The 288,358-nt window shown below is 37.7% G+C and overlaps 1 protein-coding gene across 1 annotated transcript; it reads right to left on the bottom strand.

The window, feature by feature from the left end:
* Positions 1-51,718: 51,718 nt before the first annotated feature.
* THSD4 (thrombospondin type 1 domain containing 4) lies at positions 51,719-278,527 on the bottom strand. Its single transcript, XM_054388088.1, has 17 exons — positions 278,499-278,527; positions 274,516-274,585; positions 260,820-261,262; positions 247,467-247,896; positions 231,987-232,089; positions 190,926-191,062; positions 100,736-100,940; positions 75,236-75,411; positions 71,594-71,690; positions 70,410-70,652; positions 69,646-69,775; positions 67,951-68,155; positions 65,531-65,704; positions 57,890-58,063; positions 55,058-55,237; positions 52,719-52,863; positions 51,719-51,861 (listed from the first exon to the last, which is right to left on the bottom strand). Exons 1-17 carry the CDS (start codon positions 278,525-278,527, stop codon positions 51,719-51,721), a joined length of 3,084 nt encoding a protein of 1,027 aa, XP_054244063.1.
* Between the last annotated feature and the right edge of the window lie 9,831 nt (positions 278,528-288,358).

Raw genomic sequence — 288,358 nt, 5'->3', positions numbered from 1 at the left:
ATCTAGCCTACCATTAGTAGAATAGATTAAAAAAAAAAAAAAAGTGATTTTGTTGTATAAATATAGCTTTGTAGGCAATGCATCCTACTGTTTGGTTTGGGAGGGATAAAGGAAAATTCCAGAAATTGGTGGATGGAATATTTTAAAGTTCCTGCACTTTTGACACTAAAGGGATTTATAATATTGACCAACTACAACATAATAGTAAACATTTTATAGTTTAACTCAATAGTTAATTTTTATATATATATATATGTGTGTGTATACATACACACACATATATATTAAATATATAAGCTTGAACCAAATTCCTTAAACATTCTTGCTGGTTTTGACAAGACTGATCCATGAAATGTCCACATTTATGCTTCAAAGCCTTCATTTTCATGTAAAGACCGAATAAACAAGAACTCCATGAATCAGAAATATTTTAAAATCTGTGAGATCTGTATATTCAGAATTTTTCTCATCTCCATTGTTTTAATGCTTTCTTCACTTCTGAAAATCACAAATATTTCTAAAACAAAAAGCTTTCAATCACCTGAAAATGGGCCTAAGTATTAATCCTTTCAAGCTGTGAACAAAAACTTTGGAGCGTTTTTTCCCCCATATACGCTGTCTGACATAATTCATAAACACTCAAAAATCTTTTTGGTTAAATTTTAAACTGTTCTTGTTTTTAAATCCTAAGTGGAAACAACAGTGCAACATGACCCATGCTGGCTGCTCTAAGCTGATACCCCACAGTTATTTTTAAATTTGAGAGAATAAACAAAGGCATCAATGTACTACAGGTAAGTTGTGGGGTTTGGATTTTTTTGTTTTGTTGTTACTGTTGGTTTGTTTTCAGCTGCCACGTAATCACTAAAAATACTACATTTTTAAATTAACTTATAACTCCCATTAAATGCGTTTGCAAATCTGACAGCTTTTCCAAAGCACACATTTTCACATGACACAGTGACACAAGTACCATTTTAATTCACTCTAAATATTTCTCATTGCTGAGTAACCTTGAATGGTGCACATTCATTACATTCATTGTTACTGCAGTGACCTAAAACATAAGCTCTTCGGCTTACTTCTTGTTCTTTGCTCCCATTACGAGTGGAGTTATGCTCTGTGTTTGGACACCTAGGCCAGTCAGGCTACTCAACTGCTTAAATATGAGCATGTCAAAACCTGTTTGTTTCCTAAGGTCATGCACATTGCTCTCCCAGTCCGTGACAGATAAGCATCACTAAAATTGTCCTAGTAAACCTTTACCACAGGAAACACTTGTGGTAGGTAGACAATGACACACAGCTACCTACCACAGCTTCATTTGTAAACAGTACTGACACCTACTGAGAGATTGCTGCTGTGGCCTGTAAATCACCAACACAGTGACACAAAATACACTATTGTAAGACCTAGCTGTATAATTGCCCTTAGAACAAGTAAGTACATTAAAAACACACTGAGTTATTTGGAACACTGGAGGATAATTATTCTCCTTTCTTATCTGGTATTCAGAAATGCCTGTGCATTGCATGCCAATGGGGCACTCAAAGCATTTTGCTTATAAAATTTGCAGCAGCTTGTGTTGACACTGTGATGTATCATGACATGATGCTTGCAGGATACTTAATAGAAGAAACTGGGATGACAAGACATAGTATTTTATGCTATCTCACAATCAGAAACATTAAATCAGTGGAAAAAAAATAAAGCACAATTCACTTCAGATATATACTGAAAGGGCTATGTCTTGGAAAAAAAAAGAAAACAGAAAATGACTCTTTGTAAGTGCAAGAAAGAAACACATAGTCTGTCGTTACTCTATAGATACTTTTCTCGGTGAGAAACTATGTGATGTTCATATCTGAGTATTTTCAAGATGATGTGGCACACTAAGTTAAATAGGAATATTTCTGTCAACAAACAAGTAAGAGTAGTTATTACAAAGGGTATACCTGAAAGGGATAAATTATCACAATGTCAGTGACTTCCAGCACAGCTCAATAATTTATTTATTCAGATATTTTTAAATTGTATACTTAGTTCTGGGTAATTTTTATGAAACTACTGACTTGTCACATATATATTGTCCCTTGATTCCAGCGAGGAGACATCATGCATGAAGACAAAATACAGCCTTTAACTGACAGTAGTCAAATCCCCTAATGATGAAATAGATCTCTTGTCTTGCACCTCTGGACTTTCTCAATATATTGTAGCGAATGGTTAACTGATTTTTTGCATACTTCAGTTTAAAATATGCAGTTTTGAGCTTTCTAACCTTTCCTAAATTCAATCCACTTCAAAGACAGACGTACGCCTTTGGCACACATTATAGTCCAAACAGCAGTGAAGCAGACATATTTGGACATAATTGACACAATAGTGGTTCAGTTGTGCTAATTACAGCAACAGATTTGTGATTAAGAAGCTCTCTTCTCTTTCTTATTCACATTAATCCTCTTCTATGTTTGATTTAGTGCTTCAGAGGTAATTGTAATGTGTCAGTACCTTTGCCTATCTGCTGCTGTAGTTGGATCTCCAGTCCATTCTCAGCAATACACACTTCAGTAGGGCATGAAGCTGGTCTTTCCTCTGTGCTGCTTCTGGCCCTGCTCCCAATCACATGAGGGAAGCTACTTGTACCAGGCTGTTCTGCTTTCTGCTGTTTAAAGCAGCCCACACCTACTTTCTACAGAAAACTGCTTACAGGCTTTTCCAGAATGATCTTACTGAATATATTCTTGTAAGATTAATTTACAAATATTTTGTACTGCACTGAATTCGTCTCCAATTCTTACCTTCCATTACCACTGATAATTGAGAGATAACTGAGTATTTCTATGACTTGGCAACTCTATTAAAAATGTTTTGAACTATTGCTATAAATATGTCTCTTTTCCATTGTGAAACTGAAAAGGCTGAGAAGCCTAAGGGCTTTTGGTCTCAGGGGTGCTTCTTTTTTTTCTTGGGTTGTTGGTTTTTTTTTTTCCTTCACACTCTCACACTCTGAAACAAAGCCTGGACAAGCAAATTTAGCACGGAACTATCCAAATCTGTCTTTCTTCCCAGACACAGTGCCAGGAAGATTAGGGCTGTCTGGTTGTGTAGTAGCAGATGAAACGGGCTGACAGATCCGCATACCATGATTTCCCTGATTCTTCATCATCAGTCAATATGAATTAAAGTATCTGAAATGTTATCAGAGTGGCATCTATTACAAAACCTGTTCTTCTTCTGCCTGCTTCCACGTCTCTTGTAAATACTAGGAGACTGGAATTCTAAGGCAGGGGTGGCTAGAAGGTGCTTTAATGCTAAAATCAAAATTCAAAAATTCCTGTGCAAATGCTTTTTTGTTGTAATTAATTCAGTCGGTTCATAGATGTAGAGATATTAGTATGATCTACCAGGAATAGGTCACTGCATTCAACATTATCTCAGATACGTTATTTGTATCTTAACCAAAAGTCTGAAGAATTATGTCTGCTAAGTCTATGGTTGATTGAGCATGAAATCTTTCTACAATCAGAAAGATCACCCTGAATCAAATCCACTTTCCAAAATTCCTTTTGAAATAAAATATGCACAGATGTCTTCCAATGTATAGGACACAGAAAACCTTGAGTGGTATAATGGCAATTGAATTGGCTAGAGAGAACTTGTCCAACGACAACAGGTCATCTGACAACTCTTTGAAATGCTACATATTAATATATTACTTGTTAACTACATATTCAACACACTACTTTCAGGTATAATCTGAACATAAATCTTCTTGTGAACTGTGTAGAAGATTAAACAGTATTGTAAGAAGCATTTGCCACATTACTTCTACAGACAATGATCCATAAGTAGGAGTTTTATCACAAGAAAAAAAAAAAGAATGGACTCTAATATATGGAACACAATTAATCATCACCCTGCAAATCAGTACATACTAGTCCTCCAGCTCCTTATTTAGTCCTCCATCTTCCCTTTTTAACTGATTTTCTGCTACACTTAGAAGCACAGAAAAAGATCTTACCATTTAATTTAGACTTTTGCACAGGCTTTGTACAGCACATACAGTTGGGTAGGATTCCAAAGCTACTGATACTCAGTACACACATGGTTAGAACTAGCAGCATTACATTAGGCAGTTCCCAAGACAGGAAATGCTACAATGAGAAAAATACAGAACTGGAAGGGGCATATAGTATGTGCCATGTTGCTTTGATCTCCTGAAGGTCACAGCAAGAGAGCACAGTTCTACTGATGTGTATGGGATAGATAGTTGCTGCCAAATTAAATTAATCAGAAAGTCTTTGGGTTACTTCTGGTCTCCAGAACATTTTGTAGTTAACTATATGTTAACTACAGTTATTTGACTTTGGAGCAAATCAGATGTCTTGCTATAGTCTAATCAGGTCATCCAGAAAATAACCAAAAGCAAGACTTGGCTAAAACCCAGATGCATCTGAAAGAAGAACTTTCTGGCTACACAAATAAATTTAAAACATCTTATCTAGAGCAGAATATTACATTAGCATTTTATTTTGAAAATGGGTACTGCAACACACATACAAAAAAAGACTTTTTATTTTCTACTTGTCATTTTTAATTGCATCAAATTGTAATAATTTCATTGCATTATGAGACATTAAACTACATTAACCATACGGTGCTAGCTTGAATCACACAATATAACCCCTATGTTCACTACCTGTCGTTTTAAGACACCAGCATAAAAGCAAGCATGAAACATGCTTGATTGGTTTGTTACTGTTTTAAATCCACATTCCATGCACCTGACACCTTCTGTGAATTAACAGTCAGGAGACAGCAGAATCTAACATCCATTATGATCTGAAACTATATATGAATAAATCACATACCACTTCTTTGATTAGCCATTTTAAACAACAAATTTAAAGAACACCCCAGTGATCAAACATTTCAAATCTGTTTAAGTGCTTTGGATTTCATTAAGAATTAAGGGATTGTATTTTGACTGAAAAATTAAAGTCACACTGTGGCTGAATCTTACTTATCTGGGGAAGACTGCATGAGAAGAAAAGTAAGCTAGAATGGAGATAATTTAAATATATTTAACTATCCTTTGGGAAAATATATCAAGAAAAATTGTGCTGTTTTTTTTTTTTTCTTGTCACTAGAGGCCTTCGTTTCAGAACTGCAGTATCTCCAAAACATCTGTTGAACTAGATCATACTAGTATATCCACAGGTGATGAAATAATCAGAAAATCCTCAAACTTTCTCTATGCATATTAAATCTATGAGAAAATTGAACCAGGGATTTATGCAGAACATGTGCATTATGTTCACAATTTCCACATTATCTGTATGCTTTCAATATCACCAAAAGTGGTAGATTTAAGATTTGCAGTAGTATATTCAAGGCAGAGTGTATTAGCTTTGAGTCTACAGAAGACAACTGAGATGTAGCTACCACCTTGCACACTGAAGTTTTCGCCCTGGCTGAAATAAAAGCAGCATTAATCTCTTTGTTAGACTGTGCTGGGACCTGATGAAGTGCCTTCTTCACCATTCATGTTTGGAGCTGATTTTTGCATCTTTTTCTGGCGTGTGGTGACAGGTGCTAGAGAAACTGTGTGGGTAGGAGCATCGGGGGTTAAGTGGGAAGCAGTGGGGGGGCAAACCCTCAGGGCTGGGGCTAAAGCTGGGTCACGGCCTGTGGGGCTGGGCAGCAGTCACTGCAGCCAGACCCCTTCCCCTCTGGGTCCCTGTTTTCATAAACATTATCACAGCGTCTGCAGTGTTTACAGCTCTCCACCCCCTGGCCACCAAAGCTTACAAAAGACTGCCTTGCGCCCATTGTCCCTCTGCAGAGAGTTCTTAATGGGTTAACACCTCACCCTCCACATGCGGCTAGGGCTGATCTAATTATAAGGATTACATTTAAGCATATAGAACATATTGCTATACCATACCATTTTCCTTCAAAAATATTTTTATCTACGTGGTTAGTTTCATAGCCTGCTTCATAAAAAATTCTTTATGTCAGAGAAGTTCCCAATGCCAATAAAGTTGATAGAATTCAAAAGATACGTGCAAAACTGCATCGGTAAAGTTTTTACCCAGTAAAGCACCATCTCTATCATTAACCAAATCACAGGGTAAGTTATCAGTTCATAAATATGGGTCCAAAAGATCCAGCCAACAGCCCATCCAAAAACTTGAACTATTAGAGTCCGTAAAATTAACATCTCTACTTCCAATCTTTTCTTTCCAAACAAAGTATTACTTTTCAAACAAAGTATTATTTTCCAAGCTCCACGTTGGGCGCCAAAAATATTGTGCTGGTTTGAGCCTTAACTGGACTTCAAAAGTTCAAATGATAACAGATTGAGATTCCTCCCCCCTCCCTGTCCCTAGTAAGGAAAGAAAAAATGGAAAAGAAAAGGGGTAGGGGAAAGGGGAGGAGGTAAGTTTATGAAAGAAATAGCCTGGAATCAGTTTGGAAGTAGGAGAGGTAAATTTTTTTAAATATGTATAGATAGATATAGATTTATATATATATATATCAATAAGAGGAAGGGTTTCACAAAGGTAAGGAATAAGGGTAAACAGGAAAATATACAAAACCAAGCCTGGATGGCCTTATATTTCCCTGGATGGGAGTGGATTCAGTTCTTTAGAGAAGCATGGATGCAGCTTGGAAGAAATAGGCCCTGACCACGTGGTCAGTGCAGGAGGCAGCAGCAGCAGCCAATCTTCTTTCAAGCCACTGAGGCACGAAAGAGAGGAAGCAGTAAAAGATGTCCACCCTTTTATATGCCTGCTGGACAGGAAAGGGGAAGTGGAATAGACCACCTTTGACCCAGGTGACCCCTCCTCCTGGGAGGGAGAAAACCAAGTCTTTCTCTGCCCACCTGGATCAAGTTTCTTTTGTCCACCTGGAGGGCTGGGGTCCTTCAGCCCCCATCCAGGATGGGTGTAACCCAGCACATAGACAAACTGGCATTTGCCCATTTTAAAAATGGTCTGTGTTTCAGTTGCACAGGAAAAATGCCTGATTCCCAAAAAGCCTCCTCAGATTAGTGGGAACCTGTATGCTTCATTGAAGAAAAATGACATGTCACTCAAACTCTGGACGAATACTCTCAACCCAAGATGGCATTCATTATTAGGAGGTCTTTCTAAGTCTTCATAACACATATTCTGTGTTGCTATTCTAATGCTATTGGTTTCAAACCCATATAATGTTAGAATAGCTATATTCTTCTCAAACAACTGTTGGCTTCTATAGTATTCGAACAACTTTTTCCGCAGTTTAGCTAAATTCATATTTTCAAAGAAAGCCTTAACAATACGGGCTGGATGTTTCTCAGTGTTAACAGTAATCAATCCTCTATTTGAATTGAAATGACTAGTATATTTGTATATCATTTATACAGCTCTAGGCTAACAAATACCATACTTACAGTGTGACTTTGGTTATTTATGGACAGTAAGTGTTCCCTGCAAAGATATTTCAAGACTGGGGATCTACTTAAACACCACCAGAATGAATAATGCATTTCAAATAGATGCATTTGACACAATGGAATGAGCTGGTTCTTGACTGTCACAGCTAAGAGGAATATGGACTTTTTATTGTATCTGACTTTTTTTATATTTTATGTTATTGAAACAGCTATGAAATATAGTTTAAGCACTGATGTTACAGACTTTAAAACAAACTAGTAATAACAGACTATTAAAATTGTTGTATGTATAATAAATATATGCTCTGAAAGACCTTAATATTGAGAAGATACACAGTATAAATATCATGGGGTTTGTAGAGATTATTCTAAGTCAAAAAAATGACAACAGATGATCTAGGAAGGCATTTCAAGGTTTCTCTCTGTGAGCTTGACTTAATGAAATAATCCCTAACAGCACTTTATACTAGGAGCTCAAGTGTATTTGCACTGCATGCTCAAGGCTGATGACTAACTTTAAATGTTGAATTTTATAGCCCCTTACAGTGTTCAGTTGGGCAACAGTACACAAGACAGTGGATGGATTTTTAATCACACAACTGAAATCAGAAAGGAGGCATTCATGTTCAAGCAGTATTACATCAATATTGAAATTTATGGCAGTGGAGATACAATGGGTTTTCTCTACAAATTACACAACAGCCACTGTGCAAACTGTAGTTTTAAAGATATTTAATAACTTACTCTTTTTTGTATCCAGTAATAATTCAGAAATTTTCCTTCTTCATTTTCTCTGTTTCATTTTATTAAGTGTTGAAGTGATTTTTTTAAATGTAAAACCAGTTACAATTAAATTGGGCTGACATGTGCTGAGGCCATAACCATGGGCTGTGTAGTGCAAACTACTGAACATTCATAGCACACCAGACAATCTGTAAACAAGCAAGCAGATGCTCTTCCCATAGCTTGGCAAAACTGTCCGACTTGCATGAACTCGAAAGTCACTGTTGTTGAAACCCGATACATTTTTTCCCCCTACAACTAAAATACATAGAAGCTGCTTCATACTGAAAAATTAATGAAAACATCAGCATAATTGACATAATTCCAGCTGAAGGCAGCTCTTCAATTGATTTCAACAACAGATAGAACATGTATTTTGAGAGTAAGGCTACATACAGACATGTACAAGATTCCAAATCTGTTTTACAAAACCTGTTAACATTAATGTGTTATACTTTGCCCTCTCAGCATTAACAGTATCACCAGATGAAAAAGTCACTTTAAGCTTTTATCTGTATTTCAAGGTGAATGGCACTTAAACGGAATTTGTGCAAACATTAGGTAGTTTTAAGTAAGCCCCGTATCTATGTTAGTGAGACTACAAAGGACACTGCACAGTTAAACACTGTACCTGCATAGTCTGTTAGGAAGCTAACAGTGTGAGTGACCCTGAAGAACATCACACTCACAAGAACAGCACTGAGCCAGCTCCTGCTGCAAAACTATATTCTAAGTATAAACAAATTGACTTAAAAGATGTGTCTATATGTAAGGAAAGGAATCTGGGGGTTGAAACTCAGGATCACCTCTGCAGTGAAACAATTCTGCACATTAGCAGAGATAAGGCTGCATAGAGACAAGCAGTTTACTCATGTTTAGACTTGGCTGTTTCATCCTGCAAAGTAGTAGTTCTAATTTGCATCTGTTCGTAAGCCAGGGGGAAGATGGGTGAACTGTTATCAGAATTTGATTCTGATCATATAAACAGCTTACATAACACTGCAGCAAGTGCTTGGAAAGCCCTGCAGAAAAACTGATAAACGGTATCATGAATTCTACAGGAACAGATAACTGAAATGTTTCATACTGAAAGACAGATTGATTGCACAGAACAGAATTCAATAAACATGAGAAAGAATTGAGGGTAAAAAAAATATTAGAAACGAACAATACATGAAACAACACATGAAAGCAGGAATAGATGAAGCTTGTTATGAGGCTTGTTTTTCTTAAGCAGCTTATAATTGACTCTGAAGCTGAGACATAGAGTCAATTGCCATTGAGGTGTCTTTTCCTTTTCAAAGAGTGACTTGAAAATTATGTCAGTGCTCTTCCAGTAGCATCACAGTTTTTGTGCTGTACTCTTATTGTTAGAAACTCTATGAACAGTAGTAAAGATTTTTCTACAGGAAAGACAACATGGACTTAAATGAGAGACTTTACCACACCAAAAAGGCTCAGTTTAAACTGAGTAGTACCCTATCATGAATCATGGAGCTGAACTAAAAATTCTCCTGGTATGTCAAATTAATCTGATTTCAATTTTAGAAACTATATCAGAAGCTAATACCCAACAGGAATTTTGCTAGAATAAGGCGTATTTAGAAAATACTGTAACAGTGTGTAAATAAATATCATTTACTTAAAAAAAAAAATCTTTAAAGGAATGTATTACTCACACAGCTTGCTGAAGGACAGGGGAAGGCAGAAAACATGAAAAGCTCCGAATAGCAAAGCCAACATAAATCTGTACCAATAAAATAATATTGGCAAAACAGTGACTTAATGTGACACAGAGATGAAAAAATATCTTGTTATCTCAAACGTTTCTCTGAAAAATACAAAACATTCTGCATTCCAGTGCAGGCAAGTTTGTCTCATTTTCCAGAGCAATCTGTGAGTTGCAACACAAAATGTATGTCAAGTGTTAGCTAGTTAAGAGACTTGGAAGAGTAAAATGCTAATAGAAAATATAATTCATTTTTCACACTAGCCATGCAAGTAGATGGTGAATTACTTTATTTATTAGTGTGGTGGTTTTAAGGCTGTGCCTTTATTTTTTTTCTCACAGAGTTTGAGCAGAAAAGTGAAAGAATGTAAATAAATCACAATTGGGTGTATGAAAGCAAAATAATGATTATTCTAAACACTTCCATTGAAGAGATAGAAATGTTTAAGAGTCAGTACTCAAAACAAGGTACAGGCAGTCTCTCTGTCTGTCTCTCTTGTGCTTCTCTGCTGGGCAGTTCTGCGTTTTTCTTCTGGCTTTGGGAGATAACACACACACCCGCATGCTGACGTTGAAAGCTAAGTTTCTAACAATCTCTCTGCTTCTTGGCTTTTCTCCCTTCTGTCCGGGGGGTCTGGAGAAAGAAGCAGGGCCCCTCTAAGGCCAGAGGACTTTGTTGTGTTTTTCTGTTGATTGTACATGTTTGTGAATATTGTGAATACTGTATATTTGTACATATTCATTGCATTTCATTACAGATTGTAGTTTTGCTTGTAAAATACAGCCTCATTTGTTTCTGAACTGAGCTAGTCTGTAGTTGTTAATGTGGGAGAGGAATTTCAACCCACCACAGTACTGCAATTAGGTCTCCTTGTATAAGCTCATAGCACACTGACTGATGTGGATGAAGCTTGTTGAGATTTAGTACGAGAGTTCTGAGCATTTTGAAAGAATATATGAACCTGACAACACACCCAACGATTCTAACAAAAGCACACTTCAATGACACTGAACTGAGTTTTTACACTTCAGTTCTGAGGGTCTATTCCTCTGAAAGGACTACTTGTATACAAAACTAACAAAGCAGTTTAGACAATATAATCTGAAACATTCAGAGCTTTTCAGTGTCCCCAAACCATCATGCGTATCTGGAAATATATCTTTTTGCCTTAGAGCTGTCTATGTTCAGATATTCAACAGAGCAACTTCTGTTGAGTGCAGTGGTAGCAATATTTATCCCTTTGCTTTCTGAATCCAAACTACAATAGATAGAATAATCTTACATTGAATACTAAAATCTTCTTATTATCAAGTACAATAAATGCCTGGAAAATTATAATTTAAAGCCCCAGTAATATATGCAAGGGAAAACGTGTTTTTTAAAATTAAAGGAGTAGTTCTGTATTTTAATAGACAGACAAGGAGCTATGCCCACAAGACAGTTTGCAATCCTTCAGCGCAGTGTGCTTATGTTTGCACCACTAAGTAGATCTGGGGCTAGCAGATCCAGTGCAGCCTAGAGTGCTCAGAGCCTTAAGGATAATGTGGTAAAATTTACTGCATGATAAAAGGACAAGACTGCCTCTGGGTGATGAACTGGAAAGAACAGGAGAAGATAATGAGCAGGGTTTGCTTGTTTCAGCAAAGCCATATTGATGTGTGCAAGCAAAATCAATGGAAGTGATTGTACAGGCTAGCTGTTCTTGTCAGAAAAGGACAACTACCTACCCGTTGGGATAAAATTATTTAAATTAAATACTACATAAAACCCCCCCAACTCTTAATTTGACATACTTTCTCTTACTGCTCATCAGTCTTAGTCGACAGTGATTTTCAGAAAAATTACAGCTGACGCTCCACTGCAGCCATATTACAATATAATAACCCACATTTTACTTATTAACATATTTTATTATGTTGAGTAAATGCAACAGCTTACATATTACAGTGTGCATATCAAAAAGAAAGATTATAGTATTTTTAATTGATCTGCCTACAGCACAAGGACAGTTAATAATGATGAGATCTGATACTACTGAGACAGAAGAATAGCGAAGAGGTGATTTGGTACAGTCAGCATGTCTTCACTAAGGGATAATCCCGCCTGACAAACCTGGGGGCCTTCTATGACAAGGTCACAACATTAATAGATGAGGGGCGAGCAACTGACTGACATCATTTACCTGGACCTGAGCAAAGCCTTCAACACTGTCCCGCACCATATCCTGGTCTCCAAACTGGTGACACATGGGTTTGATGAGTGGACCACAAGATGGATAAGGAACTGGCTTGATGGCCGCACCCAAAGAGTGGCTGTCAATGGGAGGCCAGTGACAAGCGGAGTCCCTCAAGAATCAGTCCTAGGGCCAGTCTTGTTCAACATCTTTGTCACTGACATGGACAGTGGCATTGAGTGCACCCTCAGCAAGTTTGCTGATGACACCAAGCTGTGTGGTGCAGCAGACAGGCTGGAGGGAAGGTAGACCTTAATAGGCTGGAGAGGTGGGCACAAGCCAACCTCATGAGGTTCAACAAGACCAAGTGCAAGGTCCTGCATCTGGGTCAAGGCAATCCCAAGCACAAATACAGGCTGGGCAGTGACTGGCTGGAGAGCAGCCCTGAAGAAAGGCACTTCGGGGTGCTGGTGGACAAGAAGCTCAACAGAAGCTCAACATGAGCCACCAGTGTGCACTTGCAGCCTAGAAAGCCAACCAGATTCTGGGTTGTACCAGGAGAAGTGTGGCCAGCAGGTCAAGGGAGGTGATTCTCCCCCTCTACTCAGCTCTGGTGAGATCCCACCTGGAGTACTGCGTCAAGTTCTGGAGCCACTATTACAAGAGGGATATGGACATGCTGGAACATGTCCAGAGAAGGGCCACAAGGATGATCAGAGGGCTGGAGCACCTCTCTTATGATAAGACACTCAGAGAGTTGGGGCTGTTCAGTCTGGTGAAGAGAAGGCTTTGAGGAGATGTTATTGTGGTCTTCCAGTATCTGAAGGGGGTCTACAAGAAAGCTGGGGAGGGACTTTTTAGGATATCAGGACTAGGGGGAATGGAACAAAGCTGGAAGTGGGTAGATTCAGGTTGGACGTAAGGAAGAAGTTCTTGACCATGAGAGTGGTGAGACACTGGAACAGGTTGCCCAGGGAGGTGGTTGAGGCCCCATCCCTGGAGGTGTTTAAGGCCAGGCTGGATGAGGCTCTAGCCAGCCTGATCTAGTGTGAGGTGTCCCTGTCCATGGCAGCAGGGTTGGAACTAGATGATCCTTGTGGACCCTTCCAACACTGACTGATTCTATGATACCACATTTGTAGCACATAGTCATGACAGAGACTACTGTTCATTCACAAAGGTTCTGAAACTCAAGGGAAATAGGATTGATAATTGTAGAAATATTGATCATATGTAAGAATCTAGCTAAAACTTACAGGTGACTGTTTGGATTCTAATAATCAACATGACCCCTGCCAAGAAAACAATTCATATTGGACTGGTAAGAGAGCGCCAGAAATAATGACTACACTCACTCATTGATGCTGTGTTTCTTTATCACTGTAACACCTAAGTATTTCCTACACCCCTTGTTGCAGAGACTATTTAAACATTTGCAGATTTATATTTTCATGACCATGAAGATACATGAGTGGGTATTTTTATTTACACCTCTAACTTCCGTCCAATTTTTTAAATCTGACAGTTTTAGTCCCTAACATGAAACAGCTACTCAGCACAGCCATGGCACTGTCATTCTCTTAAGAAAAGAGTGTGTTCTTGATGCATAATGCCCTATGCTCCAGAGATAAGAGGGATAGGGACCAAAGTTGGACATGAAGAGTTCAGCATTTGATAGGATAAAGTCCAGTTGCAAACCCAATAATCCACATAAAGGCTCAAGATACCTGAACAAATGTCCTATTGTCTTTTTTTGGATCCAGAAGAAAGATGCATTTGGGGTCAAGACTACCACTCCTTCCACCTCAGGGAACACATGCCCAGCAATGAAAGATTGCTTTAGAAGAGACTAGTGGATTAAATCAGGTAAATCTGAGGTAACTCACTTGCACTAATATTGTACTGTCAATCAATAAGTACTCACAGCTGTGGCAGATTGGTTGTTTCTTTTTAAAACCAAAATCCTGGGGCTTGTACTATAGTTAAGCAGGTGTATTACTCAAAAAAAAAACCCAGTCTGAAAAACACAGTTGTATCGATTCATTGTTAGCATATGTCTCAAGAGGCAGCAAAATCAAAAAGGAAAAAAAAAAAATCAAACCTCTGGAAAAGGTGAAGTCACTCTACTCATTAAGTAAACAACTTCCCTTTATTAAGGCTGCCTCCTGCATTTCTTAAGGCACAGCACACACTTTGTGCCTGCAGTTCTACCTTCTCGAAAACCTTCACCTCTACCTCTGAGTTGTCAGTACTGGCTCCTCTGCACAACTCTGCAACCCAGTATAGTATAAACTTTACTAGCCCTGTATTTCTTTATTACCAGTGGCAAGGCTGAAGATGAGGACAAAGTGCAGGGATCTCATTCATTCCTCACTTACACATGACTGTTAACGAACACTGGCATAAACACAACTGGTAATGATGAAGGAAGACAGGCAACATTGAATCCACCGTTTATATCCTTTCTTCAATGATGTGACACAAAAAATTAATTAATTAGCCATAAACATTCCTAATCATTGAGCCAAATTTTTGCTTTATGGGGTGAAAGTGAACAACTGCATTTTGAATGATGAAAGCTAGTTAATGTTTCAGCATTGCATGGAGTTTGTATACATATGAAAAATAAAACTAAGCACTGGTAGATGATACTGTGATGAAGCCCTTGTGAGACCTTTCCTGGAACACAAGTCTCAACACTACAGTAATTGTGCCATTTTTACCACAGCAGATGTACAGTATCATGCAACTTTACAGACCACGCTGGTAAAGTTCATTTACTCAAAGGAGTGCACATAGCAGCTGGAAAACATCAGGGCATATCAGCACAGAATACACTAAGTTTTTCTATGTCTGTTTTACTGGACAATGGTTATATTATATAATAAGGAGATTAAATATGTCAACAAAAGATTTGATAAATGTAAAATGCTATGACAATTGCTGATGCTGTAAAGCATTTCAGATGATTGTTTCACACTTACATTTCAAAGCACTGACTGTAGATAAAAGGAAAGACTTTTTTCTTTCCATCAGCTTTTAATATACACAAGAGCCAAGTCTTAGATTAAATCTGGAGGCTCCTGTATTTTCACAGCAGAAGAATCCTATTAAATTTTGATACTGTAATTTTGATGGACATAAAAACTGTAAGACAGTATTTATAGCTAGACATTATTAGAAATCTATGCTTGACTACAAAAGTGTATTTTGCTAGAAACTGCAAAGTAATGTACTGAAATTAGACACTTGAATTAACAAACCTGTAGTACTCAATACTTTAGAAATGGCAGTTGTGGCGTTGTGGTGCACTTGCTTTAGGGATGATAGTTTATTTATTCTGTGAATATTTAGTCTGAAAACAACTGCACATCAGAAAAGAAAGTAACAACAAACATAACAGGTATCACTATGTAAGAGACTTGCTGTCCATAAATTTCTTCTTCTTCCTCCTCCTCTCCCTGACATAGTATGATTCTTTACACAGGAAATTTTTATCTAGTGATGGGAACACAGCTAAACTAATTTTCCAAGGAGATGTGCACTAATTTTTACCTAAAACATTGTATAAGGGAAGCTTCTTTCCTTTGCTTACTTGAAGATGAAGTAAATACTTTTGTAGTTGAGTGATAATATGCTTCGGATGGTCTGCTGAATACTATGGAACAATGTACTGATGCATTTCTGGCTTGTGAATATTTTTTTCTGTTCATTTAGCAAGAGGTGAAGATTCCCATTCCAGCAGGATGGGAGCACATACTGGGAAAGAACATATCAAAGAAGCAGCCTTTGACAAGTAAATTGAAGGTTAATGATTTAGCTCTATGTAGAGCCAAGTTTATTTTAATTTAGGAATAAAATGAGTAATGCACATTGGAAAAACAAGTATGTCAGACCACACTTCTCTATGACATGAATTTCTTCCAAATAACAAAAACTGATATGTCTTAGTGCTGGGTTAAGTCCAGCCTAGGAGGGGTGGGCTGGAGAAATCTAGCCTCAGGTGGGCAAAGAAACCTAACCCAGGTGGGCAGAGAGATCTGGCCCCCTTCTAGGGAGAGGGGTCCCCAGGTCAAAGGCTATTCCACTCCCACTTCCTGTCCACAATCCGATTTAAGGGGGGGAAATTTCCTGTCTCACTCATTCTCTCCTGCCCTCAGCTCTCTGACACCCTGCTGCTACTGTTAGCTGTAAACCACGTGGTCGGGCCCGTTCCACACTGTCCCAGACATCTAAGCAACTGTAGCCAAAGAGAATCCATCTTCCACCCAGAGAATCCGGTTTTGTACGTGTTTTTATTTATCCCTTTTCCTTATATCCTCGTAACCTTCCTTTTACTTAAATACCTATTATTTTTTGTTAAACTTACCTTTTTACTTCCAAATCAATGTAAGACTGTTCTTTTATAGTTTTACCTCTCTCTTCCTGCCTAAGTTTGCTTTCCCTACCAGGAAAAAGGGAAAGGGGAGTCAACCTAAATCTGTTCCATTGGGCTTTGGGGCTCTGGGGAAAGCTTAAAGTATCACAGTCTTGAATCCTCGAGAATGTCTGTTTAAGGGCTTCACTATTAGGATTTTATTTTTACTATTCAGGCTACAAACCAGATAAATCCAAACAGCAGAAATTCTGTTCAGTAAGATTATTTGCAAACTAAACAGAACCAAATGACTAACTCTAAATACTTCAGCTATCATTAGAGGTTCCTCTAGCTGACAGATACGATTTTACATATTCCTGTTACTAAAAGCAAGTTGGCATCTTGAGATTAACAGCAGAAGATACAACTTTACCAAGAGATAACATATCAAGTAGCATCAGGATCAAATAATGAAAAGGACATGGAAATAAGATGTCCCAAATAACAAGATGAGTTGATGCTGCTCAGTAGCCCCTGAATTATCTTGTCTAAAGTACAGTGGGATTTTTTCTCTGTCAGTTCCTGACAGCATGGATATGCAATTTCATGTCAGAAGTACGCAAATGTGTCTTTGGTCAGTAGAGTTCTCTGCTTTAAATGGTGACAAAGGCAGTAATTATGTGTTCTTCAAGTTAGCCTTCTTAGGGCAAATGACACAAAAATGAGAACATTAAGCTTATTAGGTGCACAGATTACCTGCGTTTCTGATGAACATACACATATTGGTAAATTGGTATACATATGCACACAGACATGCTCTGAATTCAGGCTATTCTTTCAAAGCTTTGCCAAGGATATAACAGACTATGGAGTTTCTGGTGATGCAAAAATTCATGCACTATTAAAAAGTCACTGACTACAGCATATCATTGAATATATTTACTTTCACACTACATTCTATTTCTCCCCTTGTACAAATGAAAAGCTGCAGTACACAAGAAACCTGCAGTGGAGATTTGCTTGTTGGTCTAAAATACTTAATGCAAATGTTGCTATGTACTTTTTCTCTATTAAGGTATTGTAGAGGCCTAGGATATACAGAAAACTTCAATCAGTTTTAACGCAGCCAACCAAAATACCCATTTTTGAAGTCTGAATGCCAGATGTGTTCACACATTTTTGCTGCACTTGAGTATTTTATATTAACAGTGATGAAGCACTGAATATAAAAGTAGGCTTTAACTACTGCACTAGGATTTTATTTAGTTTTAACAAAAATTGTTTAAATTCTTTCTCTTTATTTATCTTCATATACATGTACTCTTCAAAGAAGCACATGTGAATACACAAATTGTGGAAAGCCTCAAAGGAGTTTTTGTCCTTCCCTCTGTCATTTCTCAACCCCTGAGTCAAGTGAGCATCACGTCAGACATTTCAGATTTCAATTGATAAAGTTAAGCCCTGAGGATAACCCATACGAATTTCTCTCTGGTAGGCTTTCTGCCGGAGACACCTCCAATAAGGGCAAATAGTTTCCTAGAGTGCATCAGTGCTACAAGATCAGAGGAGCATGAGTCAGGCAGAAATATGTCTGCCCTAGACTATGATCCTAGAATCATAGAATGGTCCAGGTTGGAAGGGACCTCCGAAGGTCATCTAGTCTAACCCCCTCTGCAGTAAGCAAGGGGCATCCTCAACTAGATCAGGCTGCCCAGAGCCCTGTCAAGCCTCACTTTGAATACTTCCAGGGATGGGACCCCAACCACCTCCCTGGGGAACCTCTTCCGGTGTTCCATCACCCTCATAGTAAGGAACCTGTTCCTAACATCCCATCTAAATCTGCTCTTTTCTAGTTTGAAGCCATTGCCCCTCATCCTGTCACTACAGGCCTTTGTAAACAGTCTCTCAAGAAATTATAGAAGGACATAACATGAGTCAAATGTACAAACAGCACACGCAGAAGGTCAAACTCAAACACAAACACACACACAAAGAGATCAAATGTTAATTGTGAGTCTTGCTGTAAAGACAAGAGTGATAAGCAAGGATGGAAGGCAGAAGAAAATTAATGTGGGTAGTGCTCAATTGCTGAGTGAACCATAATAATGGTCATATGTGATGAAATAAGAAGAGACTGGTTAAGGGAGATAGATGTACAACTTAAGAAACCTGATTCAGCCTCCAAAAAGATTAGCAAGGTATTGAACAGAAGGATCATAACCCCCTTCCCAAGGCAAATTAGTATCACTTGAAAATGAAAGTAAGATCTCCAGCAAATTTACTCCCTTGAATATCTGCATAGAATATGCAGAGAGTGAGAGAAAGGGTGAAAAGAAAAAAACGTCTAAGTGACAAAGAGAGGAAAGCATCTGAGTCAAGAAACACCTTATCAGAGGGGAATGAAGACTTGTTGACCAGGATCAGGGCAGAGTTTAGCGAAGACCAGGTATGCTCCATGGACAGAGCACCATGCAGGAGATAAGTATTAGGACATAATCACAGACAATGTTTTGGTCAGAAACAGCATGAAGCAAAGTATTCAAGTGTTAAGACACAGGTATGGGAAACATTTGATGCAACAGCACAAGAATGATAGTTTCCAAGTTTTCTTCTTGTTAAGCATTTAAAAACAGAAAAGCTTTTATGCTTTATTGTTGAAGCTTTCTCAACATCAAAGAACTGTTTCTGCATGTTAAAGTTGAAAGCAATGCTGACTGTAGATGCTACAAATGGGCTACCATTTTGATCTGCTACCAGAGATACATGCCGTCAATTCTGCCAAGTTTAGCTGGAATGTCACTACTACCTTTACTGTGCTGCAATATTTGTTTCCATTTGCATTGCTGAAAATCTACATAAAGGAGAGCAAAACTCATAGTGGTAAGCTCTGCATAGACAGCTATGATAGGCAGCCAATTCCCTAAGATTTAAATTAAAATGACAGAGTTTTTGAAGTTATATAAAGAGTTAAAAAGGCAAAGAAAGCAAAATAAAATCTTAGTTTTGTTTCTGCAAATACATGTTTTCACCTGCTTCAGTGCAACATCTCATAAAAATAAAAATTACCTGAAAACAGTCTCTTATCTATAATGATGAGCAAAAGAAAATGTTTTCAAAACTACTTTACTTACAAACTCAGACACAGGAAGGAAGGAAGGGAGAAAACCAACCAACCAACCAAAAACAAAGACAGCTGGAGTAATGCTTTTCTAGCCAGCTTCACATCCAGTACTGTCTTTACTCCTCTGCTATGTTACACAAAAAGTAGCACAATAAACTTGTTTTCAATAATTTTATCTAACCATTCCTTTGCTTTCCTGTGTTTATGAGAGGAAATGCCTGTTTTCTGTATTTAGTGGCTACTGGATATACTTAGGAAATAAAATTGTTCAGGATACAGGACTGAGATTTTGAGGTCTGTATCCAGATGAGTCATCATATAACCTATCATGGTACATTTATAATTTGAATTGGGCTCATCGGTTTTCTGAGTATTCATGAGAAGACATACTACACTTTCCAGAATATTAACATATACAGCATTAGGATGGATTGCCTATACTAGTGTGTTTCCTGTCTAACGATTTTGTTCTCCTAATATAATCTAATCTAGTACTACATTTAGAAACACAAACAATACCCTGATCTCTGCTCATGTGCACAGACCTCCAAATTTTCTTGTTCTGAACTCTCCAAGATTTGCAGCTGTGCTTATGCTAAACAGCAGCAACCTGTATTTTTCTCTGCATGTAACACTAGTAGAAAATAGAGGATAACCTCATGCTTCCTTACATTTTACATAAGACTTATATTAATCTTGGCATCATTATGATGCTTCTGTAGTAGATTTTATAACCAGCTTTTATCAACTACTCTAACTGCAGATACCTCCGTGGGTCATGTAGCTGGCTATAGATGTTGTCAGTGAATCGCACTCTGTGCCAAGTCACTTAGTGCAGGGACTGGCCAGAGCACATTTACCACACCAACCCACAACCATGCAATGACACACCATACAACTTGTACAGCTGTAGCTACAGCTTCTCTGTTTCCTGGTTGTTTCATATGCTATACTGGGTGTTCCTTAACACTGAGTTATTTTTTGAGGCTACACCTATATTGTTTAATGTTGTGGACAGCACTGCACCATGCTATTTGTTGTGTATACTCAGCAAAATAGGTTTGAATAATAAACACATTTTAGGAAATTGTTACTGGCATACAAGATGCTGAGTGACAGAAGTTTGGTGTGTCAGGTTGGAGTACTACCCCTAATCAAGTTCTGAAAAAACACATACTCAAATCCTTTTCTTTTCTCCATCCTTTTTAAAACTGTTCTCCCAAGTCACAGATTGTAACTCATTTTGAAATTGGTACCAAGAGTCACTGAATTTCTACAGAAACAAAACTAGGAAAGTTGCTTCAAAAATCTACATAACTGTGCAGCTTCTAATCTTGAAATGACTCCTTCAAGGCAAAACAAACTTTCTTAGCAGTTAGTGCCACAAACAAGTGTTTTTTTAACCCCCTTCAAATATATAACATAGAGAGAGCATTAATCTCTTTGATAACCTAAATTCATCTGCTATATCTCAGGGACCCACCTGCAAAAATAATTTTTGTGCAACTCTTTAACCCAGACTGATTATGTTGTCAAGTAATATATCAGCTATTTGAGACATCTAATTTACAGTCTTACAATAGATACTTTACTAAATTCTGAATTCATCTCTCACAGCTGTGTTCAGTGCTTTGACCCTGATTAAAATTTAGGCAGTTCCTTTCTGTGGCAATTCTTTTCGCTCTCTCATCCATCTTTACAATTTCAATAAAACTGGGAATAAAGGAGGAACATTCTAGCATCTCTTTACTGTATTTGCTACCAGTTGCCTACTGATCATTGTTATAACAGTACAGCACAAGAAGTTTATGGTGTTAGATCCTCCCCTCTCTCACAGTTTTTCAGGAATGAGACAAAGAACACAGTAATATCCCTCTCTTCCACTTGCAAGACTACATGCAGTGTTACAGACAAAAGAAATCAAAAGCTTTCAAACCTCATCACATGGAAAGGAATCTTCTAACCATACTGTGAGCAAAGACTGCGGAATTATGACTGATAAAGTAGTCTAGAACAACTAGAAAGGTGTTTCCAGAACCTGTGAAAGCTGTGACATTCTTACTGAATTGTGGGTCTTATCATAGCACCAGCAGGGAAGAAAAAGGGAATGTAAGAATGTCCAGTGTTACCACTTAAATAGACATGCTGTGGTCGCCCAGCTGTCATCTGCACAAGTTTGTTTTCTCAGAAACAAATGACCTGTTCAATTGCAACTGCATAAGACACTGAAGTAGGCAGAAGACTGAACCAATCTTTCCTCTCACATGAGAGCTCATAGCATGGATTAAATCACTAAACCATCTTATTTCAACAACCCAAGTGTATCTGGGAGAATTGAAGAGAAATAGGAGAAAAGGTTTTGGCAATTGTCTGCATAGAAATGTACTGACTAAAGCTGGCTAAAACTGAAAGATATAAATTGATTTGGTAAATCAACAGCTGAGTTTTGGAAAATAAAGAAATAATAAACATCTCTGAAAAAGAAACTGGGAGCAACTGGAAATTGGCTTTGAGAGATGGTAGTAGATTGATTCCTATTGCCAAAGCTCAAAATCTTTAGGCACAGCTGCTTGCTAATATAAGAAACAAATGAAACATGGGTTCTTCGATAAAGAGACATGACAGCAGACACGTCTTTTCTTGATAATGAGATAAATTTTGAAAAAGAGAACTAGATACAAAAATGTGTATTTGACTAAGATTCCTCCATGTCAAGCTATCAATATACCTCTATCAGTAAAGCAAACAGAAAGCAGGAAAAAACAATTAAGTACAAACTACAAGGTCACAAGCTATTAAACCTCAGATATTTTTCAAGTGCAATGGAGTAAATTAATACTAGTTTCAAAATGTCCATGTTAGTAAGTGCCTTTCCATACTTTAAGTAAAGAATATAACAGACATTCTCACACAGAACAATTTAATTATAACTTAGTAAGATTCTTGGTTGCTGCATTTTTCCATTCCATAGCAGAAACATTAGTGCGGCCTAAAAGAGCTACAAGGAACAGTGGTACCAAGAACACATGTAACATACACTGATATTCAGATGACAAATACAACTACTCTGAGACACATTGTTTGCCACATCACTAGCAGCTGTCACAATGGCCAAGCAAGAAAATGAGCATTGGTTGATCTTATGATCTATGTACTGTGCCACCTCTAAGTAGTCTGACAAAGATAAACAGAGATGTAAGAGACAACAGGCATGCCTGGCAGGAAGCTGGGCTCTAGTACAAAGCCCACTTTGTTATCGGTAATAACTGCCCTTAACCATCAGGCCCAGGTTTACCTGTTACGCAAAAGTAGGTCGGATCTTACCATAAAAACAGTACTAATATGTATGTGTTTGTATACACACACACACGCATATACATATATATACACACACATGGCTGATTCTATTCAAATGACCTGCTGCCAGCTTTTAGCCTATGTTCTCAACACAAGCAACGGGTGTCTGCAGACGAACTCCTTGTTTCCTGAGCTTCTACTTCCAAGTTCAGTCATTCTATCACAATGAATACATGACATGGAAGCAGAGGATAGAGGACCAGAGCTTGCCTCACCTTGAGAAAAGAAGGCTGGGCTGGATGGCAGTGGCAGGGAATTCCAGGTAACCTGCTTGCCATATTCAGCCACTCAGTAGAGGTTACAGAAAGAATCTTTTTGTACATGCACCATAAAATGTTTAAAGATAATAGTCACAAGATGCAGCTTTTTTTTTTTTTTTTAATTGTATCAAAAAAAAAAAAGGGAAGGAAGACAGATGGGACAAGCTAATACATTTTCCCCCCCTATAATTCATCTATAAAAGAAGCAGTAACCACAGGAAGTATGAAAGAGGAAAAGGGAACATCACCATGACTGCAATGTTAATAAAATTAAAAATTCATAGAGTAAGTGTAACTATTTGTTGTACAATGGGGCTTTGTTTGATAATTGGATTCTTTTTTATTTTAGCATAGCATCAGTAACAGAAACATGATCAGCAAAGCCTTTGATGAACAGATCTGGTTTGTGTCCTTAGAACAAAAGCAAAATAACAGTATTTCAAAAGACAAGAGAGAGTTCTTCTTCCAGCCAATATCTCAGCTTGTTTTCTTTGACTGCACTCTGAGGAAAATCAGTTCTTTAACTGACTAAAGATGTGTTTTTATCCTTTAAACTTCTTTTATGGGATACCCTTCGTCAGCCTTGTGTTTGCAACATTCTGTAGGAGGCTAGAAATTTCACTTATCGTTATTTATTTATCCATGCATTTACTAAGCCTTTTCTCTGCTAGGCCTTTCCACAAAATGCAGAAGAAAAATGACAAAATGAAGTTTGATAGTCCCCATCCAACTGTTAGTTGACATTTCCATCAATACCCACCATCAAGACAGAGGAAAAAAACTAATTCTTAGTAATTACTTCCACCAAAAATGCCAGTTTCAGCAGGTGCTAAGATTAATTATAGACCTTTGCCTTTATCTACAGAGACCTCAAAAGCGAAAAAAACACAACAAATCCAACAGAAAATAAAAATCAAGACTTTTAAATGCCTCTGTTGACAAGAGAAGCTAGATACTAATTTGGGACTCCCAATTTATGTTAAATCAACGCAAAAATCAGTTACTAAACTTAAATGCAGATCATATCCTCCCATGATGTTGAGAGAAGCACAGACTAACCACAATTGCCTCCCCAAATTCACAAGCAGGAAATACATTCTGAGGAACTAGCGTATAATCATAGAATCAACCAGGTTGGAAGAGACCTCCAAGAACATCCAGTCCAACCAATCACCGAGCCCTATCCAATCAACTAGACCATGGCACTAAGTGCCTCATCCAGTCTTCTCTTAAGCATCTCCAGGGACGGTGACTCTACCACCTCCCTGGGCAGCCCATTCCAATGGGCAATCACTCTCTCTGTGAAAAACTTCCTCCTCATATCCAGCCTGTAACTCCTCTGGCACAACTTGAGACTGTGTCCCCCTCTTCTGGTGCTGGTTGCCTGGGAGAAGAGACTGACCCCCACCTGGCTACAACCTCCTTTCAGGTAGTTGTAGATAGCAATGCGGTCTCCTCTGAGCCTCTCCTTCTCCAGGACAAACAACCTCAGCTCCCCCACCCTCCCCTCATAGGGCTTGTGCTCCAGGCCCCTAATCAGCTTTGTCACCCTTCTCTGGACACGTTCCAGTACCTCAACATCTCTCTTGAACTGAGGGGCCCAGAACTGGACACAGTACTCAAGGTATGGCCTGACCAGTGCCTTGTCCTGCTGGCTACACTATTCCTGATACAGGCCAGGATGCCATTGGCTCTCTTGGCCACCTGGGCACAATGCTGGCTCATGTTCAGACTACTATCAATCAGCACCCCCAGGTCCCTTTCTGTCTGGCTGCTCTCCAGCCACTCTGTCCCCAGCCTGTAGCACTGCTTGGGGTTGTTGTGGCCAAAATGTAGAACCCTGCACTTAGCCTTGTTAAATCTCATCCCATTGGCCTCTGCCCACCCATCCAGCCTGTCCAGGTCCCTCTGCAGGGCCTTCCTACCCTCCAACAGATCAACACCTGCTCCTAACTTGGTGTCATCTGCAAACTTACTGATGATACACTCAATTCCCTTGTCCAGATCATCAATAAAGATATTGAACAGAATCAGGCCCAGCACTGATCCCTGGGGGACACCACTAGTGACTGGCCACCAACTGGATGTGGTGCCATTCACCACCACTCTTTGGGCACAGCCCTCCAGCCAGTTCTTGACCCATTTCAGAGTAAATCTGTCCAAGCCATAAGCTGCCAGCTTTGCCAGGAGAATGTTGTGGCAGACGGTGTCAAAGGCTTTGCTGAAGCCCAGGTATAGGGGATATTCTTCTATATCTTTGAAACCTGTGCAATCTGCAACAATTATTCCTAAATCCATGGCTAGTAAGATGGGATTTGGATGGCTGATACTACTTCTAAAAATAAGGCGAGAACATTAAAAATGACTACATTGATTTTTACTACCTTTTGTAATTGTTGCAGAGTATTATTTATTTGGAGTCTCTCAGGGATCAGTACTAGGACCAGTCTTGTTCAACATCTTTGTTGGTGACATAGATAGTGGCATTGAGTGCACCCTTCCAGTATCTTAAGGGGGCCTACAAGAAAGCTGGTGAGGGACTTTTTAGGGTGTCAGGTAGTGATAGGACTAGAGGGAATGGAGCAAAAATAGAAATGGGTAGATTCAGATTGGATGTTAGGAAGAAGTTTCTCATGATGAGGGTGGTGAGACACTGGAATAGGTTGCTCAGGGAGGTGGTAGAAGCCCCATCCCTGGAGGTTTTTAAGGCCAGGCTGGACGTGGCTCTGGGCAATCTGATCTAGTGGGAGGTGTCCCTGCCCATGGCAGGGGGGTTGGAACTAGATTATTCTTGAGGCCCCTTCCAATCCTAACAATTCTATGATTCTATAAATTACTAACAGAAAACATAATTTAACAGACAAAACTATGGATTTTCAATCTATTCTGTACTGATGCCACAGATGTTAGTGTATTTCATTTACTGACATGGGAAGCAGAGATGTACACATTCTCCATTTGCCATCATTCCTGGTTCTTGACATCAGTTGACTAACTATTGTTTAAAATATGCTAGATCGGTGTGCATTATTATAAGCCGTTTAGTGGATTTCCATTAATAATATGGTTGGCTGCTAATAAGCTCTGGAATTGCAGTTGACAAAAACTAAGTATGTGAAACCTGTGAAAGATATTTTGCTCTCAGCATTTGTGTTTCATTCAAACTTCTCTGAATACAAGTAAGCAAAAGCAACACAATGGTCCAGACCTTCTCTGAGCAGTAAGCTCCTCAAACAAGACCAAAAGTCAGATTTTGTTTCACCTGGATTGAAACTCTTAACCTTCTAGATAAAAAACAAAAGCAAAAACAAAAAAAAAAAAATGCAAAGCAAGTAGACAGGCAGAAGAGAAATTGTTTTCTTCCAATTTATTACTCTGCATAACAAGCTTTTCCTCCATTATTTCACAACTTATTTTCAAGAACTAAACAAAATCTATTGCCTGTAACAGGCAACTAATTCAAAGTCAAAGAAGTGAAAGGACATTTTGAGTATTTTTTCCCTTTTACTTTCATATAATTGCTTAGGGTAGGGTATCACCTACTTCATAATGGATCGAATTTCCTAGCATAGATGCAACTGTACTATAAACAGCAAATTCATACATTTTTAAAGCTCTCTTAAAAACAGATACCAGTGGCCAACAAGCCAATTGTAAGACTGCACTGACAGAATAACAATCAAAAGAAAATATAATTATTGTAAAGACCATAAGATTATTATTGTCTTTTGACTTTGTTTTAAGACTTGAATTCAGATCAATTAACTTTAATTGATTACAGAAGAACAGAACAAGTTACAGCAGGCAACTAAAATAATAAAAGGGTAAACTAAATGAAATTCGCCACCAGAAATCATGTTAAAAAAAAAGGAAATAATGGAAAGAGCTGGGTTGCTTTAGTCCAACAGATAAATACACCAAAACAATAACCTATCCCAACACTTCCCAACAAGATTCCACCAAGGACACAGAGCAGTGAGACGCCAGGCTGAGCAAAACAACTGAAGCACTGCCCTGTAGGCCTTTGTAGTCAGAGGAGAGCTACTATGTCAGAAACTTACTATGCCAAAGAAAGGTTCTTCGTGCAATACATCCACAGTTTCCCCAGTTTCTATTAGCCTTTAAAGCTATTTAAATTGTACAGCCTTCCTATTCTACAGTGTTCCTAGTGATTTTATCCAGAGACAATGAAATCAATGCAAACAGGTTCAAAAGAGGCTGCTTAGGAAAGATCTACAACACAGATATCCTTTGTCTGATGTGGGTTAGTTTATGCTTCGCAGCTCCCTTTATTTGCTTTCTAGCTCTCCCTCCTTTAGAAATATTGAAACCACTACTGCAATCTATTAAGTCAGCTGATATTCAGGCATTAAACTGTTACGTGGAAAAACCTTTTTCATTTTCTGTAATGACATAGTTCGGACATCCCTCTTGTACTCTACAATAAGTACAGTACTTTCAATAGACTTCAAAGTTATTTCATGTTTGCACAAGGCTATAGCGTAAGAAATTAATCTGTAGCTACTTTATTTATAATTATATACTCCAGCAACTCTTCTGTGGAAAGGCCAAAATTAAACATGCCTTCCTAATGTAGGGAGGAGCAAAACACTAAGTTCCTGTTGTTTTTCCTTTACTAAGCTAGTGCTCCAAATAACTGAAACTGCTGATCTTTGTAGCAATTCCCGAACAAAGACATTTGCAATGCCATCTACCATCTGTAGACCTGTTATAGCACTGTAGGCAGGATTTTATCATTTAGCAATTTCTATTGAAGCTTACATCATTTTCACTCTGAGCCACATCCTTTCTTACTGCAGATAAAGCAAACAATCTCAAGGGCAAGTGTCAGGATGACAGAGCCAGGCTCTTCTCAGTGATGTCCAGTGACAGGACAAGGGGCAATGGGTGCAAGTTGAAGCACAGGAGGTTCCACCTAAACATGAGGAAAAACTTTTTGACAAAGCACTGGAACAGCCTGCCCAGAGAGGTTGTGGAGTCTCCTTCTCAAAACCCACCTGGACATGTTCCTGTGTGACCGACTCTAGGTGACCCTGCTCTGGCAGGGGTTGTGGACTAAGAAAGAAAAAAAAAAAAAAAAGGCATTTTTTGCTTCATACCGTAGTTCCTCATAATTCTTGCCTGACGTTTCCCAAATTAATTCAGCAGGGAACTCATGGAGTCATTAGTAGAGAAGGATTATCTCTGGTACTTGCCACTTTTTTTGTGCCACTTCCTCTAAACAGGTATAAGACTGTGCAGCAAAGCTCTCCATCACACCAGGAAGCTCTGCAGTGTAATCTAGTTTCCACCATAATTTCAGGCAGGAAAATACATTTCTCCTTCACATTGTGATTACAGCATTTCCCTGAAACAGCTGAGCAGGATTGCTGCTTAAAACAGTTGATATCCTTTTCCACTGGATTGTGACAGAGTCTCCCTCATATTACCTTGGCCCAAAACCAAGGCACTATGGAATGTGATTTCTAGACAGCACAGAAACCTGAGCAAAGTATGCAAGTCACAGCAAATAAAACAAGGATGTGGTTCCCTAGCAAAGACACTAAGAAATAACTAGTTTCTTGTGCTGATACTTGCAAATATCTTTTGGGAAGCAAAATTTAAAAGAAATGTAACCTTGACATGTAATTCACATGGATAATGCCCAGATCTTAAAGCAAACACAAAGTCATTGAGGTCAGTGGCTAAATTTTGTAGCTATGTAAACAGGTCTCTTCATGGAGCTGGTTCCAGCTTCTCATTTACTCCTAATGGAGACTCCTTGGCTTTCAATTGTATCTCCCTTGTATTTATTCTGCTATTTATGGGCTAAAGCAAGATAAGTACCTTCTTAAATACTTCTCTTCAAAGGCTACATAATCTGTAACAGAATCTCTAATAGCCTCATAGGACTATAAGGTCTTCTCTCAAATTATGAGACACTTGAATATTTGTAGCTGAGAGCAAAGCATGCTTGCCCCTTCCTTCCAGTATCAGAGACAGTCCTAATATACCAATTTGCTTTTGCTATTTATGAACTACTTGTACGGGCCATGGAGGAATAAATGAGATTACACCATTTGTTAATTCTGTTGACTCATCCAGAATGGGAAGGTTATTACATTAATTTGGATTTGCATCAACTAATACCAGTTTACTCCAGCCCACTTGCATCAGTATACCAAATTTCAATGACTGGTTTTAAGCAATCAGGCACACAAATATTTTCAGTTTAATTCTATTATATTGCTATTAACAGCCGTAATAGGTCTAAACTCACTCTTGTTGCATGTTTTCTATACTTTGTCAAACTTCAATTATTTTTTGTTGAAAGACCTGGCATTCTTCCTCTGCACAACATATTTGCCCTTATTTGCCTCCCTACTCCCACTATCATCATAAACACTAAACCACAATTGCCCTCAGAATTTCATTCACAAAGAGAAAAAAAAAATCACTTTCTCAGCAACAGTCCTATTAGCTGTATGTGGACAAACAGGACTAAGCAACAGTAAAGTCATAGGGTTTCATTATTAAAGGTAGACAACATTCACAGGAGGTATTCTGTATGGGCACAGCATTGCGCTACAGAAACTTGCATATGGGTCAGTGCTTGTGCCTGGCGTGCTTAGCTTGCAAAGCTTATGCAGCAGTACTTTAAAAAGGCAAGCAGGTAAATGCCAGTTTTAAATTGCTCAAGCAAACATCCCTGAAAGCATATTTTGCTTAATTGCTTTAGAACGCTAAGCCTTTATACTTAAGGAATCAGTACAAGTCTTAGAAAGAGTTTATGTGAATGTAGGCACACATGTACACAAAACCCCCCACAAACATCAATTAATATATATTCCTGGATAGACAACCTGCTGGAAGCAGCTTTGAGACTAACAGCTTCATTTTTGATCAGAGTCTCTGACATAATTTGACATATAGATACTTAATATGCATATGATGGGTTTGGTCTGGTCAATTTTTAAATTACTTTTTCCACTTTTTACATATTAGCCTTCATTTCTAGAAAGGTAGGAATTAATAATCCCTTTAAAATAAGAAAATAGTTTAAAGAATTCTGTTTATCAATCAAATAAGTTTTTGAACATACAGTCGTGAGGTTTCATAATAACCACTTCTCAATACTCGTGACTCTGCCTGTTCAGTCTACAGACCTTTCTTCCTCTTCAGCGGACCTGAAAACTCCTGAAGCCAAGCCACATTGCTCCATTCTCACGCACTATAAAAGTGATAAAGATTTACAGGTCAAGTTATGACTTCAGTAATATCTCAGCAGCCCATTACTGATGACAAATTTGCAGCAGTGTAATGGAGCAGGAGTATAAAAACTACCTCACTGATAGAACACAGGAAAAAAAATCTGTATTTCACTCCCACACAGTAGTACTGGTTCTCCAGTATTTGACCAAACACAGGATGTAAATATATCTGTGGGGAAAAAAAAAAAAAATCTTTGAAGTGCCCAAGGAATAGTTCTTGTACTCTCAAAATGACAAAAAAAAAAAAAAAGTCATGGAGAAATGACAAAGAACTGGCCACAGAGGTAAGAACTAAACATCAAGGGGTTGGTGGAGAGACAGTTCAGGCTAAGTGCAGCAGGGCAAACTCAGAACAGGAACAAAGAAGAATTTACTACTGCTATTTTCTGTGAGGTGCTGCCCCACCCCCTCTTGTTCCAATCAGCCATAGCTGCCACCACAAGTTCAGTTAGGACGCAGATTTTACGATCGCTCCTTTCATGGTGTTCATTCACACCTTCTGGTGCACTAGAGAGGAGATATGAATAGTTGTCTTTGGACTTTTAAAGACAGGCCTATCAAATGCAAATATTCCCCCCCTACCACCACCCCCCCCAGTGATGAGGAAGTATACTTTAATATAACTGTAAGCAAACTTTATGAAGATGATGATGTTCAACCTAGTCAAAATAGTCTGAGGCACTTTGCTGGCTTTCTCAAAGCTTTTCCTGCTATTGTGTTCAGAGTGTTGAAGGACTGGGGGACTTGTTTAAGTCGTCTTTTCTCTGTTGTAACAAACCCCACAAGATAATCAACAAACCAAATTGGCAGAAAGAATTTAGAACCACAACTGAACAACTGTAATTATACTTGACACTTGTTATTGCAGCATCACATACTACTGTAAAGTGAGTTATTTCTGAAATTTAAATAGTGCAATAAAAAGAACCAGACTGTGCATTTTAGCGGTTTCTAGTGAAACTACTGCACTTCTTCCTTTTGCTTACAGCAGCAAAGGCACTGTTTCAATGAAGAGAACTAACAATCTGCTGCTTAAAATTTCCAAGTTCAGAAACTGCAATAAGAAATAAAAAGAAGGTGCAAAGCAAGCCAAATAAAGCCCATCTCTTCCCATGAAACAACAAAGCATTTAGAAATAGAACTTTGGGAAATAAATCCTTGGCAGTTCAGAAGCACATAACTTGTAGGGAATTTTCCCACAGGTCTCTTAAAATTTGAGCACTGCTGTACACTAAATCCAAGTGAGGGTTATCACTGGAAAAGGTAATTCTGTTTACATTTCAGCTAATCATCTCCTGTTCACCATGCAGCTATGGAAGTCCTGACTTGGAGAAAGGAATCTGCAGATACTGCTGACAACCCCCATTGGCCACAGCTCAGGCTAACCAGCAAACTGTACCTAACATTTCTGTAAGATTTCAAAACCTGTCTGATAATCAGCAGGGTGAGGAAAAAAAAGAAGCATGAGAGAGAAGAGTTTTGTTAGTTGATCCCTTATGTTGGACATTTAAAAGTCCTATTGGTTTCAGGTTAATAGGGAAGAAGGGCATAGTCCATCTCAATGTTCCTGCAATGAAAACAGTAACGAAAAGCAAAGGGGGAAGAAAAGGGCACAATGGCATTTGCTTTCTCAGTCTGCAAATTTGTAATTCAAACAGAACCAAAAAACACACAGCCTTACACCCCAATGAATATTCTTACCACTAGAGGTAGCAATTTGGTAATTACTGAATTCATCCCAGACTTGGCAGACCATAGGTCAAACTTAAAACGTACCACATTAAAGCTTGGTTCTACTATTTTGAACGACTCCCAGGCTGTGTATATCAAATTGTTGTCTGTACTGTGAATATTATTTTCCATAAATTTCAGTAGGTGAGCCAAGCAATATGGAGAGCATATTAGCCTTTAGAAATATTCTCAACTCATTCTGAATCCTACAATTAAATAGATGGATACTGTAAATAATTTTCCTGAAAGTAGCTCATCTTGCAGATTTCCAGCACAAACTCAGTTTTAAGAATGGCAGTTGCTAGGCAGCAGGACACTGAACTGGAGGAGCAGGACCAGAGGAGGGCCATGAAGATGATTTGAGGGCTGGAGCACCTCCCCTATGGGGATAGGCTGAGAGAGTTGGGCTGTTCAGCCTGGAGGAAGAAGTCTGTGGAGAGACCTGATAGTGGCCTTCAAGTACCTGAAGGGGACCTACAAGAAAGCCAGGGAGGGACTTTTTACAAGGGCTTGCAGTGATAGGATAAGAGGAATGGCTTTAAGCTTGAGGAGGGGAGATTTAGGCTGGAGATTAGAAAGAAATTCTTTGCAGTAAGGGTGGTGAGACACTGGAGCAGGTTGCCCAGGGAAGTAATGGATGCCTGTTCCCTTGAGGTGTTCCAGGCCAGGTTAGATGAGGCCTTGAGCAACCTAGTCTAGTGATAGGTGTCCATGCCCATGGCAGGAAGGTGGAAACTAGATGTTCTTTAAGGGCCTTCCCAACAGAAAACAATTCTATGAATCTACAAACCTATGAACTATTTAGCAATCCTGTCATGTTTGGAGAGCTCCTTCTCACACTGTATGCTCCTGTAACTAGAGGAAGACATTCACTTGACTCATAGAAAGCCCATACTATTGGAATATAGACAGACAAATTGGAAAGGCATTATAAGAATGTAAAGCCATTCATGTAATTGAAAAGAGCAAGGAAAATGAATACTTCCACACTGTGACAAAGACTCCTGATGTCCAAAACAGAACAGATGGCACTTAACTTTGCAAGGTCTCAGCCAACACATCTGTCACAATAAACTGAAAAATCCCCTTAATTTAGCAGCCAAGAGATAAGAGATTTGAATCATCCCTCCTGGGAGTTCAGTCTGAAGCTCTGGAAAGACTTTGAACTTCAAAGTTGATGTTCATACCTTAAAGGCATCAGTTCTTACTATGTCTGTCATTGAAATAAATAATTTTGCAAGTGTCACAACATTTTTATGGTAGCAAAATAATTCTATCTGTAGTAATGAAAGCAATTCTATAATAGCAAACTTACATAGCATTTATAATCTTTTCTAATACTTGAAAAATCCCTAAAATGAGCTTTTCTTCTAAAAAAATAAATGAGATATTAACTCCCACATAATAATGTGTATATTTATATGAGGAAGGGACTTCCTTCTCCAGTGTTACTGTATAATAAATGTCAATCAGCTCTTGTCCTGAAATGTTTTAAAATCTACTGTTGGTGACTATTAACACAAATGAAAGCCAGCACATGATGAAGACATATAATCACACTCAAATTATTGTACCTTCTCAAAATGGTAAAAGCATTATAAATTCTAGACCAGTCACTTACTGAAGTGCTATACTCTTTTGATAAGCCTGATAAATACTGCTAAAGCACCATGTTTCTCCTAAATTAACAGGAGTTTATTGATTGGAGCGTATGACTGTGAGCTCTTTTTCTCCCAGAAGGGAGTAGACATTGAAACAGAACACTAGATAGGTAAACAAAATAATGCCCTTTTCTCTTCTGATGTAACTTCATCTCATTTTGCTAGAGGAAAAAACTGATATCTTTTATTGAAGAAAAACAAACCAAAGGAGTTACATGACATAATCAGAGTTAACTGTAATAGAGGCTAATGCAGGAAAATTAATAAAAAAATCTACAGGATTACAAGATCAGTTAAGGAACTCAGTAAATAAATGGTAAGAATTCCGAATTATGTAGCACAAATCTTGATTCATCAGTGCTTACAAGATAAGTATGCAGCTTCATTAATAGTTTTAAACCTGGAAGACTGCACAAAGGAAGTTCTCTGAAAATAGAAAGAGTACCTGCAAGTTATGACCAGAGGTCCAACGCATCATTACTTACTCAGACCAAACTACCCGTGCACGCTTCCTCTCAGTATTTTTGATAAGTACATCTTAATAATATGTCTGGGTTTCTGTATATACATATACACATGTATTTAAATATTTGAAGCAGCTCTGACTGGCTCCTGAGCTCCTTCTAGTAACTTCTGATTTTCTGACATTCTGTAATCTCTAAGCAGTCTGCAGCTTGAGATACAATTACTCATTTCTCTCCTTTGAAGGACACTTTTTCTGAAGTCCGTTAAGGTGACCACCATAAAGGCATAGTTCTGCAGCAAGTCTTGGCATGACTTTATATAAGGCTTTCGTCAATGTGAGAACCAAGACAATTAACAATGGAACACTAAAGGCTAATTTGTATGCAATTTCTTTTCTTCAGCAGTGGTCTACTACAAATGCCCCTTGTTCTCTTCCACAGCTTGTATAATGGGAAACTGCCTGGCAGAAAAAGACCCAAGGGCATTGGTGAACAGTTGGCAGAGGGAGGCAGCAGTGTGCCCATGTGACCAAGAAGACCAATAGCATCCTGTCTTGTATCAGAAATAGTATGGCAGCAGGACTAGGGCAATGATCATTCCATTGTACTTGACACACGGGAGGCCCCGCCTTGAATACTGGGTTCAGTTTTGGGCCCCTCACTACAAGAAGGACATTTGAGGTTCTGTAATGTGTCCACAGAAAGGCAATGAAGCTGGTGAAGGGCCCACAGAACAAGTCTCATGAGGACTGGGGTTGTTAAGCATGGAGAAAGCTCAGGGAAGACCTTCTGGCTCTCTACAGCTCCCTGAAATGAGGCTGTAGCAAGGTGGAGGTCAGTTTCTTCTCCCAAGTAACAACAAAAGGACAAGAGAAAATGGCCTCACATTGCACCAGCTGAGGTTTTGGTTGGACATTAGGTAAAATTTCTTCACTGAAAAGGTTGTCAAGCCCTGGAAAAGGCTGCTCAAGAATGTGGTTGAATCACCATCCCTGGAGGTATTTAGAAGACCTGTAGTTGCGGCACTGGGACATGGTTTAGTGGTGGACTTAGCAGTGCTGGGTTAATGATTCAACTCAATCTTAAAGGCCTTTTCCAACATAAAACAATCCTATTGTTACCTGTGAGAATATCTTTTACTGTAGTCACCATGAGTTTTGTTCAGAACACACAGTAGTCATTGTGCTCTTCTCCTGTTTCAGGAATGATTGCCACAAGGCCTCAGTAGTCATGTGTTGCATGAAATCCTGTTCATGTTAATATCAAACATAATTGTCACATATGTTTGTAAATGTTTTCCTATACTGTAAGGAACAGAAAATCTGTTAGAAAAAGCAAGCAAGCCCTGCAGCTAGAATCCTTTTTCCACTCCATGATAAAACAGATTTTTTACACTGATTGTATTTTTGGCCAACAATCGGCGATAACAAAAATCTTCTCCAACAGAGTCAGTTATCTGCCAGGCTTTTCAGCCTTGTTTTGGGAAACTTGTGGTCATCACTGCCACAGCAATTGACTGCTGCCATCTAGTGCAGCTGCTACTTCTAATGCAGAACTCTTTCCCAAGACCAGTAGTTTTAGTTACTGTCTTCAACATATTAGAGCTACATAAAAGTCTCATATAAAATTGCCAATAGTTCTCTGTTCCTCGGGTTGTTATTTTTCTATTTTCTTTTTACAAAAGTATCTTCAAATGAATTCATGGACATAAGGAATAGTTATTAGTACCCTGAGTTATTAACAGGCCTTAACAGTCATGACCAGCCTCCCCTGGGACCTCTCTCCACACCCATTGCAGATGGGCATGGGGGCTCCATTTCAGCTTGGGCCATTTAGATCCTTCCTAAGCTCTCACATTTATACCTTCCTCCAACTCTGCCACTGCCTTGATTACACCTGCCCACGAAGCTCACTGAGCTGAATCCAGACCTGTGGGGCAATTAGCCAGCTGGACCTTGACTCAGCTTCATCACTGTGGAACTGTCCAGTAATGACTGGGCTGTGTCTGACACTGGTGACGATCACTGGGCCTAAACCTGACATGTCAATCAACTTTCTAGCTTGACCTTGGACCTGCCTCATCACCTCAAACTTCCCTGGGGATATGGACTTCTGGCTGAACACGGCCACTACTTCCAGTCCTGTCCCACCTGCTTTGGCTGGCAAAATCCCCATGCCTCCCAGCCCCTAGGGAGCAGCTTGACAATCCCTGGATGCAACCTGATCATGACAAGTTTTTTAAAAATAAAAAATACAAAAAGAATAACGAAGACAGAAAATGCTACTGAAATCTTTCACAGCCTTGTGAGAAAAAAATAAATCTGGTTTACATTATAAAGGAAATAAAATGGAGCTAGGTTAAGACATTTCTCCAAGGCAGTATATCTGCCACCACTGAAGCTGTCTTGCAGCACTGCATTCATAACATTGCTATCATAACAGTGTGAGAAGCAACTTAGCAAAGACACAGCAGCATCAAAAAAATCCCAAACCCTCTAGCACTCTATAAAATTATGAAATTCATAGATAATATATTTCTGAAGTCTAGATATGAGGAATGAGAAGCACACACTTGCTAATACTTGTAAATGCTTTGATAGAAGTAAAAATTATCTAATCACTGTTCTAAAGAAGTGTAAAGTGCACAATTTGACTTCACAATAATAACATGAAGTCATTATTGTATAATTTCATTGGTCATCTGATTTTCTGTTTCATTGCATCATGTTCCCCAAGTATTTACAGTAATGGTAAGAATTAGTAAATGCCTTCAACAGAAACCAATTAATTGCAATTTCATATCACTGCCACTCAATGATAATGAGAAAATAATTCTACATTGCAGCCAATATGAAATATTTTCTTTTTATGTTTTGGCAGATTCAATATGGGCAAAAGATATTTATGCTGCAGTTCACTCTTTTTGAAGTTTCCAGTATATCTACATAAATACTCAAATAGAAAAGAGACTGCCAAAGGAGGCACATGATTCACCCTGACACTGAGTCAATATACTCTGACACTGAGTATCCACCTTCAGAACAATAAAGGACTTTTTCTCCTACACAACACTGAAGATGCTGAATAAGATACTAACCAGTTTGGAAAGATGCATTGCAGATAGAAAAATAATCTTCACCAAAGAAAGCTCACATTGAAAACAAGAGATACATATTTTTCCATTCCAGTTTATACTTGCTGGCAAGAAGGGCATACATTATTTCTGAAACACATGCAATATCTGTCTTGTATAATTTCTCCTTTCTCAATGTGAAAGATCTTTCTATTTTAGTCACCTTCTGCAGAGTCATTAAGTGGCATCCATCATTACTTGCTCACTGAGGCATTATACACAAGAGAGAATCATTTAAAATGATTTAAACCAAACACAGAAAGACCCTTGACGGCTCTTGAGTCTTTTAACTTCCAATAGACATTCTGCATGTAAAAAAAAAAAAAAAAAAAAAAGTCATACTATCTAAAACAATCTTTATTGATTTAGGTAGCTGGCTTCAAGACAGCAATTCTAAAGTCATACTGGAAAGCTGAAATAAGGGGAAAAGTCTCCCCTTAACTACTGCTCATATTTTTGATATAATTGTAACATACATCCTGCTGTTTGAGAACAAACTGCAAATTCCAGATTATGTCAAAACTATAAAACTACTTTCACCTCCTGTTAACCTACTTTTACACTACCAGTTGCTCACCTTTAGAATATTCACTAAACTAAAAAAAAAAAAAAAATTCACCTGAGTAAAAGAGCTTTTCAAAATTCAAGTACTTTTTTTGTCCTGAGACAGGAATATGTGCTGTGCATCACCTTACACACAGTTTTTATGTCAATATACATCTATGAATAATCATTAGAATGACAATACAAATGTATAAGAAATCTGGGAAGCGATTTAAAAATATTTATTGCTTTATAAATTATTTGGATTGGCATTTACTATTAGCATAACATGTACCTTGCAAGGAACTTCAGCCATAAATCAGAATCCTGATGTGCAAGGAATCAGGAAAAACATGAAGGAGGGAACATCTCTGCACAATTAATTCTATGAACTACAAGGAAAAACAAGTAGCAAAAGAGACTGAAGGCAAATCAGAAAATACAGGGACATTTCACTAATTTTTCATAAAGCAAAGCAACATGGTCTGTTGATGACAGTAAAAACTCAGAATTCAAAGGAACTAATTAAGCCTTATCTAATAAAGCAAAAAGATGGCTTTACACATTCAGTGTGGTGCAGTAGAGTAACTTTAATCAAATTTTTACACTTACTCTTAAGAAAGGCACTCTGTAAGTAGGAAGCTATGGCTATTCAACAGTTAAAGACTAGAGAAAAGGAAAGAACAGATGTGGTATTTCCCTGCCACACCATCTCCACTGCTGCAATTTTTAGAGTAAGAGTAGAAATAGTACAAAGAAATGAAGTAATGAGTGAACAGATCTACTTAGTTTCACTGTAACATTTCATTTAGAAATAATTACTTTGTTATCTTGTAGTCCACATAGAAATACAGTCCCCACAAGCCCTAAATTACTGCCTTCTTGGAGCGTGAAGGCTATTAAGTACCGTGATGCAGAGATGGGACAAAGCTTGATGCAAGCAAGGTGTCAATTTATTGTATACAGCTTTTCCTTTATATAGGTTAACATAATATCAGAAGGCAGCTTGTAATTGGTCATTAATATGTCCAAGCGACAGTTGTAAACTCATGATTGGCTACAGAGAAAAAGTATCACGCAAACGTATATATTTTACCAAGGCTTAAACAAAGGTCAGGCAAGAAAGAAAGGATTCTATAACTCTGCATTCCACTGTCCTAACTTTTGCCAAGTTCCTGGTAACTGTGTAACCCCCTTAGGTCACAGTGACCATTAGAAGCCAGCTATCTGTGTTTTTCTTTCTACACAGCTGCATTCTGTTCCCAGGGTTTACGACCCACCAGGATTAAAGCATCTCCTTCTATCAGTAAAGCAGTGTCTGGGGTCCTGGTCCCAGTGACAACTCCATCAATTAGGCTATACCAGTAAAAGGCCTGTTTGGCCATTTGCTTGTTCTAAGAACTCATTACTCGAGACAGGTGCATTTGACGCTTTACACAGCATGATTCCTAAATAGCACAAATCCATTTAAATCAGCTGCTTTCATTATAACTGGGATGATTTATACTAGTTAAAAACTCTAGGCTACTGCTCTTGTTGACAAAATTCTGATGTTGTTTTCTGTGCAAAGGTTAGTCTTTGAAGTCAATTATTGGTATAGGCCTGCTTGCAAGTCTGGACAGAATTTTAATAAAAGTGTATTTTTCTTTTGGACTAATATAAAGGACTGAATTAAATCTGCACTATTAATCTCTAAAAATGAAAGAGCTGGGAGTTTTTAGCTAGATTTTATACACAGCACTTTCAGAAATACTCTCCTACGGAGCTTTGAAAAGCTTTGTGCTCTATCTGGACAAACACGGCTTAAAGGCAATGTATGATCCAAGATTTATGTAAATGTTCACTTAATTTAGGATAGATTATTCAACGTAACGTTTTCCAATCACCACCTACTTCATAAGATGCTGCTCTTCAATCTCTGGAGACTCAATGGTTATTCTAGTCCTATACTTCCCAAATGCAAGACTGCCACTCATTTTGGTATGTAAATCTTGGGAGTCAGGAGACAAAAATATCCAAATTAACCAAAGTGAGGTGGCTTATTATGTTTCCTATTTGCACACATCAGACAAAAAACCTACATGTATTTTTCAAGAGTTTTTGCACTTGCTAAAGTAAGAAAGTTTTTCACAGGCAAAAAGCTGTTCATACCAACTTCAGTTTGCTTGCAAAGCTGACCACTTTATATATACCTCTAGAAGTGCCATTACAAATTTTAAGCCCTACTTACAATTTATCATTTAAAAGGAAAACATGTACTGTTAAACACTTCTCTGACCAATTCCTTTCAGGTAGATTATGCCCCTGTAGTACACATGTATTACTGTTCTTTGTCATCCTTTCCACTCAAGCTTTTCAGTCTTAGGATTCAATTTTAATTGTTTATTCATCTATGTCAATAGGCTTGAATTGATAGGATTTCTGCAACACACTTCTAGGCAATAAGAACAGAAAAGAAAATCCACTAAATTTGCTGAAACAGATTAATTTATAATACAAATGAAACAACAGGCTCAGATTCAGCCAAACTATGTGTCACACAGACTACAGCTAGAGATGTGTAAGTAATACCGGCATAAAGGATATGCTGTAACAGTCACCGGGAATAAGGTAAAGAACCCTTTTAAACACATTAAAAAAACAACCCACCTTCAAAGCATTGCTGTGGCCTGCAGAGAATACCCACTCAAACTCTGTTACACAGACTATGAAAGTTTCAGTCAGGATTCTTTTTTTTTTACATTAGGAATTTTAAGCTCTATAGAAGTATATAGACTTAAATGACTAATTCAATATGCAATTAAAAGCTTATACTGTTTTTACCATTTAGATTACTTTTGTTTTCCTTTCAGGATAGCTATTCTTGTACATTTTACTTTCACATAGGACATCTGCTCGTTTGCTGTCATTCTGATGAAGAAACTATAAGAACATTTATTTTGACACCATTTCTTTTGCATGTCACAAGGACTTTTAGATAAATTAGTTTGTCACTATAAATGTATTTCTCAGCCTCTCAAGTTTTTTTTGTTTTCTTACATCACAACAGATTTTCTTCAAACAGAATTTGATGGCAAAATATGAGGGAATTAAGCATAGAAAATAAGCCAGAACTATACAAACACAATTTGTCATTTATCATGCATTAAAAAATACAGCTACAAATCACTAAAAGTATATTTAATCTTGGCACATTGCAGACAAACTGACTGAACAGAAAACAGGGAAAATTATCCACAGGAACATACAGAATACCATCTTTTTTACATCCCACCACTATGGCCTAGCACCTTTCTTGAGAGCTGTATGGGGCCTAACATATTATTTTCCTCATAGAAGCTCAGATTATTCTATGATCACATCATTCTCCAGGTAAATGAAACCCAGATGAAATGTATGGTAAGATTAGGTGGGATGTGGTACCATTAACAATCTATACCCTTCTTCACATACTAAAAAAGACGTTTAAAATTATCACTGGCACATCATGTGCATTTCTGCCCCTGCTTCACCCCTGCACACACAGAGCTTACAGCTGTGAAGGTAGTTTCAAAAACAACCTGTGTTCAATAGATTTAAACACAGAAAGGTGCTCTACATCTCAGATTACATTCTAGTATGCCTGATTATGAGTACAGAAGCTTTCATAAACTGTTGATAGCCTCCCCAGACATTTAAGTCTAAGTGTTTTGAAATTGTGAAATTTCCCTAGTAATGTTTGCAGTTTACAAATCTGATGTAAAATTCCTTGGGTTGGGGCAGACAGTGCGCAGAGGATCTTGGAGAATAATTACTTCTTTGAAAAACCTTTGTCTGCTTCATGTTAACCCTGAATAAGAGTTTTGCAGTGGAGCCAATGGTGATGTTAATCAAATTTATACTCACTCAAAACAGAGTCCATCTGTTGAAGTGAAATTGGCCTGTCGTTGACAGAATGTCTATTTTATTATCATCTCCATGAAGGACCAAGTAATAAAGGTCACATTCTTACCTACATTCCTGAGTACGATAGATCTAATGGTGTCGGAAGTAGGATAAAATTTGCTAAAATGTGACCAAAATTCAATTAAGTTCAACTATTTCTAGAGAGAAATCAATGGTGTCAGAAATGAACTATATTTTTGCTAAAAGGTGAAAAAAAATCAATTAATTTCAACTATTTCTAGAGAAAAGTACTCAATTCAGAGCTCATTAAAATCAAAAGAAATTGGATGTTCTCAGCAAGAGGGAGGTTGTATATAAATTTAATCCACTTACCCACTCCTGCCAGATCTCCTATCAAGAAAAGTCTCTGTCAACATGCCCCCTACTCCAAATATGCCTATTTCACAAAAATAAGCACAGCTTTCGTAAGACACAGAACACCCAATATAAACAGAATAATTTTATTATTCTGATCATTTTTGCTGTACAGTCAAGAACAGAAGAAGTTTCAAAAGACTCCACCTTCCTGTCCTGCGGCAATATTCAAAACCAGACACCTGTTTAAACTATACTTTATCCTACAATTTAACCGTATTTCCCCCCACAGCCAGAAAATAACTCTGTTATTCATGCAAGGTAAAAGCAATCTTCTTTCTTGAAAATTAAATTGGGTTTCTCCCTCCTGTCCTTGCAAGACTCTCTTGCTTTTCACTAGCCTCCTAATGATCAAACTAATTACATCAAAACCCCTAAAATACATTCACACCATGGACTCCATACTTCACATCCAGATTTCCTCCTCTAGAATAAGCAAACCTAATTCAGTTCAAAATTGCTCATAGTTGATAGAAGCAGCCTGGAGAAAAGAAAGCTCCAGGGAGACCTTATAGCAGCTGAGGGGTGCCTGCAAGAAAGCCAGGAAGGGACCTTTTACAAGGGCATGTAGTGATAGGACAAGAGGCATGAGGAGGGCAGATTTAGACTGGATACTAGGAAGAAGTGCTTTACAATGAGGGTGGTGAAACACTGGAACGGGATGCCCAGGAAGGTTGTGAATGCCCCCTTCCTGGAGATGTTCAAGGCCAAGCTGGATGACACCTTGAGTAACCTGGTCTAGAGGACAACGTCCCTGCCCACAGCAAGGGGGCTGGAACTAGATAATTTTTAAGGTCCCTTCCAATCTAGACCATCCTATCAATCTATGAATCTATGAATTTCTGCTGTAGAAGTCACCTGGCTGAAGACAGACACAACTGCCATGCCAATCTTAATGTTCTTCACAGTTCAGAGAAAGAAACTATGGAGCACTTCCCTTCAACTTTCTGAAGACCATCGACAGTGACTTACACTACAGACTCTCACCTGTTATGCTTTGAATCCAAGCTACTTCAGTAAGGACCAAACAGCTGTCCCTAACCAGTCCTGCTCTACAGAACAAAAAGCAGCTTTTGGCAGTGGAAGCTGCTGACTGGAAGCACTGATGACAGTTCCGAGTTCATCTTTACTTACTGCATATCTGTTTTTACTTCTAGTTATTCTATGTAATTCATTAACCTTTTAGAAATCCATACATTTCTAAAATATCCATAGATTTATACTGAAAAAGGAGAGCAGTAATAAGAGGTTTTAATATTTTTCTCCCTTCTCTCATAAAATACACATAGAAAAAACATTGAGAGAAAAAACAGTACTGAAGAGTAATTTGTTCTAGGTGAAGAATATTAACACAATCCAGACTTAATTTAGCTATGCCTCAACACCACTGCTAAGTATAAAATAATTGCTTTTTTGGAGCCACTGGAATCAATGGGTTTGTTTTTCTTCTGGCAGTTGAAAAAGAATTAAAGGTTTAATGCAATTTTATTCAGGTCTTATTTTCCCTAGCAATCTAGCATATAAATGACCTAAGTTAGCTAAACATTGAAGTAGTCTCAATGTTATTTAAGAAGAAGTGTGGGCAAAAGGTGCCATTAGAGCCAAGTATTAGGTTTGGAAGCACTGACTTCCACAGAAGTCAGTAGCATCGATCCCCTGGATAAAAGCCTCTCACAGTGTTTCACACAAATTCAAGTTAGCAAGCGCAGAAGAATGTTCAAAACCAACAGACCAAGAAGGACACAATTTCCCTTATCTTCTACCAGCAGCAAATCTACTGGCAGGATTCAAAAGGAGACATCTTGGAACACATTAACATTATTAAATTCAATATAACCTACTGCTCAGGAAAAGACTGATACAGTGAAGGAGACCGCATTTTGGAAACCAGAAAACAAAAGCTCTGAACAAAGAGAAGTGGCATTTCAGTATGGGTACAACTGAAAAAGGTCCAATTTGAAGCCTCGGCATAGAAATCATTATTTTGCATCTTGACACAGAAAATCTGCGCTCCAATTCCATCTTCTAAGCTGTAAAGCACACAATTGCAACAACCTGTAGTTTTATAATACGGTAATAAGTAACAGGTAGTAGGCGTTGAACAGTAATTCAGTTAAAACGAAATTTAAACATCATAAACAAGGTATCAATGTGTTTTTAACTTGGCCCCTGGGAAGTTTTAAGTCGCTATTACGTGTATCTCTTTATCTGTAACCAAAGCCATGACTACTAGAACATGGTCAGTTATACTAAGAAATTGTCATGGGTTGAATTGAATCTGCTCCTGCTATTCGATACCATGCTGCTGTCAGGCCAGCCTCAAAATTTAAGCGAATGGCTGGAGCAAAGCATTACTGGGCTTGAAGTTCACATTGTAATAGTAGAGGCTTCCTGTTCCAGTTGCTGTTTCTGGGTTCCACGTTTTTGGGTGCTGGTCTTTTCCCACAGCATTCTCCTTCAGAAACTCATGGCACTACCTTCATTTGTGGTATTTTTTCAGCAGTTCCTCTTGTAGTAGGTACACCACAAAAGATAAAGGCAAAGGACCACGTGTAGCATGACCACCGCACTTTTGAGCAAAGATGGGGGGGGGGGGAAAGAAAAAGTCCTATGTCTGCTACAAGACTCCTAATTTTACATTTTTTTTTTTTAAACATAAAGAGCACATGGTGAAAGAACAATTAATTTACTATCGTATAATCTGATGACTTAATAATTCAAGTTCTCTACTTTCAAAAGCCCGAATTGCCAGTTATACGCTCACGGACACGAGTGCGAGCACCTGCACTAGAGAGAGCCCCTCAGCCGCTCGGAAAAAAGCCCAGGATGGACTCGTACTCACCCTGTCATTGCGCGCCTCCAACTCTGCTCCAGCCCGCGGGGAAGAATCATGTTCTGCCTCACCGGGACCAGCACTCTCCGCGTAACCCCGCGCACAATGCGCGGTGCAGGAAGCCTCGCCTGGCTTCACCTCCTCTCCCTTGGCCTCAGGGCGCCCGGGACCGCCCGGGAGCCGCTGCACGGCACCACCTGAGGCAGCAGGCTCGAGCCACAGACCTGCGGTTTGGGCGGGAACGGCGCGAGGCACCCTAGAGACCCTGGCCAGGCCTTCTAGACGCTGCTCCGGCCAGCTGCATCCAAACCACCCGCAACTTCCACTGCGCCTGAACTGTGCTGAATCTCTCGTAACAGCAAAGCCAAAAGGCCACGTAACATTAAATAACACCCCCCTGACAGACCACCGGGAAACACCTGCCTTTCCCCTGTGTAACATGCACGACTGTCTTAGGGGCAGGCTGTCGGGATGCTGCTGTCACTTCTGTAAGGCTGGAACAGGCTGTAAGCAGCCTTTTGCAACACGATTATATTCTGCCGACTCCTAAATATGAGCAAGAATTCCCTTTGCATGTTACACCTTTGTTGATATTTGTACTTAATTCTCAAGAAATTCTGAAAGAACAAATCAACCACATCAGAAATATCAATGTCACATAAATTCATCTTGAATTACTTTATTTTTCACAATAATAAAAAATAAATTAGTCATAAACAAAAATAGTTAACATTTTTTTCATCAAAGAGAAAATGTATACAATATGAAAAGGATGCTGTACAGTTCTGGTTCAGGTGCATTGCTGTGGATACATACTCCTGAACGAGTCAGAAAGCAATTTGCCTGTGCTCCTCCCCTTTAATGCATTTAAGGAACTGGCTAATCAGAAAGTTTAGACAATTGTATTAGACAAAAGTATGACATATATACAAAAAAAATATATGTAATACCTGTGCTATAAAATTCCCTAAAAAGCTGAGTTAGTATAATGAAAGAGCTGGACAAAATTTGATGGGTATATGTAAATAAATACATATTAGGTCCCTTTTAATGAAAAGATCTGCCTATTCTAAATGTTTGAAATATTTTGGTGTAGTGGCTTGTTCCATAGGCACAGCTCAGAATTACATATTTCCCATAGACATCTTGTATTTATAAATAACAACAAAATAAGTTATAATAAAGTATATCCTTCTGCCAAAATCAATTAAGAGGGTCAAGTAGACTATTTTATACATATTTAAAAAGTTACATTTGGTTTGGTTTGGTTTGGTGGGGTTTTTTTTGTCTCCAGTCCTTCCTGATTCTCCTATGCAGATCCTGAGTGACTAGGATGGGACTTCACAAGCTGATCTGCTAAGGCCACTGGTCGGTCTTAAGAGACCCAAACCAGCATAGACAAAACTGGAATGTCTCTGGACATGCCAATGATTTATCAAAACTAAGCTCCCCTTCTCTCCAGCTACAGTGGTAGTTATCTATCATACATTATTGAAAATGGGGATATATAAGATTGGGAACTCTCAACTTCTGGTTGCTAAAGGCTGAGAAGCAAAGAGCTGAGTTCAGGTCTAGGTGTCAGTTCTCTTAAATGGAATTTTCTCCCTTTCACCAGGTCTGAATCTTGCACACACTACTGAGATATTATAATGATGATGAGTTTGCTTTAAAATATATTGGAAATGCTTAGGAGATGATTTTTCTTTTCTAAGAATAATTATTTTGCTCCCTTTTCTAAGCTGCAGCTTAGATGTCTATCTCCCACAAACATATTCTGTAAGCTTAGGAAGAAAGGAAGTTTACTTTCAGTGTTCAAAATGTCATGTTTTGTGTTCCATTTACAGACATAAATTATCTGCCCAATACACAGAATAGCTGTTAGGAACTTAGAAACACTAAGTTTGTCTCAAAAAAAAACAGGGAGACACATGACCTTTCCTTTTTTGAGTGTGAAGAGGATAATTCTCTCTTTTTTTATACAATAGATGTTAGATGTGTAAATGAAGGGCCACAGCATACTTCAATAGCTGTGCATTTTGAATTAGCCAGCCTGGTCACACAACAGAAAATCACTGGACGGGCAGGAATACAGCTTTGTTAATAGCTGGCCTTATTTCTAACACAGAATCTTATAAACCAAATGGACAGTTTAGGATTTTCAGTAATTCTGGCAACATTGAATGTTATCACCCAAATGACAAAGGGATGGAGGTGAGATAAGAGAAAGAGCAGAACACATGTGGATGTAAAAGGGAAACAGATCAGGATGGGGATGAAGAAAAGCACAGCTCTGGAAAGCATATTTTACTACATATAGTGGTATAGATTATGAAGTGGAAGCAAAGTATTTTTTTTCATTAAGGCACAAACTCCCCTTCACTAGCCATAAGCAATTTCCAGCACATACCTCCTTTCTTAGAGGTGAAAACTGGATGTAAGGAAAAAAAAAGGCCTTTTCCAAGGAAAATGATTCCCTGATTCTATGAAAGTAAGTAGCGAGGTCCTGGCGATACTGCTGGCCCATGTGGACTTGTGTCGTAAAAGTTTCATGTACTCATTTGAGTCAGGGATATACTGACCACTTTTATCAAGTCTGTGAACAAGCAACCTAAACCGCATCTTAGCATTAACCTGTCACTAACTGAACATGCTCTGCAACACACAGGATTTTTTCTGTATAAAAGGACCAAGCTCTGAACCGCAGTGTATTGTCATAAAAGTGGGATCTAATCAACAACATTAATGTAAATATTGCTTTATTCATACAGAAAGTTCTCCATTTGATAAACTATTAGGGGAAAAGGAGAAAAGAGCTTACATGTGTAGAGGAAGACACTAGGTCCCTGTGCAGGGATAGAGGTAGTCCTGCATCAAGTCAGTCCTGCATATGCTGAAGCTGGACTTCAAGGCTAGCAGACTTGTAAGAACACCCATGTCTCCTGCACTGCACTCCCCAGCACTTGACTGCCTGGTAACAAGCCCCATCCTAATTCAGAGCCCTGGAGACTGAAGGTCAGAGACACTAAAGCAAATATTAACTCTGTCTCCTGTCATTGCTGGCCAAGTCAGACACAGGTTGATACCCAAAGGAGCAACACTCATGATTCCACACCACCTCCTTCAGTTTTCTCAGCTAGAGAGGGGAATTCCGTGCTGCTAGTAAGTGCTCTCAAACTTGGCATGCAGTTGCTATACGTAAGCAATTCTACCTACATATATTTGGGTCTGACACTATGCAGGAGCTAGCAAACCCTGATGGATCCTTGATAAACAACTGCAGCATCAATTCTCAACTCCAAAAGGAAGGTGTTTTGAGGCAGAGAGCCTGATCTTGATAGAGCTGATTTTGGCCAGCTGGCAAGAGATGAAACCTGTATGCAGATCTTATCCTGATAAGCAGTCAGACTGCTTAGACTCTTTAAATCAACAATCTCCAGCAGTCTTCTTACACATACATTGGTCTTACTGGATTGTGTAATGTGCAAATCCTTAAGGAAAGGAAGCATTTTTTCTCACCATTCTGCAGGATTTTGACAAACATTAAAATATTGGAAAAATAAATGAAGGCATTCAACTGACGAAGTCTGCAAAATGTCTTACTTACATTGGTTTTACACCTGCTCTAAGTCTACTACATTGATTAAGGCCACCTCTGATTTACAGTGAAACTAAAGTCAGGTCCTCTGCAAGGCATTGTCCTAAGTTGGTGCACCACTCTTTTAAAACAAATGCTGTAGGCACAATTTCAGAAGTGTACCTTGTGTGAAGATGAAATCTTAGCATAGCACTTACTTTGTATACATAATATGAGTACATCAAAGTCCTGAAGAGTTCATTAGTTCATTTTGTAGGATCAACTATTTTGATTATGCTGATACAAGAGAAGAGACGATAAAGGATGAAGTTCAGCAACATTCTGGCAGTTTCCTTATCAGCAGATTTTTAATTAGTTGAAACAGTCTTTTTTGTTTTACTTGATACATCTGAAAACTGTCCCTTTACTTGAAAAAAAAAAAGGAAATAAGTATATAACCATAAGTCCCTGGGTTCAATTCACAAGGCTGTATACCTTAGATATAATACAGGTTTATATTGCAATGTATACAAATATATTCTTTCATATTGAGCTTCCATGAAGTCTGTTTCCTTTAGTGACATCTTAATGAAGCCTACAAGATTATCATCTTTATAAAATAACCCAATGGCCAAATATTCAAGAGCAAAATAACGTATTTTGAAAAAAGAGCAGGATGGCCACAGGGGCTATATGCTGAATCACTGACTGTCACAGCCAAAGTATTTCCAGGCAGATTATTTATATGAACTGATTGTAAACCTCTCTGTGTTGCACTCAAGCTGTGGTTTTCAGAAAGCCTTTTTATAGAACAGGTATTTCTTTCAAGCTGACATGATACACCTTCTTCGACCAAAAGAGACAACAGCAAAACTTACACACTGTATGTCTGCAAGTTTTGCTGCAATAAGATATCCAGCTTAAAACATGTATTTGCCGATACAGGATTCTGGAGCTGTTTATGCTGCACTTTCTCCAAATCATTCTTTGGATAATATGATGGATAAATCTTCAAAATGCAAGGGAATAGTACTGTGAATAGTTTTCTAATTAGCATTTCTAACAGCTTTGTATCAATAAATTATGATGAAAAAGCCTAAATCAAGGTGTACAGAAACAGCCAATGACATTATTTGTTTACAGTCACTTGGAATTTTAGGGGAAACTTTTCATTTCACTTATCCAAACAGTAGTAGCTCATCATGTTGAAAATGTATTTTTCATGAGTGATCAAATTAAAAAATGTAACATTTGTCTCAATTCAAGGCAGATTTTAGATTAAACGGCGTCCAAATTCCCATAACTTCCATCACACAAACTGATGCAACCAGTATGACATGCAGCAGCTTCTGCCTCCTAGTGTCCTACTCTCTCTTCCTCTCCACCAAAGCAGTAAGAAGAAAACAATACATAATGAGGCTCAAGCATGGCTCTTCATTTGTAGCAGGACGCCTTAACCACTGTTATATCACATCTCTGGGACTGATTTAATATGGATTATTAACTGATTTTAAACTCATACAACAAGCACCTTAGAAATAGATGCATACTGGGGGATCACTAATTTACAAGCAATATGATGTAATAAACAGCTGAACAAGCATTTCCCCCCTCAGCTTTATTTACACATTTGCAAGACCTCCCAGGTAAAGGCTAGAGAATATGCAGATAATGAAAAAAACTTTCATCTGCACTACACAGCACATTCTATTTGCTTTTAGCAAGCCCTGAAGCTGAGTACAGTAATAGCAGAAATGAAAAATTACCATCTAAATTCAGCTCTAAGTCTGGAGCCATTCTTGAGTAGTAAAAAGGAAGTGATATGAATAGAACTGTGGGATGAAACACTGCCTAAAAAAAGACAAGGCTGTTGTAATAACTGATCAAACCCTGAAGGATGTAGACTGCTAAGATCTCATTTTTACAGATAATCAGGTACTATACTCATACTGCTGCCTAATATCAAGAATACCAGATGACTATAAAGCACAGAGTCATGCACGCTTTGGTGGTTTTCAGAAACTGGTGACATATCCAGACTAGGTCTGGACAAAGTACTTTGGTATGGCAGTTGTTAGGCAACAGCACAGAGACATTAGGCAAGATACCAGATCACTGAAATAACTGCCCTGCAGGAAAGAGACCTTGCCAATGGAAAAAAAACACATTTTCTTTATACCAGCAAAATCTCTTCACCTTTTTGTTAAATCAGTCTCACTGACAGCTGCAGTTGTTAAAGACTTGAAGGGCTAGACACTAGTGGTACTCTGGTAAGTAATGTATGCTAAAATCCACACAAAATTAGAAAAAATGTAACTTCAAGAGTTTATGAATTAAATATAAAGGCACTTTTGGCAGTCAAGTGTATATATATTTGCTGCCCGAGGACAGGAAGTTAGTTAAAAATACAACTGAGTGAACTTAATGCTGACTCTAATTTATTAAAAATGGACTGAAGCAATTAAAAATATATGTTAGAGTGCTAAGAAACTGATGATAAATGGGTATTCGAGGGTCTGATTCTTTGTCAAGTAATTTTTCTCATGTGCATGTTTCATTGATTTAGGTGTTTTAATTTCCAAAATACTAAGTAAGATTAAGTACTCAGAAAATAATGCAGCAGCTGTATCCCTACTGAACAAATATCTCCAGCAACTGCCTGTGACTGCTTTAATTTTCATTAATATCCCAATACTAAGGGTCATATGTTCTTTAAATAATTATCTGATGAGCAAGTGCAAGGAATAGTATCATTAAAAATTAATGCTTTAAAAGATCATGGGTTTACAACAAACATTTTAAAAAAGATAACTGCACAATAATTGAAACTGAAAGGGTGTGAGATTTAATCACAGTCTTGATGTACTCAGAAATATATAGAACCACCTTTGAGAAACCAAAATCTGTTGTAGTCAAAACAGTAACACTGTTGAAGCTCCATCCAAAGACCAACATTGCTGATTTGAGTAGAAGAGTATTTGTTATCTACGTCCTAGAAACCCTGATTGCCGGTTTGCCACACGTGTACAGGATGCACAGCAGGCTGTTTTGTAATAGGTGTAGACACAGAGCCGGGCCTGAACCACCACATTGCAATTGTAGTATTTATCTTTGCAGTTCTCATCTGTGGAGAAAATGGAAGAGAAAAAAAAATGAAGAAGGTAGTATCAGAGCAACAAATAACCAACCTCCTTTCTTTTACCACACTCAGACCTGCATTTGAATGTTCATTGTCAGGTTAAAATAGGCTATCTATGCAAATAAATTAGATTATTCAAGATTTTCTACATTTAAAGATACATAAAACTGTGGAAGAAATGCACCTGTGCCCATTTATAATGTTGTGGGCGTTTGGGGGGGCCTTGGTTGCTGTATTTTGTAAACACAAAATTTGTACTGAATGAAGATGACAGAAAAGTCTCTAGTAGTCTTCACTTAGGTACCTGTCCATTTTCAGATTCACAAATAGTAATCCCTTCTGGCAGTGTGCAGGGAACACCACAACCTGCAAATGTCATTTTTCAAATACTGATGAATCTAAATATTGGAAAACACTAAACCATCTCTCTCCTTATGAATATTACAAGTTCTTTAAAATAACTGGATTAAAAAAATAAATACAAAAGCTGGTGTTGGTATAGAACCTGTTACCAAATACAGTATATCATGCCTTTGGGTTTTTTTGAAAGGTTTTAATGAATGTGAACGCAAGGAGGCTGTAGAGAAGCACCCTGTATGTACTATTTTCACAGAAGCAGATTTCTCACACTCGGCATTTTAAAAGTAAGCCAGATTCTTACATGTTACAAGGAAAATGTTTTTATTCATGAATGAAAACGTATTTTTACACTATAGAAGAGCTGTATTTTGTGAAGTAGTAAGATCCTGAACTTGATAAATACACTCTAAGACTTCTTAAAATTATTATTTTCTCCACTAGATGGCCTTCCATAGCTAAAACAGAGGCTTCCCCTTCCTTACCTATTTCAGGGATACAATCTTGTGTGTTACATGGTTCTTTTTCTTCAGGTTTAAGATGTGGATCACACTGAGTACTGGCTATCATGTCATCTGATAGACATCGTACCTCTCGAACCCGAAATCCTCCTTCACAGGATTTGGAACACTGAAACAAAAAAACTGAAGGTCACAAAGACCATATGAGAAGCACACACAGAGAAAGAAAAAAACAGAAACCTTGAAGCCAAACCCAGGTATTGCCCTATCCTTTTATCAACTTCACCACTTCTGCTGGTTTTTGTTCTCTAACTAGAAAGTCATTAATATACTGGTGCACTTTTGTTAAATGTTCAAAAACATTTTTGACCACAGAGGCAGCAACTAGACAAGTAAACACAGTAGACACGCAGCTCAAAGCACACTACAGTAACTTCCTTTCTGAATTTGTTAGTTAGCTTCTTGCTTATCTAATTAGCCTCGTTCATTTCTGCTAATTCATACAGATCTCCCAAACAGGTTCTTTCCACAGTGTTCACACTTCTTACTTTCAGAACTTCCTGCACTGAACTTTACAACTCCACTGCCCTTCTGCCTCTATTTACACACAATCAGGAGTAATTTTAATTGACTTTTTTGTAGTGCTCAATTAATTTTCATTTCTTGCAGCACAACAATTTTACTAAGCATCTCTGAATTTCTAAAGAAAATATTTCTGTGTTCCTTCAAAATCTGTCATGAAGCCAGGGAATTTTGTACTTACTTGTAGTGGTATTTTTAAAGCCAATTATTACACATTTCTTCCCATACTGAGGCAAATCCCCTGGTGACTTCAAGAATTTCGCCTGAGTGAGGTCTTTGAGATTTGGCTCACTGTCCAGTCTGACCTAAATCTTCACAAACTTAATTAAAGCTGAGTGATTCATAACAATTAAAACCTTAACAGCCCAAAACTAGTTCTGACTTTTGGGGCATAATTATTTCCTTTCCTAACACTGCAAAATAATTTACCACTAAAATAACATCAGATATTGTGGAAAAACACTTTGAATATGATCTTGTAAAACCTCAGCTAGCATATGTATTTGTTTCTTCAGTGAAGATGGTCACAAAGGCTTAGACAGTTAAGGAGTTTTAGACACGCCTTCTTAGGAAGCAGGCACTTAAACAGTAACTAAGGATCTCTAAATTAATCTGTCAGATTCTTAGTGCCGTAGTTGTTCTGTGCCTGCCAAAGAGAGCATATCCTTTCACTTTTAGAAGGAATCTATCTGCTGCATGCCATGGATGCAGACAGCTGCATCTTTTGTGGCTACACACATGCAGGTTCACTTTTGAAAATGGGTTTGCTAAGGAGAAGTTATTTGATTTAAAGTAACAGCTCAGTAAAGAATCCAAAGAATTTCCAGCAACATCACAAAAAGTACTTCTATCTACATAACTTTATTGTGAGCCTAACCTAGATGTTGTTTTCAAATAAAAACCCATACTTGCAATTATGGAAGGCAAGTTAGGACTCCTTTCAGCGGGTTTATTTTCTAAAAATCATTCTGCCTTCTTTTCTGCCTTCTAGTGCTGCCAGTAAGCTAGCCAAATCAGGGAGCATTTAGTAAAGGGGAAAACCAAAATAATTTCTTTTTCTCATCTAATCTGGATGAGGTATTTCCAAAGGTTTCTAACTGAGGGAATCCAAACTGAAGGCATCTGATGTTCTTCTGTACTTCAGAGTTGTCATTCTTAATTTGATTTAAGGCTCAAGGAAGGGTGTAAATTACTACATTAGATATGATCTCATCTAAATAGGTTTGACACTGTTTTTCATTCTAAGACAACAATGGACATGATGGAAGGATAGATGAAACCAAAGAATTTCAGTTAATGTAGCTGGTCCACTTCCAAGGGAAACTGAAGATACATGATGCTCTACACTAAGTTTTATCTCAGTAAAATTCTAAGTATTACAGTAAAGAGTTTACAGTAGAATACTTTAAAAATTGAATACAACCCTCACTCTTTATTAAATGCCCCTTAATTTTAATGAAACTAGAGGTCTGGGAAGAATTTCTTAGTGCACTGCGTAGTCTCATTAAGGGGCAAACTAACTATAAAACAGGAAGATTCTTGAAAGAAGAGATCAATGATGAAAAGTCAACTATGCAATGTCTCCTTTTGGTCAGGGTACTTCCTAACTTTCCTAAGCTCCACTGGGTACTGAAGGATATGCTTTCTTTTTGTTACCACTCCGGTGCAAGATTAAGTCCTCTTTGTGATCAATGGTTTTATCCAAATGGTGTTTCTTTCCAATACACATGGAAAAAAATGCATCAAAGAAAACTAAATAGAGAAAAGCATCAGAGACTTACTGTGCTCCATTCTGTATGAAACCACTTAGATCCACAGGGTTTGAGGTAGCAGGATTGTTGGCCAGGAGGTTTTTCCAAATATAAACATTCGTAAGGATTCAAAACTTCAAAATTACCTTCAGTTTTCCTAACACAAATGACTTCTCTCTGTTGAGTTCCACTACCACATTCAGCAGAGCACTGTATCAGAGAAAAAAATTTAAAAAGGTGCAATCTGTTATTCTACTTACACCTTTCAACTTTTTTTCCAAAATAACACGTTTCTCCATGTTGTTTCTGAAATAAAGCAACACACACACACACACACATATATACCAGCATTTTACATTAATATTCAAACAGAAAAATTTGTAAAGTTTTGCTTCCTCCCTATTTTTGGACACATCTCTAGACATTAACATCCAATATCTATTTCCTAAATTTTTGTGTTCTTTCCTCAGCAAAATGAACTGAAAATGAACTCCATCTTTCCTTCCATTACTGGCATATGTATTACTTGAAGAGATAGGAAAAGGGAAAAGTATTCCTTAAGTAAGGTTTTTGCATCTCAGAACTAGAATAGCAGACTATTATTATTACTGTTTGTACACAGTGCAAACATAGTAGCCAGCAGTCTCAGTTAGGAACTGGGACAAGAAAACGCTGAAGGCAATAACTTAATTCATCAAGTGACTACTGACTTGAAGTGCCAGGTATTACATATTGAGCTTTTAGTCTCAAAAATGTTATGGCAGTTAAAACTGTAATTTGTGAATTTTTATTCCACAGGGTACTACAGACTCAAAACATAGTTCTAATTATTTTTGTGAAGATATATGACTGTAAGTGTGCTTTTGAAGAATTCTAAAAGTGTAGTTTTACCTGTAGCTACACAAAGAAACTGGTATTTTTTTCCTAATAAAAAGAGAAGCATAACTTGCTTTCTCCATAAACAGTGTTACTGAGTCTTGCTGAAGCAAAACTATATGCACTGCACTCAAACTCAGCCTTTGAGGGTTATAAGGTTAGAGCACAGTTTTGCAGCTTTACAAATCCTCACATTCTCTGTGGTTTTTACAAAATGCCTTGATCTGCCAGGGTGTTCTTTTCATGTTTGCAAGTATCTAAGTGATGCAGTATTGGTTCCAGTTCTGAAAGGCAGATTTGACTCCTGTGGACTCCTAGTACCCATTGAAAGGTTAAATACACACACAATACTGTTCCTGGCACTTGTAAAAAAGAGTTGTAGAAGATTTTAGCAATATATTGGTTTCTACCTTGTGTAAAGGCCTATGTTTTTCAAAGGCTTTTTCTAGTCTAAACAAATAAAATGTTATTAAAACAGGGTGTGAGGTATTGTGTGTGTGTTTATATTTTGGGTGGAATTTATAATTTCTTTACCAGATACCCACAGAAACCTTAAGCTGGATGAAGAAACATGAGATGAATGCATCCAAATAAATTCACAGGAAATCACAAAACTTTCTTTAACACTGAACTCCTCTGTCACTGCTCTTTTTTAAGGGTTCCTCCAAAAGACAACATCTTAGTATTTATCCCTAGATCCCTAAGCTCTAGTAGAGCACAATATGGAAGGTCATCCACCAGTGCTCCCTCCTACTCTGCTCTACTCAGTGTCTGCTTTCATTTTGGTGTGCAGAAGTCAAGATTTGGCAGATAGAATAGATGTTGTCAGACACATCTTTCAGATAACATACAGCAAAGACTTTGTACCTTTGGTATGCATCAAACAATTCAATTCATGCAAAGAAGGAACGTTAATTAGCTTAAAAGAACCTGAAATTGTGAAGGATGGAAACTTCCTTATTCAGAAAATAATGAGGAGAATTAGGATGATTTCACTGAACACTAGTCCTTGTGGTAGCAAGAATGGATACAAAGCTCCTATTCACCTGCATGGAGTGGTGAAGTAACAAGGCCCAGATTTTAATCTGTTATTAGAACTGCAGCTAAATATGTTTTAAATCTGAATTTGTTATTTTTCTTATACAATACAAATAATTATCACTTACACTTGAATGCATTAGCATAGTAGTAGCCCTGTAATCTCCATCTCAGCTGTATCAGTTTAATTTCCAACTCCTTATCACCTGGAAGGATCTTGGAATCTGAAATGCAGTGAGTTAACAGCGCAGCCAAGAGACTTTTCCCTAACAACTCGATGAAGTGTTGGTTCCAGCAGTGCAAATGCTTCTCTAGGCTATAAGAGAGCCTACACAAATGGACATAAATGTCTAGGCACAAGCTGACAGATTCTGAAATGTTTTTTTTTCCTCACAGCAGAAAGATTTGTTTAGAATGATAAGGACTATTGAAATGTGGATCGAGGGAAGAATTTACTTTGAGGAAAGAGCATCAGGATACAGGCCATTATCCTTTCCCTCCCCCCACCTCCCCCTATTATGAAGCTAACTTTTGGGTTTAGCCATTGGTTTTTTGTCTTATTTCTCTTTTGGAAATTCCCTATAAACATATATATTCCTGCAGATATGAATGATCACAAAGGCTCTACTTTAAGAGGTGCAAACCTATTGCTTTAGGATTCATCTGAATATGCTAAGCAGCTTTCTATTATCTTTCATTTTATAAATACACTGACCCAGTAGATGAGAAAAAAATGAAGGTACAAAGGAAGAGAAGAACAAAAGCTTATTTTCATCACAATAAAAGAACACAGAATGACAACACAGCAAAATATAGAGAAAGAAATATCCAAATATTCCACTAAGATGTAGAATTACCTTATGGCACACATCTTAATTGCACAAAAATACATTTTAAAAATTAAACTACTAACAGAAACCAAATACATATGTTAGATATAGGGTTTACCTGTGTCCAGCCCCCAGCAAACCACTCCACTTTACCAGCACAGGGTCCATTATTACAGGTAGTTGTTTCAGAAGGCCTGTTATTGCCACAGCCTTCTAGAGGCAAACTGCTGACGTGGTTTGTCATACAAACCACCGAACGCGTACGGATTCCGTCACCACATTCTGCAGAACACTGGGGAGCAAAAGACAGAAAACATTCAGAACAGTTCCTCCTCTAGACTGCACATGAAATGAGGAAAACCAACAATTATGAAAAGTAAACAGTTTACTTGATGTAAAGTTGATTATTGTGACTTGTAATTCAGCTGTAGCGGATTATCTTACAGTTTCATAATTTTGAATACTCTGCAAGTAGTACCTTTCCTTTACAGATTAAATGAAGTGAAGGATCAGGGAAGAAAGAAATATAATTTTTTATAGGTTTTAATTAGGTTTCTTACTTTTCCTTCCTTCTTCCTGTCTGTAATTTTGGATCTTTTTATGGGTTTCTCCTCCAAGCATTCAAGCTGTCAGACAGGTAAACTGTTACACTGGTTAAAAGGATGAGGCTGGGAAGATTGAGCATTGTGACACTGGTAATAAAATGACTGCACAGCTTTTCCATATAATCAGTATGAGAGCACAATAAATTAGAAGAATTTAAAATATTTTGACAGGTGGTTTCAAAGTATTCAGGTAAATCCTCAGCAAATGACCTGTAACAATTGTCAGTTGTTAATTTGGTTTAACAGAGGCAGTGGCCATAGAAGTTTATGTAAATTCTACATTGCTCTCTAGTGGCATGAACTCCCAGCAATGAACACCATTCTCAACTTGACACTGGTAAATTCTGAACGCTCGTAATAAATAGTGATATGCAGGTTCTTATGCCCCATAAGAATGGATCCACAGATGGATGTGATTGACATTTCAGATTTTATTCTTAAACAATGTAATTAGGAGAAACTTTGTATTGCTTCCACAACAAACAGTACATTCTGGCAAATCCGTGTAACTCTATATTGGAACTCTTTTTAACGTTTTGCTGAATAAATGTAAGAATGCTTCAAAGAACTGGTAATGAGACACAGAGTTGACCACTAGCTTGATTTGGCTCCCACTGGTAATAATGTAAGGGTTGATGTCCAATAGTTCAGCTACAGAACAGCAGATGCCATGATAATACCACTATTAATAAAAGGATTAACTATTACAGTTAGTCTTCTTAAGAGAGAGACCAGTGACTGTTCGATTGGTTGCAAAATACCATTCACTGGCTTATGCACTCCACAAGAATAGGAAGAAACTGCTCATAGTTTTGAATGGTTTCTTTCTTCACTTGCAAGACTGAATAATTAAGCTTGCCTAAATGATGCCTCTAAGTATCATAACCTTTTTTCTTGGTGGTGCACAACAGTATTTCCCCCTTTCACACAGATATGTAAAATTTCAATTGCATTGTGCACAGAGAACTATGCAGATACTCTGTGAACACTTATTTCTAAGTGACTATCACTGGACAATTTAATTTGCTTTTTGCTTTGCAAACTAGAGCTGGGAACAAGATTAGCCTACAAAGTAGTCCAGAAAATCTCCACAGTTTTATGTTTTTAAATGATTATGCATGAACTAGGCTTACATATCAAATAACAAAGGAAATACCAAATAAGAAGGTATAGGGTTGTCCCACCCTCTGCTGCAAGATTTTACTACAGATTAACTACCCTCAAAGGATTTACAAGGCAAACTTAAACATGAATGTTTCTGTATTTTTCATTTTCTCCCCTTCCTTTCAGTAAAAATCTTCCATGTGAAAGCCACAATGATTTCCAAAGCCCAAGGCAGGCAGTAGGGAGTGTTTCAATAATGAATCTTCTCCCTTAGGTTTTCACAACTGACACTCCCACTACTTTCAATTTTGTGTCATTGATTTGTTGCATTAATACATAGTAGCTACCATAACTAACATTGTATGACACTAACTTCACGAGCTGAAACTGCTCTGTTCTGGTCCTATTATTAAAGATATTTTGTTTCACTGTCTTGTTTTAATTGGCAGAAATTCCTCAGAAACCTTAGTCTGTGGAACACTCTCCCTAGTTTTAAGGAGTCTGCCATTTCTCCTTTTCCTGAGGTCCTTCCCACATGTGTTCAGTTTCAGCTTTCCATTCCCATTAAAAACTAAAAATAAAAACTATTCCTAATCCAGTGTTCTGATAGTTGTCAGAAAACAAGTGTAACAGCAGTACAGGAAAATAAGGCTAGTTCCTGCAAACTTGGAAAACTTCAAGTGGAAGCCTGAATTTGTGTTACAGCTAAAGGGCATGGCAGAGCAGAGAAATTCCTTAAAGAGTGCCAGCTCCCTTTCACTAATGTGCCAGCTGTACTCATTATCCTCAACAGAAGAAAGTGGCAGTAGGAAATCTACCAGAACCCAGGTCTCAGCATCATTGCTGGCATTAATTAAATTTTAAAATAACAACCAATTGAGTTCCAGTTAAACCTCCCATTTGTGTAGCATTTCTATGTACCACACTTTAATCTTCATCATCTTAATTATTGTCTGCAATAAAGTTTTTTATGAATCATCTTCCTGCTGTTATAGTACTGCAAAACAAAGAAAAACAAAGATCTGTGTTTGAAATACATTTATGAAACTCCTTAGCTTTATTTGACCTGAGAAAATTTCTTTCAGAAGGGATTTTAGAAGGATTCTGTAACCTTTGTTTTCCCAATAGTAAACTAAGACTTGTATTTCCGTATCTCTCTTCTGCTGCAGTTCCAACAGTGCAAGGAGATTTTTAAACGACATAAAGTCATTGAGAGCAGACTTGATTTCTTAAAAGAAAAGGAGGGAAGACTGTCAGAAATACCCTTATGCATTGTTAAAACACTTTCTGATACCTGGATTTAAATTATTTCCCTTTAGCGTGCAGTTACTGTCACTGGACCTGAGGTGTGGATTGATTTCCAAGTTCAGCCTTGGACCTGCCTCATTACCATTATCTTACCTGATAATCTGGACTGGTTTGTCCCTGCCTGCCACCTCTGAGTCTGTCCTGTTGACCTAACTGGGATACCATAGCTGGAAAGGCTCCTTCCTGCCATGCACATATACTAGTTTTCATCGAAAGCAGCTGCATTGTGGCACAGGCCCACGTTAGAGAAGAAAACAAATCTCTGCAAGTCTATCAATGTTTCCTTCCAAACTCCCCATGCTCTATGTTTCACTGCAAATCCTGAACAATGCAAAACTTCTGTTTCCATATGATTGTCACATGAAATCAATGGAAAGGTGTATTTTATCTTGTTTTCAATATGTACTAAAAACAAATGAACAGTGATAATAAAAAATAATCAAATGCCTGCAAGAGCCCCTTTTTTTTTTTTTTTTTTTAGTTTACTTTTCCCCAGGATCCAGGACATTTTAGTTGAACTATCCATATTTAAATAAAAAACTGGAAGAAGGGCAAGCTGCAACATGCATTGGTGGTTCCACATTTGACTGGTCAACAAACCCACTTTTACCTGTTGTGAGGAACAAAGTGTGATTTTTACAAAACATACTACAGTTCTCTAATGCAAGATACTACAGAAGCATCACTGTTAGTCCTTTTAATGAAGAGTGAAATCCAGAGCATGTGTTTGACCTGTTTTGATTTTGTTCCCTCATGTTCAGCATTTTTTCTTTCTTCCCAAGATTTTATTTTGGCCTCAAAATTTCATTAACATCTAAGAATTGATTGAATTTTGGCTTCTTTTCTAAGTATGCTCTAAACATAAAAAGAGAAACAAATGAACAAAGAAGATGTCAATCAGGAATAAACAGAAATGCAAGAGGGGAATGCTCCAGTTAGCAAGAAGGAAACACTGGTGAGTCTCCCATTGCTGTAAATCAGAACGCAGTTTCCTACTTCTGACCCATAGGAGAAGTAAACTTTCCAGCAATTAGAGCTGTCAAATAACCAGTCATGTGAAATGTTTGCAAGAATCTCATCTGTTCTCATCAATCCAGTTTTGTTGCTAAGTTCAGTAAGGTTCACCAGCTTTACTCTACTGATTAATGGATGCAATTTGCTGGAACTCTGCTGTTTTAATGAACTAGGACATCTTAAGAGAATTATGAGACAGGAAGCCATCTTTCTACAAACATACATAAAAATACCATAAAAATTTGTCCAGACTCTCTATAATCAAAAAATATTACAGGTTACATAAAAGACAAAGTCATGAAACTTACGATAATTCTCTTTTTTATACTCAAGATAGAACAAATAAGGACAGGCACATACAAAGTAAGATGAGCCTTACTTTGCTGCTACAGACTTTTAACTTGTAGTCTTTCCCACTGAAATTAACAAAAATTTCTGTTTCTCTCAATGGAGAGAACATCAGAATGTGGTGTTTACATCTGCTTCAAAGAAAAATAGCAGAGAATATATTTTTCAGAAAATAAGGGTTTGTTTCTTAAGGATGAATTGCTTTCATTCCTTCCTACACATGTTCCACCAGTGCGCACATGGTAGCCATACAACTCACAATCTTCACAGGTAAAAGTGTGCATGTGACATACATACAATGGATTCATAACACTTTCTCAAAATAACTCACATTGAGAACTGCATTGTTTTAAGAACATGGAGGGTTTTTTTCATTACTGAGGATTAAGAATATGCATAAAGAATTGGTCTGTGCAGAAACTGAATCCAAGAAGAATGATGCCATGCAGGCAAACAGGTGTGCCATAAAACACATACATGTATGTGGTGAGAAAACAAGATAGGAGAACATGGTGAGAAGGTAGCCAAGTGTTTATGGACTAAAGTTATATACAGCCCATCCGGGGAAGGAGACAATTCCTACACACAACTCTGCACATGCTCTGCAGGTGCACATATGTTGTATTGCAGAAGTCATATTTAGGGAAATCTAATGATGTGATCTGCCAATTCAGAACCACAGAAACTCTTCATGAAAATGATAGCAAATAGCATGATTTTGCATCAATTTAAACTTCGTAAGATTTCAGAATGTAAGAAACCACAAAACTCTTTCCACCAATCCTAAGTCAGATCCTATCCCTTTCTTGAAACTATTCATCTCTTTCTCTCCTTCTGTTAAAGAATACCCTCATCAAATTCTGCACAGATCCATGCCACAGCTATAAAATCCTCAAATTTAACATCTGTTGGCAGCAAAGGCAATTGAAATTTTAATGTTACTATGCTTTTTCTTGATATTTCACTCATTAACCAAGGCTATATTGTAATGCTCCATGCATCACATAAATCTGGACATGGAGTTAGTTTGATATATCCCTTGCTGAAAGTGAAAGTGCATGCTTAAATGATCTCTGACAGGCCTCTGGAAATCTCTATTTGCTGCACATGCAACAACACTCATGAAGTGTTTGCAAAATGGGTTCAGGAAAGTATAGGCCAAGCCTTCTCTTATGGCTGTAACCAAGATTGAACTCAGCCATTTCGAAGTTCCAGTAATCTCAAAAGTTTTGGTAAGTTCTTTTACCTCTTATTTCTAACCACAGCTGAAATGTCAAAATACAATGGGAAAGATTGTTCTATGGTATTTACAGCTGGGACTTGAAGTAGGCATGTAATAAATCTCACAAAGAAGGTCTGTTCTTGTGAGATTTCTACCACAGTTTTGTGGACTCAAGAAGTTTGAACAAGCTTTCTTTAAGCATTTGAACTTTTGGCTGCCAGCTGCCTATGTGAACCATTTGTGGCTGCCCATCGCTGATATATGCTTATTGCTGAAGTGTGGCTTGGCTGAAAGTACTTCTTATAGAATTGTTAGGGGAAATTACACACGCAAAGTCCATACACCTGGGAATATCCATTTCCATTCCATGACAGAATTCTCCTCTTGTCTTTCAATAGAAACACACTCCTCTACAACTAGAGACTTCTGATCCTCAGAAACATCCCTTGAAAGGCACAATACAAAGGCCAATTGCCAAAGGCTTGATTTGTAAAGCAACTAACAACTCCTATATTTGACTGACAACCACTCGAATCACTGCCGCTACATGTCTCTGAACATCCAAATTATAAGGTATGTATGAACCTTAGAAGATTCTGCACATTCTAGCCCTAATCTACCTTCCCCCATCGCCCCCCTAAAATAAGCTGCTCCTTCTATTCTCTTTGTGAATCAAACTCCAAATCTAACTCCTGGCAGAAGTGATGGTGAGTAATGCCAACCACGTTAGCAAGCATTTGGAAGAAAATTATTTGTACACTTATATAAACTGAGATGGTAACAAAATCCATTCTTTATTCTAAAATATTTGTGGCAAGAAAAAACTCCAATATTTTCCACATTACCTGCTTCACTTGTATGTCTCATTTAATACATATAAATAGGAATAATAATATTCTACAGTCCTAACCCTCAGCTACAAAACCCAACTTTAATTCTGCAGGACAAAATATCCATATAGAATAACGAAGAAAACATTGATGCTTGACCATACCCTGGAACATACATGCTTTATGTGGTGGAACTGCACTAGCTGGTAGTAGATGGGCCAGCATTTTCAAGGAAGATGTCTTTGAAGGTAGGATGCATTTTTCTCTTTCATGGCACTCTATAAAGAACAGCTCTACAAGCTAAAAGTAAAGTCACTGTCATTTCCCCTACAGCAAAAACTTTGACATTTGCACTAATGCCTAGACTTTACATGGTAACTTTCTGTCCACAGTATGCAAGAGCAGCCACTGGGTGCATAACAACTGGAAAAAAGTTCAGATAATGACAAAGATTTATTAGTGTATATTTTTTTTCTTTTTGAACTCTGAGTCTGGAGGATGAAAATTTTGCAGGCAAATCTGATCAGCCCTTTAAAAATTATGTGGTACAGGAGGTACTTATGACACTCTTCCTCCTTCTCTAAACATGGAAAATCTTGAGAGTGTTCAAATTAATGCATAACCTATGAGCCAGACATTCCTGGTTTTCAGAGACAGTAACACAAAATGATCAAAATAATGAATGTATGAAGTTATTAATGTAATCTTACAGCTTCAATGGAGATGCAATCAGGATTTTACAGACTGAAGGCTAAATTTGTGTACAAATTAAATCGATGTGCAAATATCCACAAGAGGGACCAAAATACCAGGCTTTTCTTAGCCCACGTTTGTAAGCTTTTAAATGAAAGCATATAAATATTGCTACTGAACAACTCTAAGCTCAGTCATGACACAAGGTAAATCACCTTTTATTGCTTTCATGTGGAGAATCTGACTCAGTGGAATAAAAAAATACATTCATGTTCACAAAGTACAAAAGCCTGAATCAACCTTGCTTGAGTTTATGAAGCATTTCCCTTCTTTTCACAGCCACAGGATAATTGTTTTATGGCTTGAACTTGAACTCAGAAATCAGGCCTCAAACTCCATCCCTTAAAAAAACAGTAGGGAAACTGAATATTGAGACTCAGAGCTAAGCAACGCAGAATAATAAATCCCAGTACACTCAATATTTTGGGAAGTTGAGACACAGAGCCAATTCTAAATCCAGATGTTTGGCCATGTACCCACATATTTGCCCTTTATATGAATTCTTTTATTTAACACAAACTCAAGATGCCCTTGTTTTAGAAGATTTGGCAGTACAGAGGTATGAGAAGCCTTACCCTGTCGCTCCACTCTGTAAGGAACCAGCTCTTAGCACAGGGACCCATGTCACAGTTCTCAATATCATTTGGCCGTAGCTTCATATTACACTCCTCATCATCAACAATGTCTCCAAGGTTGCTAACGCACTTCACATCTCGGGTCCTCTGCCCCACTCCACAGGGCACTGAACACTGTGAAAAAAAGGAGAGGTTGCAACAGAACTGCATGCAAGAACTGCAGTGGTTTGTCAGGTTATGCTACGAGAAAATGCAATAAATTTGCCCTCACAGGCAAATGTATTGAGACTCACAGAATCAGTCAGGGTTGGAAGGGACCACAAGGATCATCCAGTTCCAACCCCCCTGCCATGGGCAGGGACACCTCACACTAGATCAGGCTGGCCAGAGCCTCATCCAGCCTGGCCTTAAACACCTCCAGGGATGGGGCCTCAATCACCTCCCTGGACAACCCATTCCAGGCTCTCACCACTCTCATGGTGAAGAACTTCCTCCTTATGTCCAGCCTGAATCTCCCCACTTCCAGCTTTATTCCATTCCCCCTAGTCCTATCACTACCTGATAGCCTAAAAAGTCCCTCCCCAGCTTTCTTGTAGGCCCCCTTCAGATACTGGAAAGCCACAATAAGGTCACCTCGAAGCCTTCTCTTCTCCAGACTGAACATCCCCAACTCTTTCAGTCTGTCCTCATAGGAGAGGTGCTCCAGCCCTCTGATCATCCTGGTGGCCCTTCTCTGGACATGTTCCAGCATGTCCATATTCCTCTTGTAATAGGGGCTCCAGAACTGGACACAGTACTCCAGGTGGGGTCTCAGCAGAGCTGAGTAGAGGGCGAGAATCACCTCCTTTGACCTGCTGGCCACGCTTCTCTTGATGCAGCCCAGGATCTGGTTGGCTTTCTGGGCTGCAAGTGCACATTGACAGCTCAATGTTGAGCTTCTCGTCCACCAGCACCCCCAAGTCCCTCTCCTCAGGGCTGCTTTCTAGCCAGTCACTGCCCAGCCTGTATTTGTGCTTGGGATTGCCTCGACCCAGATGCAGGACCCTGCACTTTGTCTTGTGGAACCTCATGAGGTTGGCTTGTGCCCACTTCTCCAGCCTGTCAAGGTCCCTCTGGATGGCATCCCTTCCCTCCAGCATGTCTGCTGCACCACACAGCTTGGTGTCATCAGCAAACTTGCTGAGGGTGCACTCAATGCCACTGTCCATGTCACCGACAACGATGTTGAACAAGACTGGTCCCAGGACTGAGCCCTGAGGGACTCCGCTTGTCACTGGCCTCCACTGGGACATGGAGCCATTGACAGCCACTCTTTGGGTGTGGCCATCAAGCCAGTTCCTTATCCATCTCGTGGTCCACCCATCAAACCCATGTGTCACCGGTTTGGAGACCAGGATGTGGTGTGGGACAGTGTCGAAGGCTTTGCTCAGGTGCAGGTCAATGACATCAGTTGCTCGCCCCTCATCTATTAATGTTGTGACCTTGTCATAGAAGGCCCCCAGGTTTGTCAGGCAGGATTTGCCCTTGGTAAACCCATGCTGGCTGTACCCAGTCACCTCTTCACTATTCTTCTGTCTCAGTAGTGCCTCCAGGAGAATCTGCTCCATGATCTTACCAGGCACAGAGGTGAGACTGACTGGCCTGTAGTTCCCTGGTTCCTTCTTCTTACCCTTTTTGAAAATGGGAGTAATGTTTCCCCTTTTCCAGTCAGTGGGGACTTCCCCAGACTGCCAGGACTTTTGGAATATAATAGAGAATGGTTTAGCAACCTCATCTGCCAGTTCTCTCAGTACCCGTGGGTGTATCCCGTCGGGTCCCATGGACTTGAACACTTTCAGGTTCTTCAGGTGATCACGAACCTGATCTTCACTTATGATGGGCAGTTCTTCCTTCTGGTTCTTGCCATTAGCTTCCATGACTATTCCAGGAGTGTGGCTGGAGGCCCTTGCAGTGAAGACTGAGGTAAAGAAGTCATTGAGAACCTCAGCCTTTTCCAGGTCACTTGTGACCCTTTCACCTGTTTCCTTTCTGAGGGGGCCCACACCTTCCCTAGTCTTCTTTTTGCCATTAATATACCTGTAGAAATTCTTAGTGTTCCCTTTAACCTCCCTGGCTAGATACAATTCAAACTATGCTTTGGCCTTCCTAACCAGGTCTCTTGCTTCTCCCCACTCTACTCCATATAGTATTTTAAAAAAAGCATCACTCAGAAAGCTTGTCCACATCTGTAGGTTTTGTATTATTCAATCACTGTTTTTCAGCTTTCTGGTTTTCTTGAACTAAGATTCATATTTTCAAGACTTTTCACATTCTACCTCCCTGTTTTAAAGAAAAACAAATTTCATGTTTGGTTAGTGACACTGGAATAAAATTCTTATTCTTTTGTGAGTTTATGCCCCACATTAATCAAACATACTTACTGAAGTCCACTCTGTCCTAATCTGCCATTCACTACAGATCTTCAGCTGGCAAGTGCTGGTTGTCTCTGGTTTCTCCAGGTGCTGACAGCGGTACTGCTGAACTGTCAAGGTACGATTGGCGTACATTTGCCGGCATAAGATCTGTCGATGCTGCATACCAAGCCCACATGTTTTACTGCACTCAGACCACTCCCCTATATCCCAGCTAAAGGGAAAAAAAAGTAATCTTAACAGAACTCAAATGACATGACTCTGATGCTGGTACAGACTTTTATGCAGTAACACTTACGTCTCTCCATTAATAACTTCTACCTTTTATGAAGACAATGCTATGTACTTGTAAGCAATATACCTGTACGGGCTGATAATAATAAGCAAGCATACAGATTGCACAATTTATTGCTTCAAAACATATGACAAACATTAATTAACCTACTACTAGCCTTTTTTTTATTATTATTACTCTAATGGAAATTCCCAAAAATTTTATGATATCTTGCATATTATTTTACTGCAGCAAAGGCTCTAAAAAAGGACAATATCACAAAAATCACAAGTCCTGGCATTAATTCATCAGTAAAACTAAAACAACAAATAATAAGCAATGGAAAAATGGATTTAATTTTAGAGATGAAAAAAAAACCTGTATCTTCTCATTCAAAGATTCCACTGTATTTAATCACTTCTGTATAAACAAGTCATTTCCCCTTTTGTTTTTCATTTCAAGCACAAAGGCCTACACAAATAAGGGAAGTATCTGAACTGTTCACACATTTTATTTCAGAACTCTTGTGGAGACCATGTGAAATATCTGTATTCTTTTAAACACATTATTTACACGTCTTTGTTTAAATTCTTGATTTTAACCTGTGTAAACAAATGAAGCTGAATTAATATGAGTTGTTAGAAAGAAAAAAAGAAGACATCTCCAAGCAAACAGCTTCAGAAGTTTCTGAATGTCTTACATGCAGTAGGAAATTGCCTGTCAGGCACCTCTAATGCTGTAACAGCACTTACATCATTAGAAACTTTGTGGGATAGCATGGTCACTTGCTGCTCAGAAGAGAACTGATGAACGTAACCACAAGAAACATGGAAAATAAAGCTGCTGACCCAAAATAAATGGACTTTGTTTGTTTGTTTTCCATTTTAAAAAGTTGGAAAACACAGCTAAGCTGTTTTTGTTAGTGTGCTGAAAACAAGGACAATCACTTCAGAACCCAATCTTCCATTTGAAGAACTACTGGATTCCAGGAAAGAGAAGTGATGTTTATGTGGGGGCTGTTAGTGAGCACTATCAGCCTCATCTTTAAATATGACAGCATGGAATGAACAGGTGAGTACTCCAGCACACTGATTGAATGTGAAGCGATATAACCTATGAGGCTCTTCTTTAGAAAGGTACATGGAGAAGCCTGTCCCTTGAAAGAAATATACCTATAGAGAAACCATGTATAGTGTGCATGCCTGAAAACACATTTCGAGAAACTGCTGCACTCATTTGTTCCCAACTTCTATTTTGTCTTCTCTAAATACTATTACCACTCCCTGTGAAGGGGAAGAAAGCCACCAACTAAAGATAAAAAATAAGTGCATAGCACTTAGAAGTTCATAGTAGTTTTCTCCTTAGAAGAGTCTCTTTCCCATGAAAAACCCTAGTGACAATGGCTTTATTTCACGTAAATAATATCTTACAAAGCTGGACATGGGAAGAGGTTGCATGCCTCCTCTTCTGGGATGGGTTTGGTGTTGCTGTCACAATAATTCTCAGGTACCTCCTCGTGTGTGATTCTGTTGACGCAGCGGAAAACTGGGTATTGAGATCCTGAAATAAAGAAGAAAATTAGGTAATGCATTGCAAAAGACTCTGCAGCGGCAGAGGACACCTCCATGGTAATAGGAGGCACTTCATTACAAGAGAAGCAGAGTTCAGTCACAGAGAAGTGGTCAAGATAGAACCCATAACTGCCAGTTGGAGCCAGACATGCTGACTTAAAAACAGTGTGTGTGATTTTACTTGTTTTAGGCTATTCTAAAAGTAACTCCAAATGCCTAATTATTTATTTGTATTGAGGCCTTATTAGTGCAGATACTCAGAATTATGCAGAGATAGAAACCATGAACAGAAAAATTAACTCTGAACTGAAAGAGAAACATTTTTCTTAGCTTAGAGTGTGAGAGAGAGCAGCTTGCCATAACATCTTGAAGTATTTCCTTGCAGAGGCAAATACCATATATTCCCTTTTAATTTACATGTTTATAATGTTGTTATTTCTATTAACTTAATACTGACATGTCTTGTTTGTAAGGTAACAGGAAACACCAGGTCCAGCAATACTTTGTGCATACAACAGCTGATGAATAGTCACACTGCTTCTTCCCACCAGGCTGATTCTCTCCCATGTTGGAACCCTACTGTGTGACACCTATTTGCTGTGCATGGTGTATGAAGCAGTTACCTTTCCCACATGTAGTAGTGCACTCAGTTTTTCCAATCTGTTTCCAGTTGTGTTCTCGGTTTTGCCTTGGTGGTTGTACAGCAGGCACCTGGTTTTCTGGTAGATGAGAAGGAAATCTTCCTGGCTGAATAACTGGAAAAGTTCCAGCTAACTGTCCAGTGAGAGCATCTGTCTCCCTGTGCAAATCCTCATCCTCTTCATTTGTACTTTCTGGCACTCCTAACTGGCCATTCAATGGCTCCCCTGATGATGGACAGTAACAATAAAAGTTATGAAAATGAGTCTCACTTGCAAATACCAGTCTGTGTTTTATCCACCAATAATCACAACCGGAGCATCATTAAACTAGAAAGCAGCTTTCATCTGCTATGTAGAGACCTCCTAATAATTTCCTGTGAAGATTGTGTTGTTTTAAACTAAGATTACCAAGTCTCAGCCAGCAAATACATTAAAATGTAAAGAGTCTCCAAACACACTGTAGAGTTAAAGTATCTAGCATCAAAATTTCCAAAGGCTTTTTATTCTGTACCATGCTCTGTATTCTGTGCCTCCCTGTGTCACAGTACAGCTGCTCCTCATAACAAACAGGCTGCAAACACACTTGGAAATTTATCAAGGCAAGTCACAAACATTAAAAGGAGGACCAAACTCACTTGCAAATTTTCTACTGTCCTTGAGAACTTCATACCAGCACATATCTAACACATATTGCTAACAGCACATATCCACAATTCAGTCAGAAGAATAAGCTGTCTGGATTCCAACTTACAAAGGAAACAGTTTTCTGTTTGATCCTCTCCAGTCAGGAGAGAAAACAAACTGCAAAGGACTTTCTTTAAGCTATATCAAACTCTGAAGGGAAAAATTGTGTTCTATTTAATTTATGAGACATGGTTACAACAGTCCAACTCATGCAAAGTCATAGTTAATATTTTAACAACAAAACTGTAACCAAAAGTAGAAATCTGTGACCAGATTCCCTGCTACAGTATATATAATTCCTCCCACAACAAATTCTCTGAAGTTATCAAATCTATGCAGACTTCTATCTCAACACATCTGGTCAAACTCTGGGCCTCTCACATCAATGGCAGCATTTACACTTGAATTTAATGGTATGAATTTCTCCATTAGCTTATTGGGTAAAAAAATGTGTTTAATAACAGGAAATAGTGGTATTTTACCTGGCCTCCTATGAGCAAGCAACTGAGGACTGATGACATTGTCTCCTGGAATGATATATTCATAATGTATACCTGGGTTAGGCTGCTGATGTATCATCTAAAAAGAAAAACAGCCATATATTAATTTCGTCAACTATTAGATTACTAAAGCTTGAATATGTACTTCAATTCATCAGCTACATAACAGCTGGCCTCCACAGCAAAAGAGACAGTCCTAAGGTCACTGAAACATTCTCAGACAGAAGGAGCTTGACAGATGCCTGAGAAAACATAAGCATGGAAAAACCAATGCAAAGAAAAATAAACACCACAGACCCTAATCTAAAAATCTAACCAACTACCTCTTTGAAGGTTCCCCATAGAATGATTTAGGTTGGGAAAGGCCTTCAAGAACATCAAGTCTAACCATTAGAACACAGCACATGCAGACAGAACATACATGCTATTCTGTGTGTACCACCTCACAATTAAAATTGTTCCCTTCACCACTATGTAGCCATCTCTGCACCACTCAATGGAGACTCCCTGAATCCTTCCACACCAATTTTCAACTGAATGAAGATGTTGACAAGCTCCCACTGGTTTACAGCTAGCCACAACTCCATGAAAATGTTCGTTATGAAACACAGGCAGGTAACAAAAGCTTTTCTTCTTTAAATGTAAAAAATTAAACCAAGTTGCTTCAGAATACTGCAGCACAAGCCCATGTTAGCTGATGTAAGCACACCTCTGAAAGTCAGTGTCACCTCTTGTGTGCTTGCTTAAGTGGTTATCCATAGTAAGATCTAAGAAAGATGTGACTTTCTGAAGGCTGTTTACAACTGTTATCAGCACACTCCATATCCAGCTGGCTTGTATTACATTGCTGCTGCTGAGAGCCTGATCATACTCACACCAGAAATGCAGGGATGCCATTAGCCATTTCACTAGTTTAGCTTTGATTACTTCTGTACAGCCTCTACTGACACTGCTGTTTAGAAGTCCTGAGCTCTATGTGGGGATAGGTCTGGTACAAGCCTCAAATTACATTTTAACTTAAAGTATGCCTTTTTTAAAAAATGACTACCACAAAACCAAACCAAATGCCACTCTGTTTCTGACAGACCATGGACTGAAAAGAACAAAGTTGTACTATGCCAACGGCTTTAGGACCCAGCAGAGCACACTTAACACTTCAAGGTTTCACTAAATTGATCACAAAAATTAACACCAACTAGCAATTCAGACCTTTGTTTTCCCTTGTGTCAGTCACTTTTTCATTGCCAAGTATAATACCTTGTTCCTCTAAACTCTGCCCCTTAGAGATCCCTCACTTTTCTGAAATGTCCAATAATGGTAACATTTTTTGTAATGGTTGGTCCTTCCCACGTCACTGTGTTATCCAAAAAAAATACACCCTGTTTGTATTTGGTCCTGAGAGAACTGTGAAGCTGACTTCAGAGGAAGAGTATGTGTCACCTTCCAGAACCAGGATTCTGTTCTTAAGATGTTCCAGGAATAGCTTTCCAATGGTTCCCAAGGTTTTTCAGTAACATTTCTCAAAACTGACAGGCACTTGTTATAAAGAACTTAACTGACAAAATCACTATGAGCATATTGTCACAGCTTTCCTGCAGGAAATTATGCAGTAGTTACGCTTTGAGTTAGTGGATCTAAGTCTTTGTAGCAACGTATACTTCATACTTGGACAAAACTGGCATCTCTTTTTGTCTTGCTAATTATAACCTGCTTTACGTTTCCTCTACATATTTAGAGTGGAACAAAGACGGAAAAATGACCAGAAAGCCATTTGGAGTTTCCATCTGCAAATGTCTTCAGTTTTCTACATAGAGCATAAAGTTTGTGAGTATGGATAAAAAGAGAATTACAGTATTGTGGAAGTTCAAGACAAAGTCTGAAAACAGATAGCTGTATCTGCATAGCTACAAATTTCAAACCCATAAGAGAGGCTGTGTCATAGTGATGATAACTGATTTTCTGTAATCTAGCACTATCCACTTCTATCACCTCATATTATATTAAAAAAGACACTGAACTATCACTTTAAAATGAATTATATTATGACTCACATCTACAAGAAACATCTCAGGTAAGAGTCCAGACAAATTAATCTGGCAATCCATAGCAGCAAACACGGAGCAAAACTGATAAAGCCATGGCTGTCATGCCAGCTTTCTCATACTCATTGCAAACGCTGAAAAAGACAAGACTACGCCTAAAGTAAAACATATGATAAATTTAAGATAAGAGGTTTTTTACAGTATTTCTTCTGTTTAATCCATTTTCTGGATCCTTTTCTCTCTGGGTCATTATATATTAGGCATCAGTAAAACAACCAAATCAATAAAACAATCAAATCTCAGCTAAGAGCACCCTGTATCTACACAATGACATAGATACTTAAGAAATATTAAGCACCAATATAAGCTGGGTAGTGACTGGTTAGAAAGCAGCCCTGAAGAAAAGGACTTGGGGGTGCTGGTGGATGAGAAGCTCAACATTAGCCCCCAGTGTGCACTTGCAGCCCAGAAAGCCAATCACATCCTGGGCTGCATCAAGAAAACCACAGCTAGCAGGTCAAGGGAGGTGATTCTCCCTCTCTACTCCACCCTGGTGAGACCACACCTGGAGTACTACATCCAGTTCTGGAGTCCCTATTACCAGAAAGGTCTGGATGTGCTAGAATGTGTCCAGAGCAGGGCCATGAGGATGATCAGAGGGCTGGAGCACCTCTCCTATGAGGACAGACTGAAAGAGTTGGGGCTATTCAGTCTGGAGAAGAGAAGGCTCTGAGGAGCCCTACTGTGGCCTTCCAGTATCTTAAGGGAGCCTACAGGAAAGCTTTTAGGGTATCAGGTAATGACAGGACTAGGGGGAATGGAAAAAAATTAGAAACGGATAGATTCAAATTGGATGTTAAGAAGAAGTTTTTCACCATGAGGGTGGTGAGACACTAGAACAGGTTGCCCAGGGAGGTGGTAGAAGCCCCATCCCTATAGGTGTTATATTTCTTATTTCAATATGATGCTGTAAAAATATGTCCCATCTGAGGTAAAGAGCTTTTTCAGTATGATTCCCCCTTCTTAGCCACAAGTTTTTCTTCTCTCTTCCTTTCCCAAATGGCTGTTACTATCTAGGGTCTACTAGCACAGCGTTCTAATAAAACTGCCCTACTTCAAATCCTGCATTCTGTTTTTTTATTTTATTTATGTTTCTTTTGAAGAAAACTGAGATGATTTCACTCTGTGAGAAGTTATGTCTGATTTAGGGATTTGCTTCATTTCACTGTAAAATTAAACTACACCAATTTGCTTGAGTAGGAAAGTATCCAGAGAAAATCCAGTTAGCAAATACCCCCAGATATTTGTATGCTTTATCTCTATTTTACTGAACAAGTAAAATTTGCCTTACTGGATCAATAAATTCTGACAGAAAAAGGCTTAAGAGTTATTTAGGTTTCATGTGGTCTAGAGCAAGATGGGAGTAGCAGCAAGCAATAGTAAAGCACCAAAAATACTGTTTCAAAACTAAAGGAACAAAAGAGTAACACGGTATTGAATGCAATGTTATTGTTGTATATTAACAATGAACTAAACACTTTTTTTTTCATCAGGAAGATTAATATATACCCAAGAAACTTACATAGACATCAAGGACTTCGTTTGTAGGACCATCAGCTAAAAATGACTCTCCTGCAGTGCTGGAGATTTCATTGGGGCGTTTGTAAGTGAACATTGTCCCACCACCTTCGTATCTCCCAGGTCGATCAATTGCCCAGTTTCCATTGATGATGGACCGTCCTGATCGACTCCGCAATGCTGTGGAGGACAGGGACAGAAACACAGACTTAGATCAGACCTCTGCATACTGCTGTCCTATAAACCCCCAAAGGTACTTTACAGTGAGGCGTTCTCTGATGCCAGGGGACAAAGCTGTGTGACTGCTGAAAAGAATACAGTTACATTAGCAGTTATGCAAAAAAACCCCAAGCTTAGTAAACTTTGTGCAAACACCTGGCATATTTACGCTGCAAGAAAAATCTGATAACCTGGAAACCATTTTCAAGTTTCTCATGTGCCTCTCAGCCAGCCAGCAACATAGACTGAACACAAATGGATGCCAAGGAAGAACAGCAGTTTTCCTCCACTTCCCGTTGAATTGCTTCTTTTGTAATTTAGACAGAACAAAACACAGAGGCAGATACGGAAAGTCAGTACATTATACAATGCCAGTGGAGAAGCAGCTAACAGTGTAGGGACAGATTTATAGGGTTGCATTTGGCTACTCCTCCTAGTTCCTCTTTGGAATGCCATTTTTTTTGGCAAGAACATCTGCAAGATCCCTCATCTACAGCACTGTCTGGAACGACAAGCTCTCTGAAAATGCCAGTGGGATGTCTTGCATAAAGAAAAGTGACTTTACATACCAAATACTAACCAGGGAAGGATAAAATATGGATTCAATATCCAGCTGTATAGTGCATTCCCTCTGTCACTGTGAGCAAGTCACTGATTTCTAGGTATCTCTATACCTTCTTGTTCCTACTTCCTTTATCTATGTAATTATAATTTTAAGCCCTTAAGGTGAGAAACACCTTGACACACACATAATTTCATGCATTATTACAGTTATATATTTTAAAATATAGTATTATCTTAAGGCTGAAAGCACATCAGAAATTGATTACATACAGAGGAAAGATATAACCCCTAAAGACTCTACACAAAGATTTTAAAATTACAACAAAAGAATTTGCTTTTAAACACAGACTTGAAAACGGGAAGGGGGGGAAGTTACTAATATTTTTGGCTATATATTAGTTGGCAATTTACTTTTTAATGCAAATTGAACATAGGAGCTTTGAACTTTTAAAACCTATGGTTGGGGACTCAGTTATTCCAGAGACTGATTCTTCTTTGCCTTGCCACAACTGTGATACTCAGCTACAACGCTCGCAGTGTTACTGACAACTCTTTGTGCTGCTGGGAAAAACTTTGTAAGCTTACAGGCATGGCCTAAATGATGGGAAATTAAATTTATGGCCTTAATTCCACAGTAATACACATTAGAGAAGAAACTTAAACTGTTTCTTACACATTCCAGACCTCTGAATTAACTGAATTAATCAATGGAAGGAGACTTCATGCTTTTGCTGCAGGCCTCTCACTGAAGAACATCAATGTGAACATGTGGTGAGATAGTCACAAAATGTCAATTTAAAGGCACATTACGTTAATTGTTCGATGGACTTCACCAATCTTCAAGCATCAACCAACTAAAATTTTCAGTTATGTTTGTGATTTCAGGTCAGCTAGCATTAGCTTGCTTTATCATATATGCACAAAGAGAGGTATGCAATACTAGTATATTATCTAACTACTAACACTAGATGTGAATTCAGTTTTATGGGCTTTGTTGATCATCCCAGCACTAAACCAACACAGTCACATTTCCAGAAAGGATAAGGACTCAGCAACCCACTCTGTCAAAGTGATGTAAAAAATTATATGAGAACATGTGTGCAATCTTCAAGGTTAAAATATAAATCACTTTAGTCTTAGAAGTATCCCAATTTGTGCAAGAAAAATATTTAATAGGATTGAGTCTGGTTCTCGTTGAAATGACAATAAGGCAGTAATTGAACAGAAGTACAGAAATTAATATTAAAAATTATTATTGCATTCCTTTCTTTCTATGATGTAAATAAATGTAGTTTTTAAAATCATTCTGGACAATATCTAAGATGGAGGAAGATTAAAGATTAAAGCAGGTGGCTACTGCCAGTTCTGAACCTATGTTCAAGAAGCCCATATTGTTGATGGTCTTCACTTTCCATGAAATACACGGGACTGCCCCTGGACCATTTGTTACTGTAAAGAGCCTCAGTGGGTGAAGTTTCAGATTTCTACTTCTTCCTCTGCAAAACACTCAATGTATTTGAGTGGCTAGACAGAGCTGAATCTCATAAGGAATGAATCACAGTGCAGAACTTCCCACCTTTCTGAACTTCTGAAGGAAAGCAGTTAGTATGCACCATTCCCAACAGAGTACTAAAATACCTGGCATAATCAAGAACCTGGTACATTGGTTATTTGCATTTGTAAATAACATTAATGGCTCTAGATCAAACCCTGTAAAAATGTATTCACACATTTTGAAATTTGTTTTTACATAATGCTACATGTTTATTTTCACAAGAGCTATCATACAGCTACTGGTTTCTCAGTTTTCATTTCTGACACATTTACTAAACAGTCTCTCTACTGTGAACATTAGTTGAAAAATATTTTACCAGCATTAGCTATGAAAATGGCCTCATCATTACTCATACAGTGCTGGAAGGAAAAGTCACAGCTCACATGCTATTACATAGAGGTTAAACACGAAATCCATTCACACTACTAGTGTTCTAGTATAGAACACTTCCTTAACTTTACAATCTGAAGTTTTTTTCCTATATTGCTGCTAAATGAATAAATGAACTATCAAGAGCTTGGGGGTGAGGGGGGAAAGGAAAGCTGGTTTAGATTAAATTGTTGTTAATGATGAAGCCGTAGAATGATGACTGAGAAACTGAAAGTCCATTAAACTTTCATTTCAAATCCATCATATGACAGGTTTGATTTCCATACAGGGGAAAATGGGCCTCCACAGCTACCACCTCAACTCTGCCCCCTGAAGAATTTTTATGGTGCTAATACTTTTAGCCAAAGCATGAAAGATTATGAAAACTTTCGTCATTAATTCCTCCTGAGGAACTGCTCATGCAGTCTGTATCTGATTTTATCATTCATCCTGGGATCAGCTTCTTAACTAAACTCATATCATTTACAGTGGCCTTCAGTAATGTTTTGCACTAGAGATCCAGAATATTTCAGATATTCTGTATTCTGATATGACCTCTGATCAACACTTCTCCTTGGCCTACAAGTCTATGACAAAATCTCAACAGGCCATATGTTAAGACTTGTGTTTCAAGTATCTGGAGTATTAATTAATTTTCTGCATTTCATCTTACAGCTCTCCTTTTAAAGATGTATTACAGCTCCTGTCTTCCTGTATATCAATTCTTTATTTTTCATTTCATAATAAGTTCACATTATGCAAGAAAAGGCTCTTCTTGTGGCATTTCCCCAAGTCTAAGTTCTGGGTAAAGCCCCAAACATTTGCTTGTGAAAATTAAACTTCACATAAACTCAGTCTAAAAAGTACATTCAGCTTGAATTACATGCCAAAATCTGTATCACAGCTTCATTTGTCTGATCATTTTGATTATTGTCGTAACTTAACACAACAAAGAGAAAGTGATGAATTAAATAAGAAGAAATGGCAACTGCCTCTATGAGACCTGTAATTTACAATGTAGTCACATTAATGTGTCAGGTATTGATAACATCACACATGGGGGATTGTTACATACCATCAGACAACATCATTAATAGATACTATAAAATAAAGAAGAGAAAATCAGAATACCTGTTGTATCCATCTTACCTAAATACTTCTGAATATTGACAGAAAAAAGCCAGAAAAAGATTGAAGCACTTGCAATAATTATTCACTGAGAGCCAAATCAAAAGCTTGGCATTAATCACTTAATACAAACATTAGAGACATGCAAAGAAAAAAATCTGATGAGTGTTGAGCATGAATGACTTTAAATCTAACAAATTGGTTTGAACATCTACTGTGAAGGTGCTACAGTTTTTAAGGGAGACTATTCTAGGCAGCAGAGCATTTACAGGCAAAGCTAAAAGCTTTGTATGCTTCAGAATCACACACACGAACAACTTCCAGCACCAGGCCCCACCTGTACTTCAGAAAACTGGAAACATCCCAATTCCCAATTTTGTAGACTTACTGCTCAATGACACCTATTTTTCTAACCACTTCACATCTGAAGAGAAGCACTTTACATGTGGGCCTAGTACCTCACTATCCACACTACATTTTCAACCCAAATCACATAACAGTATCCCAAGTCCTACTCAAATGCTTTACAAAATACATGAAGTCTCCAGACAGACAGAATCAAAGTTACTTCTCATATATTAAAATTAGTATGTCTCTCTCATTTGGTTCTGACCCAAATAGAGAATAGTTCCTCTCTTCTGGGAGGGGGACTGTGTGATTAGTGGGAAACAAAAGGAAGGCTTGTGCTGTTAACAGCAAATGCCTTGTTGGCAATTTAATCCAGGGTACCTTGACAAGCTGTAGATTCACTCAAGATGCAAGACGAAGATTGATAAAATGTAGTAAAAAATTATTCCATGATTTTCCTCAGCAGAGGCAGCTACAAAATGAGAGTGAGTGAGACAGATGCAGCTGCCAATTAAAGCAAAGCATCTTACAGTCTTTACACCTCAGCACAATTTTTACTTGACATATCTCACTTGAAACATATTTTTAGTATTTTACTTTGATAAGTAAAAGTATTTCTAAAAAATAAAATTCTGTTGCTGTTTAAGTTACATTTAAATTTAAGAATGCTTTCACTCAACTAATTTTCTTAGAAACAACACCACTTTCCCAGCATCTTTAAAGAGAGTGCCCAGAAACAGTTGGTGGTAAATACTATGACTTTAAAGAAGGACTGAACAAGCACATGATGAAAGAAGTTAAAGAAACACACAAGTTCTCCTATGCTTTGGTGTCAGAACCTTAGTGTCTTTGGTCTGACTGTGAAAAATATACATTAAATTTACAATTTAATTGTGTAAAAATAAAAATTCTTCAAATATTGCTTCATGAACATCTGTTGCATTCCTGAAAGAGCTGAAGCCACAAGTACCAGACAAATTTTTCACAGACACAATACATAATTTTCATCCAGTCTCAGCCTTTTTGTTGAACTCACTCCTTTTTGACAGGTATTTCCCAGCTTTTACTTACAATGGCAATACAATTTATCAGTTTATCAAATCTCTAAAGCAGCACCATGGGTGAATGAAGCTTTGCAGTAAAGTACTGTTGTCAATGTAATTTATTTTTTAACAGTTCTAAGACTGTCCTCACAGAAAGAAGCTTAATCTTGCTCAGAGCAACTTGTGTGTCTGTTCTTGCAGATCATCCAAATAACAAATTCAGGACTAGCAGTGTCTTGGAGGGACACCTTTCCAACATAGCAGGTGACATTTTAGCTATGAAACTCCCACTGGATCTGCAGATTACAGTATTTAGCTTAGTTCCATAATTTCAGTTAGAATCTGGTTCTTGTATTTCAGGAGTTGATTGGACTGGCTGCTAATGGCTCTGAATGTGATAGCTGAGCCTTCTGGCCACAGCTCAGTTGCACATTATTTAGTCCAGCATAGAAACGCAGCACGCATTTGGCCTAAATCCTATGGGTGGATAAATGCAATTGAATTATCCTCTAATCTAGACACTACTTCAGTCAGAAGGGCCAGAGTAGTGAAATGAACATGTTCAAATACCCCAATCTCTTCTCCAGCTGGTATAACAAAAAGTGTATTGTACCTCCTTGCGCTCCTGACAATTGCCAAGAACAGGAGTAGCTGGAAGACAGCTAAACCAGCTAATTGTGATATCTCTGCAGCACTGTTATTTGTAAGAATCAAAAGCTGAAGCAGAAAGAATTATAAATGCTTCTTTTGTTTGGTAAATACCTTTACCTCCTCTCAATGAAAAACTGGAGTTAATGAATGTTCCTAAGCTGTTTCAAATTTCAAGTGGAATTTCTCAAGAATTTTGGATGCTCTGTGTATTTGTTGAATACTGTAAGCTGAATAAGTTGAAAACTGTAACTCAAAAGACACAGACCTGTGGAGCTGCAAAGCACTGTTGGGTCCTTTAGCTTAGTACATGAATTCCTCTGGCTCAATGTCTGTCACCCTCACTCTCTGAAGGGCCTTACAAACATAGGGTCTTATTTCAAGCAAGTTTCACAAAGGTGTTGAAGTCTCAAATCCAGTAACACTTGACCAAATGCTGACAACAGGGTACAGAAGAGATCTAAAATAATTTTCTTCTATTGAAAAGCTGCTTACAGCAAGGGCACACAGCATTATATGCCAAGCTTGGAACCAGATAGCAACAAGGTAGATGTGAACAGGGCACTGGCATGGAGACTGAAGTTACAAGACCAAATAGAGATCAGAGGTTATAATGAGTAGGAGAAGATGGGCTTTGATCCATTTAGTGGTCATTTTGGTAAGGATAGAGGAAGCTTTGATTAATTCAGGGGCCACTACAGGCCACAAACTAAACCATAGTTCCACTGTCCACATCCATTCAGCCCTGAAAAAAAAAGTTCAATACTTGACTTATTCTGTCTTCTAACAAAAGCTGACAATGGCATGGTAATCCTTCGTCTTCAGCTTAAAACAATATTAATTTATTACAGATCTTCAAAGCATTTGGCTCTTCGCAAAGAAAAATAAAATATACACTAGTTAAAGGCCATCTCTATTTACCTGAGAATACTTTTCCAGAAGATGAATTTCTGGCACAATAAACTGGGTGGTCAGAGGAAAGCTGGAAATACAGCAAGTCAGTTGAGCACTGGTATCCACTTTCTCCTACATTTCATGGCTGCAAGGGCTCAGGGCAGTCTTACATATGTTATTGTTTATGTCACTCTGCACATTTCAACATAAAAAAGATGCTCTGGGACTGAGCTGATTTGATATTTATTTGACAAAGCTATCAAACACACAAGTGATACCTGGAGGTAAGCCATAGACATGACAAAAATGGAAATAAATCTAATTTAATTGATGATTTTTATGGTTTCAAGAACAACAAAAAACATGACTGAATTATTTCCTTAAAAGAACCACAGGATTATCCCAAATACAGATCATTTCAGTGTATCCCTTATCATTCTGTCATTGTTTTTTATACAAGCTACCTATTAAGCTAATGAAACAAAAATGTTCTATGATCAAATTTTTTTATGGAAGCATGGAATAAAAATGGACTTTCAAGTTGTGAGGCTATCCTCAGAAAATTAAATAAATCTGGTTAATTAATGGCAGGATTTTAGTCTGCAGCACAGTGGAGTCTGGATTATGAATAGATAATAGAAGAAAATGAGTTAAGCATCACTAGTACATACTATACAATTATTCTGCCATTAGGAATTAAAGTTTTCCCAAGGATGTGTGGGAAATAGTATGTAAGTAACAAGAAAGCTGCTTTTCCATTGTTCTACTACGAAGTTATGTATTTTCTTTAACCTGCACTGTGCAAGCAGACCTCCTGCAAACTGCTCTGCAGATAGTATTTCTCCAGTTTGATTTTCTAGACCTTCTGCCTCCACTCCCACAGGTCCCCTGATCAATATACTGAGCAAAGATTATTATATACATAGATTAATGTAAGACCAGATCTTCCAGAGGAGCTAAGGGAATCTCAGTAGCAAAAACGGCCAAGTTTATGCTCCTAAACCATGAAATATGACCACAATGGATTTGTCATACTGAACATTAAATATTCAACATTTCAAAAACACATTTCTTATTTCTCATTTACAATTCCACCTTAGAAAAGAAAAACCCATGTCTTCATGTCTTTGATTAATTCACATTAAAGTTTGATAAGCTCTATCTTCTTCCTTTAGTGGAATTTCTCCAGTATGACAGATTCAGAACGACAGCAAATAATTAGCTATAGCCTTAATTTTATTTTAAACCAAAAATTATCTCATATACGATCTACTCTTCCTGCACTTCAGACAGCATTTTTAACACTGTTAGATTAACAGAAATTAGTTTTCTGTAAAAGTACATCTAGGACACTTAGCTTCATATTCAGCTGTGAACATTTTTTACATATTGGAGATAAATAAGAGTTTCTTTTTATGAATGCTGCAAGTAAAAAGCTTGTTAAATATCTACCCTCCCAAAAGTAAAATTTCAACAGGCTTTGTGTTATAAACACAAATAAAATAATTGGTACAATGGCAACAGTCTAGAAAAAAGTCTAGAAAAAAAATTCATGTTACTGAATAGATAGCATAGATTCTTACCTGAGTAGCAAGCCTTTAACTTTGTATAACTTATGTTGATCCAATTAAAGTAAAAAATAGAAATTTTATCAGGGACAGAGTAAATATAAGAGAAATCAGTCCTCTTAATCACTCTTCTTTTTTGGGGGGGTGGGAGGGTGTGCAGCTAGACCACAATGATTGCCAGAATTTAAAGTGGTTACATTCACAGGCCTCTGTCAAATCATAAATCAAAGCACTATGGACATTGTATTCCACTGAGTGAGCACCTTGGAGATCCCTTCCCAAGCCCTAATACATTAACAAGGCAAGCTGTCACTTTTGTGTCCAGTAAGTTGTTTATCTGCATAAAACTGTGATCCAAAACCTCCTTGTACTATAATTCTGCAAACAAATTTGACTTCAAGTGCCACCTTGGGATCTAGTGCTGTGCTAACACGTTGGCTCAGATTCTAGGATCCTGCTGAGAACCAAACAATATCAAAGTGGCTGAAACTGTCCTGGAGAATGTTGATGCTGTATCAGGGAGGCACAGATGGTGGAAAGCCTGACTCCACCCTCTTCTGCAATGTAAGAAAATGTTGCTTACTTTCAAGTGGAAAAGGACATTGCTTGGGAGAAACTCTACTTACTGCACTGCAATTTCTGCTGAATAACCCCTTTTCCATCTCCCCACCTCCAGTATAACTTACAGCCAGAGTGATTCAGAAACAAGGATCCAAGATCTCATTCTGCTCAGTCCCATTCTTCATTCCAGGCTGACCTCTGCCTAAACAGCACTAAAAATTAAGTTTATCAGGTGACCTCCATGTTACTGGCAAAGAATTCTCCATCTTCAAGCAGGAAAAGATTTCACTCAACACATCTACTCCATCTGCAGCTTTTTAGGCTTCATACCATTGATTCCAACAGTTAACATGTAAGCATTACTTCACTAGTTACCCTTCTATTAAACTATTAATATTAATGATAAAACATCACCGAAAACATGTTGACAAGCAGGAACTAAAAGCTCAAGTGAACTAAAACAACCTTTTAAAAACTTTACTTTTCTTTGTGGCTTTTACTTCACCAATCAAGCTCTTTATGTGACCTTTATTTAATTTCAACTGTTAAACTGGAACCATATGATGCAACTTAAAATTTACCCTTTTATTGATGACTAATGGAATACAGAAATGGTCTAAGTACTACTGAAAAATGAAGAACTTTTTGTTTTTGAGAGAAGAAAGCCAAAGAAGGTCAATTACATAGATTTAGGAGAGGCTTTAGGATCTTTTAGATGCTAGGCATGTGGTATGCAACTGCTTTATATAGCATGCAACAGGACTAGCAGTAACTGCCAAAGTTTGCAGAGCTTATTATGTAACATAAAGCAGTTGAATTTGAGAAACAGGCATTCGGTAAAGCTATTGAGCAACCTACATTAAAAAAAAGGCACAAAGTAAGTTTAAACAAATTAATGGAGCCAAAAAATCCTTATTGGAGGTGATTATTATCAATCCAAGTAAACAGCAATTCACAGGTACTTTCATTGCTTTTGACAGATATATAAATCCAGGTTCAAATTTTTCCATACACTTCAAAGAGCTCATTGGTAGAGTGAGTTTTCGTTAGAATGAGCTTTGATATTTCCCATCATGTTACCTTTCAATTAGCATCTTCTTACCCTTACTTTCTCCACCCCTTCTATTTCTTTTGTATTTATTAATTTTTGTTTCTATACTAGTCGATAAGAACTTCGTAAACTGAAACACAAACCTTGCCCATCCAAAGAAACCATAAACACCTGATCCAAGAATATCTTCACACAAGCGAAAAAAATCACTACGTGAATCTGCATTGACAGTCTCTTCTGGTCTAAATAACCCCAAACCACCATTTGGAACCAAACCAACCAAACAAAAACCCATCAACCAACAGAAAACAGGAACAACAAAACCCACAACAAAAACAAAACTACAAAAAAGCCAACATAAAAAAGACATGGAATAATACTGCTAACTAATGTAATGAGTTATGTACTGGCTGAGCAACATATATAAAAGCTTTCACTGGTCTAACACAGACAGCCAAAAAGCAGCAAATATTGTTCTCTGGACAGTGATATTCCCTGAAGCTCACTATCGCTGCCCTGCTGTCAAGTTTGTCAAGTCTTTCAAGACTTTTTGCAAATAAGTGATACAGTTTCTGTTGCCCCAAAACTGTAGTCTTATTGTGTTTGTGTGTACATACACACAGGCCAAGGAGCCACCAGCATATCCATGTTTAAGATGCTCAAAGACAAGGAATATTGCAGCACTCTGAGTTGTCTACAAAAATCCCCACTCGTGCTGGTCATCAATGACCAAAGAAGACAACATGTTACTGCAATCTCAACCTTATGAAACATACCAAACGTAACAGAAGAATAATCTATTCAAGAGCTCTTCTCCTGTCTCTTAGGTTCAATTCTGCCTACACTAAATAGGAAGATACCATAAATCAGACACAGTGAAGGAGACATTTCTCATTTAAATTGGCAAACTGAGACACTGTTCATAGTTTTCAGTATGACATATGAAAAGTTCACAGCCTACTTAGTTAACAATTATTATACTTCCAAACTAAATATCATGCTTATATTATTTAAAGACCATAACTCCTAAAGAAAGTATCTGAACAGGAGTTGATGTATTAAAGATCTTTCTGGATGATATTGATACGCATATATTCCAAGTCCGGGAGTTTCAACATTGTTTATTTATATTCCTATCCAAAATCCACACACTAACTTAAGTGGTTAATAGCATTTCCTGATTAGCTTCAGAAACAAACCCCACCTAAATACCAAATACCACTGATTCATTTTACAATTACTGTCAGATGCAGTTTAGGATAATGGTCACTTGAGACAGAAAAGAATTTTTGGTAATTTAGTGGAGAGATCAAGTATTTTCCATTTTCATACCAGGATATATCCACAAATACCAATGACTTTATTTTGTTTTGTCTTTCTTTTCCATTCATTTAACGGCTTTTTCTCTTGACCCTGTCTCACACAAAATCCATTCCATGTGTTTGCAAGCATATCTTTATTATTGTTATTATTAGTGCTATTATTATTAGGTTTTAAAACTTTTTATTTAAATCAGGTGTTAGTACCTATTGCTTTACTTCCCCTCCAAAGAGACAGGCCCTTTCAGCTTAGCTAAGGCAGCACAATTCCAGGGAAATCAATAGCACCATTGTAATTTACAAGCCACCAAAGATCTGCCCCTGCTTGTTTGAACAGCAGGTTTTTTACATCCACAAGCACATAGGCATAAAAGTCTGCTGAATGTTCAAAAGCATTTTTAATTTTTGTGCACTTCTTTTCAAACACTCATAAAGTTATTTGGGCAGTAGGAAAAAAACCACTTGATCCAGCTAGGCTCCAGAAGCATCTAACACAGTTCATTGCAGTAGGAGTACTTAATGGGCATTTTCAGGCTGCTCCTTATCCTGCTCACAGGATCATGAAGATCCAATTAATTAATGTCAGAAACACACTTTGAAGATAAGAAGTACTTTCTGCGACAATCTTCTCAAAGAATCAAAGAGCTTTTGTTTCAACAGCCAAACTCTGGATGGAGCCATGAAATACAAACCCATAGACCTGTGGAGTTCAGAAGAAAATACCACTGAAAGTGAAGGAGGGCAGTCTTCCACAGCAAAAAGTTTTAGTCACACTCCCACCCTCCCTAAGAAATTGTTTACCATGCTGAATGGATTTTACATGCTAAACAGCTACACTATTTATTATTAGTTTTAAAAACAGTGTCTTTAAATATTTCTGGAATACCCTAATGGTTTGTTAAAGTCTTGGAGCCTTTCAAAGAAAGAGAAACATAAGCAGCTCTGCTTTCACTCATAGGCACTATGCAAGCTAAATTACACATAAGATGAAAAGCCGGACCTGTTACTGAATCCGCACATAAGATCAGTTCTAGGATTCTTCTTACATTGCTTTGGACTCTGAGAAAGCTGGGTCATCATGATAGTTAGGAAGTTGAAAATAAGCATTTAACTTTGTCCACCATCATTTCTGCTGAGGATTCAAATATGCACCACTTTTGGTGGCACCTTTCCTTTTACCTCTGATGTCAAGCCCAATACTTTGCAAAATATGAATATAATTTATCTGACACACGACTTGTCAAAACAGAATTTGCACTTCAGACTCTTAAGTACCTTAGACTAATAAAACACATTACCATTAATACTAACTGTTTGCTTGAAAACCTCATCTACACAGTGTATTTTTTAAGGTTTTAAGTTGCCAGAGTCTTGCCTATGCAGGCCTAAAGAATTTTACAATTCCATTTTTGTGCCCCACTAGAAAAAGCAGAATTTTAATCCTTGCATGTGGTGGCATTGAATTGCCTTAGAACAAGAGAACAAGAGGTGAGAACTGCAACCTGAACATCATGGGTTTTTTTTTCAGTTTTCAAGGGAAGAAAGTCATAGGATGGCTGCTTTATACTGGAGGAGAGAAGAAAAGGTATGAGCAGGTGGCAATGCATTACAGTTATCAGTTCTTGTTAAAATCTAAATCCAACAAGAATTTGACTCCATATGTAGAACATTGTACCAATTTCAAGATGTAGCTGTACTAGAATGAAGGAGCAACAGATGGCTCACATATGAGCAGATGTTGTGGTCAGTGTTTACTGTTCAATTTTGTTAATTCATTCTAAGACATGATGAAAACTCAAAGATAGTAAGAGAAAATGGCACGATTCAGCCAAGTGTTAAGTTCATGCTAATTCCACTCCATTCACTGCATTCACCAGGAAGATCTGCATTCTCAGATGTATACACGAAGTATAATAAGGAAATAAAAAGGAAAATTTTAGACTTCACTACATAGTAACTTTATAGCTGCTGTGTCACTGTGTTCTTTGTTCTAACATGTAGGTTTAGATTTTTACCTTACAATCTAACAAATTAACTCTTTTATAGTAAGGAGAGTTGAGAGCCTCTAACTTTCTTTAGAGAGTACTTATCAGCACCTGCAGAATAAGGTCAACAGAGATGCATTTAATTCTGAAGCCTATCTGGGTTCCAACATGCCCCATTTTGGTTGGATTTCACAGGAATCCTGACCATATTACCATTGTTTTCTACTTTGAAAAAGCAAGGTAGCTAACAGATTGAAAAAATCCTTTACCAATTAACCTCAGAAAGAGCTTTGAATTGGTATTGCTTCATCTTACATCCCTTTGCACACTCTCTGTTTGTTTCTCTTGAATCTTTAGAGACATTCCAAGGTGGGAACAAAAATACTCCATTTGATTTCAGCTTTGCTTCAAAAACGTATGCTGTGGAGACAGAGAAGCTGATGTCAAAGCACACATTCTAAACTGAAAAGCAATAACAAACAGTGAATTTAAGATCCCTTTAATTTTTTCTCAGTGTAACTTTCAACTTTAGCCAATAAAATCTAACTCAGGAACATACAGGACAGAGTATCAAACATCATCCTAAGGTGTCACACTCTCCTGATGCTCAATAAGTACACAATAACATTCATCTCCAAGGTGCATACTGGAAGTCACATTGCTGTTTTCCTAAGTGTTTGAATCTCCAAAATAATTACTTTCACAATAACATTATGTACTACATGTTAGTATGCTCATATCCTAGTCTGTTAACTGAAAGAAAAAAGATGAAAGCTGCATTGTCCTAAATAGCTTGTAAAAACACAGCTTCTGTTTGTTGTACGGTCATTGGACATCCTTCTCCCTGGATTTTGCCTACACACCCCTCCTGGCACATGAATTACCACATGCAGTTTGTTATAAAGAAGCACCACCATCAATATAAGGTAATTACATGTTAATTCAAACACATTAATCGAATTTCTTATGTTTATCTTTTTAAATTAAACCATCTACAAGGATAATGACAATGTACTAAATTACAAATATGTGACACTTCTTAACCAACTAACAGAACGGAATAAAATCATATGTTTTACTTTGCAGTTCTCTAAAATCTATCTTCTGCACAACTGCTCAGAATTGAGCCCACACCAAGAGGCACAGGGAAGGAACATTCTGTTTCATTCATAAACCAGTTAACTTTTACTTATAAATAACTGACAGACGTTGACATTTCAGTGCACAATACCTCCCCCTCTATTAGAGCTAACCACTCGCAGCCAACAATAAACTAGGTCTGTTGCTCATTAGGACTATAAGAACATGTGAACAACTATTTTGAACTAGAGACTGAATATTCAGGAATGAACTCTGATGTGCCATGAAAAGAGACAAGGGTTATAAGAAAAAATAATTTCTCACTGTATGATTTTAAGATTTTTTTTCAGCTGATACACTGGAGACATTTTTTCTAAATTCCACTTTGTTAAAAATGTAACAGAAAATGATGATGATGTGAAGTTATAATCTCTTAACACAAATTTAAGACTACACCATGCATGTCGGTCATCATCGTCTTCTTGTTGTTATTATTATTATTATTAATTATTATTATCAGAAGACAACTGAAGAAAGCCATTGTCGATTTATAATGTAAATTTCAGTTAAACCCAATTCCCATGGCTTGAAGAAGTAAACAAAAAGTATTTGGTAAGGAAAAAAAAATATCAGAGTGAACTATCATTATGGCTAGGTAACAGCCTCTTCTAACTCTTCCACATACTTGAAGAAAAAAATCAATCCCCCCATACCTCTGGGATACCAACCTAAAAGGGAATGGTGGAGTGTTACGACAGAAATTCAACAGTGAACTTGTAATTCCACTTATTGAAGGAATCTACACTGTCCTCTGACTAAACATCTGCAGATCTATTATACACTAAGACGTTGTTGCCCTAGGTCATTACAAGCAATTTACAAAACAAATGATGAGGCCTCTTTTTGCCAATAAAAATGTATCTTTTGTCTAAAGTTTTGGTACTGCTTATCATTTAAAAGTTCTCACGCTTTGCTTAGAATTCTGTTGCTCAACAGAACAGAGGACTTGCTCATCCCTGAGGTTTACCTCCCATAATTTCAGTGAAATTTCCACACAGAAACCTTATTTTAAGTCACATTGAGATGTTCCATGTTCTGTACCAGCTACAAACAAAGAATTCTATAGTTGTGAACAGCTGTAGCCTTGTGCCACGAGAGTCACTGACTCAAAGCTGGGCATTATTTTATTTGGTAGAAATGCTGGTGTAGGTGGCTGTAAGTGAATGAGATGGATTGAGTTACTAACCTCAGATTAGCAGATGATCTGCATCTGGAATATTATGTCCTTATTAAACCCCTTTATTAGCATTTTGTGGTTACTAGGGATATTGTTTTCCTTTCTCAGGATGCCTAAAACATGTCTAGATTAGCAGTGCAAACTGGTAACCTTTGCTAAGTAGCTTACTAAAAACAAGTTCAGAATCTCACACAGAAATTCTTCTGACTTGAATCTCTCAGCCACGCTACCCAAATGTTCAGAATTACAGCAGTTTGACTGTAAGATAATATATAAAATAAATTGAGCCATGACCATGGGGTAACTCCTGCTGACAGTGGGGTAACTACTGCTGCCATGGGTAAAAATACGAAAGGAAGATTGGGTCTGTACAGTTCCTAGGCACCCATATCTTTCTGACACAAAGTGTTTGAAGTAATATTCAACAGAAAACAAAGACACTGGGAAAGTTAAGAAATAAAGGATAAAGTTTAATCCCCTTGTCTAACTTAATCACAGGGTCTATAAGCCAAGTTTTAAATCCCCATATATATTGTGTATTAGAAAAGACATGGATTTCTTCTGGAATTTAATGCTGCAGTATAAAAATATTCTCACAGATGAAATCTCTTTATTGGATCCAACCACAAAGCCACTAATCATGTAGAATTTCTACTGGATGATTATATTTTACTAAAAGATTTTCAAAAGGGTAAGAAACAAAAATGGTAAAAATGAGAAGTTTGAAATGAAATAAGAGAACCAACAGAAAAAAGGGAAAAAAATGTTTCTTTTACAGAATTAGACAAAGATGTAAGAACACATTCTCTCTGGCTAGATCAAGGGATACTTAAGGAACAAAGAAAGATTTTTTTGCTATCCAAAAAAGGAATTTTGCTCAGAATAAAATAAGATTACGGAATCAAAGAATGTTATACAGAAATATCTGCAACAATTGAAACCAGGTTCCCAATAATTTTTTCTTAAGAGTTAAGTTGTGCAGCATTTGAACAGCCATTTAAATTAGTAACAACCTCTCCTCTTGGCAAGAAAAGGAAGAAATGCGTCTTCATGTGATTTGGGAATTCGTCTATGGATAGTTTACGAATTTGGACTGACACTGGTCATTCTTTATGTATAGCTAAGCCAGAGTATAAGATTAATTTTGGATTAAAGTTTGTAGGAAGTATGAGGAGAAAAGTATTGTATCAGACCAATGACGAGCAAGGTGAGATCACTACACGTTAATCACAACTTTAAAAGAATATCCTTAGACAAAGCAGCATTTACACTAGGTAAAAAGCCAACTGAGCAAGATTACATATGAGGGACTTTAATCAGCCCAGAGTTAATAACTTCCACAGAGTACATGCCATTTCTGAAATGGTCCCTTGTTGGCCATCTTAGACACAAAAAACAGAGTGAAGGCAGATAGTCAGCTGCATCAATGAGAGGAGAATCCCTATTAGTGAATATCAGTCAGTGCCATGGAATGTATGCATTACACATGATCAATCAACATACACCGTTCAGAAGAGATTACATGTTTAAAGAAGCCTTGAACAAACCATGAATTGTTATTTCAAGCACTGTGAGCTAAAGCCAATGTTCAAACAAGTATTCTCATGCAAACTACTTGGTGACAATTAGTGTATCAACTAGATCATCAACCAGAAGACAGAAATAATCTAAAGCTTTGATACCCAAGAAGTTCATATTAGTTTTAGATTAATGAAAGCTGGTCAAATAGCCCATCTCTTTCATTTATTAATGCACTTTCTTTGAAATTTTGCGTTTAAGTTTCTTTGTTCTGACCATAAAGGAAAAGAGAAGTATAGTTAAAACACTGTGAGAAACATTTTGGTGTCTGACAAGAAGCAGGAAATACGTGTAGTTCTCCTGAGGCTTCCAGAACAAGGGGTCTTGCAGAGTTATATAGATAACCAGATTGCAGGGTGCTTTACAAGTCAAACTGAACAACCAGCCTGTCTGAGTCTCTACTCACTATTTTGCAAACTTCTTTTTATCTCTTTCCCTTCCTTCAAAACAACCTTTCCACATTTCAAGAGAAGGAAAAAACTACTCCTTTAATACAGAACTCATGAAACCAACACCTCAGTGGGATTTGTTGCTGTTGGCTGCTGTTCAGATGATGTATTTGCAGGATAGATCATCAAAGCAACAGAAGGCTTCAGCTGGTGCACTGCTGTAGCGACAGCTGTTTTCATAAGAACATAGCTTACAAACAAATGGTAAAAAAAAAATAACATCACCTCTGTCAAATGATGACAGAACTAGGAAAACACAGGATATGAAAACATGCTTTCTCTGAGTTTCAAAACTGGTCATAACTGTCATCAGTGAGCAGATACGGGCCAAAAAGCCTAGCCAGTGGGTGCTGTAAAGAAATATTCGCATTTTTGTTCAAGATGGAGAGGCAAAAGAGGAAAATGGCCAGGGAGACATTTACCTGGAAAAGCAGCAGCATGGAGAATTCTCCTTGAGATTCAGGGCAGATGAATAGCTATTACTCTCCCAGGCTGGACATCCAGACTTCTTGCTCAGCACCCCAACTTAAGACTATCTCTCAGCAGATCTCCCGCAATCAGCAAGAAAGGGGAATCTAATTTACAAGCTTGCAAGCAAAACCACCAATGGCAAGTGACATGTAGAAGACTGTTTTATAAGACAGTGGGGGAAATCTGTGATACAGATATTAACCCAGCCATTGAGGGTTAAGCATTTTCTTTCCTGAGGCCAGGAGAAAACGTACCTCCCATCACCCAGATGAGTAGCGTGGTGTGCTTTTTTTAAAATCCACCGCGTAATATATAAAATGGAATAAACCAGCTTTTGAAAAAAGCATTTCTTTCGTATGTTTTAAAAATGTGCCTGGAACCCTATAGACCACTATACAGAGTTTTAGATATTATCTGGCTCTTTAATGAAGCCAGAAGGGAAAAGGTCACCTTGGAATTTAATATAGTAAGATAACCTTGCCAGAAACTCTAAAATGTAATTATTTAAGCAACAGCAGTATTGAAAAAAAAAACATGGTCAGCAAAGAATAATGTCCTAGATATATTTGGTTCAACTACAGGTCATTAGACTAGGTAATACTCTTGTGCAACTTGAATTCAGTGGAGCTGAATTCATTAACACCAGGGTTGAATTTCATCCAAAATCTTAACAACTTTAAGGATTTTAGTAAGCAACCACTCTAGCCAAGTAATACATGTTGGATATAGTAAGATGAATATTTGCTTAAGTGAAACAAACTCTTCCTACAGAACAGTAATGTGAAATTCTTTTAAGAACAATAATTCAAAGGTTATATAAATGTAAGTGTGTGTCCATGAAGAACCAGGCATCTTAGTAACAAACTTCAGGTAAGAATCACAGAATCATAGCATGGTCTGGGTTGGAAGGTCCCAGTCCAAAGGTCATCTAGTCCAACCCCCAACTAGTGGGGGTTAGAAGTGTTAGAAAGATACTGATTGCACAATGCTATCTGTCTTAACATGCTGTCTCTTGTTTGGTTTTAATCCTTTTGAATTAGAAGCAAACCTGTGACAGTCTTTATTCTCCCTGGTAACATTTCTATACATTGCCTACACAAAGAAATGTCTTTGTGGTTTAACTCCAGCAGAGAGCAGGCAAGAGGACCAAGAGCAGAAGATAAAGCTCCCAGTTACTCTAGTCCAGATATTGTAATTATGTACTTGTTAACCAATGTATTCAGTACGGTGTAGATGTGAGAGAAACTCCAATTGAGTGTACAGATTGATGCAGGGATGCATTCAATGAGTAACACATACCATAAATCCTTGTGGGGGTTCCTTAAGCGCGATGCAATAAACATACACAATAGCATAGTTTTGGGTTTCAATACTTTGTAAACTCAAATGAAAAGATTGCAGGTTTTGTTTCTGAATAGAAAAGTAAGACTTACCAATGATGCACTGATAACTCCACTACTTATTTGGGACAGCCACTGAACACAACACACACCTAAGCACTGTAACAGAGGTTTACTATAAGCAGATTCCTTGTATACAAAGTAACTGAGAAAACAGAAAAACTTCTCCTCTGGCATACTCTTGCGTATTCTTTCTAAGCTCTGAAACTCAAACAACATATTCTCTCTCCTGTATTACTATAAAGTACCTGTTCCAACTTCTTTGCATAGCCATATTTAATCTTGTATAAAACTAAAACACCAAATTATTAAGAACAACTTAAAAAATTATATTTTAAAGTGTATTAATTGATCTAATTAGCACCACATAAAGGAAATCAAAGAGACAATTGCTACCATGTAGATTACAAAACTTTCATATTATCACACATGATACAGCAGTGCCTCTAACAATATCTTCTAAGTTCTCTGCCAGTGTTCTAATCCAACTCCTCTATTTGATGTAAATTTGAATCTCTAATCTGATTTCAAAATGTTATTTTGAACTCAAGAGCTGCTAACAATATTTCATAATGAGACACACTGTTCGAATTCTGCAGGGAATAATCAATCAAAATATTTTTTAGAGAATCTTTACACAGCCCTTTTAATATCAGCCACTGTGGTTTTCCTATGACAAATTCCTTAAATCCAGATTCATGTTCAGGCACACCAATATTCAAAAGAATGTTATTAACATCTTTGGCCTTTTGTCTAAAAAATACTAATGTGTAACTTGTTTTAATGACAAATACTGTATGCTGGCATGTGCTAACAGAAGCTGCCAGAAAAGTATCATTTTACAGAAAGCAGGAAAAATGGATTAGATCCAAAGATCTCCCTGTCTCATTTAGTGGTTGAAATTACCTAATTCCATGAAAAATGAAATTGAAATATGTAACTATTCCCTGAAGGAACTGCGAAAAGCTTTACAATTAGCAATGAAATAAATTTCACTATGAAGTATCTTTGCAGTAAATAGGTACAGCACAAAATAGTGAAAGAGTTGCCAAAACTCTAATGCATATAATTTCCCTTTCATATAAGATCTCTGGTAACATCTGCTGCAAACAATGGCAGGCAGTATGTCTCGTACCATTTGTAGAACTGAATCTCAGAGGCTCAGGTAACTGTTCTAGAAACAAACTGCTGCTTGAGTTATGGGACATTACCAGATTCTTCACAATTAGAGTAAGCTTATTACACATGGAAAGTGTATTTCAGAACTGATGCCACTTGAACCACTGTGTCTTTCACTTCTGTATTAAACAAAATTTCAGTTTTTACTATTGATTCCTCCTTCCTATCAGATTCTCTTGCTGTTGAGGCTATGGGTATGGACAACAACCAGCTTCTTTGAATTAGGTTTTCTGGGCCCAACACACAAAACACCACCTTTGGATTCATGTCATTTGGCTTTAAAATTTGCCGTTATCCCAAATCCCAATCCCAAAGATACTACACAAACCCATATGTTTTGCAGCATAAGTGCTGTAACATAGTGGTCCCACCTAAGGTATTATGGTCCTATTTAATTCAGTGGCAAGCTTCCCATTTCAGTGTATGAGAACTCGCCAGCTGATGATTAGCAGTGGGATAAAAAAATATGTCTTTGTCCCTTTTCTGTACAAGACCAGCATGTGACAGAAGTGCTTTGCCAATGGAAAGTCTGTCCACGGTCAGTAACTCTGTTGCTGAAAGGTCTAGCCCATCAGCCAGTCAGAAAATATTGCTGAAATCAACTTTGAGAAGGAAATTGTTCTTTACATAGCTCAGGACTGTACAGCCTATAGACTTGTTTACTGTAGAGTCTAAACCTAAATGGTAATGTGTAGCTTTTGATTCTAACATAAAAAAAAAACAAAACACCTAAATATACATATTAATTAAGACGTTAATAATAGTAACCAATAGCTTTTATTTAGCAGTTCCAAACTGGACTGCTTTTTTTTCCAAACACACACATAAACACACACGAGAAATACAAGATGTTTCCTCAGGAATTTCTGATCTGCCTTGTGGCTCTATTAGAGGTAGTTCATTCTGGCTCAGGAAGAAACATCTTGACTGTTAAAATATTTTCCTTTGTCAGATCAACACTTTTCCTAGATTAAAGATCTTCAAGAAGTGGAAAACCTAAAAGGATTTTTAGCATGAGAGGTAGGGGGAAGCAGGCAATGTTTGGAAGAAAAGAGGACAGGGAGAAGAACAGTTTTGCTGTATGAAATTAATTCATTCAAAAACAGGAGGATACATAAAAAAAGAAAACGTAAGCAGAAAATAGAAACAATGTTGTTGAAGGTTTTTCAGGTATGTGTCAGTGTGAGCTGAAATTCCGCCCCCCCTCCCCACCCCCCGACAATAACCAGGCTAGCTCAGTCTGGAGGCGAATGAAAGCTGTATTTACAAGCAGATCTACAATCTATGATGAAATGCAATGAATATGTACAAATATACAAAATTCACAACATTTAAAAATATATACAATCAACAGAAAAGCACAACCAAGCTCCCTTTGCTTCTCCCCAAAGGGAATCTTTCCCAAGGGGCCTCTCTCCCAGGGGCCTCCACCCCAGATCCCCCTGGCAGAAAGCAGAATTAGCTAAAAGCAGAAAGGTTGTTAACTTAGCTCACCAGGGTCAGTGTGTTATCTTCAGCCAGAAGAGAAGAAGCAACAGCAGCCAGACAGCCCAGCAAGTTGCCCTGACTGTGTCTACTTTGTTTTGAGTAGTAGTAGTTCTTAAACATTTCTATCTATCCAATGGAAGTGTTTAGAACAATTGTTATTTTGCTTTCTTACACCCAATAGTGACTTATTTACACTCTTTCGCTTTCTCTGCTTGAACTTTGAGAAGAAAAATTAAAATGACAGTTTCAAACCATCACAAGGTATACAGAAATAAAATAGTATAGATCACTAGACGCACAAGAAATTTATAATTTTATAGTTTTTGTGGTTAACTAAAAAGTTACATTGTCAGTTGAACAACTACTGAGAAACAGCTTGTCTGAATATTCTGACTTCCCAGATAATGACATGTTCCAGAAAGACTAAAAGTTTCATATACCACTGTCATGTTTTTTCTTTTAACAAAATTTCATTGTTTTCAAGAAGAACCTATACATTTTATTCTGCAATCAGTCAAATTTGTGTGCCAAAAAAAAGAAAATGCAATATTTAAAATTAGTAAGCCATAATAAGCTACCATCATATTCAGCATCATCATGCTTTTTATGAAGGTCACAGGTATTGCAACAACGAGCAATAGTTGACTACAGAAAAAAATTCACAAAAGCAGTATGGAGAACCTTTCAAATGTTTAGATGACTTTTAGCTGTTTGAAACTCAATGGGTAGGAAATCTCACATTGTTGCCTGATTTTTCCAGCACCTCCTGATTTTACAGAACTGCCTCCTGAAAACACACCTTCCCGGTTGCTTATTTGCTTAGTATTTTTGCCAAAGGAGTGAAAAGGTACAGAGCTTTGTAAAATTTGCTTGATAAAACCACAGGAAACTCAAGACAGTCTCCTGAACCTCCTGCAAGCAGGATAACTGCCATTCCCAGAAACATCTTCTGTCATTTTCTAAAAAAAAAAAAAAAAATTGCATCTTTGAGTTATGACTTTGCATTGAAGAAATCACAAAATGTGTAAAGTGAAAAAGGAAAATCAAAAGCAACTAACTTACACTCCTTGCAACAAGAACGTTGCTTACAAGAATCTCTGATATCTACAACTGGACTAAGACAGAACAGGCACCTCACACTTCAGTTTTGCAAATGAGTGAACTATGTGCTGCTGGGTTGTTTTTCTTGTTGTTGATGCAGCATAAGGATGAGTTTAGGATTTTTAATTTCAATGGTCAAGACTTCAGTTTATTACCATAAATATAGATCTGATGTTTACTAGTTTCTCTGAGCTCTCAAGCCTTCCCAGTTCTACTAGTGTGATGTGCTCTGTAAAAATGTGCATGTCTAAATTTTGCATGCTGCTTTATCAGTAAGAAATTTGTGACTACTGATATGCCAAAACCCATCCCCTCAATTACCATTTCACTTGTCCAACAAATTGCTTGACTAATCTTTCTCTAGTTTCAGTTTCCTGATCTGTTAGAACACGTGTATTCCTGTCCTGGTGCAACTCACCTGCCTCAATAAACCAAGTTATCATGTAATCATGTAACAGTGTAAGCTGAGAGGCAAGAGTCTTTCTAACTGGAACTAGAGTCTCAAGAATTCCTAACAAGGGAGGGAGCTGGCAAATTTAGCAGACTAAATCCATACCAGCAGCTTTAAAATTAAACATATGAAATGGCTTAAAAAAAAAAAAAAAGATAGCATAAACCAAGAGCTCACGGGATAAGGAGTAGCATGGGAAATAAAACCTTTGCCACTTTCCCATACATGCCAACATCCTTTTTAAGCAAAAAAAAAATTATTTTAAAGCAAAAAAAATGTTACTCTCTTTCTGTCCTGCCCATTCCAAAAATGTTTAAGTGGCTCAGGATACTTAACATAGTTAAGGGAATTTTTCTGCTAGCTGTTTTCAGATGCTGGCATCTGACAGAAACATTACATTTAACTCATGATACAGTGTTGTGGCTTCTTCCACTGTCTTGCCAAATAAGCTGCATTCTCACCCATTTTCCCTGGATGTACAAGTATCTATGGAAGCTCTTTAGACAGAGTTGTGGGTTTATTTCATCAAACAAGTTAGTGTTGATGGATGCTATACAAACTCTTCACATGAAAAAATGAATGCTAGTACATGGAATGTATAAAAAATACATCTAGATGAAAACAGGACAAAAGAGAACTAGTAAGATCACCCAAGAGGTCCAGAACAGATTGTCTTCCAGAACTTTGGGTAGCTTGTATTATTTCTTCACTTTTGAAGAGTCACCTTTTTGGTAAAATCCTGGAGTTCACATCATTCAGACTGTCCCCCCATAATAAACTCCCCATCTGCAGGCAAATGTTTCTGCAGAACTAGTTATAGCTCCAGCAGGAATTAACAAAAAGAAAGCAGAAAAGAGAAAGGCAATTCAATAACAAGCACTTTCCTTTCTTACACCTGAGCAGAAGCTGAGATCCTTATCAGCCAGAAGTGAGACAGAGCAGCTGTCAAACAGGAGTACTGGGATTTGAAACTTCCAGTACAGCTAGATAGTTCTGGTAATACTTACACCAAGCTAGCAAGAAAGACCTTGTGTAGACGCATTTTATTACTTGCTATGGTACTTTTAAAGACAGATCTAAGTATGGACTCACAAGTGAAGAGAATTAAAGGGTAAGGGTCAAGTTTTACAAATCTTAACTTCACTCCCCTGTTGACTCAGAATTGGCTCCAAAATAGAAGCTCCAGCATAGGCAAACTAAACAGCTTTGTAACCTGGGAACGTGGAAGGTCACAACAGGGAATGGCACAGTTCAGAAATGTACGTAAGACAGACGTAGATCTGCAGAAATTCCACATAATCTCTAGTTTGCAGCACACTAGACAGATGCTATGGTGTTAATATAAATATTCCAGGACTTTGTACAGTTTTGAATTAAGAACCTGCTTCAGAATAAACAATTGTACAAATGACCATGCATTCTGTGGATACCATCTCAGTATCATATTATCTCAAATCAATTTTGATGTACTTTCACTGGAAGAAAACTGAAATTTTTAGGCAATCAGAAGATGCTCTTTTTTCCTCAGTTAGCCTGGATACGTTTTACTTAACTGCTCGGAGAAGGTTAGTGATGCAGGAAGCATAATCAGCAGAGAGGAACCGGTAACAGGTCTGCGGTGTTTGTCATGAGAGATCAAGCCAGAACTATAAACTGCCAGTTATGATCAAAACACCTGTTGAATGATTTTTATCTTTTTTCACCTTTCTCTTCTGCTTGACATGTATATAGTGCTGCTTAGAAGGTCTTTCCTGGAATAACCTCCACCTACTTGTATTAGCGCACAAAGAATGCTTCATTCATTGAGATGCAACTTACCCAGATAGTTGTTGCTCTTTGACATCTCAGTAATGTTGATTTTAGTAGCTCCTTCAGGAATTTCCACTATCTTGTGGTAGCCAAGATTTGTTAGTGTGTGTTTGAAAACTCCAGACACAACCTTGCAAGCAGTATTGTCCCCTCCACATATTCCACACTTGTCAATCACTTTGTCTGAACCCAGATAGTCGTCGCAGCCAATGCTCTGCAAAATAAAGTAAGATTTCTTGGCTAAGATCTTACAACTGCAGACTTTGAACATTAACAACAAAGGACAGTATGACTTTTAGATAACAGTCTAAGATTCTAAGAATGATCATTTGAGCAATTTCTTCCCTTGTTCTTCTGTATGCAAAAAGTCAATAAACCCAAGACGGTTCACAGACGTGGGGATTTCAAGTTAGCTGACAGGTTTTTACACCCTGTTACCAACACCAGAACATGCTAAAGAACACTAATGCATCGATCATCACTAATTACACTCACCTAAGCTGAAAAAAAAACAATCTCTTAACACAGTTACTGTAGCTGCACCTCAGAATAGAGCTGAAGAGATATGATTTTTGTCATGATCCAAAATGGGCTTTTTACAAAAACAGCCATACTTTATATATGTGTATAAAGCATGTACTTAATCTCTAAAATTGAGCACTGTGCTCATTCTCACCAAAGGAGGTTTCCAAGAAGTATTTATAGTGCATCTAGACAGCTACAGAAGCAATATTCCTGTTCACAGAGCAGAAAACCTTCAACCCACTCAGTAACACCGACCCAGACAGGACAGTTTAAAAAACAACAACTACAACAAATAACTGAAAATAGTGTAAATTAAAGGGCAGAAAAGTACTGATTTGACACAATCCATGAAAAAGAAAAAAAATCTTTCCAACTTGCTGCACTTCAAAAAAGCACCCATACTGTAAAGACTATCTGCTCTTTTACAGAAACGTTTCTGTCCATTGATCTGGTTTGTATTTACAGACTTCAAATAATGTTTATGATGAACACTTCTCATTTATATGATAAGTAGTACATGCTAAAAAGAACTTCTCATTCACATAAGAATGACATATTACATGAGCCAGTAGAACAGAAGCCTATCTCGTATTTTATGAAGTGTGGTCATTTGATGGGAAGCATTCCAAGAAATGATAGAATATTGTTCTATTACTTCAAATTCTTGCAAATTCTTGTGAAATCTTGAAAATGGTTAATTCCTGTTTTATCCTGGAAGGAAACATCCAAGTAAGAGGGGAAAGAAAAAAAGAATTTGTTGATACCACTGATTTTCAACACAGGGAGTATCCTGAGCTTTGGCATCACTGTATTTCTTTCCTATTCCAAATATTAATACTTGGCCCTTCCTGCAAAAAATGTTCTAAACTGCAAGCCAGAGTCTGCTTAGTTCCAATATAAATATTTCGCACCCAACATCTTTTATATGACTATCCAAGAAACACAGATAAAGCCATCTAACCCATCATTGCCAGGATCATACGGAGCTTGACAACAGTACCTGTTTGTAGTCATGAAGCAAGAGAAGGCAAATTCCTGAGCACTTTGTGTTTTGCAGTGGGACAACCTGGTAACTAAAAATCTGCTCCATCCTATGAACTCTAGTGTGAGCAGACTGTGAGATTTTGGATTCAAAGAGAAACACTTGGCTTCCCACCTTGTATTTGCATTGCTTGATCTTAAAATCAGGTACAATTTCAGTTTTTATGTTTTACCTCAAAACACATTTTATTACTAACAACGTAAGGCATTTGCTTAAACACAGGAGTTACAAGTGTCACTATAACAAATTGTAAAATATGATCTTAGACCTGCTAAAAAGAAATCTGAAAAACCTGAGTGATGTAAATTTAAGACAGCTGTGCCCAATGACTGCTGCTAAACTCTGTGGTAGTCCTCCTTCTAGGATATTTTGCTGAGACTATTCACACTTTCTCTACCATATATTTTTTGGATGAAAATGTAGTGGTACTTAGCACCAGCCTATGTTATACAGTGACCTTCAGGAAATTTCCACTGCCAGCAAGTTCTTTTATGGAGAGAATCCTTTCAAGCTTGTGGTGTTATATGGTATGAATTGCTAGCATAAATGTTTAATGGTGTTCTCCATCACTACTGAGTCGCACACAAGTTAATATAATTTTCTTTCTCTTAGCAAATAAAAGAGAGGAGAGAAAAGTGTGTTGTATTAATTGAGACCATAAGGCAAAACTACCATGGGTCGGTCTGAACAGAACTACTCTTCACAGAAGAAACACAACCAATGAGTACAAATGTGATCCATTTGTAGAGAACAAATACCAAATGTATTTAAGCTCACATGTCATTCTTAGTTAAATGTTGACTGACATACAAAACTGCTGTCAATCTTTCCTGCACTATTTGGAATTCTTCCTACAGAGAGTAAAATGAGACTCTGTCACGACGAGTGCCTCTGATATTTAAATGGTTTTTCAGGAATGACTGAGAAAGATAAAGTGAATTACTGGAGGCAAGGATCTAGTAATCTGAAACCAGCAACTGACAGTGAGGAAAACACCAAGGAACCACAAATATTTAAGATAAACAATAAGATAGTAAACAAATAACACAAGATAATACTACAATAAATAAGAAGATATAAATCAATTACAGACACTATGCAAAGTGCCTCATCTATGCATTTCACATACCAACAGAACAGGTATTGAGCAATAAATAAGAAAAATTAAAAATCTTTACTAGGGTGTCTACTGAGGCTTCCATGGAAATAATGTACTTTAAAAATGAATGTTGCCTAAGTTTCAGAAGAAGAGTCCAGTTATAACTAATGCATTCTAGAAAATCTTGACATTTGCTTAACACAATTTAGGCAGGCATATAAAAATGACTGTGTACTCTCCAATATTTCCAGATTCAGCACAGATAACATTCAGCAAAGCCTGTGTCCCACATGTTCTATGGGAATCTCCTTTTTTAACTGTATACAATGTAGTTTTCTAGCATTAACTGCTCATGACATATTGGATCAGACACCTATTACTGGTCCAGGACTCAATACCCAGGATGTCCTGTGCCTTGGTCCAGAGTATTTTTGGGAAGATGAAAGAAATCCCTTCCTAACAAGCCAGTTATGGTTTTATTTCCTTCTTTCAAAACAGCTGCTTGAAGCTGTGTAGAGATCTGGAACGATAGTCATCCTCATAGAACTAGGCTGGTACACAGAATTCACCCAAATTAAACGACAATCTAGAATCCATGCAACTGTACTGAACAGATAATTCAGTATTTTATTTTATAGCTATAAATTTAAGAAGTACCACCTTGCTGTTTGGCTAATGTACATCCATATAAAAGTATGAACTCATAACTTCTCTCAGGATGTGGTGTTCACTACATTTAAGCACATGTACACACAGCAAACAAATCCCCTCATCGCATTTGCTTATACATTGTGATACACCAGCGAGAAAAAATGATGTTAAGGAAAGATGTGATACAAACTGGAATCCACTGAAGGTGTTCCAGTGTCTGCTGAGGGAATATGAATAAGTCTTAACTATGTCAATATATATAAAGATCAGAAGTTCTGCTGTATAAGCAGATAGGCCTGAAGTCTCATTCTTGTTCAGCTCTGCAAGGCTGGGATGTAAAGTGAGTGCCAAATACATGAACGCACAACTTAAGACCCCATACACTCTCACAATGGTGAGAGAAGGCCAGTGAAGAATTTATGGTAGTTTTTCAGCTTTTCATCACACATTTAAGGAATCCAAAAGCTAATTTCACTTGTTAAGCTTCATCACACACAATATTCCTACTATGAATGCAGAAATATTAGGATTGTGAATATGAGATGAATGAGAATACAAAGGCAAATCTGTTCTGCTCACCAAAAGAATTTTGGGCAAGAACACTGCAGACCATTTCTTGGCTACCAATACAAGAAGATATAGAATACATCTGTCCTTTAAAACATTTTCTTGAAAAGTGTTTCTTAGAAGAGGTACTTTTGGACCTGCACTTTCTATACATTTTCTGTATTGTTCAACTATTTTGCAAAGAGGTTCAAGAAAGCCTTTTAAGCTACAAGTTAGCATGAGAGACACTGTTCAAGAATTACAGCCAACTGTATGCCAAAATTAATTTAAATAAAAAACCTTGAGAGAAACAAGGGACAATCTGGATGAAATACTCAGGGGTGGACTTAATAGATTGCGGACTATGTATACAACAGAATGGGGTTGGTGCCAGGCATTTGAAAACATGAAATGCCTATCCCTGAAATGGAAACCAGATGTTATAATTCCAGTACTAAATGATTCTATTAAAAATTGCAATCTGTGTGGTAGAGTGGCATAAATAACACAACATGACAACAAGTTGCTTCAGCTGCTTTAGCCGCATTGTATTATCAGATTATAACTATTATCATAGTTATAAGATGGAGCATATTACCACCATTAACTTCAAAAACTAGTTATATTGATAGGCAGTTAGTTAAAAGTTGTAATACATCCATAATTTGGAGCCTGGGCATCCATGGTTCTAGATGGCAGAACAATAAAAGGTTTACTAGGTATCATACTTCAGAATAAGTAGAAAATTCTAAGAAAAAGGTCATGGACAATTATGGGTGTACCACAGCTACACAGCTGCTACAGAAATGTTAGGTAGAGTATTATGACAAAAGTAATCCAGCAAGCTGTATGGCCAAAATCAATGGTCAAGGGAGTAGCAGTACCTGGCTACTGGTAAGAGACCTGCCTTAACACTATATATTATCAGTAAGTCCTACAAACTGCTTAGGCCACTACTATTTAAGTTCTATATGATACCGTCCTACAAAACAGAGCTTTAAGGAGCCATCATATTTGCTTTCCTGCTTGAGCAATAGTATATCTCCCCAAACTTGGTATAGCTGATTTAGCCACCAAGAAGCATGTACTCTTATCATTTGCTCTGTGAAATATACAAAAGGATTTAGATTAGTTATTAGCATTGTGGTTGATTTCTGGGGTTAACCACAGGAGATGACACATTTAGGTTCTCATTTCTCCTCTCCATGTTCTGAAAAGCTTGGTACACTACTCTTACAGGGTAGAATACAGTACGTGCATTTATATTTAGCTTCTCATTGCCATTCAGGTAAGGATGATGGCTTGAATGGATACTAACTATGCATATTTTTTCTAATAAGTACCACAGACTGATCTACATGTCAGCCGTCTGGCATTTCCAGCATTCATACTGTAAATCTGCATATAAGGAACTACAAAGGAATGTCACTTAAAAAAAATCACAATAAATCAGAAGATAAAGTGATACTGAAATCATTACTTTGAACTTCTGCCGTTACATGATGCAGATAAAACACGCAAGAGGAGGAAAATTCTTTAAAGGTGACCTATAAATAGGTAATAACATCAAGGTTATATGGTACACAACTTGAACATAGTCTTCTTAGCACATAGCTATTATCTTGCTTTCTGCACTTCTCAAGTCCATGACAAGAGTTGTATTTACTTTTTTTTTTTTTTTAAAGAAATTCTGTGGAATTTTTTTCAAGTATCTTGTTATTTCTTACTGTGTTATCTTATAATTGCACCTGAATAATCCATTCCAAGGATGCATGGTAACAACTTGGAACAAAACATCAGCAAAAGAGAAGAAAGCAAACTGTGCTCTTCATCCATATAAGCAACAAATATAAATACATAAAACATGTGTGGATCTACACAGCTATAAATCTGCCCCCAAATGACCCTCACACTCTGTCACATCTGCACTAAAAAGCTATGTTGTCTGATCTCTTTCATTCCTAAAATGAGGAAATGACCCATAAAAGATCAGCAATGATATATATGATGAATTCTGCAGTTGCAGCTTATTGAGCTATCATTTTTGCTTGTTATTGTTGAGAAAATTCTGCCCTACAAACAGCATGGGAAGAGTAAATCCAACAAGAGTTACATGCCTGAGGTAAGATTCTAAGGTCTCCTACTTCCCCTCCCTTCTAGAAAGTACTGTTTTCCTTTCATTCTCCTACAGGATTATTTTCACTAGTATAGAACAAGAAACATGGGAGTATTTACTAGTCCTTGGTCTACTGATATTATATTCTATCAAATGAAGCTTGTAGAGAGTAGTTTATACTATAATACAACAAGTCTTCTACAGAATCATGCTACTAATTAGAAACACACTGTCTTCTCAGATTCTATGGCACTACACAACAATTTAGTGCTTCACCTGCCACTGCCTTAATCTAGAATTTCTCAGAGAAATGATGTTTCTGTGATCCATAGCAATGCCAGTGGAAACTGCTCTTTTTGAGTTTTCCTCTCTTGGTTTTCCTCTTGAGCAAGACCTCCAAGGTTCCCAGACACATGCTAAACTGAAGTCACAGTAGAAAATGTTTCTCACTTACCTAATATCCCTTTCAAAATAAATCAGGAAACGAACTATGGCATCTCTGAGAAAAATGAAGGAGAAAAACAGTTGTAAAAAAAGGGGGGAACATTACAAATGTGTTTGAAGTTAGCTGTATTCAGCTTTTCCCTAAAATCCAAATATTTTTCTGAACATGTTTAATCAGGTCCACCAAAAAATGCTTGTTCAAGCACAAAGAAATCATTCCCAAACATCTATGACCACACTAAATCTGAAAGTCCAAAAATATGTTCTCAAAAGATAGAAATACAGCAGGGATTTAATAGAAAAAAATGAAAACTTTACATTTCTTAACAGATAAGTAAAGGGAATATTAGAGCCTTAGGTGAAGTTGAAAGGTGATAAAAGCATGTAAATAAGAAGACAATTCTTCCCTCATTCTTAATCTTTTCTACCAAATACTGGAGCCTTAACTGTTAAACAAACTCCTGCTCTACATTGTTCATGCTTCTGCTCTTAAGAGAATCATCTGTGACTTTTTTTCACCTCCACTGTAGCCTGTATTCTAGCCAAATTTCAAAGGCAGACTGAGCTTTTCTTGTCATGTCAGAGACCTTCTCCATATACGGTCTGATGTTTTTCCATCCCAAGACTTTAAAAGAAAAATGGGGAGATTTATCTCAATAATTCAACCAGGAATTGAAATGGACACATTCGAACTCCCACAGAAGAAATATTGTGCTGGCCCTGGGACACTTTGGTGAGGTAACCATTTGTACAATACATAAACCAGCTTCCCAATAGCTGTGATGTTAACTTAGAGACTTCTTCATTGACCAGGAACAGAACTGTATTTCACAAAAACAATGTTATTCTGGTTTTTGGTAACAGTTTCATTGAAAAAAAAAAAAAAAAACACACAAAAAAACCCCCAACAAAAACTAACCAAACAACTTACCTGTAAGAAAAACAGCTTCTGTTTTATGACAAGATAAAAAGTACCTCACCAGCAAGTCAAAGAAGAGATTGATGTCCTGGAATTTAATTCTGGTTATGGCCTAAGTATAGCCTGGAGATAAATAGGAATTTGTGGCTGTGTGTGCACAAGCAGTTGGAATGGTTAGCAGCTATAGAGCATGAAGGCAAACTGCATTGTATTTACTTCTAGCATACAGGATTGAATTGGAGTTGGCTAGAAGACAAGCTCCAGATCCTCAAGAGGAACTTTCAAAATAAGCAACAGACACCTAATATACCTTGACTCTGACAGCACTATCTTTAAGTTAATAAAAAGCAGGAAAACAACTACATATAATTAGAAACTCTGTGTTACTCAGAATAAAATCTGATTTTATTTGTGCAAAGCATAGAAATGTCTGAGTCAGGGTTTGCTGTTACAGGTATCATTGTACCTACATATTAGAGATATGACATTCCTCAAAATTCTATAAAGACATGGCATAAGCCATCCACCCAGCACCACGAGATGTCACAACACCATTTCCCAAAACAAAAGCGATCTGCCAGAAACAGAAATGCCGGAATGTCTGACAAAGAAATTCCTATAACCCACGCATACAGATGCTGGCTATTGAGCCATCCTCAGATCACAAAATTCCACCATCACTCACAACCAAGTCCCAAACAACACTGGGACAATGACTGAGTTGCTCAAGAGCCACAAAATAGTCACCCATGGACATGGTCAGGACAAAGGCAAGAAAGCATCTGCCTTTTCAGATTGGTTTTAAATCTCGAACGATAAGATTGGTAGGACGACCTATAAAAAAATACAAACAAGTATATTACATTAGTTAACTCTTGATCCAAATCCCATTGAAATCGGCGGAAAGACTCCCTTTGAAATGAGTGTTTGTCAGGCCTGGGAATTAGCTCTATTTTCCAGTGAAATGCCATCTATGAAAGACACAAGAGCAAGTACAATTTACTGTTCTTGATTAACCAGGAAGAGCTTGCTGAAACTGCATTTTACTTCCTGGTCTTTTTTAGTTGTGGAGGATTTTCAGCTTAAAGTTGTGGGATTCATTGTACCACAATTGCATCATGATTAATGGCCTTTCAAAGCCCTTTCATCTTAGACAACAATTTAGGAAGTCTCTGTAGAGACTCTGTTTTTATCAAGTTTTGTAAAGGTCTTGAACTGTGAAGGACTATAATATTGTTCATTTTCTCAGTTGGTTTATGATTTTACTGTTTAGTTCTCAAATTTCACTGTTAGTTAAACAAACCTCACGCACAATAGGACAACTACAAAAAGCTAGATTACACACAAAAAAAAAATCTAATACTATCACCAAGAGCCTTTTATACTTGGTTGTTTCACAGGTCCTTCTCTCATCCCTTTGCCACTGAAAATTATCTTTGCTGTTGTAGCCAGAACCAGAAAATAAGTTTTATTATTCCCAATTTACTTAGCAGATTTACCCATCTCAGTGTTAAATTCACACCCGCAAGCCAGCATTGACTTTCTAGCAAGGCATTTAGTATGTAAATATTATTGTCCATAATACTCAACACTCTCTGTGATACAGGCTTCAAGCTAAAGCTGTAACTATTTATCATTCCAGGAGATCTCTTACACACTAGTTCCCTCATTAAGATCTTGCCTTCAAAGCTTTTAAGAACCATGCAAGTATTGCTGTCTCATTGGTTAGCTATGCTTTACCCCAAGGTAAGTCTGAGAAGCTTTCACATGTGTTTTCTGGGATGTTATGTTTCCCCTTCTGTCATCTACACACAGAACTTGTTTGAAATTTCTGAAACAAGAGTTCGTCAAACTTCATACTGATTTCTTTCTTTGTTATTTTCAACATCCTCTTTCACACAAATAGCACTGTAACTAAATGCAGGATTTACCTTAGATGTCTCCAAGAATCAATAGAAGATTCAAACTAATTTAGCAAACATTACACCCATCTCAAATCAAGTATGAAATCCAAACACAAGCTTTGCTGATTTATCGATTTGTGACTCATCCACCAAATATACATTTGGGTAAGACAACATCTAGATGCATAAATGCAATCCAGTTTAACCTTTTGACAAAGAAACTTAGAATAAAGGAATTTTACTGGAGTTCTTTTGACTGGAGAACCTGTTTTGCATCAATTCCTTCCTCACTGATCCCACAAAAAAAGCAGCAAGTTTTGTGGGTCTCCAATGCAACACAGAAAACACTGATGTCATTTAACACACAACCTGGAACACAACTGTGGAAGATAAGAAAAACTGTCAAGGAGAATGGGAAGAGCTGGGGAATCAAGCCCATCACTAAGACTCCATTCTACTTCAGCTGAAAACAGGAAAATTGGGCAAATAATTAGGTTGAATAAAGTACTGGGAAACTAAACATAAAATACAACTCATCAGAGAAGAAGTGATAAGAGAATGTTTTCTGGCTCATTTCGGGTTTCCAGTTCTGAGCCTGAAGATGCTTAGGTTCAGTTCCAGTTAAATTAACCTCTGTCTAATATAAGCCAGCTAACATGGATTAATAAATCAGCAGAAATTGCAAAACTTGAGAGGAACATAGGGATCATATGATGAAAGCAGGCTTACAAAAAGGGGCTTCAGCTAGAAAAGCAATTGTATTTAGGAAGCAGGAAAAAGAACATGTGAGCACCTCTGAGATTTCAGTGCTACAATTGCATGTAGTAGTCAGAGCAGGACTGGCTAGAAATTCTGGAACTGCACTTGTTAGGAAAGTGTCCAGAAACACTACGACCAGAGCTTGGCAGCTGCAGGATAAAACCTCTCTAGCCTGGTTTCCCAGGCTACAAAATAGACAAAGATGAGTTTGGGTTTTTTTTTCCTATTTCAGATCTTGTGTACCACTATTGGGAGGTCAGCTGCACAGGCTGAAGGCTAACTTTCATAATGCAGCCATCTAGCCTTGAACCACAAAGCACTCTTCTTGGTAAGGCCACTGTCTGCCTGGTTTGCTGTGATTCTCTGTTCCAGGTTCACCTTCACCTATGGATCAGCATGCCCTTGTTGCTCCTGACTGACCAAACTGGTGTTTCTCTTGCCTCTGGCTGTCAAACTACCCCACTACTCCAAGTTTCAAAGGTAAAAAGATCTCCTGCTTTGAGCAATGCAGTTTGCTTACACAATAGAAACAAGAAACCGCACTAAGTAAATTAATATAGTTCTAGATAAGCTAAAACTTCCTGAATCAAAATAACCAGAAAATACATAATTTCATTTTCTCCTAATCAGCTCGAGCTTGAACTGTGCTGTTGTTAGCTACACTGTATTGCACGATGTAATACTGCAGCCAGCAGTGGTTCAAAACCTAGACAGTGGTGAATGCATGGTAAGAGAAAATATACCTGTTCCTGTTTGCTTCTACATGCTTTTTCAAGTTAAACACTGTAGTTTGTTCTTAATCCAAGAATGTTAAAATATTTTAAACTTTTCAAGGATTTTTTTTTAATTACTAAACAAAATATTATTATTTAACACTACTAGGAAGAAATGCTTGGTCACCTTTCAAATAGGGTGGGCCTATCTGCTGATGTTAGAAGGAACCTTATGACAATCTAGACCTTGGGTAGCTGAGAAAAAGGGAAACTTACTAATTAGACGACCAGGTTTTCTGCAATTTACAGACTTCAGTAAAGTGCTGTGTATCATGTAGCAAATTGCCATTCAAACCTAATCTATGATCTACACAAGCTAGCATTCAGGTTGTGAGAGCAACCAACAAATATGTTTCAGCAAGAGCTGTAAAAAACATGCAATATTAAGATTCCTCAGTAAGACTAGCAGAGTTGGGTTTTATTCACATCCATCAATGCCAATGGCAGTATGTTCTTGGACTTCAGAGATTTCCAACTCATATACTAATTAAGATAGTAAAGTCTCAAAACATCATTAACAAAATCTCAAAAGCAAATGTAATTAACCTCTGCAACAGAAAACTAAATTTTGCTACCCTACCTCATCAATTTTTGTCCTATAACCAGATACAAGATTAATAATGTTGTCCACAAGGTGGCACCTAGAATCCTTCTGAAATCAAAATGCAGAAGGCCCCTGCAAAAAAAAAAAATTCTTATACCTAAACACAAAGTTAGTTTTGCTGTTCATTTCAAATTAGCTTCTACTACATGAGTAACAACTACTGGAATTTTGTTCTTGGTAATATGTTCTTTAAATTTTTGAGTCAACCCTAATCTTTCGGTTTGGGAGGTATTTTAAGCTGAAACATAATGTTACCCAAAACTGAAAGGAGAAACTCTTGAACTGTTTTTTCTGGCATTATCTGCTCTCCTTGTCTGGAGACCAGGTGGACTTCATTTACCAATCATAAATAAATATTTTAATCCACATCCTGTTGTCTTTCCTCAAAAGGAATCTTCATTGACTTCAAAGTTGACATCAGCTGCAAATCTGCCAAGTCACAGAGTCAGCCTCTTTATGGATTTGACAAAGTAGAATGATGTTAATTCCATCGTTACTAACAGATTTAAATGACTTTTGGTTTTAAGTGTAACTAACAGAACTATCTATTCTATCTTTCTTCTGCTCATTTTTATCTCTGTGTGAAATTAGATTACTCCCACCAAGTCTGTGCAAATGAATATAGAAAGATCAAATTAAAGAGCGCTTGAGAAAATTTTATGGGCACAAATCCTTGGGACCAGATTGGACACAATTAAGAGTGCCAGTGGTGCTGGATGACAACACAGTGAGGTCATGCTGATTGGCAGCATGCCCAATGACAGGAAAAAGCAAGTATCACATTCATCTTCATTAAGAACAAAAAGGAGAACACGCAGATCATTTGCAGGTTGGTCACACTAATCTCAGCCATAGTCTCACACAGTATTCTTAAAGTCAAACTGGAGAAATCCAGACCAGGTAAATTGACAATAAGGTGGGTAGGAAACTAGCTGGATTGCCAGACTTAAACAGTAGTGATCACTGCTCAAAAATTTATCTCACTAGTGGTATGCCTGTAGGAGGCGAAATAGAGTCAATACAGTTTAACATTTCTTTAAGGATCTTAAGAACAAGACAGGAGTGTTCTCTCAGCAAATGTACAGATGATACCAAACCATGGGGAGCAGTCCTGATATTGGAAGCAGAACCGCAACTAAGAGGGATTTTGACAGGATAAAGAAACAGGATACAGGAACCACATGAAGTCCAAATGCAACATCCTGAATCTTGGACAGAGTAACTCCATGCACCGGTACAGACTTGGTGTTCACTGGCTAGGTAGTAGCTTTGCAGAACAGGACCTGAGGGTCCTTGGTGGACAACATGAGCAAGCAGTGTGGCCTTGCAGCAAAGACAGCAACTGCTTACTGTGCCAGCAAAGGTGCAGCAAGCAGTTCAAGAAAGGTAATTATGTATTTAATTTGCATGACACTTGAGAAACCATAAGTAGAATAATACTGTGTCCAATTTAAGAACGTTGTTGAAAAGAAAGTGTTAAAAACTTCTGAATGTGTCAAAGATTTTTCTTTTTTTCTTACCCAAGTCCATCTTCCACCTTTGCTGTCTCCAAAATACCAAAAGTGAAAAGACCATTGAACAATACAGAGAAATGATAGTTTTATGAGACATAGCCATTGCAGAACAGGCAGCAAAGCTGATTAAAACTGGCAATAGATATCTTCAAGAACGAAGGTTTTATTTTGCATTTCTATTAAAAGCCACGCAATTTTAAAACTAAAGCAAACATAAAGCAAAGATTCTTTTATTCTTTCAATATCAGAGTTCTTTTTCTGAAAAAAGCTCTAAGCATCTCATTTCAAGCCAAATTTGTATCATGGACTTCTCTCAGAAATGAAAACATTACTTTAAAATAATAAACTCAACATTTTAAATGGTAAGAAAGGTCAAGGATGTTTGGCAAGAACAATTCATTGCTCATTTTCTCCACATAAATATTTATGTCTAAGAACCCCTACTTCTCTTATAACTAAGCAACACCATAAAAATAAAGCTAGTATTTTTCTTTTGCTAAGTCATGGCTATATAAGTAAATAACTGAGAAAGGCAATTATAAACTTTAAAGTATGTCCCTTTATACCACTATACCACTCTTTTAACTCAGAACTTCATCTTCTAGGAGTTTGTATTAATACAAACCCAGCTGCCCTATTTCAATTCAGGTTGTACTCCGTAGGCCTATGCTCATTTTATTTGCAAGTGCAACTTCACATTATTGCATTCTGTTTCTGTTTGCAGTGAATATACCTTTAAAAACCCTAAACACATGAATTTGAAGTAGTAAATGAGAAAAATAAATGAGGAACAGTAAGATTAGTTAATAAAAAGCAAACCAAAACATCAGAATACATATTTGACAGTTTCAAACACTGTTTCTACAATTTGAATCTTCTAAATTTCTCACTGCAATGAGAAACATTTAATGTACAGTACTGAGAAGAGAATATTAAGCAACAATTTTAGCATATAAATGACGATCTTTTCATCATGTCAATAACTTAAGTAGAAGTTGTAGCATAAAATATAACATAAATGGTAGTAAAATCAGATCTGAACAGAATTCTACACCAGAATGGATAAAATACTTTGCTACAACTACCTGGTGCACCTCTTTCTGTGGGCTTCTATACCAATGCACATCACTCAAGTATGCATGGATTAGTTTATCCATAAAGTCACTGATGATATTGGACTGCAGGGGCTAAATGAATCATTGAACAATTGCAGTATTGCTTGAGTTTGGTGTTTAAATTCCAGGCTCTCCCTTTAGAAGTTGTACAAGGAAACTTGGATAAAGAGGGCAGCACAAGAGAGATACTAAGAAAGATCCATCTTTACTAATTTCACTCAACTGCAACTCATAGAAGTGCTATTCATTTAATGCTTTCCCTGTAGGCAATGGGTACTTTAGATGAGTACCAAGAAAGCATATATTGCTTTGGCATTTGAAAACTTTGGTTCCTCATCTTTCAGAATTACAGCTGGCCTAACTTACATTCCTTTCCTAGACAGTTTCTAGCGATTCCACCTCAACACTTATTTCTTGCCTTTGGTACATCTCTCTCCTCTCCACTAGGGAGGTTCCTAGTTTATCTGACTTTTTTTCAACCCAAGGGTAAGCAAGACTGCCCAAAGATTGGCTGGATGGCTCTCTCCCCCCACATTTGAAGAAGCTGAGGATACCAATATTGGCCACTGTTGAAAGCCCTGACCTTCATACGTGAATTTACAGATTTAACGCCTACAGTTAGATGAAGATTATTCCTTTCATTGCTGTCTGTGACAGGTATTAAATGAGACACCGATATTTTATGACTGCTCCAGTGTAACTGATAGCACATGCCAGTACATCCCCTCTTTTGTGGTGGGATTCTCATCAAATGTACACCTCATCTGCCAGAGTTATTTGCAAATGAGATGAATGATAAAAAAATGACGAGGAACTGCTTACAGCTTCGCTGATCCCTGAAAGAAAAAAAAAACTTACGTGCTCTACAGCATTCTAATAGAACAGGAAGCAAATTACACCACACAGACAACTTTTTAAAGCTTTTCACTGTATGAGGTACTTAACCTGTACGAACAAAAATGCGAGTTTTGGTGGTATGCATCCTTCAGTGGAAACAAAGTAAACAGGGTGTTCAACAGTGAGGAACCACCATGCCTATGCTTGCAATCTTCAGAAAACTTCCAAAGGCAGAGCACAGCAAAGACAGTATAGCCTGCTTGTCTAACATCTCACATGTCTTCAAGGTTACAGCCTGACCCTCATTTGCTTTACAAATGAAAGGAGTGATGCTGAGAATTTACATTCAACCACAGGGTAACAAACAACATTCTAATGGCTCTCACTTGATTTGTGGTTAGCTATAACCATAATTTTTACCCAAACATTTGATCCTACTTTGGCTCTCAAATATTTCCTTTTGTCCACAGAGCTAACACTCACAAATCTTTGATGCTATTTACAGCCCTTCACAAACAGATTGTGGCCACATCCAGATGCTGGCCACCTAATTAATCACAGATTTTCAACCTGAACAATAGCTGTTTTCATTACCCAGATGTGCTTTATGTGGAACTTCATTTTGTCAGATAAATTTCAGACAACAAGAAGAAACAAACTATTCATTTTTCACAACTGTAAGAATACAAATGACACTTGTAGCATTTAGATATACACCAGTTTAATGGGAAAAAAAAAGGAAGTAAAAAAAAATGCTACTCACGTAAAGACTCTTTCACTAAGACACTCAACGGTTTCTTGCTGCCTAGAGAATTACTTGAGAGAAAAAGGTTTTATTCTTGTTACAATGGAAAAAGCAAAGCCATCCAGGAAAAGTAATCATGTGAAAAGATGATTTTAAAGATATCAACTATTAACAGCTAATAAAAAAGAACTAAAAATATGAAGTATGCATCTCTCTGATACCTCTGACAGCTAGCAAAACAATTTCTCTCACAGATCCTATTAATGGGACTTGCAGCTCTCCCATACCCAGAACCAATTAAGGAATCAAGATAATCACCAGCAATACTGCAGCAATAAAGAACTGAATTTGAAGCAGGCCATTACTGACTATCACGTTATCAATGTAAGGATAGCTATTCAACTATGGGACTTCTCCCCTACAAGCAGCTTATTAAAGAAGATTTTTACTTAAGTGTTTTGAAGTGGTTGTGTTAGTAGCATTTAAGAAGGAAGGAGATTAAGATGTCTCATCATAAAATATACATTCCACTGGAAACTGGAGAACATACGTTGAAGATGAGTGCAAAGCTTGTAGTCCTTTTTCTTCATTTGGTCAGTTTAATCAGCAGCACTCATTTCTGCCCGGGTCAGAAGCAACATGTCTTAACCATTCAAGACCTGCTAGGTACTGAATCTAATCACAAGCACATAACCATAATAGAGGAGATTAGTTTCACCATGCCTGGACCATAGACTCAGTCTGTTCACATACATATCTGCTGCTAGAGCCTTCAGAAGCACATCTAGGATCCTGGGGCTTCAGGTTTCTGCTTTCACACTTTCAAGTGGAGCAAATTGCTCATGTTCATTGAAGATGGGAATACTGTGACAGAAAAAAAACAACCCAGAAGTACCTGAAATTGAAAGTTTGACAATATAATATTTTTTTTTCTCAGACAAACATTACATCTTCAACTGGAAGCTCCATATCAAAAAAAGTTCTAATGGTCAAGATTTACAATAGGTTCAAAAGCTACGTGCATTTCTAGAATGCACTAACTGTTCTTTCACTTCAGAAAACTTAAAACCAGAAGGACAGTAAAGAAGCTTTAGCTTGAGATCATACTAAATCAAATCTGAAATAACTATTTTAAAAAAATGTATAATGAAGTACTCATGTCAGCTTGGGTGTACTGATGTGCTGTAAAAAAATGTCAATTTACTTGGTATAACAGATTCAGCAAGAGAAGCAGACTTTATGTCTCTATTTATAAAACTCAACTGGAAAAGCAGAAAACTTATCAATATCTAAAGTCAGACACCAACTCCACAAATTACAGATCTTGAAGAAGGGTATCTTGTTTCATAGAATCTGTACACAAAGTGTACGTTTAGAATGTGGATCATAAAGCTAGGCCTTCAAAAACATAGGGCTTGGATATACAGATGTACTGAAACCAATAACACTGCAGTCTGAAAATTAATGAAACAGTTCTTAAAATCTAGCCTAATTTGATCTTACTGGCAATGACAAGAAACGGTTAAATAAATAAACAAAATACTAGAATTTATGTCGTTGATACTAACTCCACGCCTTTAAAAAACACCTCTTATCTAAGTGGCTAAAGCTAATGCATGTCAGTACCGCCCTGATCGTATCTGAGTGTTATTGTTAACATGCAGTATGACCGTTTCAGGATTAAATGAAAGTTCTCCACAATTCTCTTCCAAAGTCTGATACTTCAGAAAACAGCATAAACCAAGATATAACCTATTTGAAGACAGGGCTGTTTTCCCAATAAAACATATCTACTCCTTGCTGGCTTTGAAAGATTGCATTTAAAATTTTCTTTTATTTATATAAAAATAATAGTAATATAGAACACTATAAATTTAGACAAAACCCATCCTTTTCCACATGTTTTAATGGCTTGCTTATATGGGAATAATCAGTTTACATCATTAAGTCATAGTTGTTAGGAAGCTGACTTCTTCAAATTCAGAGTCAGAGACCAATATTCCTCTAAACCTATTCAGCTAGCAGTAAAACAGTTTCTCACAGAAAAGTAAAACCTAAGATTGGTCCTTCTAAAAATGACACTGAACATGCTGTATTCTTTTCTCAATTACTTTGGTATATGACTTCATGGCTTTTGCACAGGGGTTAGATTTAGAAGCTTGTATTGCAAAGGAGTCATTCTTGAAACCTTTTAAAGCTGCTACTTAAGTAAGCTATTTTAAATACCTCAAATTAGACACAAAAAGGTAAAAAATACTAGACTTCGCTGTGAGGAGTTGTCACAGTGTGAGAGCTGAAATCCCCCTCCCACACCGACAATACCCGGGCTAGCTCAGTCTGGAAGCAAATGAAGCTATACTTACAGGCAAAACTACAATCTATGATGAAACTCAATTAATATGTACAAATATACACTATTCACAACATTTACAAATACGTACAATCAACAGGAAAACACAACAAAGCCTCCGCAGGCCTCCCAAGAGAGAGGGGGCCGTGCTTCTTTTTCATCCCCCTGCCCCAAGCTGGCAAAAGGGAAGAAAGCCAAGAAGCAGAGAGAGGTCCATTAGACTTAGCTTGTCAAGGTCAATATGCAGGTGTGTGCGTTGTCTTCAGCCAGAAAAGAAGCAGCAGGCAGACTGAGAGAAGACAGACCATGAGACTGCCTGACTGCCCAACCTTGTTTTGAGTAGTGATTCTTAAACATTTCTATCTCTCCAATGGAAGTGTTTAGAATAAACCTAATAGTGATTTATTTACATTCTCTCACTTTTCTGCTTGAACTTTGTGAAGAAAAATTAAAGACAGTCTATCACTAGAAATCTAAAAAGAACAGCTTCCAAACCACAGAACACCGATTTGAAGATTGACAGGCAACACCTGGAAGTGTCCTGGACAATACAGACTACATACAAAATTTCCCTAACACTTGTGAAGTCCAGAGATGTAATGCAGACTTCACTCTTAATTTGCACTAGAACCTCCTGGTTCTTCGTATTTTCTTGCTAATGTGAAGACATTAAGGGTAGCAAATAAGCTTGAGCATCAAGAGTTTTGGATGAATCTCAAGGCAGTGAATTATCAGGTCCCCTGAAATAATAGATTCAATGACCAAAACCCTTCAGCTACAGCACAAGAACACAGAAACATAAGACATACATGCCAAGTCAGACCAAAGGTCCATTATCCATCAACAATGGATGCCACAAGAGATCCTAAACCCAAGAAAAATAGATGCTATTTTGACAGTGTATCTTTTTCTAGGCTTCATTTTTTACTTGAGGCCCAGACTTGCCAAGTCAGATATAAAGTTTTTTGTATCATTTAGTAGTCCTTTCTAGAATATGCTCAGCTTCCTCCCTAAATTTTAGCAGCCCTAATTCCTCTGTGAGTGAAGTCCACTCTTTAACTACATGCTACATCACCTTATTTTGAGAGTGATGCTAGATCATTTCTGTACATGCACCATGTGTATGTTTGTTTATACATACTGATACACAGAACAACCTATGCTGTTTCTACTGCTTTCCTAATTTGTAAGTTCTGATTTTCTTTATTTTACTGTTTTACAAGTGAGCTGACATCTTCATAAAAGCATATGTGTAAGTATGAATGTTTTTCTGAATGACAAACTAGTTTACTATGATTATGTCTTTTTAAAATTTGGGCTATCTTTTTTTCTGTGGATGACTTGCCTTTAATTGTGATGAATGGTACAAGCCTAAGCCAAGAAATAGTGATAAAAAGATATATTTTCTTTCCATTAAGAAACCTTAGAACTATATGTTCTAATCCTTGGGGTTTACCTCTGCTTCTTAGCCCATCACAAATTATTTTTTTTCAAGGGCCTTTATTGAGGGAACTTGCACAGAAGCTATGGAAATCCAACTAAGACCTTCCTTGTCTTGTTATGTTGCTATACACCTTCTAAGAGCCTAAACAGATGGAGTGAGTTTGATTCCCCTTTAAAAAGTAAAGCCGACAGTGACATTCACTACACCCGAAGTGAGATTCTAGAGCACAAGGTCATAGGAAGTACAAATTCTGATACAGTATTTGTTTGGACATTAGAGGATTATTAACACTTGAAAACAGTTTCTAAACATTACAGAGAATTTGGGAAATTTATTTAAATTGGAATTAAAAGTTTTGGGGTTTTCTTCTCTGTTTGTTTCAGCAGACTAATTATGCTCTTCCGATCTCGTGCTTTGACTACACCCTACTTTAGTGCTTACACAGAGGCTGTTACACTGAAAAGCTTTTAAAAAATCCATTTCTTTTTAAGAACTGCTTTTTGGCATGCACACTTTTCAAGAAAAGTTCAGTCCTGTTTTGAATATCATTATAAGCTCTCTGCAGGCAGAGCCACAACCACATTCACAGTGTTTTCTCAGAGTAGAACTCATTAAAAGTGTGGTTAATTTTGAAATGCTAAGTAAAAGTCTGATGAACTGGCAAATGAATGCAACTACAAGAAGTTCACAATTGATCTGATTATTTATGAGGTCAGCCCACTGCTGCCCCTTCTAGCGTCCTCACTATATTGTTTGCTTTCAAATGTTTTCAGAAGATAACTCCTGCTGCTGCTACCTTTCTTCAAATCACTTACAAAGCTGTTCCAATGGAATAATTTCTCAACATCTTTCTTCTTCTTTCGTTACCTTGGCATCTCTAAATAGATATTAAAACTGCAGGCAGTTTTACACAGTGAAGCCTTTCCCCAGAGCATCATCCATTCAGAATGTCCCTATAAAAACTCATAGCCACTGCATTTGGATTCTTTTCTGACTTTCAAGGAGTTGATTTCTCTCTTTTCCCAGAAAACTCAGGTTCCAAGAGTTACATTTAGATTCATTCATTCCTTCCAACAATTTTTGTGCTATAGGAAAGATAAACAATAACCGATTTTTGAGCAACAGAATTCCATTCAGCTTCCACATTCCAGTTGCAAATGCGGAAGAATGCCCCAGCTGCAGCACACAGTAACAGAACATGCCTGAATGAGAAACAAGTTTTGAAGTGATACTGGACAATTTGAGATCACAAATGAGACCTCAAATGTGATATCCTTTGGTTGATAGTGAAAAGGTGAGAATCTATTTAAGTACTGTATTATAAAGAAATACAGCTGCATTGTCTTGTCTAACATGTTAAAGACATTCACATTCTTTTCAGTGTCAATTATTTTAGAAAACATGCATCTTTTTGCAAACATCCACATCCAAGGCAAATGATCCAACCAAGACTTGTTTTAAATTGCATTTCCTACACTAATTAAAGTTTGCTCGTTGTTGAAAAATATATGTATTAATGCTTTCTTTGTTTAATTTACAAACACTACGTGTGAGGCAGTGCATGTGATCCTACGAACCTTCTATTAATACTAAAGATTTTTATAGTTGTGAGTCTTAGGACCACACTAAAAATTCTCATCAGAGATTTCAGCAAGTTGGTCCACAAACATACGTGCAACATTTCACACATGGAACTCGCTGTGCCCCCTAAAGCTGACACACACATACTCCAACATGCCAAAATCATGTATCAGCAACCACACACCAATTGTCTGAACACTCACACTCACAGTTTGTATGGGGACTGTGACAAAAAATGGAATGGATGACAGGTAAAAAAATTATTTTCCAATTATTCATCCTCATCTTGCAACTAGATTTGAGTGGATGAGTTTCCAGAATCATGGCAGTAAGGGGACCACCTTGCATGTGTTTCATCTATCATTAACTCTGTGACTTGAACAACTCCAATAGATGCTCTTTTCAGAGCATCTTTTCAGGTTTTTTCACCACCTTTGAAAATTTCAGCAGTCAAAAAAAAAACCCAAAAAAACCCCAAAAAAACCAAGCCACAAACCAACAAACCAAACAAAAAAACACTAAAAACTGTGCAAAGGAAAATTAGTCTGCAAAGACCTCTGGGTTTTAAATGTTAACTTGTTCCTTTAAGAAATCTGAATTGTCTGTATAGAAAATTACACTAAAATTGAGATGCAAGACAAGCTCCCCTGAAGCGTCTTGTCTCAGAGAAAAAACACAATTTCTTACCTACTTGCTGTTTTTAAGGCCAAGACAGAATATATGAAGTGTCTTTGCACTCTTTTTCTGGATTTTCCTTTACGCAGTACATCAACAGCTAGCAAAACTGAAACAGTCTAGGGAAGTAACACTGAACTACTAATAATGGTCAAAACAAGGCATTTCTATGAAATTTCTTTTAAAACATAACCTTCACAAGGCATTAGTCAGCGAATGCTTAGGTACTCAGACAAAATCTGCAGGTAAGTATCAACAAACAAAAATTCAAGATGCTCACCACTCTTGCCCGAATTGTTCAGCTTCTAATGAAAGATGGGCCTGAATTTTACTGTGCAAGCTCACAGGTTTTATTTTCTTTAAGTACTTCTTGCAGTCTGTGCTATAACAGTGCTGATTCTTCAAGATTCAGCACAGTAAAATTTACTTATAAGCAGAGATAATTGAATGCCGAAAGTCTCTCAGAGCAGAATCTGACCCCTTTCAATCTTTTTCTTCAACTGAAGAACAAAACAAAAGTCAAACTAACATAATCTATGAAAAAAGCAAATTTCCAGTTTTAACAGGTAACAATTTGGTTACTTCATCCAAGTTCTCAATGGATTGTCGAAATCTAAAATCCCTAAGGTAAATGCTACACTGCAGACAGCTTTCAGACAGGTAAACTGAGGACAGAGGAATTAAAAAACTTTCTGCCATTAAAAGCACAAAAGCTCTTGCAATCTGGTACACAGATCTCTGATACAGAGAATCAAACTTTTACAAGCTCCTTTTTTATGGAAAAGAAATGCATGCAAACTTCTGCAGAATCTAATTCCTAGTCAGATACCACTCACATGCCAACACTGCTCCCTAGAATACACAAATCCCGGCTTTCTAAGCCATTCTGACTTTCCAACTACCTTTGTTCTCTAACAGGAGCTTTACAAGTCTTATCATCTTGGAATGTGTAAATAACTCTCCCAACGAGTATACTGTATTTAATATATACTTGCATGATTTTCAATTTCAAAGTTAAAAGAAAGAAATACTTAATATTTTCTGAGAAATAACAGCCCATCTGTAAAAGTGGTCTAACGTAATAGTCCTCTAAAGCTTTCTCTCTTCCATACTGCTTAATAACACAGAAGTCAAGAACAGACTGTGTGAGCTACCCTTGAGATGGGGGAAGTTAGATTCACTGTCTTTCTAATAATTTCCAATGTGAAAAGAAGTCCGGCCAGTAGACTAGTCTCAGCTGGCTTTATACTAGGGCTTTGTTTATTCAAGTGTTCTCCTTTATGAAGAAAAAATTTGGCTTTGCTTCAAGGTAAAGAAAAATCCTCCAAGCAGCAAAATATTTTAAGGACAGATGTCTGATCTTGAAACAGCATCTAACACAGACAGAATATATCTGTGCAATAAACACTTACTCATCAGTCCTCCCTTTCCACTGCATGTATTTCTTTTTATCCACTGTGTTGCTCACAAAGAAGTAGCATAGAAAACTGTGTTCTCTATTATCTCCTGGGACAGCTTTAATTAATTCCTGTAACTCTAATAAAATTTTAAATTTTATAACAACTGTTGCCTTTTTTTTCTCTGGGAGCTCAACTATGCCTATTACACCTGGAACTCTACTATTGAGAACTATGAGGTGCATGGCCCAGACAGCAGCAACACCCAGGAACTCAATAGACAGGGGATTTCCTAAGAACCCAGCTACTGCTTTGACCTTTCTTCACCCTGCTACGCTCATTGCCATTTGGTTTATGACTTTATTTCTTCCCCTCCTAGGTGTACTTACTTTGGACAGTACTTGCACTGATGCAATTTCAACCCCAGTAAACTTCCAAAACCACAACAAGAAGCATGCGGAGTTGGTAAGTATAGTAATGGCTAGTATTTTCAAACGCTTTCCAATAATAACCCTGCTACTTTTAGATGGTTACAGTTCTGCCAAAACTTAACAACCTACACTGAAAATTTCCTTGCCAGGTACTTAAAGCAAGATGAATATTTCATTTCAAGGAAAATGAACAGTAAATATATTTTGTTGGGGTTTTTTTCAGTTGGTTTTTTTTTTTCTCTCTCTCTCCTTCCTGCCCCCAAAAAGCCCCTAGTATTACACAACATTTTGTGTTCTAAATATTTTTGAAAAAAACTTTTAACTGGTTTACTCAGAAGTTCTTGTGCTTCTTTTGTTTAAAATTAGGAGCTTAACATTGGCAAGAAAGTTAAGACAGTATCAAGGATGTGCTCTTTTCTTATGAAACCATGTCCCTCTCTAATCAAGATTTAAACACCAGTGTATCACCATGGCATCTATCCAACACAGACTTGCTAAGAATCAGGCAGCACAACACTATAAAAATACCCCAGTCATACTGTGCATGCTCCATAGTTTCAAGTTCAATACTTTGCAGTTGCTACTGCCATGAAGGAAAGTACACGAAAATAGCTTGCTGTCACTGAATAATACTCAGGATCAAGGAATTGAATCCAGCATTCTCCCAGCCCTGAGCTAGAAGTGGTACCCCCCAGACAAGACAAAGTACATTTTTACTACCCTTATTTCCTCTGAAGGCACTCCAAAAGCCAAGGGACTACCTAGCACTGATAGCCTGCAGCAACAAGAAGTGGGCTGTTCTTTCAAGGAATTCATACTCATCAATGGGAGGTATTTTCCTAGCTTGACTTTTACACTAGAAAATAGAATCTATTCTATTCCACACGCATCAGGCGTCTTTTCCCAAGCACTTCCATTCTTGGAACATATAATCCATCTTTTAGTAAATTATCTTTGCCTCAGGGATTATCCAATATTGTCACTCACTGTATAGCACCAGTTACACACAATCTCACTTTTAGTCATGTTTTAGCCATTTCAAAATCTCTAACTCCAACCTACCAGTGAACTTAATGATGTAATTTAATTATTACATGTTCTTTATCTCACGACATGACAGTTAGCATTAACCACATAGTCTGCCTATTCCTGATCCCCAGCAAAATCACAAAGTCCCTCTTCTATGGCTCTTATTCTTTGTGACAGTTCTCTCTAGGTGCCTGATAAGGTACATTACAGGAAGCCAAAACAACACCATATTTCTATTCAAGGCATATTCACAATTAGGATCTTGATGGCAATAAATACAAATTTTCTTCTCACCCTAAACTGAGGATTTTCTTCCATTTCATTCTGTCATTTCAAAATTTATTACTTTGTCAGTTAGTGCTTTTCAAATAGAAAACTGTTGATTTCTTTCACTTAACTCTATTGTATCTACTGTGGCTTGAAGGCAAAAACATTACTTTGCTAGCTGTGAATTTGAGTCTCATTTCTTTTAGAGTCCTGCACACTTTTCTCCAATTTTCACTCAAGCATCTCTTTATTCATGACAGGACAGGGGTGGGAAATGATAAAACACATTGTACTTAACCTTCTAAATATGTTATGTGGGCAATGAACTCAGCAGTAATTCTGCTGCTTCATCTAGTAAAAAAAAAAAAAATCTCAATTAGGTAAATTCTATGGGAAAAGTGTATCACTTTTCCATAATATTATTCAGCAACAGCTAATGAGATGTGTGTACTACTCAGATAAATTTCCCAATGTCTTTGGACTGTTGTTTATTGAACAGGTCCTATGCAGCCAGCAGGCACTCTGACTAATACTTAGATAGAGCAATTCCAACTGTCCTATGCAAATACAAATGCCCACCACAATATGAACAGTGCAAATCCTCTGACACCCTGCCAGACACTCCAGACCTGTTCTCCTGTCCAAGAGTGTTCTGTCTTCTAGAAAGCTGCAGTCTAAAAGCTTTGAAATTACCTTATGCTATTCATCAAAATAGGATTAAAATCCATTTTGAGCACAACTATTCATCTATGCTTTTATTCCATATACAACTGATGAAAGAATTCAGTTTCTGTATCCTGATCAGATTCTAATTTACCTACAACTTCTCTCTGAATTTGAAATAGCATTCAATTCTTCATAAATGTTATTTAATTAAAAATTTCCTTAATACCTACTCTAACACCACTACAATATAATCGCTGACCAACTCTAGAGACACAAGATTACCAGGTATGAAGAAACTATTTTTTCCATTTATAAACCCATCAAAAACCTATGAGAAGCTTTCTAGGAAGTAAAGACATCTAGGAATTGGGAATAACAAAGCTTTACTGAAAAGAAGTGTCTTAGACTGAGTCACATACATCTTGCAATACCCCAAAGAGAACCATTTGACTAAGAGCAAGCAGTAAACTGCATCTTGGATTTTGTTATTTCAAACTAGGAGAAAATGAAAATCCAGAAACAAGGCCGGCTTTACTTTAATGAGAGTTAATATCATTTGCTGAGAATATGGTGGGAACTCCCTTTGCTTAGGAAAGCTTGTCTCAGAAAATGCATTCTATGTAAGGAATAGAGGGGACCTAAATTCCACCCTACATTACTCCTCTAATGGATAGAGAAATTCTCACTACCTCAGTGTAAAATTAATCCATAGTCTCTGCATTTATCTAGGATCAGTTCATTGAAGGACCAGCCAGAATTCAGTCAATGAGATTGTGTATTTTCTTTTACAACAAGCAAAACTGAAGAAGTAGGCATGCTGTGCTATGAAGACTTCAAAATGTTAAATGACAGTGAATTTTGTAACATACTATCTATACTAGCAGATGGATTATTACATGCTCTCTTCTCCAGTGCTTTTTTAAATTGCAACAGAAATTCTAGTTTAGGTTGAATCAAATTAAATACTAACTAACAACAACTAACTTTTAAGATAGAAGTATACATCTACTACCTCACCCTGGTTGTGCTGGTTTAAATATTATGTACACACATATAAAACAGAAAGTAAAGCAAACCTGCAAAAGGTCAATCTACATAAAACACTATGATCATAGTAAACGTAAAATATATGATGACTGCTAGTAAAAAGCAGCACTTGTCTGTAAGTTATCTCACAGTCTCCCACATATTGCTGTTTTTTTTTTTTACTGTTCCACACAGGGAAACATATGAACTACTGCTGAAAAATAACTGCCAACCTATGTTAATTTCTATATGACAATTATAAGCAGCCAGATAAGTTGTTACCCATGGGATAATTGCATATACCTTTTTTATATGGCACAAAGTGAAACTTTAGCTTTATCTTGTCTTCAGGCCATGTACACATATCACTTCTGATGAGCTGAGATATACCCCATTTTGCCAGCCTTATGTGGCTATAGTACTCTGAATTTCTTAAGAAGCAGACATTCCCCACTAATAAAGGGCAAGGCTTTCAAGGCTTGTCATCTGTCCAAGTGTCTGTCACCTTGTTTGCATCTTCATTTTCCCTAGTGCTTAGAAGTCTGCTCAGATGAAAAATAAAAGTGATCAAGAACAGAAGGGTTTTCACCATGTAGCTATTTAATGGTTTTAGGATAATAAACACGTTCTGTTCAGGCCTGGTGAGATTAATGGGACAACCACTTCTCCAGGATTTGCTTATCTGACTGCACACTGCAAAAACTAATATGGACATGCAGTGGAATGCAATGCAGGTGAAAAACAAAAGCATAAGTAACTTTAAGAAGTAATCATCTTTAACACGTTAAAATATTTGCTTATCAGGACCACTAAGCACTCTTGTATGAAAGAAGTGTCATTTTGATTCTATTAAATGCCTTAAAGCCAAAAATTCACCTTAACAAAACATTCCAAAGACCTAACTCCACTGCAAGTTTTGGCTATGGTGGAGATCTTACTTAGAATAAGGCCGTGAATGAGGTGTTTTGGATAGAGCTATAAATTAACAAGGTGTGTTACAAATAAGCAGAAGTTAAGAAAAGTGACATAAATATGTGTACATCCCAGAAAAACATGCTAAGACATCTACGTTTAAGAGCTTAGAAATGCAGCTGTCTTATTCAAAGGGATGCCACAAAGTATCTCACACTATTTCATAAACAGCTTAACAATTAGTTCTCATTAAAACAGTATTATCCACTGCATTCACCCATATGAACATATACAAATGCAGAAAAATGAAACACAGAATAATTTCCGAATTCCAGTCCTACAGTACGCCTAGACTCACTTGACACAAAAATAAGTAAACAAAACTGCTCCTCTCCCTAGCACAAGTAGTACAACCCAAGGAAATGTAAAAGCAGGTAGTAGAGCATCAATAAAATTTCTGGCAAACTTAGGTTCTTACAATTAGAGAAAGAGCCAAAAGATATAAAAAAAACAGCCAACAAAATACCAGTGACAAGCAAGGAAAGAACCAGCCAAGAGAACACACTGTTTGGTTTCCTATCCAAAGAAGGAAAGAAGGAAAAGAGGTGAATTTCCACTTGGAACAAATTCATAAAATAGTCCAGAGCACAGAATTCTGGCAGCTGTATTTGCCATTATACTGAATCAATATCCTGATCAAATGTGCCAACACGAATGCAAGCATCTGTTTTCTGCATTCCTATCTATGTAAGTACTGAAGACACAGCTCTCTCCTTGGCCATGGGAGTAGCTTGCATACACCAAAGAGCAGAATTCTCTAACCACAAAGCAACCATAGTAGGTAGGGTTTTGCAGCAGCTCTCTGCAACGTTAAGTGAACAAAATTTTCTACTAGAATGCCATCAGCAGGCACTGTCTACAGGAAGAACCATTTCCAACTAAACATGTTCATTGCAATAGTGAATAAAGGAAATTTTTCTATGCACCTAATGACACATGAAGCATTATGTCATTTCAAAAGTGTGTGTAGTAATACAACGAAGTATTAAAAACCACACAGAATCAACTAGATGAAAGAAATGCTTGCACAAAGGGAGAAAAACAAGGGGGGGGGCAATAAAACCACTAAAATCAACTCAAAGTGAATCAGAACACTAAGCCAAACTCTTTCATGAGTTCTAAAATTGACCTAAATCAGCCAGGTGGTTATACTTTTTTTTTAAGTCATAAAATGCAACTAATGCTTTCAAAACATGAAAAATTATGATTCCACACAAACTGGGTCTTTAATTGTACAAGATTCACCTGAACAAAACAGCTTATGGAAAGAATTTCTAACCAGTTTATTTTACATAACTTTGGAACCATAAAGTCACAGGATGCCACACTCACTATCCTTAGAACAATCAGGAATCACTATCAAAACATGCATTATCTACTTATACCAAAGCACCCAAAGGGCTCCGTGAATTGCCATCAACAAGACACTGATAATTTGCTAAAAATCATTATTCTAATCATACCTTTGTCATTATCCAGCCTGTGTTTGAAGTCATGAAGTACAGACAAAACATTGTATAAACAATTTCAACAAGAACATTCTAGACTGCTTTTGTTTTGCTTACCTCTAAGTCTAACATCCATATAATGAACCAATTAAATAAAATAGACCAAAAAATGCCTGATAGTTCAGTTCAGATGAAACTCCAGAGCTGCAATAGAAGACAGAGAGTATGACGTTTTAATACCATTTACTGGAGCGACGAAATGACTTAAATACCATAAAGGAATCAAAACTATGTTGCATAATACTACTACTGTGTTTTCAGTGACAAGAGACTGGCTGTGAAATTAGAAGAGAGTGTAAAGCCATCAGTCATGGCTGAGAAAAGTAAGTTTTAAGGTAAAGAAATCAATTAAAAGATTAGCAATTAGATGAGCAGAGGATACAACGAGATAATTTAACAGGCAAGCAAACTGCACTGACTAGTCTCCATTGTGGTGCCAACTGATGTTTGGCAAGTGATTCACTTCCAGTAGAAAATTTGGTATTATTTTTCCCAAGCTGGATTACAGTGTAGTCTAGAGAATGCACTGTAAGAACTCTTACAAAAGCAGTTCCTTGAAACATCCCAAAAGAGAGTAAGACATGGAGTATCTTCATCAGATTTTCATAGACGGAAACTGAGTGACATCTTTGAAATGACACAGAATTCTGTGCAGAGAATTGTATCAAAAATAATAAGATTGTGTATGGATGAAAACATATGAGCTCCAAAAGAAACAGAAAAGCAACAGCTTAAAAAACTGTCCTGTGTTGATAACAAAGGACACTGTTCATTACAGTAACAGTAAGAAACATGATGTATGTGTCAGAATACCTGCACTGCATCATGACTCACCAGTGGAGCAGCTAAAGGAGTCTGTATTTACCATTCCTTTTCCTGTTGGTGCAACAGAAAGACAGACTGTTGCCATGAAACTATCCCTAACAAGAACAGATGGACAATGTGCACCAACTTTACTTTGTATTTACGGAGTGAGCTTCTGAGTCAAAAAGTCACTCCTTAATAGCTATTAGGTTAGAAGAGATCTGTCAAAAACCTAAGTCTTCCTCACCAAGCAAGGGACAACCCAAGAAACAAAGAGTGAGAACTGGACAGCTCACATTCCTTACCCTTCATGCTGCACAGAAATGATCCCAGCCAAAGCACTTTAACAGATTTGTCTTGGTGTTTCAGAGTAAATGTAAGTACGTAAGTATGAGTATTAAAATCAACCTGCTTCAGAATTTTACCATAAAACCCCATTTTCTCCTTCCATAAGATACTGTATAAAGTTTTATCACCTTAATTTCTTACATCTGTGCAAACTAAATATGGCTCTACTGTCTCATTTCCTGATACAAAGACTTTTAAAATTTTTGTGCTATTTGAGCCCTTTTCTTGAACTATGTAATATTAGGGTAAATAATCAAATACCACTGCATCTTTATGTACTCTTTCTGACTTAATGAGGGCATATTCAACATTTCAGCAAAAAATAACCTACTTCATGAAGGCAGACACACACCATTTTTCAGGGTTTCAATATTTCTTCCTCAAGTGTTTTTGCCATTTCCTAATATAATATCATTTCTGGGGACAATGAAGACATCACTTACTACGACAGTAGGTAAAAACACAAACATTAAAGCTTCTAGCAGCAGACAGTAGTTCTGAATAAGAACACTGCAAATATTAAAGAATGGTACTAAAAAGGAAATCAAACACTTCTCAAAAGGAAGCTGTAAGAGAGAAGATGGCAAAATCTTTAATACCACAGCCTCTCTAACCTTGAACCACTAGCTAACTCAAACCCACATCCTCTTTCAGTATATTCTTTCGAGAATTAAATGCAAACTAGACTACTCCATCACTGACTCTTGCAGGTAAGAGATAATCCTTGGAACACCAAGATGGAAGGCAAGGTCAGCCAAATGACAAATACTGTTACTGTGGTCATTATGATTCTACTTCTAAATTCACAGTTTTGGGCAGGATTAGGCGAGAAATCCAAGAACTGATAAAGAAGTAATTGCAATAAAAATTACAAGCAATTTATCAAATTTCTGTTTAGTTTATGTTAGCATGATGTTAGTGAAACTGGCCTGACCAAAGGAGGCACTGGTACTGGCATTTGAGAGTTTTCTGAAGAAATTGCCTTTGTTATCTGAAAGACTTTCAATCTCAGCCTTACTGCAAGGAAGAAATGAAAAAAACCCAGGACAAACAGTTCACAGGCAGTTCACTTCAACTATTCATGTGGCAGCATGGTAGGAACTTCCAGCCTCTGCAAAATTTTACAGTGGTTGCCAGAGGTCATCAAACTTGCAAGCACTTAACACTTGATTTCTGAAAAACAGAAGATAGGAACTCAACTCCAGAGAAGAGTGAATGATTCCAGAACACCCAACATTTATACTCTGCACATCTGTTTGAACTCTAAATTGAAGGAAGCTAGGGTAAATATCCTTTACTAACAAGGTGCCACTTGACAACAAAAGAGTCACACTGGAAAATATTTCTGTAAAAGATACAATCAGGACTCACTGACAACACAGTTTCACATCAAGCAGCTGACAATGTCCAACCAGCCCTTAGAACTTTTCTTAAGATCGGCAGGGTGAGTTCCATAGTAAGCCCTATCTTCTTTACCTCTAGAAAACCTCTAATCTGGTAAAATTTTGCATACTTCTTTCTGAAATTCTAAATATTCTGAACTTTTTGTTGAAGAAGGAAAATATTATCAAGCTAGCTATCAGTTTTAAAACAAACCATTTGCAGAAAACAATTTCTTTGGCACTGTTGAAAGATGTTAACGGCTTAAAACTTAATTGAAACATCTGACCACTGGGAGCTGAATTCATTAACATTTAAAATAATTACATTAAAATGATGATTCAGCAAGTATGTCTCCTTAAGTATATTATCCTGATGTCAGCAAGAATGCAAGCATGTCTCCTTAAGTATATTATCTTTAAACCAATCACTACTTCCGTCCTGCCAAAGTATCAGAATACAAAATGAATCACCTGTTCTCATTCTACTTACTGCTCAATACAAATTGTCTTAACTCCCATTTTGAAAGTCAGTCAGGACTAGGTAAGAGTCCTGATTTCAGGGCTGTGGTTTAACGGATAATTTTCCAAGACCTGTCCTCTCAATTTGAAGAATGACTACAAGTCTTTATTTTCCTTGGTTCACCAAGCATCACTGAGTACTAACCTTTGCTTCCTGAACTGTTAACACCTATCCCCAAATACCACCAATTTTGTCAAAAAGAAGAAATGGATGACTTTCTACTGATTAACTGATGTGCTTGGACTAATTTCTCATTCTTTATGGATATGTAATTAGGCATGGCAGCTAGATTTTACAATCCAGACAGATTTTGCAATCCAGCTTTTGCCTAGGTTATAAATAACTGGTGTGTTATATATAAATGAAAACTTAGAGATTTCTTCTAATTTTCTGGTTATTTAACATTGATAAAACCATAGTGCTTGTAGTTATGACAGTTACTATGTGAGGTACTTCTCCATTTGAAAATTCTGCCTGTCACTTAAAATTCTCAGACCTTTGCAGGGTCAGTCTAGATGAGTTTTTGCAAACATCCTTCTTGCTAAAGAGGTAAGGGTAAGCTACATGGTAGTAGGAACCACTGTACCTGCCAGCCTGCAGAGACAGCACACTAGAAAAGGAGATTCCATAATCCAATGTCAACTCTAAATAAACTGCCTGAAGTGCAAACTAACACGAAGCAGAGCCAGAAGTTTCCACTAGTCTGTGTTCCGTAGAGGAAGCAGAGCCAAGAGTTTCCACCACTCTGTGCTCTGTAGCATAAGACCAAATAGATATTCAAGCACACATTTAACAGGACAGGAGGAAAAGTAATTCTCTGCTCCTCGACTACAGTGAGCAGGATCAATAACCAGGAAATTCAAGGAGTTTATGCAAGGAGCACAGACCTTCAATGTATAGGATCAGGAAACTTTACAATGACAAAAGCATTTGGCTTATTATATACTTACCATATTATCTTTAAATATTTCCTTTCTGAAGAATTTATCCCAGACTGAAACCACCATTTTATATGAAGCTGTAAAAAGGTCACTACATGAAGTTTCTTACTGTCTGTTTATTAAAAATCTTGATGCACAGATTAGAATTCAAAGAAATCAAGACATAAATCTGCTTGCCCATATGGGAAGATCAGTTTTCAAAAGAATGATTTCTATTATTCTGGATACAACACATACAGTCTCAATACAAAGAAAAGTCACATCATGGAGAATTTTAGAAACCTGATGCTAATATGAAATAACCTAAACATTCTGCTCTCTACCCTAGAGCAAAATTATCAGTACTTTGAAGTTGTGACACAAAATCTTCAAAGTCTGCCTAAAATTAACAAAGAGTTAGTATTGACATACACTGTTTAAAAGGGACTGTGAAATCTGTAGGCCTGAATAAACCATCATCATGCTTTAGGATCCAGCCCTTCGATTCCCTCCCTATAGTCCTGTGTCGCTCCAGATCTCCATGGCAGACTTCCTTCTCCCTGGCTTTGGCCACAGGATATGCTGCAGGATTTGTACCCAGAGGCAGCCTTTCAGGACAGGGTTCAGCACAAGGCCTCATCAATGTTTCCCCATTCCTTTATGTCCTCTAGCGCTATGCAGATCACCACAGATTAGAGCTGCTGTGGTACCTAATCTAACCACCACCAGAGAGAGTAGATAAACTGTTCTTACAAAAGCAAACACTCCTGTGCAATTCCTATTAACCAGCAACTTGGCCCACAGTAATATTTCAACTGGCCATATACCCAGCCTCTACAAGAATGAAAGCACAGAAACTGGTTTTACATAAAAAATTCCAGGTCTCACATCCTGTTCAGTATTGAACTCATCAACTCCATTGTACAAATAGCTAGCGAGATGATACTGCTAAATTTTCTGCTATAGAAGTACTCCAGGCTTGCTTCTCCAGTATCTTGCATTTCGCTTGTACACAGGCACAATGGAAAAGTGGGTGTAAACCACTAATATTCTTATTGTTAATAATGTTGTTAAAACTTATTTTGCACTGCTGTGTAAAAACTGTATGCTCATCTTAGTACCTGGGAAGTAAACATTGTGAAGAGGAAAACTGGTCTAATAGCATTTTACTGGAGAAGTGTTTAAAAGAAGCGGTAAGCAGTAAATAATTGTAAGATGGGTAAATTGTATTTAAAAATTATTGTATTAAGTAAATAAATAAAGTTTTGTGTACTCGATTCGAGGTTTTTATATTGGTGGTCTATTTGCCAGTCTTTGTTTTAAACCTAAAGCAAGTACAGTTACATTTCACAGACCATTTATTCTGTTACAGCATGACAAAAACACCAATCATACTAACACTTACTCTAATTCATTGAAGAGTATCTCCTTAAACTTGGCAATGAAGTACAGAGAATTCCAAATGTAATTCTCAACATCCCGAACCCCAGATACCAGCAGAGTTTAGAAGCCAGGCTTTATCAAAAGGAATGCTTTTAACTTCAGCATAACAGGGCTGAAATTATTGTAGAAAAAAAAAATTCCTTTTTCCTTCAAATACCCACTGTTTTCTGTGCAATTTAGCCCAAGGTTATAGAAAACTCTGTGTTCTACATTTGGTAATCCAAATCCTTCAGTCTTTACTTAGGCAAAACTCCCACTGAAGTCAGTGATATCAGTGGGAGTTTTGCCTGCGTAGGAACTACTAAGTTTGGCTCAGAACATATATGGCTCTGGAAGCTAAGAAGAAAAGTCATTGCTGCTCATGGTCACAGACAGAAAAAATAATAAATTATGTTACAATACACAAATTATAATCTTAATTTCATATTATGTACATTATGTTGGAGAATGTATATGACAAAAGGAACAGAGAAAGGCTTTTATGACTATTGATAAAGTTAAGTGACCATGACGGCACTAATTCTGTGTGCAGTCACTACTTTTCAGTACAAATTCTTACTTGGCCATCATGAAAAAAACCTCAGTGACTAAATGTGGCAGTTTAGGCTGGGTGCCTAACACTACTGACACGTAAGTTACACCTCCGGTGTCCCAAGTGTCCAACCCAATAAGATGGACACAGGAAACGGCGTGTTTCTACCAATAAATCCTGCGCCCTATAAATCCTTCTGCAAAGTTATTCTCCTCTTTCTTCCTTCTCTGCTCCCGCAGGAGATGCTCCCTATCGGGTAATGGTGGGGGAGTATCTCAAAGCCTCTTAGGCCTGTCTAAGCCTAATGCCAGGAGGAGAAAAGGTGGGGCAGTCTCAGACCTGGCCAGCCTGAGACTAGCCTAGGGGGGGTGTGGGGGGAAGAAAGAACCCTGGGGTTTTGAGTAGACCCTCAGGTGGGGAGAAGGGAAGAGTTGGGAAGCCTTTGGGTGTTATGTAAGGGACTCTGTACGCTTTGGGATATTCTTGGCACTATGCTTGTAGCTTTTTGTAGTTTCACCAATTCTTTTCCATTTAAACTTTCTATCACTCTTCAGTCCATTTGTGTGAGTGTCATTCTTTTGTCCCTCTCGGGGCAAGAGAGGATCTGTCTGGCCTTAAACCAGCACGCTAAACAAAAACCTCCCCTACAAAAGCCAGGCAGAGGTTACTTGAACATGCAGCTCTAGAGTTGTGTTTTTCATGAGTGGGAAGCTCTACTTAAAGCCATGTACTCCATTTTATCTGTGTCCTATTGTAATCCATAGGATACTATTCTTCAGCACATCTCACAGCCCCACTGGGAAACAATGGAGAATATCTGAGATATAGAAAGATCTAGGTTCACAGAATACAAAACACTCTGTTACTTAGTAGTTATAATATCACTGCTGTGACCTGTCCATTCTAGGTCTCCAAGTTTGTGTGCTTGCACTTGCTTGTGTAAGCATATTCACTCTTACACATATGTACACGCACTCTTGAGTGAATTCAGTCTGTGTTCTCAGATTTGAACAGCCCTAAACATTATCAGAATTGTGAGAAAACAGATGTGAGGACTTTAGTAAAGGTTTAACAGTGAAAACTGGTTCAAATCAGTGAAACAATTAAAAACTACACAATGAAGCATCATATTAAACCAATTTTATCTGACTTTCAATATTCCCCAGAACTACATTGTATCAGGCTTCAGTTTTAATCTGCTTCTGCATGTTTCCCTTCCTCACACCTTTTCTAGCTTCTTTTAACTTTAGATTAAAATTCATAAATAGGTTTCCAAGGCTCATAAAATTCAGTTTTCCATAAATGAAACAACTGAGCTTTTCTGCTCACTTTAAGCTCGAGACCTTGGTAAGACTGTATGATGTGCCACTATAAAAAACCTCAATACCTCAAGTTCTGCCTTTTGGTATGTACTTTTAAAGTCATGCTCTTTGGCTCTCCAGTAGCACACAGAACACCTGGATCCACTACCTAAGATTAACTACCACCAACATATAGACCTCTCCCTTGCTGGAAATTTAAGAATTTAGGCTCCACCCCGACAGCAGAATTAAAAAAGTAATAGAGAAGACATACAAATCTCTTGCATACTAATATTCCACCTCTTGTCAGTATTCTCTCTTCTGCACCTGTGAGAAACCAAGATAAAGCATTCTCAACCCTATTTCAACCACACACATTATTTTTCAGAAGACTTATATAAGCTGCAATACACTCTACACATGATCTTCAGAGAAATTACGTGGCTTGCTAACTGGTAGAAAGTCTTCAATTCCAACTCCAACCTGAGGAATTGATATGTAAATAACAGAAAGATTTAACAAAAAAACCACCACCTTTTCCCATATTCAATACCTTTTAAAAGAATGCTTAAACCTTCCTAATGAATTGATGGAACTGGATGAACTACACAAATATTTCAACATCCCCACTGAAATGTATGCAGTTTTAATCCACTAGATTCAGAAAGAAGATGATTCTTTAAAATATCTCTGTAATGTTTAATGTCTAAAAGTTTAGATAATACTTAATTCATTTATTCTTTTGTTGCTCCTGAGCAGGCCTCTTTTCCTCTGTGTTTGTAAGAGGGTAAAAATCACATGGGACAGAATGCATTACTAGACTTTAGCAAGAGAAGCTTGTGGAAGGCAAGAGGAATTTGTTGCTAGGAAGGGGCCACACAAACCTGTCTTGCAAATATCAAAATGTCACACTAATAGAAGACTTGCCTGTGTCTCATGATCAGTCAGTGACTGTTCTTGCCATCCAAAACCCTCAGGCACAGGGCTACTGCTACCACTTGACTGCCTTAACTTCCCACACTATTTCTGCTGCAAGTCCTTCATGACTTACAGGAAAGGAAGGTGTCAACTCATGCCACTTTACACAGAGAGTGGATTTAAACTTCTGTGGCACTTCTTTTTGGCAAAAGTGCTGAACTATGCTGCAGCAGATGTTGTCCACCTTTTTTAAAATAAATAAAGGAATGGAACTCTCCACCTTGTTGAAACAGACCGGTGCATTTCAGATGGGACAAAGATTACAGCAAAAGGCAACAAGGAGGAGGACAAATAAGCACTACTTCTTTAGTCTTCCACATAACTGGAAAACACGGACTCTTCAGATGAAAAATAGATGCTATCCTACCAAGCTGCTGTGATAGGTAACAGAAAGACACTGACAGTTTTATGGTTTACAAGTGTTCTTCGCTGAAAAGGAACCGTGAAGTCTGACTCAATTGCTGCCAATTCAACAGTAAACCAGCTTCAAGTACACAGAGTCAGATAGTTTCAGCTTCACCACCACAGGGAAACCAAGTCTGCAGCCTGGCACAATCACTACCTGGAAATCTGCCATGACTGTGCATTGAGTTAAGCTCCAGACAGAATGTAAGGGCTGAACTTTAAACCATTTGTATTTGTAACATACACAAATAAATTTATAGCTGCATTAAAAAAAAATGTCATGCTTCAGGGATTAACCTCTAATAACTTCTCGCTATGTTAACAAAGACATTTGAAATCTGCCTCTCCATGTTACACAGGACTCAAGTTAATGAAGGCAATTCAAACAGAAATTTTAGGGCCTCATTATATCTAATAAGGGATTAGTGACACCAGCAATTTTTAAGACCATTTGTGGACACTTTGATGCTGCCCTGTGGCTTGGGACTCCCTCATTTTACCTCAGGATTCCCAGATGAGGGTAACTTTGGCAAAATGTATATAATATTTTAGAAGTGAGTGGCATGTAGGACTTGAAAATGGAAATAATTTCCAGAATGCCATGACATACAGCTTTCATTGTAGGCATTCTACCATTTAACAGCCTAGTGTTATCCCTGTTTAACAGATGAGAAAAGGAAGGTCTCATTTAACAGATGAGGAAACGAGAAAAAGCATTCAGCTTTAAGACTGCATTTATACTCATGAAGCAAAGCCTACCAAGAAGAATACCTTTGCAGTATTATTTGTATGGTACTTATGTGATGCTAATGCAGCTACAGACACTACTAGAATTTTCCTGCCTCTTAAGCAAAGGCAAGACAAGAAATATATGGTAGAACAGGGATTAGTCAATGGGAAGTTTTAAGATCTGACCACACTGAAATACACGGATAAACACACTGAAAACTTCACTGGCTTACCTATGCGTTTGAGATTGGAACACAGTTTTTGTTAACAGGAGATTATGTAGATGAAAGTGATCCTACTAGCACTCCCAGCCACAAACAAAAAAAAAGCCATAACCAAACCCAGACAGTGTAAGCCTGCTTTATGTCTGTTAGACAATCCATACACAAATTACCTGTTCTAAACATCGCAACTCCAGAAACATCTGTTTGAAATATCTGACTCTGACTAACTAGACCCCTTAAACCAGCATCTGACTATACCACCAAAACTGAAGCAGCTACAGAAATTTATGTATTGATAGGAAGAAACTAAAGCTGACAAACAATTCTAATTGCATTCCAAATCAGGAAAAAATAAATCAGAAGCTTGCCTTTTCTCTTAGTTACTGTTTCCACAATTACTCCAATTTTTAAACAGAAAATGCAGAAGGCCTTACAAGTGTGGTCACAACCTTACATATTTTCCAGGAAACTGTCAAATATTCAGACTATCCAAGTTTCATCAGTTTATTTCCAAACAAGACATATTCCTAAATTTAACTACTTATCTCAGTACATTCAAAGAGAGAAGGCAAAAAAAAAAAAAAGGAATAAATATGTAAATTGTCAGATTAAGAAGAAAGATCATAACATAAGGTGACCTGCAACAGACAGTTGGACGTGCTTACCCACAAGGACAATTCCAATCTTATATACCAATATACCTATATTATTTGTCTAAACCAGACGTTCAAGAAATCTCCAGTAGAAACCATTCACAGGATAGAAGTAAAAAGGCAAAATGAAACCAAAATCCAAGAACCCCCCAACTACCCAACTGCTAAAGCATTCATGCCCCTGATAATACTGTACAACTGATGATTTGGCTTCACAAACTCTGATCTTAGTTTGGGCTTTATACAGCCTGCACAAATATACATCAAGGGTGCAATCCATTAAAAATGGTGTACACTTAACGCAGAAGCATTATTACATTACATTTGCTACCCAGAAGATGCTACAAAATACAGTTCAAATGAGTAGCTCATGTTCACTGTTCTCAGGGACACAATAAATACCAATACCACATCAGTGACACTTTGTGGAAGAATGGGGGAAACCCGGCATTTTTGTCTGACTCAGGAATTATTTTTATTTACGTAGTATGTTCTGATGAATCATCACAAAGAGACTAAATGCTTGCATTTATTCATGCATCTAAATACATTGGTAAGCACATGCATAGCTTTTTTAATGGAAAACCAGTTGTTACTAATTTTCTATGACTGTGCATCATGGTTATAGTTCTATTAATTCTTCATGGTTTAAACAGCTTCAAACTCAGAAGAGCAGACAAAAGGGAGAGACACTTAAGGGAAATGTACCTATGTATAAACATTCTCATAGGCAAACAAACTCCAGCAAAATTATCTTACTGGAACACAAAAGTACATAAATTAGCTGAGAAAATTTTGTAGGCCTATCAAAGCGTCATTGCAGCAATGTACACTTCTGGGGATTAACTGCATGTGTACACTTCAAGTATCTCAAAAAAAAAAAGTAAAATGTGACTAATAATTTGAATTAAAACATGCAGAGTTTACCAAATGTCTGGTAAGCTGATTATCAGTATTCCACTTTCATTAGACTTTAATTTATACCCGAATCTCGCTTATAGAAGTGTTTGTTATTAACTAGAACACATGTGCATAAAACTGCTACATTTAATGCACTCCATACTAACTTCCCATAGCAAACAGCCACAGAGCTTCATTTGATTGGTACCAGTAGGACCAACAAATGATGATGATGATGATGATGATTTGAAGAATCCATTTTGAAATAAATGTTAAGGTATGATACTTAATCCAAAGAAATATAAGCAAACAACACAAATACAAAAAACGAGTACATATTGTGGGTCTTGTAACTTTACAGACTACAATGCCTCCTGCTAAGAAGAATCTCTCACAGCTTAGCATTGTAATTATGCATCTGTGTCAGGAATAAATGTAGGGGAAAAGACGCCTTCTCAAGTATAGAAAACCAAGAAGACTTCACTTAATTCCTGGTTTATAAACATTTGATTCAAGCTTGAAGAAAGTTTACAGGAGGAAAAATATCCACAGGTATTTATTGCATTGAAGAAAATGTCTCTGCTGTCTGTGTGCTTGTCTATAAACCTATTAAAAACAGAAAACTGAATCAAAAACCTGTTGGCAAGTAAACCATACCAGACTGATAGAAAATTAGCTACTTGTTCACAACTGTAAGACTGATTATTCAGTGAGTAAATAATGTATTAATGGTGCTAATTAGACATCACCACATCTCCCAGACAAAGACTTAGACCTAAACCAAATCATGGTAATTTTTTTTTTTTTAATTGATGGATGAGAGGGTCCCTGAGGGACACAAGTATAGAAGAAGTAATGCCAGGAGGGTAATCCTTTATAATACTAAGACAGTGATACTGAGGAAAGTTTTGGGCCAATTAAGAAAAGAGATGCATCTTATTTGCTTTTTTGGGTTAAGCTTTAATTAATTCTGAACTATGAGAAACCAACGGTGAATGAGGATTAATTAACAAAAGAACCCCAATTCTTGTATGGATGAGCAGAGTTGCTACTATCATGAGCTCAGATAATAAATAACTAACTATCAAAGCAATAAAAATCATTAACTTTTTCTTCAGTTATAACTTGGATAGCTTCTTATATTGTCCATACTTAACTACTGAATTCTCATTAAATAGGTTTTTTCCCAAGCAAAAAATTATGAATGGCTTTGAGACTTTTTTCTTTTTGAGGAAGAAAAGTTTTTTTCAAAAAGGAACAACAGATGCAGTTACTTCATTTTTAAACATCACAACAAAGTGTCTTTTAACAATGGCCTCATTATTAATCTCAGCACTACTAGTGGACTGCAAAAATTGTTAATTCCTGATATTTGCACCAGCTGGAACTCTTGACCTAATACATTTTTCATAAACCTCACATGTCTGCAGACGTCGTTTACCACAACATCCAGGTCTCAAGACACTGCATAAGAAATACATGCTTAGAATGAATCCTCTTCGATCATGCTTGCAAGACACATAATTGATTTTATTCCTAACATTTCCTCAGTTGCCAGTTACACTGTGTTCTTAACTCTCCTGGAAACATGGCTCCACTGCTTTGTATAGAAATTCTATCTTCAAAAACTAATCCTCACTATGGTCCTGCCTGAGCAAGAATTTCAAGGGAACTTCTCACACTCCTGAAGCTGTGAACGTGTTCGAGTACTTTGCTGAACAGGGCATGTCTCTGACAAAGAGGTACCAAAATTTGAGTGGCATACAATTAATCACAGCTGATGTTGAAAAGTTAGAAATTATAAACTTCACTAGTTATTGTCATGATTACCAAACAGGATGACTATCAGGAAAATTATCACAATACTGACACACTTTTCCCTTAAACATAAACATCCTTTGTAATGAAGACAGATTAAAATAAAAAAAAACAATCAAAACCAGAAAGATTTCTTTAAAATCCCCAATAGAAAACTGGGATAGCACTGTAAGAATTGCTGTAATACCACAAAGTGCTAGGACATAATCCCATATTTTTTCTCAAACATACAACTGGAAAACACTCGTTTTGGTCTTTGACTTGGCCTGAAAACTCATCTGTTGCCCTCCAAAGCCATCTACGAAGACTTCATCACATACAGCGTGGACATAAGATGACAGAAAAACTTAGACTAATCACCTATGATGGCACACACAGCAGCTCTATGACATACAAACCATGCAGAAAAAGAGGAACAGTAAGACTGAAAGAACATGTTTCCCCCACACACAGTATTGCTAATTAAGTATCCATCCAGCTCACAGCCTTTCTGTGGGATTAGTTTCATAAAATATCCAGACTGAAGCATACTTGATTCTTCCACCCACTGTCAGAAGGTTGTTATCCAGGCAGAGCCGAATGTGATTAACCGGTAGAAGGCACATGCCTGGATGCACCTTGAATTACACACATACCAGTCACCAGTCTCCACCCTCTGACAATGTTTTAAAATTAGATTTATTTTTAAAAGGAATGAAAAACTTGTTATGCCACAGCACTTCTATGAGAGAAAAAGGGACAGCATATCTCCTGAATTTTAGTATTGTCATTTAAAAATGTATAATGGTTTGCATAGAGTTTAATCAGTTCTTGCTATTTTTAGATATGACACACACCAGATGGTTTTGTCCTTCCTTATGATGTAGGATACCACATTTATTTCCAGATCCTCTCAACCAATGCATTTACAACTCAGCCACTGCACAAATATTAGTGCAATGCATATAGGAAAACTTGCATCTAATCAAAGCAGCAGGATCTGGCTAATGTCATCTTTTTCCTAAATCCTGAGTTGCCAGGAATGAAACCCCATTTCTGACAGTTTTAAATCAGTGACAATTTGGCTTTCATCATCTTTATCCAAGCCAAAACTTCACCTTGATATTCCCAGTGCTGTTCCTCTACTTTGGCTTGCTTTCAATGTCTCCCTAATGAAGTCTCCAATAGATTCCACAAGGCTGACTGTTTTTCAGGTCATTTCCTCATTTTCCTTTAGATCCATGGCCAAATCCTCTCAAAACAAACAATGTTTTTCAAGCAATGGTGTTCACTTCTTGCTTTTCTGAAATTTTGCCAATCTGTTTCTTACAAAGTAGAAATTTCCTCCTGACTTAAAGCAGAAGCATTTGCGTTTTCTACCAACATCACTTTTTCCTCCAAGACGCAACTTCTTATCCTTTAGAGAAATGTGAAAGTTCTACACATTTTAAGTTGCTTACTAGGTATTCCCAGCTTATCTTCAACAGAGAGGAGAACTCAGTCCGGAAACTTGAGCAAGAACAGTGCTATAGGGCTATAAGCACTACAATTTGTTCTTTCAAGTTTTGAAGTGTTTCTCCTAAACTAAAATACAGCTTCACCAACTCTTTAATGCTTATTTAGCATCTGGAAATAGCTGCAGATGTTACCTTTTGATCTCATCTGCTCTCAATCTATCCTTAAAATGAACATTTGTCTGTATGGCTGGAGACACACCAACTGTCATTCTTTCCAAGGACGAATGGACTTCTGTGCATCACAACGAGTTCTGGCAACATGAAAAAATGTATTAGAATTTTCCAAGTAACTCCTGATTTTTTTGGTACACTTTGTCTTGTCTTGTAAACATGTATTTACTGGTTCTTCTTTCCTCAATTGCCTTTTGGAAAATCATAAAAGAATCTGTGATTTTTTTTTTCCCAAAAGCACAATTTACTGGAGTGAGAATGACAAAATTAAAATTAGCCTAATGAATACACTACTAAAGTGAAAATGGTGGACAGAATGAGTCATGATTAACAAGTAACATTTATTATTCATCTTTAAAATAGTGTGACGTTGAGGTAGTTTGTTAGCATTGTGAACAAAGAAGACAAACTGTACTTGATAAGATTCCTGGCTTGATTCTGAGACTAAGGTTCCTTTAAAGCCTCTTGATATTGATAGAACTGTGTGAAGAGAAGTTAGTACACCTGAAAATAAGACTACTAATCTTATTTTCTTCTGAATAAGTTACTATGATTGTTTACCTTTATTTGAACCCCAAGCATGGTTCTACTTAGTTATTAACCACTCTTCATGTGCTCAGAAACTAGCGTCTACTATAACAAATAAAGAATTATCACATATTTGTCTCTCCTAGTATTCCTTGCGCTCACCTGACAATTAGAAACGATGGTCATTCAGAAAGAAAAGGTCAGACACAACTGAATGTTATGTTTCTGCTGACTTGGTCTTACTAGAGATAATTCCCAATAACCACACTGTGCCAACTCAATACGTTAGATATTTCTTATTTCCAGTATCAGAATGGGATTATGATGGAACTGCTTATCATGTTGCTTTGCTTCACTTCAGCTTTGTTAATTTCCTGAACCACAATAAAACAGCTGAACAAATATCTCTGTTCCTTTTGTTGATTATTCTTAATTACTGGTTTATTTCATAATGCATTGTTCTTCCCAGTGCCAACATATCACTAATAACCAAGCATCTCAGTGAGTGTAACACAGTATGAGTGTTCGGTGTATGCTCTATCAAGGAGCCTGAGGACACTATTGAATAGTTAACCTTGAAATACTACATGATCACCTGAGTACCTGAAAACTGGATGAAATGGAACTACAGAGCAAATGATGTAATTGCTTCATGTCACAAGCAGGGCATGCACATTGCTATCCTTAATGGCATGGAGCTGCAATGCCCCTTTAACTTACCCTCTTCTAGTTCCTACACAGTACCAAGAAAATCTGTGCCTGAGGTGCCCAGTATCAAAATACACAACCAAACACTTCACAAAATTGTTTTCAGTTCAAGAGATTGGCTTGAATAACATTATTCTACAACTCCAGCAAATAATGTTCCATTTAATGTGGAAATAAGAAAAGTATTTTAAAATTTACTCTGTGTCCTTGTGCTTTTCTAGGGGATATTGGCTCATAGCTAACATCAAAACAGTCAGTGCCCCTGGCTAAAATACTTCACTATCACCTGCTCGTTCGAGCACAAAATAAATCTCAGTTTTCAAGTACCTACAAGCAAGAGTCCAGCACGTGTTTCAAATGCTTTATTCATGTACAGATGTTAATATACCTTCATACATTGAACATTATCAGATTTGTTCTTTCTGAAGCAATTATTTAAAACCATTTCAGAAGTATACTGAAATTATTCCATTAGGAGAAAGAAGAGATCATTCCTTAGAGGAGATAATTTCTCATGGTAAAGCTACAAACAACTTGGGAGTAAAGTGCAGCATTTTCACATGTTTTTAGCATTGCTTCTGCAATTTCAAGTCCCAAGGAGCAAGGAGTTAATCTTATATTACAAGATCAAGTTTTCTATTGATATATTATCTTTTACCTGTGATGACTTACATATTAGTTGGTATTTTAAAAAAATAGTTCTAAAAGACCTTTCAAATTTTTGATGAAGAAAGTTGTTTCTCTCTGACATATTTTAACGACAGAAGGATTTTTCCTTTAAATCAAAAACGTTAAAAGATTTACTCCCACCACCAAGTCACTTCGAGAAGAAATCTCCTTAAAAATGGAAACAAACATTATTGCTGCAGTCAAAAAGCAATTATGGTTGGAAGTATTAATTTACTGACTTCTGATTCACCTCATCCTCCTCTGTCTGCCAAATAGGTGGGGCAGGATATCTGCAAAAAAATCTGTCTCTTGATAAAACCTCCCTCACAACCCACATGCTGGGAAAATAATATCTGTAACTCATGAAGAAACAGATTGACAGCTTCAGGCAAAGACATACAGACAAATCCTTAATTTAATGCTCCCTCATGCTCCACTTTCATGTGTCTCATTTAGAAGGAGTTTTTAAAGAGAAACAATGCAGCTGCTGTCAGTGATATAATTGCTGAGTTAGTGCCTTTGGGTCCATAAATACCCCAGTGTACCATGTTTGATCCCTACTGCTGTCCTTTTGGCAGTGATGAATAAGAAGTGATATAGAAGGAACAATCAAGAAAGCTACAGATGAAAGAAGAACAGCGATGTGTGTCACACATACCAGTCCCCTACTATCCATTGTCTTTAACGATGCAGTGAAAATTTGCTTTATGCTCCTGATTACTGAGTAATTCTCTCAACTCTTGACTCACAGGCTTTGAGCCACAGCTCAGTGAGCACTACTAGTAATCCATCTACAGCAGTTTACCTGCAGGAAAACTTGTAGCAAAATTAATTTAACAGCAGGGCATTTGTTTAGTTACTTAGCACAGCCTCTTTTGTGCACCACATCTCATTTCCAGAATGGCTGTGGTGGCAAATGGCTGGGCAATTCTATTAATCAACTTAAAACGTGTACATCACCCACAGTCAGATTGTAACAATGCTGTACTCCGAATGAAAGATAATCTCAGACATGGGGGTAGGGGGGTTGGGAAATGTTTTAAGAAAGGCAACCACCAGGAGTTTACAAGAATTTCCATTCTTAATCAAAGATTTTATGAGACGTGGAACATATTCCTGTGCCTTATTATACATCAGAGCACTTAAAAAAATTCTAAGCTTTACATCATCACCATAAAGAGACAGGAAAATCAATAAGTCTTCTTTAGAAGATAATTTATAGAATGACTGTTGTGATTTACAAACAATTACAGAGACTTATTTTAATACATAGATTTTATTCTCCACTTTTCAGTTGTTTGTGAATACCTTTCAAGATGTCTTAATGTAAATCACCTGCCTCTTAAATTCACTGCTTCATTTATATGCTCAGCATGTTTGAAACAAGTATTAAAATTCTTAAGAAATTCAATAAGAGCTTGCTGTGCCTGAAGAAAAAACATTAACACTATAGCAATAAGAGTACATTCAATCACATTCAATTTTAAGTGAATTATTAGTTTAAAAACAAAGACTAAAAAAAAGGAGGAATGCAAGAAAATCAAGGCATCCGATAAAGGTAATGAAACAGGATAAAGAAAGTATTTTGCAAACTGTTCATTTCTAGGTAAAATAGTACTTCCAGTTGTAGAATTCATGTTAAATTCTTTAAAATGTGTGTCTATCTAATAAGTAATGCAACAGGTTTCTAGAACAGCTTTCCAGAAAATAGCCTATGAACCATATCTAAAAAACAAATTAGCTCATCCATCATATGTAACACCATTTATTTGGTAATGACTTAATGAATTTAGCTTAACTATGGTAGGACTGAGCATGATGCTGTAATTACTGTGGGAATTACTGTAGCCCTCAATCTGTCTTTTAGATGTTTATAGTGTGGAACAAGAAGCTCAATACAGCCTGAACCAGTGCCCAAAGTAAAAAGACTTTGGATCTAGGCCTACAGTCTGAGAGCTATTAAGGAAGTATCCTTGCAAACTTCTGCCAGCACACACCACTCCACTAATATTTCAGGCCTGTCTTTCCCACAAGAGTGGGCAAGGATATGCAGAGAGGAAGAACTAAGAGCCCTACACAAGTCTTGAGAAGAAAATGAAAAGAACATTTATTCTGCCTGATCACAAAGCAGGAAAGAATGCTTCTGGAGTAATTTTGTTAGAATGTAATTAACTTTAAACTGAACATCCTACCACACTAGGTTTACATCAAAGTTTTTAAAGAAAAATAGTGTTGTGTTACTAAAGCTGCAGTTAAGGGACAATAAAGCTAAGAGTGAGGCAAGAATGACAGAGGTCAAATAAATCTCTTCTGTGGTACACCACCAATACAGAGCATATTCTTATAATTTGCCCATGTCTGTGGAGATTTACTTGACAGGATTATTTTTCAGTTATGGTATGTCTCACTTTCAGATGTTCTACTGGTGATGTCAGCAATTACTGCCATATGTAAATTACCATCTGTTTTTTCTAACTCAGGATAGGGTAATTTAAAAAATAAATCCAAATAATTCTCTTTTATGCATGCTAAATAAATAAATGGTTCAATCCCTCCTTAGTTGCCAGTCCACGAAAGCTCCCAAACATTCTCATGCTTCATAAACTGAAGGGTTAAGGCTGATGTTTTAAGAGTAAATACAGTCAAGGTGACACATCAATGTTCAGACCAATCAATGGAAGCCCTATCAACCTTGGCTTGCAGATGTAAGTGGCCCCAGGAAAGTCAGAGATGGAAATGCTTCTTTCATTGGGTCATATCTTGTGCTCCCTGCCTATAATTGATGATTACAATAACCATAATCTGGTGCCTGAGCAGATGTTAGATAATGAGTTCATTTCCTGGCCATACAGAATGTCTTTGAGACAGTGCTCCCATTATCACAGTATCACAGTACATTAGAGGTTGAAAGGGACCTCCAGAGATCATTGGTCCGACTCCTCTACCAAAGCAGGATCACTTAGGGTAGTCTGCACAGGAATGCATCCAGATGGGTTTTGAATGTGTCCAGAGAAGGAGAGTTCACAATGTCTCTGGGCAGCCTGTTCCAGTGCTCCATCACCCTCACTGTAAAGAAGTTTCTCCTCATGTTGAGGTGAAAACTTCTATGTTCAAGCTTGTACCTGTTGTTTCCTGTCTTATTATTGCACATCACCAAAAAGATTGGCCCACTTAATATCAAAATATTAAGGTGTCAGAAAGGCCAACCTGTCTAGCATATCTAAAAGTCATTCTTGACAAATATTTTGAGCTTCTGAATGGTATTTCATCTCTGTTACCCAGGAATTTGTAAGTAATAGCTGTGTAACAGCGCTCCCCTATCTCACAAGACTGCCAGGAGACTCCCCCGAGTAAGACCAGAAATTCGATTCCAACAAGTCAAAAGAAAGAGAGTTCTTCCTTGACAATGAAGAAGTCAGCCAAGAAACAGTGTGAAAATATCTTGGTTTTGTTTTTGTTTTTCTCTCCTCCTACTTAAGTAGTCTGAGATCTGAAAGGGAAAGTTCCATTCATATTGTACCACATGTAAAAAGATCACAACGCTAGGGTAGATGTACTCCTCAGCTAATGTCACTTGGGCAGGCGGCAAAGAATGTTCTACAGGGCTACAAACCCCCTAAGGATGTTTTCTATAATGCTCTATCAAGGTTTTTCTTCTAGAGCCCAGTGGAACAGAATTCATTCTACACATACATACATATATGCACACGTGCAAAAGTTCACAACTTCAAGCTTACAGGTCTTTAACAAGGTAGGAAAGATAACAATTACAAATAGGAGATTCAGGTCTAAAAAACTCTCTTTAATGTTTTCTGAAAGCAAAACAATCTATGTCTTTCCAGGCATGAATGAAATCAGTTTACCTACAAAGACAGTAGCATTCATTTTCATATAAGTTGTTAGGTATATTTTGTTTTGGCCAGAAAAAGAAGCTTGTCTTTAAGTGCAAAGTGTGTATAGACTGGATTAATGTCTGAATCAAATCTTCTGAAGTTCGTCATTAATTCCTCTTCCAGTTTTTCAGGTAAATATGATTTGGACAGTAACTGTTCTTAAGCTTCCTGCAGTGGGTTGCATTTGTGCAGTGGGGATTGAGACACCTGAACCTGTTCAGAACTGAATGATCTTTTAAGATATTGATGAGTTCACTTTGCTTCTCTGGTTCCTGTAGACAAGTCACGTACTACAGAGAGAAGAAACGAATGGGAGTTCATGACAGCAGGATCCTTTGCTCCTGTGTGCTTATTCCTGGTCTTGCAATTTGGGACACTGTGTGAAAAATAACTGTCTCGAGTATCAACTCATAAACCACCAGTCAGAACAAGCAGATTCTGTAGCATAGAAAGTGTCAGGACCTAAAGTTGCTCAGACTACCTTATGCATCTTAGCAGGCAGAACATGATGTTCACCTCAAATTCCAAATGGAAGCATTTCACATCTGTGATTAAACAAACTCAGTATGTATAATAAAAATTATGACAAAACAGCCGTTGAGAACATTGTTCAGTATCTTACATGCTAACTGTTTTATGAAGAAAGCTAAACAGTATCTAGCATTCAAATATTCTTAGAGCTAAAGAGTATCCACATATTTAAATCAAAATTTTGCTTTGATAAATATCTATATTATATTAACTGTAGCAAAATTTTGCTTTAATAAATATCTATATTATATTAACTGTAGCAAAACTTCCTGTTATCTGAACAAATGCTAGTCAAGAACTGAAATTAATTAGTTTTAAATCTTACAAACCAGTTCCTATTCACTTATAGCTGTTGCAAGTTCTGTGTTAAATCATATATTGTGTATTTTTATTATTAGTCAAATTACAATTTTCACATTAAAATGCAGATCAAATTAACATTTATGTTACATGTGAAGCTCAGTTCCCTTTGCCCACACATTTTGTTAGGAAGATTGAATTTTTTTAAAGGCTGATAGGAAACAATGCAAACAAAATTCAAAATTGTACAATTAGATTTTGCATTTTCACAAATGGTCTCTCTAGTACATTTGCACGCCTTCACATGCCCTGTACTGATTCAAGTAGCACTAACAGTACTGATTCATGGCCAACGTGTACAAGAGGAAAATTCAGCTGAAACAGCTAAAAATCCAGGGAAGATGAAATTCTCTTCTCAAATATCTCTTAGGCATACTGGAAAACAATATCTAAAAGGCTACTTGCTTGACAATGAGTGAAGAACAATGATACGCTTAGCAAGACATGGGGACAGGGTATTCCTCAGGAAGGCCTGCTAGTTACTCAAAGATTTCTCATGTCCAATGTATCTAGTCAAACCAATGATTTTCATGCTAGTGATGATCACAGAACACCAGATTAGGAGTGGGAAGGAGGAAACCTTGATTAAGTATGGTTTTGAAATTAGGAGTTCAGGCCTCGTTTATTCTGCGTAGTATCACATTTACCCTACTTCATCTTTACTCTCCATTTCCTCATCACACAGGCTACCCATCTGATGCCAACCTAGCCATAACACTTTCTCAGCCACAAAAGATAGCAGTACAGTTGATGAGGATGAATGCTCCTGAGCACCCCTGAGTGAAGGAAATTGAACTCTGGCCCTCTAGCAAGTCTGATTCTGGAAGGAGGTACTAGTTAGGACTTCCAGCTACAGATGAAGAAAGTCATGCTTCTTTTCTACAAAGCACACAAAAGACATTTTAATCTTGGCCACTGCAAACATGGTGTAAATTGCAAATCTATGCCACCTTTTTTCCCTCCTGAATGGAAAAGTGATGATGCAATGAAGTTTCACTGACTTCATGCCAAGTCATTCCCTAACAACAAATAAAAACCAGAACATAATTACAGTAAGTTCTCCATGGAACAACAATGTGCTCTTGTGGCCAAGAGAGCCAGTGGTATCCTGGGATGCATCAAGAAAGGTGTGTCCACCAGGTCTAGGAAGGTTCTTCTACCTCTCTACTCTGCCATGGTGAGACCACACCTGGAATACTGTGTCCAGTTTGGGGCTCCCAAGTTCAAGAGAGACAGAGAACTGCTGGAGAGAATCCAACGGAGAGCCATGAGGATGATTAGGGTACCTGAGCAGCTCCAATATGAAGAGAGACTGAGAGCCCTGGGGCTATTTAGTCTGGAGAAGAGAAGACTGAGAGGGTATCTCATCAACGTGTATAAATATCTGAGGGTGGGTGTCACGTGGAGGAGGCCAGGCTCTTTTCGGTGGTTCACAGTAATAAGACAAGGAACAATGGGTTCAAACTTGAACATAGAAGATTTCACCTCAACGTGAGGAGAAATTTTTTCACTCCTTCGCAGTGAGGGTGACAGAGCACTGGAACAGGCTGCCCAGGGGGGTTGTGGAGTCTCCTTCTCCAGAGACTTTCAAAACCCATCTGGATGCATTCCTGTGCGGACTACCATAAGTGATCCTGCTCTGGCAGGGGAGTTGGACCCAATGATCTCTTGAGGTCCCTTTCTAACCTCTGATATACTGTGTTACACCCATTATAAAACAAGTGTTAGTGGTTCCTTAAGAATTATAAGGGTGAAAACATAATCACTGGGATTTTTGTAATTTTCAATTTATTGAACAAAGTTCAAAAGCATTAAAACACAGAGAGCACACGGTGGCAACAAAAGCAACTTCCCATTGACTTCATAATCTATCGTGAACAGACACTTCTATGACACATATCCATAAATCAATTGAAATATTCAGAAAAAAAACAGAATAGTTGGAAGGAGCAAAAAACTACAATACAGGTTCCTTTTAAAAATGGTTTCTCACTTATTTCCCCTGTCTTCAATTCAGTGTCTGTCCACCACAGGAAAAATCTTAACTGAGTAATTTCCTAGAGAAATAATATTTATGTAGACAAGGTTCTGCAGCTGGAGCAAGGAAAGGCACAAGATTATCAAATGGTCTCTTACAATGCAGAACAAAGAATTATTATATTACTAACAGTAGACACAGTATATTGTTTTAATCATATAATTTTCAAACCTAGCCATATGAACATAATAAAGAACAAAATATCTCACTGCCTACAGAAACCTCCAAGCTAAAATTAATTGATAAAGTAACAGGCCATTTTTCATATTCCCTCTGCTATATTAACTGGAAAACTAGGAACACTACAGTTTAAAGCACTTGGCATATGGATCACAGTGCTAAAACATTCCACACTGCACTTTCACTGCAGAAATTAATTTCCAGGTAAGAACACAACATTACTTTTATTTTACTTACTAACAAGGATAATTGGCAGGCAACACTGCTGCTGCTGCTCTAGACTTGTTCTTTATATGAATCTCTGATGACCACATGCACATGCAGTGGTGACAGAAATATTTTCTGTTGAGCCACCACACATTTTAAGGTCCCTCTGTCTAGACCAGGTGAGTTCATCTATCTTTTCTGTGCTCAGCAACAATCAACCAGGAAGTTAAAAACCTCAGTGACAACTAGAGGGCAATGATCAGCTTCCAGTTGCTGTGATCATCAATCCACTTAAATTCCCTCTGCCTCTGCTGAAAACCTTTCCCTGCTTTAATTAGATCAAAGGCAGCACAAGATTTTATTAAAAGATATTTACTTGAATCAAAAATATTAAAAATTCTCTTTTTTCAAACACACTGAAAGCAAAATACAGGCTGTATCTAGACATATGAGCTACAGAGTGTGTCAACTGCATTCTGTTGGACATGGTTTTATTCTGGTTCACTTTCTTTTTTTTTAACCAGGGAAAGTAATTGCTCCGGACTTTATTAGGCCACCATAAACTTAACAGAGAGCTAACAAAAGACAAAACTCTAAAGCAGAATCACTGTTTTAGAAGATTTACTTAAAGAAGGCATATTATGGAACAAAACTATCCAATGATTCCTTTAAAATGCGTAACTATACATCACATTTCAGTTAGAGCAAGGGAGAATATGTATCAAATGTGGTTTCTGCTAATACTTTCATTAGGTGGAATATTTCGTATCCAATAGTCTTGTGCTTGAAGAATTATTTCCTACGTGATATACGAGTAGCTGAAATTTTCTGCTTTGGTATGAAATAAGAACTTGATGAAAAACTGCTCTGATGAGAACAAAAATCTGGAAAACAGCTTTTCATAAATCAAGCAGCAACTTCTAAGAGCATAGCAAGGGCTGTTCTATTCCATTACTTAAGATTTCTCATATTAGGAATGCATAAAGTCCCTCTTTAATGATATGACATGCACTATTAAAAATATAAAGCTCTTTCTGCCCTTCCACATACTAAACATCACATGTATTTGTACAAAAAGAATGTTATTAAAGTAATGGAGCCTGGAGATTTTACGTACTCATATCCCCAAAATATATCCTTTGTAAAAACGTTTTCAATCATGCACATTTTTTGTAGAAAGTCTGAACAGCACACTACCATCCACTTCAGCAAAGTATCGTATTTCTCTCCATGTTAGCAAAGAAAAATTCACACATCAGTCATTTCTCACAGAAAGCATATTGTGTACCAAATTGAAAGAAGTTAACCTTCAGTTTACCCTCTCTTAATACCTATAGGCTTTTGCAAAATAAAAATAAATTAATTAATAATTCAAGCAAACAAACAAACAAAAACACATAAACCAAGCAAACCCCCAAAACAAAATAACCTCCCCAAACTAAACCAAAACAAAACAATAGCTTTTTACACACAAAGCAAACAACGCAATTCTAAAATGTCTAGCAACACAAAAATCATTCACAGTCTGTCTTACTACATTAGGAAGAAAAGCCAACTCTGACATGACAATTTTTGACAAGACATTATACTTTGCTTACCTCATCCCCAGGTCTTGTTAACACTGCTGTTTGAAAGCAGAGCAACATTAGTATCAGGTAGCTGACAAACATTATTACCCAAACTCCAAGCTACCCTGGAGGAGCAAACCCTCTGCCAAGAACTAACAGCTAGCAGATGCACTTGTGTCTCAGTAACACAGCCCTTTGCTCTTCTAGGTACAACTCTTTCTCCCTCTCCCCCTTTCTACCGAACTCACTGTACGACCAGGAGCTTTGCTCTCAGCCACTGCTCTGAAGACAACTGGTAAGTTGATCTCTTCATGTAATGACTTCTCCCTGCTGGGGGAGGGGGCTCAGCCAGCAATGAGCTGGGGGGCTGTAGTTAGTAAAAAGCAAAGAAGGGGAGGGACAGAAATGGTCACTGCCAAGTTAAGCATCTGCTGTGATTCATGGAACAAGCTAAAGGGTAACCTTTAATGCACGAGGAGGTTTGGCAATGCGTTATTGACTTAGGCAGGCATGATTGGAGAAACAGGCTAAAAGTGCTTGGAAAAAGATGCCTGTTGATGGTTAGAAGGCATGTGCTACTTAAAGGTACAGCACCTCCTTTTACTGAAGAAGAATTAAATCCAATCAGGAAGCAGCCTATGGTTTTACAGTCACCCCTACACCAGCACAATCCTGCAACCTGAATGGCCTCATCCTGCCAGGGACTTGGTCAGAATCTGCTAGCCCTGCTCCCTCTTGGCCCACAGGGAACCCAAGTGTCCGCTCACTCCCAAGAATGTCACAAATACTTCCTGAAATGGATCTCTGTCCTTTAGGATAATACTGGTGCAGGATATGGATGCAATCTTTCTTTTTCATTTTATAGCTGAATAAAAGATTTTGATTTATAATAATCCAACAGGGCAAGCCTTTGAAAATAAAATCTTTTCTCTCAGAAAATGAGTTAAGATCTACTTTCAAGTAAAGAATAAAACAGTAGTGACAGCCTGGTACAAAGGGGAATTATCACACCTCACAAGCAGATCACTGAGTATTTGTCCCAAAAATGAGTAAAATAGCAAAGAGAACTCTAGAATTTGGAGGGCTTCCCTTTACTTGATTCTGTCTGATTGTAATCTTTAAACAGACATTTTCTTATGGTAAACTAAGTAGCATATAAATAAAGACTATGAGAATTTTGAACCCAAATGATCAAGATTTGATACATTGAGCAACAAGAGAGAACTGGTTTATAACATATACAAGATGCTCCAGTTCTATATTCCTTTTCCTTCCCTTTCTCATTTTACTTCTTAACTTCCTCTAACTTTGCTGTTGCCTATTGAAGTATTTTATCATGGGAATCTGAGATTTTATGTCTTTCTTAAAGCTCCAATCCCTGAAGTGAAGAAATCACACTATATTCTCATCTTTCATGTAAATACTTATTGCTTATCCTTATGGTTGCTGAAAAAAATCTCAAAAATATGACCCAAGAATAACCTGGTCTCATATGTCAGACAGTAAACCACATGAACTCAGAATACACCTCAAGATTTTAGGAGGAGAGAAGTAAAAATTTTGTTGAAATGTAGAAGCACACCATTACTATGTATTGGATTTCTTTTTGTAATTTGGTAAGCTTTGTATACACAGCTGAAAACGTCACGCCTGCCTATTTTTAAACTAGCTTTACCAACCATTCTTTCTCCTTGCTAAGAAAAAGATAGAAATATTTTCTTTTTATTTAATACACCAACAAATCATAACAACAGAATACTTTTATGCATTAGAGAGCTTTCAGAATTGTAATTAAATAGTAATTAAATAGTCCAACCTCTAAACCAGTATAGAAAATTAGCATTCTCACTGCTGCTAGAAGTCAAAATGCTGCTGTATTTGAATTTGGATATCTGGTTCTCCAGTATAGTAAAATAGTGCCTGTATTACACTGTCACTAGAACTCTTCCCCCTCAGGCCATTCCTTTTATAGACTGCTACTACTGTCCATAAAGAGTACTACCTCTTCTGAGTAATTGGACTTTCAGTGCTATGTCTCTTCCACAGCTACGGAAAGAAAACTTCCTTTTTAGCCTCTCAAATCAGCAGACCAGATTTCACAGTTCAACATTTTTTCCCCATCATTACACATGCCTTGCAGCACAGTGGCTCTGGCAACATTAATGCCAACACCTGCTAGGACTATTCAGTGAGGGCATGCCAGGTTGGAAGCAAAGCAGTGTAGGCCAAGCAGGACTAGAGGTCTCAATGGCAGAAGAGTCCCCTCCAGCTAACTCCCCTTGAGGGAACAGTACAAGCTTTAGGAGATGAAAAACGCCAGTGTAAGAGTTTCAGTATGGAACTTAAAAGTGGCTCTTCTGAGTGATCTGAATGATCGTAGGCAGCTGGCCAGAGCTGTAAAAATGGTGACTGACCTGCAGTTTTTGAAAACTTGACACTATAACCTTTATGGTACTTTCTGACAAAAATAATCCAGAACATTCTACCACCATGCTGATCTCACAAATATAACACCTCCCTTTAAGACCTAAATGAAAAGCACTTCCCCCTTTTCTAAGGCAAGCTGAAGTTTTGCAAATGATACCATCGGGCCACACAGCTAAATGTAGAGCTGCCATTAGAGGTACTTTGTACACTCGTTGCCTACAGCAAAGTCTCTGGACTGAAAATGTAAAGCCAAATAAACTTAAGGAAATTTTCCATCAAAACCCTGTCATGAAGCCAACATATCCTTCTATATTTTTCTGAAATATCCAGATACATCACAAAGGGAAAAAAGGATAGTGAGCAAATTGCCAACTAAACCGGAGTTCAAAACACTTCCAACATGACAGCTCCAGCTATGATACTTAAAACTACAGTTTCAGTGCTTGAAAAAGTTTAAAAAGCATATACCACTTCAGATGATGCAGTGTGTAACAAAAACTCCAGTGAGGAAAGTTGCTTCATATGGATTGAGGACTGTTACCATAAAACAAAGCTTTGCCCTTTTCTGCGGTTCCTCACAAAGTGAACTAGTTCTTGTGGATACATATATAGCACAGGCACAAAACTGTCAATCCTCACAGTTTTTAGTGGGAAGTAGAAAAGCAAAATTAAAAAATTAGGAGTAACTCTGATTTTAGTCTTCTCTCTGCTGATCATTCCAGAAAGCAGTATAGCTTCTGTAGATAGTAAAAAAAAAACTTAAAGAAGTCTAACAATATTAAGATGAGTTTCTCAGCACAGAAAATTGCACTATATTCCCATCTAATAGATCATATAACTAATTCTTTCCATATGCATTTAATTTCTCCTCTACAAAAACATACAGGCAGAATTCCCTGAAATTAAGAAGCTGTTGTTCTGTTCTCCATGTTAAGACAAGAGATCTGTCCATATTTGCTACTATGCTTTGAATATTTATCCAACTGAACTGGATATTGTTGCACATGTTCACAACCACAGCCTTTCTTTGCAGCACAAAGTAACTTGGGACTTAACACTATGCCAAACTTCACTGCCGCAACCAAGAACAGAATTTCTCTGCATACCCAAATGATCACCACACTAAAAACTACAAGACAATTAGTGTAGTAGAAGAAAATCTGTTTATGACTGAGGAGGTATTTCAAATACTAAGTTCTGCAGTAGAAGATAGAGAAACCAAAATACCTTGCAATAGAGTAAAGTGGAGGGAATAAAATATCTCTAATTCCATGAAAAAAGCACCCTTGCTTTTACTTGGAAATGTATAAGTATAGCAAAATAATATCTAACTATTTTAGGTGCATAAATTAGATTAAAAATCCAAAATTATATTTGTTTTAAAGCAGAAAAGGACATCAGAATCTTTTGAGGAAAGTTTCCATCTCTTACTCTCAGAAATTAAAATATACAAAATACACAGTGGACCTTTGGGTATTACAGTTCTCATTTGTTCATATGTGAACAAATGTAACTATCAGTCTCAAGGGGGTTGTAAATATCCATCACTTCATGAAGTCTGCTTATAGCTACCACCTGAGGCAATTGTACCTAAATCTCAAACAATGACAAGTTTGTTAAACTTACAAAAAGCAATCTCTCTTCCAGGTCTCTCAGCCATCTTGTAATTCCACATGAAATCATGAGCAGTTTGCTCAGGTAAAATCACTCACAGTTACTTCTTTATGCTAAAGGTGTATTTGCTTAGAAGTTAACCAAATTTCTATTTCCTATAGCTTTAACATTTGTAGAGCTCAACTCTCAAACTCTTAAAGCCAGATAACATGAACTATAACTACATAATTCAGGCTGAACTACCTTAGAACAAGACAGTGATGATTTCTGTGTATTTAAAAGTATTAATACATTAATTAAAATCATTAGTCTAATTCACATTTGGTCACCACTGGTGTAACGTTAATTCTACTGAATTTGTGAGGAACCAGAAGGCTGACTGGAATGTCTGCTGGTACTCAGCTGAAGCATCTAAACCAATGAACTATTTAAAAGGAAAATGAAGGATAAAATAAGTCTAGTGCTACAGCATAACCCGTAAGCCTTTTAACCATTTTGTTAAACAAGCATTCATAACATTCTAATAAAGATGAAGTATAATGAGCCCAATGAGAGTGAACTCCAGACACTAAACACCTGGAAAAGAGTCCCAGAGCCTCACACATATTCTGGTGCACCTCAGTGTTTTATCTTGGTTGAATCTGTAACTCAGTTTAAGTATTTCAGACACTAGTGCTTTCCCAGGTAAATCACAGCATCCTATTTTTACTCTTTTGCTGAATTTTTTATTAAGAAAGCAGCTGACTTCACAAAATTTCTTGTCCAAAGAAACCTTTAAGGGGATAATTATGCCACAGAAGAATTCCTTCTGAAGGGGAAATACTGATTGTCTACCGAAATACACCTTTGCATCCTGTGGAAATGACATTACAAAGTTTCAAATAGGCATTCATATATAAATCAGGCAGCCCAGCTTACCTTATATCACTGGAAGTTTGTCAGTGCCTTCAGTAATAACACGTTAGTCTTCATTATCACCTTCTTTATCTCCTTTTACTGCTACGGTACTGGCAGTGCACAGTGCTTTTAAGCCACACTCAGACCCTGAAAAGGAAATCTGAGCATTTCCTTCCTCTTCTCCCTACTCTTAACTTCTGAAAGCTCAGACTTTTGATTACAAAGCCAGGCTTTACTGAAAAGGTCCAACTTCAAAGAGCTGAGTATTAGCCTCAAACTGATTTATCATCTTGGATCTTTCCTACAGTACTAAACCTGTTATGCCTTTCTCTTTTCTGTCATTACAGTGTGCTAGAGGGAGGAAAACTCTCCTGGTTGTCACCTGACCAGAGCTGGGCTAGAATGCATATTTTCCATGGCCATATTCCAATTTTGTGTATTTTCATGATAGAATTCTGGTTTATACCCCACATTCTCAAAGCACCTCCTTGCTTTCCCAGACAGTAGATGCATAGTGCAAGTAGAATAAGATGAATAAGTAGAATAAGATATATGAGGCATTCCTTCCTCTGCCCAACACTGTATTTTGACTACAAAACATGCAGACACCATGTTTTGAACTTCTAATTTTTATAAATACCATTCATTTTCTGACAAAAATTTTGCATTCTGCCTTTGTTAATTTGTCCTCTTTCATCCTAATAAGACATTAACATTTTAGCAGCATATTCTGGTCCTCTTCACATTTTAATATTATTTTTAACCTATTTTCATAACACATGATTCAACATTATTCATGCTGTAACAGTGTGAGAGCTGAAATCCCCCCCACCGACAATAACCAGGCTAGCTCAGTCTGGAAAAAAATGAAAAGCTGTATTTACAAGCAAATCTACAATCTATGATGAAATGCAATGAATATGTACAAATATACACAATTCACAGCATTTACACATATATACAATCAACAGGAAAGTACAACCAAGCTCCTTTTGCTGCCCTGAAGGGACCTCTCAAGGGGCTTCCCCCTCAGACCCCTCTGGCAGAAGGCACAGAGTTAAGAAGCAGAGAGGCTGTTAAACTTAGCTCACCAAGGTCAGTGTGTTATCCTCAGCCAGAAGAGAAGCAGCAGCAGCGCACAGCCCAGGAAGTCGCAAACTCAGACCCTGACTGCCCCAACTCTGTTTTGAATAGTGGTTCTTAAACATTTCTATCTATCCAATGGAAGTGTTTAGAACAACCATTATTTTGCTTTCCTACACCCAATAGTGACTTATTTACACTCCTTAGCTTTCTCTGCTTGAACTTTGAGAAAAAAAAATTAAAAAGACAGTTTTAAACCATCACACATGCTGTCTTCTACCTCTTGCTATACACAGAAATAGTGGTGAAACCAAAAGGAAAATAATTATTTCATGCATTAATCTCTTTCTTACTATGCAGAAAACTACCTCTCATCACACTAGTTTTACATAAGGAATTTCAATATGTGTTTCATACAGAAGTGCTGCAAAAGAGCATCCACATTAAAATAGGAACTGAAGGGAAAAGCATACCTTACCGTTTGAAATACTTGAACCGCTTCCCCTACACCCACCACAAAACCATTTGGTACCACTGCTATATTTGAATACATAAAATAAGAAATGTGACTAGGCCTGCTTGTCTTTTTAAAACAATAAACACCCCTGAAAATCTTTAACTAAATCAAATTAACTATAAATTATACAAACTAGGCATATCTATTCCCCTTGAAAAGCAAGGTTCCTCCTAAAGAAAACATTTAAAATATGAATTTGAATTCTGGTATTTTCAAATCTTTTACTTCTTCTCAAGGGATATAGGCTAATACTTCTAATTCTACATGCAGAAAGCGTTTTGAAGTTACAATAAGGAAAGAGATGAGGTCTCTGTATCACACAAATCCACGTAGTTTTTAAATAACAGAAACAAGTAGACACAGATGCTGGCAAAAAAAGCACCAAACTGCATGCTGTAATAGGCCATGATCTATGCTATGAATCCTTCCATAAAATCAGAATCAGAATTTTTTCAGGTCCAAAATTTCAACATATTAAATCTGCATCTTAGCACTAGCATACCTTTTCTCAAGTGTCCAGCTGGCAACTGACAGCTACATCAAACATGCCATCATAAATCAATGGGAACAGGATGATTCCAGTTAGGATTCTAAATGTAATCATTTTTGCTTGGAAATGTTCTTCATACTCATTCAGAGGAGGAAGCCCTTGTAGAAGATGTTTTTATGCATATACTTTACCTGTCCTGTTATTTTCTGCATTGGTAGAAATCTTGAAGGCAAAATTACATTCTTTTAGACTGGGGAAAACAGATCTAGGAAGAATTTTGAAAGTCACTGTGAGTCCTCCCCAAGAGTGGCTCAACTACAGCATATACTAGTCCTATCTGCAGGTAGGAAATGTGTAGAAAACACTATGGTAAAACATTTATTTGCAAGAAATGTGCATCATCTCTTGCCAACTAAAGATGAAAAGAAAGCTCTCCAAAACTGACCAACATTTTTCATGTTTAGTACTTAGCTAAAGCTGTCAGTCACAAAGTAGCGACAGCTGGCTGTTCCCAAAAGGTCTGGGTTGCCAGCTGTCAAGTATGCCAGCAAGGGCAGCAAGGCAGGTGCCTTCACTGGCTAGGACTCTGTCCCACTGCCACCACAAAATGGAGTAGTACAGATCCAGGAGTAGCAGTCAGGGTCAAACAGGAGTCAACATCACCAAGCAAATCTGTGGTGACAAGGTATGAAGGCTGAATTTAAACAGGGCTACTGCTCATGTGAGCAGAAATATAGGAGAGGCCCACCAGGGTGAGGTTGGTCAGGTCTGTTAATGCTGTTTAGCTGAATCAGGGCCCTGAAAGTCTCTGGCTATGCCAAAATAATTTCATTATACCACCCAGATACCTAAAGTGAGCAGAGAGAACTAATCTCATAGCAATACAACTTAGGCTTTGGTCAGCAACCTTATCCCAGCTTTTCCCATCTAGTTATAAAACTCCCAAGTTGAAGATATAATTATCCCTTCCCAAAATTTCTTCACATTCAATTTGATTCCATATTCCCAATTCACCACCTCTTCCAATAAAACCATATGATCTAAGGATACTATAGCAAACAACCACCCATAACTGCATGGCAAAGTAAAAGTACTAACACTAGCCTAGGTGAAAATCTATCCTGTTAGTAGACTAAAGGCTCATTTTGTAACACTGGAGGTCCATATCAGGTCAAGAACTCACAGCACCAACAGATCAGCTACAATACTGGTGCAAATTAGGTACAAAGTAGAAGCGTAGCTGCAGTGCAAGAACAAGGCTTCTTCCTCCTGCAGATGTAAACCATGCAAAAAAAGAATTAACTCTTTTTACTTAAAGAGAAACTTTACTGTCTTATGAAAACAAAATTCTGGGGAAATCTGATTGCTTACATAATAGATTATTGGATAGTTTATCTTATGAATGTGCTTGTTTTTAAAGTAATCCCATTAAACACGTTGCCCAGCAGAATCAAATAACTATCAGCACATGTGGAGCCTTCCAGTTGTCTGGACTCTGAACAATGACCCCACACGCTTAAAATTTTGCGAAGCACAAAAGTAGAGCAGATATATGTACTTTACTGTTTTTTCTAGGTGTCTTGCAAAATACACATGCATTTACAAAGAGAAAAGGGCCAATTCTTTGTGCACAGTTGATTTCTTCAGGATAGTAAATTGGAAATATACAGCTATAGATTATGTTAGATTTTGAACTAATATATATAAATTTTGAAAATTCATATGCAGTTCAAACTAGGTAACAAAGATCTTGAAATAATTATGCAGTATTGTGTCTCAAATATTTCATTTACTACTGGATTAGCAACTCAAAAAACTGACAAATACTTGTATAACAGTTGATGAGCCTCTGGGCACTCAGAACATTTCCAGCCAACTTGAAATTTCATCTTCCCCAAACAGACAACTGAAAGAAGTTCAGAATAGTCAGATTTTCTCACAGGACTAGTAGCACCCCTACATTCAGGACCTCTTTTTTACTATATAAGGAGAAAAGTCAAGCCCAAAATGCCTGTATTAAATAGCTCAATGCCCTGTGGACATTTTGTAAAAGTTAGTTAGCATGTAATTTTATTCATAAGCAGTTATGCATGATTATTAGCTCCACAGTTAAATCTACAGCATACAGTGTAAAATCTCAATCTAATGGCACAAAATCTGGAAATACCATTTTCTGAAGGTGTAAATAAATACAATATGAACTCTAAGAAAAGAAAATTAAAGGAATTCTTGAAAGGCCACATAGAACAAAGGAAGAAAGAAAACATTCTCTACGTATATTATGAAAGACGCAAATGGTGCTGATTACTTTATCCCCGTACTCAGACTGTCTACATGGTTTAAAGCTAGCAATAACACCAGTTCTAATCTTAAAGGCCCATGGAGAGACATAAAACTTGGCTGTTTGAGAAATCTGGTTGTAAAAGCACATCTGTACAGCCAACACCATCACATGGCTGGAAAACAATCAGAATTCCAACAAAAAGCAAGTGAACAAAACCACAGAAAATTCCTTCAATGTGGAAGGAAGATTTACTTCCGAAGATTTCATGCATAGTTCCAAGTAGTTTCAACGCAGCGACTTCATATTTATATGTATCATGTCTTAAATAATTTTCAGCCACTGTTTCAGGAAAAAATTCTTTACAATTAACTACTTTCAAATGAATAATTCACTGTATTTTTATATACAGCTCTACATGGTAACTTACGTGCAATGAAAACCAAGTAATGGTCAACCCACCAGTTATCTTCCTAGCATAACAGCATTATTGCCCTGGTGTTCCACTGGTAGCATATTTATTTAGATTTAACTTGCCTTTGTCACAGGAATTTTGCAAACCACCAAACACTGCTGGTACAGATATACTTCCGCAGGATTAGTGCAAGTATCTAAACCAGTTACAAAATTAAGAAATAAATAGAATAATAAATTAATAATACATTTAATAAATTAAATAATAAATTAAGAAACTAATAGAAATATAATTCTATTAGAAATATATATATATAGAAATATAATTCTCCCATCTTTAACTTCTTGTTTGTTTGGAGGTTTTGTGGATTTTGTTTAGCTTGCTTATTTCAGTGTGGATATTGGTGTAAGAAAAGATGACTCTTGAAAGATAATGAACTTAGCAACACTTGTAGGAAGGAAACTGATAGAAAACAGTGTCACAAAACAGCCAACATTTTGATTATACTTGAGAAACCCGGAGAGAGATTTCTCAAGGCATCAAAAAGGCGCAATTATCCTACAAAACAGAACTCCAGGTTATCCCAAAGGAGTCATTACAATTTCCATCAGTTAAAGGAGATTTTCCTAAGAGAATTAATGAACTTCATAAGAATACTGATTTCTCAAGGATCCTGGTCAAATGCCCATGATAGGAATCTGCCCAAGTGACTTTAACCCAAGATTAATGATCACTTACTCAGAATCACCAATACACACTACCCAGGTATGCATTACAACCATGTTCCAACAGAAAAGGTCATTTTAATTCATAATTAGTAGGGATTAGGATTCTTCTAAAGCTGCTGATCAATCCATTTACTGATGACCTTAGAGGTCTAAAGATGTTTCAAACATACAAAAGAGATTTCAGGGGGAAAAAAAGAACTAAATAAATAAATAAATGGATCATTTTCTGGTGCCCCTTGGCCTGCACGTTAGCAAGTAAACATGTAGTGAAACACAGAACTGCATTTTCTTTAAACCTTTTCCTACATTCAGTGATTAGTAATCTCTAGCTATTGAGTCATCATTCACGCCACTGGTCTGTCCATTAATTGAAAAAATAATTATTCAGAGCTATATAGCAACCAATGACATAAACTCATGAAGGATGGTAAGTATGACTAATATTACAGCTAATTTGCTGATGTATTTGGAAACCACTCGAAGAACAAGCTGAGATCTTACCATGACAGCTGCATGGAGGATGTGATTTATTATTAATACTTGATTTATTATTACTACTTGTCATCTGGAAAAAGTATACACAGATATATACAACCCCCAAATAACAAATAAGCAAACAAGAACAAACACCATTTCCAAACTCGCAGTTTTATTTTATCTATATAACTCCGCAGATTCATAATTATTTGTTTTAGAAGCAAGTTTACAATTAAATATGGTCATTTTTTTTCCCTTTCCAAAGAAATGAACCAAATAAAGTGCAATTATAAGGTTTTCAGCATATGTTCTTGATCACACACAATAACTAATATCCAAATAATGTTTTGAACCGTTAAATGTCGAATTTGTGTGTGTGTTTGTCCTCAAGCCTGCAAAGTAATAGCTTTATAGTGTCTTAGTTCATTTATATTAAACCAGAAAAGGTGGGATTGACTGGAGATTGCTGCTCTTTCAATCTCAGTAACCATTTTTTTCATTTTTATACTACCACACTTCTTTTTTTTTAACGGAAAGTGAGTGATACTCTGTTATGAAGTGTTTCACAGTTAAAAATTCTCAGAGCAAAATCCTCCACAATATGCTAGAATAGAAGCATTTTAATGTGGCAGTTTAGGCTGGGTGCCTCCTGTTACTGCCACATGAGTTACACCTCCGGTGTAGCGAACGTCCACCCAATAAGGTAGACACAGGAAAAGGCGTATTTCTACCCATAAATCCTGCCCCCTATAAATCCAGCTGCAAAGTCATTTTCTTCCTCTTTCTTCCCTCTCTGCCCCCGTGGGAGATGCTCCCTATCGGGTAATGGTGGGGGAGTATCTCAAGGCCTCTTAGGCCTGTCTAGGCCTAATGCCAGGAGGACAAAGGAAGGGGGAGCGGCTGTCTCAGACCTGGCCAGTCTGGTCTAGCAGTAGGGGGGGAAGAAAGAGCCCTGGGGGTTTGGGTATACCCTCAGGTGGGAGAAGGGAAGGATTGGGAAGCCTTTAGGTATTATGTAAGGGGCTCTGTACGCTTCGGGTTGGTTTTGCCACTATGCTTTGTAGTTTTGTATCTTCGCCTATTGCTTGTCCATTTAAACTTTCCATCACTCTCCAATCCGTTTGTGTGAGTGTCATTCTTTTGTCCCTCTTGGGGCAAGAGAGGATCTGTCTGGCCTCAAACCAGCACATTTATTCAATACAAAACATATTGTTTCACGTGCATTATGTGCAATCAAATCAAGAGAATACTTTAGTATACATGTTAAAATGTGGTGGTAAATGGCATTACACAAACTCAGCATGCCATGGACTGCTAACTACTTATCCAAAGCCAAAATATACAAAGATTAAATCAAGCAGTAATCTTTGAATTAAAATGTTTATTATGAATTATTATCACGGAAGACTAGGTATTAATCTTAAGAAGGCTTTAAAAATCTCATTCTTTAACTTTCCAAGCACTCCCTTTAAATCAAATAGCTTAATGTTGTATTATCTTGGTACTTTTTCACAGCTCCTCCAATCCTCTGCCTCCATGCTGTCAGCAACCTTTCTTTTTTTTTATTCATTTTCAAGTATACTTCCCTGTAATACCCATGATTAGTTCATTTCATCACAATCTATCAGCTTGATTACCACCACCAGATAACAGAACAGCTACTTTGCCAAAGAAATAAAAATTACTGCTTCTCCAACAGTGTGACTCCTAGGAGCATGTTTTATATGTAAAAATTAACTTTAAACATAAAACATTTAATTGTTTTTTTTTCTCTCATTTTCATGTCTTGTGAGACTTCCAGCAGACTGTGTGTGAACTAATTCTTAGAACATATAGTGTATTGCCACTTCTGAAGACTTTTTGCAACCTGGAGACTCTAAAGTTAAGTGTTTAGTAAGACTGGATCTCTATTTTTAACCTTTTTTTCTAAAAGAGCCTCAGTTTTTACTTTCCTTTAAAAAACTGTAACTGCAAAGGATTCAAAATCAGATACTGTATTTAGATTTACCTATTAAATATTCCTGTATCCATATGTAGAAAAAATACATCTATATATCTATATATAAATATATCTAAGAAGAAAGAAAAATCTCCTAGATATCCCTATCCAAAAATATTATTATATGTATTATTCGGGAGAACATAATCAGTTTTAACAGTATTAAGAGATTACTCATTAGATTCTTCAGTACACCTAGCCCACTACCCTAAAACTTTCAATAACTGCCTTTAAATTTGTGTAGGAGTCACAGACTCTCTTTCCCTCATTGTGAAGAAAAATACAGTATACACACATAATTCCACATCTAGCCTTCATGCTATTCACTTCCAAGGTGGTTTGGCAAGCAGCAAAATATTTCAAAGGAAAATACACAGGGCCTCACTCAGCCATATTAATGCTCCTTCCTATTCCTCTTGCAATATTATACAGCTCATAAGGATATTTTAAGCACAAGAACATATTCAGCAAGCAGGGCTCTCAAAATAAGGACCCATGTGAGGAATTTAAGATCAGCACCAGTGCTTAGTTTCACCTTTACACAACAGCCATGTTGCTAAAAGAACTTGTAGTTAGAGGAGAACAGAAAGTGGTGTGTAGATTTAGAATGGAAAACAGATATAACTATCCCAACAAATTTTAAAACTAAGAAAGTCTGCTGATGTCACCTGGTCATTTTACATACGAATAACAAATAAAAATTAAAACCCCTGCAGACATAAATTCCTAAGCAAACATCCCACATCAATACTGCAGAGACTAACTCTAGATAAAGCTTTTTTTTTAATGGGCATAATCGAGGGGAAGTTGGCATTGTCCAATACATATCTGGAAAAAAAAAAAGTGTTTTTTGGTGAACACTATACTGTTTAATAAGTACACACTACACACAGAGCTTTCTTCTTTAGTTGATTATAACACATCCCCCCATGAGCTACAGCACCCATCAGCCACAGGAAAACTGAAGAAAAAACCTGAAACAATGATGATATTAGTCTTCAGAAGGAAAGCATACTCAGGGATGCTCCCTTTAACAAGTAGAGCTACCAAACCCAGATATTGCAGGATTGGATATTCTGTCTGCTGAGAGTCCAAACTGGGACCATCCTCCATATGGAGATTAGCAGTGTTCTTCGTTTTGCTGGCGCTATTTTCTTTTGACCCGGAGAACTTCAAACACACAGACAGAACAAAATCTGGCACAAACATCAGTCTCTGGGATCAACTAAAGAAGCAAAACTAGGCAACCTTTCAACCGAAATCAACAGGATTACCCAATGTCAACACAGCACTGGAGTATTTGTTGATTTGATGGAAGAAGCACAACACTGAACATTTAGGATTCTTAACTTTGTTTCATGTGAGATTAAATTCAGTTGATTTATCAAGCAGCAAAGAGCTCAGCCACTAAGAAACTTAGAATACTGTGAACAATTTAGCATCTATTAAAACTTCAACACCACTGAGATAAAGTTATGACATACACGCTGTCAATCGGATGGCTAATTCAGACACATGGCTTTTGTTTGCTCTAACTCACCCTGATCACCTACCACATTTAAACTTTTTTATGAGCATTTTCCTGGCCTTGTTTTCAAACCCTTGACTTTTCATCAGATTGTTCCTCAGGTGTGGGCTAGTGCTTATAATATATGGCCTTATACCAATCAGATTTCTGCTTCTGGCTATACAGTTTCAATAGCTAACTGCAGTTTAATTCCATTTCCAGCATCCTAAGCTAGCAGTAATGTGGAAGATAAAGAGAGCAAGAGATTAACTTATAAAGCAATTAATGCCAGAAATTATTTCAGGCCAACATTTTACATCATTATTACCCATATAAGCACAGCAAGAATGCAAAAAAAACCTGTATATGCTTTAAAATATTTTTAATAGAATTCTGAAACAGTGGGAAAGTATTGTTGGGCTGAGCTGGTCATGAGCTAGTGAAAATTTTGCATTTTATTTATGTGTGATCTAATCACCTTGTACTGCTCCAATGAAAAAACAAATGTTTTATTCTTTCCAAAGCCAGGTTCAATTAAGATATTTCACAGATTATTCCTAGTGTTGCTTTTAAACAAATTGGCTAGCTCTTTATATAGTAATGACTTCTTAAGCAACATCACTACACAGAAATGTGATCATTCAGGTATTTGATGCCCATTGTCTGAGACACTATACCCTGAGACAGAAAACTGTGATTAAAGGGAGACTTGGAATTCTGGAAAGACAAGGCAGTGTAATTGCATTAGTATGTTTGTGAATATGAATGTTCCACCTGAATGTAAGTGTGCAGAGGAAAGAGCCATTAAAAGTGGCAAAACAAAGGACGATACTATTTCTGTACTATGTTCTTATCCCTGCAAATATTTCTTCTGTGTGGTCCCTTGTCTAAAATGAAAAACATTCCTGTATCTCAATATTGTAGTTATGAGGAGTAATGAATAAAGAGAGGCTAGAGAACATCTACTGAAGCAGGGCTAACACTCTGCTAGTAATAAAAAACAGAGATGATACAAAAAAGGAAGAGGCTGATTATGGAAAGATGTGTGTCAAGTGGTAGGAGAGGAGTAAGACTAATACTACTGATTAAACTGAGATGAGAAACTGGAAGACAAGTTTGATAACGGAGTGAAAAAAGTGCAGGGACTAAATGGTTTAGGGGCAGAGTATCAAGACTTTAGTATGGAGCCATGGTAAGTGAGGACCTACTCTTCTCAAGCAGATACAAGATTTTTAAGGAAAGTTAGGATGTTCAAGCCTCTGTAACCTTCCCATTTCTTGTAATCCAGACCAACTATCCTGCTCTTTGTCACTGGAGAAATCAAACTTCTGTTTCCTGTTATATTCCAGTGAATACATTTGAGGATAGAATAAGCACAAGAGGCTCTGTCCGTATAAGTAGAAACTATGCATGCTACAAAACCAGAAAGATAACGTATTCCATAAATGAAACATTAAGACAGAATGCCAGAAGGTTTGCCATATAGAGTGAAAGGAAATAGGGACATAGCACCTATTTAATTGCATATTATTAACACCTTGTATCTAAGAGAAGATATTAGGAATAATATTTTTGAACTGATTATCTCAGGAAATCTTAACAGAGATTATATAAAATCAGTCAGATCACAATATAAAATGGTTGCCAAACAGCAAGGACAAAATTAAAGGGAAAACCATCTTATATGCATCTTGTGTCCATCCGTACAGTTAAAAATGCTCCACTAAAAAAAGAAAACCAACTCAAACAAACACTTTCAGGCAAGATACAGCAGTGGTCCTTGAGAAAATTATTTTATCTTATTGTCATGGCTTTAGCCAATTGAATATGCTGATGAAATACCATCCTGATGTTATGCCAGCTTTAAGACAAAACTGATGGCTGGAGCACTTGGGGATTGTAGTTTGGATTGTAATGAGAGGCTTTCTGTTTCTGGTTGCTTCTTCTGGTTTTTGGATGTCTGCAGGTTTGGGTATTGGTGCAGTTTTATCACTGGCTTCTGCTTTTTCTGTGGAATTGGCTAAGGTAACTGTGCATTATATCATCTCATTAAACCCTCCTTATCTCAACCTAGGGCTTTTGATGTTACTTTCCCTCATGTGTTTTTTGGTTTTTGTTAGGGTTTGGTTTGTTTTTTCAGGGAAGTTTGATTGTGAGAGCAGGATGTCTCAGACCAGGACAACTATACAGAGTAGGTCACAGACTTACTGTGTGGAACAGGTTGCAGAGGCTACACAGGCACCACAAACACCAACTGGGCTAAACTATCATAATTTTGGATGGCAATAACATTTTCTCTATGCAGTAAGACAGACCTTGCAGATGGAATGCCTACAGAAAGAGACATCCATAAACATACAACAGCTTTCATATAAATAGCTTTCCTCTTTGGTGAGCAGAGGAAACCAGGACATGCACTCGTGATCCACAGGGCTATTGAGATTGCTTCCTTCGCAACCCCGCAGTTTTTTCTCCAAAAAAAGTGGCCAGCAATGTTAAGGATAAGGGCAAGTAGAAAACTGTGTCTCTTCAGTTCAATATGATCTGCTCGTGACACATGGCACTGGTACAGAATATTTCCAACAGCAAAATTTCATCTTGAAATTAATATTCAAATTTTAATAACCAATCTCCAATGCAAATCCAAAGAAAAGTTGATGAAATCTATTTAGTCAAAAAAACACACCACTTTGCCCTTGGGGAAACTTTCAAAAGTACCTGAAGCATGATAGAGCCACAGATCCTAGTGCAAGTCAACACATCTTTTGCATTTATCTTTCCCCAGTGCTTTGAGGAAATCTATCCCACAAAGCAACAAGAATGTAGAAACACCTCTGAAAGCACCCTTCTCTCTGAAACAACTGTCCATGTATTCAGCATTAGTCTTCTGCTAGGATTCTGAGAGTGCCATCACCTGTTTTTTCAGCTGGCGCATAAGCTTGGCATTTTAAATTACAAATGCATTTTTACACTGTTTTTCTAGCAAGCAATTTAGCAAAATATTTCCAAACAGAACAAAGCACTCAGGAGTAAGTATTCCAAACACATTTTTTAAACAAGGCAACAGTGATTTCAGGACTCAGGATCTCCCAGGTTGCTGAAGCTACAGTGCAATGCAGAGATATCCAGGTTAGTCTTCAAGAGATCTGGTCCAAGTATGGAACACAATTTAGCTATGACAAAGTAAATGAACTGCCACCAGGTAGCTTTGTGTTGCAAAATGGCTTCCACCAATTGTTCCAAAAGGATCATCTCCAAAAATCTTAGGCCTTTTACATCATGTTATGCCCAGAACTATTACAGCTGGTATAACACCATAAAAGAAAGGATTAAGAGAAAAGAAAGGATTAAGTTTGTGCAGGAAGTCTGCAACTGTTACTTCGATCAGTTTTAAAATGAACTCCCAATTATATTTTACATTTTGTATGCAATCAAATTCTTATTCTTTCTTTGTCCCTCAAAAAGAAGAGCTTCAAAGAAAAATCCTCAATAAAAAAGCAAGCAGTAAATGCTACAGTGTCAAAAGTTTGAAAAATATCTGGCTTTCTGTTTTCCAATATGTTCACCCTATGTGTAGGTTTCATAGCACTACTTAACAATGTTCAGAGGAAAACACATGAACCAGTTTTTTTTTCCTCTCAGATAACTTTAGCCACTGGAGGTTTTAAAGCTAGCCTTGTAAACAGTGATGTAGGTCACTACAGCTGGAGGAGCTGAGTGCTGGAATTGCTCAACCTGAGCTCTGTGCAGCTGTACCAGCTCTGAGATACATAATCCTTCTGTGCCAGGAGTCAGGTTTCTCCACTCAAGGTTCACTGGCAACAGCGCCAACAAATAACCAGAGCCTCAAGTCACAGAGGGGGTATACATAATTCCAGAAAAGCCAATCTGAGCACAGTAAACTATAAACCACCAACAAAACCTTCACAGAAATTAGTTACTCCTGGGTAGAAGGCTGGCATGCCAAAATGTTTTCAACCTGTAATATCCTCTAGATGATAGCTCTAGGCACAGCTGAGGAAATAATAGTCCACCATGTGAAACTTGAGATTTACTGGTAAAAACTTCCACAAAAGATTTGCATAAATCAGTGCACCCGCTCAACACAAACACCACAGAGCAAAATCCAAAGATACAGTTCCCCAATAAGAGAGGAAAGAGCTGCCTTACAGTTAAAGAGAGTACATTTTGCCTATTTGCCTACATGGTACTTTTTAGGGGGATACAACTCACTCTGTACTCTGTCAAACTGGCTAGATGCCAACTTTATACGGCACAGGCAAAGGGCAAAAGGTGCAAAGATTTAACTGTGTTTAAGGTGACTGCATGCCTTCCTTACAGCCATTTTTTAAAACGGTAGAAAGGAGAACCTCGGGAACTACTACCCTATCAGCCTCACACCTCTGTACTTGGGAAGATCATCAAACAGATCCTCCTAGATTACATGCTAAGGCACATGGAAAGGTATATTATTATCTGAATTAAATCTTTTTGCAGAGACACCACATCTTCTCCTGGATCAGGAAAGGGAAACAATCTTGAGCCATTAACTAAAAAAAAACCTCTCTAAATGTTTAAAAAGTTTAAGTCAAAAGCTTCTGATTCAAATTTTGCATAGTCCTTTGAAACAACCAAAAGAAGTTATCTGTTCTAGGACAGATTTTTAACTGGGGGGGTTCAGAAGCTTCCCAATATAGCAAGTAGTAAAATCAGCAATGGTGTTGAACAGCACATTCACATTATCTCAAGAACATAAATCACAAATTACACATAGAAGCAAAATAGCATCATACTTTTCACTCTGTATGAGTGAATGGGAGATGAATACAATTACCGAGATTTCATTTGAATTCTTACTGTTTACTGGCAAACTGTAACCCTGGCTTTGTGTGTTCAGACTGAAGGCACAACTGGGTTCTGCAATGTATTTCTATTGTTAGCAGTGACAGTCTCATGTTACTCTTGAGACTGCAGACCGACAGTGTATTTTGAACTATGTTCTGACTCCTTCTACAACCTTTTATGTTCAACCAGTGATGAGTTTTCCTTTCCTGTTTAAGATCCTCTGCAACAAAAGGATGTGAATTACACCACCAAATATTTAGGGTTGCTATTTTGTTGTGGTTTCCAATGTTAGGCAGGTAATTTTTAGGAAGGTATGAGGAGATAGACATTAAACCTCAGGGACTGGTGACAAGAGGTCATAACTTTTGCAAATACTGACTATTACACAGCTAGAAAATACAGCTGCCAGGTGGATGATGTAGGACAGACTCCTTGTGCTATCCTGCCACCATCACAAACACTTCAGGCAGTTCTGAGCTTGACTTTGGACGCTATGTATAATTCATCAGAATAATTTAATTTATAATCTATTAAAAACTACATGAAGGTGATGACTGTATTAATGAAAATCTCTTCCAGATGCTCAAAAGCTGCAGTATTTTTTGCCAGAACAAGATATGCTACAAAATATTATAAACTGTTTTTTCTCATTTTTAAACACAGCCTCTCTCACTAGAATCTGCTTTACAACAGGAACATCAAAGCAATGTTTTCGAGAAATTGAAAGAGGTGACTGGAAGATTCATCTAAGATAAGATGGCTTCACATCTAATCCACTCTAGAAAATGGATTTATAAACGGATTTATAAAAACTGCACGGGGGGGAGTGGGGGGGGGGGGGGTTGGGGGGGGGGGTTTACTTCTTTGTCCTAAGGAAAAAAACAACAAAACAAAACCCACCCAAAAAAACCCCACAAAACAAAATAACTAAAACCCAAAAAACCAACTCCTCCCATGTCATTGTGAATGAAAGTCAGGAATTGCTAATACCAGGCGAAGTTCATTCTTGTCACTGCACTGCAAGTTAAACATGGGAAAAACTGACAGCTGGTACTCAATAGAAATGGTAAAACTAAGGACTTTTGATTTCTTCCCCTTTACATCACTGATGTTTCAGAGAGAGTAGAGGCAAAGGTAGCAGAAGCCACTAGTATATGAAGTGGCAATGGCTTCATTTATATTACTAAGGGTATCTGAAAACACTTGAGTAGTGAATCTTCTCTGACACTGATGAGTCCATGCACATAAAGATAATACAGTTCTGATAAAAACAAACCCAAAAGCTTTCTATTTTACAGGCCAGTAATAATCCTCTCTCCCGCTCTCTCTCCAAATGGCTCTTATAGATATTTGACAGTTCAAATGACCAAAAACCCAAGAGGTAAGAGTTTAATACCTTTTCATAAAACAGTTAGCAGAAAGTTTAATGTGAGAATAAAAACTCCACAGAAAACCAGTCCCAAGTTTCAGTTATACTTACACTTTGCTCAGCAAAGCTACACTGCAGGAGAAATTAAATGAGATTAACCCATTTTTTTAACAATGACTCACAGTGCAAAATAAGCCTGAAGCTTTTCTGAAGTACTGTTTTCACTGACTGGCTGATATCATAGTGCAGAATTTAAAACTAATACGACGACGAAAAAACCATGGTTTTAATTCTTAATATATTAGATTCACAGAAAGTACATCATGGTTTGCTTGTACTGGTGCCCAAATAACAGAGAAATACACGCTGCTTTAAGTGTCTGCTACAATTTAAAGGTTAAGCAGCAACAACACTTTACAAAGTGTTGTACAGCACAAGTTTACAATGCTGTATAGTCCAAGAAGATACAGTTACTTAACACTGCTCTTTATCATCTAATTTGGGTCTGACTTAATTGGTTCTGTGCAGTATTTGGTCTTGTCAACTATATTTATCAGGACAAACAAAAAGTGCAGTAAAGCATCCATGAAGTATACTTTCCACAAAGCTACTTTTAAAAGCTAAGATGACTATAGATCTGCAATGAATTTGTCACTTCATGTTTTGTTGCTGATGGAATAAACACTAAATGGGCATGGGAACAATTCTAGAAAATCATATGCAACATGCAATGAAGACTGGAATAAAGAATAACTAATACATAAGGAAACCAGAAGCAATACCACTCTTTCAACCTGTTTGATTTTTTTTGGTGAAAACAGAAATTATATCTGAGCTGTTCAGAAGGTGGAAGAAAATCACAAGGTACTTGCAAAACAATTGGGTTTGTTTTTTTTTTTTTAAACATGCTGCTCTCCTAGAGAATAGAAATTTATGCCCTATCAGAGGAGGGAAAACAAACCTACAAAAACAATCCCAAGCTCCAGTCTAGCCTTAGTTGCTGTATAAATTCATTAGTGTCCATAACAGAGGTGAATGATTTTGCAGCAGTCTAGGAGTCCACTGCAAACATTCCAGAGTTCAGAAGTCATGTCCGTCACACTGTGACTTTGTGTTGCCAAAGAGGCTTAACAAACTTCAGTCACTTAAGATAAACTGCTTCTGCCACATACAGCCAACTCCAAACAAATCGCACAGTAATAAAATGTATTTGCTTTAATAAAATTCTATAGACTGTAAAGCAATATCCTTGTGCAGTTAGGATTTCCACAGGTCAAAGACTTTTTAGTCATGCCCCATTTCTTGAAATGTGAGCATAAACTGCAACAATCCCTTTAAAATGAAGGCTTGAAATGGTAAGAGACATACAATTATGACAGTTATTTTCCAGCCTTAAAGAATACAGGCATTTTAAGATGCAGCCATGCAGGCCGCTGTACCTTTTTCAAAGTTTCAATCCTGAGTATTCAGACTTTAATATAGTTTCAATGTATACATATTTCTTCCATTCAGTACAACAGTAATATGATGGAAAGATCATGATTCATTGTAGCACTTAAAGGCTGCAAAAGGCCACCTGAAACTGTTTAATAATTTGTCTCCTCCCTCTCAGCAAACATTGAGATGAATATTTTAAAATTAAGCAGTCATCTAGCCCAAAATTTAGAGTCCAATTTGTCTGTGCTCATAATTTATTTAAATAACCTTTAATGGTTATTTAACCTCAAATCTCTCAATATTTCACATTCTGTCCTTTTCTAATGTTACTACTAAAGACACCTTAAGATATATTTTTCTCTTAATGAACTGTTTATGAGAATCTTACACATCATGAAATAAGAATATTTGTCAACTGCAAAATGTATGAACTTTTATTATAAAGAAGTGGAAAAGATTAGCCAAATTCTTCTTTAGCTTTAGCCACATACACAACTACAACAAAATGAGATTTGGTCTGTCAACACAAACTCCCCAAAAGATTTTCTGAAATGGCCACAGTAAATTCAGACATACTGGTCTTCGCAGTTTAAGTATTGAAATTTGTGAAATTGCCAAAACACATTTTTACCTCACATAAAAACTAATAAAACACATTTAATTCACTGAATAAACTCTAGTATCAAAGCACAGCAATAAAAAGAGCAAGCATCTATTTGGATTTAAAAATCCAATATACCTTCAAAAGCAACAGAAACCTTACCTGTATGTGTGTGTGGTATATCCGGCTTGAATAGCCTGAAAAATGTTCAAGACAACAAGAACATAAAATTTGTACCTCAATGTGACTCAAATCCTGATCAAAATAGCTTAACTTAGTCCCTAAAATATATAAATATGCCTAAGCAATGGAGAATTATTGAAGTCAAAGAGCACCAAAAGCAGCAAGGAGTTAAGACAAGCACAAAACCCTACATCCAAGCCACATACTTTTTTTGAACGGGTGTAGCACAGACTACATAGTAAGGTACTCAGCACAATTTCATGTGCTTACTGCATTGAATTCAAGGTTGTGATTCTTATTTACTATTTTTTAAGAATTGCTGGTAGCTCTTAGAACTACTCACTAATAGTAACTCATGTCCTCTAAAAATCTGACTACTTCCAAAGAAGGTGCCAAGAAGGAATCAATTAACCGTTCGCTGCATCCCAAAAGGAAAACAAACAAGTAGTTATTCCAATTTCTTGCAAAGAGTATTCTTACTGAAATGACAGCTTCGTCAGGAGCAACGGAAGGGATCTCCTCACTCCTGAAGCACCTGCTGGAGAAATAATTTTTTCTGACTCTCTCCAGAAGATCACCGTATCAACATCAAGCATGGTAGTGTACTGAACTAATGAATTTTAGTTTAAAATAGCACTCAGCAGTAATGAAAATGAAAACAAAAAATTCCTCAATTTCCCTCTGAAGCAGTTGTGATGCAGGCCTGAGTTTCCTTCAAAATATGTTTACTCAGTCTTCCATCCATCAGCTACCTCTTTTCCTCAAGGGAACATCATCAGTGCCCCTTGCTCATGTTGCTTTGGATCAAGAAAGCTGCTAGAAAAATTAAAAGAGCTATTCTGAAGGATGACATTTTTCTTAAAGGTCAATTTCTTTTAGGAAGATCATTTTCTGATATGAATAAAATCAATACTCAAGCTACATCTAGTTACTGATATTGAAATTTAACATTAATACAGATAAACAGAGATAAAATAATTGTATAACCCTTCACCCACAGCAAATTAAATGCAATGTGATTAAATCTCTATCTGTGGCAATTCCAGGATACATTATTTCTTACTTGACATGAACAAGCATCATAGCAACAGGCGGTTACGGGTTTTTAGCTAATTTGCAATAATGTGGTCTTGCATCCAACCCCTAAAGTACTTTCAAACCTTAGCAAATATCAGTTGATTCAAAGCAGTGTTTTTTTCAAGCTTTTCGCTGTACCACACATACTGCACACCTATGTGAAATACACACATTTCCTTTGCATACTTCCCAAGCTGTGTAGGACCTCAAAGTTCTCAATTATCTCCTCTACAGAATGGTCCTTCTTCCTGGTGTCACTGCAAATCTACAGCAGAATGATCTAGATTTGGTTCTGCTGCAATTATCATCAACAGAAGGATCAAGTCCGTTACAACGAGAGAATCCAAATTCTACCCTCTACATTCCACCCTACTAAACTGGGTAAAAAACTATGTGAAGAGAACAAGCCAATGACACACCTATGGTATAAAAAAACCTGTCTAGGAAAGCAAGGTTGCATTCATTCATTGCAACTGTGTGTCAAGAATGGTGAGAAGCATCTGCTTTGTAAGAACATGGATTTAACAGGAGTTAAGTGTCCTTCAATAATATTATAATAAGCAATTTCCACCTTGCATTTTGTAAGGTATCACCAATGCACACTTGAACCATCTGTACAAATTAATTAGATTTTTGTGTGAAACCCACATCTCTCATCAGAAAACAGCTTGGGATATAGAGAACAAACATGGACAGGAAAGGAGACAAAGTGCCTCTGTCACAGAAAAGTTTGGGAGTAGAGGACTGATTTTACTCATAACCACTTTCTGAAGTTTCTTAATAGTGTTTTGCAGATATTTTTCATTATTTACATAGGAACCAAACCAATATACACATTGCAGCTTCCATCATCATAGTTACTTGTTCATGTGTTCGTGAACTTGAGAATCGGTCAGACTGTGTACAAATAGCATCAACAACAGCCCAGTAACAGTAATTAGCAATCTCTGATATTTCTAATTTCTGTAAGGTCCACATCCTGGCAAAGCATAGTTATTAAAATTATAGGCACAGATGTAGAATGGAAAGTGAAAGGCGATGTCTGCAGAAACATTTTGTGTTTTATAGAAGAAACCAGATTTTTGTTTCAAAGTCATCTTCCCCTGCTATGAGATATATACATACTTATGTTTCTAATTTCCACTACACAGTGTTTGTTAAAGCTACACACAAGCCAAACTACACTAAAATACTGCCAGTGAACTATTAGGATTGCTTGACTTTGGGCACAACAACTTTAACATTGGCCAAATTCGCGCTGCATGAAATGCACTTAGATGGCAGGTTAAGCTGCCTCAAACTACAAAGCTAACAATGTCATGTGGCAGATATTACCAATGCATTTAAATGCACCATAATTTAAAAAGAAAATATATCAAGTTCAATGCATGTGTTCTAGTACATTTTTACAAGAGGCTTTGCACAGATCAGGTCATTGTTTGTTACAAGGAGGGAACAGGATGCAATTCACAAATATTTTGTTGACTTCTCTCTTGAACAAGGTATAAATACTCTTGTTCAAAGATACCATATTGTCAGAATTCCAGGAAACTGGATTAACGCATCACTGACAACAACATAGTATATTCCTGTGACAGCTGAGGAGCTGTGGCCATAAAAAGGATTAAATACATCAATCTTACGGAATAACATCACATTTGTTCTGTATTGTCCAAATGGTTATGCTATTTATGACAAAGTGAAAAGCCTGTTGTTACAATAAAATATTTGGGCCCCAAAGCAAGACACAGATTTGCAAATCAACAGAATTTTTTAGTAAGGGTCTGAACTCAACTCACTGGGATATTGTGAAGTCTGAGACATTCAGCATATAATCTAGTCAGTTATTTCTCTCCCTCAGCAATTATGGAAGCGGAGAATGTACATTACTTTAAATGAAAACTAAAATTATCATACATTCATGTGTCTCTAGTCTGCAGGACTTCAAAAAAAGTCAAACACCTTGGCACTTGTAAAAAAATAAAATCAAAAACAACCCCAATAGTGTCAATATTTACATGTCAGATTCACTGCAAAGTCACAAGAAAGTCTGGCCACTTTCAAGTTCTGTTAAAAATTCAATTTCAACCAAGTTTGGACAAGCTTGTTTTGATCTAGCTGTACACTGTTTTACAACCTCTGATCTAATTTTGTTAAATTTAACACACTGAGGTGGTACCAGATGACATCCAGAACACTTTTTTTTGAGTTTTGGAGGAAAGCTCAAAACCCTTATGGGAAAACTTAACCAACATGAAATTTAAACTGAAGGGGACTCTGCATATACTCCTGTGAAACTAAATTGTACTGTAAACATCTTGTAAACATGAGCTTCTGCATCAAAATTGAACATCTGGTCTCATCAAAGGGTTATGACTCATTCTTGCTCTCACTGAGAGTATTCTCCTACACCTTCGCTTTGCTCAACTTCCTGCAGATTACTGTGGTCAAAACATAGGAAGTACACAAAAAATGGTTTATTACAACGAACTGCACCACTTTGTTACTAATTCAGTCACTATGAACATTTTACTACTGCTATCTCACAAATTGTATTTCATCTATAAAACAAAGATTTGTAACACTGTTCCCATTTTTGTGAGATGGAGAATCTATGCACCAAAAGCACATTTGGGACACGCGTGAATCATGTGAAGAAAACAAGAACTCTCCAGTAACTGCCTAAGTGTCTCTTCTTTAACACATGCACTACTGCAAATTTTATTTATTTCTGTGTTCCTAACACAGTTATACCTTTTTTTGATGGCCTTTGTTTAACACAGTAAGACAATGCTTCAAGCATATTTAGTTCAAAAAGGCCCCTTAATTATTTCTCTGGGTGCATCTATGTACGTGTGCAAATGCTTGTACAAAAAGAAAAGATATGCACGAACAGAACTATTGTCTCTAAGTATCCTCCTCCTAAGGACTTACTCATGTGACAAATTTGTCCATCCCAGTCTACTAAAATGATAATTTTTCTTTTAACAGAAGTGCCTAAAAAAACACTGGATTCTTTCCAGGTTCTGAAGTTCTACATTATAATGTACTTAAATAAAAATAAAACCTAAATACTTCATTTCCTGCAGACCAGATTTCCAAGACTGCTGTTCCAGATTCATGTTGAAACAGGTATTTTGGAATATTCTGCTACAGTTCTTATTAGTATTTTCAGTTTTCTCCTAAGAATCAAAACAAAATTAAGCATGCATTTATTATTTGGCTCCTTAGTAAAAACTATCTTAGGTCAAATACATTTTTTCTACACCATCATCACTTTCTAAAAATTCTTCTACTTACATTAAGACATCTGTGTTATTGGCTCCCGGTCATTTATTATTATTTTTAGCAGTTTTTTACTTAGCAAAAAAAAAAATCCTACACTGCCTAAAATTCCAATGTTTCTGAAATGACCAAATTGAAATAAAATGTCAATCTTATCTCACTAGTAAGTCATTAGAATACTACCCATATTAAGCTGTGACCAGTTTGTATATCAGTACTGTAAAAGAAATTGTGAGCAAACTCTTAGCAACAGACATACTTTCATATTATATTTTTAAGAACTCTGACTTTTAAGATGAGCTCTGAAATACCACTAGTCAGCTGCATAATTGCTTGCACTGCACTAGCACAAAGAAGGTACAGCCACAAACCAGCACCACGTTACCAACTACGAACAGCTGATCACGAGACCATAGACATGGAAGACTGTGGATTCAAATTGGCAGAGAAAGCAACAACAACATCAAGAGGAAAATGAAACACTAATTCCATTTGTTGTTTCAATGATTTAGCAATTTTTAGCTCCCACCTCAAAAATCCTCTCACATGCAAACCTTTATTTTTCCTCATAAACATTCATACATAGCTTCCCTCCTACTTCATGACCCCATCTGGCATGTGAACATTTCAATCTACTAATGTCGTCTCTAGCATTCATACATTGCCTATTAGTTGTTTTTGCTTTTTTAACTTCAATTAACTTTACTGCACATTCCAAACCCACTGCAGGTTACCAGATAATAATTACAAGAAGAACTTTTATTTTTGTAAATGATACAACACACAGTCTTCAGTGAGAAAGTTCCCCTATCCAACATTTCCCTGAGACAATGGCACAAAACTGATACAGCCCAACTCTGAACTGACTGATACCTCACAGCTTCTACTGACAGAAATCCAACAGATATAGAATAAGTTCAAATATCATTCAGTCTACTAGGGGACTACTGACAATGTCTAATTCTAGGCATCTAATCAAAGTTCCAGGATAACTTTTTATTCCTTTGCAGAGAAGCATCTATAAGCCCTCTTTGGGAATCCTAACCCAATCACCCCATTGAGATGATGAAAGCCACATGACATGAAATTTCCAAGCTCTGATCTCTAGCACAAGAAACATGGTCCAGTCAAGTAACAGAGAAAAACTCTGTAACTGAAAACACAGATCAGGGTGTTACTGAATGTTTCTTAACAAACATTCTCAGCATCCTTTGATAGTAGTATATTACTATATTACAAGACTTGTTTCTTTTAAAGCATGGTTGGTGCAGAACATGACTCTGCTGGGAGAATTACTAAATTGCATGCACTGCTGTTTGTACTGTGAATTCAAAACAATCAAGTTCATCTGTCTCATTTCCTACCCAGCAAACACTGCCAATTACAGCCTTCAGAAAGACACTTAAAATTACTATCAAGCAAAAAGAGAAACTTCAAACAAGAAAGTCAAAACTAAAAGGACTGTCATTAAAAAAAGATACTATAACTAAAACACTGGAAGAAAGGTCTAAAAGAAATGAAAACTATTACTGAAGGGAATTATAGGGGTTAGTTTACTTTTCAGCTGTTAGAATCATCAGCTGTCTTTGGAGTCATAGAGAAAGTCAGCAGCACCCAAGAGCAAGAATTTGATTATTCCATACTAGGGACTACTGCCAGATTAATAAACAAACCTGACTTCATTTGCAGCCTGACTATATATTGATCTATTTAATCAGGAAAAAAGTCCGATACCCAACAACATACAATATTCTTACTTTCTATTCCATTAGTATCTCCAGAATTTTTGAAATCTTCCAATTTTTAGATTTTAGACATTTTTTTAAATAATGTATAATTCCAAAACTACTTCAGAGAGAAGAGTATCTCAAATGAAGTAAGATTCCCTGTGTCACTTAATCATCACAGATTCATAGATTCATAGAATACCAGGTTGAAAAGGACCTCAAGGATCATCTAGTCCAACCTTTCAGGGTAAGAATATAGTTTCAGTGAGATGGCCCAGCATCCTATCAGGGTGAGCCTTGAAACGGTCTAATGTAGGGTAATCCAACACCTCCCTCAGGTTTGTTTGGTCTTGGCTTTTTATAAATGTTACAGTTTTCATTTAATTTTGGTTTTCTATAATTGTGTAACACTGTAACAGTAAGAAATAATAAAATTGGAAATTTGAGGGTTTTTTTAAAATCTTCATAGTTACACAAGGAAGTTGTTCCCTCTTTGCCATTTAAAAAAATTGACTAGATAATATGATGTAAGAGAAAAATATACATTTCATGCAATTATAAGCATCAGTTAACCTTAACTACACATTCTATTGCTATGCTACAGAACTTGAACTGAAAAATAAAATTTTTAGAAATTTTATTAATCCCGAGCAGGACATTTTTCAAGATTGCGATTTTACCTCAGATAACTGACAATGGAAATTTTTATCACTTCCGGGAAAAAAGGCTGTTTATACTTAAGAGCTGTAAGCCAAATTTTAATGTTACTGAACTTTGTTGTGTCTTTTCACAAGTTTCTTGTCAGGCTGTAGTTCAACAAAATAGTGAAATCATTCTTTGGGTTCCCAAGTGCTGGAGAACAATAGAATTACGAAGTGCAAATCTTAAATAAATACATATATTAAATCAAATTAATTTTTAAAAAAATCATGCCTGCATCAGGTTATTTCAGTGGGTTTTATTCCATAACTATACTGCATTAACTTAAACTGAATGAAGAACAGTTTGTACCCCACAACTGGCTTTAAACTAGGGGGAAAAAACAAACCAAAACAGCACTATCAAAAATGCTGTATTGTATGGGCTTAATAAATATGTTGTGTGCCACTGTAAGTAACATCTGACTCTGATAACATCTGTGTTACTGGGTTATTTATAGTAAGACTAAAGAGTGCAGAACTACATATTCAGAGAGCAGCTTCAGGGAAGTGTGAAGAGCTCCATCCTTTGGCTTGTGAGGTCTTTCTCTGAACAAGAGGCTGATAGACAAGGGGAGAAGAACAAATATACAGATGTAGTGCTTTATTCATTTGGTTGAACTTAACTGACTTGAATGCTATGCTATTCACCGTTTCCTATCATCAGATTTTACATCAGTTTTAGCTGAGGTCAAAGGTAGCGAAGTTATCCTTTCAGTATGTTTTACATGCAGTGATTGCACCTGCTGTGTATCAGCTATCAAAACCAACTTGAATTAGGACATGGTCAAAGATCATACACCAAAAACAACTGCAGTATTGCTTTATAAATGGAGGATGGCAGAAAGATTTTTTTTTTAGACAGTGAGGTCAAGAAAGTTTGTAGAGGTGAGCCTTACAGAGGCTCACTGTCTGTAAAACACTTAACAGAAAAACATGTAAAAAAGGGAAGAAGTGGGAAAGGGGATTATTTCTTAGCTTCCAAGAAACTGATTCTTCCATAACACCTTAGTAATGCCAGGCAGGTGTCTCCCAGTGCAATGCTTTCCAATAGGAAGTCATTATGAAGAGGAATAATGAAGAGCCCTACTTACAACAGCCAACAAATTACAATGATATGTATGAAAAGGCAGAGAGAAGGAGACCACATTCTATTGTAACTGTACTTTTTTCCACTTTTATGGTACATTTTACAAATAAACATTTTTCCTTGAAAGAAAAAGCCCCCAGCAGAGAATCCGTACATAGTATGACCAAAACTAAATAGAGATCTGGCAAAAAACAACGTTTTTGCCTCTTTGAGTAAATCCTACCCACTCCTTGAAAAGGTTTGAGCTCAGGACATGGTGTCCTCAGCTACTATTGACAGAAAGAATACACAAAAATAACAAAAAAAGCAAGCCTTGAATATTAACAAACTAGAGATTTAATTTTCATTTGCATCTGAAATGAATTTCAGCATCTGAATGCTTTTAGGAGATTTACCATGCTTGGCTATGCTTCCTGTGGATGACTTAAGTTACCTCCCTATAAAGTTCACAAGGATTTCAACATCTATTGCGGGGTTTTTTTCTTAAAAAGCAAGTAAAATGTTTATTGACAGGCATTTTGCTACTGAAGTTACTCGCTGTGTGCATTTTAAAACTGCTCCATTATTTTCAGTTAACTTCAGATATAACCAGGAGATAAAAATAAACGACAACGCAAGACGAAATGTAATAAAATAATCAAGACACAAAATACTTGTTCCGGGTACCTTTAGAAGACTGCTACAGTTCCCACCCAAACGAAGTTTCATGTGAAATGCTCCATAATACTTTTGCAAAGTGCGCCCCTGCGTGGTAACTAACATCTCTGCAAAACCAATTTGCTTCAGAGCTCACAAATAACTTTTTTTCTGTCTCCAAAACTACAATAAGTCAGTGCTCACACCTGCCCAAGTATTGGAAAAGACTTCTTCTAAGAGAAGTGTCCTAAATATGTGCACAAAACACATGCAGCATACTTCCACATAGATACATTTAGTAAACTACGGCCAAAGCCAAACATTAAGAGCATTCTTGACTCATACTTTATTTATACTATATTTATTTATCAAAACTTCCTCAATATTCTACTTGCATTTTTATTCTAAACTTTAAAACTACTGACTACTGACTATGATCATCCCACTCACCCCATAAGAAATAAAAGGATACACTAGTTTAAAACAATTAGAAAAAAATACCTCAAAATAGGAAAACACACCCACTCCTGGCTAAAGAGCAAGTTGATAAAACCCCATTTGAAGGCATTCTTTAACTTAAGAGCACTGTGAAAACTGAGTGAGGAGAGAGGTAGTAAATGTATTAAAAGAAAGGAGACATACTCATTAATACCACACTTAGTAACCATCTGTGGCACTAAATAAAAATACAGAAAAAAAAGCTGAATTCAATAAGACTGTTAATGAAAAAGTTCTTTCAATTTCCAAAATTCATCAGAAAGAACATTGTTAAAATGTGTAGAAAAACAGTTTTACACAGAAATAATAAAACGGATTATTAAGATCACTGTTACACTTCTTTCTTATGCACAGGTAGAATAGCACCCAGTTCTTGTTTTGCTCAGGTTTTTTTCAAAATTATGTAATTTGCTTTAGAAGGTTTCATTTCATTAGCATTCAGAGTCCAGTCTACACCAGGAAGGATATAATCATTTCAGTGATGAATGAGTGAACTTTTTCAGCAGTACTTGCGTTATCATATATGCCAGTTACCGCAATGTCATATACAAGTAAAAAAGTGAGGGGGGAAAAAAGATCAACAAACAAATGAGGATATTTTATCGTTAAAACATACTAAGTTTTGTTAAAGAACTACCTCCGCAAAGTTCACTTTTACATATCACCTCTTATGATGGACAAGTTTTTACTTTTAACTCTGGAGGCCAGCTGATCAAAACAGTGATAGTGAAAAAAGACACTCTTCTGGAAGGGAACAGTTACTGGGATGCTGTTCTGAGGTCCTCAGAAATATACTCTCATTCTAACCTCCTTGCACAATATTGTAATGGCCACAACAGCCAGGCTTTAAGAAGGACTTTTGTACATGATACTAGTTTTTAAGTCTTCTCTTATGCTATAGTTTATCTTTGCTGATAAGACTAAACATTTTTTTTAGTTTTAAAAGGCTATTCTATCTGACACTGGTCAACAACTCAAAAATGAGGGAACTGATGTTAAACATTCTGTTTTTGACATTAATACAAGGTATTAACAAGGTTACAAGTTACTAGTACAAGGTTAACAGGTATGACTGTTTTTAGTATACTGAGAACTCCTAACTACTGCTACTTGTGGCTGCCTTGCATAATGTTGTAGATGGTTAAGAAATGAGAAATAACTTACTTCATACAGATAAAAGTAAACTTGTCTCTATCCAATTTGTTATTCCATTGCTAAGTTATTTTTATTATAGCAACGTTTTCCATCCTTTGTTTCTAAGAATAAAGTAAACTGAAAACCCCAATCTGAAACAATGGTCCTGAGAACAAAGCTGATCATGTTTTTTTACACAAGGGTATTATTATTATTATGGCAATGCAGCAAAATGTCCAACAGAGGGTGACAGAGACCATAAATTTGTTTGATGCTTAAATTATCTGACTTTTTTTTTTTTTAATTAAAATGTGCTCTTAAGGAAGAGCAATCTACTAAAAGAGCTGAATAAGCTTCATTACTTGAGAAACACTTTCACTTAACCGTAAATGTTGGTGACTTTTCAGTAAAATAGTCTCCTGAGCATATGACAATATGATACTTCAACTATTTAATTCTCTACTTACTACATTCTTTGGTTACATTCATGTTCACTCTACAGCATGTATCACTGTTAAGTAAAATTATTTTATTTCTTTTTAATAGTTTTGCTGCTCACAAAAGTGGGACACAAAATTTCCAAGAGAGTCCAACTCAATATTCACTTGTGTATCAGATTTGTTAATCTTTAAATCACAGGGAATATAAGATTTTTATATACGGAACAGATAAAAAAGGGAACAAGATAAGTAATTTAATACAGATGAAACTATGCTGAAACATGAAGTACTTTTAAGAAGAATGAAACATATCCCATCTGCCATATTATTAACTTCCCTCAAATGCAAACTTGCTATTGACTATTTTCAAGTTTCATCAAAGATGTAGCATTGACTTTCTAAACTTAAACCACAGAAATCTTTAAAATAAAGAGTAACTGAGTCAATAATGACAGTGCTTCAAAGTACAACGAAGCTGTAATATAGCGTTTTGCTTTAGTTTGATACATGTATCTCTGAATAATCTCTCCAATACTAACTCAAGATTTTGAAACAAAGTGGTGTAGTACACACACAAAAATATCTCAGCATGGTGGAAGAGGTCAAGTCTCTTCCAGCTGACATCCACCTTACAATTCTATTGAGGTTGCAAGTAATGAGTAGGAGTCAATTGCTACAGAGCCTAAGAACTAATCATAGAAAGCTGGAAAACATCTGAATTAAGTTCCTCTTCAGAAGAAAAAATACAAACATTTTAATATATCAGTCAGATGTCTCTCAAAGTCTCCCAACTTCAGCCTTCTGCACTAGTTAATACTACTGCATATGACACCTCTGTCAAGCTGCTCAACTTCTCCCAGTTCATACTCTTGTTCTACTTTGCTGTAGTGAGAACCACTACAAAGTGTACAGAGTGAAAAATGCCTTTATCTGCTTTAATCTTGGCTTTCCATGGTAATTTATTGGTTATAAACTGCTGAGCAACAGTACGGAACATGTTCTATTCAATTCTCTGAGAATGGCAGACTACATCACTTCACTGAGCATTAAGCAAGCATTACTGAGGAACATCTTATATAGATATCATTTTGATTTTTAGATCTATTTTCAAGAACATAGGAAAAATGAAAGGAAAAAAAAAAACAAAGAAACCCAAAACACTACAGCCCAGGAATCCTTAGCTTTAACAGAAGACTATGAGAAGATCTTGCTGGTGTGGGAGGGTAACAGAACAGATGGAGTCAGGTTCTCAGACCTGTGCAGTGCTTGGTTGAGAGACAAAACGCATAAGCTGCACTATAGGGAATTCAGCTGAATATGAGGAAAAAAATTCTGCCATGGCATGGCTCTAATGGAACCTGGAAAAGGCCATAAAAGTTATCTGATACAGCAGGCCCTAGTACTTTACAGCTTCCCAGGTACCTTACAATCTGAATTACTCTACAATTCTATTAATTCCAAGTTACACAGACAGAGTATGGATTCACATCCTGCGTTTATGTGTAGTTTTGGTAAGAGACATTCTACACATGCAATGGGTGATTTTTAGAATTCAGAACACTTTCCTACTAGGTCACTGGGCATGCAGGGGAAAAAGGTTGTATTTATAACTGATTTCCTCTGGCAAACCAACTATTAAATCTGGATTTGGCATTTCACTATTTGAGTTCATGACTCACAACTGGCCCACTTCTGCTACTTTTGGCAACATACATGGAAAACATCAGCCAAGTGTCAAATGCCCCTTGCAATAAATTTATTTCACTAATCTTACTTGAAAGACAGCAAACAATTTTATTTTTTCCCTAAACACCTCATCATTTTGTTTACAATTTCTACATCTTGCACAAATCACTGTGTTTAGTTGTTACAAAGGGAATCTATCCAGCAGACTGCAAAAAGCCAACATAGACTCCTTTGGACCCCCTTGAAAAACAATCGTTCACTCAAGTATTTTCTAAGAGAATGTCGTTGCTGGTTAAATGGACAGATAGTAAGACCTGATTCTTAAAAATGGCAAACATGGACCAATCAGAAAAGTTACAGTAAAACCAGCTAAACAGTAATCAAAACAGACACATAACTGACTGCAATCATTAAGTTGCAGAATGAAACAATATCTCCACTTTAATTGAAGAAATACAACACATTTTTATTCGAGAGAAATGAAATGTTGTGATTATTTCATAGAATCTCTTCTGTAGATAACTAAATATGTGGAAAAGGCTCAATGGTAGTCACTTAATTGAGACCAAAACACCTTCTGAATCCAGCCCTTCAGCATTCCATAGTTTGTTCTCAGTAGACAGAAACACTAGTTAAGAAATAAACCCTGCAATAATATAGTCAACATTTTTCACACCCGGTTTTATTTTAAAAAAGAAAAAAGAGAGAAGTTAAAAGATTCCATTTCAGAGCTGCAGCCATACCAGCCTCTTACAGAAATTAACTATGGCATAGACAGTCTACAAGCAGACTTGCTGAAAATAACAGCCTTACCTTGCACTGCCCTGCCACACAGATTGAAGTCCCATTTTGGTCACAGGGTGTCCCATCTATCACCTTTTCAGCTTGTCTCACATAGAATCGGTAGCCTATTGCACGGCAATTCAGCTCACACTTCTGACTTCCCTTAACTGTGGAAAGACACAGAAGTCACCATTATGAAGACCACAGAAGTATTTTTAAATATTAAAAGGACATTAAATTAACACTAAGGTTTGACAGGCAGAAGCAAATAGGCAAACTAAATGTAATGTGAATGACTACATCAAATGAATGGTGATTAAGAAACCAACCCCAAAGTAAGCCTTCCAACACACCTGAGGAAAATGTAACAGTATGTCAGTTTTTAAAGACAGGTATTTTCCTAAATGACCAACAGCAGTTTTAGTTTTCTTTAAAAATTGCCTAATCTAGTCTTCCTAAAGCATAATAACATGTTATGGTATTTCAAAACTCCTAAGTGTCAAAAAAAAATCACAGTGTAAACAGAACCCAATTAAGCTCACACAGTCATTGGTCAGGTCACATCAAATAAACACACTAAGAAAACAAGCTAAATCTAATTTTTTTTTCTCTCTTTTTATTTCCACTTCATTTTTAAAAGATGCACTTTAGTGACTACTACTTAGTCCAAAAGAAAATTAATAACCCCTTTTTTAATTTTAAAAATAGATAAAAATAGACAAAATTCAAATCCCTGTGATCTCTGTTGACATGCAAGAACCAGAAGGAACTCAGTCCACTGAATTCTAGGCGAGATAAAGGCAGAAGACAAGAAACAGTTATCTTCTCCTGTGAAAATCTGTTACTTAAACAGATACAGCCTACCACTCCACATAACCTATGTTATCAAGTCTGTTAACACATTTGTGTAGTCTTTAGAATCATCTTACCAGGCTGAAGCTACACACAGTTCATTACCTCTGTTTCCCCAACTGAAATAATAATACCACCTGTTTATTTCCAACCAAGAGTAGCACTGTTACACAGTGGCAGTGAGGTACAAACATAATCCCCTTTTCTTCTGACAATACTTTCCTTGCTGCCAAAATCAAAGCCTAAAATTCTCCAGAGTTCACCACAATTCAGTTCACACCCTGTAATGTAACTGAAAGCCAGTACTTAATCTGTCAAAGGAGATACCATACACATTAGCTGCTCAAATAGGAAGGCATTCCTAGGATTTTCTACTTGACTTATCTTTTTGACTCTTCAGTTTAGACATAACAAATAGCTAAAATAAATACATGCAATTATTTTACATTTATAGTTAACATCTGTTTTCTGTAAAAATAACAAACCTTGAGTTCAATTTTAAGTTACCCCTTGTGTGGACACAGGATTAGTGCAGACCTGTTCTGAAATTTGGATCCCAGATTTCCTCTCACTATGTAATTGCCACTCATATACATCTATTGCATCTGGCAATCTTTTAATAAAATCCTCAAAAATCATTACTAATTTTAAGTGTTTTCAGAGTTCCCTTTTTGCAGTACTACGCATACCATGTTCCATTAGGTAATTTTTCCATTGGGTATGTTTTAAAGAGATTCACTAGCTTATTATTCCAAGAACTTCTCTTGTTTGATGTTTTTTTCAAATGAAGTGTTTCCTGTAGTTCAGTCTCCAAGTATAACAGTAAGTTTTAATGATGAACTGAGTATTATTCTTAGCAGTTTACTCAGTTCACATATAACTGTTTTCCAAATTCTCAAATAAATATAATCCAGATCCAGTGATTCGTTACAATTGAAATCAGCTTGTCCTTTTCCATGTCTGAAAGCGTGCAACACTTAGAGCCTGCAACACTAGCTATCAAGCAGCACCTCTGCAGTGTACATTTTCTTATCTTCCCATTCCCTAAAATCAAGTCAAACCAGCCATTTAGGCTTTCTGAAATGTCCTTATCTTTTATGTTGACTCCCTTTAGTCCAAAGTATCCTGAAGTCTCACATTCTTATACTCCACAGAAGCATGATATTTTTTCCTGGACCTATCTCTTCCTCAATTTATTTGAAAGCTAAACCTATTGCACTGCTAATGCAGCATATTAACAACCACAAGCAGACTGAGCTTACTTGCTCTATAAAACATGACTCCTGTCTTGTAACTTTTGTCTTTCATTCCTTCTTATTAGAAACTTTTCCTATTCACACAAAATAAATACTAAAACAACCACAGGCTTTGACCAGTGCTTTAAGAGCTTTAACAATAAACATACATCAGAATAAAAGTTAGTATGAGCATCTTATGCCATAATCCTTTGGACTTCAATATTCAGATTCTTTAGATGAGCAAATGTAAGGCACCGCCATAGTTAGTGATATGCAAATTACTACTGCCTAAAGACAATGTTCCCAGCTGTCAAAGATCTGAAAAAACTTTCCTCTGAGAGCAAAATCTTGTAACTGAACTGTCCCTATTAAATGAGAGGCATTTCCCATTAGAATTTTGTGCAAGCATTGTGTATTTACTATGCATGAATTACAGCAGAACAATCACATTGTATAACAAGATATCACACTAGTAAAAAGTATTCCATTGCCTATTAGCGTCACACATATCCTGACACTCTCCCTTACCCAGCATTTTTCCACAACTCTTGAGTTTCAATAGTGGAAGCTGTGGGTCAAGCTACACTACTGACTTGGCAACTGGGCATAAAATGTCAATTAAACAATGAGCTGTGAAGTGAATGATTCCACACAGGCAACATGTTTTAGTACTATGTCATCCAATACCAGACTTTGCAAATGGGCCTATCTAACCTCAGGGAATACAGTAAAGCTTCTAGGTGAAGACCTTCCAATCCAGCTGGCAGCAAGATACATTTCCACTCAAAAATGGGCTCTTTCTAAGTGTAAGACACTTCACTATAGAGGTACTGTTTTACATGTCCCCCTAATGTATTTGGTTTTCATTCTCACACCCACCTTGGCACACCCAAGTCTGAGGAAATTCTCACTTAAATAGCGAACTTGAGTGAAATGTAATGCTACTGCACAGGTTCTGCCAGACATATTCATTATTGATTTAACTTAGGAAGGTGCCCTTAGTAAATAATCCTGGTAACTTACAATGTTTAGTTTTCATTTTACAGACTGAAAAGGTACCTAAATCAAAAAACCCAGTATATTTCTTATGCCTTCACCAAACTAGTCTTAAGTACCTCAGGGATATCCTGAGATTTTCTGAACTACAAAACAAGTCCTTTGTTGAAACTTATCTGCCACCCTTCCTTATGGGGAACAAGACCTAGGCAGGTAAGAATAGAGACCACAGCACAATTCTGCCACCTCCCACTACACCAGTAAAGGTGCCAAGTCCTCATGTTTAATTACCAACTGCATCTGTTCTGTATTACAAGACATGCAGGGAAAACTTTTGATCATAGATGAATCCTTTTACATATTCTTACAAGAAACAAAAGCCCTGCGGGTGGGCACTACTTCAGAAATCTCCACCCTTCCTGAGAGCTGAAAACCTCAAGTCTGTCACTAGCGGAAGTAACCAAAGTAAGTAAAAAAACCAACCTGCCTTCCAGGTAATTTCTCCTGTTTATTGAGAAATTAAAATTCACATACAGAACAGGTCTTGCACTGCATGTGTACTGACAAATTATGTATAAACCTGGAAAACAAGGAAACATGTTTTTCTTAAATGTTGTTTACCAAGTGCACACTCTAAGTCTCAGTCAAAATTAATGCAAGACTGGAGAAGTATGGGCAACCCATACAATAATTTATACTTGCTTTTATTCTCCTAAGAGTGATTTAATTCATTGAACTTAAATCACTATTAAATAGCAACACATTTCCTTTCCCCTATACAACCTGTTTAGATGCTTATTTGGGACTGTTTAGCCTGGAGAAGAGAAGGCTCAGGGGAGACCTCATTGCTGTCTACAATTACCTGAAGGGAGGTTGTAGCCAGGAGGGGTTTGGTCTCTTATCCCAGGCAACCAGCACCAGAACAAGAGGACACAGTCTCAAGCTGCGCCAGGGGAGGTTTAAGCTGGAGGTGAGGAGAAAGTTCTTCACAGAGAGAGTGGTTGGCCATTGGAATGTGCTGCCCAGGGAGGTGGTGGAGTCACCATCCCTGGAGGTGTTCAAGAGGGGATTGGACGTGTCACTTGGTGCCATGGTTTAGATAGGCATGAGGTTTAGGGTGACAGGTTGGACTCGATGATCCTTGAGGTCTCTTCCAACCTTCTTGATTCTTGATTCTAGACTGGGCTGTTCAAAGCCTAATCCTTAAACACTTCCAGGCAAGAGGTTTCCACAACATCTCTGGGCAACCTGTTCCAGAGTCTCACCATCATCATCGTAAAGAACTCCTTCCTAATGTCCAATGTATGTCTACCCTGCTCTAGGTTATTTCAGCGCAGCACAGAGAAAACTCAATCATGCAACCTGTCCACACATTTTTTAAAGGAAAACAAATGGAATGTAGATATTACCACACTATGACTAACGCTAGAGTCAGAACCAGGTCCTCAGAGGCATTTCAAGATAAGGTCTCTTCACTACCAGAGCTGCTGGGAAGCACGAACAAGCATGGAAACACCTGTCCTCAAAGAACAATCCTAAACTGCTTTCAATGCTACTGTTCGGAAAACACAGGTTTGTAAGAGGCCGTGGCGCGCTCCCTCAGAGGAGGCCTGGCAGGCCGCGCAGGCTCCGGCAGCGCAGCTACACCGCAGGAGAGGAGAGTAGTGAGCACACCAAGCCAAAACACTGCACTTCCTGATGGGGGAAAACTCGTGGGTGAGACACTAAAACAAACGGGACAACAAACAAATCCTCCCTGCAGCCGAGCTCCCTTTCTTCCCTCCGGAGGTGGTGCCGAGTCCAGCGCGACCTCTCCCACATCGCCCTGAGGCAGCCCACCGTGCTCCCGACCCTTCTTGAAGGTTCTGGGGGAGAGAAGCCTGGGTCGGCATGCCTGCTGAGGGAAGCTGTTCCCTCTGTCTCCACCTGCTTGAGAGGGCAATTTATCTTTCCTCTGTAGGAGCTCTGCAAAATTTATTCTATCCCACATCAGTTTTAGCCCTCATTGATTTCATTAAATGAGAAGTTTAAGAAATCAATATCCTCAGAAAATATTCATCCTACATACAGAAGATTTTGAATAGATCTGTTTGCACTCCATTGACAACATTTACAAACATTAAAACTGTACTGAAAGGCCGCTTCCCGGGCAAATTAAGTGCATTGTTTCTTACCTCATGCTCAGAGACACACAGCATGGCTTTCAGCAAAGTTCCCCCAAATTAATCTCACCTTCCCTTGGTGCTGGTCAAGAATGACACAACCCTTAAGAACAGGAGGGAAGAGGCCAAGGTAGCTGGGTCATAGCCCCTGAAAGGGGTCCTTTACCTGCCTGGTGTGAAAGCTTCTTCAGCCTAAATATTTTTAACTCCACCCTTTCACATCGGTGTCACTGTGTACATCTGCACACATTTCATCCTCCACAGGCCTAAAACCTCCCACCCCTGCAAAGGCCCAGACTCCTTCCTGCCACTCAGGCTTTCCTCTTCTGATCTCTTTCCCCTCTGCAGAAGGCCTAAAAGGCATTCGCCTCTCTGAAATCAGCAGCTCTATACCAGAGCATGTGTAAAGAGTGCTTTTGGACCTCATGTCAGCTACACTCTTCCTTCAGCTTCTTCTTCCAATGCATTCCATCATCTTCACTAACAAAATGCAGCAAGGAGGGAAACAGGTACAGGCCAAACCACTGGTAGAGATACTCAGCAGTGAGCTTGATGAGATACACAGAGAGTTCAACAGTCAGCTTACCAAGGAAAGGACATTCAATGTAATAATAATCTTAGGAAAAAAAATGTTACAAGAAAGAGCATTCAACTGGAAATCATTTGCCAGATAATATATTCAGGTGTTCAAAGGGAAATTAGAAATAGCCATGGAACCAAAAAAAAAAAAACAAAAACAAAAGCCACCAAAAACCAGGAAATAATGCACAAATCAAACAAAAATGCAACTGATCAGTAAACTAATGACACTATACAACCATACACTGGCAACCCTTACAAAATGTAGTAAGTTCCTCCTTTGTTTCAACTGTTGAGCATGCAAGCTACTTAGTGTATGGTCTGCATGCACATTAAATTTTCTACCACAGACAATGATAGCTGAAGGTGCAGTCAGAATAAATGCTACAACAAATTTCACATTTCCCATGCAATGAGTTAGGGATTGGAATGAACAAACTCTCCTTTATATTTCCTCAGTCCAAGTCTTAATTTAATGTGAGAACCAGACTCCCTGTTGTTATCTATATAGCAGTTCTAGTTCTCCACAGAATGCTTTTACCATTTGTCAGTTTTTCTGTTTGCCTAATCATCTAAAAATAGTCAATAACAAGCTCTGCAATTTGAGAAATATGCCTTGAGGGTGCCCATAGAGAAGTGGCATGAACACTCTTGGCAAGCAAGCATCACATTCATGCTAATACTACATTAAGGGATTAAGCAAATTTAAATTAAGCTTCATTCTGTGTGCACACTGCCTTGTAAAGTCAACTTCAGTGCTTCTCCATAAGGATCCAAGATACACTCATCCATGATGTGTCAGAATCAATTGTTCCAGAAACAAGCTGTATCTGCATAGCTTAGTTATTTTCATGGCCTAGCTTGCCATGGGCTGTAATTCAGTATTTGCTCACATGAAAAGCTAGGAGTGTAATGGGGCATAGCAGAAACTGGAAAGCCCTTTAAGAGAAGTGCTCATGTCTATCAACTTTAGTTAAAGCTTATCAATACTGTGGGATTTTGGTGATAGACTTGCAGGTTACTGACAGTTACACCACAGAAGCCCACAGGGCAGAGAAGATGGTAAAGGAGTCCAGCAAGTCTCAGGCTTCTGTATCCACTGTACCTGTTAGTAGGTCTACAGTTATAGTAAGTGTACAGGCTAATGTCACCTAAATAAAGCAGTGGCCTCTTCCATTCATGAGTTACAATTTAGTAAGTAGTGTACACACCAAGGCCAAACTTACAATTTTATGAAATTAAAGTTTATGTTTGAAGGTTTTATTTTCATAGAGGTAGGGCTTCAAGACACTTGTACATAGAGGAAAACAAAGACTGGTCCAGTGCACTACTAGCAGATGTCTAGTCCTTGATACACTATGCAACACACAGACCTAAATGTGACAATCCCATACTAAAAAGCACGCACCAGTGAACACCTGTGGTGCTCAGCATGGATGACAAGTGTGGGTGTACTACTAAATGCAGGCAACTTTGTTTATGCAGCTCCCTATACAAAGAACGGAAATATGCAGGAAACAAAAAATACCACATACTTTACAAAGGTTTTAAGAAAGCAAAAATACTTTATTTAAGGTTTCACTGTTGAGGAATTTCACTGGAGTACTGCAATGAATGCTTATAAGCTCTTCAGAAGGGATGGGCACCCTAGAGTGTGTCCAGAGAAGAGCAACAAGGCTGGTGGCAGGTTTGGAGGGCATGTCATATGAGGAGTGGCTGAGAGACTTGGGGTTGTTTAGTCTGGAGAAGAGAACTCCAAGGGGAGATCTTACTGCTCTCTACAACTACCTGAAAGGACGTTGCAGTGAGGCTGGTGTTGGTCGCTTCTCCCAAGTAACTAGTGATAGGACGAGAGGAAATGGGTTTACATTGTGCCAGAGGAGGTTTAGATTGGACATTAGGAAAAAACTTCTTTACTTGAGAGAGTGATAAGGCATTGGAACAGGCTGCCCAGACAGGTGGAGGTGTTCAAGAAGCATGTAGATGTGGAGCTTCAGGATATAGTTTAGTGGTCATGGTAGTTGCGTTATGGTTGGACTTGATCATCTTAAAGGTCTTTTTCAAGCTTAGTGATCCTATGATAATAGACTATGATGGCTTAGTTATCAGTGCTGAACATTAGTTCAAGCTTTGAAATTTAGTAATTTAGTATCAGGTCCATAACATAAAACTGATCCTGAATCCGATTTAATTTCCACTGACAGACAGTTAAAACTTTTTGAAGTGACTATAAAGGAAAACGCTTTTTACAGCAGTTACCTGTTGCCATATTTATAGTAATATCCAAACACTTTCCAAGAAATAATCATCATGTAACTACATTTGGTCTTTCCTACAGAAATACTAGTGTGGTGTAATCTGTTTTACTTGTGTCTCCTTTTGTCCTTATTAGGCTTGGGAACATCTCTTGACAATAACCAGAAAGAGTTGTGTTTATTTTTTGACTTTGTCCCTTTCAGTTCTGTTAACTTCTCACAAACTTATATTTCTCTGGCTCAGATTTTTTTGTTTCCCCAAAAATAATTTTCCATTCTTCATTCCAGTGATAGTGGAACATTTCCAGATTTTTTGTTACTTCTATTTTTCATTTTCTCATGTAATAAAGATGTTCATTACTTCACCTTATCTCAGCAACTTAATAGATATTTAAAATATTTTCTGCACTGAGGCTCAGCAGTAAGTTAAAAAAAAAATAGTCAAGCTTTTGTACAAAACTGCCCTAATATATCATGGTTTCTCCTAATAGGAGATCCAGTAACTTCTATGTTAGTCATGGGGAACTTTTTTAGGAAAGACAGGTCAAAAAGGCAAGGTGGTGCAGCTACTCTTTAGGTAAGAGAGCAACTACAGTGTATTGAGTTCTGTCCAGGGGCAAATGAAGAGCAAACTGAGAGTTTGTCAAAAGGGACCTGGGGATCTTGGTGGACAGAATGATGACCATGAGACAGCAATGTGCCCTTGTGGCCAAGAAGGCCAATGGCATCCTGTGGAGTATTAGAAGTGGTGTGGCTAGTGGGTTGAGAGAGGTCAATGATTGGACAAGGAGCAACAGGTGCAAGCTGCAGCTTAGGAGGTTCTGTGTGAACATAAGGGAAAATCTTTTCACTGTAAGGGTGACAGAGCATTGGAACTTGCTGCCCAGAGAGGTTGTGAAGTCTCCTTCTCTGGAGACAATCAAAACCTGCTGGCAGGTGTTCCTGTATGATCTAATGTAGGTGATCCTGCTCTGGATTTTGAATTACTTCTGTAAGAGTGAGACATCTAAAAAACTTTCTTAATCATAGAATCATAGAATAGAATCATAGAATCAAGAAGGCTGGAAGAGACCTCAAAGATCATCGAGTCCAACCTGTCACCCTAAACCTCATGACTATCTAAACCATGGCACCAAGTGCCACGTCCAATCCCCTCTTGAACACCTCCAGGGATGGTGACTCCACCACCTCCCTGGGCAGCACATTCCAATGGCCAACCACTCTCTCTGTGAAGAACTTTCTCCTCACCTCCAGCCTAAACCTCCCCTGGCGCAGCTTGAGACTGTGTCCTCTTGTTCTGGTGCTGGTTGCCTGGGAGAAGAGACCAATCCCCTCCTGGCTACAACCTCCCTTCAGGTAGTTGTAGACAGCAATAAGGTCTCCCCTGAGCCTCCTCTTCTCCAGGCTAAACAGTCCCAGCTCCCTCAGCCTCTCCTCATAGGGCTTGTGCTCAAGACCTCTCACCAGCCTCATTGCCCTTCTCTGGACATGCTCCAGCAATTCAACATCTTTCCTAAACTGAGGGGCCCAGAACTGGACACAGTACTCAAGGTGTGGCCTAACCAGTGCTGTGTACAGGGGTACAATGACCTCCCTGCTCCTGCTGGCCACACTATGCCTGATGCAGGCCAGGATGCCATTGGCTCTCTTGGCCACCTGGGCACACTGCTGGCTCATGTTCAGCTGCTGTCAACCAGTACCCCCAGGTCCCTTTCCACCTGGCTGCTCTCCAGCCACTCTGACCCCAGCCTGTAGCTCTGCAGGGGTTGTTGTGGCCAAAGTGGAGCACCCAGCACTTGGACTTGTTGAATGCCATCCTGTTGGACTCTGCCCATCTGTCCAGCCTGTCAAGCTCCCTCTGCAGAGCCCTTCTACCTTCTAACAGATGAACACCTGCTCCCAGCTTGGTGTCATCTGCAAATTTACTGATGATGGACTCAATCCCCTCATCCAGATCATCAACAAAGACATTGAACAGGATGAGGCCCAGCACTGATCCCTGGGGGACACCACTAGTGACAGGCTGCCAGCTGGATGTGGCACCATTCACCACCACTCTCTGGGCTCAGCCCTCCAGCCAGTTCCTAACCCAGCACAGAGTGCTGCTGTCCAAGCCACAGGCTGACAGCTTGGCCAGGAGTTTTCTGTGGGGGACAGTGTCAAAGGCCTTGCTGAAGTCCAGGTAGACTACATCCACAGCCTTTCCCACGTCCACCAGGCTGGTCACTGATCATAGAAGGAGATCAGGTTGGTGAGGCAGGACCTGCCCTTCCTAAATCCATGTTGGCTGTGCCTGATTCCTCGGCCATCCTTCAGGTGCACAGTGATTGCCCCCAAGACAATCTGCTCCATGATTTTCCCTGGCACTGAGGTCAGGCTGACAGGCCTGTAGTTCCCAGGTTCTTCTGTCCATCCCTTCTTGTGGATGGGCGTCACATTGGCCAGTTTCCAGTCTTCTGGGACCTCTCCAGTGAGCCAGGACTGGTGGAAAATGATGGAGAAAGGCTTGGCCAGCTCATCTGCCAGCTCTTTCAGCACCCTAGGATGAATCCCATCAGGTCCCATGGACTTGTGAATATCCAAGTGACTCAACAAGTCTCGAACTAATTCCACATGTTCAAATGTTATTTATTGTGGGGTTTTTTTGGAGTATGTTGAAATCATGATAACCCATACAACAAGGGATTTTGCACAGTAAGAGTAGCATAACTGCTTTGACATGAACATCAGGCATTACCAGGATATGTACTTTCCTGTGCTGGTGACAGCATTTATAAACATTGGGGAAATTCTACAAACATAATTATTGAGCTATAATTAAATAAAGCATCTATAAACAACTGTACCTGCTTCAAATCACTGTACATTGCAAGGTGGCCAGTCTTTCCCAGATGAGGATATTTTTTGTATCCTGTCAAAGCCTTTGAGAAACCACGACACAACTCTCAATTCCTTGCCTTTGCTGTTTCTTTGTTAATAATGATTTTCTTCAACTGGAGCTCAAAACTTGAGTTTTTCCACTTGAAATGTCAATGAATACATCCACTTTTGTCTAGAAAAACTTTAAGATGTGTTTGCTCATAACAATTTAAACTGTAGATGTCAAAGTGCTGTTGGCCTCAGTTCAGCAAAGCACTTAATCAAGTGGTTTTCAAAGTACCTGAATGGTGAGTACTGTTGGCTTCAGTAAAACTGCCACAAGTTATATGTCTAACAGTGGCACAAGGCCAGTATCCCTTTAAATAACATGACTAGGTAATATCGTTTCTACTGTAGACTTTTCCCAAATTTAAAGGGGGGTAAAAAAAAACAACACAACACAAACCCCTCCTAAAAGTGCCTGTTTTCACATCAGCCTTTCATTTGTTAGGCAGTCAGAATCCAGACTACCATTTGTCAGTCACTGAAGACAATGGCCACTGGGTGTCTCCACTGCCCAATGCAAACAACAATTAAAGATGTCAGACAGTGGAATGGGGGGGCAGTTATTTTAAAAATCATTTATCTGTATTTACAAGCCAGCACTTACACTGCGCATACCGTGCACAGCAGCCACACAGACTTGCACTCTCTGGCCCTCAGAACAGTCATGAAATGGCAGTTTGATGTGGACTGTGCTTCTGGTGAAGCTTTGAAAAACAGCTACCAGTATTAAAAATCAAAATTATGAAGATGTTGCTAGATAAACAGAAGAAAACCAAACAACAAATGCGTACGATCAAAACTATTTGCTTCCCTTTATATCCAGCACAGTTAAAATTCTATCAGTAAAACCCTCCTAAGCTGATAAGGTGAAGAACTGTACAAAACTTCAAGAGCAAGCAGTGCTTCTAACAGGTAGGGAAGTTTTCTTATCACCATTGTACTCTGTTGCTGACATACCTGGTTAATCCATATAAATTTGATTTAATTAACCATTTACTATATGTATGCTTCAATATCCCCTATAAACTGTAGAAAATAGACTATAAGGATTTCATAGAAGATGCTTTCTCTTATAGGAATATTATACATAATGTACTGAATCCAAAATTAAACATATTATTAAAGTACAAAGTGCAGAGAAAAAAAAACAAACACAAACTGATCTAAAGAATTTCATTTTCCTGTTGTTATTATTTTCTAGTACTAATCAGAAAAAAAGGAAACAAACAAAACAACTACAACAAAAAACACCACCACCAACGCTGCTACATGCAGTACAATTTCTCATCCAGAAAACACCAAAAAGTGTTTCATCCCATGAATTGCTGATGTCTTCATGAGGGAGGCTGGAGCTCTTAATCCCAAATACTATTGCCTTGGGATGTTCTGAAAGGATTTTGATATTGCTTTCTGTCTTTAAATGTTAAAAGAGCTGAGTAGTTCTCTTTTACTCTGGAATCTTTTTTTTTTTTTACTGGAATCTTACAGTATTTTGAAATATGAGTCTACCTCCATCAGCACACTAGTAGCCAAAAATTAATTTGCAAAGTCAAATAACATAGAATTGTTGTATAACATCAATACTTTGGTAACATTAGTAAAATCCTGCCTTCAGACTTTCCACCGAGTGCTTGGCCATTTTTATTCAAATTAAATTTCATGTCACACTTTGGAATAATAAATGCCAAAGGTAGATGAGAGAAAAGGAGATTCATGTTCAGGCTTGTGAAGCCCCCAGCAGCATTCCCGACAAAAAGCTTTCAGTAATCTCTTAAGGGAGTATATTTATGCTCTCAGAGCTAAGTGGTTTAGAAGTCTCACTCCTATTAAAACATCACTCTGTAATTGAATGCTAAAAATTCCCTAAGTAAAGCTTTTCATGAAAAGACCATGAATATAATACCCAGATCTCTAGCACATAATCATACTCCTACCAAGGATCCACAGAAAGTCTTCCCTCTTATTTGTGTATGGGTGGAGTTTTCAGGTAAACAGTGTACACTTACACACACATAAGAAGTCAATCCTCACTGAAGTGCATCCTGGCTTTTCCTCGATGTGAAAATAAAAATCTACCAAGCAGTCAAATGTGTCAGCAGTGGAAGGAGGGTAATGCAAGCTTTCAGCAGCTCATCCTCTTCTTTTCTGAATGACTGCCTGCTCTTCCAGTGAAAATAAGCTGGTTAAGTCCTTTAAGCAGCCTACTCAATGTCATGCCCAATCCATAGGAAGTAATCACAGATTTGGGGAAAAAAATCCACTAGAGGGTTTTGCACTATTATTCAATATCCAGACTAATAAAAGCAATTAAATATCCCTCCTCACTCAATACTCTCTTTTATTTAGCATTCTCCTAAATTCTAAAATACTCTGCAAATTAAAAAGCAGTGCTGCCATGAACAGGCACTACCCTATCTTTGCAAGGGAACAGCAAAATTGTATCTAATGCAATGATTGTATCTTTAAAGGAAACAGAGCAACATCAGAGAAAAAATACAGCAGTTCTCAAGTTGCATTAGCCACTATTATTCTGAAATTAATAATTACTGGACAAGAGATGTTGCCAAGCAAATGACCTATTCAGATAGATTCTGAGAAGATTACTGATGAAATAAATATTTTTAATTTTACAGCTCTCTCAGTGAGCTTCTGTTAAAATATACCCAAAGATACCAAGTATTTGTGCTAGATAAACTTTACATATGCTAACACTTAGGCTATTCGAAACCTTATTGCTTCTATATTGACCAGCTTATATACAACACAAATGTAGAACAAATTCATATATTGAATTAATAGTTCTTGAGAACTCCAGGAAAGAGTTGAGAGAATTCAAAACACATGGAAGTATCTTCCTTGACTATGGACTATATTAAATAGGAAGATGTATTAGTTATGACGGGAAATTACTGTAGAGAGGTATCTGCACATGAGAGCCTGACCCAGAAATCTGCATTGCCCTGGATGCACAGATGTATCAGGAAAAATGTTTTTGTTCCTGCATTATGAAAGACAGCTTTATCCTGATTAGAACACCTTCCAAGCTTTAAGTTATGCCACTGACTAAATAGTGTAAAGTAACACAGCTTGCTATATGGAAAGGGAAAACAGTAATCCAAAATTCTGGTGCTGTAGCAGGTATTTCTTACACCAGACCAGTTCTCTAACTGTGAGTATTAGCTAGATTTTTCATTCCTTTACACTATCTGTACAGCACAGAAGACTGAGATGCAGGCTGTCTCTGTGTTTCAAAAAATAAGTAGACTTTATGGTAAGAAGCTAATTCACAGCAATTGAGACAAATCGTGTCAGTTTTGAAAGAGGACCCAGAGAACTAGTAAAAGATCAGGCACAAATTTAATTGCATTTTACAATAAATACAGTAATCTGAACTGCTTTATCTTCTAAGTATTTTCCAACTCTCTTGAATCTCCAGTTTATTTGTGTTTGGTCAGTTTCTTCTATTGATATTAGATGTCCCTTTCCATTTGCAAACATCTCAGTAAGTACAAGGCCATGATTCCACTCTTCAACAGGCAGCAAATACAATCAGAAAAGTTGCCACAAAATCACTTCAGCGTTGGCTGCAAACCCTTTAAAAGGCAATAAGCATGGCCCATGGGAATGAGATGTGAATGAAATGCATTTTAGCTGAGCTAAGCATGTTAGAAGATAATTGGACTCAGAACATAGTCCTTGATCTAATATTGTATTTCCACTGAAAGAGAATCACTTCCATTTTGGTGGTGATTGTGAACAGAATGGTAATGGTACTGATGTGTGGTTTGGCACAATGTAGCGGTACTAGAAATAAGAAGAATATGATTCAATATGCTTAGTTTAGAAGCAGCTATCTAACAGCAAAGGTGGGCAATTAACAATATCCTTTTTTTTCTGTATTTACACTGAAAGCAGTTGAGATGGTTTCAGAGTAATTTCCAAAACAGTTACCACGTTGGTAAAATAGAACTCTTACTCATTAGTGTTTCAACCGAAAAGTCATTTATAATTGTAAAAGTTAAATTAATCATGACATTTAGTTTCTCTTGTAATGGTATCAGGAATGATGGATAGGACTAGAATAAATAGCATTTTAGGCAGGATGCTTCATATTAGATTCTGCCAAAGCTAAGACTTCCGTTATTGCATTGTACAAGATAGCATACTAGCCATGTCCACCACAAAATCAGGGTAAAACTTCTTTTCTCACAGAAGACTCCTGTAATTGCTGAGATGTTCACACAGTACCGTGACAACAGCAATGAGCACCCAGACAGGTTGAGACTTCTGCTCCCTAACATTGGGTGGCATCATATCTGAGAAGGTAACAGTGTGATCAAACCACATCTATGTTCAGAGTGAAACAGCATTCACTCAGAAAGCATGACACAGTTAGCATCTGAGTCTTTAAAATGTGTGCAGCTTTTAAAAGCAAGAATTCCTGAGAAGGAGCACTGCACACAAATCTTTTATATTCATGCAGCAGAAACAGCATCAATTCTATCTGCAGCTGTTTCAGGCAGGAAAAACTAACCCAATAGTTTGGACATTATTGCAAGTATAACCTCACCTCATTTTAAACTGGATTTTATCCAGTGTTCCTGCAATATCCCAGGAGACTTGATCCACTGATGACTTTTAAACTGATTTTCATAGACTAGATCCATAATTTTTCAAATATCTTCTTTAATTTTGCAGTGACTAACTTATGCTGTTTCCATCAAGGCACTGTTTTATTCTAGTAAAGAAAACCAAAGCTTGTAATTTCATAAGTTCACCTTCTTCCTAGATATGATGTGCCTCCTCTCTGGTCCCACTTCCCACCCCCCAAATGAAAATAGAAACAGAACTTGAACCACAGAAGGGTAAAATGTTTTTACCCAGCTAACCGTAAGAACTTTCCAACTTGACAAGGCAAAAGCTGCTGTCACCAGACAATAGGACCTTGGACATTTTTAACTTAAGTTTCCCAACAGATCGGTTATCACTTTGAAAAAGTTTAAATGTTTTCCTTAAAATGAGAATGCTGCAAACATGCTAGAGAAATGACTGAAAATATTTTTCTAGGTAACTACCACTGATTTTATCAAACTCCACTGTGATAGATAATCCACTCAGCAAACATACCTGAAAACAAAAGTGCTGGTTTTGACATTCTCAGATTCATACAGACAAAGTATTAAAATATTGTTTTGCTGAACCAGTAATTAATTAACCTGCATGACACATGACAGAATGTGACATTTCCTCATGGTTCATTTTGTTCATACTTTCCCTCTGCTCCTCTACTCTGGAACAAGAACCCAGTCCCTATGTATATCCCCCTTTGCACTGCAGGAAGACCACACATTGCCAAGACACTTCATCTAGTCACCACCCTCAATAAAGAAGTCCCTTGGTTATGCTTCAAAGACCTGAATTAAACCCTCTTGCTCCCTGTACAGATCTGATGCAAACTAGAACACAGGCACAGACATCTTGTTCTCTGCACAATAGGGAAAGAGAAGACAAGCCATAGGGTCACACACACCACCCCATTCCCCAACATGAGGAGCAGTAGCCAAAGAAATTCTGTAATTCCAGTTCCTACCGGTCAGGATACTGACTCACTCACTCACCCAATTCACTTAATAAATGCTGCAGAATGATCTTATTGTGACATTCTTCCAAATTTCAGTGCAACAACAATCTCTTAATATTGTTTGAACACAAACCAGAGATTGAATGTTCTGCAATAAAATTTGTCAATGACGCTAACAAAAATATTAAATTTCAGCAATATGCTGACTTCTAAAAAATTGACATCTGTTTACATTTAGGTTCTTCATGTAACTACGCTCAACAACAATGAAAGGATAGGAGTATTCCTTCTCCTAAATCCCACCAAAACTGGTGGGTGACTATCAAGCCGATTGAGAAATTAGCAGTGAAAGAAATAAAATCATGCAGTCCTTGGTGGGGGAGGAGGAGGGGAAACACTGAAATCAAAGGGAAGAACCTGAATTTCAAGAAATGAGAATCATTTGACATGAGTAAGGATTGCTGGATTTGCATCAAAGACTAATCCTCAATGCCTCTCCACCCTTGTCTTCTTAAACTTGCCTGATCCTAAGGCGCTGCCAGCTACATGATGTCATATGACAGTTCTGAAGTGTGTAAAAGCAGAATCTTGCTTGAGAAAGTCGGGTTTCACATGTGAATTGCAGAACATTCAAACCACAGTGATCATACTCCTAAAGTATCTTCTGATGTGCTCTGTTCTACTCTGCTCTACTTAACCCCCACAAGCAGTCACAGATCACCAAAGCTGTCATTCAAATCCTTAATGCTACCACACCACTGGCATTGGAGGTACTGAAATTCAGACCAGCCCACATTCAGCAAGCCTCACACCAAAGACAGCTATTGTTTTCTAGGAGGATTGACACACTCCAGCCACAATTAGCAGCAGTCCTGTTGCCGAGTTCTTGGGGAGTTCCTTGCCAATCATCTGAACATTCATAGCTGGCAAAAAGAACTTGAAAGCCTCAACCTTAGAAGACTGAGTTGTCACTGCTGTAACCCATTTCAGTGAGTGACTGCATGTTTTAGTTGCAATGGGAAATTTTAATGCAGAATTTGATGGCATTAGGAACAGAGACGGTTTCCCAGAACAGTTTCAGGTCACATAGAAGCCTCTATTGCAAAGAGTGCTTGAACTAGGAAATGAGGAAGACATGTGGACGGACACAGAGCATTAGGGCTGCCTGGGAACAAATGAAAAGTATAAACATTGCCTGTCATTCCCATTAAGAAATTGGTAATAGCTTATTTATAGATACTGACCTCTTATTTCTTGCACTTACTTTTGTGAAAATAAACAAGGACAGTAAATTTTCATAATAATCTAATTGTACAATAAAATTATATGTTTCCACAATTATCAGTTAAACAATTCTTGACAATTAACTGATTAATGGAGGCAATTTAGTCTACATTACTCACAGTACTTCTGGAAATAACTAAGGTTTTCGTGTACTTGGAGTATCAGGAAATATTTCCAGTCAGTCAGTAAGCCTGTGGATTGAGGCATTTGACAGTATGGGTTAGACACAGATGGAGAGTTCTGGGGTTTTTTTATACTGTCCTGTAGACTCACATCTGGTTACTGGAAGCAGTCGACATAAAATTCTGAAGTAAACAATGCCTGGATTTATTTGCTGCTTCATTGTTAGACTTTGATTCTGAAGTTGTATTTATATTTGCTTACTTTTAGAACATTACCAGTACCTCATTTATTAGGAATATTTGTCTCACTAATGTGAAGTACAGAGGAGGTTAGTAAGAAACATTTACTCTCAGTGGCTTCTTGTTGTTGTTGGGATACTGGAAGGCTCAGCTTTCTTCTCTTTGCTCTTTGGTAGGTTACTGTAGAAATTGCAGTGTTTGAGCTTGCTTGTTGCTCACAGAGATCAAGTTGATTGTTCAAGATCACACACAAGCCTATGGCCCCACAAGGATTACAACTCTGACTCCACTCTTATATTCTTACAGTTCTTTGTGCTGAATCACAAGGCAATGTTAAACCTTCCTCACAGAAAGCTTTCTCCCCCAGTCTTCTGGTTTATATCACTTCATTGCTTTTCTAGAGCTTGAAAACAATATGTGACTTGGTGATCTTTATTTTCTTCTATTGTATTTCTCAATAGTAAGAATTACTGCATAATTAAACCACATCTTTGAGTGTTTAGCTGGTTTATTTTCTTTAAGAGCTGCCTCTTTGCAACAACCTTTGGAAGTCTGAGAATAAACTGCTTTTCTCTACCAGTTCCTTTTGAAAAACACTGGAGCCTTTTCTTGCACTGAATTTATTTGGTTTCTCTTCTTGTGGACTAGTTTGATTTGGACTTCATGAACCCGAGGTTCTTTTCCAACCTAAATGACTCTATGATTGTGGAAGGTTTGGCTGGGATTAGCAACCAACCTCTACAGCAAAAAGAACAGGGGCTCTAACCTGTGCTTTAAATATACCTGTTTTACAGGGCTCTTAAAAGGACATCTCTTTTTAAAGACTTGGAAAGCTCTTCCTGACATTATAGGCATTCTGCAAAATAGTTACTTCTTGCAGCTTATGTTCTTAGACTGTGAGCCCATCATCACTTATATTTAGGTCAGTTATTTCATGAAGGTTTCTTCTCCTTCAATTAAGCTGATTCTTCAAAGAAAATATATGGATGCACATGGAAACATGCAACAATACATTAAAGGTAGCAGAGAATAAGCCTTGCAGACAGATGACTACTTAGCAGAAAAATACTAGAGTATTAGAACTAAATTAATTCTAATCTGGCCTTCATTGCAGAAACGTGCATGGGTAATCGAGCAATTCAGAAAGCATTTCCAGCCCAAAGGAAATATTTCCAAATTCAGAACAAGTGAGGCAACTCTTGGAAGAAGCAGTAATGAGCAATTCACATCTTTCTATGAGGTAAACCAGTCATTTCAACTTGTGATTTATAAGAAGTATTAAAGGCAAACTATTAAAATCTCCACTCTCTGGATCTAAAACAAGATCATATTCAATAGAGATTTCACATGCTCAATACCTTAAATTTGTGTAACCATCTAGATAACCTCAGAATTCCTGTTAATTGTAACTATACTAACAAAGTGAAGCATTAAAAAAGATAAAACAGGACAGTATGATACATACAGTATTAACCTCTTCTTTTTGTTGCTCATGGGAAACAAAAATGTCACTCTCTACATCCTTCAAGATGCTGATAGCCTATATTTCTCTTATATTCGAAACAACAGATGAGGCTTTCCCTGTCTGGATAACCAGAGTCAAAGGAATTAATTTTTATGTATGTTGGAGATGTTCAGTGGTGCTTCACAAAACTACTTTCAGGAATCACATGTCCAAGGTTAACTACACTATCCAGCTCCCATTTCTCAAGGTAGACTGAAGACAGAATACATTTCTGAGAGATAAGCCATCATGATATACAGAGCATGATGCAGTTCATATAAAATCTATAGGAAGCCTCCTCCCACAGAGACTAGATCAGGTTCTCAGTGAGATGTAAAGCAAGTGTTTCCTTCTCTCTAACACCTTTCTGGCTTATTACAACAGGACACACTTGCATGCAGGCATGTTTCAGACAGACTCACGTATCAAAGGTGGCTGGATGTAATCCACCTACACCATACTGCAGCAGCAGCATGATAAACTAATATCCATTCCTCTATTTTCACTAAACAGACTCATATAATCAGGCCAACATTTTAGCAAAACACAAACGAATATATTTGTGGTAAACCAGCTTTCTGCATATAAGGTGCCTTTTAAAAACAGTTACTAACCTTTCTCTGCTCCCTTGCCTACTCTGTGCTTGGGTCTTCAAGCATTTTTTTTTTCTTTTTTCTTTAAGGCTTTACCGGAAATTGATGTACCAGCCTCAAAAATCCAATTACTAGGTCCAAGAACATATTTAATTCATTTTTTCATGACTTTCAGTGTATGATGCATGAAAACAGAGGACAGTTCCATACAAAATACATAGCTCTACAAGCCTATATGTAAGGGCAGTAGCATGTGATGTGCTGCTCTTTTAAGAAAATGGGAGAGTGATCAATTATCAACACATGACTGGGAGGGAGCCAAATTATTCCTACCTAAGCAGGAGTGAATCTACAGGGAGTCTCTTGATTCCTTTGGTAGGCCACAAAGCAAGTCTTATGCTCAAGTAATAAATTAAGCTTGGCAGAAGAGGGGTCACTTCAGACTCTGGGTGTGGTTTCAACTCCTCCTGGACTAGAGAGAAGGGCCAACAGTCTCCACTAGCTTCAGAAACCAGAAGTGATAAATACTTTGCTTAAAAAAACACTAATAATGAAACATGTAAACCTTTTGAAACAAAAACTACAGGTATTACTTGATTTGTTCCAAATGCATGAAACAGCCTGAAATGTTCTTTGTGAAATAACTCATTCAAAAAAATGGAAAAAAAAATCCAAGCTGATCACTTATAATGATAATTTCCCTAAACCTTCACATACATGCAAATACTTAAATTATGTGGTACATTACTGCTGTCATTAAAACCCTTCTAATACATCGATTTTTGTATAACAGCTGATAACAAGTACATTTTAGATGCACAAGCTGCATAACAGATTTTCACCCCTATACTAAGAGGAAATTATAAACTCCACTCTATAAACTGCTAATAAAAGAATCAACTCAATGCGGAAAGGAATAAACAATCCCGTGATGAGACAGAGATTTTTTGTATAAAAGGTCCTGCTCACTTTAAAAAGTTTTAATGCCCTAAAAAGGAGGATGCTAAAAACAATCTAGAGTCTTCTTTTTTTTGGAGCATGATTTTCTTGTAAATGACATCTGTGCCACTCAACTCAGTAGTGCTAGAAGAATTAGAGAAAACTAACATACCCTAATGATCACCACAGGAAAGATACCATCACGATGAGACCACTACACTAATTCCACAATACACACAGGAGTGCACAGCACAAACAGCCAGAAAACACGGAATTTCCCTGAGGGTCTGTGGTGAAAGAAGCCTATGACCCAAGGCTATATCCTTAAAGTGGTGGGGCATGGCCTACAGGTTCAGCTGGAACCCCCTGTCCCCTCTGGAGTGGGGGGGGGGGGGAAGGCTGGGCGCCACTCTGTCTGAGTAGACAATCTCCTGGGTCATTTGGGACAATGGCACGCCGACGACATACCCATGCTTGGCTTTGTTCACACGTTATGTTCACATTATATTTGGTGAAACATCAGTTCATTGGTCAATTGCTCTGTTTAACAAGGATGCTCACTGGACCAGCGTCCGTGCGGCAAATGTTAAATAGGGGTTGTTTTGGAAAACTCGTGTTCCGTACCCACGCCTGTTCCCGTGTGCGTGCCCGTGTTTGCCTAGTGCCTTCTGCCGCCGAGAGATCCGCCTTGCCCCGGACTCGAACCAGCAGCGTTCGAGTGCATTGCCGCAAGTCGCCGTTTCTGCCCAAAAGACCGGCACCCTCCCCAGCCGATCTCCGTAAGATCGCGGAAAGAGTCGCTCCAGCTTCGCAGAGGAGCCGCTTTTGGCCATATCCTGGCGACCGCATCGACAAGGGTTTTCCCCTGGAGCGGCAAGCTTGTTTACACAGTGCATTCGGCGAACTGACTTGCTAAGCCTTCGGGAATCACCGGTAATCTTCCAGGACCCTTTGTTCCGAGAGAAGCCGCTACCACGCGGCACGGCACCACGCGGTCGGCGCCATTTGTATCACGTTATTACGATACATCTGTGCTACGATTTCCGGGACTATAAAACAGTATCAAGAAAAGAACCTCGAGAACTTTCTTCAGTTAGTGAGTAAACTGAACATTTCTTCATAGAGTTTCTGGGGCAGTTTGTGCAAACTGCCTGTTTGTGGGCTTGCCAATTCCCGACAAGCACTCACCACCCCTCTCTCTACCTCACTCCAATTTAGTTTCACTTTCTAAACATATAGACTTCCTGAAACTATTTAAAGTGCCTGTATATATACATTCTGCAGAATTGATTCTTTCCGACTGAATACTAGAACCTGTAAATACCAATCATATATCACTTGTAATACAGTGTTAATAAATATTTATTAAACCTTTATAAATATCTCCACCGCTTATTTTCGGCGAGAATTTACACTTTCATAACAGTGTCAAAGCACTCAACCAACTTCACCAGAGCCCGGAGCCTATTCAGGCAAAATAATCAAGATATTTTACATGAACAATGTGACTCTCTGTATAACTCAAAGAATTTCTACTGGAAAGTATGTGCAGATAGACCTTCTCTTTGTTCTGCAGAGGCAAAATGGACTCAAACTGTTTGTATGTGTCTGCAACTTGCACATCACCTGTGGCTGATTTTCCAAGCTGTCATGAAACTGCAATTCTGGATAGCATATACTCATATGCTTAGATAATTTTGAAGTCATTACTATTAAATAACAGTCAATACTATTCAATACTAGTCAATACTATTAAATACTTAAAATTAAATACCTGTTTTAAAAGTTGGGACAAGGGGTTATTCAAGGACATTTGTAATGAGAATGTCCTTTGATTCTAGTCACGGGCAAACGTTTTTTAAAGTATGTGAAGCACTCTTCCAAATACTCTTGTGACAGGTAAGTTAAGAAGTCTCTGGAGAAAGAATAATGAAAATTGTTATCCTGCTATTATGTATTACGTGAGTTAAGCTTTGTTGTCTTTGGTGCTTTGTCTTGCTGAGTTTTAGGACCAACAGCATGATAATAGGCATAATTCGAGCCTGAAAAGTAAAGGGCATATACCTTAATTTTTATTTTTAAGGACCCGATCCTGATGCTATTGCATTCATTATGACTTTTATAATCAACTTCGTTGGAAACAGTTAGATCCTAAGTGAATTTATATGAGAAACAGAAGATCCTTTTTTATTATTGAAAAAAAAAAAAGTGTGTAACATTGGGCAAATACCATCTAGTTGTAGAGGGCCTAAAAAAAGAGAGATTCACTTTTTCACTGATCCCACTGACTGAAAAAGTAACCGAAAGTTTTTGTGTTTCCTTTGTTTTCTACCAAATAGTTCACACTTTTGTCACATTTTTTGAGACGCATTTGCCTTTCAAAAGTTTTCTTACCTGTGTGATTTGTTTTTTGCTTTACACACCTTGTTTAGGTTTGGGCCAGGAGAAAGATGAGGAACTCTGTGTTGAACTAAGCAACCCTCTAACTTGGTCCTCACCTGCAGGTAGGCTCCTAATTGAAACATCCTCTGGTTAAAGATTCACCACAGTTAGATTCGATTCTACCTAAGACCTTTCCTCACACGTGTTGACAGCTGACTGCTCCTGTATTAACCTTTTCGACAGAAGAAAGTTTTAGAAGTAGTTCTTCACAAAGATGAATGAAAGCTTTGCCACTGATTCAGGGCTGCAGGAAGCCAACTAAGTTTCTGGTTTTGGAAGAAAGATGAATCTTTACAAAAATGAAATGGACTTGCACATGAGACCACATCTAAACCCTGCAGCTGTCCCATTTGCTTGATCCCAATGAGTAATTCAAGCACACCTTCTAGCTTTTCATTCCATCCTAAAATATTGTGGGTGCTAAAAAACCCACACAAATCAAAAGTAAAACTAAGGGAAATTTTTCCTAATGCCCCTGAAGTGGAAAACACCACCTTTCACATCTGCTGCCTCTGGGAACTGCATAATTACGTCAGTTGCTGTATATTAGTTCTCTCTTTAAAACATGCTTGGGCTTTAAATGTACAGTTTGGAAGCCAGCTGGACCTCTAAATGGCTGGGTAATGATTTTACAATATGCATTTGCCCAGTGGAGTTATTAAGGTGTTCAGTAGTAATACATATTTGCTACTCAGGCATGCATTACTAATAAAGTTTCTTATTAAAATATCTTTTACAAGTAATAGTTGTTAAGAGTGCAGGAGCTACTTTTCAAGCACTCAGCTACATCAACTTTATTTGAAAAGTACCAGCCTTAAGAGATCATCTACTTCTCTTGTTTAAAAATAAGCAATGTTTTTTATTCTAGGATAGACAGTAGATCTGTTAATTCAGGAACCTGGTATTTCAGAACAGGACATAGTCTTGGATGGCCTGCTGTAGTTGACCCCACGTGAGCTGGAGAGTTGGACCAGATGATCTCCAGAGGTCCATTCTGACCTCCACTGTTGTGACTTACAACTGCAGGTAACGGCCTTTATTTCTAACCAAAGACTCCAATTCCAAGTAGTTTGTGTTTTCTTTCAGATTTCCCCTTACGAATGGGAAAGGCTTACTCTGTGTATCAAACCCACCATCTCACCCTGAGATCATGGCAAAAAAACCTCATGTATTGTACTGTGCATGAAGACACCCACAACAATTAATTGCATCTACATACCACAGAATCCAAGCAATTTGTGATCATTCCATTGTTCCATCATACCATGGAATACTAACCAGTACTACAGACAGTCAAAACTCACAGCTTTAGATTAAGTCCCCAAGATTAGGGAAAAAAAACAAAACAAAACAAAACCCATCACATTCTGAACCGTCTTAAACCACATGAGACTGTCAGACAGAACTGTTTCCACAGTTCATCCAGACACTAAGTCAGAAACATCTGGGCTGAGTATCACATGTGTTCGAACTCCTACAAATTTCTGTACCAAGTGCAGCCAGAGTGCTTTTCCAGCTGTTTGGACTTCATCTTAAATGTCACAGTATTTGGTATTTTTCTTAAAGCTACAGATAAAAATGTGACAATCTCTATTTTAAAAACAACTCTTGATTTTCATGCATGCAGAGATAATGTTTTTCAAAAGTAACTCCATTAAAGCCCACATATTTAATAAATAAACAAACAAAAATCCCTCCCCAAAATGTAATCGTAATTTCAGTGCCGCATTCAGGTGTTTCACAGCTTTAGTCTGACTATGTATATCATAAAACAACTACCCACATGATGGAAGGTAGCATAAAAGAAGCCTGAAGAAAAAAAATTACCCTGGAAAAGGAAATAAACGCTTTTAGTTCTGAAAAGCAGTTCTCTACTTTTTCTTGCTGTAGTACACAAAGCATGATCTACAGGACATGTATCGACACATACTTTGCATACCTTTGCAGCCCTCCAACTCATGCCTCATGCAAGCCAAACAGTTCTAATATTTCCAATGCACTGTGAGCAGAGCGCTCTACAGAACAGCATGCTGAATTTCCCTTTGTGCATCTGCATACTCCCATATATAGTCTGGGTCCCAGAAGAGCTCACACAGACACATCTCAATCCTGTTCCTCAAACATTCTACCCAGTGTATTTCAACAGCTCACCTGTGATTATTTCCACAGATTCTTACTATTTTTATTCAATTTATAAATTCAGCTCATTACTTTAAAATGCTTTTATGGGTGTTACTTTTTATATTGCTGAGTGTCTGTTCATTTCATATGAGGACCCATAGGCATTAAGTCTAGTTTCCCTTCCTGTTCTCTTTACCCAGAACCAAAGCTCATGGGCTGTCTTCAACTTTTTTCTTTTCTTTAAACTGCTTTTCCATTTATAATTCTAAGGAGACATATTATGTACTTTTTCCAAATAATTACAGTTCTAGAGGAGAAAAAAACATTGTGTATTCTATAACCCTGGCCCAGCCTGAAGTCTGAAATCACAGTCACAGAATCTTGACTTAAGTCTTTTGACATTTTGGACAAAAACGCATACAATCATCTCACTGGGTTTCTCATCAAACACTTAGAAGACAACACCTTTCTTTTATAAAGGCAGAAATAGATTATCAGTGTCTCTGTCAGTTACAAAATGTGGCACCTGGTCAGTTCTGAGGATTATTCAGGAATAAGTTCTGATTTGGGTCTTCCCAACTCTTTCTTTATAGTAGGTGAGTCCACAATCTAGGAGTTGCATCTGACTAGCACCTAAAACCAGCCATATGCCAGCCCACAAATCTATAAATGAACTCATCTTCCATTCAAACATAAATCAGTCCTCCTTTCTTTCATACAAGTCTGGCGTTCTTTTGAGCTTTCCTTGGGTTACAGACTAATCAACAATTACAAGCACAAGGGATCAGGCTTTCACATAACCACAAATGCTCCCTGAAATTCAATTAAATATATTTGAAACTATATTCTAAAATTAAAGAAAATAACAAATTCATATGTTTCGAATCACACCTGTTAGATTGGGGGGGGGGGTGTTGACATTCTTTTTCTCTAAGCTAGGTGAAACTTTACTAAAAAACTGAAATATATTGGCATCAGTGTTATTTTCTTTTTCCACTGGAGAGGTTACAGACTAAAAAGCCTGACCACCTTAGCATAGCTGTGGGCTTCTCCAGTACCAGCAGACTGACTTCCTGTAGTGGTCAAGTACATTTTCTTAATTTATATTATCTAATTACACTTTCTATTCCTGTTGAGGATACAGCGCATATGGGGAAGTGGTACCCAGGCAGAAATTTGCTTTTGAACAATGACCTCTACAAGAATCTATTGTTCTCTCCTCATTTCCTCACATGTTACTGTGCCTGTTCAGCCACAACTATCTACGTCCAGAGTTAACCTTATTCTGTGACAGACGCTCAGTGATTCTCCAACAGCTTATTCACTTCATTTGCAATTGTTATATGGGAATAGCAACAGATGCTTTGGTCAACAAAACATTGACTTACACGTGAATGCAATAATTTCAATAAGCAATTATGCAATAAATATTTAATATTTACTGAAATTATTGCAACATTACAATAATTTATTAAAATACTGTTTCATGCATCATACACTCTAAATGATAATAAGTTTATGATATGACCTATACATACATCCGGCATTTCCTTCATATACAAGTATCACACAAGCCTGCACACACACAATTCCTCAACTAAATGGTGGGGGTGGATTTACCAGTATATAAATAAGATAAGACTAACTGCTCTTAGGCTTAGCCACATGGTTTTAGAATGTTTGTGCGCAGTTCAGTGAACTAAATAACATATTTCAGCACTTACTACTGGGAACTGTTTATTTTTGTCTCTTTGTAAACATTCATACCATGATAATTACACTGAGATAAACAGATAGACCAATGGTACACTTCACATGAATGGTACACTTCAGCTTACAATAAATGTAAAAAGTTCTTTGTGCAAACAGTTGTCCGCATGAGCCTGCATGCTTTGGACAGTACTCAGAGGACTTGTAAAGTCAGATAGATAGCCTTAGTTTGAATTTTAAAATACTTTTTAAGTTTTCCACTATAATTTTGGTTATCATTTTGATTACTAAAAGATGCTGCAACTGAATTGGCGGTTATCAGCTTGGGATTTTAAACTTCCAGGCATGCTAAAGTTAACTGCTTTTTCCACTCCATTTACACCGAATTGAATTTTGCAGGTCTTCAATGCTAACATCCCTATTATTTCATTTGAAAGCCAACAATATGTGTTGTCCTTGAGAACTTAAGCCATTTCTGTTGACTGGGGTTATAGTGGTGAAAATAGAGAGTTGCTGTTACAACTGATCCAGAGCTGGCTTTAGACTACTGTGTATTAGGAAAAGGGCCAAAAGCAATCAAGTATTAAAAGATTGTTCTGATCCTCAGAATTTCCTGAAGGATAATACTAAATGTTAACTGGAGATTTACATTTTACTTTAGTCTATACAGTAAGAGCTGTCATACTTTCATGCACGGTACATGGGATCACATTTCCCCTGTTTCCCCCATGCAGGACTGACACTATGCATGTTTACTGATTAATTCTTCATGCTTTACAGTATGCAGGATATGAAAAAATACTTTAAAACTGAAGACAAACTACCAATACTTTATACAGTTGCTTTTCGTTCTCCTTACGAAATCTGGTAAGAAATGTTATCTTTTGTTGCCTAATTTTTAAACCAGATGCTAGTGAAATCCACCAGAGCTGAGCTGTACAAATGTGAGGGGAGCTGTCTGGCCCTGCCAAGTTTGCTTCTCTGAACAAGCAACATATTGCACATCAGCCCCAGGTTGTGCCATTGTATTTGAAATAGAGAACACTAAGTGATTGTCAGTATAAAAGAAAGGCAAGTAAGAGAGAAAAGGGAGGGAAAAAAATTCAATATGTCAAGCAACAAGTTATCCATATTTTGCTGTCCAGTAACAGCTCTAACCATGGTGCTAGAAAACCAACACTGAAAGATTATGAAGTCACTAGAGAAAGCCAAACCTTTTGCAAGTCTCAGATGCACATCTTCCTTTCATGAATGACAAATGAACTCAACAGACTTTCCTTCCAATTGTTTTAAGCTAAGCATATACAGTGTAAGTCAGTCAGACAATTGATACATAAACACGTGAAAATTCTGTAATTGCATAAAAAAAGAGATTAAGAATGGTCAGTAAAGTTGATATGGGTTTCAGAAGAATTAAGACCAAAATCACTGAAAAAAAACCAAACACCTGACAGTGAGACTATTAAATAATTGAAAATTCTCCCAAGGAGAATTAAGACCATTTAAATTCATCAAACAAAGTTCTAACTATACAATGAAACAGAAGATGGATTAGGCTTATCAGCACATTATTTTTGATTCTTCTTGCTATTAACTTTCTCTGCATTAATAGAGACAAAAGTAATATTTATTCTATGTGTTTGCTACTGAAACTTGTATTTTAATTCAGATTCATTTTACTTGTAACTGGCACAGTTACAATTTATTTTTTTTAACTGAATTCAAGGTGTCACTAACTGATTGCAGCATAAAAAATTTAGAGTCAAAATACTACCAAAAATAACCAAAACCAAAAACACACAAGCAGAAGGCATTGGTCACTGTCACACAAAGGTATGGCATAATGCATTGCTGTTGAAAGAAGGAACAAGTTTTCACTTGTCTCCTGCACAACCATAATTTCACAGGGAAATTATAAGATCAGCACATGCACTTAAGGACATGTCCTACATGTTATATTTTCATCATATATTTTCATCAATCTGACTACAAACAGAGTGGACTCATTCCACTGACATTACCCATTGTTTCCAAAAATTAAATTTTGTTAATACTGAATATGTTGGTTTTGCCCAAAACAAACAAAGGAAAGTCAAAATCATGTTTACTTTCCTGTTTGATTTCAATGCTGAAACATTTTATTGTTTTCTTTTTTTTTTTAAAGCTAATAATATTACAATGATAAGTATGTTTTTAAGTTTCAACCATACTGAACCCAAATAATTCGATACCTTAAAAATGTTTTGTATTCCTGGAAAATTTTCCCATTTTTGTTCACACTTGGAATGAAAACAAATAGTCAAATTGTTGACACTGCAACAACTGAAGTGACCCTTTTCCTAAGATATACAGAGCATAAACTGATACTGTCACACAGCAGACCAATACCTACCATTACAGCTCACACAAAACCTGACATCAACATTGACCTGCTGTTTGTTTACAGATGCTTTAGCTCTTTTCAGTAATGTTAATGCACCTCACATGCATTATAGAAAGCCCAGGAAATAAGAAAAGGGCATTTGAAACTCAGTTTTAGAGTCGAGACACAGAAAGACTAAACAACTTTCTTCCTGCTAGATGGGAAATCTATGCAAGTCAGAAATTTAGTTCCAGTGCCTTAGGCCACATCATTACCAGTGAGAGCTGTCTGAGTGTAGGACCAACAGCACTTCTCTGCTCTGCCTTCCACCAGATTTGCATTCCATGCATTATTTATAATTTTATTACTTCAGTTGATCAAAGTAGCAGACTAAACGTTGACTTTTTAGCTGTTTTGGCAGCATTGTTGGAGAAACTTGAAATTATTAAGCAGATGTTCCGCAACATAACTGGGGGCTTGTTTTGCTCTAATGAGATACAATGTTTGTTACAATGAAGGAAATTGCTTGTGGATTTGCTCTAATGTATTTTACATACACTGGGTTACATTTATATTGCAGTAATGAAACAATACAGTAAAAGACTATATTACTTTTCAGATCTGATGATGTCACCAGACTCATATTATTGTATTGGGGGGGGGGGGAGGGAAATCAGGCTCAACTTTTTGAGGTCTGTTTCTGTTTTTATACTTCCTATCCACATCAGTGGTGTAATGGATCCAAACAGATAGCTCTTTGTGATCTCCCTCTAGAGGTTGGTACTGTTTCAGCAGAACCAATCATAGTGAGTTTCACCTTAGTATTTTTAGGCCTCTGACCAAAATTATTCAGAGGCTAATCTCTTCTTTTTGCAGACAGATGAGCAAATTTAATGCATGGTTTCACTGTCTCTTTCAATTTCTTTGGAATTGGTGGTGTTTGCATTTAAATTCAGTTATTCAGTGCAATACGGAAAGCAAATTAACAAATTAACAAGCTGACTTTGGGGACAAATGCCAGAGATTAGTATCTATCTGGGTGTAAGAGGAAGGTCTGATCCAGAAAAATATTAGCAAGAATTTTCTCTCCTTCGTAAAAGACCTCAAACTATGGCTTAGATATTTATTATGCGCCATGCCTATAAAACTCCTGAGATGTCTAATGGAAACAGAGCACAATAGAAGCCAGTTCTGCTTTTCATTTTATATACTACCACTGGGAATCACTTTCTTCTGATGTTCATCCATATTATAAGCTTTTCTTTCACAGTGGGTAACATTTTCCTTGCTTTGGAACTAGTTATTCATCATAACAAGAAGGAATATCAAGCATATATAAATGCCATTCCAACTACTTACGCTTGCTATATTGGCAAAATCTTTTTAATTCCCTTTGTAACACTCATCACTACCAAAACCTCCATTCAGAACATTAACAAATGCTCAGGAAACACAGGAATACTTAAATAATAATGTGCAGCACAGGCACCCACATTTGTTTTAATAAGTAACCTCATTTTTCTAGCACACGGTTATGTCAATGAGACCTATAAACTCTCTCCTCCTTTAAAACACTGGGAGATAAAGTTGGAAAGTGTCAATCTGAGAGCTTTTAAAGTAATAGGAGATTAAAAATAGGCCATATACTTAAACCTCCCATCCCTTCCCTTCTCCCAAAGTCTTGTACAGTGACTCCAGACTAAAATTGAACTTGACGAGTCTATAAGCACTCTGCTTGACCCACACAGACTAGCCTTGAAGACTTTCATTTCATACTTCAGAAGACACTCATATTTTCACTCATATCCCATAGAAAGAAGCTTTATCAGAATAAGAGGGGTTTAAGCAAATTACTTTTATCCTTTCTGTTTGTCACAGGATGAAAATATGAAAATTAACAGTTATCAAATTTCTAGGAATGTACTTTTGTTATGCAGCACGGCTTGGAGGCAGACACTGGCACAGACCCTCCAAACATCCCTCTAAACTGGTAAGCCTGCAATTATGGCCTTACATAAGGGAGCTTCAGTTTTCTAGTTCAGGCAAAAATTACTCATGCTTTAAGTGCTCTATACCATGCTTAGATGTCAATCACCATAAGCCACCTACTCGTAAAACAAAGCAGCAAAATACTCACCAGATCTGAAAGTGGACATCTTCTGTGCTTGAGTAGGCTTCCTAAATTTTACACCTAGCCCCAACTTCTTGATTTGTGAACTCACACCATGCTGCTATTCGTAGCTATAATCAAAGCTTCTGGCCCCACTTGTAGACTGACCCAAACCTCAGTTTCAGAAGAGATGAGTTAAAGCTAAAACAGTTATAAAGCTAACCAGGTACAACCCACACATTTTACTTGTGTATCTGCCTTTTAAAGTATATGTACATGTTAATTTCTAAAAACTGCACAATGACAGAGATTACATTAAGAAAATAAAATTTTCCATCAGTAAGAGCAACTGCAAGTTCTACTGCTGAAACTGTGCATAAGCAATTTCTGAGTATACAAATGGCAACTGCGAACATAAATGTTTAGATTCACATCTCCCTCCTGAGTTCATGTTATGTTTCCTTTTGTATCACCTGATAGTCAGAGGCTCAAAATTAACAAAACAAATGAAAAGTACCTTAATATGTAATTGTTTTACATAATGAAAAATACTTGGAAGAAATTAGCCTCCCAAAGTAGATAAGAAAGAGTCTGCATTTCTCAGGATGCCTTTTATAGTTAATTTCTCTAAGAGTTACTCCAGTGTTTGGAAGGCTTTTGAACTATGGGTACCTAAGCTATATTGGTTTGGCAGTGGACTAAATGTTTAATTTGTCACAATTTTAGTTGTTCAGGAACACATACAATAAACCAAACACCTTGGTGAGGGATGAAAAAGGAGGTAATCTGGTCTCTGAGATGGTCCTAAAATTCCTCCTTTGTGTATTTTCAAGTCTTCAAGAATTAAGGAAAACTCTGATTCCCACATTTATGTGCTGCTGCCTTTCTGTATGCTCACCCAAAATAATTGAGTAAAAGCTCCTTGAACCTTTGAACGAAGTATGGACTGCAGCTGAACTCTTTAATTAAGTAATCTTTTTTTGAAGAAACGGTGGAAATTTCTAGTGAGATTCTAGGCCTTCACAGAATTAGGTACATTAGAATTCTCTGAATTCACAGAAATCTGGTTATTATCAGCCTGCAACAAAGTTTTACAGTTCTGTTCACTTTTTTAATTACATGGTGAATTTTCTTCTAAATTCTTCATGTAAAAGCCATGAAGTGAATGGCTCCCACTAACCTCACCAATTCTTGGATCACTAAGACCTGTAACAAGTCATATTTGTAACGCCTTCCTCTAACTTTAGCAGCAACCTGAGAGCTCTACAGCCTTCTATACTGACAAAGCCACTTTAGGACAACCACTGTTGACCAGAACAGATAATATGAAAGCCTTTTTGAGATCAAAGACATGGAAAATATTAAGAAATTATTAAAACCTTTTTGAAATGCATGTAAAGACTATTTACAAGCAATTTTTAAATATTTTTCATCTAGGTTAACCACCACACACTGCACAGAAGTGTTTCAAATGAAGAATATTTGATTTTTAAAGTTATAGAAAGAACTATGTTGAATAAATATTTCATACATTTAACAACAAAGATGGAACAAGTGTTGATAATCCTTTGCTTAATTGTTGCTCTGTTTATTCAATATTCCCCAAGGTTAATGTATAACATGTTAAAATGATTACACAGTCTCGACCTTGCAGCTCTGTTTTATTCTCCAGACTGTTTCTTGGATCTGGGAGACATGGCAGGATCACTAGGGTTTCTACACACCTGCAAAACACTGTGAGCCCAAAGATCTCCCCTATTCTAGTGCATTGTACTACAAGAAATCGCTGTGCGTGACAAGCACTCCTAGGACTACAATCATAAAACTTGTAAAAAATAGTTTCCTTGTGAAGCTGTAAAATACATCTGTTCAAAGCATCTGAGCCTGCTTGATTCTGTCTGCTACAAAAGGTCTGTCTTCCACCAAAAAGAACAGATTTAGGAGAATTCAGGCTAATTTTTCATATCCCAAAAGAGATGTCCAAATAGGAAAAGGATGCCTCTTTATGTTGGTGTTTCATTATAAAGAAGGCAAAGGAAGTGAATTGTCGGAGTGATATTTTGCCTCTAAAGCTTAGCATACCACTTTTCTCATGGACTTCCCATAGGAGTAAAAAAATATGACAATATTATTTCAAAAGAGACTAAAGTATCCCAAACCACTTCTTCTACATATATACTTGTATACAGTAACCATGTCAATGCAAACAGCAGTAAAAAGTGTGAGAAAAGCTAACAACCCTGTCCAGTTCTTGAGGCCCATCCAGATATCCACCTATAAACACCAAAATTTTCGCTCTCTCATCTCTCCTACTTCACTTTACTCTCCAAATAGCAAAGTGGGGAAATTGAAGAACCAGAAACATCACAACATGCAGTGCATATGACCTATTACAGGGAAATGGATGACTTCATGCATCAGAGTGTAGTCCCTACACTTAAAAATGCATGTGCATTATTATTTCAATTGTAACCAACCACAGAATCCCAGGTAAAAAACAGACTGATATCGCTAAGCTTTTTACAAATGCAAATCAAAATTTGTAAATTAATAAAATTATATAGGAGGTATTACTATAAAAGTTAAATTGCTATGTGGAAGCATTAGGTTTCCATATATATAACTATCTATTTTTTTATTAAAGCTTTCTATAGAAGTAGTTACATATTTCAGTAATACACAGGATATTTATAATTTCCAGGTCAAGCTCAACACAACAGATGTTCAGGAAGTGGATTTATTGATGAGGTCAAAGAAATACCTCAGATACTTTGGCATAGCCATACTTCTAGAACTTTGCAAACTTCCATCTGCCTTTTCTTGTGATCCATTCACAAACAGGGAATAAATAAAGGAGGGGAGGAAGGGACACAGTATAAATTAACTTTTTGTTCTACTGTATTTGAATAAATTCTAGTCTCGTAAATGAGTAACATTTCAAGGACATTTCATTTTGAAGTGAAATAGCATTTTCAATAATGTGTGAAAAATGAATACTTCACTTCCTGGGATAGGATTGCCATTGAGTCGAAAGGAAATCAGAGCTCATATTCCACCAGAATGTGAGAAGAATTATGTGCCTATAGTGCTTCAGGTCTGGTCAATGATTTCAGGTATATGCTCAGGATGACTTATTTTATACTAATCTGCTACTGGTTTACTATTTAGTTTATTGTTATTCCTTTGCTAAGTAACTGTTCCTGAAACAGCTAAAGATTAAGCCTGATTCAACTTAAAAGTAGCCCAACAGAAAAAGAAAAAGCAAAGCAAAGCCAACTGCAGTATGTTTCATGTGTCAGCTCACGTAGTAACTGAAGACATTAGTTCTCATGAAATACAAAAGAGGGCAAAGTTCTCACTATTTTTTCTCAATTTTATTTCCTAAATCTCAAATTATGGTAGACCATAACCCTGAAGAAAAGTACATGCAAACAGCATGTAGAAGGGACTATATCATCATCCTTTTTTAACACCTATTTTAATTGTCAGCCATAAATTTATGTTTTTGGTTTGCAGGAAGGAAATGAGACAAACTCCTAGATGGGATTTTTTCCTACATATATACTACAAACAAGGAGAGGAAAAGGTGCAAATAATCCCTTTGCATTTTGTGATGAAATCTTCAAGAATGCCAGTTCTGTTATCATCTACATCCTGTTATTACCTGTTGTTGGACAAGTGTGTATTTTTTGAGTTGTAGTTTATCAACAAATACAAATACCACCTACTCAGTACATTTCAAACCTCCCCAAACTCTGTTTTCTGTTTGATCAATCTGCCAGGCTAACGAATTTCACATAAAAGAGGAATAACAAAAGAGTTGTCATAGAAAATGCAGTGCCTGCAATTAAAGTACAAGCTTCAAGAACTAGCCATGAAGTTGAACAAAATTTAAAAACAGGTGGAGGAAAAAAAAAAAGAAAACTACCACCAAAAAAAAACCCTAACAAACCAAAACAGCATCTTCAGTGTTGTCAATTACCAGCAGATTGGAGAAGCTTCTTAGCTATTTAACATCTTAAATTGGGCCATGACATTTTGATCTGTTATGAGAAGCTATTTTGTAATTCAAAATGCATGAAATCTGTTGTTATAAATCCCACAATAAGAAACATGAATAAATGTAGCAGCCCTGCATCAGTCTTGATTCCCCATCCTAATACCAAAAATTAGTTCAGACTAAATCCTAAATGCCTCTTATCACAAATTACTAAACGTTGCAGTATTTACTAGACACCTGTGGAAGGTATACATTTCATTTTCTTCAGAACTTTTATTTTTCACAGCTGTACCTGGAAGACATATATAGCTAGAAGTCAGATTACTAGAGGATAATTTAAAGCAAAAACTAAACTCAAAGGATTTGCAGCATGCAACAGAACTACCTATACAGTGAATCCTGCCCTGAACATAAGACAGGTCTCAGGATGGAGACATGAAAGTCATTTTAGAGAAGGAGTACCATGAAGTCCAGGGTGAAGAATATACGGAACAAGTATCTTCTGTCCATTCAGAGTTTGGATTCTGATACATTTAAAGGAAACAGAAGCCAGCTGAAATTGCCCAAACACCCTGCCCCAGGGCTGGGTGATCACACCCAGTGCCTTTCAGCGTCTTTCAACCTCAGCTGATTTTTAATCACTCGTTATGGTGCCCATGTAGTTAGGTTCGACAACAACAGTACCAAGGTAGACCAGGAACTCATTTTTCCCTCCCAAAGAAAATGCAACAGTGACCCTAGTGGCATTTCATATATGCTACTGCTGCTTTCAGCTACAAGAATTTTTATCCCAGTGGAAAGCCAGCCTGACTCTAGCCCTGCTGCAAAGAGCCATGCAGTGTACAGGCTCCATACAACTTTTGTCTCTCAGCAATGAAACAGAAAAATAAAGTTGTGAGAGTAAGCCAGACCTGGCAATCAGAAGGAACAGAATGAACTGTGCCAGACTGCAGAGATCCCTCTCACTGCCAGAATTCAGCAGCTCCAGATGGCCCCACAGATGCCATGCAGGTGAAGAGCCTGGCCCCAAGGCCAGCCTGCCTGCCAGCAGGGCAGCAGGGCCCTCTCCGTGCAGGACTTAGCCTTCCAGCCACTGTCTGCCAGCAACAAACTATTTAAACAGTTTTCAAGATCTGAGTATGGCTCTGTTCCTAGAAACTCATCTGGCTTAATACAATACTTTAAGCCAAAGACATCTTGACTCTACTGAGTGGAACTAAATCATCTGTACAGCCACCACTATGATGATCTTTTAGCCACATGCTTGTTCCTGCTGTTATCTTTGTTAGCTAGCATCCAGTGAGTTCTAACACAGCTTACAGATGCACATGTAAAATAACATATACATCTGAACCAGCAAGAACTCCTGCTGCCAGTGAGATGCAGGTAAATAAGCATGCTGCCCTGAAAACCAGCACACCCACCTGAAAGGGCAGCACTGAAATGACAGCTGGTTTTCAACAAAACGCAAACAAAAATATCATTTGGAGGATATGCCTGGTCAAGTCTGCATTTCAGAAAACTTCCCAATTTTGCTCTAAAATAACAAAATTTTTAAAATTTCAAAAAAGAAAACAGAATAATTTCCATTAAAATTTTGCATCTGTTTTACTATGAGGGAAGGAGGCAAAGCTTAAGTATCTTTTAGGGACTAATATGTCTGACTTTCAGCAGATCAGGCTCTGATTTGCAAAACCTCTCTTTTACTATTTTCTAAGAAAGTTAAACTATCAGGAGAAAATGCTTGAACTTTGTAGCATTTTTCCACTTGTAAACTGGTATGTTCAAGAGGAAGAAAAAAGCCAAGTCTTCAGAGACTAGATTTTTAGCTATTTCAGGTTTGACACCCTGGAGATGCAGTCACATCATCTCCTAGTCTCTGAAGCCCTCCTCCACTCGCCAAGCAGGCAGAGGCAGTCCTGTCGGTTGCCTGAAGAGCCATAGAGGCCAGGAAAGCCAAACCTCCCTACAGAACCCATGGTGCAGACCCACACTGCATTCGTTGTATGTGTCCTGCTCCTGCACCTACCTGCTGGCACAGATGTGATCCTACCTGCAGTATGAAGCACTATTATAGAAGCTGGTAACAATTAAAAGCAAGAGGGTCTGCAGTTGACCAAGATTTTCTGCAGTTGTTGAATACTACCTTTGACAACGTATTTTGGATACATAAAACTATCCAGGTATCCTCCTGAAGAGGTATCAAACAGAGATTTTCCTCAAGATGATTTTATTTAATCTTTAAACTTCTAGAGGATTTCTGACCCCCAAAAAACTGTAGTTGTCTCCCTCCTCTCAAAAAATACAGTTACTCTTCACTAAGAGAGACTTTTGTGGTCATATTCCCACTGAGTTTTCCAATAGGTCTTCTTTCAATAAATTCTTTTCATACAGCTGTCAAAATATCAAAAACTTTAGCTTATGAACTTTTACCATAATTAATAACAAAAGTTAGCTGAAATAAAGAGTTGAAATTAAAAAGAGTTCAATCACAAGAATGATGCAAATATTTATTGCTTCTGTAGATTTAAACTTTCTTACAGGTTTTATGGTCATGTCATTGTGATGTTTTTCCTCTGTCACAACTGGAATTCTTCCTCTCAAATCCTGACCTTAAAGCCCTTATGTGCTATTGGCTCTTCAACACAAACTAGTGTTTTTTCATTAAAAACTCTAAATTCATAAGGTTTATAGTCTCTTTAATATGGCTTTTTTAATAAAGACAAAAGTTTGTGTTGGAGCAGACAAAACAGAGATTAGAATTGTAGCTACATCAGTCTGAACAAGGGAGAAATAAAAACATGTATTTTTAAAAAATAATAATAATTACACTTAACTCACCATCCTGACAGGGCTGTAAATTATGGTCTAGCTGCCCTTATTGATCCAACATAAACATTAGGAGCAAGCTGTGCTATGCATCAGAGGGGCAAATAAATGATTGGGAGATGTTTTATATCCCTGAGTCATCTTTCCTGGAACAGGGCAGAGTGAGTCAAAGCTGCTGTGTAGGAAGCAAGGAGATGAAGGTGAGCTGAGCTGGCTCAGCACTGGCAGTGTCTTGTCAATAGAAGTTTGAAAAGGGATGCATCAAAACCAATATATCACAAGACTTTGAGGCCATGTTGTAGAAGAAGTCATGCTGTCCACTGAATATGCCTTTAGCCATGTGCTTGCTCGGTTACCACACTTTTTTTTTCCTGCCTAAACGCATGGTGCAAAGTGCCAAAGTTGTACAGCTCTGAAACTTCCTTTTGTGCAACTTCACAATGCCAAACATGACTTCAATTAAAAGCACAGTATATACTGAACGTCCACTCTTTGGAAGGGTTTTATTGCTACAAAATAGGCATTTTGCCTTTGTGCAGTGAGGCAAGACACAGAACCCTGAACACTGGCTCAGAGAGGGCTACTGACACAGTGCAGTCCAGCAAGGGGTTTCCTCAGTTCCCAAGAGCAGTGACAGCAGCATGTCGTCTTTCAGCTGACATACCCAGCTGCAGCCCTATACAGATGTGTTTTTCACTGCTTTCACTTCAACACTTAGTATTAGGCTCTATAGTATAGGATAGATATTACCTCAGTTTAACACCAAAAAATCACTTCTTCTAAATATTATGATGAAGGGAGGGGGAATAAAAATATAAGAACCAGGAGGAAGCCCTCTGTCATGAAAGAAATTTTCCCATTCCTTTTCCAGACCTTTTATTTTGCCTCCCTTTTGGGGCTGGGAAAATAACTTAGTATGATGAGTTGAAGACTGAAGGAAGGTAAAACACACACACAGGGCACAACCTGCCCTAGAGCAGATCCCTGATACTGAAGATGTGCATGATCAAGTAAATGTTGCCACTGTATCAATTTTAGGACACACAGGGGCAAGGGCCTTTCCATAAAGATAAATCTATAGCTACTTATACAGAAAGCAATGAAAGCCATATTCAAGACACACTTAAAAGAATACATGTAAATCATCTTCCTTCTATTTTGTCCTTGTCAAATAAGTAGATGGAGCATTTTAAAATTTTAGGGTGACACTGTGCCTCTATTTGGAGAGGAGACATTGCACAGAACGTGGTACAGAGCAAACATAGCCTGTCACACAATATGAGTAACAAACTCATCCTTGTACTCTCCTAGTAGTGATTCATGCCACGTGAGAGAACAGCCTCAGAATAACAGATTCCACAGTATGCATACATATTCTTGTATGCATAAATCCTTTTGAAGTTTTGTGGAAAACAGCTTTTTAAAAAATGTTACTAAAACCAAAACAAAACAACAAGACATAAGCCATATTCCTCTGAATTCAGAGACATAATTGAAGAATACATTATTTACCTCATTAACGAAAAAAAAAAAATCACAAATCTCAACTGAGGTGGGTCCAGGTCTTGCTTGCAGAAAGACAAACAAAATATATAATCCTTTCACAAAACATGTTTCTGGAGAAAGTTTACAACCCCCAACTGACTGAGATTTTTATCCTCCAAGGGTTAGAACTCTAGACGGGTGGCAGACCACTACTACAACTGCTTCTGGTTTGTGTTCCAGGACAACCAGTTCAGCATGCAGATAAGGAAATCCATAGCACAGGTATCCCTCCCACAGTCACCATCCCAACTGTCAAACATAACATTAGAAAATACAAAGTAGAGAGCCAGAAAGTCCTAAAATCAACACATAAGGACCATGAGGCACATGCTAAGGTGGCATTAAAAAATGTAACTTCATTTACAGAAATGGAACCCTACTGAGCTTTGTCATCAAAAGTAAACACTTCTAAAAAGAAGGCAATTAGCAGTGTAGTAACTGAAATACTATTGCAACACTGTAGAGAGCCAATGGTTTACCTGTCAAAGCAGGATTTGTATGCTTTCATTCCTGTAAAATGTAAGAAAGATTGATGTGAGATTATCTACTTGTCTGCCCATGAATAAATGCAGCAGATGAACAGAGCAAAACAAAGAAAACTCCAACAGTCAAAGCCTGATGGCTTCCACAAAGGAAAAATCACGTTTGCCTTTCCAAAACACTACCTGTATAATAATGCAGAACCAAGATGTGTTCCCTTACCTTCTGCAAAAGGCTCCCATTCATAAAATCGACCCATAAATGGCTTGTTATTGTATGATGCACATTGCACTTCTCTGATATTTCTGCTGCTTTCAGGACACACCTGTTTAAATAAAAGAATAATAAAACAGCAATGTTATTTTTGCTTTCTTATTAACTCACTATAGAAGGTTAATGAAGGCATTACCAAATTCTAATCCAGAACACTGTGCTTTTAAGTAACAGTACTGGAAGTGCCTGTAGTTTAAGAAAAAAAGATCCTGTAGAATTCACAGAGCAAGGGTTCTACCCAAAAAAAAAAGAAAAAAACAAACCAACCCACAAGCCATTTTTTAATTGAGCTGTCATTTTCCTCAGCAAAAAGACAACACTTCAAGATAAGTCAATAAATTATATCTAAATCATTTCCTTTGCGCAACAGCTTCACATTTTTCATTATTAGTTTTCTGGGCTCAGATTCAACAGTTGAAACAACATACATGCTTCCATTGCTTATTAAAAGCATGCCATACCAACTTCTTATTCTCATCTTATGCTTCAATACCATATTATTGCTTTTTCACTTCTTATTTCTACATGCTGCTATTGCAGTCATTGCATGACTTTGTATGTTAACTTCTGCCTTCAAATGCCAGCTTCAGAGTTCTTGAACGTAAACAGTGAGAAGAGCTTCTTCCAGCATGCACATACACATATTTTCCATATATTGGGGCAGTGCAAATTTTACAGAGAGAAATAACATCTTTTATTAGGTCACCTTCAATGCAAACCTTTGGCAGACAAGCCTTGTTTAGACGTAAAGCAGATCAGATAAGCTTTGGCCACAAATGCATTTTTTTCAGGTAGCCTTTAAACGATCAAAATGGCTGTTAAAAACACTATTCAAGAAGAGTAGAAACCACATGAAGAACTGGACCAGAACAGCAGAATATTTTTTCTATATGAGCTTTCAAGGAAAGAGTAGAGACAGTATTACATGAAAGCAGCATGGCTAAATAACTATGGCTTTAAAGGAAATGGCAAAAAAATCAGTAAGAGAAGCTCTCATTGCAACTGCAAGTCAGTTCTCTTCTATTTGTGTAAGAGAAAGATTGGTTGTCTTTGCAGTAAAAGCCAGCACAACAGAGGTCCCAGAGGAGTTCTTGCCTTATATCCACCCTCCATATATGAATATATTTGTAACTGGATCAGTGAGATGTCGAAGTCAGGAGTTTTCAAGCAGGCTATAAACGACATAAAGACGTGGCCAGGGGGAAGGTTCATGGACTACTTTATCTTTTATTAGAATCATGGCAACAAATCATCTAGAATAAACACTGTTTCTGGCCAAGGAGCCATCTGTGCTTCGTTCACCCACCCTTCTGAGATCTCCAAGTACATGCAAATATTTTTCTCCTCAACAAACCTTCTAATAAAGAGAAGAAAAAAAATAATAATTAAAAAAAGGCTGATTAAGGTCACTACATGAAATTACAGCAGAACAACATCAGTTTGCACCAGCAAAGAACCAAGCCTGAAGGCTTTCTTTTTGCAATATTTCTGCCTTTTCTGGCACACATTTTCTGGCAGTCTACTGTAAAGTTTTGTTGTTTCTTGGTTTTCCTGTTCCAAGCCTTGAGCTTATGCTCTTGTGTACCAGTATTTCTGTCTCATAAACCACTTCCTGTACACCCAGTTCATACCAACTTCAGACAACATATGAATCAAAAGATCAAAAAATTCATTGCTGCTGCCAAAAAATAGTGACACTTGCCCCTTCTGAGATCATTTTCATATAGCAACAATTTCTGGTTTTAAAACTACTGAAAGCTGCCCACAGGACAGAGGCCCCATTGCTTTAACCCAGGGCAAAGGACTGACAAAGACACTAACACCGTGTGGACCAAGCCGAAATCAGAAGAAAAGGCTAACTCAGTAGCATTTCCACCTATTTAAAAGTCCTGACTCATTTGTCCTTCTTGCATTTCTTTCATCAAAGTTTAATTATGAAATAAAATTTGGAGTACAACTTCAAGAGCATGATCAGGTCTTGCTTTATTCTTTATACAGATTATACTCATTTTTATTTTTAAATGTCTTTTAAACTATTTTATGAAGAGCACTACTACAAAGCACAACTACTCAAATTTACTACAGTTTATGAATCACTAAGTATTAAATGCCTTTATACTCTACGTGTAAACTAGTTAACAGCTATACTCCCCTCATTAACCCTGCCTACACTCTTAATGCACAGCTGAAGAAAGTGACAGGTTTACACCACCTGCTGCTCAGCCTCCTAGAAAAAAAATCCTTGAGCCTGTTTCAGAAGAGCTAAGAGTGCCCGGCACTTTCTCTTGGTCTTTGTGGATTTTTGACACATCTTTTAAGCAGAAAACACGTTATTATCACTAAAAGGAAAAAGCACAATGCTGTACAAGTGAAACTTTAGTACAGGGTTGTCTGTAGGTCCTAATGTTTTATTTATACCCTGAGAGTTCTCTATATTTTTACACTTTAACTACTATTTCTGTCACAAACACATATAGCTTGACTATAAAACTCTTAGAAGTGCATCTGTGATGAAAAGATGACGGCCCTAAAGAAAGCTCATATTTACACTGGTTAACAGTTCTACCTCACAGAGCTCACCATTTGCTTCCCTCTTTACACACATGGCTGGGAGGTACTGGAAGAGGGCAGGGGCAAAGACAGGTTTTCCCACAACTCCCTGCAGCATGTGGCCTACATTATGGAGCAGGTCACACCTGTGCTTGGCTTACACTGTCTGAGGGGCTGCCCATGACAGGGTCCCTGCACCTCTCCTGGCCCTCTGCCACACTAATAGCAAATTTGCTTTAGAAAGCAGGCATGTTGGCATGTTTACAGATAAAGAATGTTCCTGTGCCTCAGCCAGAGTACTAGGATTTAACCAGCATGGATCTCTTTCCAAAATCATCCCGAGGCTTTTGGAATGAACTTTGCTAAAATATTTAACCTTATTGTGTGATTCTCCCTCAATTCCCCCTCTGTGACACAAGAGCGTTAGGATTGTGCTGCTGCCTGATAGGGACTTGAAAACATATTTCTTCTTATTGATGACTTTGATTCATTGTTTTGTTGACAACAGATCTGGAATTTCATTTTTTTCCTCAAAAACCTTCCCCCTCTCCCCTTCCCCCCCTCAATGATTGACAGAGTTACATAAAGTTTTTGTAGAGGTTTTGATACAAAACCAGGAGCTCTCCAGACTTTTCTAGAAAAAGAAGTAAAATATGCTTTTCAAGCTAGGTCTGTGGAGACCAGATCAGCAAGAAATATATATTGCATCTACTAAGATAAATCTCACATTCCATTGTGTAGAGGCAGACATAAATTATCTAGTAAACTATATGTTGCTTGGAAAAATCAATGCTGTAAATCAAGCATGCAAGACTTTATTCAACTAAATACCTTCAAAGTGCTGGACAGTCTCTCAGAAGGTAAGACACTTTCAGAATTTCCACTGCTGCACTTTGGTGTGGCATTGTGTTTCAATGTTCTTTCTGTACTTTCAAAACATGAAATGCACAGCAGCAGCACAGCACAGTGTTGATGAGGCAACCAGTGATGAAGACAAAACATTTTGGAAATAGCAATTCCCATGCTTTGTGACCTTAGGCCAAATTTCTTGAAATGCAATATGTCTACAACTGATAGAAACTTTGCCCTTTTGAAACAGCAGCTTTATTTATGCCTCAATTTCATCTGAGATATGCAGGTATGAAGGTATTCTGAAGGATGGCAACACACAGTGCTTGGTTTTGTCATGTACCATTACAGCTTTATTAAAATGAGCTGCTAGTACCGCTAAAACTGTGAAACAAAGAAACCACCATAATTGCTTTTAGGCTTTTGAGAAACATTCAAAAATCAGTTTTTAACAAATCTTTGACACTTTGGTTAATTAATGAAGTGTTGGCAAACCACCAGAATATTATCAGCCTGCCAGCAGATGTGCTCCCACTGGATGCATGCCTGCCATTAGCAAAGCTGCACTTACTAAGTCCAGGTAATCTAGTTATACTCTAGTTTTCATTTCTGCAGTGGTTCTACCCAATCATATTAATCCTTTGACATTCCTGAGGATAAACACATCTCCAAAGAATAAACAAATCTCCAATGAAAAAATCATTAAAATACTTTTTTCTGAAACCATAATCTAAAGACTCTTCTTTCATTTTCAGAACATTCTCTCTCAAGTGGCATGTCCTCGCAATATGCATACCATGTAAATGCCAGTTCTTTACACAACAATCCACAAAGTCTGCAGTGAACTTCTGCTCTCAAGTGCTGGTTGGTGTCTCATTCCTCCTGAACCTTATGGAAGTTCCATGTCCACATCTGAAAGCAGAATTATAGGCCCTCTGAATTGTAATTCATCTGCTAAGTTGTTATCTTTGCATTGGCAAGGACTGCACATCACATCAGTGTTACCTGGAATCAAGGCAATCTACTTTTGTCTAGCTGAACACACAGTGGAAAACAGCAATGGATACATTTAAACTACTGGAGACTCTCTTATTTCCCCAATAGTTCTTATTTTTAAATATTGTAAGAGACTACGAAGACAATTGTCTGATAACTGAAAAAAGAAATATGGCATACTAAATGTGCCTAGATATCTGTGGCAGGAAACATCTGGCAAATTTTTTATCAAAATGGAATTAATGCTTCTGATAACCAAAATACAGAAGAAATTCTAAAATGCAGAATTTAAAAAAATATATGAAGAACAGCTCTGCAGTAAAAAATGGTGCTCGCCAGCTCTAGTTACAGTCCATGACCACAGACAATATACTATAAATGTTTGGCTTGACATGGAATGAAATCGACATCTGTGAATGCTGTGGTATCTGTGCAAGTTTATGAGGAATGAGCACCTGTGCTGCCAAAATCTCAGCACTGCCTCAAGCAATGAATTTACACCTACGTGTATATTGCAATAGCAATAAGCTTAGTTCAGACAACCATCATAAACTAACTTTCTTTACTAATCAGAGAGATGTTCTGAAGCAATGAAGAGTCTAAGGGAGCAAGTAATACAGAGTCACAGCCTTTCTCTTTTTCCTCACTTCTATCAAGGTGCAGCTCGTCATACAGAAAAGACCTTAGATGTATGTACAATACAAAACCATTCTGTTTATGCCAAATCACATTCAGCACCAGCATGTCTGGGAAAAAGAAAATGGTCCATGGCAGAGCTGCATACCAGGGTGCCTCCTTCCCAAAGATACATGCTGTCTCCCACTGCCACAGGTAAAGGAACTGCTACCATTTTAGTCTGTAATGATTTCAGTTTTGTACCAAGAAAGTCCTCTGAATTTAGCTAGAAAGCTATCTGAAGTGTTTCCTAAACATAATCTTTATTGACTTTGCAATGTCTCAGACAGGTAAGTCATTAATCCATAATATGGCAAGTGCATCTGTTACAGCTTTACATTTTTTTCCTTTCCATAGCACTTCACAGCTGAAAACACGGTCTATCTAACAGTGAGTAACAGAGATCAACCAAACAGAGAGAAAAAGAAGTATTTCTGCTTACCTTTACAGTTTTATGGCTTTTTTTAAAATACTCACTAATAGAGAATCAGAATCTGACTAGATTGAAATAACTTATTTTATTTAAGATTTTCTGTAACTTTGAAAAGATTCAAGTCCAGCTTTGGTTTTAAATAAAATGTTAGCCACTCATCCATCCCACGCAAAGCACATACACTGATGTAATGTGCATGACCAAGCTTAGGAGTGGCTCACCAAAGCGCTATACTAGGAAAATTAACAGTACAGCTCTTCAGTAGTACCAAAAATACATCAAAGAAATAATCCATTTCTGTCTATTGCTAAAATTTTACAAATTATATTTTAAAAATCCAAACTAACAAACAAAACACCAAAAGAATACACAAAACCACCAAAAAGTCCCTACACTCTGAAAAATAATAACTGCTTTCTAGAACGTCTATGTTTAACAAGAAAATGGAAGACAAATACTGGGAACAGACCATGCTGGAACAGAGTATCATGTGGTGTAAAGAGATACCCAAGTATGCTACAGAAGTCAGAGCTATCTCAGTTCACACCTACCAATGATCTAGCTGGTTGCCTGGCTAGTTGAGCCAGCTAAAGATCAGATGACTACCATTGCATTCCAGAACCTTTTTTTTTTTTTTTTTCACTTCAAAATGTAGTTACTATTTTACTATCCCAAATTTCTTTCAGTGTCCGGTTTCCTGAGTGAAGAATTATTTCAGTACTGAGACTGCAGTGTAAAGGGTATTCTTTACATGATCCCAGTCAAGCATTAAAAGCTAGGCATTTGCAACAGAAATCATAACTACCTTGTACCATGGCTGTTTCTCAGGCTCAGCAGTGGTATCAATTCTTTTTCTGTATAAATGCACTGCATTAAAAACAAAACAAACCAACCCACACCAAATACAAGAATCTCTCCATTCAAATATCTACTTATAGAAACATTACATACTGCTCAAGTTGCTTCATGTGTATACTATTGCCTTATTTACTGGGAAATCAATGCAAAGTTATTTCCATTTGACAAAATCTGGCTCGAAGTCTGAAGGATGCCTTAACATGGAAGCTTTCAGCCTTGCTGCAGATTCAGTTTCTCATCTGCCTACATTGTTCTAATGTATCCAAAAAGTAGAGCAAGTTTTAGTAGTTCTCCTCAGAAAGTATGAGGTTTATGTACTAAGGATAGTTGCTTTAATACAGCAGTATTCATTATAGTAGAAAAATATACTATATACTAGCAACTCCAGAACTCTTTTTGAAAGGCACCATCAATATCAGCATTGAAAGAATCTGAGACAATTAATGCAATTCTAGTGAAATCAACAACTCATTGCTAAGATGATACATCTAGTCCTGATAAGATTGCATAAAATTATGCCAATGTGATAAAATGTGATCGCAGGCTTTCAGCAGTATTTTATTTCATTTTTAAAAAACACTGTTGTTGGAGCTGCCTACTCTTTCTGAAATGAAGTCTTTGTGTCACATAGGTTTCACTACTTTACTCTTTTATTCTAGCAGCTTCAGCAGAAGGTGAGAATAATCCTCTACCTATTTGAAAGATGAATCCATTTAAATGGAAATTCAGTTCCATGCATTCCATTTAAATGACTGGCCTTCATGTGAGAGGAGGGACTACCTGAATGGTTCCAGCAAAAGGATTGAAAGTTTAGGTAAGTTTCTAATTTGTATTACCCTGATATTCCACTTTTTAACTCAAAAACTCTTGTTGAAGCAATAATCACATTGTTCTTCCAGAAGAATCTCTATTCTAAGTGACAACCAGGCAACAGAAATGCACGAACCCAGATTTACAAACGTTACTATACATAGGGTGAATTCTGGTAAGTTTGCTGAGAGAATGCAATTTGTTTTTCAATTAAAAAAAAAAAATATCAAACCACCAACCTAAAAAGTGCAACAATTTGTTTTCCACAAATCATGAACAGTTGTAAAGTAACGTAGATGTAGCTTAAAAACTACTGTGATTTTGCAGGAGCCAAGTGTAACAGAAAATACAATATTATTTGTGTTTTAGTGTTCTTGTTTCCAGCAAAAATTAGTTTCTGATACAACATACCCCTACATTCTTTCTGAAATATATTATTGCTTCCTAGGTCAGACTACTTAAAAGAAAAAAATAACTGAAAAAGGCACCTTAAACAAACGAGCAGATACATTTATCATAATTTATAATGTTTTGATAGTTACAGCTGGTAGCACTGCCTGTTTACTTATGGGTTCACCGAACTTCAACCATTCAGACTGAAACTTTCCATACCTGGTATCTGTCTTAGTCTCATTTTGTTGACTCAAGTATTTCATCCAAGAAAGAGTCTGAAGACAGTAAGATGAAAGAAGTGCTTAATTTTCCCATCTCCCAAATATTCTGAGTCATTTTTTTCCAAAATAAGTGCCTCCTTTTATTTCAGTGGCTGAAAGGAAGTCAGCCAGGAAAGTTGTTCTTTTCTAGCCCTGCTTAAAAAAATCTAAAAACAAACCAAAAAATACACTAAATTAAAAACTCTATAAACAGCTTTGCTTAACAGACCACTTATCTTTCAGCATCCTTAGCTTGACTTTGACAGCTTCTGCACTTGCTTCCTCCACTGCCCTCAGTCAGTACAAGAGAGGACTGGGACTGTACTGCTAAGTACTTCCACTGCAGACTCCTGTATTCATATAATTTATGTTCTTTTCCCACTGCCTGGCCTCTAAAAGTGCCTTATACTTGTTCATTGTTATCAGAGGTACTGAACTGATCTCCTAAAAATACCAGGAAAAAATTACTCTGTTCATGTACCAAAGCAGATGTTGACATCTGACAGTAAGTGTTTTCTATACCTGTCATTAATGGGAATAGTTAACAAATGGTTATAAACCCAAATTAAACTTAAAAAAAAAAAAAAAAGAAAATTAATTCAAGGGATTTCCCCTGATCAAAGTTTCTAGACATCTGCACTTCCTCTGCTTCAAAAACCTGGATGCAATTAAACGATCATGAATAAAAAGTAAATTTCTTGTTCAAATTATAGCAGTGTTGAATAATTAGGCATCAGAATTTCAGACAAAAACTTCTGTCAATATGAACTGACAAAAAGAAACAAAGACAAGTTGAAACACCTTAAAATACCTCCCACAACACATGCCTACGTTCATAAATGACAACTGCTCAAATTTACAGCACCCTATTGAAGAAATCTACAAATATGTCAGGAATGCAACTGTCTGGGTGCAATGCTGAAGTCACAATTTTCATTGATTAGTTTCCTCTTTAAAATCTGGCACACAGGTTATGTCTGAACAGTAACTAGGCAATGCACCTAAATCACCCTGCAGCCGTATTTTATTGCAGAACAATAAATACTGCTTCATTTCGACAAGTACCTGAATCAAATTTTCAAATTACTCAATGTTTTAAGTGCTAATTCCGCTATTCAAAACTGACAAAGTGATTGGGTAACTGTGGATTCTTTCTCCCTCTCCTGTCCTCTGTGACTCATGTATTCCATTTCTCCATGAATTAGAAAGGTAACTGCAAGCAATTCTAGTTGCTACAAGAAACATTGTTCATAGCTCACCGGTAAGCTAGGAAACAAATGTTTTAGCCAACTGGTACACATGTGGGGTTTGATTTTGAGGCATGTAGATGATTTTTATATCATATTACTACAAATAAATGAGGGTCTGAATCTTCAGCTGTTCTTAGACACAAATCCACTCAACTTCAACCAGTACATAGACCTCTCCGATTTCACTATAAAACCCATTTAACAGGCTCAGAACTTTAAAACAAACCTCATAGAAGAAAAATGAAGCTCAGTGCTTCCTGCAGCATTTTAAAAATTCCAAAGTACTACTGTTCACTATCTCTTGAAGTACTCTATTAACCTAGTAATAATTAATTTGTGAAGAACAGCTAACTGTGCTCTGTTACTGCCACAGGAACAGAGCACCCTTGTAGAATAAAACTATTTGAGAGACCTTCTAATGTTACCCCAATGTAGTTTTCTAATTATTTAAGGCAGTTTCCCATATTTATACAAAATTATGCAGAATATAATCTAACAGTGTTCTCAATTGTTGAAGGAGAGATCATAAAGCCACAATGTAGAGATGCAGAGGGAACAACTGTGGACCAAGAGCCTTACCAAAGATGTCTCTGACTCTTCTATGCAAAGGACAATTGATCAAACTACGCAGGACATTTTAGGAGCAGTATCTCTGTGCCAGTGCCCATGTTACACAAGATCACGTTAGTGACAACACATTCCGAATCAGGATTTATAAATATTATACTGCAAACATCAAAACAGTGACAGAAAGGACAGCACAACCCAAGGTAATGTGAGCTTTTAATATGTTTCCTATACACCCATAAACATACATGCAATGCCACAGCGCTGGCAGGGAAAATTCCTCACCTAAAGTCAAATTTCCTCAGGAAAAGATATGTCATCATAACCCTACTTTGCCACTTGTGTCAAACACCTCCTCTACATAAATTGTAACATGAGAATAAATAAACCACACAGTAGGTCTTTGGGAATAAGGAGCTTTTCAGTTTTCCTCTTAAAAATACATAGTCTTCTATTCAGCTTTTCCCCAGTACTTTAAAGGGTGCATGCATCCTTGCAGCACCCCATGTCATTTCTGAAAAGACTTGTCTAGGAAATACATTTTCTGTTCTGTACAAAATGAAACATTTCCATTTCTACCTTTCTTAAAGCTTGAAATGCTAGAAAGGTTTCAATTTTTTATAGAATGGAAAACTTTCAAAAACGCCTGGGCAGAATGCCAGCAAGCTGGTGAAATGGTCCAAGATGCCAGGTGCCAAGGGAGCCTGCCAATGCTTACCTATGTGCTTAGGTGACAGAAAAGCACATCAGTTTTTAATGGACTCAACACATTCCTGCAGAACATTTTAATTCTATTTAATTGGAATAAAAAAAAAGGCTTCCAGTGGAAAAGTTTTAACACACATCAGTCAAAATTAGTATAATCATCATTAATATTCTTTAGGAAATTAAATATATCAATATATCCTATCATGATAGAGCTGGGAACTGGCTCTGGCTCTGAGCATTTTACCTTACCTCTTCACTTGTAAAATCTCTCCATTTCCAAAGATGTCTTTTTAGATACTTTGTATTCCCTTCTAAGGTGCCTTTTTCAAGTGCCCTGCACACAGGAGCACAGATCCAGGTAAGGAACTCTTTTTCAGAACCAAAGGCTGAATTTTCCGTAGCTCTGCTACCAGAACAATAGTAAAGCTCAAGTGTCATGATAGAAAAGTAAAAGTAATCTTTGTTTCCTGATCTATCTAGATACGTCTCAAAACCGTAACTGACTACTTGCTAAGTAGCAGTCATACAAAATACTGAGAAAGGCACCGTAGTCTAACTGGAGACACAAGAGTAATCCATATGAACCACTGGGCAAAACTAGCAACTGTGAATGAAAATCAGCAAGCTCAGCAAAACTTCATCCATAAATATCTCAGTGAATGCTCAACAATTAGTCTTTCAGATGTTTTATCTTGAGTTTTGCAAATTCATATAAAAGCAAAGGTATAAACTTGTTCAAAAACATACCTTGATGCACAGCTAAAGACAATTTGGATTTTACATCCATTTTGTATTGCTCTTCATGGTGAAACTCATACATGAACTTACTTATTTATAATTCCTTGATGCACAGTACTTGAATCACAGATAGAGTCACTATTTTATTTCACAGATTTTCTAACCAGAGTATTTAAGTGGATGATTACTATAATGGTGCAATTTGGAAAGGGAGAACTGCAGAAGAGGAGCAGTAACAAGCTGTCATGGTGAGCAGGGCCTTTTGGCCTGAATTCACCACCAAGGAGCACACAGAAACAGAAAGGTTTGGGTTGGAGACACTTTTAAAAAAATCATCTAGTTCCAACTTCCCTGTAGTGAGCAGGAACATATTTGACTAGATTGGGTTGCTCAGAGCCCTGACCAAACTGGTCTGGAATGTTTTCAAGGATGGGGCATTGTCACAGGTTGTGTTTTAGCCTCCTGCTATTTATACCATCCTGCCTCATGCCATCTTCAAAATGAAAGTGCTGGCTGGAGCAAAGTATTATGGGGCTTGAAGTTCAGGTTCTAATACAGGAGGCTTCTTGCTCCTGTTGTTGCTTCTGGTTCTCGATGTTTGGGTGGTAGCTCCTTTGGGCAGGCATGGCGGTGAGATGGGTAGGAGTAAGGTAGCACACTGGGGTTTTTTGTGTTCTATCTCATGCTGCTTTTTTCCTTCCTGCATTTCACTGTGCTTTTCTGGAAGGAGGCTAAGATAAGGTTGCCCAGGGAGGTGGGTAGAAGCCCCATCCCTGGATGTTTTTAAGGCCAGGCTGGATGTGGCTCTGGGCAACGTGATCCAGTGGAAAGTGTTCCTGCCCATGGCAGGGGGGTTTGAACTAGATGATCCTTGAGGTCCCTTCCAACCCTGACAATTCTGTGATTCTGTAATTACAAATTATGATTATGTTATACTAAATTCTTATCTCTTTATCTCAATCCTGAGTTTTGTGTGTTACTTTCCCCTCACTTCTGTGTTGGGGGAGCAGGCAGGTTAACCTGTTGTTTTGATTTAAACCATTATAGGCATCCACCACCTTTCTGGACAACCTGGGCCAGTGTCACCACCCTTATCACAAAGTATTTCTTCCTTATTCCAATCAAAACCTACCCTTCTCTCAGTTTAAAATGGTTGCCCCTTGGTCATACCACTATGCCTTAATAAGAAGTCTCTCTTCATCTTTCTTCTAAGCTCCCTTTAAGTACTGAAATGTTGCTATAAGGTCTCTAAATATTAAGGACAGAGACACACTAAGAATTAACATATTTGCCAATAAGCCACAATTCACTGTATGTCTTGGAAAAAAAAAAAAAACTACATTAGAAAATTGACTGTAAAAAGGGCATCTGTATCACCAAGTGTACACAGCAAACCAAAGAAGGCATGAATGTCCAGAACCCTGAAAGCTCCCTCACGTACACTGCCCAAGCGACCCTCAGTCTGAAGAGAATTTACAAATAGATCCTCACACACTGGGACACTGAGGAAGTGTTGGTGACTTGGCAATGCTTGAGACAATTAACACAAAAAGTGCTCAGTAAATAAATGTTCATTTGAGCTGTTTTCTTTGTTCTGGTGACAAACAAATTGCATTCCAATTATACTTCACCCACAGGGCTGTATAATTCTTTTAATGCAGGAGGAAGCAAGGGAGATTTTCTCACCAGTCCCCCATTTTGCAGGATACAGACTGTATCTGAAGAGTCCTACCACACTACAAATAGCTTACGGTTTTAGTAAGATCTATCAGTACTGTTGGTGCATAAAAAACAGATGTCTACTGGACGTTTCCTACTGAAGGAGGTGACAAGCAGCTGTATATTCTGAGGTGAGCACGTACAAAGCCTATATGCAAGGTGCTGAAAAGGGGAAGCCATTTGTACAATAAGAAAACAGATTTAATGACCCGCAGAAACACTTGAACAAATATAAGCACTTCCGAGGTTCTCCGTAACCAAAACCCACAAATTTAGCTATTATGAATCAAGTTGTCAGTCATGTAAAATGTACAATAATGAGGAAATGACCTAATGGACCAAGGCAGAGTGACTTAATTTGTCATTAATTAACTGCCCTTAGGAGAAACTGTATACAGAGTGTCCCAACATCAGGTCAACTGTTAACAGCATACTTTCCTCTCAGTAAATGAGATTTTCATTTTTTATATGCTCTAGGAAGAATTAAAAAAAAAAAAAAAAAAAAAGAAAAAGATACTATTCTCTGCATGCTGCCAAGACCCCTGGTACATGTCACTGCCGATAAATCAAAGCCCACGTGCAGAAGCATTTAATCAAGGAAGAACAAGCAAACAAAGTGAAACACTATTGGCCTTATTTTGCCCTCATCTTGGCCTTTATACCAAAACTGTTCTTAGCAACTTCTTTTTTATAATTATATTAATTACACATTCTATGGAGAAAAATAACGCTGAGTAGCAATTACAGCTTCCCCAAGGTCAATAGAAATGTTACTAAGTAAAGAATATCACTATGAGGAGGAGCTGCATCATGTAGAATTTCTTTATTATAAGTCTCCTGTAATATAAATGGTGGTTTCTTTATCAATGCACCCATACATACAACTATGGCAAAGATGCAGCAACAGTAGGCTCACTTATTTTTCCTCTTCATCTACTGAAGCCTTCTGTTTAAACAACAGTTTCTAAAATTAGCATTAAAGTATTTTCACTCCTGTTCCCCTGCTACTGAAAGAAATTTGCTAATGGCTGGACCACTCATCCTACAGACCTGCATGTCTTGCCACTGTCTAATTGCACAAGTCCACAACCCTCTTCTCTTCAGTCCACTTGTCATTCTCAACAAATTTCCTCTACAAACCTTCCTTCTCCAAACCTTGGTCATTTGAAATTGTTTCTTTCTTCCACTCATTTCTAACTTACTCCCTTCTCACCCCTTGCTCTCTAAAATCTTTCCACCAGATAATTTTGTTACAGTCAGGCAGAACATTGTCCAACTTTTTGCCTTGGTGCTTTGCTCTCTAAAATCTTTCCATGAGATGATTTTGTTACATTTCTTAAGTCAGACAGAATATTGTCCAACTTTTTGCTTTGTGCGTTACTTGGATAGCAGTGAGAAAATTCAGCACAGAAAACTTTCCAAATTAATGCACTAAGTTCATTTCCCATTTCCTTTAAAAAACAGGAAGTATTTCTCAAAAGAGCAATTTGTACCAGAGATTATTCTCAGAGGCTCAAATTAGCCCTTTCATGTTTTCCAATTCAGAAAAATACACTAAAGCTTTTTTGACATTAGGTCTCTTCAACCAACTGCTCTAGTCTCAATCAATGGACCTTATTCATAAGTAAGCGTAATAGACACTGCACTAAGAGGCAAAAAAGCCCTCATTTGATTTGATGAGGTCGTATTTTTGTTATCCTCATCACATATTTCTTGTTACATCTCCACTATGCAAGCTTCCACTAAACAAAAGAGGATTTCTAAGAAGCATTAGAATCAGATGTGCACACACCCAGGAAAACATGGCCTGTATTTCAATACATTGAGGCCAGTCTTCTAATATCAAATAAGAGCTTCAAGTCAGTGACATTTAGATAGGTAGCCCAAATAAGATGCAAGTATTAGGAAGAGATACTTTAGGAAGTATTAAAATGATACAGCCAGAAACTGAAAAATTTAGCAGGATGAAAATTGCTTATGGCAGGAAACAGCAAAACTTCACTAGCCCTCCACATACAATGGGAAATTGCCCCAGAGCACAGAGCTACACCCAGCCAAACATTTTTGAATGAAGTAATAAAAGGGTAGGTTTTATTTAAAAAATTAACACAGAACAGATTTTCTATCCAATAAACTCAGAAGCCAAAATCAAAGCATGCCGAGCTTTAATTCTGGTAAGAGTAGCATCTGTTACAGAATGCTCACAGCACCATGGAAAGATGCTGCAGTAATCTAGGCTATTGGGTGCTGGCAAGACTACCATTCCCAAAACGATAGTCTTATGAGACTGAGAAGCAGGAAGCCTTTATAGTGTCATGTACCCCAACTCCATTTTTCCATTTCTTACATGGAAAATATTTAACTTGCCCATGTCTCAGTTTCTCCCATAATCAAATTAGAATTTTATGTGTTGCTAGGTTTAGTGATTCCTTAAAATCCTTGAAGGTATGGTGTTAGGTAACTACATTACACATCTAGTTTCAGTATTTTCCCAAGACACTAAAATACAGTCACAAAAAGCTTCATTAAATTAATAAAATAAAGCTTAACTTCTTGACTATGTGAAGATTCAGTGTATTAGGTAAAACCAACAGTTGTCCAACAAGTTAAGTATAGGACTTACGTTTGTATTGCAGAGTTTATATTGCTTGTAGGTGCCAATGCACACAATTGCTGCAGCCCTTTGAGGTTGAGGCTGATGAGGGACTGCCTGGTATGATGCAGACCCATGATGGTTTGAGTCACTGCTTTGAAACAGGCTTTGAGAGACAGGAAATGAAGATGACTGATAAACGGAGGGTCCCAGCGCTTGATGACCAGCCTGAGGCCCACTTTCTTCTTGATAAAGATTCCCATGTTGAAGTGAAGGACTAGCTGCCTGGCTGTAACTGTTCATGAGACTTGGACTCTGATGAAATACATCGTTCCTTGAAGACTGTCGTTGCCTCCGAAGTTTCTGAGGCTGCTGACCAGTATCAGTTTGTAAAGGCAAAATGTATGGCACCTTTCCATACCCATATTTTCCTGGACCAATAGGATTTCTGTTTCTGCTTCTAAAAACAGAGAGAGAGAAAAAAAATAATTCACAAGTGAAAGAGCAGTTGATGCTTACATGACTTGTTATTCATCAAAGCTATTCACTACAAAGCAACAAGTAACCAGAAATTTCCATCTATTTTCACAGAAAACATGCACAAGCTGTAGTCTTGCTTGGTGTATTTGGGAATCTCTCAAGAAGTCTACTGATAGAACGCAATCGCAGGCACTCATTGGCCAAGACCCCCACAGTCTTGTGGGACATCACCTAGTGTCAACTAGCAAAGGCAAATAGTTAGGTATGACATAAAGTAGCATTCTGGGCAGAGGCAGTTGTTGTTAATCTTTAGTACTCTCCTTTAAATTGGAAATTCAGAGAATCAAAGTTGTATATTCCTAAAATTCATAACTGTGTTTCTAAGGAGCTTGAGACACACTACAGCAGGAAATCCTTACTGTAGATTTGAGTAATGACAGAGGAAAATTTGAATTCAGTATGGTAAAGATCATTAAACATTTTGTATCCATTTAAAAGGCCTCCTGTGTTTCTGTTTCATTTGCTACTTAAGAAATAAAAACTGGGAAAAAACAGATAAGGAACATCAAAAATTTACTGAAAGACCTCTGGAAAAGGTGACAAATGCAGGAAAATATTCTTATTATGACATACAAAGGGTTTTTTTAGTACTGTGGTTTAGCAAAACAATTAACTTACAAGTCATGATACATCAGTTTGCTGACACAATAAAATCCCACTTTTCACTGTACATAACTAAAACACCACACAGGACTTTGACAGCCCCCAGCACTAATAACAGAAGTTGCAGGTGTGCTCTCTTGCACACAGATCTCTTCTTACTGACTGAAGACTCTGTGTTTTAGGCTGTATTACACATATACCAGCATTTTCAAAGAGCTGGTACTCCCTGGTAATTAGTTTTGTTCTCAGCGCACTCAGAGCAACACAGTGGGCTCAACTGAAAAACCTCAACTCCACATTAAACGTGAAAAGTCACAAAATATAACTAATATAACTAGTATAACTAATTTGGGTCCTACCATTGAAGTGGGTTAATCCCGGAATTTTATCTGCAAGCAACAGGCTCATTTGCATTTGCTTTTTTTGTCATCTTTTACACCTCAGCATATATCAGGTCTTGATTTCTAATGCTGCAGTCTGAAGAATATAAGCTGGCAAAAAAATTTCTTGCATTTCAGAGAAATGTGTGAATATGGCTGTTTTGGGTAACCTTTGCAGCTCAGGAAAGGAAACATCATTAAAAGAAGGTAATTTTCTTTCTGTCCATAAAATATATTTCTGTATCTAGCATATATATAAAATAGACATGAACTGCAGTGAGAACTGGAGGTTATAAGTTGATATACTTATTTTCTAGAAACGGAAGCGTTACAGATGTCAGGTACCAGATTAAAGAGACTTCTTCGTGTTTGTTTTCTCTGGTGCACATTTTCTTCCCAACTCTTATATTCTCCCAAGACTCTTGTCACAAGGGAGCCTTGAAAGTCATTTAGGTAACACTCTAGCTTTAAGGCCACATGGAGCTTTTAATCACTCTCCCTGGCTCAAGGATATGTGAAGAGGAGTGTTGATTTACCCTGGCAGATAAGCGACCAGCACTCATGAGTTGTTTATACCTGTTAATGTGTTCTGAGGTAAGGTTTTAGTAGTTACAGTAGAAAAAAGTAGTATAATCGATTTTGACATTAAGGGAGGGAAAAAAGCTTTCTGTAAATGGACAGGAGTGGAAAGAAAGAGAAATTAGAAATGAGAATTATCAGAGACAGACTAAACCAAACTAATTAAATGAGAGCAGGTTTTTTTGTGTTTTGGGTTCTTTTTTAATGGGCAGCTAAACTGATTCCTCCCATGTTGCTCCTATTTTTAATGTATCTCTTCATTTCCGAGCAAAACAAATCTTTCTTGACGTTTATAGTCACATTCTGCACTCTGAAAACACTTTTGTATCATAGTTCTCATGAAGCACCTTCAGTTTTGGAGCAAATTGGTTCATCTTGGAAAAGAGATACAACTCCGTATTTTCACTTGCTCCAGTGTCTCAAGATTCTTACAGACAGCAGTTTTCTTCTCAACTTGACCACACCAAACATGAAGTGTCTGAGATATGAACCTTGACATCAATCCCTGGCAACGACCTTTAGTGTTGAGAAAATTACTGCTTCATCACAGGGAGCACAGGCTGCATGGGGTGGATGAAGGGTGACAGGTCCACTGATGTCAGCCTTTTGAATTTCATCTACACACAGGTTTGCTTGCATTTCACAACAGAAGAGAAAGCTGATAGTAATTGAGAAATAAGCTATATGAGCAATATGCCTCTGTCCTGGCCTTCTGAATTGCAGCAACAATCACTAGACTTTTCCAGACAACAGATGCATCGTCTGACCCACCTGGAAGAACAGCTGCCTGACAAGCTAGGAGAGGCAATGCAAAAAGTCAAAACCGAGACTGATCTCTATCTTAGGGCTGTCAGTTGGAACTAAAAATAACTGACGGACATACGAGAGATGTGACACGAAAACTCTTCATCCTGGAAAAAACTACCAAATAGGCATACAGTAGTTTTAAACACTGAATGGCCAGTATCTGGAACACTCATGGTTGAAGGCTGCAAGTGTCCAAAAGCTGCAGGAATCTCAAGAAATTGTTTGCAAGAAGAAGAAAAACTTGTTTCTGAGGGAAGCCAGACCTTTTTTGTGTAAAATAGTTGATCACGACAACAAACATACAACTTCCCTAAGAAGTGAAAGCAAAACCAGCACTTTTATGCTAGTTCCTGTCTCATCTTGGCTTCTTTTCCTACACTGTAACTTGGAAATGTTGCTAGAGCACCCATGATGAAGAAATGAGGGATGATTTCTAGTTGCTTTTGTTTGCAGCACATGCCTGTTGCTGCACCAAGGCTCCTCAGGGGTGAGTTGTCTTCTTTGCTTCTTCCCTCATGACAGTTAGGGCCAGAATAAGCCAAGACATCACTGTGTACCACTGAATACAAGTTTCAGTTTGCTCAGGCTGTGCGATAATTATGACCTAGAGCTTTCATGAGAACACACTTCCTCTGAAAAGGAAACCTTTGACATACAGACTTCTGGAAACAAAGCATAACACACAACCTTCAATTATTAATATCTTTATCGATGTTCACCCATTTACTCAAACCAATGCTGCATGGGCTGAAACTATTGTGAACACTGTTTTGCCTTAAAGCATCTTTCAATCACTCTTGGCAACATGCTTACAAATTAGGAATGCAGTTTGTTTCAATATAATAAAGGAACTTGTAAAAATAGCTTAGTGGTAATTAAGTTTTATAATTCTTGGGAAGTATCAGGCAGAATTTATGATGTCTTGCAGCAATGAGGGAGGGAATTTTATGTAGGTCCATAAACAGTAAGAAAACAATGGGGAAAGTAGAATCCGAGAAAAGAAAGGGGAAGGAAAATCAGACAAAATCTGTTATTAATACTCAGAATTAAACTAGCCTTGCTGACGCTGCTTTATGATAAATCAACCTCAGAATTAAACTAATCTTGCTGACATTGCTTTATGATAATCAACCCAGCTTTGATCTGCTGGTAAAAAACAGAAGGAGGTCAAAATCTGATGGCTTGTTGAGAGTTTTCAGTTGCCAGTAGGACTTTTTCTTACCTGCCATTATGATTACCTATACTCATTATGAGCCACAGAACACACTCCTTGCTGCAGCACAGTGTGGAAACTCCAACCTTTTTTTTTTTTTTTTTAATGCACACTATGACCCAGTTTGGAGTTTGGATGCACTCTCATTTAATGCAACAGATAAAGAATTAGCAAGTAACCGCACACACCTAGGTCTTGTGCCTACTTAGCCAGACCTAAGCTAAAGTGAGATTTTGCAGCATTAGACTTCACACAGACAAACCAACAGAGCCATCCTTCATAACACAGCAATGGTTATGAAGACCATTTGGATAGGATGTTGTGTATGTTTTGCTACAGGAGTGGAGTTGAGTGTTATGAACCACAGCCAACAGCTCTCAGAGAAACTCCGAAAATCCAAATTAAGCAAGATGTGAGTTTTTATATGCAAGTTGTAGACAACTCTGACAAAGCTGTTCCAACAAGGATTCTGTCTTTTTAAGTCCTTGGTTCCCCAGTATTAGTGAAAATAATTAAAAGTCTGGCAGCCGAACAGAGGGTCATATCACTCCCAACAGCACAGTTCCTAAAACGGCTGTATTTAGGAAAAATGCCACCAACAAGAGAGTTATCATCTAAGGCAAATTACTGCTTAACAGAAAAATACATGTTGAAAAGCAACTACCTGCATTAAATGTTTTGGATAAGACCATAGCCTGTAGACATCTCTGATTTATTGTGTTCATCTCAAGTAGAGGCATAACAGCTGTTTAATGCAGATCCAGCCATCTTCTTTCTTTGGACATAATTATCATAATCACACACACCTCCCTGATTGTTCAGACAAATCTGTTTAGCACTTTGACAACAAAAATGATGGATCCTTTTGAACTTGAGCCAACCTGAACATATTATTGAATTCAAAAATACATTTGCCCAGACAAGTATGAAAATCAGATTTTGTGTCATTAGTGTAAGGATTGTAACAATCATTTTAAAATAGTAATGATTAGTTAGTATTCTTATTGGTCTAATTATTAACAATTTCCCTCATGCTGAGGCACTATTCAGTTTTGAATAGTGACACTGGCCTCTCACAGCACATTTTGAGGGACCAAAAGGAATTTTATTCTAGTACCTTTTTCTAATTTTAGCCACAAGCAGAGGTCAGCAAATAAATGCATTATCACTGCCTCAGAGAGTCTAGCTAAGAACAATGCTTTGAACCTCAAGTGTTCTTGAGGTTCACCGAGTACCTTCAGAGCTGGTAGGCTGGTTGTTTATACTTTTTGAAAAGGAATCCTCTTTGAAGCAAGGATATGCAGCATCTTTAAAGTACACAAGTAAGATTACAGATTTCCTGGGCCTCCACCTGTTCTCTTAAGTGTCCTTCACAAAGCCAATCTCCTTATTTTTTAACTTTTTTTTATCACTTCCTTTCTCCTAACATTTCTCCCACTGCTCTCTAAATGGAGGCTCCCTGGCTCACTGCCAGTTGAAGCATAACTCATTTTCTTTCTTTACTGATGTCAGACAGAACAAAGAATGTATTTCATATGAACTTTTCAGCATTTCATTTAGCTTATCTCCTAGTATCTAAATACTTCATCTCTTGTAAATTAAAAACTTCAATGTTGAACATTACCAAAACCTGTCACCTATGACATCCCAGAAAACGTTTTGTCCTATTGTTGGAATGTCATCTTAGAATGAACCCAAACAAAACTACTCATTTCCCTCATTTCCAACTCACAGCCTTTCACTGTGTTTCTCAAGGAGTAATGTAATGTTCTGGGAAGCTAACAGCCTTCAGCCACCAGTGTCACCAGGCATGAGGAGTAAGAACTGCAGAAGAACTGCAGGCTTTGGGATTAGTTTTTCCAAAATTTCCTCTTGTCTATTGGCAGAAGTTATTCCTCAAGCACAGGAAGAGAGTCTTCTTACCTGTATGCCCAGCCACAACAACCACTGTAATGAAAGAAAACAGAATCTTGTCGCAGAGCATTAGGATAGATGGGAAAACAGTGCTTAGCCTATAACTTTGCTGAGAATTTGGCCAAGTTTAAAGCTTTTTTCAGAATCTTCAGAGGCTTGCTTTATCAGGAATCCTGTCTTGGAATTAGCAGAGAAGTCTTCTAATATGCTAAGGAAACACGTCACCACTGAGCCTGGTCTAACTTTACATGTAGCCTGATGCTGCTCTGGGTGCCCAGGCCTCAAGCATTCCTTCTTCAGGTTCTTGCATATTCTTCTCACTTGGGAATTAAGCAGTTTCTTATAATCTAATCTCCGAAGTGTTACTGGTTGTATTTTTTCCCTATCAACACAGCAATCAATCCACAGGTAGCATCTACAACGCTAAACTTAATAGTGATGTGTCATCAGGAACAGAGATTCCATGTGTGAGAGTGGGAAAAAAGACAGAAGAAAGAGCACAGCTATGACATATAGCTTTATTTCCCAAACAATATTCCACAATATGTACCACTGCAAAATGTCTTCTAAATTATATTGGTTTGTACTTCTGTATTGCAGCTTTTAGTTATATTTTAGATCACAGCAAAATATCTACTTAGCAACACTGAATTACTGTAATTGACAGCCCCTAAAGGACACTACCCAGTTACGCACAGCTCAAGTATTTAATACAGTTGCCTTGATTGTGTTTCTGAAGAACTAGAAGTGACTGACTCACTAGCTATTCCTGTCAGCAATGAAGTTATAGACATAATACTCCAATAATGAAAATGTAATTGATTGAAAAAACGAAGAGACAAAGAAGCCTTTACAGACACAACACCTGAAATGGACAAAACAAGACCTAATTATGAAAGTTTCTGTTAATAGGATAGGTATGGGTATATATTTTTTTAACATACTTTATTATTTTCATTACTTCTAAAGTAATATCCTTAAAATAATTTCAGATATACATTTTTAATCCCTAGCACTACCCCCATAATTCAGAACCGTATCTGGCCTACAGCTGGCTTATTCAATTATTTACGTGACAGCCCTCCTAGTGCTTTTAATTATCTTGAATGTTTTATATATTCTTAGGCACACAGCTAACAAGGTTCACTTTAAAAAGACTGTTTACCCTGCATGTTTTTGCTCCCTTTTCTTAAGTCACAAAATAAACTGTCTTAGCCAGGTCATAACTGCTATCAACTCACAATACTTCAATAAATTCTTTCACGAGATTAACTTTTAATCAACAATGAAGGATTTACTGATTCCAAGAATGTATTTCCATCTACTCCGAAGGAAGAGCTCTCTGCACACTGTTGAATCATGTCGAAAGCCACTCTGTATCACCTCACAGTACGGTACCACAGGCCTGTTCAGCTTTGCATTCCACGTAATCACTTTTCACCAGCTCTAAATCAATCTGGAGAAAATCACTTAAACATGAATGAAAGAAGAGAGCCCTTTGACTCTGTTTTATATTATGAAATGTATGCCTATCTGCTCACTGACCTAGAAAACAGCCTTAGAGCAATGAGCAGTTATCTTTGTCAAACGTTTGGTCACAAGAGTTAAGCCACTCTTTCTGAAAGTGTCACACATTGAAAAGCAGAGCCAGGATCACAAACTTGGTTTTCCACATTACAGCATATTATTAACACTTCATCAGCAAGACTCATCACAATTAAATCAGTGTAGGCATTGTTTTTGTTTTCTTGTTTTTCACTCAGAAAGTAACTAAAACAGAGGAACTAACGATTTGGGTTTACATTTCTGGTAACTTGGTAACCACACCACAGTTTGTAGATATTCACTACTTCACATCTATGATACTGGCATATGAGTATTAAAACTACTGTCAGCATATCTAACCTTAAAATTTCAACTGCTAGAAGACACAGAGTGACCAACTATATATGAAAAGTGCATCTTCTGTGGAAAAATGGAAAAGGGGAGATTCTTCTCTCATTTCTATACCATGGAGGAGGGAGAGGGGGGAGGGTAAGGCAATTTTTCTGACAGAGTAAAATTAACAAATAAAGTCACCAAGTAAATTGCCTCTTGAGAATAGGTTTGATTAATTGGATTAACATAAGAGAAATACATGTGGATGATCTTAAACTAAACTTTCCATTCTCAGCGACCACCACTAATGAGCCAGTCTAGCACAACTGCAATAAACTCAGGAAAATAAATTGCTATCCTAGCTTTTGCTGAACTCCCAGCAAGTGCCATTTATGCTCATTCATGTCACTTCCAACACTGGTGTAGGATTTCAGAATTCGAATCTAAATACTACAGTTCTCTTTTTCTATGACTTGGGTAACACCTCTAAGCTCAAGAAATTTAAATACAAATCTACAAGTTTTTCCCCTTAGCATCATCTTTAAGGTCTGACTGAATAATGCAAACTTGCAGGTAAACCAGCAGAAATTCAATGCAAGTAACCCCGTAACTCTGCTGACATGCATTATGACTGTGATGGCAGCTTGGATATGTTTCTGCCCCTTACTGACTGGGCAATAACTCGCTGATAAAATGCCCTGTTTCATATATGACTGAATGCTAGCAGTGTTCTCACTTCCCCTCTCCTCCTTCAGTCAGCCCACTTCAGGAAGGGTTGAAATGTTCTGCAGTAAGATTAAGAAAGCTTCTCGGGTGGATTGCAGTTGCAGTATCATATTAAGGTTTTTATTTTTGGTAATACCATTCAAAGCACAGTCACAGGAGTGTAATAAAAGTTGATACTAATTAGGTAATAATGAGTAAGACCAAGAGCATATCAGGGGGATTAATAACCAGATGAGAGGGGAGGTAGCATAATGTCAACATGAGGCCAAACACACCCCAGCTAGCTATTGGTTTTGCCAGGAAATAGCTCATGTGATCTTTATTGCTATTAGAACCTGTTTGGAATTTTATTCTGAAGGAAAATAAACATTTGACTCATATGGCTTTAAATCCTCCTAAGTGCTACTAAGCAGCTACTGCTGCTTTTAGATTTTTCTGGAAAATTTATCCTCAGAAAATGATCAACTCCTCCTTCTGTCTATCTATCTCCTGCACACACACAAACCCCCAGTAAGCTTTTATAATCATAATATTAGATTTGGGGTATAATGTATCATATTCTCATTCTATTAGAGAAGTAATGAAAGAACAATGGCTAAGTACTTGAGCTGGGTTTCATTCTAAGTATTATGCAAACACTCATGCCAATAAATACGAAGCCTCAGACCTCGAAAAAACAATGCCTTCTTGAATGTTAAAGCCCATTAGTCACACATTTGTCCACCTCTACAAACTGACTCTAGAACAGGTCACAAAAATTACATCAGAACATGTGACTAATGATGCTTATATTGGTTAAGGAAATAACAACTAATTGTCCCTTTAAAGGTCAGTTGTGGACCTGCCAACTGAGTGATCAGCTTTTCCCTGGTCAAACCATCTGTGAGTAGGGCAAAAGAAATACTTTCAGAAAGGAAATTCTGTTTTAACATTAACTGATACACTCTTCCTTTCCATTCCTCACAAGCGTAGAAATGCAAATTGATCCTATCTAGGGTACAAAGCAGCACAGCAGACTTTCACATCAGCTGCTGTCAGCAGAGTAAAGACCACAGAGCTATAGCCATGTGAGTAGTTGATGATTTCTGGATTATTTCCTCAATGCAAATCTTTCCTCTCATTCCTCTTCTAAATACAAAAAAGCATTACAGGGAAACCCTTTCCTTATTAACATATTGCTTTAAATGTGCACTACTCATGCAAGCCTGCTTTACTTATTTCATTATTCTGGTGACAAACATAATTTTGTCTTTCTGCTCTTAAGAACAACATGCAAAGTACATATCATGCTTCTAGAAGTGAACACAGAAGCTTTGCCACTCCACCACTGAAGTCCATTTGCAAAGAAAGCAGAGGTGGCAGTTGTAAGCATCCTAACTCAGCACATCTAGGTAAAATGGAGGGTTTGTCTTCCCTACCATCAAAGTTGAGAATTAAAATGAAACCTTTAAGAAAGACTGAAACCTAGTTCATAAATGATATATCTTTTCAAGATATGCTTTCTCTCTTAAATCAAGTTAAAGATGTGTAGGTGTTTTGGCATTTTCTTCCTACTATCTTGTCATTCTTGTTTATTCTTATTGTACGGTACGCTCCATACATTTTATCTAGGTGAAATAAAAAAAACCAAGTCTGTGCTAATAGAAACTCAATTCTTGGAAGCTGAGAAGAGCTCCTGTTCTTTTCCAGCAGACAACCCAGTGAACCATCATCTCTCTTTTTGCGTTTCCATCCTCATTCCAGCGACTGATTATCATTTCCTCACATATTTCAATTATGCAAGAACTGTACTTATAGCACTATGATAAAAAGAGAGCACCTAAACGATTTTAAATTTGGCTTCTAATTGTAGGTAACTCAATCTCTCTCTCCCTGAGTGCCATGGGCAGCCCTGTCTTGTAAAGCTTAACTGAATCATACATGAACTAACTTTTAGAAGCTGAAGTGAACATCCTCTTCACAGACATGGCATGTCAAAACTTACACTATATAAATTATACTTTGAATTTTGCTAACAGAACAGATTTCTTTGTCAGCTGCCTGGAAGCAAGCAGAGAACTTTTCCACTTGTTGCTAACCAATAACAAACCTATTTGACTGCTTCAAAGGACTGATATTGCTGTCAGAAAGTATTTGCCTTGGAAGCCATCCAATTTGATCTCACCTTGATTGAGCTTATCTCAGTCACAAATGTCTATTCATCTATTGTTGTTTCTCAACAGTCTGCAAAAATTACAGCTTTTCTATAAAGTACAATACAGTAAACAGGAACAGCCAAAAAAGTTTCCACTGACTGTACATTGCTGTGAAAACACACAGGGTTTATTTTTTACAATTTTAATTTCCAATTTCACCCATTTAGTGAACACTGAACACTGTTCTACAGTATAAAAGTTGTGTCTAGAGGAAGTCGTACTTTGAAATCTGTTTTCCATATACCTGATAAGACCAGTAATCTTCCTAAAGGTTTGCACTCTAGATTTTGTATATTAAGGAAAACTATTAGGTTTGTCATTTTAATAGTTTCATTTTGCAAATAACATTTTTTTGTTCTCATTCAGTTTTTACAGTCACCACCAAAGAATCTGAAAGTTATGCAATACAACAGGCTTTAAAGCCACAAGGGACCCTCCTAACATGATGGAAATAACTTATTACGCAAATAAGATTAAAATGCTGACCTTGAATCTAGTCTTTTGCCAAGAGGCAGTGTGTGTGTGGGTGGAAAATCAGTGGTGGTACAGAAATTTGCACTGTGCTTAGGAAAGCACAAGAATTTTCAAAAGCAAAGGCCTCCATCACACAAGAAAGTAGAGGCACATCAGATATTATGATCATTTTAATATTTCAGTGGTGAGGCATTTATTAGCAAATAACAGAGGTTTGCTTCTACACACAGTCAACATTAGTTTGTGTTCACTGTCCTCTTATGTTCCAGCCATAACTGCAGTGATTGTTTCAAATTGTTCCAGGCTCCCCTGGCCTGCAGAGGCCACCACAGCAGCAAGGGATAGCCCATGGGAATGGAAACCCAGCTGTGGCAGCAGCCTGGCAGCAGATCCACTGCAGAGGCCAGGCCAGCTGGGATTTCTCGTGGAGACTGAGTGTGCCAAGGGGTTGGAGCAAACAGGCTTTCAATGAAGGTTCAAGGCCAGGATTCCTATCCTAGTAATAACTCAGCTATGTACTACAACCTGTATCTGTTATGCTGCACAGCTGAGAACAGAAGTGCATTGTAGTAAATGATTGAAGTAGGAAAACAGAAAAAAAAGAAAATACTAATTTTGTCTCAATGCAGTCATATTAACACTGTTAAAAAGCTTGCCTCTGGCATTCTCTGAGGTTTTGTAAGATCATCAGAGCCATACTTGAACTCATACTCAATAGCTCTAGGCTAATACATTTGCACGTATTTGAAAGAAAGTCAAAGCAGTGATTAAAGGAAATGGCCAACATCTAGGAAGATCAACATCTGAACAGCTGGTCCTGCTTTTTGAAATTTATGCTTCACTGAGACAAACAGGAAGCTAACAGGTTAATCTCTTTTAGATGGAGACAGTTTCTTGCAGGGGCTGATGCACAGAGAGCGCTACTGTCCTATTCCAGTCAGGCCGGAATATTACCTTGACATAACATTCTGGTTTTGTTTGGATAGGCAAGATACCTTTAAAAGAGACATCTGCTGCTTCACCTACGAATCTTAGGGAAGCAGATGATAGGAAGAGGTTTGGGAGTTTGGCTTTCGGTTACTTTTTTTGTTCAGTTTGTTTTGTTTTCTTTGTTAACTACCTATAAAAAGTTCTCCATACATCTCCCAGAGGAGGGCTATGAGGGAAAGAACCAGAGAACTGCTGGGATACATAATTCTGAGGACAGACAGCATAGAAGTTTCAGGAGTTCAAATTATTTTGTCAGGGGATTTCCATGCCCATTCTCCTCAGTTTCCAAACTGGAAACACATCTATTTTCTTTTCATACATATATAAAAACATATGATGGACTGATAGCTAAAGGAGGGGGGAAAGTGTTCTTCAAAGATTGGAGAATTAATTGGAATTATTTGTAACAGCAAAGTTCCACTAAGCTTTAAAGACTGAACAGCTAATATTATGAAATTTATGTAAATATACATGGTGTTTAAAAAAAATCTATATAATAAATAACCGATTTTTTTTTTTAGTTTCATCAATCAGGAAATTTTGCTAAGAGGTGGTAGAAAACAAAGTATCAAAAGAGAAAATAAAAAGCACATAAAGAGAAACTCCCTGAAAAACACAACACAAACCTAGAGTTTTCAGTAGGAAAAAAAGTGAACAGTGGCCATTCTCTATGAAAACTGTTTGATGAGTCTTTTTTTCAACCAATTACCTTGAGAACAGCTACTGAAGTTAACAATCCAATTATAGAGCTGTTAATTGTTCTGATTTTCAGTATTATGGTGAAGATGGAAACATCAAATGAGTGTGTAGCAGATAAGGAAAAGTATCTCAAAAAATCATAAAATAAATCTTAAAGATAAGTAAAATATTCTGCCTGTCACAACTGTAGAATAATTATATCTGTCCTTGGACATTACCACATAAGTAGTCAACAGGGAGGGTAGCCTTCCACAGAATTGTAAACTCACTCTTCATCTTAAAGAACTTTACCATAAGCATTCAAAAATATCAACTTTAATCGTCAAACATCTTTCTTAAAATACATCATTCATAGCAAGAATAAAATGTGTGCATAGACACATACCTCTTTTCTGGCTTGGCATTCTGCCTCTGGGACTGTGAATGCCTGCTGCCTCTCAGTGCTGCTCTGCTCAGATGGCTGTTATTGTGGCCTTCCAAAAAAGCCGAGGTCCAAGGGCCAGGCCAAAGCTGCTCTTCATTCCTGTGAAGGGGCACAGATGTACGGATGGCAGAAATGACATGGCCAGGATAAGCAGCCAGCGAGTCCTCGTGGTGGTGGGAATTCTGATGAGCAGGAGCTCTCTCAGAGGCTGGGTATTGTCGCCCAGGCCTGCGGTAGCCCCTCTCACGGTAATAGGCTGGAAGACAGGGCCGTGTTTGCTCCATCACACCCCCACTGCAGCTCCGAGAGCAGGCAGACCAGGGGCCCCAACTTCCCCACATGCCTGGGATTCCTGAACCCTTATCCTCAGATGCATCCCTTTGGTCTTCTATCCTCTGAGGAACCTGTAGACACAAAAGATTGACTTTAGGAACACGAAGTCACACTGTAACATGAGGAGAGCACTAATATATTGTTTTTTACACCGTTCACAAGTAAAACTAAATGACAGAGCAAGCCCTGTCGAACAGCTCCCTATTGTGCCAGTATATTTAATTCTTATATTACCATTTTTCCCCTCATCCTTCATATTAATGCTTGAAGGAAAGGAGCTATTCACGATGACCAGCACAATCCTGCAGTCACTGAAATCCTCATCAAATTCAATAAAGACAGGGCAAATTTTTGGTCTTCAGTGTTACTTGGCCCATACTTGCTGTTCAGCAGCACATAGAAAGTAAAATAAAGAAGAACCTCGAGGAGAGAGAAGGAAGAAGGATGGATTAGGAAGTGTAGGTATCGTTACTCTAGGGAGAGTTAACCCCTCAAACTGCAGCCAAATATTTAAATATCCCGACCTTATGGTTGGCAAGGTATCAGCACAGCCTAGAAGTTACAAACACCCACCTCCCTGTGGACCCTTTCCTGGTGCTAGATATAATCAGTGTTAGGCATTGGGCTGACTGCTCAACTTTCTCACACAGAAATTAGATCAATTTTTGTTAAATGCATAGTCTTCCTGTTACGTCCCTTGGCCAGCTGGCTGAATCACAAGTTTTCAAAGCAGGCTTCCAGTGTCTGATTCTCACAATTACTAATATGCAGGACATTATTTTAGATGAGCATTCTTTAACAGTTTATTTATATTCTGAATAATCTTTGTACCAACAAGAATACACACATATCAATTCAATTAGGAGACAAAAAAGGCACTGTCCACAAACAAATACTTGCCTTACCTCTCCAGACCTATTCAAGGCTGTTGCTATCTCAAAATGAGCTTTGGAAAGAGCCTTATCTGTCTGTATGTCACTTCTCCTCCCTTCAAAGGATGACCTTCTAAACACATAAATTGCATTAAGAATTTTGCCTCAAACATTATTGCCTAAAAGCAAAAGACTAACATCTACACACTTTGCCGCTAGTCACAGATAACTTGCACCAGGCTTTAACTGAGCCACAAACTATGCAAGCCAGCGTACATACATTACTGATCAGCTAGCTATAAACATGGCAGGCTTTGGTGGAACGTGGTTTGCAAGCAGGGGTTGAATACACCATTACAATATGAAAAGCCAAGCCAGCAGAAGGTTTGTGGTGCTGCTGTGCAATACTCAGTTGTGGCCTGCATAATCTGAAATATTTTGCCCCTCTGAGGTTGCTTTCATCACCAAACACAGGGAAAAATGCATTTAATTACAACTTGTGAATAATAAAAAGCATCTGCGTTAGTATGACATGTTATTAATTTCTCTAGTGTTATTTGAAAACAGGAGCAGATGTCTCTCTGTATTTAATGCCTTTTTTCTATTGGTACCCCGTTTGCCAAAGGCCTTACAAATGCAATAGCCTGTACAATCTAATGCAGCACAATGTCTAAATTACAAAGAATGTGCAACAAGATCTTGGTTTCTGGCTATTACATTTGCTTTCATATCCAATAATGGAAAACCAATGGCTCCCAATTTCACAACTAAAGCTGTTTTTCAGTTTATGATTTTTTAAATGAAAATTCACTGCTCATACTTACACTACACGTTAATGTAGCTATAACACAAATATATAACAATAACAGTTTCACACAGAGACACTCTTGAGGTCTGACTCTGGTTTTCAGTAAAATTTACTTATTATAAAACTAATAGCCCTTTTTTATCAGGCAAATTGGTCTTCACTTGTCTGGGCTATACAATTTTTGTGATGGTTCAGTACACTATTGTTTTAGAAGCCAAAGACAGCCAAGCAACAACTAAAATTTTTAGTCCGCAAGCAACTCAACACTAATACAAGAAATACTTCACTATGCAGAAATAGAAACTGATATAATAGTCACAAGTGTTGACCTGTTGCAGAGAGAACTTTCTGGCAGCCAAATTTCTTTGCAGCAAGAATTGTTTCAGATAAAATGATACTTCAAATGACTGAAGGCAATGTAAAGTAATTTCACATTCCTTAATCTTATAGCAAAAGAGTTCTAGACACAGCACCAAAAAAAGGTTTAATCTAGCTAGTTAAGTAAGAATGTAATAAAACTAACCAAAAAGAAACATTTAAAAAAAAAATCTTACACTGATGAACAAATACATCAGTACTACGCAGTCATAAGATGACAACATTCCGAGATGGGAATTTTCAGTAAAAAAAATCAGGTAATGCACTTTTATTTTTAATTAAGGTCTCTGTTTTCTTACTTTGTGAAAGATGGGGGCTACGAAGAAATCTTTATAGAAGATGGCATGTGATTTAATGCCATAATCTACTCAGTGAAGCCTAGGATGAAAGACAGTATAAACTGAAGCTGCTTAGCTTAAGGAACGGAAAACACAGCGGGCAATAACGAGTCTTCTGAACAGTTTACATAAACACATACAAAGAGCTGTTCTTTTCTCTTTGCAGCAAACTGTTCTCCATGTCTATATAGCTAACACGGAAGGAATTATGGATTCAAATTTAAGCAGAGATTATGCAAATTAGTTGGTAGGGAAAACTCTTAGCAGAGAGGTAAACAAAACACGGGAACAGATTGCCCGAGGAGATCCCAGCACCAGAGAGTCCTGTCCCCAACCTCTGCCAGAAACAGCCAAAGTATAACTGCACCTTCCCCGAGGCAGAGGAGCTGAACTACAGAACTCACAGGTCACTTCCCATCGTTCAGTGGTCTGAATTCCAAGTTACTTTGTAGCCAGTAATGAGCTCTACCATTGCCCCAGGATACAGCCAAGAAATGACAGGAGACAGCTGAAGTATCCCAGAGCATCTCAGAAATATCATATATTCAGAAATTCCTGACACTAGACCCCTCCTCCTCTCCCTTCAAAAATTACCCATAAAAAGCTAAAGGGAAGAGTCTGAGTCTGCACTGAAATGCATACTGAATTTTCCTTGCCAAGTTAAGAAAGTAATTTCTTTAATGGAATCACAGCCTGCACAAGAGAGAGAGCAACTAACCCATTTCATCTACCTTCCCATAGTTCATAGTTGCTTCCTTCTCTAGGTGACCTAGGAATATTAATTCTAACTATAAATGAGCCCTCAAAAATAATTGTCTTTACTGCAAGTTAATCGCCGAGTATTTTTCCCTACAAATACAATCTATTTTTCCCCTTAATTTCAATCTGTAATTCTAACCCTTTCCTACATTTTTCAGTTATTTGGCAAGACAAGGTTTGCACTAGGTATAGCTGTAAATAATTGTAAAGAAAATAACACAAGCTTTCAGGTGTGCAAGTGCTTGCAATTTCTAAAAAGGCACTAACTCCTAGGATGTTGCTATCAATGAATCTTTACCTCAGAAATCTTCTTCATAATGACTGTTATGCACCAAGGGTAGTTACAGGGTCACTCTTCTGCATTTGTATGTTAGCACTCTGCATCCCTTCCTGTTTTTTCACAGTTTCCTTGTATTTTGTTAGTTTGCTGGTTTTGTAAAGAGGAGCTGCATTACATTCAGGTTTTCTCCTGTAGTTGTCTTTTTCAAATTAAGCACAGTTTCTAAAACAGTCTGTTGTGGTTTGTGTTTGTTTTGCTTTGTTGGTTGGGTTTGAGGTTTTTTGTTGTGGTGTTGCAGTTTAAAAAAAATATTGTATAAGGAATAAATATATGAGGTCAGTGTGTAAATAGCATATAAAGACTAAATCTTCAGGAAAGAAGTACAAATTATCTGATTTAATCAGAACCTGCTAGAAGCTCCACTGCTCAATTTTGGGATCATTTCTTTAGAAATAATATAAGGGAAAAAACATCAATACTAGCACCAAAGCCTGCTTCAGGTGCAGGTAAGAGAATTCTACCTAATCTTAATGAAAATACCACTGCAGGCAGGCAGGCAGTCGGCAGTCTATGGAACAATGTAATTTCGATTTTGTGTTTTATCTTTCTAAAACGTACTTAGAATCTCTGTGTTTCTTAGTGTTTGGGGGGGTTTCCTTCCTGTTTCTTTGGGGTTTGTTTTTTTATAAATGTTTGTTGTACAAGATCTGTAAGGTAATACTTGTGATTTGACTTACTGGTTCTGAATATTAAACAGAGCAAGCTAATAAACTTATTAAGACAGTAGAAGTTAACACACAAGAGGAAGGGGTTTTTTTTCCACATGGCAGACAAGGAAACAAATTCTAGTTTCATTGTTTTCCTTTCTTTGCCCTAGGTCTTAGCAATACTTAGCTCATTTGCTTCCTTCAGTTAACTAATCAAGGTCAGAAATATCATTTAAAACATATCACCAAAATCTTCTCTCCAACAAACTGTGGACAACTCCCACAGACTTAAATGATAACTAGGCAGTTGTTTTGTTCTGCATATAAAACATTACATTACGTCCACTTTTTATGTCCTGGGGGGAAAAAAAAGATAGAAAAATAAATAAATTATCTAACTATACCTTTTTTACTTGCTTACTTCCAAAATTCAGGATTTCAGAAATTTACTCTATAGAATTTAAACAAGTTTGGTAGCATTTAGGCAGACATGCTCCATAAAAACACTGCCTAATGCACCAGCTGTCATTCCTGTAGCTTTATGCTTATGACAAGCATTGGGTCTTTCCTCACTTTTACTATGTTATGACCTTAGATCTTACTGAATTAAACATACTACCAGTAGGCTGACATAGATTGCATGTCTTTAATTCATATAATTCAGCAGTCACCCTGATCCCAAAGAAAAAATTCCAGCTAAAAACAGAGGTGCACAAACTATCCAAACACAATGCACATTTCTAGTAGCACCTCTGTCAGAATTTAGAAATAAGACCTGCATTTCAAGATTCCAGCACAAGTTGTCGAAACTATACTATGCAAGAATGTTCCTGAAGAGGAAGTTTCACTTGAACTGAAAGCCACAAATATTTCAAATGTAACAATGCTACACATGAAGACAATGACTGTCAACGCACTGACAAACACTGATTTCAAATACTGTAGGACATTTCATCCTATTTAGCTTACACACAAATCAACTGTCTCGGAAAGCAGAAAAATACGTAGATAAATTAGAGGCCCACTTAACCCAGTATTATGCTTCTCGCGTGGAAGAAGCAAAGGTTTAGAGAACAGTATAAAAATTAGGATACCTTCAGAGACATCCACAGACCCTCTACTTCCAGTTAATGAGCAATTTTAGGACCTTCTTCAGCTAATCACCATAGCCAAATTGTTATTCATACTCACTACCAGACTTAATCTCCATTGATACAACTGATCCCTTTTCTAGAACGTTTCCAATCTTGGCTTCCAAAAGATGGTACTTCTTACATTGAATAAGTGCTTCCTTTTCTTCTGGTTAAATCTGCAGCCTGACAGCTTCACCCTGTGTCCCAATTTTTTTCATTATGATTAATGAATAATGATCATTTTTTATTCAACTTCACCATACTATGTGTCTGATTTGATATAAGACAATCAAATTCCAGGATCTCTCTCTAAAATTCAGAACTCCTAGTCTGTTCAGTCTCTTTTTCTACAGAAACGAGCTCGAGTTTGAACTCTCTTGGTTCTCAGCACCTTTTCCACTCTTACATTTTGATATGGGTGACCAGTGCCACATACAGTATTCCAATTGTGAAATAATGATGGACTTCCACAGTAATAACGATTATAATGGTGACAGCATATAGCTTTTAACCAGCTGCATAATTAAGTAAGCATCTATAGCCACAGCCAATGTTACTATGCCTTGCAGATACTGAGTAAGTTATAGCAGTCCAAATTCAAAACTGATATGGGATACAAGACAATAGCAGGCTTGAAATCTGGAGATATCTAAATTAGGCATTTCTGATTTGATTTCTGTTTAGATACAATGATGTTATACTTCACAGATTTAATTTCTAACATATTATCCTGTAATTATTTTTTCTGGATCCAAAAAGCCAGTAGAATACTGTTATTATTAAAAATGCACATGTCATACTTGGGACGAGATGAACACAGTATTCCTCATGAACATTCTTGTTATATTATTGATCAGTCCCACAATGTAAGAGGTAGTCTTTGCATATCTATAATTTCCAAAGTACTAAAACAAAACTCACAGAAACTTACAAGCTCTCAGAAACCAGAACTGAACTGCGGTTCAAAGCAGAGGATGCCAAATTTTGAATGAATCATAGAATCAGTCAGGGTTGGAAGAGACCACAAGGATCATCTAGTTCCAACTCCCCTGCCATGGGCAGGGACACCTCACACTAGACCAGGCTGGCCAGAGCCTCACCCAGCCTGGCCTTAAACACCTACAGGAATGGGGCCTCAATCACCTCCCTGGGCAACCCATTCCAGGGTCTCACCACTCTCACGGTGAAGAACTTCTTCCTTAAGTCCAGCCTCAATCTACCCACTTCCAGCTTTGTTCCATTTCCCTTAGTCCTGTCATTACCTGATATCCTAAAAGTGAACTGAGGAACAGTTTACTTTTAGAGCCTGTTCAAGTGTAACATCATCATATTTCCCTGCCAGTGTTGTCAACAAATCTATGGAACTGGTTTAATTCTTTTACCAACCTTAAAGGAATATTATTCCAGTATTAGCTGAGCTGATTTCCAATAAAGGCCACACCTAAATAGCCACGACAACTTCCCAACAGCAAAAGCCCTTGCAATCCATTTTATAGATATTCATTTGCAACAACTACATTTTTTATCCCTTTTACAAGAAACATATGGAACACTGGTCATTTGATTTAAAAAAAAGAAAAGAATTACTGAAAAGCCCTAAAAATTGCAGATAACAACTTCTCAGATCACTCAAGGCTGTAAGAAAAATGAAGCAAAAGCCAAACAAAACTTCATGACACAATGTGTACATGTCTGCCTGGCTAGTATGTTCTGTTCTGCTATTTTAATCCTTCAGTGCATTTTGGAAGCCTTTAATCAAAGATGTAGTAAAGCGTTTGAATTTTACAGTACATGGTAAGTGTAAATATTACCAGCTTAAATTATTTGAGTTTCTGTCCCCTGTATAAAAACTCTGTCTGAACATCTGTGCCTGTGAAGATTAAAGGCTAAAAAGTCTGGAAATAGAAGACCTTTGTATTCACAAATCAGTGAAGGGAGTTACAATGCCTGGAAAACTTAACTGCCCCTTCAACCAAATTTGACCACATCTGAGGAAGGTTTAACATTATTTAAATAGTCTAGAAAGTAAACAGCCCTGAAAAAAAAGTTCAGAAGAGTTTTTGTGCCAACAAAGCTTGAAGCTTTTTCACACCAAGACCACCTCCACTGTGCTTTGTGAAGCTTGTATTTTAAGGCAGAGGGGTTTTTTTATTTTTTTTGGTGTGTGATCATTAAGTACTTCCAAGTAAATAGACAGCTTGCTCCTGACCTGACTTCTAGCAGTTCTATATAGTCACTCCTTATCTGCAGTAGGATTGTTTCTCGTTTACATTAGGGTAAAGATTATAAGCATCCCTATATCATAAATAAGGCTTCTTTATTTTAATAAACTAATTCGTCATCTATCATCTGTGTCTATGTCACTCAGCTTGTACTACTCTTGGCCTTTTCCAGGTCAATCATCTTCAGCTGTGACAAAGGTGTTGCCATTCTATCATATTTCCACATTTAGAAAATTTCTTTGGGATCCACATGTGGTGGAAACATGGATTTTATTTATTCAGTAATTGACAGAACACCTCTCAAGTTCTCTCAGTGAGTCATCCACTCTCGAAGCAGAGAGAGAAGCTGTCGGAAGGCAACATTTCCTAACAGAAGAAACTCATCTGTGAATCCAAAATGCCTCTCATCTTTATCATCACTGATCAAAATCCTGGAACAGAACTGGCAGGCAATTCTGCTCTGAAGGAAGATGAGAAGCTTATCTATGACCTTGTAAATTCACCTGCTCTGGAATCCAGCTGGAACAAAGAACTCTTCATTTTTTTCCCAGAGCAACACAGAACAAGTTTTAAGCCCCTCATGCTCCAAGCTTAAAGAAATCAGCATTTTTGACTGTTAAAATTAATAAACCAGAGTCGCACGTTAAAGGAGGTTAAAAATAACAAAACCACTGGCTTTGATTTTTCAAATACTGTATTTGCATTAAATAAATGTATCTTTATGCTGACTCCTTCTACCACACATAAGAATTTTATTTTCTAACCATTTTAATCGACAACACCAAGGACAGGGAATTAGTAACAACTCAGAGATAGCAGGAAATGTCTTTCAACTGTTGTTCTAAATATTCTGTTGCATTAAAAAGCTATTTTAAAGAAAGTCTTGGATTGAACTAAATCACCTCTCCTGTTTCCTAAAGATCATTTTAATTAGAATAGCAACATCATTACCAAGAAAGTCTCTGTTTTCCCAGTTTCAATGACTGCAACGGCAGATGTGATGACTAAGCTTCTCTAATAAAATTCAGTTTAGTGTACACAGCCCAGCAGGACAGAACCACTGTAACTCTGTAGTAGGCCTGTTAGCAAGAGCTGAGTTCCAGCTCAGCACGTCCTGACAAGTTATAGATCTCAGTCACTGTTAACCTTAAGGCAAGAGCTTCACCATACCTGGACTGCAAGGAAGAACACAGCCTTCCATTACATGCTTCAGCTTCTCAGGACACACAAAAGCATAGTGGTGACCAGCTGTGGTAGACGTCCTCCTTAGAAGTATTAGGAATTAGCCTTTGTGTCTTGGCCAGAAGCCAAGCTTAGATATTAACTACTTTGTCTAACTCCAATTTCCCCCAGTGTTTCAAGGATATGGTAGACTTGCTTTGTATTTCACATTTTACCCTGCTATGTGTTCAGATGTATTAGGCAGCTGTATCCTTTGCAGTTAACAGAACTCCCAGTACCAATAGAGGCTGGGGAATGATGTGATACAGCTCTTGAAGGAATTAAAGGAAAAAAAGAGGGTGCATCACCTTTGGAAAGGGGGGGAGGCAAATCAATATATGTTTAAGGATGTTGTTAGAACATGTTGGAGAAAAATTAGAGAGGCAAAAGCCCAGTTAGAACTTAAACTGGCCACTGCTGTGAAAGATAATACAAAGCATTTTTATAAATATATTAATGCTAAAAAGAGGGGCAAGAAGAACCTCCACTCTTTATTGGACCTGGAGGGAAACATTGTACCTAAAGATGAGGAAAAGGCTGAGGTTCTTTGCCTCAATTTTCAACAGTAAGGCAGGAGGACATCAGGTTAACTGGCCTCCTGAATTGGTAGATGGGGTCAGGGAGCAGTGTAGTACCCCTGACTTCCATGAGCAATTAGTTCGGGATTTGCTGAGCCACTTGGATACTCACAAGTCCATGGGACCTGATGGAATTCATCCTAGGGTGCTGAGAGAGCTGGCAGATGAGCTGGCCAAGCCTCTCTCCATCATTTTCCACCAGTCCTGGCTCACCGGAGAGGTCCCAGAAGACTGGAAACTGGCCAATGTGATGCCCATCCACAAGAAGGGATGGACAGAAGAACCTGTAAACTACAGGCCTGTCAGCCTGACCTCAGTGCCAGGGAAAATTATGGAGCAGATCCTCTTGGGGGAAATCACTGTGCACCAAAAGGATGGCCAAGGCATCAGGCCCAGCCAGCATGGATTTAGGAAGGGCAGGTCCTGCCTCACCAACCTGATCTCCTTCTATGATCAGTGACCAGCCTGGTGGACGTGGGAAAGGCTGTGGATGTAGTCTACCTGGACTTCAGCAAGGCCTTTGACACTGTCCCCCACAGCAAACTCCTGGCCAAGCTGGCAGCCTGTGGCTTGGACAGCAGCACTCTGCGCTGGGTTAGGAACTGGCTGGAGGGCCGAGCCCAGAGAGTGGTGGTGAATGGTGCCACATCCAGCTGGCAGCCTGTCACTAGTGGTGTCCCCCAGGGATCAGTGCTGGGCCCCATCCTGTTCAATATCTTTATTGGTGATCTGGATGAGGGGATTGAGTCCATCATCAGTAAATTTGCAGATGACACCAAGCTGGGAGCAGGTGTTGATCTGTTAGAGGGTAGAAGGGCTCTGCAGAGGGAGCTTGACAGGCTGGACAGATTGGCAGAGTCCAACAGGATGGCATTCAACAAGTCCAAGTGCTGGGTGCTGCACTTTGGCCACAACAACCCCATGCAGCACCACAGGCTGGGGTCAGAGTGGCTGGAGAGCAGCCAGACAGAAAGGGACCTGGGGGTACTGGTTGACAGACAGCTGAACATGAGACAGCAGTAGGCCCAGGTGGCCAAGAAGGCCAGTGGCATCCTGGCCTGCATCAGGCATAGTGTGGCCAGCAGGAGCAGGGAAGTCATTCTGCCTCTATACCCAGCACTGGTTAGGCCACACCTTGAGTACTGTGTCCAGTTCTGGGCCCCTCAATTTAAGAAGGATATTGAGATCCTTGAACATGTCCAGAGAAGGGCAACGAGGCTGGTGAGAGGCCTCGAACACAAACCCTTTGAGGAGAAGCTGAAGGAGCTGGGACTGTTTAGCCTGGAGAAGAGGAGGCTCAGGGGTGACCTCATTGCTGTCTACAACTACCTGAAGGGAGGTTGTAGCCAGGAGGGGGTTGGTCTCTTCTTCCAGGCAACCAGCACCAGAACAAGAGGACACAGTCTCAAGCTGCACCAGGGGAAGTTTAGGCTGGAGGTGAGGAGAAAGTTCTTCACAGAGAGAATTGTTAGATGTTGGAATGTGCTGCCCAGGGAGGTGGTGGAGTCACCATCCCTGGAGGTGTTCAAGAGGGGATTGGACGTGGCCCTTGGTGACATGGTTTAGTGGTCATGAGGTCTTGGGTGACAGGTTGGACTTTGATGATCCTTGATAATAAGGATCTTTTCCAACCTTATTGATTCTGTGATTCTGTGATTGAGAGCAGCCCTGTGGAGAATGACGTGGGGATACTGATGGATGAAAAGCTGGACATTAGCCAGAAATGTATAATTACAGCCCAGAAAGCAAATGATATCATAGGCTGCATCAACAGCAGCACAGCCAGGAAGTTACAGGAGGGGATTCTGCTCCTCTACTCTGATCTGGTGAGACCTCACCTGGAGTACTGTGTCAATCTCTGGATCCCCCAGCAAAGGAAAGACATGCGCCTGTTGGACCAGGTCCAGAGGAGGGCCATGAAGGTAATCAGAGGACTAGGGCATCTCTCCCATGAAAACAGGGTGAGAGTTGTGGTTGTTCAGCCTGGAGAAGAGAAGGCTCTGGGGAGACTTCATTGCAACCTTCCAATACTTAAAGAGGGCCTATATATATAAAAAAGATTGGGACAAACTTTTTAGCAGGATCTGTTGCAATAGAACAAGGAGGGATGGTTTTAAACTAAGATAGATTCAGACTAGATATAAGGAAGAAAAATTTTACAGTGAAGATGGTGGAAAACTGGCACAAATTGCCTGGACAGGAGGTAGAAACCCCATCCCTGGAATCATTCAAGGTCAGGCTGGACAGGGCTCTGAACAACCTGTGCAGTTGGGCATATCCCTGCTCACTGCAGGGGGGTTTAACTGGATGGCTTTTAAAGGTCCGTTCTAAACCAAACTATGATTCTATGACCAATTTTGTTATTCACTACATTATTAATATTGCTTCTCAGATCCTTCCCTCCTCCTCTCCTTTTCTTCCCACAAAACCAATCTCCTCTCACATAGAAGGAACTCTGCCAAACAGCAGGGAGACCTGTGCAGAAATACACAGGAGCTGTTGCCTGGGGATGCCAGCAAATATGTCCAGGCTACTGCAGAAAAAGAATGGGAACAACTTCCAGAGCTACCAAGCTGAGAACTCACATTCAGGAATATGACTTACCTCGCCTTCAGAGCTACTGACAGCCTCACTTCTCTGAATCTGATAGGTGAGTGTGAAGGTTTCTGATAAGTTTAAGAAATACTTCTAGTCTGAACACTTTGGCATGAATAGAATCCTCTCCCATAGTGTAAGAGCTGACAGACATCCTAGGAGCCTGTATGAGAGGTCGTCACTAGGAAACTCTTGCTTCTCTCGTTCTCAGTAAAAAGAACAGCTTCAAGGTAGTCACCATGTGCCTTAGTGACATGCCTTCAGTCCCTTTAATACAAAAGACACTCCAGACTCATGGTATTTCTCATTCAACTGAAAACAAAGAATCTGATCTTATCAAAATTAATTCCAGAGCTTCACAGAATGAAGCAATTGTTTCTCCAACTTACTCTATTTTGGTTAGCAGATTTTTTTCCCTTAAGACCATTTGCAAGATGGATTGAAGCATCTCTCCACACTGAATCTTACAAAAGAATGTCTAATTAGACAAGAGTACTGAAAACAGCAGCAGTATGGACCATCTCAATTGCACAAGACAATAGAAGAGATCTAAAACAGGGACAAATACAATGTTGCACTCAGGTTTAGAACAGAGCACTGGGGCAGCTTAAGAACTGCTGTAGGCTGGACCATGCCAGTTTCAAACTGCATCATTACTAATCTCATTTAACTTGTCTTAAAAACAGGCTGCACAAGGAGTTGAACAGGACAACTGTGTTCTTCAGGATGTGAGCTTCAAGTCTGTAGTCCTTACCTATGGAGCTACTGTCCAAATAATTTTTTACTGTAAAGACAGTGGCATATGCACATTAAAAAAATAAAAAGGAAACTGCAAATTTGCCTTTTATCTCCTTTTAAAAATGCTTTCTCCTTAGCACTCTGCTTCTCTTCAAACTGTCCACCACTTTCCTGCAGAGCAGGTTTTTGCAGCATAAAAGCCTCACTACTGCTAAGCTGGATGGAAGGTGTGCAGGCTGCAAGCCTGTAATATCTATCACGTGTGAAGTGTCCACAAGAGTGCAACAGCAAAGTTCAGCAGTTTCTGGCTCTGATCTCTAGTAATTTAAATCTAGCAACAGAGTGTGGATTGGGTTCAACTTCTGCTGCAGACATCTCTCTCTCTCTTTAAGAGAAGCAACTGCATGCTTCTGCTAATCACTTGAATGCTGCTCTCACTGACATGAACTCTTCTTCCCCTCTGTCTTACATGATTAAAAGGCTCCAACACTTGAGTAAGCTAATATCGATATATTTGTGATCTACAGCACCTCATACAATTTACATATATTTAAAAAACACAAACAAAAAACCAAACAAAACAAAGGGCACATTAGTCCCATAACTTTATTTAGATTGCATTGTTTTATGCTCTCCCTCATGTTTTCTACACTTAACCTTTAAGTATACAAAATCTGAATATTTCTAATGCTTACCTTTCTGTGTTCAATTGAAGGCTGTGGGATGACAAACTGAAATCCCAGCACTGCTAGGGAACTGAGAAGTCTGAAAAAGCAAATAGTGAAACAAAACATGTAATTACCACTAATACAAACCACAAATCTACAACCTATTACAGGGATCTAAGAACTCAGAGACTTGAAAACCATTGCTAAGCCAAACAGGCTCACTAAACTTCATGAAACATTCTTAATCACAGAATTGTAGCAGGAGACACCTTTAAGATCAAGTCCAGCATTCTATGTAAGTGCCATGCCCACATGTTTCTTGAACATTTTCAGGGATAGTGACTCCAACAGCTCCCTGGGAAATGCCTTATGACATTCTCTTCACAACAGCAAGTACCAGATACATACATAAATTTGTCTATCTCTGAAGCAAAAGTGCATCAAGTAGAATCCATTGTATTTCAGATAATTTTATGTCTAAATTAAAATATTTTTGGCAACGCACATTTTAATACCACAACATTTGGTATGAAACTGACAAGCATTTTCCAAAACTATCAAACATTCTTAAGAATTCACCTATACTTGGACAAGTCTGGTTCTAGCTCTGGCTCCTCATTTTACAGATGAACTCCACTTCCAGCACACAAAAAACACGCAAAAAGTCACCATGACTTTGCAGAAAATAGGTTCTTCTCCAGCTGCCTAACATTTGTGGAAACTGAATAACCAAGTGGGCACAGAAGATGAAAAGTAGCAGACACAGCTCACCAGAGACTCAGCATAAGAGCCAAGTATCACCCCAGTTCCCACATCTTCAAACTAAAAGGAGTCATAATGAGAACCAAGCCCAAACTGTTTTCTGTCAAGCCTCACCAGCATAATGACTCCTAGGAGCCCGCTACAAGTTAGGCTGAGTTACCTCAGCCTTTTCTTTTTGTTAGTTTGCTATAATTCACACTGGGGACTGGTTTGCCCCTTCCTAGCAAGCCCCTTCATCAGAAAACACAGAAAGATACAACAAGTAGAATTAAGATATCATTATTTCTACCAGGAATTTGACTTTTCAATCAACAAAGAGCAGATTGAAGGGGGAAGTTGCTAATGATTTGCTAAATTTCAATGAAGTAAATCTGCTGGATTTGGACACAAAATCCATCTGTGGACTAATGGACCAGACAAAATCCAGCTGTGCTTCCTACTCACAGCTCCTTCCTTTGCTGCTTACACAGTAACCCTTTAAATATTTCTCCTTGTTTCAGGTATTTTCAAAGACAGACCTCCCAAAAAGAAAGAGGTTTTTTTATACTAAACCATCAATACAAATATTCTTCTCTTAGGGGGAATATTTCTGAGTTTCCTGTGTTTTTCTTGCTAACATGCTACAAAAGGGATCACTAGGTAAGTATCGATTGCACATGGCCTATCATCACCCCATCTCCATAGTCTACGCCACTTTGTCTCAAAGCAATAAACCATTCAGAGGCAGGCAAAAGTTATTACTACCCTACTGCCATCTCAATTTAGAAACAAAACAAAAAAATATAATTAAAACACTTTAAAAGTCCCTTAGAAGGAAACACTGCATTTCACAAAGATATCCCTATTGATAAAGCAATATACAGTGCTGGCTGAAATCAGACCCAGTGCAAAGCACTATAAAAAAAACACAGTAAGAATCAAAATGTGCAGTTCAGAGCAAGGCCAAATAAGACTGTGGTGGGTGGAAGCCAAAGGTATGAATGAAGATATTGATTTGCCACTCACACCTGAAATCAAAGGTAGAAATAGAACTCAGACCTCCAAACTGCAAAATCATGGTATCAAGGCTGTCTTTAGCTGATGTCATATCATTTTCCAAGGGCTCAAGTGATCTCCTAGCTATTCTCAATGAAAATATGACAAGCTTCTAAGCAGGAAGAGTGCAGTTTCTGGAAGGTCCAGTCTACATCCTCTGCAAATTATATTTAATTTCCTTTTCAGAATCTTCCTCCCTGCTCCCTTATGGCTTCTGCTCCCTATTATCTTTCAGAGCATGTGAAAGAAAGTTCAAATTTTGCATAAGGAAATGAATGCTTTCATCTTCCACATACAGGATTTTTCTGATCAGTCTGAAGGGCTACAGACTTCCATGAGTAAATTCTTCTGAAATCATCCACAAGGTTGGGAGTTCTGAGAACTGTAATCCTCAAAGCAAATTACTTACCAGATTAAAGTTCTCAGTTCTAAAATCCAAACGTTTAGTATATAGGTACTTACTCTGTGCCAAGCTTTTCCTGACCATTCTTTAATGAGGTTGCACTGTAATCACCATCTGTAGGTATGTGCTTAAGGACAAAGAAGCCAGTTTTTAAGTTTGCTTCTGTATCTGCAATTGGATCTCTCAGAAACAATGGTATCAACCTACTCCTTCAAATGCACAATAAATCTGCCAGGAATACTTAAACTATCCTTAGGTAAGCCTCTGGCTTCCAATTGGTGTGCAGCAATTTAATTTTGTTAATGTTATTTCCCTCAGTAGCTTGCTTTGGCTAACTTCTCTGTACTAGACCTTTTTATTTGTCATGCTTGACTAACATTAGGCCTCCCAAGCTACAAAAACAGGCTTCTCCAGTTTCAGTGGATTTGTTTCAGGTATTCTTACTGTGCAGAATAGCCAAAAAGAACAAGTGTTCTGCAAAACAAAGAAAAACTTTTAAAGAATATATGTACAGGTCAATTGCAGTTGATTTAATTCGGGCCTCTGTGTAAGAGCTGTGCTGGTACAAGTCATCCTCTCACAGTTATGGCATCATATGGAGCCAAGTACCTACTTCAAGGCAAAGTCAGCCTTTAAACTGTCCAGCTTCAAAGAGCAAACACGCCCACTTTCTTTGACCAGCAATACCAATTTCTGTTTAAGCATGGGTGTGCTGAGCAAGGTGAATTATTAGCTCTACTGCAGGAGTAGCAAGAAAAAAATTTGTTGTTTAGCACCCCATTTAGGAACATTTCTCAGAACTTGTGCTCTGTCATTGCAGTGTTAGCTCCACAGGAACGAAGCTGGAGGGTACCAAAACTGATTTCTGTATGGTTTCTGTCCCTTAGTAGTTGTGTTTTGTAAGGGCTGTCATGGCCAACTGTGGATTGTTCAGAAAGGAGCAAAAAAGTGATTAGTAGTGACTAGCACAGTATGGCTGTTGTCTAATCTTCCTGAAATGAATGTCTGTAAACAGTCTAATACTGGGACAGATTAGGAGGAGCTATATGTGGAGAAGTCTCAGAAGAGAAGTTAACACAGGCAGTGTTGAGATAATATGTGACGAACACATTTTGACATGGAAACTGCCCTGGCTATTAGGAGGGTGCCAGAATTGCAATTCAAGGATTGATGTCTGAAGTTCACAAGAAGGAAGATCAGAGGTGTTACTGATGGTTATCTTCATGTAAGTGAAAAAAACATACAGCTGTTATTCCTCACAGGAGGTCAACTTTTGTTCTTGCAGCATCACAGATGCCTGTTTTCTCTGAATCTGCTTGCCCAACTACAAAAGCGGACAGACAGCTTGAAAAGAATTGAATGTTTCCTTTGTCAGAAAAGCTGTTTATAAGGTCTTCCCTATGTTTGCCCACTGGCACAGTGTTTCAGGAATGTGTAAGATAAATCCCTGAATCAGGTGCGGCACAGCTACTAAAACAATCAATCACTTAAGACAAATAACTAGTTGTACAGCCTTCTCAAGAAGGGAAAAAAAGAAACTACCCAATAATAGATGCCATCATGTTGGCAAACACTAACAAATGCCCTATGCATAAACAAACACTGAGAACTTTTTTTTGCACTATCACCAAAGAATGCTATGTCTGGTATGCATGTACTTGATTATTTGGCCTTCGGACAAGATTTTTACTTATTCTTCTACAACACAAACACTTATAACAGCAAAGCAAGAGACAACCAAATTGGTATTTACCGCGATGCGATAAGAACATATTAAGTAAGATTTTAACTGTTTTAATGAAACACTTACCTCAAAGAAACTATTAAACTGTCTACCATGATCCTTTAACACAAGATGTCTTGAAGTGAAAAATAACTCCTCGCTGTGGAACCAGCACAACGCCAATCACACCCAAATCCTACAGAAAGAGAAAAACATTCAACGCTGCTTATTTGGTATTTTCCAGGATGCCTACAAAACTTGATACCTTAGTCATCTCTACGTGAATTCTTGGGATTTTGCAGCAATTCAAACTGGAAATCCAGTCCATGCAACTTGAGTAGGCTTGACACATCCCATTTTTAGGCATAGAAGTTCAAAAGTGACGAAGGTCTTTATGAAAGGCCATGGAATGCAAAATCTTGATTTGAGTCCTAGGGATCCTAACCTGATTTGACTGGCGATAAATTAAAGTAATTTCCCCAAGTTGTGACAGTTTTACCCACAACAGTAACTGGTGAATTATCTCCCCTTGTCCTTGTCTCAACCCACAAGCTTTTCATTATACTCTTCTTCCCTGTTCAGCTGAGGAGAAGAGTGATGGAGCAGCTTTGGTGGGCACCCAGTATATCCAGCCAGAGTCAACCCAACACAAGTTACTTTGTAAAAGACAGTCAGCACTTCCAAATTTTTAGTCTAGATCTCCTGCAAGACTTTACATTATTTGAGCTTTTAGTACAGTTTCAGAAAAAGCTATGTTCATGTAAACATTTGGCCAGGCCACATACACAGCACCGACACAAAGCCATAGGGTTAGACAGATCCCTCTCAGTTAGTAACAGACTTTGAATGCTGAACAAAACAGGTGTCTCACTTTGTGCAATCTGACTCTTAATTACCAAACACACCAAGGCAATATTCTTTTGTATCACTTCTTGAAAACCAAGAATATACATCTAACATGGATTGCAACCAACATGGTTTAAAGTTCTTATCATTCTGGGTTTTTTTTCTCCAGATGCACCCCTTTGGTTTTTTTCATTCCACAATAATCTTTTTATCCAACACCCTTGTATGGAGGCACACAATCTCAGTAGAACATTATTGAAGCATACAAACCCACAGAAAGATAAACGTCAACTCCCTGGAGTCCTGGAGACTGTTCTTAAAAAGAGTGCTTAAAGTTCATACACATGTTTTTAATATGTTCAGTTTATCCGTACCTTCAGTGTCAATAGCAGGTTGTGTTACAAACTCAACTTTCAACAGTATTTCAATGCCGTTTCTGAAGTATTTCTTACTGCAATTTATAGGTGTATTTCTTTTAAAGTATCGTTTGTAGCACAGTTTAAACGCTAACAACTCAAGTTGCAACTTGAAAGCTTGTTTTTAAAATTATTTAAGTACTTAGGTGCTTACGGCCTGTTGAAAGAAATGTCATTTTGGCAGTGGTGGTTGTGATATTACAATGGGCAAGCATGACCATTATTTTCTCTCCAGAAGATCCAGGAAAAAATAAACACCACAAATGACAAGAGACAGTTAACACTAGGATTAAATAGCATGGATTTTTGACATGAAAATTTTCAAAACACCTGGTGAGGTATACTATATGCTAATCACTGCAAAAAGTCTTGCAAATGTAAAAGTCAAATTACCTTCCCACAAGCAGCCTAAAAGCTTTATAGAACTATCTAGCAAAATACTTTCTAGTAACCTTATTTACAGAAGAATAAATACTGATATCTCAACTGGAACAACCCTCACTTGCCTGCTTCCACAGACTTAGCAAGACTTTCTGCACTGCATTAAAATATTTGACACTTCAGCAATCTTCCCCTTTTCAGCTAAAAATGGGATGAAAACAAAATGAAAACAAAATCTCTTAAATTAGGTAGGGAAAAAATAAAACAAAACAAAACAAAAAAAGAAATCACACATCCCAACAAAACTAACACACCACACAGAACAGAATTCAAACATCCTCTCCAAAACAGCCGCAGCTTGACAATCAAAGAGAAAGGTGTTTCACTGCACATAATATAATGTGCATCAGGCCACAGAAAATGAGACTGGATAAAAAGACACTAATTAAAGTCTATTCCCATTTCTCACTGCAAGGAGTGATCCTAACGCCTTCAAACTGCTGCTGCTCAGTGGTTATACTACCAAGATTGTCTTGATCTTTACTGGATTTTCTTTCTTTATTTTACTTTCAGTATCACCTGCAGTCTCCTTGATCATCTCAGCCTAGCAAGCCTACTTCTAGTCAACCACCACAGCCCTTTGTCAGAAGGGCTCAGATCAGTATTTAAGTGAAATGAGAACACAAAACCACAGATTTATAACGGAGATTTCCAAAAGGGGCAGAGACAGATAATGACAGTAATTCAGCAGTAGGTTCACAGGCAACCCCAGAAATTGGTTGTAATGGACACAGTAAGATTTCTCAAAGAGTTCAGTGATGCAATTTATCAGAATTATCAGGACAGGCACCACAGACAGTATAAAGGAAGTTATAAAAAGGAAAAACTCTACCGGGAAGCCAACAATGAGATTACGCTCTCAGATAATTAAAGAAACATCTTCCTACAAAGTGGTTTGGACACTTAAAAGAAAACCAATGAATTAGTTATGCTAACTTCTTAAATATCACAGGACCAGTCACATGAAATTTTTCATGTGACTATACCCTTTGTGTATTGTAAGTGGATAGTATTTCACTTTCACAAATTCCAATGTCATTTTAGCATTGACCAATACCTCTTGTAAGGCTCATACTTCTTATGTCGCCTCACATATATCTATAATCATCTATGTACTAACTGTAACAGACTTCTTATGTCCATATGTACAGTACCTACTGAAACAATCCAAGGCCCTTTAACTCACAGGGATGTAGAAACCACTCACAATATCATGTAGGAACATATGTTAATCAACTAAATTCAGAATTTCTCTGTGATTTTACCCTATTTTATTTCATTTGCTTAAATATACATCAAGCCAATTTAAATTTCCTTCGATGTTTCTCTTTCTGGTTAGACCATGTATCTTCTCAGCCACAGAAGCTTGAAGTAGCTGTGAAACTTGAACAGCATTCTGAAGTCATCTTTCCATTTATGTGCAAAGCTTTTTTATTATTACTTTTGAAAAAATAATAAATAATATTTATAAATATTTAGAGAAAAATAGTTATACTCTTTAAGACTGCCCTTGAATCTGTTGCCTTGCACATTGGTATAGTGTGGCTACTAGTTTAGTTGTTCACACCAACATAGTTCAATGCAAGTTGTTTGGATTGCAACCGAAATTCACTGCATTCCCAAGACTTTGATAAAGCACCTCACAGTGCACCAGGTTTATCTAGCTACGTAATTTATACATACTTCCAATAGCTTAGATTGCCCCTGTTGACACCTATCATCAGAGTTCTAATCTCTTCAAATACTCAGTAACTGCATTTGAACAATACAGCTTTCCAAAACAAGTGTAACAGAAATCTAGCATTTGATCTAATGAAAAGTTCTGATGATAACCTGGAACAAACATGCTCATTAAAACAAAATCTGCAGTTACTACACCTAACCCTGAAGGTGCCTCTCTGTTTTACTGAAATGCTTTGGAAACCTTTAAGTTCTCCTTCTGGGCGTGTCGAGAACTACTTGCTGTCCAAGAAAGCTCAGTGCCTGTCTCCAATCTAAGCTTGATCGAGAGCAAGAAGTTTTAATTTCCCTGCTTAAAGTCTCACCATCCCTTCTCCAATTCGGTAATTATACTCCACAAACAATATACGCAGAGACAGGATCAAGCCTCTTACATTCACAGGTGCAACTACTAATTGTCTTTTAAACACAGCCTCTGGAATCATCTGCTTTTGCATACCACGCGGCGGTGAGTCAGAGCCCGGCGACAGGCAGCCCTGACTCACCGAGGGGAAAGGCACTCCCTGGGGCCTCAGGGCCGCGCCTGAGCCGCGGCCTGCGGGCCTGAACTAGGTGAAGGTGCCTGCGGTTACACAAAGCTGTGCTTCTACACTTCAGCTCCTTTCTTTGGAATTCAGTGGAGAACATGTAACCTGATCAGCTGGCATTCAATTCCGTATTTGATTGTCCTCTGAAAATCTAGGAGACAAAGTTGGTGAAATCCAACAGTTACCATAAACGTGACCCAAAACCCCCATTCACAAGATGCAGATTTTGGCTTGTAAAAATCTAGTGATGGATGATGCCATCATTCAAACAATTTTGTTTCAGTCTTTGTTGAAGTACATATAATTTAATTAAAGATCTAACAAGGATTGTGACATGAATCCTGTGGGTAAAAGGGACAAGAAATTGCTTCTTTATAAGTTGAGAGCTGCATTCATATGCATATGACTACTAGCATTTGTTTACTTTTTTTCCTAAATTTCATTTTTCTTAATCCTTGTTTGGGTATATATTTGCTGAATGTACACTAGTAATAAAAATATCATAAAAGTGAAATTTTATAATGAACCCCATCTAAAAGTCATTAAAGACCTCTTAAATTCACTAATAAGCTTATATATGGATTTAACATCATAGTAATAGGTTTGATAAGCAAAATAAAGTATATTGTTGTGGCATGAATTCTGACATAGTTAACTGAGATCTATTGTAAAGGAAGCGGGCTGTAGTAGTAGTGCTAAATTAATTAGTAATCCTGATATGTTTTATAACCTGAATCCTGAAAAGGTAGTTTAAGTGGAGACCAGATTTAGCCAACTTAAAAAAAAAAAAAAACCAAATAAACAACAAACCCACACATCAGAAAATCATAAAATCAAGTCAAATGTCAGAAAATATTAACCCCGCGTTTGAAATAATAACAGAGAAACAACTGTTTCTCAATATTCAGGCTGCACCAAAATTGCCATTTTTAGTCTGATTTTGCCCCCTCTTTCACCTTTTGAAAGCATTAGACAATTCTTACAAATACTTACTGTACTTAAAAGTTCTCCTGTGTGGTTTCCAGACAGAGGACAATTATGTAAGAGGTAAAATGAATCACAGAAATGAGATCATATATCTCTCCAAACTGACAGAGAATCTTGGGGTCTATGTGGAAAGTACTGCAAATCCATTTTAACTTCATTTCAAGATTTCAAATTGACAGGCTGTGCAATTTTGGTCAAATACCTGGCATTATTTTTTAAACTATGCTTAGTAACTACCACTTTTACAAGAATGATTTCTTATGATGACACTGTAGATGGACAACCTCATTTCTAAATGAAAAAAATCACAGATCCGAGTGCAACTTTCATTGCTTCAATCTGTGTTGTCTTCTACAGCAGCCAATTTACTGATTTAAGGAATTCCAACTCATAGCTGTTCTGAATCACTAATGCAGAATAAACTGGATAGACCCTAAGATAAGTATGTAAGGATCTGAGCAATTCTGCTCCCATATGAAAGTACTTACTTGATATTCAATTAGGATATTCTACTTGTCATGTAAATGTAGTTGCAGATTCACTTTGCTCACAGATCCCCTGATAATCATTCCACCACCATTGCACAACCATTAAAAACAACCTGTCTGTAAATGGTTTAAATCAAAATGAATTAACCTGCTGGCTCCCCCAAAAAAGAAGTGGGGGAAAAGTAACACACAAATACTCAGGGTTGAGATAAAGAGACAAAAGTTTACTGAATAAATGAGATAACATAAATGAACAATTACCTTAGCCAATAATCTAATTAATCTAATAATACTATGCATGATTACTTTCGCTTAGCCTATTTGCAGAAGCAGTGTAGCAAAATATGGGGGGGCGGGGGGGGAAAGAAAAAAAAACAGCTTAAAAAAAACCCAGCAGCTACCCCACCCCCACTCATCTCGCCGCCATCCCTGTGGAAAAGAGCCAACGCCCCAAAAAAAACTCAGAACCCCAAAGCAGCAACCAGAACAGGAAGCCTCTCATGTTACAATCTGAACATCAAACCCCGTAATACTTTGCTCCAGCCAGCACTTTATTTTGAAGCTGGCATGAGGCAGGGTGGTATGAATAGCAGCAGACTAAAACTCAACCCATGAAAACTGTCCCACACTTTCCAGCCCAGGGAATTGAAAGTTCTATCAATTGCAGCATTTGAAAACTATGAAATGTGCTCCTTGTCACAGCTCTACATATTAGAAACCATCACCTCTTCTCACAAAACACATACCATACACTTTTATAAAATTTGTTCTCCTTTTAAAGAACAACTTTGTTACAACCGGAGTATACCAAACCAAGGATGCAGAAGAGACTGCACACCTAAGGAGGGCATGCTCTATAATTAAAGACTCTATTTCATGGTCCACATTAATCTCATTATTGATATGCAAAGATACAGAAAAAAAAAAGTTAAGAGCCTAAAAAGACAGATGGAAATGCCTGACATCTCTATAAGCACCAATTCATCTGTTTTCAGAACACAAGCTCGCTGAAATCACAGAAAAACTTCTTTCTACGTATCTTAGTCTGAGTTTCATCAAAACATCAGCTTGCAACAGCATTTGAATTTACGTCAAGAGGTAGACAGATGATGGTTCTGAGACCCTACTGTCTTTTGCATGAAAATCAAGGGCCCACGAGCCTCACTCAGAGTAATAACATGTCCTATTTGAAAAGGTCATAGAAAACAAATATTTCAGCAAATCTAATTGAAAGCACATGTACAAGAAAAGTAAGAGGCAACATACTTCAGCAGTATAATCAGCTATTTCTTAGTAACACAGCTGGGAGACACTCTTCTCATCAAGCAAAAATCACATATATTACATAATTATTGTGCAGTTAGATGACACCTTCCTTTTGCAAAGAGGAAAGATTGTTTTTCAGCCATTTACTGAAAATCTCTGCCTGGTAGAACACAAGCCTTTTTTTCTTCTCTTTTTTTAAAACACTTAGCATAAGAATTAATTTTCAAGCTGTTTAACAACCATTGTAAATACATGCCCAATCCATAACCTTTATGTAGAAAAAAAAAAAGAATAAAATATAGAAGGCTGTGCTTCAGGGAGTAACTTTTTTGGTCTGAGTACTTGGCAACATTCAATAGCATACATAGGTGAAAATCAAGTGTTCCTGGTGACAAGGTGCCATCCAAAGTAAGTATTTCCTTTACATAATGATGAATAATAGGTCTAATGAGAGGTCTTACAAGAGTACGGTGAAATTAAGTATTTATTTTCTAATTTTGAAAGAGAATACCAAGGAATTTAAACCCAACATGAAACAATGGACTGTCAAAGGTCTCTGACAGCTAACTGAAAGAATGACGGTAAGTCGTCTTAGAATTTTGCCACCATTACATTCTGCATGCTAATAAATAAAAGTATAACTCAGAGAAGGCACCAGAGATCAGTTTTTTATTACATTTTCTATTATCTTTCACCCAAAATAAAATTTAAATGAGGGCTACCGCACAACTGAATAGATAGATATAGATACTGAATAGACAGGCAACCAAGACAGCAGCATCAAATGCCAATTGTGCTATTAAGCCTTTAGCATTTGAAGAGGTACATTTGCAGAGGTACATCTCTTCTTTATGGGAAAATGTTAATGGGGATGAAAAGGAAAACCTAAGTTTTCCAACTTTAAGTAATAATGATGTCAAACAACAGTACCACTGTGTCTTTTTAAGAGAAATGAAGATTCAGTATGATTAGTGACAGCAGAATAAACATCAAATTCATAGGTTCAGAAACCCAGAAACAGTTTATGTTCTCAATTCTACCCCTTGAGACTGAAGCCACTGAATAGATTTTTCCTGAAGTCCTCATTTTATTCAGGTTCACTTCAGACTCCCCAAAATATCCTAATACTTGTGTATATCCTACCTCCATGTGGTGAGCTGTTCAGTCTCCTGCATTTTAACGCTTAATTGCAAGATCCTTTAAGGGTGGGCAGTGAGAGTTGATTATTCTCATCCCATCAATCTGAGAGGGATTTTAGACATTCTACAAATCTTGTCTTGCTGCTATGCCTCATGTGCTCTGGTGGTCTAGATGACAGCTAGTATTTCAATCCATTAATGTAAACTGCATAAACTGTTCTACAGGAGATATCAGTATATGACACAAAAACATGAAGATAATCATATGTTCAAGGAATCTCAGGCTATCAATCACTGAACAGTAGAGTTGAAACATTTCACTCACTGAAGATTAAAATCTCCCTATACGGAAATACATAGCTTGGCAGATGCCATCCAGTGGTCTGTGAAGAATGAGTTTATGGCTGACAGAAAAGATATTAACCTCACAGAACTACTAACAACCCTTGTCACCCTTGCTAATGGTGCTATGCAAAAACTAAACCAGTGAGTCAGGAAAACCGTAACCAGTTTTGAGTTCGAGTCACCCTTTCCAGGTCAGGTTCTCGTCTTGAGTTTTTCTCAGTCTATAAATAAATCTGCTAATTCTTTCAAGAGAGGTTTGCCTGATGGTAGGTCTAAGGCTTGACCATATAATCTGACTTTGAAAGAAATGAATCAATTTGACTACTTGCAATTTCGTTTCCTAGAGCTTATACATATGAGTATCCAATCTCAGATCTGCAAAAGCCAAACAGGTTGAAGAAAAAAAAAAAAAACCAGTAAGCAAATCATACTTTTCTACAGCTCCTGCATGGGCTTGCACAGAAGGGCAGGTTAAGGGAAATCCCCTTTTTAACAAAACAGTGGAAACCAGCACTAGTTAGTCACAGCATAGTGAAAAAGGAGACTGTATACTGCCTTCCCACTTAACCATACACTACTTCACTCAGGATAACCTAGCTTGTTCACAACCACATTTTGCAACACAACAGTTCAGACAAAATTATTACACTTCATTTTGAGAACCTGGGAAGAAAAGGAAAGTCTACTGGCTATGGAAGAAGGGGCAGGCAACTCAGGAAGAGTACAAGACTCTTGCAAGGATAGGTAGGGAAAAAATTAGAAAGGCCAAACTTTAGCTAGAACTCAATCTGGCCAGTGTCATTAAAGATAACAAAAAGAGCTTTTATAAGTATGTTAACAGTAAAAGAGCTAGGAAGAATCTCCACCCACTACTGGATGTAGGAGGGAACCTAGTGACCAAAGACAAGGAAAAAGCTGAGTTACTTTTGCCTCAGTTTTTGTCAAAGCAACACCAGTTGCTTTTTTGAGGGTTCAGCCCCTGGAACTGGAAGATAGAGATGGGGAGCAGAAAGCAGCGCCTACAATCTAGGAGGAAATTATCAATGACCTATTGTGCTACTATGATGTGCACAAGTCTATAGGACAAGATGGGACTCACCCAAGGGTATTCAAGGAGCTGGCTGATGTGCCTACCAAGCCACTCACCATTCTTTGTCAACAGTCCTGGCTAGCTGGGGAGGTCCCAGTTGACTGGAGGCTTACAGATGTGACAGCCATCTACAAGAAGGGCTGGAAGGATGATCCAGGGAACAACAGGTCTGTCAGTCTGATCTCAGTGCCAGGAAAGGTTATGAAACAGGTCATCTTGAGTACCTCACATGGCACTTACAAAACAACCAGGCAATCAGGCCCAGTCAGCATATGAAAGGCAGGTCCTGCCTGACTGATCTGATCTCCTTCTACAATAAGGTGACCTGCCTAGGGGATAAGAGAAACGCTGTGGATGTTGTCTACCTAGACTTTAGTAAAGCCTTTGACATTCTCTCCCACAGCATTCTCTTTCAGAAACTCATGGCACAAGGCCTGGATAAATGCACTCTGCATTGGATTAAAAACTGGATGGATGTCCAGGCCCAAAGAGTGGTGGGGAATGGAGCTAAATCTTTCACTAGTGTCCCCCACGGTTCAGTACTGGGGCCTGTCCTCTGTAATATCTCTATCAACGATGTGGACGAGAGGATTGAGTGCACCCTCAGTAACTTTGCAGATGACATGAAGCTGGGTGGCTGTGTTGAGCTGCTAGAGGGTAGG

Source organism: Indicator indicator, chromosome 16 (genome assembly GCF_027791375.1).
Source record: "Indicator indicator isolate 239-I01 chromosome 16, UM_Iind_1.1, whole genome shotgun sequence".
NCBI classification, from domain to species: Eukaryota; Metazoa; Chordata; class Aves; order Piciformes; family Indicatoridae; genus Indicator; species Indicator indicator.
The sequence above is the reverse complement of the archived record's forward strand: the minus strand, read 5'-3'. Positions and strand labels throughout refer to the sequence as shown.

Coding starts and splice junctions, on each gene's coding strand:
- THSD4 (XM_054388088.1), bottom strand. CDS start 278,527: ATGGTAGACAGTTTAATAGTTTCTTTGAG. Junction 261,263..274,515: donor CTTCAATTGAACACAGAAAG/GTAAGCATTAGA, acceptor TTGTGTCTACAG/GTTCCTCAGAGGATAGAAGA. Junction 69,776..70,409: donor CACTACTACATGTGGGAAAG/GTAACTGCTTCA, acceptor TCTTTATTTCAG/GATCTCAATACCCAGTTTTC.